At 39.3% G+C, this 288,358-nt stretch overlaps 1 protein-coding gene across 1 annotated transcript; it reads right to left on the reverse strand.

Annotated features, from left to right (window-relative positions):
* Positions 1–11,403: 11,403 nt before the first annotated feature.
* On the reverse strand, positions 11,404–207,043 carry IQCJ (IQ motif containing J). Its single transcript, XM_044070824.1, has 4 exons — positions 206,966–207,043; positions 182,635–182,699; positions 89,762–89,842; positions 11,404–11,575 (listed from the first exon to the last, which is right to left on the reverse strand). The coding sequence occupies exons 1-4, from the start codon at positions 207,041–207,043 to the stop codon at positions 11,404–11,406; spliced, it is 396 nt and encodes a 131-aa protein (XP_043926759.1).
* Between the last annotated feature and the right edge of the window lie 81,315 nt (positions 207,044–288,358).

Below are 288,358 nucleotides of genomic sequence, written 5' to 3' on the forward strand. Positions count from 1 at the left end.
AAAGTATTTGCTGCTTCTATCTTGCTATCCATATCTGTAAACAAGAACTTCCATTTTCTCAGTTTTTGCATTAACTTTTTAGTATCTTCCCATATATGTTTAGCTGCCATAAGAGAATCCTTTTTTAATTTATACCGCTAAATATTTAATTTTATTGTTTACCCATAAATATAGGTATTGCTGAGCCTGATCATGTGTGGATATATCATTTACAGCTATAGCCTTTGTTTTTTCTTCATTAATTTTATATCCTGCAAAGACTTGAAACTGCCTTAAACGTTTCCACAACACAGAGATGTACTTTTCTGGTTTTATCAGGTACAAAATAATATATTCTTCAAATAAAGTCAACTTTTATTAATTATCATACCAATTATATCCTTGAATTTCTTATACCCTTATTTTCTTTGCCAATGGCTCTGAATATAACACAAATAATAAACAGGAATGAGAATACCCCTGCCTGGTTCCTCTGTTCAGACACAACTTGTCAGAAAGGTATTTTCCCACTTCCATTGTTGTCTCTGATTCTCTCATATATCTTCCTAAACAACTTTATTATTGTATCAGGGAATACAAATGCTTCCATTGCTCTACTTATAAAATCACAGCTTATTCTGTCAAATGCTTTCTCTGCATCAAGACCTACCAATAACAGCAATATTTTTTTTGCATTCTGCTTCCCTCTGTATCATCATTGTTCTGTTAATGTTGTCAAATGTTTGCCTCTCCTCCACAAAAAAAACATGTTGATTCATGTCTATCAATTTTGATAACGCCTTTAACATTTTTTAGCTATTATTCCATAAACACTTTATAATGGTTTAAAATTCAAATGGGCCTAAATGAATCTAGGTCTGATGGGTCTTTGCCATCTTTAGGTATTACAACCACCACAGTTTTCTTCCAGGATGTTGGTGCTTCGTCTCCTTTTAAAATATTGTTAAAGAAAACCTTCCAGATCTTTAACACTTTTTTCTCCTAGATCTATTCCTGACAACATTCTTGCAGATTGATTATGCATCACACTTTTCATCTTATCTCCTTCTATCTTAACCATTAATTGTTTAACCTCATCTACCTCTAACCTTGGCATACTGAAGTCTTCCCCAAGTATTTTCATCTGTGCACTTTCTTGATTTCCACATTTCTCTGTTTTAAACAAATATTCATAAAATTCATATTCATAACATTTCCAAAATATCTGTAATACCTCTAGAGAATCTCTGATTATTTTTCTTTTTATAAGCTCCATAAGTTTGACAACAACCCTTTCTACTTTCTGTTGCCAAGTCTTTGTGATAAAAACGACACTGGAGTTAATATCAAAAAACAGTCACATGACAGCAATTTTTCTATACTCATGCATGCCACCCAGATTCACCCTTACTTTCTCTGTAGTACTCTGTAGTTGTTCCTTTTCTTATTCTGTCAGATTTCCTGTATTCTGCAGTACTTTAACTGTTGTCAGCCCCTCTAAATAATTCCTATTACTTCTTAACCGTATATCTTTTTATTTTTTTTCTACCCTAGTTTTAATCTCCACTTTCATTGTATTATATTCATTAGCTACAACATCTGAAGAAATTTCTATCTTCCCTAATAACTCTTGAATATTTTCCAATTCCCATTCCTTAAAGCTCTCTCTTTTTAACAGTTAGATAAAGAAGAACCAGTGTCCCATTTTTACTTCATTATCCTACATTTTTATATTAGTTGTTATTGTCTCATGATCTGAAATGGTTATTGGATATGAGGTAAGGCTATTCCTGTCAAATATAATTTTTCTCTTGTGTAGCCTGGTTATTATACCATGGAGGAATAACATGTTAATTCTCTCTGAGTTACTACTACTGAATTCATATCTTCTGTATGAATTGTTTGGAAATTGCTTTAGAAATCTACCCTTTTTCTTATATATATATATATATATATATATATATATATATATATATATATGTATATATATTCTTTAAGGTCCCCACATCCTCACTGTTGAGAATCAAGTTATAGTTCTACTTATAAATAATATTCCTTAATGAAAGCTTATTATTTCTCCCAAAATTTTATTAAGCTTCATAAAAGCAGTCATGGGTGGAATATAAACACATGCCAACATAATTCTCCTCCCTAACCAGTAGCCCATTACTACCACAAATCTATCATTATCATTTTTCCTCTTCTATCACTATTGGTTCTCCACTAGCAATTAGTATAAATACTCCCCATTACCTTTAATCTGATATTCTGCTGAATATCTATCCTGAAATCCTTTCTTTATTAAACTCACATGCATATAATGCAATACTCTTACCTTTTTGTCTATACATTTGAAGTCATTCATGTTCCAAAATAATATAGATAGTGTAGCTATTATGATAAGAAGTTAGTATTCTCACCTGTTATATATGACAGTTTTTACTGCATGTACCCACTAATGTTTGGCAGGTGATATTTTATTTCTTATTTCTTGCTGTTATTATTTATTTAGTGTTACTTGTCATCACCAATTGAAGATATGCCACATATCACAATAACATTTTTGTTTTACTGAAAACCCTCAAATACTCCAGAACTCACTGACTTAAAACAAGCACAGACTACTATGTATATCTTCAAATAATGAAGTTAACCCTCCTGACAGGAAAAAATTGTCCTAAATTGCAAGTTGCACCCACAGGCATTATATATCCTAAAATTAAGTATATCCATGCTAAGGAACATATTACAGTCTATGCTTCTATTTATGCTAATTGCTGTTTGTTCATGTCTTATATTTAGTCTCTTTCCAGATGACAAAAACAGTTTGTATGCTTTCAAAAACATTAACTTTTAGTTTTAAGAAAAAGAGCACTGGCTATCTTTAAATAAAACTAAATTATGCACTGTTCTAGTAAATGCATAGAGGTATTTAGGTACCAGGAAAGACATTTCCTATTCTCTTTCTATACTTTCAAAAGTCATTTTTTTACTAAATTGCTTACCCTTGTACTTTTTAATTTTATGATTCCCTCAAAAACAATGGCCAGAATTCTTGAGATTTATTGCCTCCACATTTAGTCAGCTTGTCTCTATGTTCAAAGTGTTTTCTTATTTTTAAAGGGAACACACTTACATACACCTACACCAAAAATGTTATTAGATTAAGCCAAGGGCATTAATCCAGGCATTCACCTATGTACAAGCAAGAGAAAATATCTCACCTTTATATATATTTTAATCAGTGTACTTTTAAACTACATCCCCCTCCCCAACAGCCCAAAATTACAGCATACTAATTTAAATATGATTTTGTCTAGCCTTTCTTTTCTTTTTACATTATAAACCATATATTTCTTAAATCTAAAATGAAAAAGTAATTGTTTACTTTAGTGTCTTTATCACGTATTACAATCACTGAAAATGTTTTACAGTGTAACATGCAGTTTATATCTTGACATGGTTTATACAAATATAGTTAAGAACAAAAAATGTTTTACTTACAGTTACTTGTTTCCCGTTAAGTGTCATTCCAAACAATAATGTCAAGAAGTAGGCTATATTCCTTTCAGTCCTGCACGCGTTTAACAAAGGCAACAAAAGTTCAGTCTTTCTCAGCCACTTTTTCTTGTAAAGCCATACTTCAAAAATGTGATTGATGGTTTATAGTCTTACATTTATTCACTAATTTAACTGTTGCTGATCTTCCTACTGTTCATCTCCATCTCCCAACCACAGATTCTAGCTCAGTTCCAAGGTACTCCTGATTCTTCTATTAAGTCCCTATGCTTTTTTCTGTCTCTGAAGCATTTTCCTTTGGAACATTGTAAAAGGTTTCACTGGCAACATCTCTCTATGAGCATTATTATCAGAAGAATAAGAACCAGAGTCCCCTTTGTTTTGATTGATCATGTTTTGTTGGACAAAGTTTTGTAGTTCTCCTTCACCTATTCTGCATCAAAAAATGACTTTGATCCTCCAGGAAAAAATATTCTGAAGACAGCTGGGTACAGCATCTTGAATCTCATACCTGTCTTCAGACACTCCATTATTTGCTGGGATAAATTTGCTTTCCTTCTGACTGGCATCCAGGCACTGTATTTCCTAGCCAATATTTGAATTTCACTAAAACTGTCAGAATTATTAGCCCTCATCCTTCATTTCTTTTTTCATACTGGGAAAGCTGAAGTTAATCTTTTGATTAGTGTGCAGACATCTTGGAAGTATCATATGATAGCATACTTGATCTTAAGTCAGGCCTTTGATTCAATACCATAAAGATGATAAGTGGGCAAGTTGAAAGGTCTAGGAATAGTTGAAATACTGATAAAGTTGGAGCTGACTTGATAATGAACAGGAACAAAGGATAATAGTTGGATCATCTATATGATAGCATTGTTATGGTTACTGGAGTGCTACATGACATTATGTTTGAGCCCTGCATTTGTTAGTGTATTTGAATCAGGCATTACAAATGGACCTGAGAATTGTACATTCAGTAATTTTTTTTGAGATGACATAAAGATATGGGGTGGTAAGACATAATGGAGAAGTTATGTAGATTGTGAAGGAAATGCAGAAACTGGTGGAGAATTAGCAGTTGCACTGAATGCTCTTTATGCTGATTATATAATGATATGGGGTAGTTCAATAAAGTTTTTTGTGTGGAGAGACATGCGTGGAATGGTGATACCTTCATTGAAGGTTGTGCATCAACAACAACATGGGGTAGTAAGGTATAACACAGAATATCAGTAGATTGTAAAGGAATGTCGGAACTGCTGGAGATGTGGCAGTTAACATTTATTGCAAACATATGAATGATTTTACATCTAAGCACAACCCCATCACAAGATTGTCAATTAAACAGGGTCAAATTGATATCCATAGAACAAGAGAAAGATCCAGAAGTGATTGACTTAGCAGAATTTAATGATAATACAAAGTTAAAAGTTTCTGCTAAAACCAGTAAGATGTTGCAGTGATTTTTAACAAAAGATCCTAAGATAAGGAGCATAGACAGCAGGTTGTAGGGACTAACTATTCACTGGCTATATGAAAGTACTCTTCCACAGACTGGGTTATACATCTAGGAATTGATGTACAACATGGATGCTAAAGATGGAACCCATGCAGGCATTCAAGAGGGCAGGGCAGAGGTATAAAAAGGGTATGGGGAAGGTATGTATAATGTAAAGAGCAAACTAGCTTGATTGACCCATTCTATCATTACGCTAATTTAATATATATACATATATATATATATATATATATATATATATATATATATATATATATATATAAACATAATGATATAATGATGAAATGAGGCATTGTGATATAATATCACGTCACATTGCTGTTAAGGATTTAACCTAATGATTTGAAATGAGTCCCTAAAGCATATTACCATCACTTCTCTTATCTCTTCTGAGGCCACAACAGGAATATTTCTTCAGTTTTAATGCCCTTACACAGAAAGAGATTTTAAATAAGTAACATAGTTTACAGAAAGGCTATTAGGAAAGGGAGAAAAAACAAAGTGTAGGAAATGAGTCCTTTCAGTCAAGAAGATAAACTAGCAAGAGGCATATAATATGAGTAAAAAAAATAATAAGGAATATTTGCCCTGGTTTATAATTAAAATAACAATGTGGAGGTCAACTCAGTGGCTTATAGGGATAAAACCATGACTAGGCCCCTAATGACTTGAGATTCAATAACAGCTCGGGTACTGGAGGTACTGGCTTAAGGAAGTGGGAATACAGCTGTTAATGCTGTCTCATCTGCAATGAGGGAAAGAATTCTAGGGATAACAGGTGATGGACCCTGACAACCATGCTTGCGCATTGCAGCATATAGCAAGGTAGCTTGGGCTATTATGTGCAGAAACAAGCTTGTGTCACACCAGCAAAACCACATACAAAATTGTCACAGCAGCAGTGGGAGTTGGGGAGGTTTGGCATTTCCTTGGCATCACTCCAAATGCCGGACTGTTGTTCAACAGGAGAATGAATTGGCCAATAGGCTCTTTCAGTCCTTAATGGAAGAAATGAATCTAATGGTCTAGGCAGGAGACAAACATAATGGTCAGCATGATGGGCATAAGAAGGACAAATTTACAAAGGTGGGAAAGGAAGAAAAAGAAGGAAAAGTCATAATTATCAAACTCAGAACATAAACCATAACACATACATTAGAAAGTATCTATTGACTAAAAGTATTGTTGACAAATGCAGTATGTATAAAAAGAAACAATATCTTGTAAGTCAATAGATAATTCCTTGAGATCGATGAAAGAGAAGAAATCGGTAAGACAATCAAAGACAGTTCTTATCATAGAGAGACAAGAAAGAGGGGTTTGATTCTCACATAGGGTACTTGGCTAGGCTTAGAATGGCCAACAAAGACAGTTAGCCTAATACTAATCTATGAACCTATGAACCTATGAGTGAGATGGGTGCTATAGTTATACTTTTATTTTTTGCAACCTAATACAATACCATATGTACCACATACCATATGTACCACATACCATATGTACCACATACCATTTTATCATGCACAATACATTGTCGAGCAATGACTGTATCATTGTGCATTGCTCGTTGCATTTAACACTGCAGTCCACCTTTTTAATCTTCTAACTAACAGCAGCTTAACACAGTATAAACAGTATAATCTGTTTTGAGACATATCGGGAAGAAAGCCTAACCAGTAAAGTGAAAAATGTCATCATAACTATCTTTATTTTTAAATGCTCAAAGGTAAATGAGTTATATTAAACAGACAAACTGCCAGAATATTAAAGTATGGCTTTTTAGCTTTTCATTATGTTATTATTGTTCATCTTTAGCTGTATAAAGTGTAACGTTTATTGCCCTGTAATACAAGCTCAGGAAATTTTCCAGGAAAAACTTCTGATCTAAATATTGTTAATCAGTCAGCAAATATTGGTATGGATATGAAAAAGTATGTCACAAAATAAGAATTTATATGTCTTATAAATTCTTTCAGAGACTCACATTAGAAGATGTAAGGTTTTAGGTATCTTCCAAAATGCACTCAAGAAATAATGCAGGAAAAGGTGTACAGAGGTTTGATTTCTGTTTTTACTAAGACAGCCAAGAATTAATAAAAATGAACAACAACAAAGTAAGGGAATCAAAACTGGAATGCCACTGGCATACTTTAATACTGCAAGGATTTGCTGCCATTTAGCTAATGTCAGTGCTGATTAATTAAAAAGATACTGTTCTATCTCAGAGTCAACTAAAACTGGAGCCATTTTATTACTATCTCTAAGCATTTGGCTAGTGACAGTGTACGCTGCATTCACACAGGTATTAATATACACTGAAACAATTAAAAATGATTTCATAGGTCCTCAGAATGAAGCCGAACAAAAAAATGCCAACAAAAACTTCACAATTGGTAGAGACTTCAATTTTCCCAAACAATATATAGTTGTTCCAAATCTATTGAAATAAAAAGTTAAACGCTTTGATCCACAAACATTTAATCAGGGGACTTCATCAGAACCTGTTATAACAAAAAATAAACTCCATAAATAATCACTGACCTCAGTCATGTGTTAAGAATATGTCATGTATTAACCCATACATGAGTCACAAGTGCCCAAGAAGACCTTTAAAAACACATTCAATCATATAGTTATAAAGTCCATGCATACAAATGTCTAGATGAGTCCATTAAAATCAGAAGGCAGAAATGAAATTAAAAAGTTTGGCAGACCTTCATTTTATTTTAAAGATCCTCAGAATTAATATAAAAATAACAGTTTATAAGAAATGAGTAACTTCAGCCCATCAAATTTATAAAAGCGGCATGGAATTCAGAGGCAGCTGGTCAGTGTATACATCTTTTTAAAATCAGTCCTTTTCTTTGTCCATAGTTCAAAGTCCTTTGTAATTTAAAATGAGATTATTTGAACTGTGTCTCAAGTTAAGATACAATAACTATATGAGTACTGTAATCGGGATAAAATTTTGACAAATAAATATACATTGACTTACCTGTTTTTGGGCAACAGATACATTACTAAATCATAGTACCCCCCCAAAATAGAATGATGGAAAGTGTCAATGCCTCAGAATTTGCCTGCACCATCCCAACCTGTAGCTGCCAAATATTCTTGCAGCTGGCACCTGCAAGTTGATAAAGTATTCTGGTGCTGGGAAAAACATATTCATGATTCAGCATTAGAACTGCTTTAAATCCAAATACAGTAAGTGTGCACTCGCATCGTGTGTCTGTGTGTGTGTGTGTGTGTGTGTGTGTGTGTGTGTGTGTGTGTGTGTGTGTGTGTGCACATGCGCGCATGTTTCTGTGTTTGAGATATTGAGAGACAAAGAGAGATCAAAAGTGAGAAAGAATTTGTATAGGCCTGTGCCTTTTAAGAAGATGCAGTCTTCTGGAAAAAACAATATAAAAACTTGATGAAAGTTATAAATAATCATTTAGTGCACATAAAAAAAATCCAAAAAATGCTGCCTTTGTGCGTGAATACTTCTTTAAGTTACTATTCTTAGCTTTTTATCCTTTTATGTCCTATATCTCTGATATTTATACATTTATTTTTTTTCTGGGCACTAGAAAGGGATAGAATGCATAAAAGGATGGGCAACAAGCTATTTTAGCCCATCAGATATTGCATGTCCTATAGTAAAGTTGATTCAGTATTTTGTTGTATAAATAAATGATAGAAGTGAGGCAGTCCACATGTGAGTTAAAAATACATGGTCTGTTTCATATGTATTTTATGATGCTTTTATTTGAAAAGGCATTGCTTATGAAATATGTTTCTGATAAAATTTGTTTCATAAAATTTATGATGAAGCAACACTTACAAATTGTAAAATCTATGCTGAAAAAATCACCTAAAACCATTTTATATCTGTTTATCTACCTCTACATCAGAATACAAGCAAACCTGAGACAAATTTTGTTAGGTTTGTGCATACATGTTTGAAAAATGCCGACACATTTTCCCTTTCTGAAACAACACCACTTTTAAAGCTGCCGTATCCCTCTTTACCGATTTAATTTGCTGGTGCAGGCACTTTCAGCACAATGACAGTGATTCAGAAAAAAATGTCTAAGGCACATCAGAGTATAGATGAATAAACACAATTTAATATGATTATGTTAGCAAAAAAACTTTATAATTTAAGTGCCAAAACAATTACTAAGAAGAAATGTCAACAAATATTTTCAACAACTCTCTTGAATCAGAAGAGATGTTTTCAAAAACATTAATTTTGATTATTGTACAACAACAGCAACTTAACCATCTTTTTCTAAACTACCAGTATTTCACAATTACTCCGTTTTACTTTGGAGTTTCCTTATCTATGTCCTTGTACCAAAGATGTGAAGAAGGATGACCATTCATTTACCTTTCTATATAATAATAGCCAGATTTACCTCAACAGAGCATTCCGTCAAACTGCTATTCAAATAATACCTTTCATTTTTACCTTGAACTTGCATGGAAAGCAAAAACACCACTTAGGAAGAGAATCATGGAAAACAAATTGCGGAAAAATAAAAACACAAGTGGGTAAGCAAAGGAAATGTGTTTTGAATCAATGTTATCTAACACTTTCTACATGCTTGTGATGGCTACATTGCAAACAATCATTTGAATTACTGCTCTGATAATCATCCTTTCCTGCTGGTCATCACCAAAACCAGTATGAGTGACACCTCCTTTCAGAAAGAGAGCACCAATTTTTATAATAAAAGTCTCCTGAATGAACTCAGAGGTACAAACACGGAATATTCCGGAAACATTTACCAGGACACAACTTTTGTACTTTTCACAGACCAGCAGTTAGTTCTCCTGCACCAGTAATCTGTCATAAATGCATATGGTACTTTTCCTTTGAAAAACAGATACATAAATATGCAGTCTTACAAGGTAAAGCTGATGACGTTTGTGCCGATAAAAACACAATATTCGTTTATGCACTTTGAGCAACAGGACAGAGAATATGCCAACCATGTTACAATTTATTGTATTGTTGCAAAATATCAAGTCTCTGAAGCCCAGAAACATTCACAGAAACAAACTACTCATAAATTAGACACAAAGTATGTATTTTGTTTTGAGACGATATACTAAATTGCCTTTCATTATTTCTTATAACCTGTAATCAGCAGACATATAACATATTCAATCATGGTATACTCAATTATCCACACTCCTTTACCATTTCAACTACCACATCCTCAAAATTAAAACCAGACATGTTGTTTTAGAAAAGAACAACAGTGCAACACTTGCCTTCACTTTGCAGCATTTCAGAGAGATAGGCAGTATACTCATGAAGTTCTAAATAAAGACTGCTACTATATGGGATATTTCCTGCATTATTACTTCTAGCAAACTTGTTTTATCAGTTGATTTTATAAATTTATTATGAAGACATGTTGTCCCTGCAATAAAACATATAATTAAAATAAAGGCTTAGAGTGCTATTTTTTTCATAGCTAAACATATGAAACTATAGCCGTCTCATTACATGTTTTTGTATTAGCATTCTTACTAGAATCTGCTTATCCAACAATTCCTCTAATAATCCAAGTAAGATGAATACATTTTATTTACTTATTTGAAAAAAACAGTACTGTCCTGCATTATGGATCACAGTAGTTTGCAATGAACTATTACAGCTTTTCAGGCAGTATTTAAACAGAAAGAGATAAGTTTACAGAGAGACAAAACATTCATTACTTTCAAAAACTGTACTGAGACATTGAACAATGACTTACTGTTCTACAGAATCCATCACAAGGCAAAATACACAGTCAGTGCTGCAACCCAGACTACATTGTAATGCTTTTACAACACAGTATAACATGCAGAAGAAATGCAACAGAGCAAGCAAGAATTTTTTTTCAAAGCGGTCAACTAATACCATTGAAAATGTATATCTTCTTCTGCTTTTTTTGAAGTCCTTTAGCCACACAAACATTAAACCATCATCTCTTGTGTCATTAAACTACATGGAACCAAATATTAATTTAAAATACTTTACTGTATTTATGTATGCATACTATTGTCTGCTAGTGGATACACATATTTTTAAATCTCTCATGCCAATATATTTTTTTCAGTATAACAGATTCTCAAGAAACATGAAGGAATTGCAACTTTATAATGTAATGGCTAAAATATTATATCATTTTTAACACCAGCAGTCTACATGGTAATAACAAGAAACCATTTGGCATATTTGTTTTACTTATGATATGCTTCATTTATCTGATATTACTGCTGCCATTTTGATGTTCTGTTTTACATACTTCATTGTTCACATACTGTTCTGCTCTAGCCTAGTTTACTGTCAGTGAGTCAAGAAAACAATGTCTGCATTTTACAGCAGGAGACAACACAGCTTAATCAGAAAACATACTTACAGGTGTGCTCCCATCAGACAGGGTGTTCATGCTAATGGACATACTCATCTTCTCTGAGGACAGAGTGGGAGGAGATGGGCTGCGTTTGTCCAAACAGCCATTCTGAAGAGAATCTTGGTGCTGAAGATACACACGCCAAGCTCGCTGAATACTAGTTATAATTAAAATAGGTATAATTAAGAATATGACATCAGAGGAGTTGGTGTTTCAACATATTTCTCAGATAATTATCAATAGATTTGTAAATTATACATGACAGAACCTAATTCAGAAAACACATACTGTATCAGTAAATGTATTTATATTTAGCTGACATGATTTATTACTGACTCCTCAAGAATAAGCAACTATCTTTGCTAGCTTTTTCAACCCACTGAAGAATACATTATGCAATCTGATAGTTCCTAAATGAAAATAATTACAAAATAAAGGAAATCTTTAAATCTGAAACAGATTCATCCATTCCATACCAGCAGTACAAAAAACATTAATAATACTGCAGTGGGGACAATAGTGAAAATAAGATGCATAAATCCCCCACTAAAAGAATACCATACAACTATATGTTAACACTGGTTTAGGGGGTAGCGTGCTAAATGAACAAAATTATCACAACTGCATTCTGACAATAGTGTTATTTAATGATGACTGCTGAGCTTTAACAAACAGCCACAGTTTTTGCCGTCAGCAACTAATGTTATGTTGGCACAGTCATTTCTCACCATTCTTTCTATGGTCACCTTCTTCTCAGTGGAATACTGTCAAGTATTCATGCCTCATAATTATAGGTCCCAAACAGCACTCAGAATTTGACGTTAAGATACTCATGGCTCTTTCTTACATCTGACAAACAGTATGTGGAACTGGTCATGCTGTAAATACTTCAGGCTACAATGATTCCTACTTCAAAATCCAGGGCAAATTAGCTGTAACTAAAACTCGGGAAATTTCAGTGCACCCCTGCAGTTACTCACAGTGGGTGCAGCTAGTTATAACTCAACAGCCCAGGATAAAGGCTTAAACTAAGGGTAGCATTCTGACTGAATGAAATGGGAACATTAGATTTTGCACTTTCCACACATTACTATAACAGTTCAATGGCCAAGCGCAACCCTTCTTATCTCAGCATTCCGTATACAAGAATTCAATAAAAGTCTTTGCATTTTTAGTTATCCTATCAACTGTAAAACACATTGTAAATGCAAAATCAAAATACTCTTCTAAGCAGAATAAAGTGGTAATCACTAGAGATGCTTCAGCACTGGATGAACATTTGATAGCAGTTCTTTATTTTAAGTGAAATTCACTGGACGTGAATTTCTAATAGCATTCGGATGTCTGAAATGATGATTGGAAGTTATTTATTTAGAACTCTTGCTTTCAATAAAAAATGAGGGTCGGATTCAGAAACTTCATGCTCACTGCACAGGGCTATTATGCATGGACAATGGCTGGACACTGCACTGTGGACTGAGCAACCTCTAGGAGGTGATATATGTGTGCAAAAGTAGCAATAATTATTCATGGCTACATTCACAAATGATGTACCAAACATAATTAAATATTTGTGCCCAGTTCTGAATATCCCCACTCCATACTAGACAGGCAAAACAACCTGGCAATTCCACACAGATAGCCCAAATTTAACCTCTCTGCACACACATATAAAATATTCATACACTATATAGGCTAAATACCCAAACAGATGTTGAATGTACAGGTAGCCCTTCATCCCTGTGGCCTGTAACAAAACCTAATATTTCAGCTCTCTGCTTATATATATGAATTACTGAGTGGCAGCAGCAGTGCATAATGATAAGCAGCATTTGTCTTTTCCTGAAACAATGAATGACCATGAGACGGACCTTCTGGCTATGATCTGCATCCCATACTGCTGTGCACATGTTGTCCCACTGAGCAGTACAGGAACTGCAGATATGAGGACGTATTTTGCTATACACTGTATACACCTTGCATGGACATTTGGTATGGTATTTGTAGGATGAAGTGTAGGACTGCTTTACTGTGTTTAATCCTATGCATACACAAACTTAAAATCAAGCATGTAAAGTCAACTGACATGGCTAAAACATGTATGCAAATAGTGACATGACAGATTTTCATAGTGCTGCCTTAACTAATCTGCTTTTAAAACTGAAATTTAGGCTTGCATTATCAGTTACATATAGCTTCATAGATGTGTACTAGGCTAATGGCCCTGGAACCTTTGCAAGCCTAGCCCATAGCATTATCCTGGCATTGTGATCCCCGGGGTGAATTTTCTATTTCCCAACCACTCATCAAGATTTCCCTTGAAGAGGGTCAGTGAGGTGCTCTGTTTGACATGTATGGGAAGTCTATTCCATAGCATGGGCAGTCTCTGGGTTATGAACCTGTCCCTCCAGCTTGTTCTGTTGATTGTGGCAGTGAGGATGAGGTATCTGGAGCGTGTGTTGTGGAGGGATTGGGATTTCTTTAGATGTAGCATTTCTAACAGAGCTGGGTCAGACATGGCTTTGTAAGTCAAGCAGAGATCACCTCTAAGTAGGCAATATGAGACAGAGAATAGTTGGAGTTTTTTGAGTATGTCCATATAGGACAAGTGTTTAAGGCCTAGGATCCTCTTTGTGAGGTGCTTTTCTGGCCTCTCCAGTTGTTGCAGGTGTCTAGTGAGGTAAATGCCAAATGGGGCATTGTACTCGATGATTGGTCTAATGAGGGAAGAGTAGAGGGAGACAATGACCTCTTTCTTCCTGGATGCAAAACCCTTAGTAATGAGATATGCCACATAGAAGGACTTTCTGACCGCAGTGGCAATGTGGTGGTCAAAAGAGAGATTGCTGTCAACCTGTGTTTCCAGATCTCTTATAATGCCTTCTGTGTTTAGTGGACTACCACCGATGTGGTAATTCATGGGAACCAGGTTTTTCCCAAAGGGGGTGACGACACATTGTTTGGCATTATTGGTTTATCTATTCTGCTCCAGCAGAACTAACACGTAACCTGCACCTTATAGTCTCTCAGTAAAAGGACTTGCTTTCACTGTCTGTTTTTCCCTGTGTATCGTCCCCACCATTGATGTTTTTATTTATATTTTATTGCAAAATAGAACCAACATTAATTTGAAAGAACATAATGCAAAAGTTACTTGAATTTGTCTTTGTTGGGTTTTTTTTGCAAGTGGGCTTGCAGGAGGGTGCTTCATGAAAGTCTTTTGTCTATAACTGTGATCCTTAGCACAGCAGAAAAAGAAAAAAAATGCGTGAATGTATATTAACTCCAAGGCTGTAGCACTACATATTTCTCTACTATGAGATATCGATTAAGTATATGAAAATATCAGGACTAGAGCTGGATCAGAGTGCAAGGCAAACCCCTTTTGTATAATTCTTTTCATTGTCCTTTTTTTAACTGCAGTTTATCTTTTGGCTTTCTGGGACACTTAATTTTGGCACTTACATTTGTGGTGGAGAGAGACACCCTAGCCTTAGTGAATACTGAACTGTGGGGTAATGGACTGATACAGCTCAAAAATGCTTTATCCCAGGCATGGGTCCCCTCAAATTATCTATGGTATGATCCCAGTTATTCTCAATAGGGGTAATACATAATTATTGACACTGAGATTTGTAAGGCCAGTCTAACACCAAATGGGATAGGTTAATTCAAGCACCAGAAGCAAGATTGGCTAGGCTTAAAATGACCCATAAGGGAAGCTATCCTAGTACTTGCCATGAAGCTATGTGTGAACCTATAATTATGCGTCATCCATCCTAGTTTTCCTGTGAAAGGCAGCACCACTGTTGTCAATCCTGCCAATAGTGTTTCTGGTGACATGACACCTGTTATTGCTCTAGGGACAGTTAAAGAGAAGTTAAAGAGTTAATGAGAAATCAGAGGTGAAACATGCACCCAGCCATCTGCATTATCATTATGTTATGTCTCATATCCCTATGAATGTGCCCTGGGGTTTACCTCAAACTGCTAGCTTGGCAAACAGTGTTCTTAGCACCAACACTGGAATGGGTAAAACCTTACATGGTTGGTGAGCAATTTGTCATGTTTTTTTTTTTCTGAAATATTGAAGATGTGATGCTAGGAAGATGGACTGATACTGACTGACACTGAAACTGTCTATTCTACTGGTGTTCTCCAAATCTGTCTCTCTCTATAATTTGTTTCAGTATACAGGCCATATTTTGCCCTCTGCATTTTAGAACAAATATGTCATAAGCAGCGGCCAGAGCCACATGAGATGTTCCACTGTAGGGTATCTGATAGCATGTGGCATTTAGTTTATATGTCTTTCATGGTACAGAAGGTAACTGTCAACACAAGAGACAGTTTACCTCATGGTACTGAACATAAATGGCATGAGACTATAATGGTGATACATGCTAAGCAGGACAATAAGTAGGGTCTCCCCCTGACTGAGGGTCGCCATTGGCATATACTGGAATTCCTTTTCTAAGTCTTTGCATTATGGGGTATTGCACACAGACATGTCACTGTTGAACTATAGATAGCTGAATGAGGCCATCATCATCATGCCTCTGTATACAGTGGCTCGTGCTATGGAAGTGGAAATGTTCAGTTCTGTTCCTGAATTATATACAAACCTCCATAGTGATAAAAATATTTGGCTCTATACTATATATTTGGTCCATAATGATCCTCTGTGAACCAGATGATGGTCTTTTAAATAAGCAGGTTTATTTTTCACTATTCAAAAAATACTTATTAAAACATCATCTCTAAGTCCTACCAGAAACTTGCCCACATTCAATATAAAACAGGCTAAAATTGTTGATCATAAACTTTTGAAAGATGACCAGCTTGGTGAAACACTATGTCCATTTCTAAAAGAAGTTATCATGACTCCTTGATATCAATTATGCATTAAGGCTGGGGGGAGAGGAAATGGTTCATCTTTGTATCAAAATGCAAACAATCTTGACAATGTTATATTTTAAAATGCATGAAACATAAAGACAACCTAACAGATCTTCTAGAAAGATAGTGGGCCAGATTCACGAAGGCTTGTATGGAGAATAAGAGTAGAGTAAGACTCCATGCAGCCAACATGTCTGCCGAGTGATCCAGGAACAGCCGGCAGGGGAGTGCAAGAGAGCTCCTAAAACTCCTCTTACACGGACAGGGCTAGGTTATGCAAATTACCTCATTTACTGCTGAAAGTTATGCAAATGAGGTAAATTGGCAATCCAGGAAACCCTAACGTGTCCGAGTAAGAGTAGTGTTATTTGCAGAAATGTACTCGGTTGTCAACTGAGTACCGTTCTGCAAATAGCAAAACGGAGCCGTGACAGCTCCAAATAAAGGATGCATCCAGTTGAGGAAGCATGCCAATGGCCAAATATACAGCCATTGGCAATCCTACCCATTGCAAAATAAAAATTAATATATTTTTTTACCTCAGTCTCCAAAGTTTAAGCATAGCGCAGCGTTGCGCAAAAGTGCTGCGCTGTAAAAACCCCCCAAAAAATAAATAAAAGCCAAAAATAGGCATTTTATTATAAATATACATCTGCCATGCAAGTGAATGGCAGGCTGAAGACAACATGGCTACTGAGTAGAGGTTGCTAAGGGGGGAAGCTCAGTCTAAGAGATATAACCAAGCATTAGTAGGCAATCCTATGCAAATGAGGGTAAGGATAGTGAATCCCAATTTCACATGGCATATGAGCAAAGTCCGTGGAGTGTAAGAGTAGGATAAGTGGAGTATCAGAGTAGAAGATAGGTGACATCATGAGGGGAGTATGTAAGAAAGAATGTAAGCTCATTGGAGCAGAGTGGCATGTGTTTGCTGTCAGTTACCCATCACTGGAAGAGGCATGTCAACAGGTATCCTAGCTAAAGGCAAGAAATTGAAGGTGTATGCCGTGGACAACACTAAAGTTTCTTTTAGAAGTGCCTGCAACATGTATGCGTGCGTGTGAGCACCTGTAAAACCAAGTAAGACTGTGTGTGTGTGTGTGTGTGTGTGTGTGCGTCTGTGTGCGAGTGTCTAAGCCGGAGTCAGCAAGTGTTGGCCGTGTAAGCATGTGTGTGCACATGTGAGCTGGTGTGCGCATGTTTGCACTTGTTTGCGCGGCGCTGCCCCCTGTGAAAACAGAAAGGGAAAAGGAAGCACAACAAATAGTAGGAAGTTAACCAAGGAGAAGTAGCAGAGCTAGCAGGTGAAAACAATCAGAATCAGCCAATTACACAGGCAGTACACTAGCCCAGCCCAGCCCAGCACTTAAAACTCTGCAAACAACTTTCCACTATGTTTTTCTCAGAGACACTGCAACACTGCAGTAAGCTAATAGAAGTGAAAACTAAAAAAGCTTTATTGAGACAAAGAAATGTTAGGGGCTGCCATTGTTGTTATAAGGTGACATATGCAACATGCTGAGGGTGGTGACAATGTGAATGCTGCTGAGCAACCCACAGTGAGGAGATGGAGAAGAGTGTACAGGCCCAGGGTAACCTACCAGGGGCTACATGAGCTGGAGATAGTGGAGCACTATAGAGTGGACAGGGACCTCCTGCAGCAAATTGTTGAGCTGTGCAGGCCACGCCTCACACACAGAACCAACAGAGGGGAACCTATTCCAGTGGAAACCAATGTATGTGTTGGCCTAAGAATACTAGCAACAGGTACCTTCCAGAGACCAACTGGTGATATGATGGGGATTTCACAGGCATCATCATCCAGGGTACTGCACCAGTTCCTGAATGCCATGTCAGCACATGTCGGTGATCATGTATAGTTCCCCAATTCCCATGAGGTATTGGCCAGCAATATGCGTCTTTTCCAGCAAATATCGGAATACCCTGAGGTAGTGGGTGCAATAGACTGCACGCACATATGCATGAAAGCACCAGCTGGTGAGCGGGATAGGGTCTACTTTAACCGCAAGGGTTTCCCCTCCATCAACTGCCAAGTTGTGTGTGATGCCCAGGGCATAATAATGAATGTGTGTGCTGGCTGCCCTGGAAGCTACCATGATTCCCATATCTGGCATCTGACACAGCTGTACCAGACATTTGCCAATGGGGAAATCCCTCATGGTCACCTAGTGGGGGATGCTGGATATGCACTGGAGCCGTGGCTGATGACACCCATCAGAAATGCACACACACCTGAACAGGAACGCCATAATGAGGCACACGCACAAACACGAAATGTAATTGAGCATGTGTTTGGGCTGCTCAAGTCACAGTTCCGGTGCCTGGACACATCTGGTGGAGCCTTGCAGTACTCATCAACTGCATGTACCCAATAGTCATGGTATGTGCTATGCTACATAATATGATCCTGTGAAAACAGCTGCAGCAGGACCAGCATAGGGCCGGGCCAAACAGCCCCCCACCACTGCCAAGCCCATCACAGGCAGAGCATGACTCAGAGGAGGAACAACCTGAGCCTGCCCCAGTAGGCAGAAGGAGGCATGCCCAGTATGCTTTGGCCTTGACAAAGAGGCAACACATAGCATATACACTGGCTCAGTAGGAACCCTGAAAATTATACCTCTCTCTGACTCACACATATAGTAAAATGGATGCCCAACTTGACACTGCCTGTTATCAAACATGTATAGGGAGTGTAATATGTGCATCTGACATAGGCAGTCCTGCAGCACCACCTGAGGCATGATTGCCATGTTTTAAGCAATATAAATCAGTGCTAAACAGCTTTAACCACTATTTAGTATATGTAAACAAACTTGCACACACTAAGTAGCGCAATTTTGGGCAATGTTGAGCAATATTGGGCAGCGTTCATCAATGTTGGTTAACGTTGAGCAATGTTGTGCAGGTTTGGTCAAAGTTGGGCATAGTTGAGCAAAAGCAGGCAAACGTGGTCATATTTGCTTTACTGTTCCTTAAGCAGTCTGTTCTGCCCAGTATGAAAATATGAAGCAGGCACAGTCCTCGAACCCAGAATACTGTGCACTATAGTCACAGTACTGACCCATTAAACCATGCCAGTATTTCACTGGTCAGCTTGTATGAAGAAATGTTGATAAGTCTATGCAAAGTGTCTCCTGGAAACACCACAGGCACAGCATAATCCCTGTAGAGTTATGACACAAAGGTGAGCCCTGCAATAAAAATACAACTCGATTTACAACACACATATATTACAAATGTTAATATTGGGTGTGGTCACACACGTCAACAAATGTAGTGGACTTCACACAGCAACATACTGAAAGTTCACACTGGGCATGCTCACACACTTGAATAAATGAGGCAAATGTCAGCCAACAACATACTAAAGTCCAAACTGGGCATGCTCACAAACTTAGGCCATGTCTGAGTACAGCAGTGGGCCACACATATCAGGCAGTTGCATGTGTTAACCCAGGAACCTCTCACAATTCACCAATCCTGACTTGTACACACAGTGATATGACAACAGATACATACATAATATATTGGAACCCTGACATAATCAAATATGTACTACAGATACTTAGGTTGGTCATAGAAAGTTGAAAAGCAAAGAAAAAAAAATCCCGAAATCAGTATCATCAGTAAACAATGTGCACTCCAAACAATATCCAATCCAGGTCATGGAAAGATTATCTGCGAAGGAGTCCATACAGAACCATGACACTTCCTTCAGCTATGTCATGAATAGCAATGTACACTCATATATGTCCTGAGTCAGGGCCAACTGTAAATGACTGACAATGCCAACATCCTGTCAGACAGGCCCATACATACATACATACCCACCTCCCACTGACAAAAGGCCCACTCATCATACCAGGAGATATCACATGTAGGATGGGTAACCAGCTCCTTCCAAAGCTGAAAACATGGCATCAGTTGGATTACATTGTGCCCCTATATGTATCATAAGTGAACTGCAGAACAGACCCTGCACCTGAACAGTCTGTTGAGCCTCACCCTCTCTACAGGATATGAAACTGTTGAATGGGTTACAGCAATATATGGCACACTACACAAGTGTTGGTGCACAACAGACCATGGGAACTATAGTCTTATAAGCCAATGAAGTCTGATGTGCAAGACCATGGAGTCCATCATCATTGAAGTCAGAAACAGAGCTATTGGAAGCCTACAAACACACAATCCTACCAACTTTGGACTGTTCATGGGCAGATCATGTTTCCCAAACTTGCTAGACTGTTTGCGAGGCAGCCACCCAGGATATACATCAATGAAATGAGCTACACATGTCCCACATACACTTTGAATAGGCCTTTTCCAACATCCCAGACACATGTCGTATCCACAAAATAAATAACCTGTGCATAAATATGTATTGTCATTGGATGGATTAGCAACTGTGCCACAGATAGATCACACAAGGTAAGAATTGCGGAGTCCTGTTCAAGCTGGTAACACCTGCTGTCCCCCATGTCTCAGTCCTGGGATTGCATAAAAGTAAGTGCACACACAGTGCCATGTCTAGTCTGATGATGTCAGCATCCCACAAATATAGCAGTGGAAATGAACAATCCCAGTAAAGCATATAGCGCGTCATGTTAATGTGTATTTCTCCACTATCATAACATAGTTAGGTAGGGGTATGAATCCTGCAATTGCTGAGAGTGTGCGTGTGTGGGTGTGTGGGGGTGTGGGGGTATGTGTCTGTGTGATTTCCTTTTTGAGAGTATTGCCCTTTTTTGAGACTAGGCAAACACCTTAAAAGTGTTATATTCCTGTTTGGCAGGTTTGATGATGTCAGCATCCTACAAATGTAGCAGTGGAAATGAAAACACCCAGTAAAGCATATAGCATGTCGTGTTAATGCGTATCTCTCTAGTATCATAACATAGTTAGGTAAGGGTTTGACTACTGCAATTGGTGAGTGTGTGTGTGGGGGATGTATGTTTCTGTGAGATTTCCTGTGAGAGTATTGCCCTTTTTGGAGACTAGGCAAACACCTTAAAAGTGTTACATTCCTGTTTGGCAAGTCTGATGATGTCAGCATCCTACAAATATAGCAGTGGAAATAAAAACGCCCAATAAACCGTAGAGCGCGTCGTGTTAATGCGTATCTCTCTAGTATCATAACATAGTTAAGAAGGGGTTTGAATCCTACAATTGCTGAGTGCGTGTGTGGGGGTGTGTATGTTTCTCTGTGATTTCCCTTGAGAGTATTGCCATTTTTGGAGATTAGGAAAACACCTTAAAAGTGTTCCATTCCTGTTTGGCAAGTCTGTTGATGTCAGCATCCTACAAATATAGCAGTGGAAATGAAAACTCCCAGTAAACCATATAGCGCGTCGCGTGAATGCATATCTTTCTAGTATCATAACATAGTTAAGCAGGGGTTTGAAGCCTGCAATTGCTGAGTGTGTGTGGGGGTGTGTATGTTTCTCTGTGATTTCCCTTGAGAGTATTGCCCTTTTTGGAGACTAGGAAAACACCTTAAAAGTGTTCCATTCTTGTTTGGCAAGTCTGTTGATGTCAGCATCCTACAAATATAGCAGTGGAAAAGAAAACTCCAAGTAAACCACATAGCGTGTCGTGTTAATGCGTATCTCTCTAGTATCATAGCATAGTTAGGTAGGGGTTTGAATAATGCAATTGCTGAGTGTGTGTGTGGGGTGTGTGCATGTTTCTGTGTGATTTCCTTTGAGAGTATTGCCCTTTTTTGAGACTAGGAAAACACCTTAAAAGTGTCGTATTCCTATTTGGCAAGTCTGATGATGTCAGCATCCTACAAATATAGCAGTGGAAATGAAATCTCCCAGTAAAGCATATAGCGCATCGTGTTAATGCAGATCTCTCTAATATCATAACATTGTTAGGTAGGGGTTTGAATCCTGCAATTGCTGAGTGTGTGTGTGGGGTTGATATGTATGGTTTTCTGTGAGAGTATTGCCCTTTTTGGAGACTAGGAAAACACCTTAAAAGTGTCGTATTCCTCGTTGGCAAGTCTGATGATGTCAGCATCCTACAAATATAGCAGTGGAAATAAAGGCTCTCAGTAAAGCATATAGCACGTCGTGTTAATGCGTGGCTCTCTAGTATCATAACATAGCTAGGTAGGGATTTGAATTCTGCAATTGCTGTGTGTGTGTGTGTGTGTGTGTGTGTGTGTGTGTGTGTGTGTGTGTGTGTGTGTGTGTGTGTGTGATACTGTTGGTTAATGTGTTGTGTGTTTAGCTTTTACTGTTGTATGACATATCAGTATAACAACAGTATGTGCATCGCACACTTCAGGTATCTGTGTGGCAAATACATATATGTACATGTGACCTCAATTAGTTCATAGGTGTAAAGCCTGCTTTCTACATGAATATATCTGTTACCTATGACAGATTGTGCTGCTGCTTCTCAGACCTTCGGTCACATATGTATGTTTGTGACAAGGCCAGATCTGTGGCCTAGGTCATCTGTGTCACACACACCCATGACAGTTTCTATAGAATAGTATGAGTGAGGGTTCATGCCTTGGGTATATTTCAGACATGTTCAAACACAACAAAGTCCGTCAATAATGGACATTCATTATAGGTGTACAACAACTTTGTGAATATGCATACAGACCCCTTATTGGTTATGTGATACACCGGGGGACTTCAGAATACCTATGGAAATGTGAATACCAAAGGACAGATGACATAACACTTAGTCGTATGTACACATCTGTACCCGTTCTACATGTTTGGGGCTACTACCTATGTGGTACTGTCGGGATGCAATATTTAATACATGTGGATGACTATGCTATATTTGTCTTACAGCTTTACAGCATGGGTTGGACAACAGGTATCTGTCTGTATGATACCCTTGTGGAATATAAGTGTCTCATCCGGAGAATGCATTGTTAGCCACTGTATGCATTTCCAGATGTGGACAGACATATCCCTAGTGTGTTTGCTTGTACCTAAGAGGGCTATATGCCAAAGAGGAGTGGTCCCAGGAATGGGTGGTGGTCAATACCACTGGTTACTGGTATAGTATAGTACCGGACGGATCCAAATGCTACTGAGTTACCTACATCTGTGTGTCAGTTGTCAAGACATCATCTAACAATTGGTTATAGTCAGGCTGTTGAGGTTGTGTACACTATCAGAATGCAAACCAATGACAGATAGTAACAGTATCACCCACAGCATAGTGTCAAACCATGTCATACAAACATGTGTAATCAAGTTAAAATATTTGTGTATTAAAATGCATACTGGCCACCAATAGAAGCAATGAAGTCTTGACACTGTGTAATATAGGGTATGTCACCCTTCCCATGTGTCCACTATGCACATACATGCAGACAGTGCACCTCTACCATGTTCACAAATGTACACATGCAAATCTGTACTGCACACATCACACACGTACTGTCCACTCACCAACACATGATGACAAAACTACACACATCAGCCAAGTGGCACATGGGTGAACAATACATTCTTGGAATTAACACTGTTGTAAACAATACTACATTGATAATCATAGCTTTAATGCATCATTCCTGCTCAGATATACCTACAGGGATATCATTACACTGTACTGTTGACAACATGCTAACATTGCTACACTATTAGAAAGTCACCCTGTGCATCAGCACCATGTTAGCCTGCTCCTGCATCAATGTTACAGATGGCAGGAGGTGGCACAGTTTCATCATATGCACAGGGTGTGTTGTTGGTCTGCCAAAGCCCGACATTGACCCATCCAATTGACATGTATGTGTGTGTGTGTGTGTGTGTGTGTGTGTGTGTGTGTGTGTGTGTGTGTGTGTGTGTGTGTGTGAGGGACAACAGTACAGCATGGGTCAATGTTGATGTAATGTGTGTGTGTGTGTTAGCCCTAGGTGTTTGGATTATGTGTGTGTGTCTGCATGCACACAGTTCCACCATGTGGCTGCCATATATGGGAGGTTGTGCGACAGCCACAGTCTGTACCTGCCAGGCTGTACTGATCACTGTCTCTGGCCATGGACACAGTACCTGTGCCTGACACTGGTGCAACAGACAGTATTGGGTACTAAGCCAGACTGGGTACTATCATCAGAGGCAGAGGGATGTCGACTGGATGCATGTCCCTGCTGGGACTGGCCAGAGCCACGTGCACATGGTCTTCTATGATGGTCTATTGACAGCCCTGCTCCAACATTGCTGGGGCTGGCACTGACACTGCGGAGCGGCTGTGACTTGTGTGTCGTCCGCGACGACTGCCAGCCAATGATGTTGCTGGCATACATCCACATCAACGTATCGGCCGTCCTGCACTGTCCTGGCACATGGACATTACATTGCGGAGAACATCTAATGTCTCCCCCCAATGTCTATCAATGACCTCGGTGTAGTAACGCACTGCACCCGCAAGGTCACGGATACTGTCATTGATAGCGGTGTTATGGGCCCTCTGCTCCCTCAGTCCCTGTCTGGTGTACCGTTCCATGCGTGCCTGTGCCTGCATTACAGCCCAGAACATATCTGAGGTTGTAAGACCTGTGGGGGCATGTCTGCCAGGGGCATTACGACCAGCAGTGCTCCCATGAGAACCCCTGGACATCCGCCTATGTGGTACCATTTCAGGAATCTGGGTATGGCTGCTGTGAGGGGTTGCATGTTACCACACTATCCTGGTCAATGCCTTCTGTATGCTGTCTCTCAGCTAAGGCCATCGGTGATGAGGGATGTATTGGCAGTATGAATGTGCGCATAGATGGTGTGGAAAGCTGTGTACTGTCGATTGGCAGAACAATGACAGATCCTGTCAAACCTGCCTGTGCCACAACATGTTTCATCATCTCCACTATTTGTGGCAGTGTCTTCAGGTTCCCTGCTGCACTCAACCAACACAACCTCAGCACCTGTGAGAGGGAGACAGGAAACACACTTTACAATCTGTACATGATGTTAGCACACATGCACACATGCACACATGAACACATGCACACATGCACACATGCACACATGAACACATGCACACACGCACACATGCACACATGAACACATGCACACATGCACACATGAACACATGCACGCATGCACACATGCACACATGCATGCATGCACACATGCACACATGCACACACTAACACATGAATGCATGCACGCATGCACACATGAACACATGCACACTTGAACACAAATACAATACTCACTAAAGTACACACACACACACACACACACACACACACACACACACACACACACACACACACACACACCAACAGCAATCCAGAGCATACCCATTAGTGGTTGATGGTGAAATACAGTATCACAAGCCAAAGAGCTCTATCACACGTGTCAGCATGCAAGATGTGTGTTGCTCAACAGCATGCAGTGCGAGTGTAGAGAGTCCTTGTTAATAACATTATACATGTGTTTGATGCATGTGTGTTGTTCAATGACTGGTCTCACGCTGGAACACAATGTGTACATGGACACAACATTGCTGTGCAAGTATTAAATGCTTTTCAATGTCCTGTGCACCATCACTCACAGGTATACATACCATGGCTGGATGCACACAACTGTCAGGTGTATAGCAATGAATGCTATGTGTTGTACTGTAGTTACTGTAACTGGATGTAGTGTAGTACCAGGAGCCATCATCAGGCAGCATCATGTGGTCACTCAAGGCCACTAATGTGTGCCACACTGGCAACTATCTTGCTGTACCTAAACTGCAGCACTGTGGCTACATTAACCATTTCACAGGCAGTTGTTACATGGGTATGTAAGATGTTCAATAGGGAGCATTGCCTAACATGAATGTCTTGTTTGTTGAAGAGTTTTGCAACGCCCCATGATAGGCCTCTACCCCTCAGGTATAGTATGTGTGCTGTGTGGATGACATATGGGATACTGGAGTCTGACCTTACAGCAGGTGTCAACATATGCCATGTGTATCATATTGACACGTACTGCGTATGACAAGGTGGTGTATGTTGTGTGCATGTGTATTGACTCTGCCTATACAATGTCCACTACAGTGTACCACAATTGTTTGGGATGCTCTGTGTATAGCATGTGTTTGAAGCAGCCACTCATGCTACTGGGATGTGCATAGTCCCACAGAAAACATGCAGAGCATGCATTATGTGTAGGTGTTGTACATGTGTATATGGCCTAAAACCCACCTATGACATGCACATGTTATTTGCCATATGACATGTAGAACACTCACCAGCCTGGGTCTGCTGTCTTGCTGTCACACCAGAGGGACCTACAAGGATATGAGATAGTCAGTGTCAACAACTGTGGCATTGCTGCTGTGACTTTGCAATTTTACAGTAGTACAATGGTTGACAGTCACAGGCATACAGATTATGTTCAAAATTATCAGTATTGCACAACACCAGGCTCCACATCTTCCAAATACACAGTACACATCTGACATATGCATGTTCTAACAATCAAGCAAACAGTAGTCTACAGATATGGCATGTTACCTGCATGCTCTGAGTCAACATGCTGGGTGACTCCGGCCTCCATGATGACACATGTCTGTTGTAGTGGTTGGCCAGGAGCCACCACACTGAGGAGCAGCTCTTCCACTCTGGTGAGGGGCGGGTGTGATGCTGCACCACCACCTGTGGCAAGCTGTTGTCTGCGGACATCGGAGGCATGCTGCCGGACATGTCTAATTAAATCACTGCAGTGGTGGCGTACCTGCTCATAAGTCTGGTTATGCATGCCTACGTCATTAACCCGATGGACAACATCCTGCCACAGTGCAGTGCGCTCATGCTGGTCCTGGATGGTTCTGGAGAACAGCAGGGTGTGATGTTGTAATAGTGTGGAGATGATTACTTCCTCCTCTTCAGGGGAATAGGCAGGGTTGTGATGATGAGACATGTCCCTGGAAGAAAATAAAACAATTATTGTGAGCAAGTCTTGTGGCACACTTAACATTCTAAAGTACAGATATCAATGAAATGCCATATATAGCAACCTATTGACTATCAGTAGATACACACTTTTAATACCACACATCAGTGCTGCCTGACAGTACCTGGCACGTTCTATATATTAAACCATGTTCTGCACAGCAACAAAGTGAAACCAGTATTTAAGACTATACAACAGCACATGGCACACTGTATGTGAAACAATGCACCACCTAGCCACAGGAGGTATATATGAAGCTAATGCATACAGAAATTTGTCATCCATTGAAATGATTGCAAAGTACAGTTACAGTACTACCAGTACACCACAGTACTTGTTGATAGCAAACCCCTAAGTAACATACATGCACATTCATCAATATAGGTGGCATACTGCTGTACTACACTATACATGTTGCTAGATATGCACTTATATCCTGTAACACACATACGACCCAGGCCATGTTACAGGCATACCCACACACACATCAGACATACCTACAAGACACAAAGGTATGGCAACCCAGATGAGCTTTACCTGTGTACCATACAGTACTGTGTGTCAACACTTACAAAACCTTATGCTTGAGGTATGTAATGTGTGGGGACTAGAGGTAACAAGCAAAATAGTGTTTCAAAGCAATGTGGATATACACCATACTGTGCTGTTTAGGCCTACAGCTTCAGGTAGTACTACAGTTCATACAGGATTTGTATTCACAAGTGTTAACAATCAATGAGCATACATGTACTGCTTTAGCATACAATGGCACACTCCAGTCAACACCATGGGACTATGTCACAATGTATACCATACTGCTTTTGCTGCCTAGCAATAGCATACATATCTTTTGTGGGGATCAGAGCTAGAACGCTGCATACCGTGATATAAACATTTACCCACTAGGCTATCACACATATACACAACATTGACACATTCACCTACATATTCACCATCACACTCAGTGAACCTCACATAGCAATTAATGCAACATGTACATGCGTGTGTGTATCAGGTCATAGGTAGCTCATAGGCTATTAGGCATAAGGCCTATAGAAGCTTAGCCATACAGTACCCTGCCCTTCAATACCCATGTAATTTAAGTTCATGTGCCCCTGTCATGCAGAGCCACAGAGGTGATTCCCAGGTTGTATTTCCTATGTCACATCCATTTATCATGATTATTCATGATGACTGCTAGTGAGGACCTTTCTTTGCTATTGATAGGTAGTTAGTTCCAGGGTATGGTATGTGTCTGAGATGATAATGTACCACTCCAGCATGTTCTGCTTTTTGATGTTACAAGGTTTAGATCAGTACAGTGTGTAGCTTGTAGGGATTTTGATCTGTTGACATGGAGCATGCCCAACACGTGTGGGTTTGGCATAACTTTGTATGTTAGGCAGAGGTTGGCTCTGGGTGTGCGGTATGTGACACAGTGTAGCTGTGGTTTTGGCAGACAGTCTGCATAGGGCATCTGTTTGGGTCTGGTAATACTCTTTGTGGTGTTGTGCCTGGCGTCTACACTTGCTGTAGATGTCTTCTGAGGTACATACCAAAAGGCCCATTGTACTCTATGATGGGTTTTATGACTGATGAGTAGAGTGGAACACTGACCTCTCATTCCATGTATGACACATCTTTTGTGATGACATGTGGACCATACACAGTTTACATGACTAGTGTGGCAGTGTGATTATCAAAAGGGACACTACTGTCCACCTGTGTCTTGTGGTCTCTTATCACACTTTTGGTGTTGAGTAGACTACCACCTATGTGGTAGTTCATGGGTACAGGGTTTTTAACAAAAGGGATGGCAATACATTTACAACATTGAGCTTGAGCGTACATATAAACATCCATTGGTGTACATATAGATTTATATGTAGGCACATATACAGTCCACCTTTCATGGTGGGAATATCAATTATGCAAGGGTTGACAGAGATACAGTTATGTAATAATTTTGCACAGTCTTGTGCAGAATGCATTGAGGGTATTCTCATGCCATGTATCTTTAGCAGGACTCCCTGTCTGGAAGACTATAAACGTAGCAAATCGTACCCACAATGTTTAAACACCACATGTCATATACCAGCACTGTATGCTGTCTTATTTGCCACACACTACAACCTACATGAAAATATGCACATAACAACCTTCACCAACCTATATATGTCCACCCTTCACAAACAGTTGCAGTATGTACCTTGCACATGTTAAGATGCTAATATGTCTGACACATAAATATCTCTACATATGTGTGTGCCATACACACACAAGGTACACACTGTTGTATGTCTGTAGACCTCATGGATGACCTGTTGGGCCTTGCTACAACATGAACAGTTGTCACATGTATGCATAATATTACAGGGAGTATTTATAGCTGCTAATGCTACATTACTATACTAGCCTGGTACAGCAGTTGCCAATGCTAAGCTACACATTATATGACTATCATGCATGTATGACTCTGTCACAACCATGTTTATATAGCTGTTTGCACTACTCCCCCAGACAGCCATTATACACAGTACTGTACAGAACATAGTTGACATGATTGGATGTTTGACATTAACTGCTGAGCTACATATGTCACAGTTATGTCCCACTGCAGACAGCTACACACTAATTTGTCCATGGCACTAGTCATGCATGGCATTATTGCATACATACCTACTGCTGCCACATATGCATGTTTCAAAGTATTTACAGTACTCTTCATAAACATCTACTACTTGCCGGTAATCACATTTCTGTCACATACCTGTTTGTCACTTTCAGGTCCGTCTGTTTTTTTTTTTTTTACAATTTTTTTTGGTGTTGCCTAAGCAGAGATTGCTTCTACTTAATTCCCTTTGCTTATTAATTAAGTTTTTTTTTTTTACTTAATTAAGATATTTGGTGGCTGATTCACTAGAGTATTTTTACTCAATTAAACTTTTGCGTTATTAAGTAATAACTACTGTTTACTCACCCACAAGTTCTGTGAAGCTTTAGCACGTGCAATGTAATGATTGCAAGTGGGGATAGCAAGTACAGTCTGCTTTTATAGGTATCTGCACATGTGCATGTGATGACCTCTGCACCAATTGGTGCCCAGCATTTGGTAAATGCATACAGCCTGCTGTGTGGTAATTGCAGTGCTCACTGTCATAGCAACCCAATGCTATAAATTGCTAAGTTTTGTAGGCATAGCCCTTTCAGATTTCCAGAGTGGGGCCCATGCTTGTTTGCTGTGTACACTGTTGTTTAAGTCAGAAGGTTGGTATACTTCTTATATTTGAAGCTAGAGGTGTAGACAGTGATGTACATGTTGTACTCAGACCTGACTGTTGCCACTTCCAGTACAGAGCTATCAGTGTAGAGTTTAACTCACCCCTACAAATACTTACACAAGATATATGTGAGTATGTAGTTTCTTTTCTACTTATGTAATTGACTGCTATACAAAAGTAGTTATTGAGAAGTATTCTTTTGACACATGAACTGTTTGTGGACTGTTATACTGTGCATATTGATGTACTCACTTCTGCAGGGTTTGTGTATTTTTATTGTTGACATTAGCACAGGAGTCTCAGGTAAACTGGACAATTCTACTACTGAGTATGTCTACCTACATCCTTGGTTGACCCTAAATGCACGTATATTTAAAATATGGGGGGGTGCAGACATACAGAGATTATTATATCTTATTGTGTGTGTGTTATCTTACTGGACTTAATGGATTGGTGTGTACCTGTTGGTTTATCAATGCAGGTGGTCTGTCTGCATAGTTCCCAACTGTGAACCTATCCAGTAGGTAGCCAGATGTTAGCCTTTGTCTGTGCAACCCACAGGTGTTTTCAGCACTGGTACAATGGCATTGTTACAGTCAGTTGCTACCAGCACATGGCTACATCCTTTGGTATTTCTGTGTTGTACTCTTACATAAGGGTATGCTTGTGGAAGTCCTCACAAAGCTATTTGTAGAGTGTGTAACAGCAGATGAGCTGATATGCCTGTGTGTTTGTGCCTCTGCCAAGCCTATGAAACACTCAGATACATATTTTCTTGGAGTCAGGAATAGGTAGTTAGAAATGAGGTACACCTTCCAACTAATAGAGACAGTAAGTGTAGACTTGAGTGAAGCAGTGCATATGGATTTGTACTCCTTTTATGAAGTACAAACAGTGTCTACTGTTATTATTGTGATTATTTATTGTGTAATACAACACCTCTCTGACTAACGTCAGTACTTTTCAGAGGGATTCAGAGGGACACAGCTAAAATATGTTTCACAATCACGAAGTATGGCCTCTGCCCTAATCAGATATGCCAGTGTTTGTCCTGCTATGATACTGTGTGGGGGTTGTAAAGTGCTTCAATTACATTATTTGCTGCTAGAATGGCTGCTTCCCTTATCACAGTCATGTAATGCAATTCCACAAAAATTGCTGGTAAAGATCCACAGAACAAGCTTTGTGTTACGGCCTTCCTATTTTTCCTTTACATTCACTCATTGTTTTGCATGATATATTTATTTCAGCACCAAGTTATTGTATATGTGCTGTGGCTAAGTAGTACTTCATGCAGTCAAGTGTGTCCAAGGTCTGGGGTTCGAGACTGACAGAGGTGTTTTATTTTGCTGCTGAACAGAACAAGGGCCCTGACATACAGAGTGGCTAAGGCACTTTTAAGCAGTTGTAGGTGGGTTTACTCAATTTTGCGTGACGCTTAGCGATGCTAAGCTTAGCGCACACATGCACACACTCACTCAAACCCGCTAACTACTGCTTAAAAGTGCTTACTCCCGCTAACCCCTGCGCTAATTTCTTTGAAAGAAAAGAAAATGGGGAGATAGGAAAGTGGTGAAAAGGGGGGCACAAAGAGGGAAAGACAGTGGGGAAACCAGCTCGGGATGTGCAGGACAGGTTTAGGGAAGGTCCATAGATGCCCATTTCTTTACCAGCAACAGCTGTGCATATGTTAGAAATTTGGAGTGAAATTTGAAACCTTCCACCCCTGAGAGAGGGGTGAGGACAACAAAGTATGCTGTACTGCCAATTCTAATTATTAGTTTACATGTCCAGCAGGCATGTGTGCGAAATGGGCAGCTATGCATGGGGCATAATTTTTTTGTGGGAACAGATTGCCCTTTTTTTTTTTTTCAGGTGAGAGTGGAATGTGAGGTAGAGGAAGTAGGTATATTTGGGAAGGTAGGTTGGGGAGGTAAACAGACAAGACAAACAAGATGCATACAGGGGCGGAGTATGATAGATGGGGTGGGTGAACACAATTGACCGGGACGGATGTTTGGAAATCGCAAGCCTATGAGCCCACAGATGGTAACAGTGGGACTGAGATCCACACCCATGGGCAGTCACCACTGCACCTTCACAGCCCCGAGGGTGGCTGTGCTGGGGGCTGCATAGGAGGGGCAGGCTCACTCGTGAGTCGCGCCACTCTAGCCTCGAGCTGGCATAGGGGATCAGTGACTAAACGCTGGATCTCCCTATGCACCACAACCCGGACCCTTCGGAGGGTGACAGGTGGCCCTTCTCCGCCCACGCTTACAGGGGGCAGACGAGCCCCATCCCCTACAGTGCTTCCACCTGAAGGTGGCACAGGACCAATGGAGGAGGGTAGCCCGGGCTGGGCACCAGACCTGCTGTGCCAGGTGCAATCGCCAGCTGAGGAGGGACAGGTGGGTCTGCTGGGACCGGCCTTCCCATATGTTCTGTGATTAGGTGTGTTTAATTACAACATAGACAACAGCATTCCAAATTAGTTGTAACAGCATGCAATAATATTCCCATTAACCCAACACACCAGGGTTCCAACAGTTGAACAGCAAGCATAACACATGCATATATTGAACGACAGTGGACATTACAACAGCATGCAGGGATGATTGTTGGCAACAGGCCACCAAGATTGTGGTGTTTGAACAGGGCACATGCATCAAAGAAAATGCAGATTTTTATAGAACAATAGGACATATGTCCCAACAAATGTTTTGAGATTAGACATACCCATTGAATTGTGGAACTGCATTGTTTATGCACATAAAGTAGGGTGTAAAAAGAAACCTCCATTAACATCTTATAAGTACTTTTAGTCTACACTACATTCCTATTGACTACAGGTGTATATCCCCTACATGTATTATTACACTAGGCAACATGCATTAGATTGTGTAATGGGTTTGGCTAGTTCATTATATACCTGACCTATATCCGACATACTAACTGTCCAAGATGCAGATGTTACTGCTACATAGTTATATTTTATTTTTATATTTATGTATCTACATATCTGGATGTGTTCACGTGACATTTTCAGTTAAATTTCTACAGAACCCTACATTTTATGTAGCACACTCACATTTCTGGGGAACACCTTGACAAGCTACTCATGTGCCAGATTTACCTATGCATGACAGCCATTTAACAACTGTTGAGGACTGTATATATGCTTCTCAGCTACTGGCACTTCCTTCATCCACTTTATATGGGTCTGCACAACTGTGGGATGACAGCACTTAATACAACAGTACTATTTATTTAATGCAAGGGTACAACAACATTTCAAAGTAAGTAACACAGACACAGTCCAAGTATTATACCTTTATTAAACACTCTTTTCTACAGGCTCTCTCCTTTACTTGTTATTACAGTGCATATGGAAGACATATTCAAGACATTATACCTTTATTGATAGGTTACAACACTCTTTTTCAGGCTCGCTCACTTATTTTATATGACAGTACATGCAGAGATAGTATTCCAGACTTATTTTACCTTTATCAATGGGTTACTACACTCTATTTCTGGCTCTCTGACTTATGTTATATAACAGTACATGCAGAGAAATTATTCAGGGCATTTTATAGCTGCATTATTGGGCTACAACACTTTCTGCATGCTCTCTCACATATATTATATAACAATACATGCAGAATAATTACTAACCTGCCTGGTGGCACAGCCTTAGCAGCCTATCTGCATAGGCTTGCTGATTCACAGCACGGACACCTGCAGCTGTGAAGTAAATGAAGGGATATTGAGACATACTTATCCATTATTTAGACTATATTAGCATGTCTTACATACTGCATTCCATGGCTACCTACTCAGTAGTGGGGCATCTTGCATATGAAGGGCCTCCTGGATCCATTGGTTCAGTAGGTCCTGCTTCCACCTCTTCAGGTCTGCATGGTGGTGACGGACCTTCTCACCAGTCCAAGGGATGCCTGTGGCACTGGTGAGATCATGAGCAAACTGGTTCCAAGCCTCTGCCTTGTACTCCGTCCTTTGGAACTGGCCCTGCAGGAGTCGAGACTCATGACGATGGACTAGGAGCCAAACCATGTATTTTGACTCCTCGATGCCCCAGCGTTGTGCTCGAAAGCGAGTACCCTCTCCAGCACCAGACATTCTAACTGCAGATGGGAGCTACAATCAGTTATGGTGAGTGTTCCTGCCTATGGAGCTTAAATATACCGCATTTCCCACACTTTTTTGTGATTGGCCATTTTTGAAAATTCTCGGCTGACTGCAGACCTGCTTAGCAATGGTTAATCTACCATTTATAAGTATACGTTTGTTAACAGTGGATGCTTATCCTGAGCTGTCATGGTTTAGTGGTTCAGTACTTTGATTATGGTGCACAGTGTCCTGGGTTTGAAACTTGTCATTGCATTTTATTTTACTGCTGTCCAGACAGGCTAGGGGGTGTGACTGTGTTTAGGCAAGTTTGCTCAACGTTGCTCCACGTTGCTCCACATTGCCCGACATTGCTCCACGTTGCCCTACAGTGTGCTGGTTAGCGTGGTGCGCAGCTCCACTCAAACTTATTGCACTGGGTAAAGCGCTGCTTAGCTGTGGGCAACTATATTGCACTGGGTAAAGTGCTGCTTAGCTACGGGCATTTATATGTCAAGATCCTTCTTACATTTCTATCTATACATTTTGTACACTAATACATAGGCCATTTCAATGCTTTTTAGTGATATTTTAGTCATATATATCTCAGGAATTATTTCATATGCTAATTTAAAACATACAATAGAGAGGGGAGTGGTGGGACTCAAACCGTGAATGCTTCCTCTTTGTGCGTAGGCTCTACCACTACGCTATTGCTATTTGGATTGATTTGCATAAATATTTGTTATTATGCTCTTCAATGTCAACATTGCTAACTCTAGCTAAGCTATGGGCACACCCGCGGAAACACGCGCAAATACGGGCAGCTATATCGGGTATTTGAAAAAAATATATATTTTACATTTTATAACTCTACTGGGGGTTTACAATGTGAGGGAGTGTAGTGTTGGGTATGTTGACATTTGAGCGGACTCGCTCATGTGTGTTGACATTTCACAATTCAGACACTTGCAGGGGTGGGGACCTTAGGACTGCTCAGCAGTCAGACACGCCCCCTGCCTTCCTGCACAGTCCGTGTCAGACTTGGAGTGGAGTCAGCGTGCCCTCATGAATATGCATGGCACGCTGATGTCAGACCGTTCAACTGCAGTTTCCGAGTAAGACTTATTTAGTCTTACACGGAGGTTTCGTGAATCCGGGGGAGTGTGTTCTATTTAACAAAAGAATGCACATTCAACATTTTGGACTGTATCAGTTTATTATTAGCTGGTCTCACATTTTAAAGTATGCTTGCTGCAAGTAGTATTGAGTTCTGAATGCGCTGCCATCTTCCTGAATACATTCTCATTTCTTTATTTCTTTTAGACATTTTTGCATCATACACTTTAATGGCTTGATCATCGCCACACTTACTCGATAAAAATGGATGTTCTTAATTCAGTTTTCTAAAGTATCTGTACAGGGGGATGTTCTATGGTACTTTTGAATTAAATCCCCTACAACTGCTTAAGAATGTCTACTTGTACAATTTCTGTCGTATCCCTATATTAAATGCTGATATCATTATTTTCCTAAGTGTGGACCTAAATCTTAATAGTAGCTCAATTGCTTGTGGTCATAATAAATGTTTTCCACTGTGTGTGTGTGTGTGTGTGTGTGTGTGTGTGTATGTGTGTTTCTTCTAAACTCTGGCCTGAAGTGTATAAAATGAAATTTATGTTTTTGTCAGCAATTTTAAAGTTGTCTATTATTGTCATTTGATCACAATTTTTGGATTCCTTGAGAAGAACTCTGCAATATTTTAATGTGTGTTTTTGTAGAAATCAACAAAATCATAAGGTCAAAATGTAACAGGCTTTCTCTCTTATTCTAAAGGGTAGTCTGGAGGGGTTTACTATTATACTGTTGAGGTGAGAATGCACCCATATGAAAAATTCAAACTACAGATGTTTGAATGTTTCATATGGGTGCATTCTCAATGTTCGAATATTTATATTAGCGAATGTACTGTGCATTCACTAATATAAATTTGAAGAATTGTATAGAGATCGCGGTACAGTGTGGTTAGGGAAAGTCATCCCTTTCCTCACTGTAGTGCAATCTTATAGTTGGAATATATAGTTAGCAGATGGTGTGAGGGGCGCAGTCCCCCACAAGGGGATGCAGGGGGGTTCCCCCCCTGCAAAAACATGATGTCAGGTATAGGAGTTTACTGTATGTGAGCTCCTATACAGAAATCAGGTGCTGTGTTTGAAAACAATGTCGAATCTGCTGAATTTGATCAGCGGATTCGACATTGTGACTTTTTTTTTTTACTTTCGATCTTTCGCTTTGATATGTCGAATACAAATTATTTTTGCATTCAACATATTGATAGTAAACTGTCTAGAGATGTGTGTTGCATATGACATTTATTGGATGCGATCTATGACTAAAGAGAACTTCTGATATAAATGCATAAAAGTTTGCAAAACTATATGTGTCTAGTGCTTACATTTTGTCTTAGGAGTAACACTTTTCAACATATCCTTAAACTTTAGAAATTTGTCTGTCTCTCTTTTACAAGCTTTTTTAAGCTCAAAAGTATGGCAATTATTTAAGCAGAAATGGTGCAGTCTTTTAAAAGCTGCAAATATTTGTCATGTTTCTCAGTCAACCCCAAGGTATCATTTCTTTGAAGGTTACTAAATGTTTCAGTTATTGCTGTAATGGATGGTATGAGCCTAGCACCATGCTCTAGATATCCAAAACAAATAAAAATTCATATAGTTGCTGAATAATTAAGCAAATTTGTTTCCTTTATGGCTTCTTACTATTTATGTATATACCATTGCTGAAAATACTTAACCATCACATTAAAAATATTCTTGTTATTTTTACAGTCATTGGTATTCTGCCAGTAGAATGTTTCCTTTTTCCAAAAAGTTTTATTAACATTTTGCATCAGACAGCAACAACTACACAACAGCAGCAGCACTAAGTAACTATTTACAAATGTTATTATAATGTTTTGTTATTTCCATGCTGAATCTGAAATTCACAATCTACTAATCAGAACATTTTAATTTATTATTCAGCCCTACTAAATGTATCTTATAAAACACTTAACTTTGTCCAACATTTGTAATTTGGTAATGCATTATTTGAATTATTTTAATCAAACAAATCTTTATTTTCTGTTTTCTTTTTTATTCCTATACTATTTGAAATGTTTTTTAATTTTTACTATCTTCAGTGTCTGCTCTCTCATCTACAATATTACCTTGATTGAAGTTTATTGTATTATGTATATATTTCATTTCTACTGAACAGTGTTTCAAAAATTCATAGGTACAGAATCTACATCAAATCTAAATATCTTATAGCAGCTCAGTCCCAGCTTGCCCTTGACTATGATGGACATAGGCACTACCCCAGGTTTGAATTTGCAATTCCTCATCCATTAATCCAAACTGCATTTGAAGAGGGTTAGAGAATGGCTCTGTTTAATGTGACTAGAAAGCCTGTTCCAAAGAAGAGGTAAGCTCTGTCACACATACATGTCTTTCCAGCATGTTTTGTTTGAGTCATTAACTAGAATTAGATCCCTAGATCAGGTGACCCACCTGCCGTTTCCCTTGCAGATGTGTAGCAGCTCCATCAGGGCTGGATTTCTGAGTGCCTAATAGATCAGGCATAGGTCACCCCTTAATAGTCAGTAGGAGACAGTAAAGGGATAGGACTTTTAGTCTATCCGCATAGTTCATATTGTTTACTCCATGTATTTTCTTTGTGTGCAACCTCTGAGATTGCTCCAGCTGCTGTAAATGCCTAGTCAAGTACATGCCAAATGGCGCATTGGACTTGATTATTGGCCTAATGAAGGCTGAGTACAGAGGGACTATAATTTCCTTGTATCTGGGTGCCATAACATTATTTATAGGTCATGCCAAATAAAAGGACTTCCTCACCACTGTGGACACATGGTGGTCAACATTCAGTCTACCATCTATCAGTGTACCTAGATCCCTCACCTTTGAGTCTTCTCTTAGGGATATGCCATTAATGTTGTAATTTGCAGAGGTCTTTGGCTTCCCAAAGTGTATGATAACATTTTTTGCATTAAGTTTTATGCCACGGCTCTGGCACCAAACTTTTATATGGTTTAGACCCTCCTGAAGGATATAAACATCACTGGGGAATTCAATAATTGCTCCCAGCTTGCAGTTGTCAGTAAACTTTCTCATCCAGAGGCCTTCCACATTAGCTTTGACTTCAGAGAAGTATATTTGGAACAGCAGTGGTCGCAGCACTGAACCCTGTGGCACACCACTAGTAAATGGCGTCTTGCTGGATCTGAATTCACCACTTTAACTGCATGTGCCCTCTCTGTGAGCCAACTGGCAGACAGTATGCACTGTTTTACCCACATACATGGCCTAGTGATTTTCTTCAAAAAAGCTCACCAGATTTAGTAGGCATGACTAGCCCTTTAGAAAGTTGATTTGGATCGGGTCTAGCGTTTGGAGGTTTCCTATGTCATTATTTAGCAGGTGCGTGATTATTCTTTCCATAACCTTACACATAAGACTAGTCTAACTTATGGGCCTGTAATTACCCAGGTCAGTTGATGATCCCCCTTTGTGCAGAGGGATGACTGCTGCTGTCTTCAACTCTATTGGGATAAACTCAATACAGAGATTGTGGTTAAACAGAGATCCTAATAGGCCTGATAGGTCCCAATTCAAGCATTTAAGAGGCAACCTGGTATACCATCAGGCCCCATTGAAGCCATGTTTTTTATTTTTTGCTTTAGAGAGCACAGAGTGGTGGAGGGTATTTCTTAGGGGAGAAGTCGGTGTGATGGGGGGTAAATTTGAGCTGAATTTATCAGCCAGCAGATTTGCTATTTCTTCTGGCTGAGTATAGGTGATGCTGTCCACAACTAATTCTGCACATTATTAGGTGTTGCTATTAACATTGCAAACATAATTGAAAAATGCATCATGGTTATCTTTAGCTTTAGACGCTAAGTTTGCCTAAAAGACTGCTTTCAGAGACTTGACTAGTTCCCTGATTTACTTGTTTAAACTAATGAGGGACTTTATGTTCTGTTATGTACATTCTGTCTTACTTCTCAAGAGGATTTTCTTTCTTTTGTTGTACAATCTATTAATACCAGGGGTCCACCAGGCTAGCTTGTTTTTGCAGTTTGAGCTGTGCTTATTATGGTCTGGTTCTGCTATTTTCATGCAGTTGTGTATATGGTTATGCAGGGCTTTTGTGTATGACTCTGCATAGACTTCTATGTTTGCTAGGTTTGGGGGAGCTTAGAAGCTAGCTATACCATCACTTAAAAGGAGGTAGTTTGCCTTTGAAAAGTTCTTAAAGTTTAGGAGTTAGTGGGGGGTCTAGTTTTACCTTTATTTCAAGGGAAACTGCTTTGTGATCTGATCTTATCAGGGGAAATGTCACACTTGGGGGGCTGTAACAGTCACCTATACTGTTGAGCACCAGATCTAGGATATTTGAACCCCTACTGGGGGTGCAGACCAACTGCTCCAGAGCATCTGAGTTTACAAAGTCAAGGAATCTTTGGGCCTGCATCATGTTTGTGACCGTGTATGCCTCCAAATTAATGGAGGGGTAGTTAAAATCACCCATGAGAATGGTATTAGGTTGGATACTGAGTGATTCTAGTAACTTCAGGTATGATATATGGGTGTCCTTTTTCTTGGTGAGGGACCTGTAGCTAGCAAGAATATAGTATTGGATTTTTCCCCTGGTTAGTTAGACATGGAATAGCTCAACCATGTCATATTGTTTGACCAGCCTTGAGATGTGCTTATCCTTTCTGTAAATAGATACATCTCTGACTTTTTTCTTTCTTATGTTCAATGGGTGTTCAGAATGTATGAAAGGCATTATAGCCATGCATAGCTGGAGTGCTTTCTGTGGCTTTAATCCATGTTTCAGTAACTGCACAGAGGTCGTCATTCTTTAGAGTGGACATTGCTTCTAGGGAGAGCAGTTTCTTATTGAGACATCTAGCATTGAGCAGTAACACCTTTAGTTTGTAACACCTTTAGTTTGTCCTGAGTAGCTTTTGCTATGTTGGAAGATCTGTCTGTTTAGTAATGCCTTAAAAAGACATTATAGGGGTGGATAATGTTTTGGCCAATATCCAAAAGCCTAGTGATGACATCCCTGGCAAAGCAGTGAGGCCTGTCAACCATGTCCTCCAAGGCTGACAAGTACTGGACCCCTTTGGAATGACACCAGTAGCTAAGCTAATTATTAAAGTCAATCATTGTCTGTTGGTATTGTGACATCATCCCTGGAGATTGTAGAATGCTGCTCAGTGCTAGGCTCATATCAGCTTGTGACACATATTGTGAGAGCTCAATCTTGTCTCTCTTCCTATAGCCCAAGAAGGTGCGTCTCAGGTCATTCACACCCACATGGACTATGACATAGTCATACTGACACTTGGGGATAAGTGACCTGAGTACTTGAATGATCTGGCAAATCCTGGTTACTGACAGGCAAATAACTATAACCTTCTCCTTATCCAGGCTGGTAAGAGAGACATCAGTCTGTCTCACAATGGAGTCACCTATGACCAGAATATTGGGTTGTGGAGTGTTTTGCCTTATGGACTTGGTAGCTGAGACGCAATGAGATGTGTTGTAATGGGAATTGTCTTATTTGTGACAACCTGTTATGACAACTACTTCGAACTTCTGCGAAAGTTCACTTTAACGAAAGTGAATTTTTGCATAAGTGCACTTCACTGAAAACACCGCAGCACAGTGGAGGACATAAAAAACTAGCTATGTCCTCCACTATGGTGCGATAGTCACGGACCTTAGGGTTAGGGCACGGGTTAGGGTGAGGGGATAGTTAGTAAAGCAAACCCTAAGGTTCGTGACTACCGCACCATAGTGGAGGACATTGCTATGTCCTTCATTGAGCTGCAGTCGTCACGGACCTTAGGGTTAGGGCACGGGTCATGGTAAGGGGAGAGCCTGTAGGGTGAAAAGTCATCCCAGCAGGGAAATGATTTCTAGCGTAAAGCAAGATATCTGTAGCATGGCCAAACTGCAGCTCCCTGTAAAAAGGCAAATAAGTCAAACCGGTAGTAGTGTGCCAGAGCTGGTAGTTTCTAGGAGACTGGATCATAAAGATTTTATTTTTCATCATCTTGTCTGTTTGCACCAGCATCTCTTCATTATTTGAACAACCTGAGAACAGTTATATATCTAACTTTCCTTCTTTCTGGTCAAATGCAACAAAGTAAAGTGCATTCTGCCTAAATGTGTTTATCCTTGCCTGTAGGTTTATGCTACATACTTGGTTAGATAATACGTTTTCATAATGCAAGTTTGCCCTTTCTTCTATTTCAGAGGAGAACTGCTTTTGAGTTTTAACAGATCATAAAGGAAATAAGATTTACTAGCATATACTATACCAGCTGTATATTCATGCATACTGATTAAGAACGTCAGCAATGTGAAAAGAAAGATTTTTGTCAAATTATTTGTTACTATGCTTCACTGAAATGACATAGGATCATGATCTGAAGGTCTGAAGATATACAAAGTATGGTTCTCACTTTTATTTTTTTGTTTGGTTTGTGCAAAAATCATTAGAATTTCACTTGCTTGATAATATCTTCCAACCTGTTAATATAAGAGCGCTTAATAAAGCCAAAAATACTAGAGGAACAAAGGTGCAAGATCAGAGACAGATTGTAAATACTGCTCTTATAAACTTAGATGTGGATAAAATGCATTTTCAGAATGAAATGAAGCCTGAAACTCAAATGTATATCATTATTTATTGACTTTACTCCTGAATGTTTTGCCAGAAAACCACAGATTTTATTGGAAACAAATACATCAAAAATATGATGCAAAAATCTGGACAGTCTGCAAAATTCTTGACTATTGAGAGGTGCGTTTCCATGCACTGCTTGCATGTTTTCTAAATTGTAGTGTCATTCAGTTTCATTCTACTGCCATCTTGTGGTCACTTGAAGAAGCTAAAGCATTATTTTGTCAACTTTTAAAATTTTTTTTCAGTGTTTAATAAAAGCAAAATGATAACTCTTATACCAGTAAGCCAAAAAAAAGGCTTTCAATAGTTAACTAAAAGTAAACTAAACAAAATGAAACATTTGTTGAGTATTTAGTAGAGAAAGCACGAAATTCCTCAAGTTCAATAATCGCATATAACAAAAATCCAGATCCAAGTCAGAATAAGGCTACAAAAATTTTAAATAAATATTTCCCTGATGCTTTCCAGTCAGTGTTTTTTTTTTTTGAACTTAGGACTTAGATGATGGCTTGCATTTCATGCATACAAGCTATCATGATTAAATTAGGCCATGAGAAATTAATCGCAGATTAATTTTTTAAGTGTGTTATACTGATTTTAATGAAAGGAATGATGTAAACTGCTGAGCAATTCTATTCCACCAAATTTGGTCTTTCTTTCATAGCTTCTAACTCACTGTCTTTCATCATAAATCATTAAAACATGTTAATATTTTAAAAAGACAAGGTTGTTTTATTTGGGGAGATATAGAAAGCATAATCCGTTCTCACTTCACAATAAATGGTTGCCAAATTGTATGTTCCTGCATCACAAATAATTTTGGGAGATGGCCAGTGTACTTTTATTTGTTGAGCAAGCAAGGAATATTAAATTAAAATAATATAATGTCTCAACCCAGACTTTGAGATTGGTTAATGACAACTTATGAAGTTCATCTCCTTCCATATCTTTCATGTTTGATCGTCCAATCTCTTCACACTAATGTCTCAAAATAGAGTCCCATTAAACAGACAGCATTTCAGTGATATTTGAAAGACAGCATTAATTTTTTGTATTTATTTTATATATGCATAAACAGGTGGGTGGACTACTCTGTAGGACCCTTTCTACCATGAGCTAAGTCAGAGGTGATAAGTTTAATCACATTCCTCACAGCTCAACACAGTATTACAATTTTATATTAATTTGTCTTATTGCAAGGATGTTATTTTATAATGATTTACATAACAGGCTAGCATGACTACAAAACAGCCTAAAATTAACTGTGTATGAAATATATATACTGTGTGTGTATATATATATATATATATATATATATATATATATATATGTACACACACACACACACACACACACATATATATATATATATATATATATATATATATATATATATATATATATCCATATATGGTTCTAGGTCATAAGCTCGACAGCCACTCTCACCGACAACAAAAACATCGACACCACATTATCGACAAACCAGAAACACGACAACTCACATGCCCGACAAACAAGTAACCCACGGGCCACAAACACCAAACCCCACACACTGCACACACCCCAATAACAACAATCAACTAACAAAACACATCCCCTTATCCAAAAACCACACACAGAACACAAGCACACCAAAATCCTCACAAACCCACACTAAACTTCATACACACAACTACGCCCAACCCTAACCCAAACCCTTACCCTAAGGTCCGTCACTATCGCACACTCAGCTAACCTGCCTAACCCTAACTCACTTAACCCACCCCTAACCCAAAATACCACTACCAGACACTTACATAACCCGCGCCCTAACCCTAACTCACTTAACCCGCCCCTAACCCAAAAATACCACTACCACACACTTACATAACCCACGCCCTAACCCTAACTCACTTAACCCGCCCCTAACCCAAAAAATACCACTACCGCACACTTACCCAACCCGCGCCCTAACCCTAACTCACTTAACCCACCCCTATCCCCACAGACTGTCACTATCCACACTTACCTTAGTCGCACCCTAACGTCCGTCACCACCGCTTACTCACACAGCCTTCTTTTCAACTCACGATCCCTGGCGTCGGAGTTTTCATCCGTAGCATCGGTCTTCCGAGTGTCGATCATCTGGCGCCCGCTCGTGCGTTGTCGGTAATCCCAGCTGTCGATCTTCTAACCTACACCCATATATATATATATATATATATATATATATATATATATATATATATATATATATATACACACATGTGGATTCCCTGGGGAAACCTTCTTGATTCAGGATTCTGGTATTTCGATATTTTTAAGGTAATCCATATTAGCACAACATGGTGGTTTCCATCATCTGAAAGAGTAGAGATTGACACAAAATATCTAAATAATGATATGTGTATTTATTTATTTAGGTTTTTAGATTTGTTTACTATGAAAATCCGACTGGATATAAAGAATAGTCCATTAATTTCCATAATATTAATGTATATCACATACAAATATAGGTTTTTATGGGTTTCATTCAATTTGCCAAATATGTGAGTGCTCAAATTCTGAGAGTGCTCTTGGGAATAGTCGACCATGCGTGCCAATTCAAGAGATGCCAGAAGAAATGTGATCATTTGGGTAAGGTAAATATGGGCTTTGGTTGTTAATGCTAAAACTTTTGGACAAGCTAATAGTTTCAGCATTATGGTAAGAGTGTGTGTATGATTGTTTGTAGGTTAGGTTTAGACTGAGGGCTAGGTAAGTGGATAGATGTAGGGCCAGATTTCAAAAGAGTTGCTCTCAATGTAATTATCTCTGATTCCAAAAGACCTGCTCTCAGTGTAAGTGACATACTTCGGTGTAAGCTCTATCTATAAAAAGGCTTACACCAGGGGACAAACACCTGCTCTCACCTTGCTCTGAGTGCAAGTGGTCACTTACACTAACAGCAGGTCTTTTAGAATTGGGCCCATAGTATTTGCAGCTTAAAGTTAGAAAAATGCCTGGGTAAGGGGATAAATGTAGTGTTATATCAAAAACACTCTAGTCACTCTAGTACAGCTGAAAAAACAACATTTATGTCATCATAAAGCAAACAGAGCTAGCATCTTCCCAAAGTTTTTAGTTTTCGTGGTCAATGGAACTTATGGAGAAATGTCTTAGAAGACTAGACTTAGGGTTGTTTGTGCGCACTGCATATGGTATGTATCCTAGTGTCATTCATACTGATAATGTTATGGAATGTTTTTTTCTTTTTTCTAAATTGAGGTGTAGGGTTAAGGTTTGGGTTAACATACATTAGTAAGGTTGGCAGGGAATCAAATCCCCCCTGCTCACCTTTTTTAATGCATGCTAATCCTCACCCTAAGTCTACACCTTATCTTGAAATAACATTTCTGTAATATGACCACTATTCAGAGTCAGACAAATGATGCCTGGAGTTAGTGGTACTGTTTTCTGACCAGTCAGAGAATGAAAGAATTAAACTGTTTTGCTTCAATTTTTGATTAGTTATTCCTTCTTTTGGTAGGATGAGTTTTGGTTACTAACGTTCAATTACTTTGTATACAAACGTTATATATGTATAAATAAGTATATATATATATATATATATATATATATATATATATCAATATTAAAATAAATATATAGCTATATAATACTTATATTTAATTTAAAGATAATAAGTATATTTTATGTATACACACACATCTTTCTCTCCCTCTCTCTCTCTCTCTATATATATATATATATATATATATAAAATGTGTGTGTGTGTGTGTGTGTGTGTGTGTGTATATATATATATATATATATATATATATATATATATATATATATATATGTGTGTGTGTATATATATATATATATATATATATATATATATATATTATATATATGTGTGTGTATATATACATACATATATATATATATATATATATATATACACACACATAAACCATAATGACCCAGTCTGAAATGCAATAAGGGGGAAGGGGGGGCTTGGCTCCTAGACAGAGTCAAAGAAGCTTACCTGAATAGAGGAGACAGGGAACACATAAAAGGAAACTTGGCCTGCCAGAGCAGAGAGCGGCAGATCATTAGGGCTATATGGAAACAGGCCATCGAGCATGGAGAGAGAGCCAGTTCCCTCTCAGAACACAGGCATTTTTTGGTGTCTGGAGAAGAAGACAGATGCCAGTCAGACTACAGAGCGATTGCTCATCAGGTCTAAAGTGAAAGAGAAAGAGAGTGATGGAATCTCACTAGAGAATGTAGCAGAGGTAGGAGGCCTCAAAAACCAAAAGAAATACAAATGTGCGTCTAGCAATGGTGCTAAGAATCAAGCTGGTATAGCCATTGACTGAGAACTTTATTTCTAAAATGAATGGAATGACACAGGAGAAGGCTGTAGTCCATGACTGGAAACACTATCACTAAACTTGAAGGGAACAGTGAGTTTTCTCTGTCTTTATTGTTTCTAAAGTTAAGCACTGTGTTCAAGAGTCTCTGTCACTAAAAGCATGTGTTTCAAGAAAAACTGAAGTTTTTTTCTAAAGCAAAAGTTAACTTCATCCTAGAAACTGGTTAGATATCTCTCAACTGTACCAAATTCCTCAGTATTTACTGGTTTTGAGGGTAAAATAATGCAGTGTCATGAATTTTCGAGTGGCCCCTTCAATTCCCGATTTTTAAAATGTTTTTATTTTTATTTACAAGTATTTAAATTATAGCTGACGTCATCTTGCAACATCATCAATGTGCTGGGACGATGTGTGTGATGACATCAGCTGCTTTGTTAGGCAGACTGCCTGTCAAACTCGGTCGGAGACTTGGACTGTTTGGATGGTGCTTGATGGTGGACAGAGTTCAGAGTCCGCCCAGTGCCCCCCACCCGTATCCATGTGCAGGGATCAGGATGAGAACATTTACTTGCTCCAGTAGCTCAACCTCTTCCTCCTCCACAAAAGTTAAAAGTAAAAAAGAACATGTATGCTTGCCTAATCGAAACTGTCTGCAGCATAGGGATTTTTGCATTCTCCTGCAATGTACTGCACACTTCTTTTTGTTAAAAATAGTTAAGTTAACTTAGCTGTTGTTGCTTTTGTTCATGTATATGTGATGTGATCAGTCAGCACAGTGTTGGTTCCTTGTGACTTACCAACTATGGTGGTGCATGTGTATGTATCGGTAATTGAACTGGCAAGGCCCTAAACCCCAGTTAATTCCACTTGTCACTAGCTGAGAGACATTTCGACAAAGGTCTGAAAATACTAGCAGTTTAGACATTTGTCTCTTGTGTGTGACTCCTTGCAGCTAATGACATTGGAGACTGAGTTGAGAGTGTTTTGTCCCCCAGCCTATTCAGTGAATTGTGAACAGTTAGTTGTGTCTGTGAACAATCTCTTGTCAACGTTTCAGTCTTGTTATGTAAAAGAAGTCTGTTGTATCCTGGTTCAGACTCATAGTAGCCAAGGTTTTTTTTTTGGTATTTGTTTTTCATGGCAGGCTTGTTAATTGTAATTGTTTCTTGATTTGTATTAATGTTCAGTAATATGAGATACACAAGTGTACCCACATCTTGCATTTGAGTGTGTGTACTCACTCTACAAAACATACCTGGAAATGTGTTACTAGCAGAGCTAAAATTGTCAAACCTGTCAATGTCCCGCATGCTGCTCCATCTACAAAGGTCCATTGTTTACCCTTCTGTAGCTAAAAACATTAAAATGGGCTTCTGGTTTTTATCTGAATGTCTTTCAAGAAAGAATGAAATGTAAACAAATATAGTAAATTTAATTTTCATGCCAGTACATGCCACTCATTTTCAGACACTGCTCTAAAATATAAATTACAAAATAGTTGGCTATAGAGTGTTACTCTGTCCTGTAAGTGGTTAGGGTACTGCCTTGGGCAGGCTCGAATGTGTTGAATTATATGTCTTCCTGTAGTTTAAAATTGTTAAGCATTTATACAGTGTGTGAGTTTTAAGCACATAATGGGAGTGTATTTGCTTGTTTTATTGTATATATATTCATTTTTTTTGCATATTTTCTTACCTTTTATTTTGTACATTGCCTGCATTTATTTATGTAGTTGTAAAGTGGAAGTGATGTATCGTATCATGTTACTGCACCTGGAGATAAGTACCTCCAGCAGTGTCTTCCTTGTTGTATATAGAGCAAAGCTTGTACACTACATTGCATTCTGCCATTAGTGGGTGAAACTTTTCTTTGTCGGATGTAGTCAGAAGCCTTTCTGTTACCCAGCCTTGAGGTATAGAGGGATAAATCCCTCACTGTACCCCAGACAGCCTGTGCTCAACTAGCAGCATGGGCAGGGGAAGATGGTAATGAGTGTCCATTGCCAGCTTGCTCTTCCTGGGTGTGGGCAGCAGTTTGCCTCCCTACATTGGTGATACTTGCATGAATGTAGGTGTATTGCCACAACATGAACTACCTAGTGAGCTTATGCTGCGAGCACTGACCACTTCCCCAGCACATTGCACCTTTTCAGGCAGCTGTAGTGAAGCTCCCAGGGGAGCCATGGGACTGTAGATAAGACAGTCCACAGCATCTACAGACTGACCTGTTCCTTAACACCCAATCCTTGCTTCCTTCAAAGAGTGCAAGAGGGCTTCTGCCTTGATGGAAGAATGAATAAATAGGTCAGCTGGGTGAAGGAAATACCAAGGGTCAATATCATATCAGAGTATTGGCAAAGAGAAACAGGTAAGGGACTCATGTGAAAGACCTGTTCTGGTACAGTTTTTAGTTGAATGTAGAACAGAAGCTGCTTTTTAAAAATGATAATTAGTAGGCCATTTAAAATATTTCATGATAACTATAATAATAAATCAGAGGAGGTTAGGCTAACATTGTGGGAACAAGGGTGAAATTCTAGGCTAGACTTATAAGGGTCTCTAGGCCAATAGCCTAGTATCATCCTATGAACATATAAGGTTAGAAAAGATTGGGAAGAGAACAATGAGAGGACATATAGAAGCCAAACAACTGTACGTACGGAAGTGTTTGCATACATATTTTTATTACCTCAAGCTGACTTTTCAAAGAATTTTTTCTCAGGTAGACAACAAATGTTGGACGTGTGATGGGAAAGAAGAGATAACTGGGCACACATGTTTTGGGAGTATAATGCGTTGGCATATTTAAAAAATTCCCTACAGAGTGCTCTTGTCAGAAATATTTGTCTGTAGCTAAGGAACTGATTCTTTTGAGCTGGGACACGGGATTTGAATTGTCTAGACATAGTAAGGCATTACGTTTAATTCTGTTGCCTGCCAGAAAAGCAATAACTAGAAAATGGAAATCAGCATCTATGCCAACTGTATTTGAAGCACTGAATTATATATAAAAGATAAAAGAACAGGAAGAGGAACCCTTAGAAAAGGGAAGGAGCAAATTATATAAAAATAAATTGAAATTGTGGGAACAGTATAAGCAGAATAATCAGTACAAAGAGTGAGGTTTATGGAAGGGAGGAATTAAACAATTTATATAATGTTGCATGATGTTAAAGGGAAAGAAAAGACGATGTATAATGTATGTAAAGTGGAAAATGTTAATATGGTTTGCTTTCTTTTCTGTTGATATATGTTTGCTTATGTCTTAAGTGATAATTTAATAAAGGTGTTTAAAAAATCGGGTGAAGGAAGGGGAGACATTGAATCTCACATTTAGGTGTGTACACTTAAAAAGCATTAAAACTCAGTAAACAAGATACAGATTCACATTGTCCTAGGGACCACAAATGATTGAGCAATTTCTTTGGTAAATACTTGCAAACACAAGTCAAATTACCACAAAAGCAAAACATTTATCCAAAATGTAGACAGGTGTGGTCAAGCACTTTTGTCTCATCTGCTAGGGACTTCTTCAGATCAAAATGGGAGATGTGCTGATCCTGTGCACCACAAAAAAGGTCTCTTAAAGGAGTCATGCTCGTGTTCCTTGCTTTCAGATTGTGTTTCCGGATGTTGGCTTTCATCGTGGCAACATAGTTGCCCACTGGAGCTGTAGTCTAATTGTGCAGTTGAGGGGAGGGGGATGGGGCTGTAGTTTAATTGTGCAGTTGAGGGGAGGGGGATTGAGCTGTAGTCTGATTGTACAGTTGAGGGGAGGGGGATTGAGCTGTAGTCTGATTGTGCAGTTGAGGGGAGGGGGATGGAGCTGTAGTCTGATTGTACAGTTGACGGGGGGGGCGATGGAGCTATAGTCTGATTGTGCAGTTGAGGGGAGGGGCGATGGAGCTGTAGTCTGCTTGTGCAGTTGAGGGGAGGCGGATTGAGCTGTAGTCTGATTGTGCAGTTGAGGGGAGGGGGATGGAGCTGTAGTCTGATTGTGCAGTTGAGGGGAGGGGGATGGAGCTGTAGTCTGAGTGTACAGTTGAGGGAGGGGCGATGGAGCTGTAGTCTGCTTGTGCAGTTGAGGGAGGGGATTGTCATTATGCAGTTGAGGAATGGAGCTGTAGTCTGATTGTGCAGTTGAGGGAGGGGATGGAGCTGTAGTCTGATTGTGCAGTTGAGGGTGGGGATGAAGCTGTAGTCTCATTGTACAGTTGAGGGAGGTGGAGCTGTAGTCTGAGTGTGCTGTTGAGGGGTGGGGGATGAAGCTGTAGTCTCATTGTACAGTTGAGGGGAGGGGGTGGAGCTGTAGTCTGAGTGTGCTGTTGAGAGGTGGGGGATGGAAGTGTAGTCTCATTGTGCACTTGAGGGGAGGCAGATGGAGCTGTAGTCTGATTGTGCAGTTGAGGGGAGGGGGATGAAGCTGTAGTCTCATTGTGCACTTGAGGGGGGGTGGAGCTGTAGTCTGATTGTGCAGTTGAGGGGAGGGGGTGGAGCTGTAGTCTGATTGTGCAGTTGAGGGGTGGGGGATGGAGCTGTAGTCTGATTGTGCAGTTGAGGGGAGGGGGATGGAGCTGTAGTCTGAGTGTACAGTTGAGGGAGGGGGTTGAGCTGTAGTCTGATTGTGCAGTTGAGGGAGGGGATGGAGCTGTAGTCTGATTGTACAGTTGAGGGGCGATGGAGCTGTAGTCTGATTGTGCAGTTGAGGGGTGGGGGATGGAGCTGTAGTCTGAGTGTACAGTTGAGGGGAGGGGGTTGGAGCTGTAGTCTGATTGTGCAGTTGAGGGAGGGAGGGGATGGAGCTGTAGTCTGATTGTACAGTTGAGGGGGCGATGGAGCTGTAGTCTGATTGTGCAGTTGAGGGATTGCACTGTCGCCTCATTATGCAGTTGAGGAATGGAGCTGTAGTCTGATTGTGCAGTTGAGGGTGGGGATGAAGCTGTAGTCTCATTGTACAGTTGAGGGAGGGTGGAGCTGTAGTCTGAGTGTGCTGTTGAGGGGTGGGGATGAAGCTGTAGTCTCATTGTGCACTTGAGGGAGGGGTGGAGCTGTAGTCTGATTGTGCAGTTGAGGGGAGGGGGTGGAGCTGTAGTCTGATTGTGCTGTTGAGGGGGGGGGATGGAGCTGTAGTCTGAGTGTACAGTTGAGGGGAGGGGGTTGGAGCTGTAGTCTGATTTTGCAGTTGAGAGGTGGGGGATGGAAGTGTAGTCTCATAGTGCACTTGAGGGGAGGCAGATGGAGCTGTAGTCTGATTGTGCAGTTGAGGGGAGGGGGATGGAGCTGTAGTCTGAGTGTGCAGTTGAGGGGAGGGGGATGGAGCTGTAGTCTGATTGTGCAGTTGAGGGGAGGGGGATGGAGCTGTAGTCTGAGTGTGCAGTTGAGGGGAGGGGGATTGAGCTGTAGTCTGATTGTGCAGTTGAGGGAAGGGGGATGGGGCTGTAGTCTGATTGTACAGTTGAGGGAAGGGGGATTGAGCTGTAGTCTGAGTGCGCAGCTGAGGGCAGGGGGTGGAGCTGTAGTCTGATTGTGCAGTTGAGGGGAGGGGGTGGAGCTGTAGTCTGATTGTGCAGTTGAGGGGAGGGGGATGGAGCTGTAGTCTGATTGTGCAGTTGAGGGGTGGGGGATGAAGCTGTAGTCTCATTGTACAGTTGAGGGGAGGGGGTGGAGCTGTAGTCTGAGTGTGCTGTTGAGGGGTGGGGGATGAAGCTGTAGTCTCATTGTACAGTTGAGGGGAGGGGGTGGAGCTGTATTCTGGGTGTGCTGTTGAGAGGTGGGGGATGGAAGTGTAGTCTCATTGTGCACTTGAGGGGAGGCAGATGGAGCTGTAGTCTGATTGTGCAGTTGAGGGAGGGATGAAGCTGTAGTCTCATTGTGCACTTGAGGGAGGGGTGGAGCTGTAGTCTGATTGTGCAGTTGAGGGAGGGTGGAGCTGTAGTCTGATTGTGCAGTTGAGGGGGGGATGGAGCTGTAGTCTGATTGTGCTGTTGAGGGGTGGGGGATGGAGCTGTAGTCTGATTGTACAGTTGAGGGGAGGGGGTTGGAGCTGTAGTCTGATTGTGCAGTTGAGGGGAGGGGGATGGAGCTGTAGTCTGATTGTACAGTTGAGGGGGGGTGGAGCTGTAGTCTGATTGTGCAGTTGAGGGGAGGGGGATGGAGCTGTAGTCTGATTGTACAGTTGTGGTGGGGCGATGGAGTTGTCGTCTGATTGTGCAGTTGAGGGGAGGGGGAGGGGGATGGAGCTGTAGTCTGATTGTACAGTTGAGGGGGGGGCGATGGAGCTGTAGTCTGATTGTGCAGTTGAGGAGGGATTGCACTGTCGTCTCATTATGCAGTTGAGGGGAGGGGAATGGAGCTGTAGTCTGATTGTGCAGTTGAGGGGTGGGGGATGAAGCTGTAGTCTCATTGTACAGTTGAGGGGAGGGGGTGGAGCTGTAGTCTGTGTGTGCTGTTGAGGGGTGGGGGATGAAGCTGTAGTCTCATTGTGCACTTGAGGGGAGGGGGTGGAGCTGTAGTCTGATTGTGCAGTTGAGGGGAGGGGGTGGAGCTGTAGTCTGATTGTGCTGTTGAGGGGGATGGAGCTGTAGTCTGAGTGTACAGTTGAGGGGAGGGGGTTGGAGCTGTAGTCTGATTTTGCAGTTGAGAGGTGGGGGATGGAAGTGTAGTCTCATAGTGCACTTGAGGGAGGCAGATGGAGCTGTAGTCTGATTGTGCAGTTGAGGGGAGGGGGATGGAGCTGTAGTCTGAGTGTGCAGTTGAGGGGAGGGGGACTGAGCTGTAGTCTGATTGTGCAGTTGAGGGAGGGATGGAGCTGTAGTCTGAGTGTGCAGTTGAGGGAGGGACTGAGCTGTAGTCTGATTGTGCAGTTGGGGGAAGGGGGATGGGGCTGTAGTCTGATTGTACAGTTGAGGGAAGGGGGATTGAGCTGTAGTCTGAGTGCGCAGCTGAGGGCAGGGGGATGGAGCTGTAGTCTGATTGTGCAGTTGAGGGCAGGGGGATGGAGCTGTAGTCTGATTTTGCAGTTGAGAGGTGGGGGATGGAAGTGTAGTCTCATAGTGCACTTGAGGGGAGGCAGATGGAGCTGTAGTCTGATTGTGCAGTTGAGGGGGGGGCGATGGAGCTGTAGTCTGATTGTGCAGTTGAGGGGGGGGGCGATGGAGCTGTAGTCTAATTGTGCAGCTGAGGGCAGGGGGATGGAGCTGTAGTCTGATTGTGCAGTTGAGGTAAGGCGGATGGAGCTGTACTCTGATTATGCAGGTGAGGGGAGGGGGATAGAGCACCTTTTGGAAGGGATTGTTTCACTTCCTTATTCTTATCCTCTTCCTCAAGATTTATTTCCTACTGTTTTTGATTTTTTCCAAGTGCAAACCAACTCCTGATATCCCGTCAAACTGAATACTTGTCTGTTTGCAATAGAGTATGTCTTATTTCTCTCTACAGTGCAGAGAGAGGAATCATAGTAGACGTGCATAGGGCTTATCGTCAAACTGTGCTTTTCAGTAGGTTTGTTTATATGACTAAGTGGCACTTTGATGAATGTCAACATTCTTAAAAAAAAAAAATTGCATTTCAGTTGTGTGAAGGGGTGGCTGCAGGAGAAATGATTTTTCATTGCCAGCCTTGTTCCTCTATTTGCTTTTGAATGTCGGCATCCCACAATTCCATCGGAGTGGGTGGGGTTACATAATTATGTATGCAAATTTGTGTTAATCAGTGTACAGATTTTCTGCTGGTTGTACCTACTTTTCATGGGCCTTTGTCCAGATTTTTGATGTTTCCTGGTTGAGAGGTATGGTTGGTTGCGTTTTCATTTCTAAATGAATAAAATGTAGCAATGGTGTAAAAGCATGCTGTTTGAGCAGATTTCCTTGAGAAACTAACCTACTAAGGGTATGTATGCTATCTCATACACACACACACACACACACACACACACACACACACACACATATATGACTATATATATATATATATATATATATATATATATATATGGGTCTACTTTAGATGCTCGAAAATGCAATTTACCAACACCACATTTACTGACACCTAATGTCCGAAACCGCTAATTACCGAAATTGGTAATTCCCAACTATCGTAATCCCGACAGCTGTAGTTAATAGCAATAGTCAAGTACATAATATTAAACAGTGCTGTATAAATGTACCACACTTGTACAGGAAAATAGCCTACCAAGTAGTAATGATGGTGGATACATCGGAAGTTTGGCCTGGAGGGACTTTGAGAATTCCTTATTTTGTTGAATTACTAGCTGGGACTTTGAGAATACTTCATTTTGTTGAGTTACTATAACAATGGATTCTATTATTTGTGAGCGGAATCACAACATTGGAGCTTTACTTTAGGAAATTTTCTTTGAAACTTGGACTAGTTGTTGTCACTAAACCGGATATATATTGATTTGCTATTTCTTTTTACACGGAATTAGGATTCATAGTGTACTGATTTAAGTTGCTACCGGTGTATAAGGTGCGTTACTGTTGGTGGATTACATGTCGGGAAAAGTGTTTGTCGGACAATAAAGCTGTCGGTGATTCCGGGTCGATTAAGTTGTTGTCGGTGAAGTGAGCATTCGGGCATCTAAAGTAGAGCCATATATATATATATATATATATATATATATATATATATAGAGAGAGAGAGAGAGAGACAGAGAGAGTGTAAAAGACACACACTTACACACACATCCATACTCACACACATGATTTTTTTATTCTATAAATAAAAGTTAAGATAGACATGAAAATGTACTGCAACATAAGAGGCAAATGAAACAGAGACTTTTTTAATTCTGAGTTCTTAAGTTTTGGTAACCCTAACAACCAAGACAACATATTACGTGGTTGTACAGGATGTTTTGATACATGGAAAAAGATCATAGTTATACTCACACCAAAATTCACCAAAATATCTAAAACCTCTGACTCATCCTATTTCATTATTACCAATATCTAGGCAAGCTAGTGAAAAAAGCAGGATTACAAGTAGCACACAGAATTTATAAACAAATACAACACACTTTCAAATCATCAACATAGCTTTATACAGAACAGAAGCACATAAATTGCCTTACACATTTTTACTGACAATATACATACACAAAGTTCAACAAAGGTCACCTCATTGTGTCCTTTTAACTGTCATATAAAAGGCTTTGACTCAGTAAATCATCCCCTCCCCATTAACTCCATTACACACTCCAGTTGTGGATCATCTGACATAGGCTGGTTCATAGGCTGCCTCACTAACAGAAACAGCTTATCTACACCCCACAAGATTACCTGGGAAGTTCCTCAGGAATCTATTCTAGCCCCAGTCCTATTAGCATTTTTATTAACGCCGTTTGACCTTAAAATCATAAATGTTATCCTATTTACAAATTATACTGTTATCTCTGAGTCAGACTATTAGTGCAAAATAACTATGCAGAACCTCTAATAAATTTTAAGAAACTCCATACATTGCTGCTAGCAACTCAACTTTTCTTGAATGCCAAAAAAAGCTAAAATATTGTTTTTGGCACACCCCAAAGACACAATAAAATGCCTCCTCTTTTAAACACTTTGCTGATAATGATGAAGACACTGAACATGTTTGTCCCTTCAGATACCTAGGCATTACACTTGACCCAAGTCATTTCGTGTCCTTGCATATTAACAACATTAAATCGAAAATAAACTCTAACTTTTATGGTTGGGTAAAATCTACCACTTCTTTATTCCCAAGAGGCAAATATGACTTTAAACTCCATTTAGAATACAATTTCCCATTGGGAAAGCAGGGCACAGCCCTGACTATTGCCCAGGCAACCCAAATTCAATTAGTGGTACAGGCTCTTGACAGCACTGGTAGGAAGGATGGGTGGGCCCATCCTGTGGGAGAGGGAAGGATGGAGTCAGTTGCATACACTGCCACTATCATTTAGATAAGGAAGAGCAATGGAAAGGGGAAGTGTGGGGGTGGGCATGAAGTTCTGTCTGTAATAGACAGTACAATTTATAAAGAGTTTGCAGGAGTGGAGCATTTTCTATGCTATGGTATTGCGGGCCACTACATCAATGCTGTTCACATGTCCCCCAGTCTGGGGTGGGGGGGTGGACTCAGACTGATCAAAATGTTGTAACTGCCAGGATGCCAATAAGAGCACAAAGTATATTCATAGTTCTGTATGTGAAGCAACCCCCCCCCCCCACTTCAGACAGCTCTCATCTCTGCTACTGTTGGAGGAATGAATGTGTGCCCAAAATGAAATTAGCAGATCCTGCAAGACTATTGACTGGATGTTGAATAATTTCATTTTACTAAAAATAATAGACATTAAATAATAAAACTTCATGAAAGTAAAATCACCAATAATTACAGCCATCTTTGGGATAGCAAAACTACATAAGAGGACAGATAGCCACCTATTAAAACCAATTGTCTCTCACTCAGGATCAAAGAATGAACTCCTCACCAACTTTATAGACGTAACAGTGAAAACTCTAGCCTGGCTAGGTTTTTCTTGTAGTTTTCACTAATTGGTTTGTCTGTATGAACTTTATACTCTCTGAATTAGTAGTCAGTTGGGATGTTTTTCAGACACCTTAATGGTTATGGACATCAGTTAAGTATAAAACCCTGGTTTCTAGAGTATAGCCAAACAGTCCACTTAGGCTGTACTGACGAGGTCATAAGAAGGCCGAAACATGCATGTCCAAAGCTAGTGGGTGTGATGTCCACATTCTGGGCCAGTAATCAAGGAAGGAGCCTCAATCCTCACCACTGACATTGGAGAGGGATGTACATTGGGAATACAAATAGATGCATTCAGTATTTCCAGATGCAGGCCTTTCTGCATCAAGCTCAATTTCCCTTAAGAGCACACAGGGCACACACCCAGACCAGGGACTGGGTGTCTGTATCTGTCTCCCTTTAGGTTCCCAGTAAGACTCCCCACTGGTAGAACTGTAGGATTATGTCCTCAGCCGAGTGTCCAAGCCAAGTCCTCCACCACTCTCTCTGTGAAACCAGTGCTTTGTGTCTCTGTCCCTGCTCTCACTCACACACACACACACACATACACACACACACACACACACACACACACACACACACACACACACACACACACACACACACACACACACACACACACACACACACACACACAGACCTAGGAAAAGCTGCCACAGGTTTACTAGCTATACCCCTTTCTGCCCAGACTATAAGGAAGTTATCACTGCCACAAGGCACTACAAAACCAGTTATCTAAGGCTGTTGCAAGTGTACCCAATTATACTCCATTAAATTAATATTAACACAAATGGTAATGTTGACCAAACAGCCAGGCTTCAGGAGTGACTACAGTTATCACCAAATAAATATGTGCAAATACTCTCACAACTTAAATATTTTCTAAAAGGACCAGCCACAATGAAAAGTTTAAATATATTTAATAATAAATAATAAAAGAAAAAGAAAATGCTAAACATCTATTTACAGTAAACACCAGAGATTCACCCACATGAAATATTAAAAAATAACACAGCTGGAAAGATTCACACAGTTACAGAAAAACAATACTTAACTATTCTCACTATATTTCCCTAACTGGTTTAGAGAATGACTATCCATGTTCACTTACTAGCACGAGGCAAGATGAAGTAGGTGAGTGATCTTTTTCTTTTGTCAGGTTCTAAGAACAGATTGCCCTTGATACTTCAATGACATCACATACATCTGGTAATCTGACATTTGGTTCGCACACAATAACTAAAAGCTGCCAGGATTTTAGCACCTATGTGTTACCATACACACAGACAGAGCTTTTCTCAGATATACTGCAGCTTCTGAAAGTCATAAAACCATAAAACACCTCCACTCTTCCTGCAGGAGCTAATAAACCATATTTTTGCAGACATTGTATCTCTGGTTTCAGTCAAAACTGTGAGATAACATCTTTACAGCCTATGTCCAATAGTTTAATGTTCTTATTATTTTTGAAGTTTGAGATTAACCTTGTCTCTTCCAGTATTCTCTATCAAATCATATACATTTAATTCAGTTACAATAATATATGTACATTTCTTTGCTTTCCAGCAGGCCACACTGTTGATACATTTTAATACAAGTAACTTTTCAAATACATTTTAAACACAATCATCTGTACAAATCAGTTTGATATACAAATGGCGTATAATTCTTTACTAAATTCCAGCTAGCTGTTCTGGCATATGTTACACATCCACTGCCCTACTTCTCCTGGCATGGCTGGCAGTACCTGCTATTATCACAGTGGGGTTTGGCTTTATTGGCCTGAATGTGTCCATAAAGACTTAAAATAGTCAAGGACATTCCAAAGCCATATAGCTGAAATACTTGATGCCCTTACAGGGTCATTTGCATAGATCCCATGAATCGGTATTACAGGAGGTTTTAGGTATCACACAGTGAAAACTCAGCCTGGCTACATTTTTCTTGTAGTTTTTACTAACTGGTTTGTCTGTGTGACCTTTTTACTCTCAGTTTTATAGACAAGTTAAAATCATTTTACAGTCATAGTAAATATGTATTAAGGGACTCCTGACATCTTCTACAATATATTAAGGTGGTAGAATGTGTCCATGATATTTTGATGGTGACAAGAGATATTCAAAATCTATTCACAGTGATACCCAAAGACAAAGGTGTGGAATTATTTTCTGAATTTATTAATATAAATAAGAACTTAACAAACATTGATGTTAGACTTGTTGAACAATGTATGCAGTGTGTCCTGGATTACAACACTTTTTATTTTGATGGTGAATTTTACATCAGATACCAGGTGTGGCTATGGGGGCTGCATCAGCCCCATTATATGTCAATGTGGTAATATGGCAATTGGAAAGGACTTATGCATTTCATTCACCTTACAAATGCCACATTAAATTATATTTAACATTTTTGGATGATATATTTTTAATATGGTCATGGGATAAAATAGTCTTAGCAGATTTTTTTGAATATATAGAATCTACCATGTCCTCTTTAGTATTTTTAAAGTGCATCCAAGACTAAAATTAATTATTTGGATGTAATATTATATAAGGACATAGAAAACAGAAGAATCTTTTCCTCAATATATAGAAAACCAACTTATTCCAATGTCAAACTATAATTTCCTAGTAACCATCCTACAAGGCAGAAAAAGAACCTAATAAACGGGCAAATTATTAGATTATCATGACTAGTGAGTGAAAAACCAAGTGTTCTTGGAAGAGCTTGCCAAAATGAAGCAAATATTTATTGCAAGGTATTATCCACACAAAAATCAGAGAACAGAAATCAATGGAAATAGTGGAATGTACGAATTCTATAGTAACAGAAATTATTAAATAAATTGGAAGAAGGAAGTGATAAGAGATGCCAACACCAAGATTTTAGGAACATGCCTTAGATTTGTCTATAAGAGAGGCATTAATTTGAAAAGGATCTTTGAAAAGAAGAAAGAACAGACTTTAATGGCCCCCAGTAGGGGAAAAATGTCAAAATGTGGTGTGTGTAAATATTGTAAATATATTCATGAAGGCCCATATGTAATTGTAGCCAACTACCCACGGACTATATGCTGCCCTGAAAAATTTAATTGTAAGAGAAAAACATAGTTTTCTTAGCAAGCTGCCTCTCCTGCGATGCCTTTTACATGGGTAAAACAGAGAGGCAGTTGAGCCTGAGTATATATCAGCATCAGAATAATATAAAACAGAAAGTTATTATCAATGCATTTTATAAACATTCCACTCAATGTGACAAGTTTAAAAGATTGTATTATAGCTAAAGTTGAGATGTCTCCTAGAGGAGGGGGGTTAGAAAAACACATTAGAATATAAGTAGCTAAGGTGGCAGCTACTGTTGAATGCAACCCAACCTCCTGGCATTAATAATGCAATCTTTATTTCCAGCATTTTGCCATTGTAAGCAGCCCAAGTTGTAAAATAAAAACAAGGTATTTGATCTAGTTTGATTTCAAAAGCTAAACAGTGTCAACACTGGTCAATGTTTGGAGGGGTAACTGTTATGAAATATCCGTTTGTTTTTGTTGTAAGAATTTTTTTTTTATATGTATACATTTTCTTTCATTACATGTTGAATCATCACAATTCAATTTAATATAATTCAATGGAGTTTGTATACGTACTTCTGTATTTTTATTGTTATTTGCACGAGTGTAAATATATATATATATATATATATATATATATATATATATATATATAAACATACATAATTTGTTAAAGTTTCTAAACATGTATGTATATTTAAGAAATACAGGTCATCTGTCGTGCGATTATTTGAATTGCTTAAAACACAGCTATTTTTAAAAGATTCTGATAAAGTCTGACTTAACCTGTATACAGACAAAAGCACTTAATCATAATAAAATGGATTTTTTCTTGGAGTATCATGGCACATCTCATCTTGCCATAGTGGTTGTTCTATTTTATGGTAACAATGTACCCAGTAGATGTGAATACCCATAGTCACCCATATCTTCAGGCTAAGGTAAGCTAAGACACAAAAAAGAAGGAATATTTATTATTAAAACTGGAAATTCATGTTTAGAGTTTATATAGCAAAGATGATGCAAGTACAAGAGGCACCACAGACGCACTCGAAGTCTTAGGGTGATATATCAAGTGTCCTTTTCTGGGAAATGCATGACTGTGATTGCTGTGCCCTGTACACTAGTGGACTTCATTTGCACTACTGTACACAAAAGCTGAATTGCTTCACTGTTGTTCATGACACTGCCTGGCAATGCCATTAGTACATCATCTGAACTACTGCAGAATGCCATTTTTATGTTAAGGAGATCAATATGATTCCTGTTGAACTGCAAATGGACTGCTTAGGGTGTCCACTATATGGTCTGGCCCAGAGCATGTGCACAGTACAGAGTAAGAGTGTACCAGTCTCTGTTCTATTAGCTATATATAGTAGTACAGAGATGCAACAGCTTCAACAGATACAGAAACCCTATAACAAAACGTAAAATCCAACCAGCACGCAGTCAGCCCAAGAAATCCACAGCTTGTCCAGGGATAAAAACGATTTATTAAAAATTCAACAAGAATAATCCAAAACCAAGGGGTTAAGCGCTTTCATCTGATAATCCAGACTTCCTCAGAACTCTGAACAATTGTAACAAAACCATTTAAAAACCTTTTTTTTGGCGCCAAAAACCAAGTTTTCATTTAAAGATACAGAGTGTGTGTTCTAACCTATTCACCTTTTGTTCAATACATTAAGAACACCATTTGTAAGCATTGGAAGTTGATTTGTGTTTATCATGATTTAGAAGAAATTTTGGGAAATAGACCTTGGTTTATTTTCAAGACTGGACCTAACCTCAAGAGTCTACTTGAGATGAGGACCCACATCAAACACAAATATGGAGGGACAAAGAAATGTGGATGTTGCAGGCAGTGTGATGCTATTAGGGAAGATGCTGGCATCAGGTTGGCAGATTATAAAAGGACATATGTGAGATGTAGGACAGGGAATTGTAATACCATGAATGTAGTTTACATTGCAACATGTTTGGCCTGCCCAGTATATTATATAGGGAAAACCGAGAGGCATTTTAGAAAACGTATTTATGAACATCTTTATAAGATCAAAAAGAAGGATTCCAAGAATGCACTTTATAAGCACATTTCTTCCTATGGTGTTACACATAGGTTTAAATTTTCCATCATTGACACTGTGGATGTTTCCCCTTTCGGGGGAAACTGGAAAGCCTTGCTTGCCATGAAAGAAGCTAAATGGCAAATTTTAACGGATGCTACATGATTCCCCGGAATTAATGATTTTATTAGTATCAAGCCTTTTTTGATTTTGGCTTGAAGGAAGTTGATTCAACTTCACAGTTGCATTAATTAATTAACTAATTTATTTTTTAGTATATCACAATATTTTGGTATCAGGTTTACATATGTAATATTAGATTTATATTATTTACATTACTTACAATTGTATATATACACACACATCTACATATTGTGTGTTTTTTGAGTGGGTGGAATACGACTATTCTTGTTTTATTTTCTTTATTTAACATTTGATGATTGAGATTTTGGAGGTTGTATCTTTAAATGAAAACTTGTTTTTTGGTGCCAAAAAAGGTTTTTAAATGGTTTTGTTACAACTGTTCGGGGTTCTGAAGAAGTCTGGATTATCAGATGAAAGTGGATTATTCTTGTTGAATTTTTAATAAATCGTTTTTATCCCTGGACAAGCTGTGGATTTCTTGGGCTGACTGCGTGCTGGTTGGATTTTGCGTTTTGTTATAGGGTTTCTGGACTTTAAGTTGTTGTTTGCCAGCCTTGTGATTCACTGGCTTTATCGTGCAGGGATGAGATATCTCAAATTCGGGCAGAGATGTTGACATTAAAGGATGAGGTATCTCATTTGATTGGCATAGCTGAATGCACTTTTGCTTCACCTAAAGGGTTTGGGCACGATGACAACACCACTTCCAATTTAAAAACTGCCGGGAAGTCTAATGGTTACACAGTTTCCAGCCCTAAGAATGGAATTGTCAACACACTGGCTGATACGAGTTCTCAATTTAACATTCCTAATGGACAACAGCAGAACGGACGTGACTTTCCTACCTCTCGTTTAAATGTAACCGAGGGAGGTAGGTCTAAGGGTGAAGGTGGCAACAGTTGTTTCCACTACACCAACCATAACGAACAGGATTTTACTTTGGATTTCAGCATGTTCCACGTCCGAGATGAGGTGGAACGTCTCGGTGCTTGACCTAGACGTCCTATGGCTACAAAATCTTATTCAGGTATGCCTAACTTTCAAAATAATAACAACAAAGTTGTTGAACACATTACACAGGACGTCGAGCGTGTATTTCAACCCCACGGTCTGGTTAAGAAATCTTCTGACAATCCTGGCCCTCCTATGAAAGATCATTTTGAGGGCATCAGGACGACCAGCACTGACTGTTTAGAGAATTTTTTAGCAGACAATTTTGAATTTTGTAGTACTAACAACCAACCTGACATGATTCAAGAGAGAGGACCTAGCAGTCGATTCAATGGAAACATCAGAGATACTATTTTTGATATGGGGAAGAAGTTATTGACTATTAAAAGTATTAAAATAGACATTGCTTATTTGACCAGTTGTTTGACTTTAAAAATAGTTCCCAAAGGGCTTCGGTTTTTTAAACTACCCTTGGAAGTTGAATACAGTGACTCTAATATGGATTTGTTAATTAAGATTAATGACGAAAAACTGTCTGTCTTAGTCAATGAGGTTGAGAAAATGAATAATGAAATTATCAATGATGTTTCTTTTTGTCAATGGAATGAGTAATATAACAAACAATTTACTTTAGCTGAGCAGAAAGCTAACAACATTTTTTCCAGGAAATGTAGAAAAATATCAAGGGATTTAGATATTTATCAAAACAACAGAGCATATGTTTGGCCTCTAGATAGAAAAGACAAGGGGGAGGAAGAAAAGTGTTTCAAGGAGACAGGCAAACTGATTATGAGTCAAATTTTAAGGTGGGTAGATTTTTTCCTGCATCCAAAGACAATACCCAACGTACAACAGGAGATGGTAACTAAGGACCCTGTAGGTCATAGAATATATCCCGAAGGGGTGGAGTACTCTTTCGGACATCCATCCAGAGGGACTATAATTCCCTCCCCTTTGGTTTTAGATGGTTTGGATGTTTTAGAAGTTTCAGAAGCATCTGACACTTTAATCCAGGATAGGTTGAGTATTACCTTCCACCAAGAAACTAGTTTGGAAATGAAGGGAATCATCCATTCCTATCATGGGTTTAACATTTTTAATTATACAGACCTTCAGATTACTCAAGAAATGTTTCAGTTATTTACTAAGGGAATCAAATGTATTCCAACGGTGCATTTCAATTTAGTTGATGTTATAAAAGAGGTTAAGTTGTACTGTAGATGGTTGAATTTAGCCCTGCAGTTCAAACAGGCTACTGAGGATCAAAATACAACTCCTAGTACTAGAATATTAAAAAGGAGTACTTTTATTTCAGTTTCTCACCCACAGGTGTCAAATTTTGAGAAAATGGTTTGTCAAGATTTATACAGTTTTACAAAAACCAAGAAGTTGGATTGTTCTAATAAACACATTGATAATTTAACAGAAGAGGAACGTAAATGTTTGAACTTTTTATTTCCAACAGAGATATTTGGGTCATGAAGCCTGACAAAGGGGGTGGGATAGTGTTGTTTAAAAGTGTGGATTATACCAACCCAATGACTAACATTATTTTACAATCTGGTAACTATGAGTTGGTATCTTTGAACGAAATCAACATAGGATACAAAAGGATAGATTTAGCTATTGAAGAATATTTTTTGGACCAGAGGATTAGCAAGGATATTTACGAATATTTAAAGGTTGAATACCCCATTTTGGCTACAATCTTTGGTATACCTACAGTCCATAAATGTATTTCCCAGCCCCTTTTTAGGTCCATTGTCCCCAGTAGTCGTTCCAAGACCTACCCTATAGGGGTTATCATTGACAGGTGGACCAAACCGCTATATGAAAAGCTTCCACACCTCATCAAGGACTCTTGGTCATTTTTAGGTCAATTGACATCAGACTTGTGGAGAAAGGGTTTAACATTTATGACCACTGATGTAGTTGATCTTTTTTCTTGTATCCCGAGGGACACAGGTCTTGATTTTTTTAGTAACAGTCTCAGACAATATTCTGACTTTAATTGGGACCAAGTTTGTCTCATTGTTGATATGATGGCACTTGTTCTGGATTACAATTTTATTCAATTTGAAGGGGAATATTACAAGCAAAAGAGGGGTGTGGCGATGGGGGCTTCCTGTGCCCCCATTTTCGCCAATTTGGTAATGTTAGAGTGGGAAACAAAATTTTTGTTCCCTAGTGAATTTTTTCCCATGTGGTGTATTACACTAGGTATTTGGATGATTTATTTATTTTATGGAACTGTCACATCAATTGGATTCCCCTTGAATTGAATACATCAATCAAACTACAGATTTTTTGAAGTTCACCTATCAGTTTGACACAGGTGGTATTGCTTATTTGGACCTTTTCATTAGTCACTCAGATGAAGGGTTTGTGTCCCGTATCTTTAGAAAGGAAACATTTTCTAACGACTACTTACAATATAGTAGTAACCATCCTAGATACGTTCTCAAGAACATTTTTAATGGACAATGCATTAGGGCAGCCCATATTTCTTCCAATAGAGATATTATGTGTAGGGAACTTGACTTTATTACATCTATGTTTCTTGATAGGGGGTACCCTAGCCCACTATTGGACAATATTGTATTGTATGTTAAAGGTGAATGGGGTAACAGATACCCCCCAATTTTGGGTGTGGGTTCCTTTACGAAGAGCAATTTAGGTTTAAAAACAGAAAATAGGCAGAGAGTGTGTGTTCTAACCTATTCACCTTTTGTTCAATACATTAAGAACACCATTTGTGAGCATTGGAAGTTGATTTGTGTTGATCATGATTTAGAAGAAATTTTGGGAAAGAGACCTAGTTTTGTTTTCAAGACTGGACCTAACCTCAAGAGTCTACTTGAGATGAGGACCCACATCAAACACAAATATGGAGGGACAAAGAAATGTGGATGTTGCAGGCAGTGTGATGCCATTAGGGAAGATGATGGCATCAGGTTGGCAGATTATAAAAGGACATATGTGAGATGTAGGACAGGGAATTGTAATACCATGAATGTAGTTTACATTGCAACATGTTTGGCCTGCCCAGTATATTATATAGGGAAAACTGAGAGGCATTTTAGAAAACGTATTTATGAACATCTTTATAAGATCAAAAAGAAGGATTCCAAGAATGCACTTTATAGGCACATTTCTTCCTATGGTGTTACACATAGGTTTAAATTTTCCATCATTGACACTGTGGATGTTTCCCCTTTCGGGGGAAACTGGAAAGCCTTGCTTGCCATGAAAGAAGCTAAATGGCAAATTTTAACGGATGCTACACGATTCCCCGGAATTAATGATTTTATTAGTATCAAGCTTTTTTTGATTTTGGCTTGAAGGAAGTTGACTCAACTTCACAGTTGTATTAATTAATTAACTAATTTATTTTTTAGTATATCACAATATTTTGGTATCGGGTTTACGTATGTAATATTAGATTTATATTATTTACATTACTTACATTTGTATATATACACACACATCTACATATTGTGTGTTTTTTGAGTGGGTGGAATACGACTATTCTTGTTTTATTTTCTTTATTTAACATTTGATGATTGAGATTTTGGAGGTTGTATCTTTAAATGAAAACTTGGTTTTTGGCACTAAAAAAGGTTTTTAAATGGTTTTGTTACAATTGTTCGGGGTTCTGAGGAAGTCTGGATTATCAGATGAAAGCACTTAACCCCTTGGTTTTGGATTATTCTTGTTGATTTTTTAATAAATCGTTTTTTATGTTTTATTTTCTTTATTTAACATTTGATGATTGAGATTTTGGAGGTTGTATCTTTAAATGAAAACTTGGTTTTTGGCACCAAAAAAGGTTTTTAAATGGTTTTGTTACAACTGTTCGGGGTTCTGAAAAAGTCTGCATTATCAGATGAAAGTGCTTAACCCCTTGGTTTTGGATTATTCTTGTTGAATTTTTAATAAATCATTTTTATCCCTGGACAAGCTGTGGATTTCTTGGGCTGACTGCGTGCTGGTTGGATTTTGCGTTTCAACAGATACAGGCCTAGACTATGGTGCTCTACAAGGCACGTGCTGATATGAGGATCACTATGGCAGGTTGCCATTGTGCATTCTGGGTCTCAACTCCTTCAGAAACAGAAGCAGCCACTATAGTGTGCAGATAACTCTATAGGTGAGGTGACATGTCTCCCCAATGACCTTATTGTGCAAGGTCCCTGCAAGTACTATGATGGCAACTGGTGTGGGTGTCCAGTGCTGCTGGACTTTATGGCTTGCACACACCAGTCAATAGGGACATATACACCTTTCTCACCATTAGTATGGGTCCCTGGGGTAGGTTGGAGTAGGCCAGGCCTTAGTCCACTTATCACCAGCAAATACCCATGCCCATTCTGTGACATTCGTCAATACAACCACATCACCTAGAACCATATTTTACTTAGCTGAGTGGCACGCATTGCTCTGCAGGGTATTCATCCATGGCAATTCCACTGTCTGTTTCATGCAACCACCTGCTGTGGGTGATTTAATTCCACCCCTGTAGGCAGCTAGGTTATTGTGTGTATAGTGCCCGTTCATGCCTTCTCCACTGTGACAGCATGAGCACCTGTAGCAGTTATATGCATATCAACCCTATATGTGGTAGCGGCTACTCCCTATAACAGTAAGAGCAAGGAGAGATGAAGGTGCACTGCCAGGACATGTAAGAAATACAGGCATCAGTTTAAGTGTATTCCCCCATCTCACTCAAACATGCTAAGGGAATACAAACATACATACCTGGATATAAAGATATTTCGGGAGCTGCAGTGCTATATCTGACATCTTGTGATGTGCCTTCACTGGGATACTCAGTGAAGGAATGAAGCAATAGTAACAAAACACTCAATTAGGCATTGCAAAATAACACTGATATAGTGTGAAGGCAACCATGGCAGTTTTTCAACTCACTTCTTCCATGGTGGGGATGGGGGACACCTCCAGCCCACCTGGGATAACTGTTGTGGACAATTCTAAGACAGCACCCAAGACCAATTTTAACTCCTCTGTAAATTGTACATATTAGGTCAGGATAAGCAGCTGTGTTTTCTTTTCAGCTTTGTCCCTCATGTTTGTCACTATGTGGCAGCATTCTTTCAGTATGCAGACATGGCCATCCACCTCATTTATGTCTGTGGTAACCTCAGTCCAAAGCCTCTGTCTCTTTTCAAGATTACCACCCTGTTGCATCAGTTACTGGTTGTCCCACCTGAGGGTATTTAGGAGAGACTAATTATCTTTTATTTTAAAATATACTTTACGTTTCTCAGCAGACACTACAAGAAAATACAGTACACTCTGATATAATGCATTGCATAGCTATGTAGCATGAGAAGTATACAAGGAAACAATGTTGCTTGTAATTAGGTAGCTTATAGTGTTATGTGTTGACCTGCCTAGCAATTCACACAAAAACAAAACACTGTGCTATGAAATAACCAGGTAGCTAAAGAATGATAAAGAGATTTAGTTAAGATCTGATACATACACACACACACACACACACACACACACACACACACACACACACACACACACACACACACACACACACATTCATACGTTAGCACTAGGCTAATTGCCCTTGTGAGCCATTTTAATCCTAGCCAATTATCTCTGAGAATCAAGCCCTACACACACACACACACACACACACACACACACACACACACACACACACACACACACACACACAAAACTTTTATGACAGACATCACATCTGGACAGCACATAGGAAGCAACATGTAATGGTAATGAAACACACTACTGAAGGTGTACAGAGCCATGCATTCTATGCACCATGTCTGTACAGTACAGCATATACACACACTATGGCAAATTATGGAGCATCAGGACAGGTTGTACATACAGTAAAACTGACTCTTAATCAATATATGTATCGACAAATGGTGTCTTCTCTGCTCAGGCAACCATCTGTATGTGTACCCACCAATATATTGCTATAATGGCAGAACACAGACCTCTCCGCTCAGAGTGGCTATGAGGTGAAATTTTTTTGTGGAGCATGTGCAATACTACCTGCTCAAAGAAAGGCTGCTGTCTGACGTAAGGGTCATGTGACTTATACAGGAACAAGTGGAGTGATTCCTGCAAAATGGATAACAAATGTTTAAAAGCCTTAATACAACATGAGCATAGGGATTCCACTGTTCCCCAGGATAGTAATTTACATCATGGCTGTCTTGATTGTCTCACAAGTACTTGTCCTTCCAGACTTTGATGTACCACATTATTTTTTGGCCCACAGATACTGTTGATCCCTGTGTTGATGTGGATGCCTTTTGGGGTGGAGCAGCATCTCATCCATTGAAATGATACACATTGGCCACATGTATGATACATGTATATTTTATATAGCTAGAGAAATAGATGTAAAAATGAATGGAGTCATTGGTAGTTCCACAGTTTCTATTTGGTGCCTATCAAGAGATGAAGCATATGGATCAATGGCTTTAAGCATCAGCTGTGGTGCATAGTATCATCTAGACAGGAAAGCATGGACCATAGCCTGCACACCATATTGGGGTTAAACACCCTTCAGCTTACAAAATTTGATCCAGTGATGTATTCAGATTATTTAATGCCATCAAAAAAGGTATGGATCCTTCCCCATGCTAATGAATTGAGGCTGAATGAAGAGAAATTATCAACAGTTGATGTGACACCTTGATACCTTGACCCCATGTAAAAATAGGAAAAGGGAACCAATGGTGCTGATGATATTACACTGTGCAAGAGGTTGCAATATTAACAGTGCTAAGTGGTTACCACATTGTGCAGCACTTACTAATACTCTATCTGCAGTTGTTATGTGTGTCCTTGGCACACTGCTATCACTGCATTGTACCATGGACATTAAAGCAATATGTTCCAGTCCACAGCACATGTGTTATGCACTGCTTCGGTCTGCACCATTTTGGCTATTCCTGTTTACTTGGGTGTACTGATAGTGCACCATTTCTGCCATTGTTGTTTACTAGGGAATGCTTCTTATGAACCATTGTGATCATTCTTACCTGTAAGAATGTGCCATCTGTACACCATTTTGACCATTGCTGTATGCTAGGATATACTGTTGGTGTACCACTGTCACCATTACTATTTGCAAAGTATATTATTTGCTGCTCAGCATCAACATTATCTGGTCATACCCTTTTAGCTATGGACAAAGGCTTCCTTACTGGAACCATATTTATAGACCTTACCAGAATCTTTGACCTCGTTGACCACCCAATCCTATTTAACCACCTCACTGACATTGGGATTAGCCCTGGCACTATTCCTTGCTTCCAAATTAACTATCCAACTGACATTTCTTAGTAGATTTTAATAATGGTACATCTCCTACCACTACCTTACTTAAAGAAGTCCATCTACACTCCATACCAACCCCTCTTCTTTGTCCATGTTTATAAATAAGATTACACTCAACCATCCCCAACTTCCAGTCTTACTATATGCTGATGACATGGTTGTCTCCTCCAACCACAATGCCCACACAATTCAACAGGCTCTGCAAAATATTTCCTCTCCACAGAAGATAAAACTATGCTTTTCTGAACCTCCCCTAAAAGGCAAAAGAACCACAACTCAATTCTTATGCTTAACCACCTTAACAATGCCACCAAGCAGGTTAACACTCAAATGAGGTGCCTGTACATATAAATACATTTGTTACTACCAGTGGTGGCTGGTGACTTCAAATCACAGGGGGGCTGCAGGAGACAGCTGAATGGGTGGGGGCAAGGGGAGGGGGTGTGGTCAACCAGAAAGGGGAGGAGCTATGCACAAAACCACAAAAACTAACTAATTAAATACGCTGCCCTGGGTGGCAAACCATCATTATGAAAGTCCAATCAAGACAAAAATAAGTGTAGAAGAATAAAAATATTTCAATGCATTGGCTGCATGACAGCTTACTTAATATCTAGATGGAAACAAAAGGTTGTGAGGCATGAAAAAATAAATTACTTTTTAAATACATTACTGGAATGCCAGTCAAAATCAAGTATAAGAAAAACCAGAAGCACTCAACTCAAACCACTTCTCCTTGCACTGCAGTCCTAATTATAATATATTCAGCTTTATTAAAGTACCAAGTAACATGCTGAAAGTAGAAATATATGTGATGCCCCACTTGTAAAAATGTTTCTTATCCAAAAAGACCTGCTGCCTGACAACTTGTTTCATGGGGAAAACATGATAAAAGTAAAAATGAAAAGCAAACAAGAAACAAGCTCAAGATACATTGCTTAAAGGATTACTGTACAGGTTATGGACCACACATGATTGGCATTCTGTTTAGTTTATGGGTAAAGTCTGTAGAGATGACTGGAAGTTTCCAACAAGTGTAATGAGCTTTTTAAAATAATGGAATCCTGTCCTTTAATACCCAAGGCTTATACATTATCTAGTCAAGTATTCTCTGCATGGCAACAACAGAAAGGCTCTCAATGTTGGCAATTCTTTAACAGTATGCTTATTAAAGCTTACTTGCATCTTACGATCTCAGACAAGCTTATCTTATGGTCATTAAAGCATTGCTACTTAAAAACACAGAGCAACAGGCACTTTGAGTAATAAGCATAAATCAACAGTACAAAATATGACAGAAACCAGACCATTCTGCAAAATCAAGGACAGATGAAAAGCCACTGTAGTACTTATGCAGTTTGTCCTCCCCATCCAAGGTAGATACAACTACTCCTTGCCTTGCTTGGACACATCCAGAGTCACTACATGGGGGAGTGGGGTGCAACAAGCATGTCACAATTTGAAATCTCTCTGGCTGACTGTGATGGCCCTGACACATTTGTCATACCTCTCAACCTCAAGAGCAAGAAATCTGGACAAAGCCATACACAGAAGTGGGACAAAGGCCCAACAATAAGGACAATTTTTAAATATTGCTCTAATAAACTTAGAAAGATAATAGAATAGGTCTTGCATTAGTATGAATTTTCTGAAGGGTATAAAATCTGAAACTCAAATGTCTGTCATTTTCTAACTTCAGTCTTTAGTGATGTCACTAATTTGCCAAAAACACAATTTTATGAAAAATGGACAAAAACGTGATGCAAAAATATAAAATAGACACACAATACAGCTGCTATCTGTCAAAGAAGGGACACTTTAATATTAGTACTGCTACCTTGAGCAGCTGACAAAATATAAAAGAATCTACATGCATTTCAAGTAATCTATAACTTTGATTATTACAGTTATTTCTTAATTGTAAACCCTCCATGTTTTCTTCCAAAATTGCTATTTTGAGGGATTATAAGGAAGAGCAACATTTTGAGCCAAAAATTGGGGACAGTTGAGAGGTTGGCTATGCCTAATTCTATAAAGCAATTTATTTGCATGTACCTCTCAACCTGTTAATGCAGTAAATCTGAACAAGGCCAAATATATTGGGGGCACATATAAACAGTACTAAAATTGCTCTTGTATAAATTGAGACAGTTGATAGAACAGCTCTTACTTTAACATGCACTTTTCTGAAGGTTATGAAGTCTGAAACTTACAGTGACTTCTGGCAAATCATTTAGGAATTAAAACTACAAATTTTATGAACAAACCAAAAATAAGAAGCAAAAATCTATTCATTCTTTGAAAATCTGGACAGTTGGGAGGTATAGTTCAGCTGGGCCTGTCTGAGTTTGCTACCCTTCCCCCCTGACAAAATAATGGTTGAATGGAGCCTCTGCAGCCATTCCAATGAACCATGATACTTGGCTATTTCACTCCATTTACCATAAACACTAATGTGCATACTGCTTTACTTCTATGATGAGTTGGACTTCATTTGAAAGTTTTATTTTGTATTTTACAGCACAAACACTAAGTCATCTGTTAAACAAAGCAATGCAGTCTCACAATGAAAACTTAGCATTAAAACTTCTCTGCCCTTGAAACTCACATTCATTGAAACAGCATTGAAACCCACATTCAAGGAAAATACATTTTGCCAGTGGCAGATAAAGATTAATTTTGGGCTGTTTTCGAATCATAGGCTCCTTGCATATGAAACATACATGTGCTCTTTGATACACCTTCCTCATTGTACTAAAATTATATTCCTTGTACAATACAGTACACTTGTTACAGGATGTTTTAAATTTGTTTTGAACATTTTTTCCAGTAAGCAATGAAACAAACAATATGCACCCATAATGGCAAAACTGCCCAGTTGAGAACATTTATCATAAAAAAGTCTACTAGTCTACTCAGACTTCCACAGTCCACCATTATTAGTAAATATACACAATTCCACAGTCCACCATTATTAGTAAATATGCACAATTCCACAGTCCACCATTATCAGTAAATATGCACAATTCCACAGTCCACCATTATCAGTAAATATGCACAATTCTACAGTCCACCTTTATCAGTAAATATGCACAATTCTACAGTCCATTATCAGTAAATATGCACAATTCTACAGTCCATTATCAGTAAATATGCACAATCTCTGAAGTCAGTCATCTAAATAATTCCACATTAAAGAAATCTGTAACTAATGAAGTGGTTGCTGCTAGCAATCACCTTTATATTTCATGGTTTCATCGAAAAATAAAGTGTCTGTTGCCCCTCAGGAATAAATTGTCTATATTACATTAAAAAAATGATAAGCTAGTAATAATATTGCAAGAGGAAATGGATGGCAAACTGATAACGAACTCAGTTAGTATCTTCACCAAGGAGAACATTCTCAGTACGGCAGCATCTACCCCTTGTGGGAGTAGAACCCACAACCTTCTGCATCAAAAGCAAGTACACAGCCTGTTGTGCTATAGCATTAACTTGGCAAAGCACTAAACTTCTATTCCCCTGCAGCTCTCAGTTCCTTGTAAAATCTACTCAATACTCAACTGCATCTCAACGCAGCTCAAGAAAACTGGAAAAAGCCAAAATGTATTGGGGGTCAAAAGCCCAAAAACAGGGACACATTAAATATTGCTTGTATAATCTTGGAAAGTTGCTAGAATAAAATGTTGTGTTGCCACCATATATTTTACTGCCAAGGTCCCTGAGCAAAAAATAGTCAGAGTAACATACCACTACCACATCAGCTGCTTTGTAAAGAGGAAGACTGAAACTTAAATGGCTATCATTTAGTGAATTCAGTTCTCACCATAGCTGTCAACCTCTTAGTACAAAACACCTGGACAAACCCAGTAATGAGGGAATACAGCCCTCAAACATATTCAGTGAATTCAGTTCTTGCCATAGCTGTCAACCTTAGCACAAAGACCGGGACGAAGCCAGTAATGGGGAATACAGTCCCAAAAATAGGGACAAATTTAAAATATTCATCTTATAAACTTCGAAAATTGCTAAAAAAAAAAGGTTGTGCTACTATGTATTCTGAAGAACATGAAGTTGGAAATTCAAATGCCGGTCAATTTTACTGTGGACAGAACAAAACAATTTTCAGCAGACGCAGGGATTAAAACTGCAGACACATCTTTGTAAAATGGCAGGGCACCAGAGCAAATCCACACAAACACAGGCAGGAGATGCACACTCCACACAGAAGCCACCCCAACCAAGAATCAAACCAGAAAACCTATAGCTGTGAGGCAACAATACTACTACCGCACCATCAATTATGCAAGGAATTAAACATTCAGAAACCTGAAGTCTGAAATTCAAATGCCTGTCAATTTTACTGCGGACAGAACAAAAACAATTTTCAGCAGAGACGCAGGGATTAATACTGCAGACACGTCTTTGTAAAATGGCAGGGCACCAGAGCAAATCCACACAAATACAGGAAGGAGATGCAGACAGAAGCCACCCCAACCAAGAATCAAACCAGAAAACCTATAGCTGTGAGGCAACAATACTACCACCGCACCATCAATTATGCAAGGAATTAAACATTCAGAAACCTGAAGTCTGAAATTCAAATGCCTGTCAATTTTACTGCGGACAGAACAAAAACAATTTTTAGCAGAGGCGAGGGATTAATACTGCAGACACGTCTTTGTAAAATGGCAGGGCACCAGAGCAAATCCACACAAATACAGGGAGGAGATGCAGACAGAAGCCACCCCAACCAAGAATCAAACCAGAAAACCTATAGCTGTGAGGCAACAATACTACCACCGCACCATCAATTATGCAAGGAATTAAACATTCAGAAACCTGAAGTCTGAAATTCAAATGCCTGTCAATTTTACTGCGGACAGAACAAAAACAATTTTCAGCAGAGACGCAGGGATTAATACTGCAGACACGTCTTTGTAAAATGGCAGGGCACCAGAGCAAATCCACACAAATACAAGGAGGAGATGCAGACAGAAGCCACCCCAACCAAGAATCAAACCAGAAAACTTATAGCTGTGAGGCAACAATACTACCACTGCACCATCAAATACGCAAGGAATTAAACATTCAGAAACCCTTAAGTCTGAAATTCAAATGCCTGTCAATTTTATTTAACATTTTTTAATCAGGACAGTCTGACTTGGAAAAAATAAACAATTTTCAGTAGATGCCCAGTAAGAAATAATGCAGACATGTCTTTGTAACATGGGAGGGCACAAAAGCAAACCCACACAAACACAGGGAGAAGATACAGACCCCACAAAAAAGGAACCCCAGCCAAGAATCAAACCCAAGAACCTGCAGCTGTGAGGCAACAATGCTACTACTACATCATCAAATATCAAGCATTGCAGCATTTACAAACCACAGATATTATGAGGAACAGATCAGATCGAATATGAGGCAAAAATCTGAATTTTTTTACAAATGGTGGTGGATAGGGAACTCAAGTCTTTAACACCTGCATACAGGGTACAGGGTTCAAGCCTGAGGCATTCCCTACCACACCACCATAAGCACCTGGGGCATTTTCACACACACACACACAAACTCCAGTAAAGCACAAGCACCATACACAAATAAGCATTGTAAATTAAAAAGCACAATCCAGCTAACGTACATCCTCTAATGCTCCTGCCCGACGAGATCCTAATGCTCCTTCCCGATGGTAATGCTCTGTCCCCCGATGGTAATGCTCTGTCCCGAGTCCCTGCTGCTGCTCTTGCAGTCCGGATGTGACCCATAATCCTGGCGAGTCTGTGCACTGTAAAAGTGCACAGATGTCTCCTTGTGTCCCCCCCTATGGGGACGGCCGGACATGCGCATAGACTGACAGTAGTCGGGACTTATGCGCATGCGCGAAGTCTGCGAATTTTGAAAAAATAATTTTTTTTTATTTTTCATTTTTCTTTCTCATTTTTCTTTCTTTTTTATTTTTGAGGGGGCTGCAGTCCGGCAGCCCTATGCCACGAGCCGCCCCTGGTTACTACTGTAAATCTCTTTGGTGTTAGGTAAAGAAGAAATTTTCAATCTGCTGTGGGACCTACTCTGAAAGCTTAGCTACAAGTATTTTCAATATCAATGGGATCTTGTCAGAGAGAAGGGAGTAAATACCTACATTAGCAGTGGGGGATGGGGAGAACAGAAACACTGTTTGCAAGTATGAGTACAAAGAGTGGGAAAAGTGACAGACATTTGCTAACGGTGATGACTGCATTGTCTTATTATATTTCACTGTAGAAGTACATATAAGAATTACTGTTGTACCAAGTCACTGTCTTACACACACACACACACACACACACACACACACACACACACACACACGTGCACGCACACACACACATGCACACACACACATGCACACACACACACACACACACACACACACACACACACACACACACACACACACACACACGCACACACACACACACACACACACACACACACACACACACACACACACACACACACACACACACACACACACACACACACACACACACACACACACAATTCAGGTTGCCGTTATCACTGACATATTGCTTGTACTCATTATTGCAGCCTTTTTTAAATATCTCAATTATTTTATCTATTACATCACTGATGAGACCATTTTCCAAAGATTTATAGTGATACCTTGAAATTAGTTTTGGGGATTTTAGCTTACATGTTATTATCAGCAAACCACATAAAGTGTTTGCACAGATGTTTTGGAAGGGCAGTCTGGATATCAACTGAATTATTGTCCATTCTTAGATGTAGTGGATTACATATGTAAATTGATAGACTCATGAAGAGAAAATTTGCTAAGAGGTCATTATCTGTAAAAAAGAACTGGGTCAAAAAGCGGGCTGATTCGGAAAACTTTCCTGTATCATGCCAAGCAAATCTGGGTTATGAGCAGCCAAGTGCACAGTGTGTGAATATTCAGAAACTGAGGCACTGCATGTCATCCAAGCCAAGCAGCACAGTCAAGTTTAATACATGCTAATGGCTGTATAATGACATGGAAATTTGCAAAAGAATTACAATGAGTGTCTTGGGTTATGCTAATGAGGCAAAACAAGATGGTGGGTGGATTTACCAATGTGTAAGTGTTGCACAATGGTGCTGTATTCACAAATGTATAAGTGCTGCACAATGGTGGTGTATTCACAAACATGTAAGTGCTGCACATTGGTGCTGTATTCCCAAATGTGTAAGTGCTGCACAACTGTGCTGTATTCACAAAGATGTAAGTGCTGCACAACGGTGCTGTATTCACAAATGTGTAAGTGCTGCACAACAGTGCTGTATTCACAAACATGTAAGTGCTGCACAATGTTGCTTTATTCACAAACGTGTAAGTGCTATACAGCGATGCTGTATTCACAAATGCGTAAGTGCTGCACAACGGTGCTGTGACTGTTGCTTATATGAACTCTGCTGAATGTTCATGTTCATGCTTAGGGAATTGCTAAAGCTATTGCCCAACTTATCTTATGTTATGGTGAGAAAAGAAGTCGAGATGTATGCTGCACCTAGAAATAACCAACCAAAACCTCTACTAGCAATTTTTTGTAATACAGAAAACATACCATTTACATCCCTAGCAGTTTGTCACAGCAGGCCTGTCTACTACTGCTATATGCACTATTCTAGCAAGGCCTAGTGTAGTAGCACTTAGAGGCAGGCATACTTGACAGGTTCAGATGTGGCAGGTACAGAAGATGCTGCTCTATGAGTTGCTCTTTAGTGTGATTGTTCTCTTTGCTTATACCACACAAATTCATTTGGATAGGAATGACGTATATGATAAGTAAGACTCAACATGTGGGTATTTCTGAATTGTTAAATTGGCATGATGAGAAAACTTGCTAAGTTTCACACCCAGTTGTCCTAGATGCAATGCACATGCCTGGGTCCCTACAGCTAGCTCTATGCATGCTCAAACTAGGCCATGCCTCTGGTGAACTGTAACTCCACATCTAACCTTATGTAAATGGAGTCATTGTAGTGCCATGCCTCTGGTGGAAAAATGTTATTCCACATCTAACCTTATGTAAAAGGAGTAGCCATACTGCCTGCTTTCTAAATAGTACAGACAAGGATACAGGACTGCCATGTTTTAGACATTAAAGTGCCATTATCTTATTTCACCATCCTTCATGCAAATGATGTGCCTGTTGATGCATATCACTGTATGGCAGATGGCACTTGTGAGAACTGCTTTGGTTTCCAATTTTCTGCCATTATTTCCTTGTGATTCTTCAAGATGGGACAGCATATCTGGAGACGGTGAGGCTAGTGCTCCTTTTAGAGTGCAGATGTGCAGTGTAGAGATGACAAAAGTCTTCCTGCACCTGCTCTATAACAATTACACCCAGAGGTTCCCTTAGGAAGGCTAACAGTATAGGACTGAAGGCTGGAATAGTTTAGCCCAGGACATCATCCCTGCCACTGGTATCCCATACACTGGGTAACAATGCAGTCACCATTACAGTGACATGAATCACCTCAAGCCTGACCTCCTAGGCCAATGGCAGGATGGCATTAAGGCTTATGGATGTAGGTAGAAGTTATGTTAGCTACACATATAACCTGCCACTGTGTGCCATCCACAGATGTAACACAGTGCTTTTTTACTCTCCATAGCTGCTAAATAGATTGAATTTAATTGGCAGTGGTGCAGGAGGAGATTAGAACACTTTTGTGGGTATACATGCCTCAGAATTTATATATTTTCATATTAAAAGTAGTACAGAATCTTTTTCATACAGTACACCTTTCATAAATCACCTGCCACTTCTGTGATAACTTCCATGGTTCAAAAGTAGCAGTATGGTTGATGAATGTTATTAGGGAGAGCGAGAGAGAGAGACCGTGTGTGTGTGTGTGTGTGTGTGTGTGTGTGTGTGTGTGTGTGTGTGTGTGTGTGTGTGTGTATGTGTACATTCTGTCATACACCTGGGCAAGTGGCTCAAAATGTTAAGGCAATGCTCCCATATTGTGATAATAGCTTACCTTCTGTTTATGCATAAAAATGGGCACCTGTAACACAAAATGTATTCCACATTCCATATTTTCCACCTCCATTCCTTAGTTGTTCACCTTATGTTCTACCCTATGTTTGCTTTCCACTTTTCATTTCTTTCCTATATTCCCATTTCTACCATCTCATCTGGTCAAAAGGTGGATAAATACACCTAACGCATGCCAATATAAGGCTTTCATACCACATTTTCTTTTCTGCTACTGTTGGTATGCATTAGGTTATAAAGAGCACCACTGATGCCCATGTACAACTGATGACCACACTGCATCTGTCCATCATATAGCAAGTGGCTAGGCTACCCTATTTCACTCTGCCAACTATTATGTACACCTACTATAGCACACTATCTATACTGGCTTTTCTGGCAGCAGCAGCAAAAATGAGATGAGCATCATTGCACAACAGTTGGCTCAGATGCAACCGTGTATGACCCCAAGTTTTAAACACGTCTCCTTGCAAACCATTTCAAGGAATCATTATTGTATCTTTTATTCTTTCACTCAGCAAGCGTGTCACATACAACTATCATTTATTTCCTTAAAACCTTGTACATGACTGCTTTTATAGTTCAGCCTAAAAATCAAGTCCCTTGGACTACACAGGAAATGAAGGTTGTGAGTTCATCTCTCCTAGTATTATACTCCTTGGATCTCCATTTTGCGAGCGTGTCTCACACGCATGCACGCAGACACACACAAACACACATACACGCACAAACACCCACACACACACACACACACACACACACACACACACACACACACACACACACACACACACACACACACACACACACACACACACACACCATCGAGTAAAAAATATATCAGCACACAAACTTAATGACCCTATAAAGCTGACACATGACATGTTTTTCATGCCACAACTGTGCGCGTCAGGCTGTGTGAAGAACCTTCAAGGTGGTTGCCTGATGGATGAGTACTATTTCTGTTCATACTTCCTCATGTCTGCATCATACCCCCACATGCTCTTCCCACAGTCCATGCTGTGGCCATGGGAAGCGATATGTAAAGAGATGCTTGTCATGCACTCTGGCCAAACTGAATTTATTGTTAATGAGCATCATGGTTTCTCTGACACAGACACAGAGGAGGAGTAATGAGTTATGGCCACTGTGTTTCTGAATGTTACAGATAGCTCCTTGGGGCACGCAAGATGTAGGGTTATCTAAAGAAAAAAGACATCACCAAACTCTACTTCCATAGCTTGACTAGATATCCAGACATGAAATCAGTCATGGAAATCACTGTCATCTGAGGAGGCGATTTGTCAAATTCAGATGGAAGCAGGGTATTATTAACCTGAAAGTCCTTTTCAGAGAGATAAGGCATGTACATGGAAGTGATCTTTTCTCCATTATTGAATATATATGATCTTGGTCTGAGACTCGGCAGTGGCAGAATTTAAATAGGACTTGGAAAAAAGATAATTGTCATTTGATGAAGAAGAAAATCTGTTTATAAATCAGTTTATCTAGTATTTTTACCAGTAGAGGATGATTAGCTACAGGATAAAATGTGCTGAGGATGTATATTGCTAAGTTTTGGAAGAGTGATAATTTTGATTGTTTTCCCTTTGGGGGGAGTATAATGCAAAAAGAGAACATATTAAGAATATAAGCCAGAAGTTTTGTGACATGAGTTGAAGCTTTTATTAAGAAATTTAATGTGTGATCTTTACCCTGTGTATGTAGCTGTGTCTTTCTTTTCGGAAAGGAGTTTATGTGGTAAGTCAGAGAATGATTCCACATATTTTTGTGTTCCTGGTGGACCTTCAGTGGGACAGATGCAGGTGGCATGGTAGAAAGTGGCTGAGTAATACGTCTTTCAGGCTTTGTGAAAAAGTCTGTGTGCAGATGTAAGCCATCCTTTCCATAGGTTCATAGGTTCATAGGTTGGTACTAGGCTATCAGCCCTAGGGCCTATACAAGCCTAGCCATAACAATTCCCTGGCTATTTCTTCCCACAGTTTTTACTTCCCTGGACCCCTGCCTAACAGGGAGACTGACAAGATCCCCGGGGTGAATTTCCTATCTCCCATCCAATCATCAAGGTTCCTTTTGAAGAGGGCCAAAGAGGCGCTCTGCTTGACATGTATGGGCAGTCTATTCCAGAGTCTAGGGAGTCTCTGGGTCAGGAACCTATCCCTCCAGCATGTTTTGTTTATTGTGATGACAAGGTTTAGATCCCTGCAGCATGTGGCTCTGAGGGATTGGGATTTCTTTAAGTGTAGCATGTCCAACAGCTCTGAGTTTGACATGGCCTTGTATGTTAAGCAGAGATTGCCTCTGAGTAGACGATATGCCAGAGAGTATAGCTGGAGTTTTTTTAGATGGTCAGCATAGGGCATCTGCTTCAGGCCTGTGATTCTTTTAGTGAGGTATTTCTGCAGCCTTTCCAGTTGTTGCAGATGTCTTGAGAGGTACATACCAAACGGGGAATTGTATTCTATAATGGGTCTAATGAGGGATGAGTGCAATGGGGACAATGACCTCCTTTTTTCCTGGATGAAAAGCCCTTAGTGATGAGGTGTGCCACATAGAAGGTTTTCCTGACTGTTGCGGCAATGTGGTTATCGAAGGTGAGACCACTGTCCACCTGTGTCCCTAAGTCTCTTTTCACACTTACAGTGTTTAGTGTACTGCCACCTATGTGTTAATTCATGGGTACATTTTTTTTCCCAAAGGGGATAACTATACATTTCTTGGCATTGAGCTCAAGCTCATGGCTCTGGCACCAAGCATCTGTTTCTGTATGGCCCTTTTGTAGAGTATCCACATCATTTGGGGATTCAATAATGACTCCCAGTTTGCAGTTATCTGAGAACTTTGTTAGCCAGAGTTCCTTAGTGTTATCCTGTACTTCAGAGAAGTAGATGTCAAACAAGAGCGGTCCCAGGACTAAACCATGAGGTACTCCACTTTTCACTTGTTTGGAGCTGGATTTGGAGTCGCCTACTTTTACAGCGTGGGTTCTGTCAGTAAGCCAGTTAGCAACCCACCAACTGATGTAGGGATTAATGCTCAGCTTAGTAAGTTTATCTATGATTCCAGAGTGGGGGATGGTGTCGAAGGCCTTGGCAAGGTCCAGATAGGCTGTGTGGACCACCTTACCCTTGTCCATGGCTCTGGAGACTGATTCAAAGAAGTCAATCAGGTTCAGAAGACAAGATCGGCCCTTCACGAACCCAAACTGCATGGGGTCCAGTGTTTGAAGGTTGCCAATGTCTTTGTTTATAAGTTCCATGATAATACGTTCCATGGCCTTGCAGATCAGGCTCGTGAGACTGATGAGGCGGTAGTTCCCGGGATCAATGGTGGATCCCCCCTTGTGGAGTGGGATAACTGTAGCTGTTTGCCAGTCAATGGGCACAAAGCCTGAGGTGAGGCTATGATTAAACATGACACTTGGGTGAGGTGCCAGTTCATTTTGTAGTTCATGTAGTACACAGCCTGGGATGTCATCTGATCCCATGGATGCTGTATTCTTAGTGTGCGTTTTTTACCCATGTGGCCGTTATTACCGGAATGTGGCAATCTTTCTGAGAGGGGGGGGGTGAAGTTTGGACTGAATCAATCTGCCAGGATATTGGCAATATCTTTGGGATCAGTATATTTAATGCCATTCTGTTGTAGCTCAGAGCAGATCCGAGCATTGCCATTTAGATTCTTGACATAGCTATAGAATGTCTGGTGGTTGTCTTTGGAATCTTTGGCAATTTTATTTTCGTAACTAGCTTTGGAGGATTTTATGAGGGATCTCAGCTTCTTACTGAGGCTGGTAAGGGAGTTTTTTGCATCCTGGGATTTTCCTCTTTTCTGCAACAGTTTCTTCCTTTTATTGTAAAGTTTGTTTATGGCAAGGGACCACCAGATTGGCTTCCTTTGTTTGGACGAGAGCATCTTGGTTCTATTAGGGATGGCACGATTTATGCACGAGTGGATGTGCTTGTACAGTGCCTTAGTGTAGGATTCAGCAGTCGAACTTTCAGTTCTCATCTGCATGGGTGTCATGAAGGTTGTCACTTCTGACTTGACTAGCATGAAGTTGCCTTTGAAAAGTTTTTTACGGAGGTTTCCTTACTGGGAGGTGGGGGTGGGATGTGGATGTCAGGGGTGATTAGCTTATGGTCAGACCTGACCAACGAGGGGGTGACCATAGGTGTGGGAGCATCAATTTCCCATGTTGGTAATGACCAAGTCTAGGATATTGGAGCCCATGGTGGGACTAAGGATTAGTTGATCCAGGGCATTGGAATTTATGAATTCCAAGAACCGTTGGGCAAAGGTGTTGGTACACGAGTAGTTTTACGAGTTAATGGCAGGGTAGTTGAAATCACCAGGTATTAGGGTGTTTGGTTGTATTTTAATATTTTCTAGTATGTTTAGAAAGGTGTAGTGAGAATCTTGGGGCATGGTGGGGGATCTGTAGTAAGCTACAATTTGAATTGCAGTATTACCTAGTGTTAGTTGTGCCTGGGGAATTTCAGACGCATTCTGTTGGGCAACTAGCCTGGTGTTGTGAACATTCTTGGTGAATATGGACACTCCTCCACCTTTAGTGTTTCGGTTCTGGTTTGGTGGCCGAAAAGGTTGGTAAGAGTTGTAGCCTGGTATTGCAGGTGTGATCTCTGGAGCTTTGAACCAGGTCTCAGTTACTGCACAGATATCGATGTTCTCCATTTTTAGGAGTGCCTTGAGAGAGTGCATTTTGAGGTTTAGACTTCTAGCATTGAATAGAATTACCTTCAGATTTTGCATGCTTGTACCTGTTACAGTGGTGGTTTTGACCTTTGAACTTTGCCTAAAAAAGGCACTATAGGGGTGGCAAGAGCCTTAGCCAGTAACCTGAATCCCAGGGGCGACATGTGCAGACCATCTCTGGCAAAGCATCGTGGTCTGTCGATCATGTTGTCTCAGACAGATAGATACTGGATCCCCTTTGAATGACACCAGAAGCTTAGCCAATTGTTGAAATCAATCATTTTGTCCTTATACTGTGGTATCATTCTGGGTGAAGGCAAGATGCTACTCAGGGCTAGGGTCATACCTGCCTGGGCCACATGATCCGAGAGCTCTTCCATGTCTCTTTTCATGTAGTCCAGGGAGGTACGTCTCAAGTCATTCATTCCAACATGGACAATGACAAAGTCATATTTGTACTTGTTGTGGAGTGACTTGAGTGCATGCGTTATGTGGCGGATCCTGGAACCCGACAGGTAGCTGACTGTAATTTTCTCCTTATTCAGCCTAGTGAGTGGGACATCAGTGTGCCTGACTATAGAGTCACCTATGACTAAAGTGCTGGGTACATTGTCTTGCCTTAGTGTTGTCAGCTATGTGACACTGGTTGTGATTTGTGTTTGTTTGCGTTTCAGCTTCGGAGGTCCTTGTTGCTTGGGCAGGTTACTGTTAAGGGCCTCCACATATGTGGGTTTAGTGTTGCTATGTGTGGGTGCTGGTGGTGTGTGTTTAGAAGGGCTATGTGTTGCTTGAGGTGTAGTGCGGGTGTTCCGCTAACTCACAATTATAAAATTTAATAACTGCTGTTCCACAAAACATTCTGAATGAAAAAATGCCTAGTACAAAAGACATTTCTCATCATTGTAATTCTATTCTTCCCAATAATATTGTGACATCCACTTCATGACTGATGCAACACAACATGCAATGTCCTAACTGTATTGCCCAACTACTAAAACATTAACTGCCCTCCCACTGACATTATATTAAACTATCATAAAAAAGAAAGAATGGAAATCACCGAAACATTACCGATGATTTACAGCGATTATTTGTGACAGTAAATGTTAGGTCAAATATTACTACATAATGTCAAAGCTGAAAAATAGGATCTTTTTCTTTTAGTCAGTTAAAACCCTTCTCATGTTTCAGTGACACAAATACGATAAAAGCACAGAATCTTAGACCAAAAAAATTGCGTGTCTTACTTCTCAACTAACAACGATTTTGCCTTGTATTGTTGCAGTGTTGCTCATTAAATGTTTGATTTTCTTGTAAATTGTGGAGAATTATTCAATCATATCAGACATTACTGTTTTATACTTCTCATTCTTCACAAAATACACGTTGGTGCAAATCTTGTTGTTTTATTAACATTGGAAGGGAATTAGAGTAATATTTAAAATGTTTCCCTGATTCTGAGCCATTGTCTCTACATTATTTTTTTGTTTTATCAAGTATTATTGAGCAAAGAAGTTGTCATGTACAGCATCTTATACCTAGAATTAACTATTCAAAACCTCAACCAACAATGAGGATCACAAAAAAAAATGCAACTTGCAGTGCAACACAAATATTCCACATACATCTCTAGCACTCTGTCACAGTAGACCTTTGTAATGTTTCTATACATATTAATGCAGCATGGCCTCCTTTGGATCGAGTTCAACAAAAATATCTTTCTCTAAAACTGCACTGAACAGAAAATTAAGCAACCTTTTCTCTGTTTAGGAAGTAACCAATGACCCACCTTACAGACTCATACAAATGCAGCTAAAGATTATAGCTAACTATATTCCCATTGTACTTACCGATGAGACATTATCTGCCCATATCTGATTGTCTTATGGCTCAATTCTACAAACAAAAATATCACACCGATGTAAAACCTGCACTACTGTGAATATTGTATGTTATGTATACGTAGGATGCTTCTCAGCCTGCAGGTAATCAACATAGGAACAAAGGCCCAAAGTACATTCATCCAAAAATCAGGACATCAAATTAGCTTAAATTTGGACTACCAAATAGCACATATCTCTTCCAGGTTCCAGAAGGAATGTGGAATACTACTCAAAAACAATGTTTAAAAATCAGTTACAAAAATGTTGGAAAATATATGAACAATCTCAGAGTGCATAAAATATGCACACTTTAATGAGCAGAGTAGCAAAGTTCTACAGCACAAGTGGCCAGATTCTAAAGAAGTTGCTCTCAGTGTAAATCTGCCCTGATTCTGAAATACGAGTGTAAGTGACTTACTTTGGTTTAAGGCCTATCTATAAAAAGGCTTACTAAGGGGACCAGATTCCAAAACACCCGCTCTCAGTGTAAGTGGTCACTTACACTGAGAGCAAGTCTGTTATTGGGGCCAAAGTCATTTATTTTTGCTTCAGAAGAAAGGAGATATAAAATAGGTGACCTCTTTCTTGAATTTATTGTTGCCACTAGTACGTTGGTCATGTATTTTTTTTTGTCTGTACTAGACAATTTCAAAAACCACTTGTGATGGTGGGATAATTGTATGAAGGGGTAAATCAAGCCTTTATTATCCTTAACATTTCTTGTTGTACTTCTTTATAACAACGTAATTCTTAATTCTGATTAGCTAGCTTTATATCTATACAGATTTGTAAATGTGTATGTTTAATTCTTAGTTTATATGCATATTTACTACATTTATATCTTGCTGTCCTATCCTACTTATCTAATATGTTTTTTATTTTCATTTTATTTTGTTTTTGTTTACTAGGTTTATCTGACTGGGTATAGTCAAAAAAAAATTTTTTAGCAGAGGCCTGGGGAGAAAAGCTGCAACATATTAGAAACATTTTAAAGAGACATATGGTAATAAACATGAACAGGCATTAAACAATATATAGCAACAATTACACATAAATACATTACTTAGATAATATTCATATGAACATAGAGGCATTTATTGCAGTATAAAAGAAATGTATGTATTAGCAGATGAATGAAATCCCAGAAATAACACAATTGGACCAGCAGAAATACACCATGAGAGGTAGCATGCTTAGATGCTTTGAAATAACCATGCAAGTAATGCCATGAAATGCATATATGCAATGACAGAACATATGTAGCCATAACAACTATACACAAAAATATACTAGTAATATGTGATACAGGAACTTTTTTACATCATTAAAGAGGCATTATGTACTGTGCACAAGCAGTATGCACCTGACAGCTGTGTAAATTAAAATCCTTAACAGAATGGTGAAAGTAATAATAAATATAACAAAATTTGTTTGAGTTATATTGTACCCTTTTTCACCATTCTGAATCACACATAAGGTATCCAGGTAGCTGTGTAACATGCTTATGTATGATTACCTAGTGATATGCAAGATATCAACCATTCACCCAGTGTGAACATTAATACTGGTCCGAGATTTTCCAAAGCATCATAGTTACAGAGTTACCTTTATTAAGTGTATAAGAAATATTTTATTTACATAATCTTTATTAATTAGGAATTGGTCAGCTCTACAAAAAAAACATTGCAAATATCAGCTGTCATCCACATTGAATACATACATATGTAGAAAAAATTCAGGCAGAGGCAGTAATGCTCTTCTAGCCTGCCAATGTTCCAAAACAGCCAAACTCATAATAAATGTCTAGGTTATTATTAAAAATATCTAAACCAGTGTTTGCATTAATGTAATTTAGTAATCTATTCCATACACTAGCTATTCTCTCAGAGAACCAATTTGTACACATTCCATTCTTATAGAATCTTCTACATAGATTGTCTGGTGACTGTACTACATTCCCAGAGGTAGTGGTCTCTAAATGCCCTATATACCTAAATAAGGTCTCTTCCTAAACATATATATATATATATATATATATATATATATATATATATATATATATATATATATGTATACACACACACACACACACACACACAGATATATATATATATATATATATATATATATATATATATATGAGATACTGTACAAGTTCAGATATTTTAGTCTTTCATAGTAACTTAAATCTTGACATCCATAGAAGCCTTTGGTATTTTTATACTGTACTATTTCTAAGTTTTTATTTATTTATATATTTATTGATAGATTTATTTATTGATTGATTGATTTATTACAATTTTGTCATTTTTTGTTTCCTAGACTTTATTTATACTACCTATACTTCTATAACTATCAATTACCAATTGGTTGAGATGATTAGAAAAATTCAAAGCTGGATCTATCCATACAGCCAAATCCTTAAATGAACCTATAATTTCAATAACTGTTTGCTGTATTAAATACTAATTTTCAATCTTTTCCACCCATATCTCATATGCTTGTTTTTTATGTATTTATCAGAATATTATTGTTAACCATGCCGATGTTTTAATGTGGAAGAACACTACTATGGCCTATACTGTCTGCATTTTACCTGGTGTGCAGTAATGCATCTACCAGCAGTACAAATTATGCCATCAATTGCCCATATGGGCCAGGCAGCATGCATCCATTTTCCATTGTAAAACAATGATGACTTATAAAAAAACTCATAGCTGAGTAGAAGCCCTGAGATGACTAATCAGATTATTTATGGCAACTGTACAGGTGACTGTGCAATGGGATAAAATTAAAGCAAGTTAGTAGTCCAAAGATGTGCAAAGCTCCATGAACCATGCTTTCTAATGTGTCTGTTAACCGAGTGAATAAACTGTTAATAATGACCATTTTCATTATTCAAATGTTATGGACATGATTCACCCCATATGGACTAAGGTCTATGCTGGAACAAGACAGAAAAACAACTCCCAGATGTTGATAGAAATGTGGATCTGTCATTTCCTTTTACCTCTGTCTCAGGAAAAGAAATGACAGAGAAAAATCAAAATAATATATAGTATAATAGCACTAAACAAGCCTTGCCTGATCACTTATCAATCTGATGGCAGGAGACAGATAAATCAAACAGTAACAAGTGCATCAAATCCAAAAGAGAACTACAGACTTAGGTTATACTTACATCACAACTTTTGATTCCAATAATTGGATGTTGATGTAATATTTCTTGATATTGTTTTCCATATCCATTGCAAGCTGATGACTTAAAAGAGAAAAATAATTTTACCAAAGAGACCTTGTTGAAAACCCTGCTTGTGAACTAAGCTATATCTGTAACAACAGTGCTCTAAACTATACAAATTAGTTTTCATTTTGCAAGCTATCATTCTTTTCATAATTAAGAAGAATTATATTTTTCACCCAAAAGATATTTTATTGCTACCAGTTCACCTTCAGTTAGCCAGCAAAATTTTGATAGGTGAATCATTGCTAAAGAAAGTTAATGTCATATGGTAATTTGTGTTCAAATTGTAAAATGTTACCCATTAGCTCCAGATAGAAAGATATGTCCCAATCTCAAGCTTACTCTGTTAATCAAATATTCAATGTCAGATGGATTGTAACATCATGGTTTACACAAATGTACTACAGTCTCCTCCCATTCAGTATCATCAAAATTTATAAAATTGTTTAAGTTATTATTCTATGAACATTCAAGTGTAAAAATGGAACATTGTCTCCAATATTGTCTTTTAGGAATAAAGGAAATCCTTTTATAAGAACATTGTACAAAATCCTATCTAATTTTTAAGAGTTTAGCATAATAACTAATCAAATATGAGTATTCATTCAGTAAAATATCAGTTCCAAGAATTAGTTTCAGTTCTTGAATGACTTCTGGTAATGTTGTTGCTCTTACCTTTGGGTGTACTTAAGTTGTTGAATCACTTTCACCTTTCTTTAAACACTCATTTCCAACATTTGTTATCCTGCAGAACTGGTATGTTAAGAGACCTTGTTGAAAACCCTGGTATCCCCCTATGTATACATAGGTGAAACCTCTACATTAAATGTTATTTTAAAAAGTTTTGCTATTTATTGGACTGGAAGGAAAAATGAATGTTGACTGATTGCTTTTGTTCTCCTACTGGAAGACTCCATTTTTCTGAATTTCCTTTCAGTATTCATACATTTTTCAGTTTGATTGCTTTAATACTGATCTCCTTCTTAAAGTTTCTCTGATAAATGTCTTTAAAACTGTGACAAACATGTCAGATTCATTCAATTGTGTTTATATTACATCAACTTCATTTCAGAAAGCCAGCAGCTCCACTTTACAAAAGCTTACATTCTTTGCTTACCTTCTCATACGTGAACAAACACTCCTGTATCAAATCCATAATATACATCTTACGGGGGGGGGGGGGGGTCAACATTAACTTCACATGGAACAATATTATTGTTAAAGCATGCCTGAAAGCAGGGATTTTTCCTGTACAGCATTTACCCTTCTTAAAGATTCCAGAGCCACAGTGTTAATATGTCCCACTGTTCATGTACTCCAGTTTCAAGACGTTTAAGAAGCATTGTTAGACAATCTTGTAGAACATTCTTCAAATTGTTATTGTTAGTGGGTAATGAGACAGCAGTATCAATATTTCTATTAACAAAACAAACAGTACCTTCAGTTCACATTCCTACACGGGGAGTATAGCTCTATTAATAAAGTAAAGGCTTAAAGAAAACTCACTGCCATCAGCATCTCACAGCTATGCCTCCTCAATGTCATCCTAATTTGACAAAGGAATAAGAGCTCTTCTGGACCAATCTTCAAGAAGCAGATATAGTCAATAAATATATGTTGATCATACCTCTCAACCTCTTAGAGCAAAAAATCTGGACAAAGCCATAAATAAAAGTGGGACAACGCCCCAAAACTAGGGACATTTTTTAAATATTGCTCTTACAAACCTAGAAAGTTGATAGAGTAACACGTTTTGCATTAGCATGAATTTTCTAAAGGGTATGAAGTTTGAAATTCAAATATCTGTCATTATTTTCTAACCTCCAGTCTTTAATGATTTCTCACTAATTGGCCAGAAAACCACAATTTTATGAAAAATGGACCAAAATATGAGGCAAAAATCTGGACATTTGTGGCAATCTGTACCACTGAGAGATGCGACAGACATAATGAGAAATGTATTGGCTTTATCAAGTTAAAGTAGATGGGAAGGTGACTATGACATTTCTTTAAAGAAAAAAGCCTTTGCCTGACAATTCAAGCTTAATGTTTCACCTTTGATGTTCAAATTAAATCAGTTAATATCAAATATTTTTTTTCAAATCCAGTTCTCCATAGTAATGATTATTATTAGTTTAATTTTACTTATTGACTGTTTCACTATTTGCATTGTTCAGCTGCATTTTGATTCATGAAACGTTTTTTAAATAGAGGTTGTATTTTTTTGCTAATTGTAACCAAGTGATCTTAATAGAATGTCATATGACCTAAAGATGCATGCACTGAGTAAATATGTGGTACATTTAGGTGTCTGATGAAGCTCTTACAGTGACATCACTCAAATTTTGCTATTAAAGAAGCCATTCTGAAAAGTGAAAATTCTATTAAAACTTTGCATGCAAATCCAGTAGCACTTCCCAAACATTAAGAATTAGTCACTGATTTTCTATAACCAAGGAACTATAAAGCCATTTATTGTTGTTTGTTTTGGCCACTAATGTCCTCATTATTGCACAGCCTCATTTGGCTGGGAAACTGGGAAGAAATGGTATCATATACTACAAATCCAGAATATGCATAATCTTACCTATGTACAGAAGTAGCAAGTTTTGACTTTCATAATAAGATGGCACTATAATGTATTTTTTTTTTTACTTTTATTGCCAATTACAGGCCTCTAATTCTAGTTATCAGTGCTTGACTGTCTGCTGCTCTACATATTCATTGGCTAGACAAAGAGCAGAATTAATCTTGGATCTTAGAAAAACATGAATAGTTACTGGCCATCTGCTAAAGGAACACTACAACCACCCCTTGAATGTAGACATGCAACCAGTATCAGCAACCACAACAAAACCTCCTTTCTTGCCTGGCAACAATTCCTCCCTTCCCTGTGTTAAAACATGAAGCAGCATTTTACTTTAACTTTCCTTGTGCTTCACTCCATAATGGCACAGGCTAAGGGTTACTGTAGTGTCAAAAGGTATGTGGTCACAACTCAAATAAAATGGCCTTACAGCAGTCCTAAAAAAGTGTTTGCTCTAAAAATGCAGATGTCATTAAAGTGCTCTCATGGTTCTGCCATAAATGCTCACCAAAGTGCTGTTGGAATCCTTATAAATAATTACCTGGGCACACTTCATTGTCTCTAAGTGCATTAAAATGAACACACTAACTTCAAATATACATTTTAAGAGAGTCAGAGTAAATGTTCTGCTATGAAAAATTCAACCAAATTATGATCACTGATGTAGTAAAATGCCCTTCCAATCACTGCTGCATTTCTCTTATTTCTCTTCCTGCTTGCTGTTATTACATTATGCATCACTCTGCAGAAATAGTCTGTATTAACAACAAACAACAGCTTCAAATTCTGTAGTATTCAGCAATCACTTATACCTAGACATTCAGTAAATTCATGCAACGATTACACTGTCAGCTATAGAGTAAGGCATATAGATATTGTCTCAAATCTATGGATTCACGTGAGGAGTCTAACAGATAAATAAGATGCAGACATACAGAGAGACACAAAGTCATAAAATACCAGGATTTGTATGCAGAAATGAGGGCAATTTGGAAAAAGGATACCCAGACAATTCCAAAAGTAGTAGGAGCAACGGGTCTCATAAAAAAGAATTTACAGTCTTATTTAGATATGCTATCGATACGTATAACTCCATACGAACTGCAGAAGGAGTCATTCTGGGCACATTGCAGGTGTTGTGAAGAGCACTGCTGGCTAACATCAAAGACTGAAACCCTACTAATTTCACGAACTTTAATCATACTTTGGTTTAGCAATGTGGTCCATTTCTATCATGGTGTTAGAAAACCAAAAATTAAGCTGAAATAAATAAAACACACTGTTGTGATTGAGATATATCTCAGTGTATCGGTCAGCTCAGGAACAAACATTTTCCATTACATGTCAAATAGATTAGCACCCTTGCCACCTTCAAGGCAAACCACGAAATTTGGATAGACAGCCTCAAATTCTTCATCATGTTATCTTGCACTGCACTCCTTGAGGCTCGAGGGAACTTTTAAATATCAGCTTTTGCCTAGGCTTGTAACGGTCTGTGGACTGCTTATCTAGTACTTACTTATGAACCTTTGAACATATGAACAAACAGCAAACTACCTCAGTAAACAGAAACACCAACATGCACATAAAACAAGGATACAAATCAAATTGCTAAGTAAGCAATTATAGCAAACCTATTAGTATATAAACAAAAGTGTGTGTCCCCTCAACCAAGCTATCTAATTTTATCTCCTAAATAACAATCATCTAATGAAGCCATATAACTCAAAATAAGCTAATATTAACTACCAAACTCTATGTAATGAAACCACAATTTGGAAATAATGCATTATACTCCAGAGATAATGACAATAAAGAAGCTTGGGTTAGCCATGATGGTTATCATATCTGTTATAATTATACTACATAAAGACATTCTGATATACTTTTTTAAGCTCTCTGTCATTCCTAATTCAGCATTAGGAAGATAATATAGCATTGCTCCCATAATGACACAGCCATCTAAACCTTTAAAGATTGCCTAACTCCATATCTAAAAAAAAAAAATGTGTGTGACCAATTAGGATAATCCCTGCAATTACTCTTCCTAGGTATAAATTCAGAAACCTTAATACTGGGTGATGTCACCAAAGACTAGGTAAAGAAACCAGATCCATTTTCTCACCCACAAATATTGTATATAGCAAAATTCAGCTATTATCTCTTACTGTCAGAATCTGAAAAATCCCAAAAGCAGAATTGGTACTACCCTAAACTGTATAACGAAATCTAGCTTAAGCAATGGAAAATCTGTTGACATTTTATTTAGTTGTGTTATTAACTGTCCATTGTTGTTATATGTAGTAGAAAGCTCAACATATATAGAGGATTCCCACAATCACTGAAGTCCTAACTTCGAAATCTCCACATAAGGTAGACATGAACAACCTACTCCTATTACTTCTCAAAAGAAAAAGATTGAACAAATACACTTTAGCTGAAATCAGGTCTCTTGGTTCCATCAAAAAAGTATACTTCTGGGTATTCACTACTATAATACTGGCCATAAGCAAAAGGGATGTCCAGCAGAAAAAATATGAAGTATGCAAACATCCACAATCACTCCAACATTGTAGAACAGTCATAAATTACCACCAAAATATACTAATTAACCTCCACCCAAAAATCAATACCCTCAAGCCAAATTTATCTCGCTTTCTACCAAGGTTCTGGAATGGAGAAAAAAAACAATTCTAACATCATGAAAAGTATGAATTCTAACTCACATTTAAACTCATTGCCGACTTAACAGCTGTGGACTTCTCATATTACTTTTATAACCTGATATCTAATCCTAGCACCCCAAATAGAAGAAGAGAGAAAAATATAATCTGCGTTGTAAATCATCCCTTAATGACATCCTGGTTTGCTTGTCTGCTCCTAAAAATTTAACCGTGTGGATTTCCATCACTGGACCTTTTAACATGTAAACAACATAAAATGAGCACTTCAAAATATTAATGCTCTGTGTTAGTAGTCTATTTATTCATTCATTCCTTGTTTATTCGCTCATTCTCTGATTACTTACTTAAGTTATTTCACAGTTACAGCCAAAGCTAGTCCCGCAGCACAGTGGTAGAGCCATCTCTGAATCAGAAAAGGTTACTGCAACGTGTACACCAGGTTTACACCACATGGTAATCTTTTTGAATTTGTCTCAGTATTTTATTCTGTATTTCTAGTTTAACTTTTCTACACTTTAGAAACAACAAATTTAATTTCTAGGGGTATATTTAGTTTTCTGAGCATACTTTTTTCTGTCTGCATTGTGTCAGGATACTTTTTACATTATAGTGAATGATAAATACGGTCAATATTTCACTTTTTTCCACCTCTAATTCTATACACTTTGGCTTAAAGTGTCACTTTAATCAGCCTAATATGTTTTGGGCAGGTGTAAGAGTCTGTGTTTTGCATGTGCAGTGTCTGAATCTTTACTATAACTTCTAGTGAGAAGCATAAATAAGGTGGATTTAAAGGAACTTTAACAGCATTTAACAATGTGCCAATGGTGCATGCAAGCTATTAATTATGCTCCAAGGCTCTAGATAAACATGAAATACCTATAAAGAATATGAGATCTGACTTTTTATTACATCTTTTAGCTGAGGGTCTACTGTAATATCTAAAAAAAAAAAAATATATATATATATATATATATATATATATATATATATACACACAAGTGCACTGCCAAATGCCAAACATAAAAAATGCAGAAAACATCAAAAGAAAACCACAGAAAAGTGTTTTTTCTTTATTTTTTTGTTTGTTTTTTTTTTTTTGCAGACTGCAAACTCCACTGCAGCTGCCCACACCCATGTAACTTTATATATTGAAACTCTTGAGATGGCACAGTATTTCTCAAAAGTGAAAACTATACAAATCATACCATCTGATGAGCTCACAGCAATTCATGCTTTGAAGAAGACATGGTTCGACAAAATGCCCTATTTAAGGGTTGTTGGTAGTGATTTTCTTTGCATTCTGAGGTAGTCTTGTGACGAAAGCGGGCATTAAAATTGAAGTACGCTATTGCTGTTGGTTTTTTTATCTCCTGCTTTGGCTTGGATTTTGTTTTTGTTGGTTATTTTGTGCTTTACTTGGTTTTTTTGGTTCTTTGAAGCAATGTCTGAAGCCGGAGATGAAGAATTATTGAACTTGTTGGTTCATCCTACACCGACATCAGAAGTTACAACTTTAAACAATTTATTAACTGCTACTTTATTGGATATACAGAGCTCCCTTAAGATTTTGGTCTCGAGAGCCAATAAGAAGGAACGCGCTGACGTGAGACCCATTAGCGCCAACGGGGCAAACTCTTCCAGTCCTGATTCATCTTTCCAGGAGCTGGATACTGTTTTGGAAATAGCAGACAAACGCGAAAGGGATTATTGTCGAGTTGCGGCGTCTTCTTCGCGGAGGAAACCATTATCGGAAAACATTGCTGGTTGCAGGACAGTACAATCGTTCTTGGACGAGGTATTGAATCCATTTGGCAACACAGGTAAATTTTGCCAACCGCTTAACTCTGCAGACATTAACAACAAACGCGGTCTCTTATTGAGGTTACTAAAGAGATACCGCTCATTAGATTTAGAAAACTGTTACTTTAAGCGATGCATTGAGTTGAGTATAGTCCCTAAGGGACTGAGATTTTTTAAATGCCCTAATGGTGTTACTGCTAATTTACCTTTTTTTAAAACTTTAACTAACTTTTTCAACAACGCTGGCATTGATTTTTTGAAATTGCTCATTGATAACAACTTTGGTAAAATGAGCGATTTAATGGAGGAAATTGTGTCTGTTGAAAGTGAACTAAAGAACTTGTTAGGTGAAATTAACGCCAGTGAATTCTTTGAGGTTGTTCATGAAGAGCTTGAGCAACACACGGCTGAAGTTACCAGCCGCAAACAACTTAAATTGACTCGTGATCTTACTTCTTATGGAAAACCACAGTGCATACAGCAATTTTGCTAACAGAGGGAACGCTTCCACCATTAAAGGGAATTACACTCGTTCATCTACCTTTAATGCTTGGGGCAAAAGAAATTACAGTACTGTTGCTTCTGGGCTTAGTGAATCAGCACCATTAGGTGCTGAGCAGGTCATTGTTGATAACGGTGACCATGCCGACTGCCAGCGGAGCACTAAAACTGTTAGTACCACTCTTGAAAATGAATGCAATGACAATCTTTCAAGTAATAGTGATGCTAATGTTGAGAAAACAGTGAATATCAATAACAATGACAAGGAAAGCATTGGAGACACTTTAAATGTTAACGGGTCAGTTAGACCTAAAGTCAGAACTGGGACAAACATTTCTGCTAACATTTCAACTGTTTCTTCTTCTTTTTTCAACAAGAGAACCAATCACAACAACAGCAGGAATACTGTTTTGACCAGGAGTCGGACCTTTCTAGGGTCGAACTCATCAGGGGACGAGACTTAGATGGAATGTTAGATCAATTTAGTATTATTAACTTGACTGAGCATTGCTTTTCTGATTGTGAAGTTAGAATTTTAAAATATGGTTTGAATTTTATTCCAACTTCTAGGGCCAATTTTAGTAAAACCATTATTGACATAAAGAAATTCACCAGAAAATTGAATTTATTTTATTTGATGAATTCTTTATCAGATAAAGAGCAAAGAAGAAAGGTTTTAATTAAACCCTCAGATTTTACCCCTCACCTGCATCATACCATCAAGGTCTTTGAGGAACAATGTATTCAGGACATTACCCAAGTTTTGAATAACAGAAGTTATACCACTAATAATTTGAACAGCGAAGAAAGAATGGCCCTCAAAAATCTAAAATCACTTTGTAAAGATTTCAGATTTATGAAAAGTGACAAGGGGGGCAATATTGTTATCATGAGCCAAGAGGCTTACAACAATAAAATGTTGGATATTATTAATAACGGTGATGAGTATGAGATTATTAGCCTTCATGAAATTAAACGCAGGGTGCGTTTTATTCATTCTGAGTTATACGCACTTTTCATGACTGGCGATATTACTCTTGATATTTACGACTTTTGTACAGTTCAAGAGCCACGCATAGGGGTTATTTTTGGTATACCTAAAACACATAAGAACATAAATGATCCTCCTCTTAGACCTATTGTCTCTTCACCACATTCTGTAACTGAGGGAATTTCTCTTGTGATTGATGCTGTGTTGGGGCCTATTTTGGCTAGTGAAATTTCATTTGTTAAAGATTCATGGCATTTTTTAAGCAAATTTGGGTTATTTTTGCAGGATGGTGGCTTTGATCCCCTGAGGCACATTATTTTTACTATTGATGTTGTCTCTTTATATACATGCATTCCTCATACTTTAGGAATAGATGCTGTTTGTGATTTTTTGCTCAAAAAGAATATTGGGTTGACTAGAAATGCTATTTCCACCATTAGGCTATTTTTGGAAATTATTTTGGAAAATATTTTTTTCTTATTGGGACAAACTTATTATAGACAAAAGAAGGGGGTGGCCATGGGGTCTCCTGCTGCACCAGCCTTTGCTAATCTAGTCATGGCTTGGTGGGAGTTTGAATTCATGCCTATTTTAAACAGGAGGTTTCACATTAAGTTTTATTGTCGTTTTATTGACGATTTATTTTTTGTAATAGAAGGTGATTCTTCCACTGTTGACATGTTAATTTCAGAAATTAATTCATCTTCTGATTACTTGAAATTTACCAAGGGGTGTGTAGGGTTGCAGGCCAATTTTTTGGATGTGTTTCTTTATTGGGATGAAACCGAACTCAGATTTCATAGTAGGATTTACCGTAAAGAAACTTTTACAAATGGGTACCTACATCACCTTAGCAACCACCCCAGGCATGTCATTAAAAATATTCCTTGTGGTCAACTCATAAGAGCCAGTCGCATGACTTCTAAATTTTGTGACCTTACTGATGAATTTAATATTATTATTATTTTATTCAGTCAGAGAGGATACAGAATTATTGAACTATTTAAGTTAAGAGATGAGATTTTAAGCAGACGTTCTACTTCGTTTAAAGCTTTATTAGATTACCCTACTTCGTCAGTCACCACTGTCAACAATTTTGACAAACAGAATGACATCAATAAACACATTATATGTTCATTAGACATTAGTTCTGATGGGGGCCAGATTAGGCAAATTGTCACTAACAACTGGAGGATAATAAATGGCAACAATGACATACAAAAAATTCTGGGGAACCAACCTTCTTTTGTTTTTAGGAACCACAATAATTTGAAGAAAACTTTGGAATTTCATGATTTCAACCAAACTAATTTATATACAAGCAAAGTTGGTATGCATTGTTGTTATACCTGACATGTGTAGGTTTATTTCTGAAGGTCCCTACATCAGGATAGAAACTATTGATAGAACCTTTAAGGTTCCTGGTTATGTTGATTGCAATTCTAAGGGGGTTGTTTACATTAGTCTGTGTTCAGGTTGCTCAGCTTTTTATGTTGGTATGACGACCAGATGCCTTAAAACTAGGATAAGGGAGCATATTTACAGCATAAGAAGCAGTGATGAAAACAGTGCTCTTTTTAAGCATTCAGTTGTCTGTACCTTTTTTAAAAAATTTTTATTCTCTGTTTTAGAAATTATTCTCTGTTTTAGAAATTGTACATTCTGATTTAAGAGAAGGGGATTACAAAAACTATTTGGAACAACGTGAGACTATTTGGCAAATTCGGTTGCATTCAGAAAAATTTCCGGGACTGAATGACACCATTAACGTAAAATGTTTTTTAAAATATAGGAAGTTACACGTTGACAAAGATAGCGACACTAGGTTCTTGCTTATTTAACTAAACAATGTATATTTAACAATATTTGCAAGTGTCTGTGTTTTATTAAATTAATTATTTTTAATTAATTGTTAATTATATGTATGTAATTAGTGTGAATATTTAAGGGTTGTTGGTAGTGATTTTCTTTGCATTCTGAGGTAGTCTTGTGACGAAAGCGGGCATTAAAATTGAAGTACGCTATTGCTGTTGGTTTTTTTATCTCCTGCTTTGGCTTGGATTTTGTTTTTGTTGGTTATTTTGTGCTTTACTTGGTTTTTTTGTAAACAACATAAAATGAGCACTTCAAAATATTAATGCTCTGTGTTAGTAGTCTATTTATTCATTCATTCCTTGTTTATTCGCTCATTCTCTGATTACTTACTTAAGTTATTTCACAGTTACAGCCAAAGCTAGTCCCGCAGCACAGTGGTAGAGCCATCTCTGAATCAGAAAAGGTTACTGCAACGTGTACACCAGGTTTACACCACATGGTAATCTTTTTGAATTTGTCTCAGTATTTTATTCTGTATTTCTAGTTTAACTTTTCTACACTTTAGAAACAACAAATTTAATTTCTAGGGGTATATTTAGTTTTCTGAGCATACTTTTTTCTGTCTGTATTGTGTCAGGATACTTTTTACATTATAGTGAATGATAAATATGGTCAATATTTCAATTTTTTCCACCTCTAATTCTATACACTTTGGCTTAAAGTGTCACTTTAATCAGCCTAATATGTTTTGGGCAGGTGTAAGAGTCTGTGTTTTGCATGTGCAGTGTCTGAATCTTTACTATAACTGCTAGTGAGAAGCATAAATAAGGTGGATTTAAAGGAACTTTAACAGCATTTAACAATGTGCCAATTGTGCATGCAAGCTATTAATTATGCTCCAAGGTTATAGATAAACATGAAATACCTATAAAGAATATGAGATCTGACTTTTTATTACATCTTTTAGCTGAGGGTCTACTGTAATATCTAAAAAAAAATATATATATATATATATATATATATATATATATATATATATATATATATATATATATACAAGTGCACTGCCAAATGCCAAACATAAAAAATGCAGAAAACATCAAAAGAAAACCACAGAAAAGTGTTTTTTCTTTATTTTTTTGTTTGTTTTTTTTTTTTTTGCAGACTGCAAACTCCACTGCAGCTGCCCACACCCATGTAACTTTATATATTGAAACTCTTGAGATGGCACAGTATTTCTCAAAAGTGAAAACTATACAAATCATACCATCTGATGAGCTCACAGCAATTCATGCTTTGAAGAAGACATGATTCGACAAAATGCCCTTCACTATTATTTATGGGTACACTTCATATGATCAACACTGCAAATAATCAAAAGGCTAAATGTCATGCTCACATCATCAAACTGCAGAATGTCATATAATGTTACATGAGCTTCTTTAGCAGTGATTGTAGTACAGTGGGGACTGGGGATTTTGCACTGTCTCCACTGTAGTGTAGTCTCGGATTTGGTATATTTAATTAACAGGGGTTGTAGGGAGGTGTAGGTGGGCTTGCCCCCAGCAAAAAAAACTTTGGAAATCATGGAAAAATTCATAAAGAATCCTAGGCAAATAAATACAAGTATAGGTCAATATGTGATGACTCGTCAGGAGAAGAGTGAGGCTACAGCCCCCCACACCCCCCTAACTAAATATACCAACTCCGAGATTGCACTACAGTCGGTTAAAGGGCAATGTCATCGCTAAGGCCAAGTGATTCTTTCCCTGGGAAAGAAATCACTGACCTGAGCTTTCGCTCTTTTCCGATTTCGGTCTGTATGTGTTGGCAAAACGGCATTCGCTGTAATGCCGTTTCTCTGGCATAATGTAGACCCAGACTACAGGCATAAATCTAGTCAGTCTCCAGGAACAGGTGAAATTGATTGTAACTGTGCTGACCACATCAAACATCACTAAAGAAGCTGATTAAGGAAGATAGCATTGAAACATACCTTGCTGCTTTTGAGCAATATGCCACAAGAGAAAACGGACTGCCTGAGTGGACTTAAGCATTATCATCACAGCTTACAGGGAAGCACTTGAGGCCTATATGGACATGAAAGGTACTTTTATATAGGCAATCAGAAACTAAAAACATACTACTTGTTAGAGCTCATTGGCCTTCTGAAACATAAGATATGGAACTTTTCAAATGGATGTTTAGTTCTAGTAAGATGGTAAGAGCACAAATGTCTGATTTAAAGTTTATTTTAAACTTATATATGAACCAGAAGGGAACAGAAAAAGTGAAAGTAAAATGAAAGACATCCTGGCAGTTGATAAGTTCAAAAGAACTTAATAATTTACATACATGGGCTTTTCAGGGTGACCCCAAGAGTATCGATAAACTTATTGCACTAATTTAAATCTTACCAGATAATGCAATATTGTTTTAAACTGACCAACATAAGCCTAAGAATGTGCAGATGGCAGTGAATATGTAAAAATGTCAGCAACTGAAATATTATGTTTAAGATGTGAAGGGGGGTTGTTTATAAACAAAATGTTTAGCAATAGAAATTCTGTACCTATCAGAAATATGGTCTAGCATGCTGACAATAACAAAGTAAATATTGTGCCTAATACACAAAATTACGCCAGCACCTTTTCTTCTTTATTCAGCAACAGTGATCTGGCACCTCGGCAGTTCGCCTTCAAGGATCACAGCACAAAAAATTCAGCTGACTTATATATTATACAAGCAGCCACTTAATAGGATCCAATAATTCAATTAAATTAATTTAAATAACAATCAGTATACACAAATACCCTTTGTAATCTTGATTAATATTTTACATTTATATAATATACAAATATTATCACAGACTATTCATATATAATTATTATAGATATAAATATATCTTCTTGAAAAGTATGTGAGCTTGAACTTAGCAACCTTAGGGGATTAGGTATTGATCGTTTACCAGCTACTAATTTTTCTGAAGAGGAAAATGACTTGTTCGAGGACTGGAAACAGGTCTCCTTACAGTGCACCTTAAGTTGGCTTTGTATTTTAATTAAGCGCAATATGAGGGCACATGAGAAGCTGAAAGGGGAGATCTTGCAACTACAGGATGAGGTGGTGGAGGAATCCTGTTACAGGGTAGAGATGTCCTCTATACGTGAGAAAGTTTCAAAACTTGAAGCAGAAATCATTCAGCGTAAGAGAAACAAGCTCTTACCCGATATGAGAGACTATGAGACCAATGTGCTGTTTTCCTGGCAGTGTGTCATCACAAAGTAGGTCAAAGGTTAGAAACAACAGCCAGAAGCACTGGAGTGTGTCAACATCCTCTACTTAACAAGATGGCCAAAAAATTGTCTCCTTTACTGTGTCTTTGGTTTCCGAAGTTGAAGATACCAACCAGACAGTAACTGCAAATATTAGCCATTCCTTTCAGCCTAACCAGATGAATCATGGGAGAGGAAGAAGAAAGGGAAGAAACCGCTTTAAATAATGGACACTTTAGTAGTAATTTGGGAGTACAATCACAAGGAATGTATTTTATTAATTTTTCTAAACTTAGCCTTTCTAATGAAATGACGGCTGCATTGTTTAAAGGCAGTAAATGTGTGCCTACATTTATACCCTCTTTCGTTGATTTGTATTTTGAACTCAAAGCATTTTGTAGGAAGTTGTTTTTGTGTGTATATTTTGAAAAAAATGCACAAAGAAGTTTGGAAAGTAATGCTATTGATGAAATTGAGAATGAAAATATACTTGAAGAGGATTTGATGAATGTTTCCATCTATGATTCTGATTCTGAACCCTTGGAAAATTATGTTGGTATTGAAAGTTTTTGCTATACCACAGGGTATGGCAAATTATAGTTACCTAATTTGTCAGTGGAGAGTAAATTTGTACTTATTATAAATGTACCTGCCATTGTTTTATTTCAAACAATTGTGTACAAGGAAATTTCTATTGCTTTCAGCAAGTTTCTGAAGCAGAATAAGTCATACAATTTAACTAAGAATGAGTGGTTAGCTCTGCAAAGTTTAAAACAGTTAAAAATGGAGTTTATATTTAAATGTGCAGATAAAGGTGGAAACTGGGTAATTTTGGATAAACAAATGTATTGTGAAATGATAGTCGATATACTGAAATGTGAAGATGAATATAAATGATTATCAGGGAATCCTGTAATAAGTTATAATAAAGAACTTTTGGCATTATTGGAAAGGGGTGAGCACTTGGGGTTTTTTGACAAAAGGGATGTTAACAAGTTATATGTTAGGAAATCAATAACCCCTATTATATATGCTTTACCTAAGGTTCACAAAGATTTGAGTAAGCCACCTGGAAGGCCTATTATTTCAGGATTGGGTTCCTATTTAAGTAATGTCGGCAGCTTCCTGATTTCCACTTCAAAAAGTATTTGTGTAAGGTTCCTGCACATATTTTAAATGCACAAGAGTTATTGAATGAGTCGGCCAAGTTTAAATGGCAAAGAGATTATTACTGGGTTACTGTCGATGCAAAGTCATTACATACCAACATAAAAAGTAGATGGGGTTTGGAAGCTATTATGGACATGATGGGTGATGATCCCAGAACAACTTTTTTGATTAGTTTATTGGAGTTTAGTTTAACCCACAACTATTTTTCCTTTAAAAATGAATTTTTCTTGCAGTTAAAGGGCACAGCAATGGGGGCCGCTTATGCACCCTCATATGCTATAATATACATGGGATTTTTTTGAGAAAAAATTCATATATCCTAATACCTTTTATAAGAACAAGGTTTTGTTTTGCAAGTGATTTATTGATGACCTTATATTTATTTGTAAGGGTGATATTTGTGATTTTGTGGATTTTTTTGAAAACCTAAACTGCAATGAATATAGTTTGGCCATCTCTTATGAGTTAGGTAGGGAGGCCATTCATTTTTTGGATGTGACATTGTATGGGGATGGTGAAGCTACAGGCTTTAAACCATATAGGAAACAAACCTCCGTTAATATGCTCTTACATGCAACTAGCACGCACCCAGAGCACGTATTGAACTCATTGCCCTATGGTGAATTTAAAAGAATGTTGGATCACACGAGTGATGAAAGTTAGAAAGTGGTCGAATTGACTAATGTGGAGAGGAGATTAAAAGAGAGGGGTTATAATGAGGATAAATTATTGAGATGTAAGCAAGCTGTGCTTGGGGATGTCAGGTTAAAAGCACAAGCAATGCCAGCTAGCAATTGCAATAACAGACTTAGGGATAAAAGCCCTTCTAGTGGCAGGGATGTGAGCAAAAAGTTGTATTATGTTACAAAGTTTTCTCCTTTTCTCTGATATTTCAGTAAATATTATAAAGAGATTTTGGCATATTATTTCTGAGGATGAAAATATAGGTCATCTATTCCCCAAACATGCTACATTTTCATTTAGTAAGGGAAACAATTTAAAGGAATTGTTGAATTATAATTTTGTTGTGGGGCCCAATACGGATTTACTTTTAGGAACATTCCCTTGTGGTCATTGCAGTATATGTAACAGAGTGAGAAATTTGTCAGGTTCTATAATTAATGGGAAGTTATTTGATCTTAGATATTATTTTAATTGCAGATCAACAGGGGTGGTGTATATTCTGGGATGCACTTATGCTAATATAAGATGGTATATAGGACAAACCAAATGCATGGTTAGAATATGGATTCTTGAGCACCTTAGAGATGTAAGGAATCATAATGAATTGAGTCCTATAGCCAATCATTTTCATGAAATGCATGGGGGTTTAGATTATGGATTTTTTTTGTGAACTTGCAAAACCCTTTCTACCTAGACGGGGTGATTATATTAGTAAATTACTTGAGTTGGAAACTAGAATGATATTTAAATTTCAAACCTTAATGCCTCATGGCTTAAATCAAGAAGTAGGGAATTAAATGCTTAAGTGTTTGTGCTATTTATATTTATATTTATAATAATTATATATGGATAGTCTGTGATAATATTTGTATATTTATATAACTGTAAAATATTAATCAAGTTTACAAAGAGTATTTGTTATTTGTATATACTGATTGTTATTTAAATTAATTTTATTGAATCATTGGATCCTATTAAGTGGCTGTTTATATAATATATAAGTCAGCTGAATTTGTTGTGCTGTGATCCTTGAAGGCGAACTGCCGAGGTGCCAGACCACTGTTGCTGAATAAAGAAGAAAAGGTGCTGGTGTAATTTTGTGTTTTTGGTTTGACTTTTTTCTGTTTGTGTGGCTTTATTAAATATTGTGCCTACCAAAATGTAATTTCTCAATAAAATGCTGATAGTGAAAATATATCAATGCTGTGTGTTAATGTTACTCCTTAAATAGGAGATGGTATAATAAGTAATTGTTCTCTGTGACACTAAGTTGTGGCATTGATAGGCAGGAAGAAATTAAGAGGGCTAACAGAGTTTAGTGGTAAAACCACACTTATTAAGGGATTGTTATGTCTGTAAACAAAACAAATTACAGAAGATTGCTGGATGTAATATTTCTTCAAGGGGAAAGGAAGGCATATCATATGACACACTAGTACTGCTTCATGTCTGATTTAATACATGGTGTTGTAATAGGGCAAGACTTCCTGCAGTTTAAGACACTGTGGAAATATGTGTCAACTAAAATCTGAATTTGGCTGAACGAGACTGACGTATTACCACAAACTATTAATGGGTCTTATCAGGAAACCCCAGTGCTTTAGTTAGTGAAAGACAACAGTGCAGAAATTGAAAGGGATGACCCACAGTCCATGATTTGGAATCTTCTTAGAAGAGCCCAGCCATTAAAGTAATGAAGGCTGTTTGTGCGGAGTCAGAGAAGGAAGGATGTACAGTGATAGGCTTACTATGAGAAGAAAGGAAGCTTGAATAGTGTCCTGGGTGTAAAGTCAAAGCAGAGGCCTAGTTAGAAATGTAACGATCATTAGAAGGTACTCAGAGACAGAAATTGCTGAGGTAAAAATAAAGTAATTACTAAAACCAAATGCAAAAGGAAGTCACTGGCATGAGTTCCCTTTTGCAGAAGAAATAAGAGGAGAAGAAACATGCATACATGTGAACTGAAGTGGCTATACCGCCAAATTCATGTTAGTGTACTGATGAAATTGTTTTTGACTTGGCAGATTTATAGTTAAGCTATGAAAATATTATAAAAGCAGAGTGCGAGGATGATGCATTAAGGAAAGTCAAAGAAAAGATCCTGAGAATAGAAGGAGGAACAGCTTAGATGGTTATCCCCATCGCAGACCCATATTTGGAGTTAATGAATGACTTGGTAAACAGGATAAGTAAAGGCAAAGAAGTATACTACACCAGTGGTTAGTTTAAATTTTTTTAGAATACTTAACATGAAATTGGAAAACATTTTTTTTGTGGGGTCGAGTTATGGATGTGCAAAAATAAATATACAAATTTAAGCTAGATTTTAATTGCCTGGTGTAATGAAAGAATTTCTGAGCATCTGATTTGGCTTCAACCTCCCCTCTAGATCTCATCACTGTACATCACTGAACCAACAAAACTAGTTGGAACTATCTAATCTTTTAACCCTCAGTTAACGTACACTAGCCTATACCACCCTACACCACCCTGAAAACTGTCCAGCTATAAGTAACCTTGTTCAACCCTACTCCTGTACTAGAGCACTAAGATCCTCCGATAAACCTCCCTTATAAGTTACTAAATCTAACAATAGACACAGGGATTTCTTATACTCTTGCTGCATTTACAAATCCTAGAATAGCATTCCACATAACATAATTAGCACAAACAACATTGCCAAATTCAAATCAATACTAAAGGAACACCTATACAGCACCTGGATATGCTCCTGTCTGAAGCCAGTCTAATCACTGCCCCCTATTCACCCCTTCTCTTCTCTCTCACGTCTTCTATGGCTACCTTCCTATCCCTGTTTTTCTCCTGCATTTCTTTATTTTATACCGTCCCACTGCATCTACAAACCCCTTTCGTTATATTTAATTATGCTGTATCCGTGTCAATAACTATATTAATTACCAAATGTTATTATTTGTTCTTCCATATGTAATCTACATTTTTCTCCTTGCTGTGTAACTATTGAATAATGGCAAAAATGAATATTGTATGTTTTATTGGTTATATTGTGGAGCTTGTTTCCCCGGGCTTGTGGTAAAAACGGGTCTTTTTTAGCCCAGTCAGTCACTTCCAGTAAACAAATGGAAATAAATAAATAAATAAATAAATAAATAAATAAATCTTGCCTAGAATGTCTACAGATGGCAACATATCCTGGGTTCAGAAGTCAATTGATATCTATATCTGTTACTGAAGTCCTATACAGCTACATAGCCATGGCACTTTTAGGTCTACTAATAAAATCTAGTAATGGGTACCAATGGAATTCTAATGATTATTGACTATGCCACTGTGATTTCTGAAGGAGTGTCTCTTTGCTAAGTCAACAGCTGGAGAATTAATGTTACTTTTCTCCACAATAGGGATGCCCAAAAATTACTCACATACCAGAATCTCCATCTGTGTCATGAGTGATGCACCTGCTTTGTTAATGTTATAAAATAAACAGTGACGATGTTCATTATATCACTCTCAAACTAATGGATCAATAGAGTGATGAAATAAAAGTCTGAAGTCTAAACTAAAGATGGCCACAGAACAAGATGGTAAGAAGTGGGATCAGGTACTTCGCTGCAACTTTTATGCTGTAAGAAAAGTGCTTTATGAGTAGCCCAGCAAACGCATCTGAGATACTTCAGGTACAACTAACATTGGGTAAGACAACAATTCAGGTTATAGTCTGCTATAGGTCCCCAACCTTGTCCCAAGACTCTCACTCCACATTCCTAAGCACCCTGGAAACTATTAGGGTCCAACCCAATGCACATTCATACTAGGTGACTTCAACTACCCCTTAACCAACTGGGAAAACAACTCATGGACCAATACACTGGCCCAACACTTCCTGGAATTTATCAGTTCCAATGCCCTGGACCAGCTCATTCTTACTCCCACTAGAGGAAGCAACATCCTTGACCTGGTTATTACTAACATGGGCAATCATTGCTCTACACCAATAGTCAATTCCTCCCTGGTTATATCTGACCACAAACTAATCACCATGGAAATCCACATCTCACCTACACCCCCGCAAAGGTAACCACCATGAAAAACTTCTCCAAAGCTGACTTTGGGCTTCTAAAAACAGAGGTGGCTAATTTCACAGCACCCATGTCAATGGAAAATAGATGCATGACTGCCAAATCATACACCAATGCACTGTACGAACACGTACATAAATGAATGGAACTAGCCATACCCAACAGAACAAAGACACTCTCATACAATAAAAGGAAGCCAATCTGATGGTCCGTTGTCATTAATAAACTCTGCAACAGAAGGAAGAAACTGTTGCAGAAAAAGGTGAAGTCCCAAGACTGGAAAAACTCCCTTATTAGCCTTAACAAAAAGTTGAGATCCCTCATCAAAACCTCTAAAGCCAGCTATGAAGGCAGCATTGCGGCAGATACTAAAAACAACCACAAAGCCTTCGATAGTTATATCAAGAATCTCCATGGCAATACCCAGGTTTGCTCTGAGTTACTGCACAATGGTACCTTCTATACTTCAGCCACTGGATATTGCCAGCATACTAGCTGACAGATTCAGTGCCAACTTTACCCCTCTCTCTCCCTCTAAAAGACCAATCACAATACCGGAGGAATGCCAGGCACCCAGCATTACTGCAGTACAGGTTAAAGCTGCATTGTCCAAGGCCAAGAATACAGCTTCCATGGGACCTCACAATATCCTTGGATGTGTCCTACATGAACTACAAAGTGAACTGGCACCACATCTGTGTGCCCTATTCAATAACAGCATCACTTCAGGCTTTGTCCCTAGAGAATGACACTGCTACAGTCATCCCTCTCCATAAAGGGGGAATGACTACAGACCCTGGGAATTATCGCCCCATTAGCCTGACAAGTCTGATATGTAAGGCTATGGAGCACATCATCATGGACCTAATTAACAAAGATATAGGGAATCTCCAACTCTAGATCCCACGCTGTTTGGTTTTGTGAAAGGTAAATCATGCCTGCTCAACCTGGTTGACTTCTTTGAGTCAGTTACCCATTCTGTGGATGAGGGCAATGTAGTTCATACAGCCTATCTCAATCTGGCCAAGGCCTTTGAATGATAAACTCACCAAACTAGGCATCAACCCCTATATCACTAGATGGGTTGCAAATTGGTTGACAGATAGGACCCACAGTGTGAAAGTAGCTGACTCCAAGTCAGACCGCTGACCAGTCACGAGTGGAGTCCCACAGGGATCGGTCCTGTGTTCTCTCCTGTTTTGCATCTACTTCTCAGAAGTCCAGGTCAAGACAGAGGGACTCTGGCTGACCAGGTTCGCAGGTGACTGCAAGCTGGGAGCCATTATTAACTCTCCAAGTGATGTAGATATCCTACAGAAAGACCTCACCGAGACCAATGACTGGTGCAAAACCATGGCCTTAAGCTTAATGTCAAAAAATCCGTTGTCATTCAATGACTCTACCCTTATTGAGGGGGATGATTTTTCCGGTCCTGACTGTTTAGCCAAGACTCAACAAGAGATTATAAAAGTTTGTGAAGAAGTGTCTGCACTAAAAGGTGATTTTACTAGGCTTATCGAATTACTTAGTCAACCCAAGAGGGCGGAAAATACTGTGCAACCTATGCCATCAAGGGTGGTTTCACCCGGTTATCAGCACGTCGCAGAATTGCCGATCACGTCGTCTCCATGCTCTCTATTGAGGAGCCATGGTGGGGAAAAAGTTTCTGTTTCTTCTTGTTTGGGCATGTAACGGACGGCATTGAGCGACTATTCCAACGGACATCAAGTGAACCGAGCAGGCATTTCTGGACAATTGTTGGCTAAAGGAGTTTGTGGGCAAGCTAAAGGCCAATGCTGTGGTTTTGCTTATGAAAACTCCAAAGGTACTGTTCAATTAACTGATTGTGATTGTATTGAAAATAACAACACATCAGAGGTCAGGACTGACCATAGTGAAGCCGTTTGTTTTAATGCTATTTTTGATAAAAAGTTTGATTTTGACCTTGTGACTGTCATGGACATTAATCCTGATATGCAAAGGTCTTCCTACACAGAAGCGCCTACTTTAAAAGTTATGTTACATACGTTTGAAAAAAAGCTTTTTAAGCTCAAGTGTTTACAGATTGATAACAATTATTTACAAAGTTGTGTTGAATGTAAAATGGTACCTCAGGGACTAAGAATGTTTAAATACCCTTTTGGTATTACTTATAATGGGGATGCATTGAAAGAGTTTCATGCCTATTTTGATGAATGCGGGATGGGGTTGTTAAATAAATTAATTAAATACAATGACACAGCGATGGTAGCCCTGTTTAAAAACAAGTTGAAAAATTTAATGCAGATATTTTGAATGACTTGTTGTTCCCTGAATATGAACAGTTATATAAAAGGATTCTTTATAGAATTAACAAAAGAATAGATAATACATTTCTTAGAAAGCAAAAAAAGTTTATGAGGGATAGACAACATTATGCTGGATTTGTAGCATACCCCGGACCATATAAAAATAATAAAAAAAAACAAAAATCAAGTCCATTATGATTTGGTAGGAAGCCCTAGATTTTCAAGGGACCAACAGCTTGACCGAGAGGAAAGGGTACATTCTTCTCCAAACAGACGTCTTGATGAATTAGACACTTTTTCTGAACAAAATTATCATTTTTTGGGGGTAAGAAGGTCGGAGAGGTTGGCGAGCAAAGGCAGACACCATTCAGAACTAGACTACCATCAGGCTCATACCAGTATGGGGGACAATCAGGGGTGGAAAAAAGTAAGGAAGAAAGTGAAATAACAATATTATCTGATGCTGAAGGTATAGTCAGTGAATACAAGGGATTCAAGATTTTTAATTATACCACTACAATGTTAAACAAGGCGTATTTTAATTTATTTTCAAAAGGATTTAAGTTTGTGTCTACTAGTTTTGGTGATATAGCAAACATATTAGTTGATTTTAAACTTTACCTTAGAAAATTGAATTTAGGTATGGTTTTTAATAAATCAGAACCTCCTATATGTCATGAACATCTAGGACCAAATAGGAACAGCACCACTAATCCCACCTACACCCAGCTTTGTTGATGTTCAAAAAGTGTGTTACTGAAGAAATATATGAAGCTAGAAAAGAAAGTTCTTCTGAGCCCCATAATTTTAGGGAAAAGAAGTTACTCAATGAATTGAAATCTCAGACTAAAGTTAGAATTAAGAAACCGAATAAGGGTGGGGGTGTGGTGCTGTATGGAACTGAAGAATATCATAACGCTATCACACAAATTCTACTAGACACTAATACCTATTCACCAGTATCCAAGAATGAAATAACTATAGCATATAGTAGAATAGATTCCTTGTTGGAGGAATATTTACTTGAAAATCGGATAGATGGTAAAACATACCACTATCTAAAACAAATGAATCCCATTATTACAAATATATTTGGAGTGCCAAAGGTGCACAAATGTATTGAGGACCCCCCTTTTAAACCTATTCTGTCAGCGAGGAATTCAAAAACTCACCCCTTAGCAGCTTACATTGACCACTGGACTAAAGAGATTTTAATTAAGACAGAACACTTAATTAAAGACTCATGAGAATTTTTGAGTAAATTAACTAAGGATGCATGGAAGGATAATATCAGTTTTCTTACAATAGATGTCAATGATCTTTTCACCAGTATTCCTAGACATAAGGGATATGAATTCTTTAGTGAAAGTATTTATAAATATTCCAGCATGTCCTTAGATCAAATTCTCTTGACTCTTGAACTGAAGGAAGTGGTTCTGGACAACAATTACGTTAGTTTCCAGGGTGAATATTATCAACAAATTAGTGGAGTAGTGATGGGGGCAGCTTGTACCCCCATATACGCAAATTTGGTGATGTTGGAATGGAAACACAAATATGTGTTCAACAGCCCCTTTTATCACAACAATATACATCTGCATTTGAGATTTTTGGACGATATTTTTATATTGTGGGAAGGGACTCCAGATATTGTTGAATCATTCATACAATACATTAAAGGGTGCACCTCATTTTTCAAATTTACACACACATGGGACAGAGATAATATTAACTTTCTTGATACCAGTATTTTTCAAACTCACTAGGGGTTTAAATCTAGAATATTTAGAAAAAACACATAGTGTAATAGTTTTTTTACATTACACCAGTAGTCACCCCACCTTTCAGAAAAAAAGTCTTGTCAAAGGTCAAGCAGTTAGAATTGCTAGAATGACTTCAGACAAGACTGAATTAAAGGGGGAATTTGACATCCTTAGTAAAATGTTTGAAGAGAGGGGGTACCCTAAGGAGTTTGTGCAGCATATATTAGATAAAGTATGTAAGGGGTGGGGTACTATATATAAGCCCCTTTTAGGTGTTACATTAAACAAAAGTGTTAAAATGAAAGATGATTATAAATTCCAAAGGGCTTGTGTTATGGAATTCAATAGTTTCTCTGACACAGTCACCAATATTATAAGAACCAACTGGAGTATGTTAAAAACTAATGATGAATTGTATAAAGTAGTAGGGAAAGAACCTATTTTTTCATTTAAAACAGGAAGGAATTTTAAAAGAATATTCGAACAGACAGGATCAGAAGAGAACTATATAAGAAAGGCTACTAGTTCATGCGGGAAATATAAACAATGCCGTCACATTATTAAGGAAGATAGTATGGGCAGGATTCACGAAGCCTCCGTGTAAGAGTTACAAGGCTTACACGGAGGCTGCAGTTAAACGGTGTGAAGTCAGCATGTCATGCATGCTGAATCACACCTAAGGCTTACACAGTCCGTGGAAGACAGTAGGGGGCGTGTCCGTAGGCCGAGCCCTGCAAACAGACACGCCCCCAGAATAGTAAAAGTCCCGAAAGTAAACCCCCATGACAGAGTCCATGGAAATGTGAATAAACACAACACATGCCCCCACAGACTATGAACATAAAATATATAAATGAACATGTTATATTTCTTTTTTAAATTGTAAAGATGTTTGCCCATGAGTGCGCTCGTTTGCATGGGTGTGCCCGTAGCTTAGCCACAGTTAGCAGTCAGTGGAAAAGCATATAAGAGCTAAATATGCAAAGTAAGCCAAAAAGCAATAGTGTAGCGGTAGAGATGTCGGCTGAAGAGCAGGCAGTCATGGTTCGAGCCCCCACAACATCAATTTTTATTTTTAGTGAAATAAGCACGAAACAAGTCCCTGACATATATGTACACATATAAAATTATATTTTATGTAAAATGTAATGAAATGGGCCATTTATTTTGAAGAAATGTGAGATAAAATAATAAAAAATGCCAGATGTGCCTATAGCTGAGCTACAGTTTAACAAGTTGAGTGCATCTGCCCGTAGGTGAGCAGTGGTTTAACAGGTGTAAAATGAGTGCCCGAAGGTGAGCAGTGGTTTAACAGGTGCAAAATGAGTGCCCGTAGGTGAGCAGTGGTTCAACAGGTGCAAAATGAGTGCCCGTAGGTGAGCAGTGGTTTAACACGCTGAAGCTGTGTGCCCCCTAGCTGAGCTGAGCGTAATATGTGTGCTGACAGCCAAATGAAGCATAAACCAGCGTAACCCGTTTGCACGGAGCTGCGCACCGCACCAACAAGCTAACCGACGGGCAACGTTGAGCAAGCTGTAACAAAACTGCCTTTACACAGACACACCTCCTAGCCTGTCTAGACAGTCATAAAATATAAAAAGCAGTGGCCAAGTTCAAACCCAGGATACCATGCACCATAGTCAAGGTACTGAACCACTAAGTCATGACAGCTGTACTGAGAAATGCAGTAATAGCAAATATATAGGAATGAATAGAAAGAGGAGCATGACAAAGCAGGTTTTGTGAAGCTGATACAATTCCAAAAATGGCCAATCACAGATAAGTGCGGGAAAAACGGCATATATAAGCCCCATAGGTGGGAATACACAGCATAACCGATTGTAGAACTAACTTGCAGCCAGAATGTCAGGTGTAGGTGAGGGTAGCTGCTTTCGAGCACAGAGGTGGGGCATTGAGGAGTCCAAATATATGGTTTGGCTCCTTGTCCACAATCATGAGGCCCGCCTCATGCAGGGCCAGGTCCTGTGGGGAGCATATAGGGCTGAGGCATGGGACCGGTTGGCTCATGATCTTACCAGTGCCACAGGGATTCCAAGGACTGGTGAGCAGGTCCGTCACCACCATGCAGACCTGAAGAGATGGAAGCAGGACCAACTGAACCTTTGGATCCAGGAGGCCGGGCAAATGCCCAATGCCCCACTACTGAGTAAGTTACATCTAATTATTTATGTAAGAAATTAACCTAGCTGATATTATGGAGATGTGTATTCCAATATTACTTTATTTATATTACAGCTGCAGGTGTCCGTTCTGCGAACCTTAGAGCCTATGGCGATAGGCTTGTGTGGTCGCGCCACCAGGCAGGTCAGTAATCCTCTCCCTGTAACTGTAAATAAATATAAAAGTATGACAGTTAGCAAAAGAGTGCAGTTTACTCACTAAGTAATAAAATGTGCAAGTAACAGTGTAAGAGGGTTTGCAAGTATTACTTGATTACAAAAGTGTGTTGCAGTCTGTAATCCAAACAGAAAAATGAAAATGTCTGAAATAAAGTCTGAAATAAAGATGTCCCACCTATAATATAATAGTACACAACCTGAAGCAGGCTGAAAAGTACAGCTGCAGAAGCTGAGTAAAACACGTGTGAAATATATCCCTGTTGAAATACTGAAACATGACAGAAGTGAGACTGTTGGAAAGGATTGTAATAACCACAGGTAAAACATGTCAATAAAGCCTAGAAGTAAGTACCATCCTGAATTGTAAAAATAAAACAAGTGAGAGAGTGTGAGAAAGAGTTATGAATCCACCAATAAAGTAGCAATAACTCCTGAATAAAGTATACTGCAGTCAGTACAGAATGAAATGAATGTGACAAGCAGAACCAAACTGCAAAATGTGTTCAAAATGTTCCTGCAGCTGGAATGTGTATCCCAAAATCTGGATATGTTGCTCTCAGTCTGCAATATGCAGATAGTATGGTTGTCTGAAATACCAAACATCCACAGTTGTCTATAGCTATATAAAGCAAATGTAGTAGGATGATGTAGCTGAACAGAGCCAGATATTAACGTGTATGAATAAAAATGAAAATGTATATTGATGTAGCAGTAACATTCCTATCACCAACTTGAAGTAGTTATCACATAGGAAACTGTAGGTAGAACTGTAGTGTGTATATATCTGCAGCTATTAGAAATGTACAGCATATGTATTGGTATTTGAAGGTGTTAATTATATTTTCTTCACCCTACCCTATAACCACATATAATCCATTCCACATGAAATTGGTATGTGCAATCACAATTAACACCCCTGGACATTTGTCCTGTTGGGTCATACATATTTGCATGTACGTTGATGCATCTGCCCTGTTCATACATCCAAACCTGATGGCCTGTTGCCATCAATCAACCCTGCATGTTGTTGGACTGTGTATTGCTGTTCAAATTATGCATGTGTTATGCTCGCTGTTCAATGGTTTGAATATCTGGGTGTTTGGTTAATGGGAATACTAATGCATGCTGTTACAACTAATTGTGAATGGTATTGTATGTTACTAACCCAAACTGTCATGACATAATGCAAAACATAGGACAACAGGGAAGGTGGGTTCCAGAAGACCCACCTCTCCCACCTCAGCCGGCGAGTGCACCTGGCTGTAGTGCCCAGTCCGGACCCTCCTCCGGTGGCCCTGTGCCACCTGCGGGTGGAAGCGCTGCAGGGGATGGGGCTCATCCCCCCTCTGCAAGTGTGGCCGGAGGAGAACCACCACTCACCCTCCGTAGCGTCCGGACTGTGGTGTGTAGGGAGATCCAGGAAGCTCTTCTTGGGCCCATACACCAGCTTGAGGCACAGGTGGCACAACTAATGGGCATGCCTGCTGCCCGGCCTACACAGCCCCCAGCACAGCCCCGTCCTGGGCAGTGAAGGCACAGTGGCACTGTTGCCATCTGTGGGCTCATGGGCTCTAGATATCCAAACATCCGTCCCCGTCAATTTTGTAACCCCCCCACACGTGTCATACACCGCCCCTGTATGCGCCTTGTTTGTCTTGTCTGTTGACCTACCCAACCTACCTCCGCAGCTATACTGACTTCCTTTACCTGACATACCACTCTCACCTGAAAAAAAAAAAAAAGGGCACTCTGTACCCACAAAAAAATTACGCCCCATACATAGCTGCCCATTTCACACACATGTCTGCTGGACATGGAAACTGTCAATTACAAGTGGCTGTACAACAAGTATTATTGTTGTCCTTACACCTCTCTCAGGGGTGGAAGGTTTCAAATGTCACACCAAATTACAAACATATGCACAGCTTTTGCTGATGAAGAAATGGGCAGCTATGGGCCTTACCTACATCCCTCCTGCAAAACCCAAGCTTGTTTCCCTACTGTCTTACCCTCTTTGTGACCCCTTTTTCACCACTTTCCTGTCTCCCCATTTTCATTTCTTTCAAAGAAAATAGCGTGGGTGTGCGCAAGAGTAAGCACTTTTAAGCGGTTGTAAGCGGGTGTGCGCAGAGCTGAATGCCAGTGCGCATGCGTGAGCTCCGCGCAAACCAGCGCTAACCTGGTTACAGCTGCTTAAAATTGCCTTAGTCACTCTGAATGACAGGTCCTGTAGTCTGTTCAAAAGCAAAATAAAATCCCACTGTCAGTTCCGAACCCAGGACCTTGGAAACAGTAGTCTGCATGACTTACCACTAAGCCATGACTGTTATATAAGAACATTGTGCTACAATAAATATATCATGTAATAGTAGGAATGAATGTAAAGGGAATATAGGATGTGTAGTACACAAAGCATGTCATGTATATTTACTGTCAAATCTAGTGGATTTCTATAATAATAGTGTGCACAACAGAAACAGCCATGCTAGTTGGTAGTTAGTAGGTAATAATGTCACTGTAGCACCTTGCAAGCCACACACATACTCACAGCAGGATAATCACTGCCCATACCCCACAACCTCTTACAAGAACACATCCGGACCATGTAATAAAATATGTGGAGCAAAGGGCCAAAAACAGGGACAGATTCCAAATAATGTTACAACAAACTTAGACAGTTTAGAGAGTAACAGGTTCTGCATTTTGTTGGATGTTTGGAAGGGTATGAAGTCTGAAACTTAAATGTTTGTCACTATATTCTGACTTGAGCCCAGAATGATTTGCCAAAAAGAGCTGTTCATGAGATATTGACCAAAATATGAGGCAGAAATGTGGACAACCTGCAAATATCTGTACACTTATGAGGTCTGACACTGCCATATTTGAATAGTTAAGAGCCTAGCCATAGCAACAGTGACTGAGTTACAGGGATGCCCCACAGACTCCATGTGAAATGTACAAACAGTAGGCAGAAAGGTGTTACAACACATGCAATGGTAACTATGAAGTCCTGAAAGTATGCACCACTTGCACGGCAGAAATAGTGTAGTAATACATATGCTCATGCTATCCCACAGTCACAACTGCAGAATACCAGACAATTTAATGGGTGTACCCCACTGATATTTACCATTCCATGAGGCAGATAAAAGATGCACCTGAGAGTCTCTGGGTACTGCTCAGCAGCATACTCAAATACCCTAATAGATGTCAAGACCCACAGCATGGCTAAACCACACTGCATGCAGTAACACCCCAGCAAATATAGCAAGCATTCCAAGGTGTGAATGTACATGGAAAATAGGAAAGCCACAGCAACACACTACAGTCAAGACACCTGGCAGGCATACAAGTAGTGAATGTAAAGGGCAAATATTGAAGCCATAGCAACAAAGTGCAAGAGCCACTGCTATATACCAGTTACACCACATGTCCCACAGGAAAGCACACACACCCACATTAACAGTAGTAGTAGTCTTAGGTGTCAGTGTACATACACACTTAGTACAGGAAACTGGAGAAATGAATGGAGAAATGTTAATCTAGAACACAGCCGGAAATATGAGAGAGATACTAACCTTTACACTCACAGAACAGTGTCCACAGCATACAAGCATGGTCCCTGCCATTCAAATCTGAAAGGGCTATGCCTATCTCACATACCTTTTTATAGCACTGTCCTGAAATCACAGTGAGAACTGCAATCAGTACACAACTGGCTGCATGCAATTAGCAAATGCTGGCTAACAATTGGTGCAGAGGCCATCACATGGACATATGCAGATACCTACAAAAGCATGCTGTACTCCCAGTCCACACATGCAATACTTTCATTGCACCCTGTGGAGGTAGGGAGAGACAGAGAGAGAGAGAGACAGAGAAAAAAAAAATTAAACATACACAAACAAAACCGGTCAGCAACAACCACTGGAAAGCTGACAACTGGCAAGTGGAGAAGCAGGGCACAAAACCAGACGGCAACACAAGCAGCTGTGACAAACACAGGTAATGTAAAGTAATACTATAAAAGTCTACATACTGTGAACCCTCCATATGTGTCATTGGTCTGTATCCATATGTATATGAAGATGTGCAAAGGGCAGGGGGCATACAGCAACTATCAGTAAAGGCTGTACATACATATGTATGTGAGAGCATCTGTGTGCACATATCAATGTAGGTTGAATGTAGGTTGTAGTGCAATGTACAAAGTAGGTTTCACAGTTATGTATGTTTAGCAGTATGTTAGTGTGTGTATACAGTTTTGTAAACAAACATGTTGATATACCTATCTATCATATGGATACGTATGTATGGCAACATATGTATGTATGTATATATATATATATATATATATATATATATATATATATATATATATATATGCATATATGTATACATACATAGAGAGAGATGTAGGAATACATAGACAGATGTAGATAGAATGAATATGTACAAACATATATATGTAATACACACATACAGATATAGATTTATGTAGATACATATACATAGACAGACAGATCTGACTATCTACAGGTATGACTGTATATGACGATCTCACACTCTCCCTATCCCACCCCCTCTGTCACTCTCACCCCCTCTCTGTCACACTCCCCCCTCTCTCCATATCTATAGCAATATATGTACATCAATATATATATGTGTGTATATGTAGACAGACATATATATATATATATATATATATATATACATATGTGACAATGCACTCAAACACATTATCAATGCACAGTGACTGACAACACCACAGAGTACACACATACTACCCACATAGAGGTTACAACTCCTGGATTTACATACTTAAGTCACACCCATGACAGATGTCCAACAACCATAGTAACACCTCACACCATCCACAACCTAAATGACTGCTGTGTGTCGTCTGTGACACTGCAATAGAGAGCACATGGTGGAGGTACAGGTTCCTACCCACAGTTAAGACATACCCTGCAATAAACCACACAGCGTTAAGAAGCAAGACTCCCCATGAGTACATGTCACACATACCCCTGGTGAATGTTAGTCAGATAGGTAATATGCCATATGAGTCACCCTGCGTAACTGTTTGACAGCAGCAGGTACCATCACATCACATGTGTTACAATGGTCAGGGTAGCAGAACAGTATGCTGCTGTAGTCCCAGGGGCAATAGCATATTGTATTGTATTGTATTGTAATGTATTGTATTGTGTTGTATTGTATTGGTATGTAGAGGTGCCTCCTTCGTGGAGTGGAACCACTGCTGCTGTGCACCAGTGTACAGGTACATATCCCGTAGTCAGGCTAGTGTTACATAGCACTTCTATATGTGTGTTTAGCTCCTCTTGGAGTTCATGTAGCATGCAACCGGGGATACCATCAGGTCCCATTCATGTTATGTATCCTGCTTTCCTGAGGGCGGTTCTCACCTGGACATCTGTGATGACAGGGAGGTTACAGTCAGCTGGGATAACTATGTCTTAGTTTGGGGGAGAGGGAGGGGGGAAACCTGCACTGAACCTGTCTGCCACAATGTTGCCAATATCTGTGGGTTCAGGGAATTATTTCTTGTTGTGTACTAACTATGAGCATAGTGGAGAGTTTCTGACCAGGTTGCTAACATAACTGAAGAAGGCCTTGTGGTTATCTGTAGTGTCCCTGTTGATTTCCCTCTCAAAGTTGCCCATGGATGTTTGTATGTGAGAAAATAGCTCCTTACTAGTGCTGATCAGACATGCCTTCCCTTTATGGAATTATGCTCTGTCTTGCAGTAGCGTCCATCTTTTGTTATACAATCTGTCATTGGCTGGGGTCCACCAGACAGGATGCTGTCCCTTTGTGGGGAGTGTCTTAGTCTTACATGGGATTGCATGATCCATGCATTCAAGGAGATGTCCGTAGAAATAATTTGTGAAGGGGTCAGCATTGTGGGTTGTGTCTTCCACTGGCCCAGTAGGCTGAAAGGATACCATGTCACTGTTACAAAGTGTAAAGTTTGCATTTGAAATGTTATTCACTATAGTCGTTTGTGCTGGTGGTGGAGGTGGGATATGTATATCCAGGGCAATTAGTTTGTGGTCAGCTCACAGTAGTTGATGATGTACCCCATACAGTACCTCGATACAAACCCCCAGAGTGAGGAGGTGCTTTGGACCTGAATCAGTGTTCTGACTGCTGGGGTTTGGTAGTATGTCATATGGAGTGTGCCAGGTACTGTTGCACAGTTGTTGGCTGACCACTGATACCTGGCCATTTACATGTGTATACACCAATAGACAGACAGATGCTATATATGTGAGATATGTTGTATGACAACAGTCGAGTAGCATGTGTAGTATGTGTGCCAAATTCTGCTGACATATTTAGCTGATATCATGTTATTTCCTTTTTCAGGACTATGGCTCACCAGTGCAATCCAGCTTACTCAGCAACTGAGGATGAGGAGATACACCAGAGCCTGGTGCGGGATTATGCAATACTCTTTTCCCGCACCAGCCAGAATCAGCAGGAGAGGGCTGCACTGTGGCAAGACCTGGTCCATCGGTAAATGACATAGGCACGCATAATAGGACATATGAGCAGGTACGACATCACTGCAGTGATTTAATCAGAAATGTCCATCAGCGTGCGTCGGATATCCACAGGCAACAGGTTGCCACAGGCGGTGGGGTGGCTACACATCCCCCACTCACCAGACTGGAGGGACTACTCATAAGTGTTGTGGCTCCAGCCAGCCAACAACAACAGCAGCAGCAGACATGCATTATGATGGAGGCTGGAGCCACGCAGCAGCAAGACTATGAGCTTGCAGGTAATATGCCATATATATAGTTAACTGTTGTGTACACTGGTAGTTAATGCATGTGTGAGGTGTGTCCTTGGTTTGTAGCTGTCATCATAGTATTTAATGTGCAAGTGTGATATTCTCAATATCAGCAGCTGACCTGTGAAAGGCGACTGTTGTACTACTGACCTGTATCATACTCAGTAACAATGGCACAGTTGTGCCCACTGACATTAGTTTCCTCACTTCTGCAGGTCCCTCCGGTGTTACAGCAATGCAGCCTATCCATGCTGGTGAGTGTGTATTAACAATACCTTTAATAGTCTTGATAGTAATATTAGGCTCACTGAGTAGTGCTCTGTGTATGCATGCAGGTGTGTCTGTGTGTTGATATCTCGCATACTGAGTAGTGTGCAACTGTGTGCAACTGTGTGCATGTGTGCATGTGTGCAACTGTGTGCATGTGTGCAACTGTGTGCATGTGTGCATGTGTGCACCTGTGCATGTGTGCATGTGTGCACCTGTGCACGTGTGCACCTGTGCATGTGTGCATGTGTGCATGCGTGCATGTGTGGATGTGTGCATCACTGGTAATATTGTGCAGACATTGTAAACTGTGTTTCCTGTTTCCCTCCCACAGGTTCTGGTGCTGCTCTGGTGTCATGCAGCAGGGAACATCAGGTGCCATGGGTACTGATAATGATGACATCTGTGTAATGGCACAGGAAGGTATGCCAGGGTCCGTCATTGGTCAGCCAATTGACAGTACACAGCTGTCAACCCCATCAATGCGCACAGTTATCCTGCCAATACACCCTTTGTCACCAATGTCCCTAGGTGATGGACAGGATACAGTGGGCATTGACCAGGGTAATGTGGTATCTGTGGCACATGCATCCCCACACAGCAGCCATGGGCATGGCTTTGAGATGGTACCAGACAGACAGATGTCCAGGGGTTCTCGTGGGAGCATCTGTGGGTGTACTGCCCCTGTCAGACGTGCCCACAGAGGTCTTACAACCTCAGCTATGTTTCGGGCTGTCATGCAGGCACAGTCACTTATGGAACGGTACACCAGACAGGGTATGAGGGAGCTGACAGCATGTCGCACAGCCATGACTGACAGTATGATTGACATTGCGGCTGCCATCCGTAATTTCACCGATGTCATAGACAGACATTGTGGGGACATATTAGACCGGTTCCACAACTACATGTCCATGAGCCAGGGCGATGGTGGACGGTTGAGGCGTCGACGTGGGCATATGCCAGCAACAGCAGCAGCTGGCAGTCATCGCATACGACAACAGGGCCGCGGCTGCCCCCATAGTGCCAGCAGCAGCCCCAGAAATGCTGGGTCTGTGCTGTCATCAAACCGCCCCAGGAGACCATGTGCACGTGGCTCTGGCCAGGCCCGACAGGGATCTGTGTCCAGTCAATGAACACCTGCTTCTGATGACAGTACACAGTCTGGGTTGGTACCGGATATGGTCCGTAGCACCCCTGCAAGGCACAGGTACCATGTCTGTGGCTGTCCACAAACACCAGTATATGGCAGCCATGAGGTGGAACTGTGTGCATCCATACACACATGCGAATTGACAACACCTAGGGCTACCGCATACATGCACACACTTTATCAACATTGCCCCACCTTGTACTGCTGTCCCTCACCAACACACATACACATACATGTCAATTGGTGGTATTGGTGGCTGACTCAGGCATACTAAGTTCACACCCTGTGCATATGATGAAACTGTGCCACCTCCTGCAATCTGTAACATCAGTGAAGGTACAGGTTAACATGTTGCTGATGCACAGGGTGACTACATAAACATGTAGTAATAGTATCATGTTGTTAACAGTACTGTGTGCTGATATAATTGTAGGTATATCCCAGCATGCCTGATGCAGTAAGGGTATGATTGTCATGTACTGTTGTCTACACCCATGGTAAGTACCATAGTGTATCATCTGCACATGTTGGCATACTGGTGGTAAGGATGTCAACAGAAGGCTACATACATAGGTAGCACAGGGGATAAGGTAATGAAAGTATTGATATGCAATGATGGACATGTAAACTGCAAGTGGTATGTTGCCCACACTGGACTCTGCAATGCGGATGTATGAGGATGTTGATATGTGTGCAGTACTACACGACTGGTACAGGACACACAGGAGCACCCTAGCACTGCAAGCTCACATCTCATACCATGCTAGACAGCCCCAACACACCAAACTAACCGTCACAGGAGGGAGAGTCCCCATACATGTCAGGGATACTGTGGTGGCAGGCCAGGTAGCATACATCCTACTAAGTATGGAACCACTGAGTGAAGGCAAAGTGTCTGTTATATGACATGTCTATACATGGTCTGTACGCTTGTGTGCGCTGAGACTGGACCCTAGCCATCTGACCTGTGTATTTCCATGTACATGTGTATAGTGCCTGCATATTTGCACTGTTACCTACTGGAAGTGGTACAGGTTGTTTGTTGTGCAATGGACTGCATGCAGCCCTGCTTACTGTAGCTTTGTTTGCATGCATGTTTGCTTGCATTTTCCCTGGAACACTGATCCCACCTGCAATGCAGAGTTACAGAGCTTCTGTGGACTCCTAGTGACATCTGCATAGCTTACTATATGTATGTCCATGCCTCACTTGACAGAACGTCACTGTTTGTCCTGTTCACATGTACGTTGCCTGTGACACATTGCATATGACTTACCTGGCATTTGTCCACGTGAGCAGTCATATATGCCAGTGCTAACTAACCACAGACACTACACCCTCACATACTCACCTTCTGTTGAACCACCTGCTCCGCTAGGGATGGCTTGCACCTGTCACCCCTGGGCTTTCCGATATTAGCAAAGGCTCTTGCTACCCCCATAGTGGCTTTTTTAGGCAAGGCTCAAAGGACAAACCCACCTCCATAGGTATCACAAGGGATATGAATAAGAGTAATGCTACTCAACGCCAGAAGTCTAAACCTCAAGATGCACGCACTCGAAACTCTCCTTAGCATGGAGAACATCGATATCTGTGCAGTAACAGATACCTGGTTCAGGGCTACCGAGATCACACCAGCACTACCAGGTTATACCTCATACCATGCTTTTCGGCCCCAAAACTTGGACCAAACCACAAAAGGAGGGGGAGTATCGATATTCATCAAAGATACCCACACCTCCAGGTTGGTGGCAAAGCACAAAGCATCAGAGACTATCCATGTGCAACTAACAGTGGGTAAAACTGCCTTCCAGGTTATAGCCTGCTAGAGACCACCCTCCCAAACCCAGGAACCCCACTCGGCCTTCCTGAGAACACTGGAAAATATGAAGGTCTCTCCAAACACCAATATATTGGGCAACTTCAACTACCCAAACATAGACTGGGAGCATTACTCTAGCTCCAACAACCTAGCCCAAAGGTTCCTAGAATTTATAAACTCAAATGCTATGGAACAACTTGTTACCACTCCCACAAGAGGGGAAAACATACTGGACCTGATCATCACCAACATGGGGACTCTATGCTCCAGACCAGATGTGTATCCCTCACTGGTAAGATCAGACCATAAACTAATCTCACTGGATATTCACATCCCAACCCCACCCCCTGCCCAGAAAACCACAGTGAAGACCTTCTCTAAAGCAAATTCACACTCCTCAAAACTGAGGTGGAATCCTTCAAAGCCCCCGGGCCTGTGGAAAATACGTCCCAGACCGCAAAATCCTCTATAAATGCATTCTATGGACACCTTCAGGAATGCATGCATCATGCGATCCCAAATAAAAACCAAGACCCAATCCTCCAAAGGCAGACGTCCTGTCTGGTGGGCCCCAGCCATAAACAAACTATACAACAGAAGGAGGAAGCTACTAAATGATAGAGCAAAATCCAAACAAGGGAAGGCATCAATGAACAGTATTAGCAAAAAACTACGGGCACTCATAAAATTGTCTAAGGCCAGCTTCGAGGGGAAATTGCACAGGACACTGAGGATAATCACAAGTCTTTCTTTAGTTATGTTAGGAACCTGGGTGGTAATTCCCAGATATGCTCAGAATTAGTCCAAAATGACAAAAGAAACACCGAACCCACAGACATTGCCAACATCCTTGCTGACAGGTTCAGCGCAAACTTCTCCCCCCCTCCACACCAAAAGGGCAAATATCTATCCCAGCAGAGTGCTGCCCCCCCTGACATCTCAGATGCTCAGTTAAGAGCCACCCTCTCCAAAGCAAAAAGCACAGCATCAATGGGACCAGACAGTGTCCCAGGCTGTGTCCTACATGAACTCCAAGAAGAGCTAAACCCAAACATAAAACTACTGTTCAATCTCAGCCATACTACAGGATATGTGCCCAAAGAGTGGCGTACAGCAACAGTGGTCCCTCTCCATAAAGGTGGTGCCTCAACGGATCCTGGAAACTATCGCCCCATAGGCCTGACTAGCTTGGTCTGCAAAGCTATGGAAAGGATCATCATGGACGTCATAAATAAAGATATTGGGGACCTACAGACACTGGGTCCTACCCAGTTCGGCTTTGTTAAGGGCAGATCCTGCCTCCTAAACCTGGTTGATTTCTTTGCAACAGTCACCAAGGCCATTGACGAGGGGAAGGTGGTCCACACAGCCTACCTGGACCTCGCAAAAGCCTTCGATACAATACCTCACTTGGGCATTATAGAGAAGCTCACCAGCTTAAATATAAACCCCTATGTCACTAGATGGATTGCAAACTGGCTCAAGGACAGAACCCACATGGTTAGAATTGCTGGAGCCATGTCAGACTCGAAAACAGTTACAAGTGGTGTCCCACAAGGCTCAGTCCTGGGACCTCTCTTGTTCGGTATATATTTCTCGGAGGTACAGGCCAGCACAGAAGGACTGTGGCTGACCAAGTTCACAGATGACTGCAAACTGGCCGCCATAATCGACTCTCCAGCCGACACAAGCATCCTCCAAAAGGGTCTCATAGAAACAGACAACTGGTGCCAGAGCCATGGCCTCAAGCTAAATGCCGAACAGTGTATAGTCATCCCCTTTGGCAAAAACAAAGTGCCCACAAATTACCACATAGGTGGTAATCCATTAAGTACAGAAGAAGTAATTAGGGACCTGGGGACCCAAGTTGATAGCAATCTCTCATTTGACAACCACGTGGCCAAAGTGGTTAGAAAAACATTTTATATAGCCCACCTCATCATGAAGGGATTCACATGTAGATCAGGGGAGGTCATTGTGCCTCTTTACTCATCCCTCAGCAGGCCCATAATTGAGTACAATGCCCCTGTTGGGATGTACCTTACCAGACACCTGCAGCAACTGCAAAGACCCCAAAAGTACCTCACCAAGAGGATCCTTGAGGATCAAAGGGCTCAAACAGATGCCATATGCTGCCCGGTTAAAGAAACTCCAGCTCTACTCAGTGGCATACCGCCTGTTCAGAGGCGATCTGTGCCTGACGTATAAAGCCATGTCCAACCCGGAATTAATGGACATGCTGCACCTCAGAATATCCAAATCCCATTGAGCTATGCGCTCGAGAGACTTGAACCTCAGCACTGAAATAAATAGGACATGCTGGAGGGACAGATTCATAACCCAGAGGTTCCCTTCACTCTGGAATACAATCCCAGTCCAGGTTAGGCAGAGTCCCTCATTGACTCTCTTCAAGAGGAATCTTGATGAGTGGATGGGAGATCACAGGTTTACCCCAGGTATCACTTCTGTGTCACTGTTAGACAGAGGCACAGTATACTAACCTCGGAAAAGGGCATAGCAAATTAATTTAAAATGGGTGGCGAAAGCCAAACACATTCTGGCTAGGCTTATAAATGCCCTAGGGCAAATAGCCTAGTATGAACCTATAAACCTATGAACTTATGAACCTATGTACCTTGTTCCCCATTGGCCCTATGTGCTGTTAACCACCATGGCAATTACAATACTATGGTAGCATGTGCAAAGGTCACTTGTCAGTCACCTCTATGGTACAGTTGTGGTATATGTGGGTCATGTGGCAATGTCACAGCTGCCACATGTACACAGTCAACCCTCTCCCCTACACATGGAGGTACAACACATGTATGAGATGCAACCACATAGCCAAACTGGGGACTAAGCACTCCGAACCCAGTACTGGCATAACCTGTCAGGTGGCATGAAATACTACAGTGACTACAATACCAGTCTGATGTAGACCTACACTGACAGCAATCCAAACACGTGAACATACTGGGCCATTCATGGAGCCTCAGAATAGCATCCTGGCTGAGCAGCAGACACCTCTGCAGCTGGCACACAGGCAATCGTTAAGCCAGAACACAGCACATGCAACACATAGCACACAAATCCTGTGTGCCAAACAGTCACAGCCTGTACGGCTAGACAACACACCTGCTACAGTTGTGTTAGGTACATTCATTGTCCGGTACAGTGAGGTCCCACTCACCAGGCTGGACAAGGTGAAGGTCACAGTGATATGCCCGTGGGGCACTATGGTCCACCACATACAAGCATGCAGGTCAGTCAGAGGCATGGACACATATGACTCAGTCATTGTCCATGCCACTATGGCTGACCTGTGATGTACCTCCCTGGACTACATGATAGGGAACATGGAAGGGCTCTGTGAGCATGTGGCACAGGCTGGTATGACCCATGGGAACTATTGAAGGTCACAGGCACAAATGTGTATTTGGCACACACATACATCATCTGTGTCCATTGCCATTACTGGTTTAATCAATGTCATGCATTATTGTGAACAACAAGCCACACACATGGGCATTCTGTGTGACAAAAACACATGTGGCATGTGTGGAATTCAAAGCCATAACTAACTGTGCTATGACAGTAGTGAGAGACGCAGTAGCAGAGCGTGCTATTTGCATTACTGGGAGATTTGGCCTCTTCCACTGTACTTGTAGGTTGCTGACATCATCTCTGTGTAGAGATTGGAATATGCAGCAGCTGGTGTGTTGTACTGGTTGGCAAGCAGCTGGTGTGTTGTACTGGTTGGCAAAAGGGTCAGTTCTTTCTCACACCCTACTTCCACCCCCCCAACACACACAGACTTGCAGGATTCAAACCCCTACCAAACGATGTTATGACACTCAAAATGGACGCATTAGTAGAGTGCGCTATTCACATTACTGGGAGGTTCTCCTTCTCCTGCTGTACTTATAGGGTGCTGACATCATCAGTGTTTAGAAAGGGGAATGTGCATCCTGTCATGTGTTCTCCTACTTGCCAAAAGGGACATTTTCCTCACACAAAATTGCACACACACTAACCCCCCTCATCCAAACATACACACTTGCCATTTGTAGGATTCAAACCCCTACCTAACTATGTTATAGAACACAAGACAGACGTATTAGCGGAGTGCGCTATTCGCATGACTTGGAGGTTTCCCTTCTCCTGCTGTACTTATAGGGTGCTAACATCATCAGTGTTTAGAAAGGGGAATGTGCATCCTGTCGTGTGTTCTCCTACTTGCCAAAAGAGACATTTCCCTTACACAGAATTGCACACACACTAAACCCCCTCACCCAAACTTGTCATTTGTAGGATTCAAACCCCTACCTAACTATGTTATGGAAAACAAGACAGATGCATTAGCAGAGCGCACTATTCGCATTACTAGGAAGTTTCCCTTCTCCTGCTGTACTTATAGGGTGCTGACATCATCAGTGTTTAGAAAGAGGAATGTGCATCCTGCAGTGTGTTCTCCTAGTTGCCAAAAGGGACATTTCCTTCATACAGAATTACACACACACTAACCCCCCTCCACACACAGTGAGCATTTGCAGGATTCAAACCCCTACCTATGTTATGGCACTCGAGACAGACGCATTAGCAGAGCGCACTATTCGCATTACTGGGAAGGTTCCCTTCTCCTGCTGTACTTATAGGGTGCTGACATCATCAGTGTTTAGAAAGGGGAATGTGCATCCTGCAGTGTGTTTTCCCAGTTGCCAAAAGGGACATTTCCCTCACACAGACTTGCACACACACCAACCCCGCTCACCCACCCTGAGCATTTGCAGGATTCAAACCCCTACCTAACTATATTATGACACTTGAGGGAGACGCATTAGCAGAGCGCACTATCCGAATTACTGGGCATCTGTTCTGCACCTGCAGTATTTATAGGGTGCTGACATCATTATTTCTACAGAGGTATGTACATCTAGTACTACCTGTCAGGTGGGGGATAGCATATATATGCATTTGCAGCCACCTACTTCAGGGTCAGATATGCACATCGCACTGGCAGGTTATGTTCTATACCATGCTTCATGACCACAGGACCTGTAACACACACCACAACCAGTTCGGACCACCCCTCCCACATCCAGGACACACACTTTGCTTCCTTGGGAACAGTGCCAAGATATGCAGGTGTTCACATACACCATTCCAGTTGTTAACATCAGGTACAGGTATGTTGTGTGTGGGAACTACTCAGGCCTCTACAGCATTACCCTACAGCCATTACAATTTGTGAGTCCATGTGCTATGGCAGGACCACTCACCACAGCCACAAGGGGGAATACATATTGCACCTGACCATCTGCAACATGGGTACTCACTGTTCCACAACAGAGGTAGACCACCATTGTTGATATCTGACCATACCCACCTTTCCCTGGACATCCATATCCCATCCCCACCCCCAGGCAAGGTTGTCACTACAAACAAAGTGTATTTATCAAAAGCAGACTTTACACTTGTGATGACTGGGGTGGAAGACTTCAAAGGACCCATGCTGGGGGAGTATACAGGCCACTCTGCATAATCCTTGACAATTGCATTCTATGAGCATGCGGAAGGTTTGCATTGATCATGCTATCCCAAATATCCCCATGACTGCTCCACAACAGGACACCTGTCAGGTGTACACCAGCCATATATGAGCTGTCCAACAGACAGAGTGAGCTAATACATTGCAGAGCAGTAGCCCACAGAGGGAGGACATCTCTGAACAGTACTGGCACGACACTTCAATCCCTCATAATCATCACGACAAAGTGTTGACAGTGCAATTGTCCAGACAATGCAGATAAGGCTCCCCTCAGTCTGTTATTGACGCCCACTTACTGTTAGAGGTCCTCAGCAACCCTCTTCCAGCACACACCAACAACATGGATGTGGCTTAGCAAATTCAACCCCTGGGATCTCCACTGTGTCCCTGCTTGACAGAGGCACAGCACACTAACCTCACACGGTGCCTTATGTGACCTACTTTACAGTGGCACAGTAGCCTACTGTACTGGGGAGGCAGATGCCAAGCACACTCTGGCTAAGCTGTCATTCTCTAGGGCAAACAGCCTAGTGTTGACCTCTACACCCATATGTTTAATTGTCAGATGCACAATATTTGTTGCTGATAGACTGTTTGCAGGTCTTTATTGCCATAGCATTCCCTGTTTCTATGAACAACTTGTGTATCTGTGGAAGATGTTTGAATATGGGAGGGATCCACTATATCACGTATGTCTCTGTAGTCATTTAACTGTGTGCACTGGGCAGATTGCTGTAATGTGGTTGGTTCCTGGAATAACACGTACAAATACCAGATATGTGTGGCCAAATGCTAAACTGAGATTTGGCCTAAGTGTGTGAGCATGCCCAGTTCAGGCTTCCCATGGCATGTTGTCTGACATATGTCTCATTTATCAAAGTGTGCAAGCATGCCCAGTGTGAGCTTTCCATATGTTGAACTCTGCAGCCCACCACATTTGTGGATGAGTGTGAACTTCAACAATATCTCACGTTTATGGTTGTGTGTTGGGTGTCATGTTGTGTAGTTACTGTCCAACTGCTTTGTGTCTGAACACAACAGGGATTATGCTCTGCCTGCATGGTTTGCATGGGATACTTTGCATACAGTTGTCAACATCCTTTCATACTGACCTAACACTGTAGTACCGTATAGTGTACTGGTTCAGTACTTTCACTGTGGTGAACAGTATCCTGGGCTTGAGTCCTATCACTGCTTTACATTTTCATAGTGAGCACAACAGCCTGATTAGGGGCCAGTTGTGCACATCTGACCATGTTGCATTATGTTCAGAGATGAACTACTTAAACCAGGCTTGTCCAACATTGGTAGTGTATTCCACAACATAGGTGTACATTGGCAAACACTAGCGATGTGCCCTAGGCCATTTCTAATGCTAGTCGGAGAGTGTGTTTGTCCTTCAACACACATTGTAAGTGGAGTTTGCCATGACATATGTCATGGTTAGTATACTGTGCCTCCGTCTACCCATGACATAACAGTGATACCCAGGGTAAACCTACCATTTCCCATCCACTCATCAAGATTCCTCTTGAGGAGAGTTGATGAGTGACTCTCTGGCTAACCTGTACTTGGAGTTTACTCATGAGTGGGGGTGGCTTCTGTGTTATGGATCATTCAGTACAGCTTGTCCTATGTATGTCAGTGCTGGGGTTCAGGTCTCTCATGTGCATAGCTCACTGCCATTCAGATTGTACAAGGTGTAGCATGTTCATTGGTTCCAGCTTGGACATGGCTTTATACATCAGGCACAGCTTGCCTCTGGGTGGGCAGTATGGCAGTGTGTGGAGCTGCAGTTTGTTTAATCAGGCAACACATGGCAGCTGTTCAAGCTCTTTGATACTCCTGGTGAGGTACTTTTGGGGACTTTACAGTTGATGGAGGTGTCTGCTGAGGTACATCCCACAGGGGCTATTGTAGTCAGTTGTAACGCTGATGAAGGATGACTGCAGAGCCACAATGACCTCCCCTTATCTAGATCTGACAACCTTCATGATAGGTGGGTATATGGTATGTTTCTGTAACCACTACAGCCACATGTTTGTCCAATGCAGGATATCTATCACCTTGCGTCCCCAGGTCTCTCATTACATGTTAAGTACTTAATGGGTTAACACTTATGTGGTAATTGGTGGGCACTTACTGTATATCCACAGGGGTTGACTATACACTTTTCTGCAATTAGCTTGCTGACATGGCTATGGCATCAGTTGTCTGTTTCTATGTGGCCCTTTTGTGGGTTGCTTGTGTCAGCTGGAGGGTCAGATATGGTGGCCAGTTTGTAGTCCTCTGCAAACATGTTCAGACACAGTCCTTCCATGTTGGCCTGTACCTATGGGACATATATACCAAACGAGGGAGGTCCCAGGACCAAGCCTTGTGGGATGCCAGTTATATCTGGTTTGTAGTCTGACATGGCTGCAGCATGTCTGACCATGTCAGTTCTGTCCTTGGTCTGGTTTGCAACCCCTCTACTGACATAGGGGTTTATATTTAAGCTGGTGAGCCTATCTATAATGAACACGTGGGGTATTGTATGGAAGCCTTTGCAAGGTCCAGCTACGCTGTGTGGACCACATTGCCCTCATCAATGACCTTAATGACTGTTTCAAATGAGTCAAACACTTAAGAAAGCCACACTGGGTAGGGTCCGGTGTCAGTAGATCCCCAATATCTTTATGTCTGCGGTGCATGCTGATCCTTTCCATAGCTGTGCAGACCAAGCTTGTCACGATTCTGGGGTGGTAGTTTGCAGTATCCATTCAGGCAACACCTTTGTTGAAAAGGACCACTGTTGTTGTACACTGCTCTTTTGGTACATATCCTGTGGTAAGGCTGACATTGAGCAGTAGTGTGATTTGGCATTCCATTCTTCTTGGAGTCCATGTTGGACTCAGCCCAGGACACCATCTCATACCATTGCTGCTGTGTGTTTTGCTTTGTAGATGCTGGCTGTTACCTCAGCATCTGCAATGTCAGGGGGCCATCAGTCTGCTGGGATAGATATTTTGCATTCTGGGGGGGGGGGGGTTGCACTGCACCTGTCAGGTTGTATGTTGGCAATATGTGTGTGTGTTTGGTATGTTGTTTGCAATATTTGAGTGATTCAGAGCATATCCATGAATTCCCAACAAGGTTTCTACCATCAGTTGAGAAAGCCTTGTGATTATCCTTAGTGTCCTGTACAATTTGTATCTTCATAGGTTCATACTAGGCTATCCACCCTAGGGCATTTATAAGCCTAGCCAGAGTGTGTGTGGCTTTCGCCACCCCTTGCTATGTGAATATTATGGGCATTTATGATTCACTTTACTGTGCCTCTGTCTGGACGTGACACAGTGAAGATCCCCAGTGTACATCTACGATCATCCATCCACTTGGCAAGATTCCTGTTGAAGAGTGTCAGTGAGGGGCTCTGCCTAACATGGAGTGGGATTCTGTTCCAGGGTGTAGGGAGCCTCTGGGTTATGTATTTGTCCCTCCAGCACATCCTATTTCATTATGTGTTGAGGTTGACATCTCTCACTCTCACAGCTCCGATGGCTTTGGGTTTTCTGGGGTGGAGCATGTCCATTACTCCTGTGTTGGACATGGCCTTGTACAACAGGCATACAACGCCTCTGTGTAGGCAGTATGTGACTGCATTCAGCTGGGGTGTCTACAGCCAGGCAGCCTATGACATATATTTGAGACCCTTTATCCTCTTGGTGAGGTACCTTTGAGGTCTTTCTAACTGCTGCAGGTGTCAGGTAAGGTACATCCCAAATGAGGCATTGTACTAGATTATGGGTCTGATAAGAGAACAGTACAGGGGCACAATGACCTCTGTTGACATAGATGTGAATCCTTTCATGATACGGTGTCCAATATAGGCAGTCTTCCTAGCCAGATTGGCAATGTGAGTGTCACATAACAGGTTACTGTCCACTTGTGTCCCTAGGTCCCTGATTACTCCTTCCATACATAATGGTTTACCACCTATGTGGTAATTTGTGAGTACCTTGTTTGGTATTTGGTGGGACATTCATACTGTCCAGTGTCTTCAGGACAACTGGGTGGGGTTCCTGTGTGTGAGAGTGTGGTCTGTAGCATGCTACAGACTGTACAGCAGTTTTGCCTATGGTTAGGTGCACATGGGTGGTCTCCGATGCTTCGTGCATTGTCAGTTACCTGGACGTATGGGTGTCTGTGCTGAATATGGATACTCCCCCTCCTTTTATGTTTTGGTCCAGGTTTTGGGGCCATAATGCATGATATGAGGTATAACCTGGTAGTGCTGGTGTGCTGTCAGGAGGCTTGCAGCAGATTTCTGTCACTGCACTGACATCAGTGTTCTCCATACTGGGGAGGGCCTCAGGAGCATGCATATTGCGGTTTACACGTCTGGCATTGGTCAGCATTACCCTTATGTTTCTTTCCACTTATGTTTTCTAGGAGGTGGGTTAGTCTTTTCAGCCTTGCCTACGAAAGGCTCTATGGAGGTGGCAAAAGCCTTATCCAAGATCCAGACGCCCAGAGGTAACAGGTGCAAGCCATCCCTGGAACAGCAGCATGGCTTGTCAAGCATGACATCCCAAACAGACAGACATTCGATCCCCTTGGAATGACTCCAGTAATTGTGCCACTTGTTAAAGCTGATCATTCTGTGTTTGTACTGTGGCATCATTCTTGGCGAGGGTAGGATGCTGCAAACGGTCAGTGTCATACCGGCCTGGACTACATAATCGGAGAGCTCATCTATGTCTCTTTTCATGTAGTCCAGGGAGGTACATCTCAGGTCATTCACGCCAGCATGGACAATGACTGCATCATATTTCTACTTGCTTTGGGGTGACCTGCATACTTGTGTTATGTGGCATATTGTAGCAGCCTACAGGCAGCTTACTGTACCCTTTCCCTTGTTCAGTCTGGTGAGCGGGACAGCAGTGTGTCTGACTATGGAGCCACCTATTACAACTGTATCAGGCATGTTGTTTCTCCTTCTGGCCTGTGACTGTTTGGCATACCAGCTTTGTGTACTATGTGTTGCATGTGCTATGTTTGGAGGTTGTGGTTGCTTGGGTGTCTGCTTTGGAGGCCTCTGTTGGTGTGGTGTGTTTGTAATTAGGGCCTCCGGGAATGTTTTTCTGTGTTTATGTCATTGGTTTGCAGTTGTGATAGGTCTATGTGGGACTGGGTTTGTGGTGTGTGTGGTTACCTTCTCCTCCTGACTAGTTTTGACAGTACTGAGTTGAGGGAGCTCAGCCTCTGGTTTGGATAAATGGTTGCATCTCTCACATATATTTGTATTTCTTGGGGGGAGTTGAGGGTTGTCTGTGTACCTGGGGCAGGTGTAACATTGCCTCAGGATTCACAGATTCAACTTGTTGTAGCTGGCCTTAGTGGATTGTATGTGTGGACATATTTTATTGCCATACTACTAATCAGTGATTACTTCCCTTTTTATGTTTGCTCTATCATGTAGTAGCTTCCTCATTCTCTTGCATGGTTTGGTAATGGCTGGAGTCCAGCATGCCAGATGCCTGCGTGTATGGCATTGTGTCTTGTTTTTATTTGGGATTGCATAATCCAAGCATTCCTGGCAGTGTTCATGGAATGCTTGTATAACAGGTTCTGAGGTGTGGCCCATATTTTGCACCTGCACAGGGCCTTTAATGGATTCCACATCAGTTTGGAGGAGTGCAACCTTTGCTTTACACATGTTTTTCACTGTGTTTTTCTGGCCAGGGACTGTGGTCAGGATGTTTATATCCAGTGTGATTACTCTATGGTCTGGCCTTACCAGTGAGGGATACACTTCTCATCTTGCCATCCAGTACCCGTGTTGCTGATTATCACATCCAGTATGCTTACCCCTCTTGTGGGAGTGGTACGTTGTTCCTGGGCATTTTGGTTTATGGATTCTAGGAACTTTTCTCCTACAGTGTTGGAGCTAGTATAATGCTCCCAGTCTATGTCTGGGTATTTTCAGTCACCCAATATAATGTGGTTTGGAGGTCTTGATATATTCATGTATTCCAACATAGGCCAGGTGCAGTTCCTGGTGTTAGGACGGTAGTCTGTAGCAGGCTATAAACTGGGAGGCAGTTTTAGCCACTGTTACTTGACCATGGCTAGTCCATGCTGCTTCTTGTTGTGGTACCTACATGGGGGTGTGGTTATCCTTGACAATTATTGCTAGTCACCCTCCTTTTGTAGCTTGTTCCATGTTTTGAGGCTGTACAGTACAGTATGAGGTGTAACCTGGTAGTGTTAGGGTGCTGTTGTGAGCCTTGACCCAGTTTTCTGTTACAGGACAGATATCAACATTCTCCATACTGGGTGAGTTTAGACTGCATGCATCTTGCTGTTTACACTTCTGCCATTGGGTAGCATTACATCTAGGTTCTTATCCCTTGTGATACCTATGGAGGAGGGTTTGTGTTTTGAGCCTTACCTATTCAGGGCATGCTGTGAGTAACAACAGCCTTTGCCAGTATCCATAAGGCCTGGACTGATAGGTGCATGCCACCCCTAGCAGGTGGAGCATCATGTCATGCTCAGCATGTCATCCCAGGCTGGCACACATTGGATCCCCTTTGACTAACTGCAATACTTCAGCCAATTATTGCAATTGATCATCTCATCGTCATATTGTGGCATCATGTTTGGTGAGGGTAGGATGTTAGTCAGGGTCCTCAAGTGTGCATATACTACATGGTGTTACATTGCTTAACACATGGCATTCATGCCTCAGGTGGTGCTGCAGGGCTGCCTCTGTCGGACACACATATTACACTCCCTGTACATGTTTGAGAGCAGGTTATGTCATTTTAGGCATCCATGTTATTATATGAGTGAGTCAGAGAGGGGTTTCATTCCCGGGGTTCCTACTGAGCCAGTGTATGTGCTATGCATTGCCTCTTTGCCAAGGCCAGGGCATACTGGGCATGCCTCCTTCTGCCTACTGGGGCAGGCTCAGGTTGTTCCTCCTCCGAGTCACGCTCTGCCTGTGATGGCCTTGGCAATGGTGGGGGGCTGTTTGGCCCGGCCCTATGCTGGTCCTGCTGCAGCTGTTTTCACAAGATAATATTATGTAGCATAGCACATACCATGACAAATTGGGTACATGTAGTTGGTGAGTACTGCAAGGCTCCACCAGATGTGTCCAGACACCGGAACCGTGACTTGAGCAGCCCAAACACACGCTCTATTACATTACGTGTTTGTGTGTGTGCCTCATTATGGCGTTCCTGTTCAGGTGTGTGTGCGTTCTGATGGGTGTAATCAGCCACGGCTCCAGTGCATAACCTGCATCCCCCACTAGGTGTCCATGTGGGATGTCCCCATTGGCAAATGTCTGGTACAGCTGCGTCAAAAGCCAGATATGGGAATCATGGTAGCTCCCAGGGCAGCCAGCACACACATTCATTATTATGCCCTGGCCATCACACATGACCTGGCAGTTGATGGAGGGGAAGCCCTTGTGGTTAATGTAGGCCCTACCCCACTCACCGGCTGGTGCTTTGATGCATATGTGCGTGCAGTCTATTGCACCCACTACCTCAGGGTATTCCGCTATTTGCTGGAAGAGACGCATATTGCTGGCCAATACCTCACGGACATTGGGGAAATATACATGATCACCGACATGTGCTGACATGGCATCCAGGAACAGGTGCAGTACCCTGGAGGCTGATGCCTGTGATATCCCATCATATCACCAGTTGGTCTCTGGAAGGTACCTGTTGCTAGTATTCTTATGCCAACACATACCTTGGTTTCCACTGGGATGGGTTCCCCTCTGTTGGTTCTGTGTGTGAGGCGTGGCCTGCACAGCTCGACAATTTGCTGCAGGAGGTTTTTGTCCACTCTATAGTGCTCTACTATCTCCAGCTCATGTAACCCGTGGTAGGTGACCCTGGGTCTGTACACTCTTCTCCGTCTCCTCACTGTGGGTTGTCTGGCACCATCTGCATTGTCACCACCCTCAGCAAGTAGCCTATGTCTCCTTATGACAGCTATAGCAGCCCCTAGCATTTCTGCTCTGAGTTCAGCTTTTTCAGTTTTCACTTCTAATAGCTTACTCCTGTCTTGCAGTGTCTCTTGAGAGAAACATCCTGCACTGCTGTTTGCAGAGTTTTAAGTGCTTGGCTGAGCTACTATTCTGCCTGTGTAATTGCCTGCTTCTAATTGTTTTCACCTGCTAGCTCCAGCAGTATTCCCTGCTAGCTTCCTACTAATTCTGTTGCTTCCTTTTTCCTTTCTGTTTCCTCAGGGGGGAGCAGCGTGCATACCAGCAGAAACATGCTCACAGTGGCTTACACGCGCGCACACAGGCTTACACGGTTCAGAATCTGCTTATTTGAGTTAAAACGTGCGCACACCAGCGCAAACAGTCTTACAAGTCTGACATCAGGCTCCCACTTGCTGAGTCTGCCTTACACGCGCCCACACTGTCCTACCCACGCTTCATGGCGTGCACACGTGCGCATGCACGCCCAGCAAGTAACTTTGGTGCAAGCAACAGTGTACACCTTCCATTTCTTGACTTTCCCATGCTTATGTTGTGGCACTCCTCTTTCCATGATATGTGTCTGACATCTGTCATGTAACACTGACCTCCAATGAACTGCATTTCTTTCTACCATTCCCCCCTGTGATGTCACCTATCTCCTACTCTATTCCTCCCCCTTATGTATCTCTTACACTACTCAGAATGTGCTCATTTGCTATGTGACAGTGGAATTCAGTATCCTAACACTCATTTACATCAGATTGCCTACTAATGCTTAGTTACATGTCTTAAACTCAGCTTCCCCCCTTAGCAACCACTAAACGGTGGCCATGTTGTTTTTGATCTGCTGGTCCCTGCATTGTAAATCCATGTATTGCTTAAAACCCACATTTGTGGGTTTATAAACTTAATTTTTATGTTTTATACAGAGCAGCCCGTTTGCGCGGGGCTGCGCTGCATTTAAACATCGCCGAAAAAAAAAATTATTTATTTTTCATATTTGCATCGGGGTACCTTGCCAATGGCCACATATTTGGCCATTGGCATGCTGCCTGACACATATGCACCCTTTATTTGGAGCTGACATGGCTCCATTGTGGTTTTTGCAGAAACGTACACAGTTGTCAACTGAGTACATTTCTGCAGCTATAACGGCTCTTACACGGGCTGCTTTGGGCTTCGTGGATCGTTAATCTACCTCATTTGCATGCCTTTGGGCTGCAAGTGAGGTGATTAGCATATCCACGCCCACTCCGTGTAAGAGATGTTTTAGCTGGTCTCTTACACGGACTTTAGGGCTGTTCCTGGATCGCAAAGGTTGCATGGAGTCTTACACTACTCTTAGACTCTGTGCAAGCCTTCGTGAATCCTGCCCTATATGTTTAACTAACAGTATGAATAGTAAAGTCTGGTTTTGTAAGGGCAACTGTAACGCTAAAATGGTTGTATACCTGGCCACCTGTGTAGGATGCTCCGCATTCTACACAGGTAAGACGGAAAGAGCATTGAAGAAAGAATGTATGAACATTTTAATGACATTAAAAATAAAAAAGATAAAAGTGCATTGTACAAACATACTCTTGAATGCACTACCCCTCTGAGTGAAGGTTTTAAATTTGGGATTATAGACATTGTCAAGTTCAACCCTAGGGGGGAGATTTTAAGAATATATTACTTAACAGGGAAATGAGATGGCAATTGAGGCTTAGATCTGATGTTTACCCTGGTTTAAATGAATATATAACAATAAAGCCGGTGCTTATAGCAAAGGCATTTGAAGCATAAACAGTAAATATTAAGTATGTATTTTTTAACACAGTTTTAACAAATAGCATTTATAATACATTCCACACTATATACAAGGAAGGTATTTTTAACATTAACATTATACGTAGCCTATATGTGTGTTTTATGAAAATTTTTATTTTAAGGACTTTTGTACCTTTAAAAATGTATTGCAAATGTATAAGGATTCAATATAAAAGCAATGACATGAATTTTTTGTTTTATCTGAAGAAGTCTTGTTTCCAAGACAAAAGCGCTTATTTTAATTTCCTTAAAGTGTTCGCACCTGGTGACAGTGGATTTCCGGTTGTGTTAGTTTGCTGACCTTCTATACTTGAGCCAATGGATATTGCCAGCATACTAGCTGACAGATTCAGTGCCAACTTTACCCCCTCTATTCCCCTCTAAAAGACCAATCACAATACCGGAGGAATGCCAGGTACCCAGCATTACTGCAGTACAGGTTAAAGCTGCATTGTCCAAGGCCAAGAATACAGCTTCCGTGGGACCTCACAATATCCTTGGATATGTTCTACATGAATTACAAAGTGAACTGGCACCACATCTGTGTGCCCTATTCAATAACAACATCACTTCAGGCTTTGTCCCTAGAGAATGGCACTACTACAGTCATCCCTCTCCATAAAGGGGGAATGACTACAGACCCTGGGAATTATCGCCCCATTAGCCTGACAAGTCTGATATGTAAGGCCATGGAGCACATCATCATGGACCGAATTAACAAAGATATAGGGAATCTCCAACTCTAGATCCCACGCTGTTTGGTTTTGTGAAAGGTAAATCATGCCTGCACAACCTGGTTGACTTCGAGTCAGTTACCCGATCTGTGGATGAGGGCAATGTAGTTCATATAGCCTATCTCAATCTGGCCAAGGCCTTTGAATGATAAACTCACCAAACTAGGCATCAACCCCTATATCACTAGATGGGTTGCAAATTGGCTCACAGATAGGACCCACAGTGTGAAAGTAGCCGACTCCAAGTCAGGCCGCCGACCAGTCACGAGTGGAGTCCCACAGGGATCGGTCCTGGGTCCTCTCCTGTTTGACATCTACGTCTCAAAAGTCCATGTCAAGACAGAGGGACTCTAGCTGACCAAGTTTGCAGATGACTGCAAGCTGGGAGCCATTATTAACTCTCCAAGTGATGTAGATATCCTACAGAAAGACCTCACCGAGACCAATGACTGGTGTCAAAACCATGGCCTTAAGCTTAATGCCAAAACATCCATTGTCATCCCCTTCGGGAAAAACTCAGTTCCCACTAATTACCATATCAATGGGAGCCCACTAAACAGTGAAGGTATTATAAGAGATCTGGGGACATAGGTCAGAAAGTCCTTCTATGTGACAGATCTCATTACCAAGGGTTTTACATCCAGGAAGGAAGAGGTCATCATCTCTCTCTACTCTTCCCTCATTAGACCAATCATCGAGTATAATGTCCCATTTGGCATGTACCTCACTAGACACATGCAACAGGTGGAAAGGCCACAAAAGTAGCTCACGAAGAGGATCCTAGGCCTTAAACACATGTCCTACATGGACAGACTCAAAAGACTCCAGCTATTCTCTGTCTCACTACATTTACTAAAATGTGATCTCTGTTTGACTTAGAAAGCCATGTCTGACCCAGCTCTGTTAGAAATTCTACATCTAAAGAAATCCCAATCCCTCCACACCACACACTCCAGAGACCTCAACCTCATTACTACAATCAACAGAACATGCTGGAGGGACAGGTTCATAACCCAGAGACTGCCCATGCTCTGGAATAAACTTCCCATACATGTCAAGCAGAGCACCTCACTGGCCCTCTTCAAGAGAAATCTTGATGAGTGGATGGAAAATAGAAAGTTCACCCCAGGGATCACTCCAGTGGATCTACTTGATAGAGGCACTGGGAACTAATGTCGGGCAGCATGATGCCAGAGCACTAATATGGGCTAGGCTTGTAAAAGCCCCATGGCCATTAGCCTAGTACACCCCTATGAACATATGAACCTATGATTCAGTAGGATTTACCCATTTTAGTTATTTCTTTCCCAGATATAACAAAGGAGGCAAGTGAGGAGGAAAAGATTTTTAGTAAAAATATAATAGCACACTTTAGAAACCTGCAAAGCAAGTTAAGTTGTTATTCCAATAGTTAAGGAACATAAGCAAAACACCCATGAGATGCAACAGGGGATATAGAAAAGAAATGCCAGACAAGAGAGTGTAAAGCAATTCCCACTGCTGTGAATAACATCATGGTGAAATGGCATGTGTCTTTGATGTAGGAGACAAAAATGGGCAACATGAATAACAAAACAGAAGGAGAAACCTGGAGGAGCTATATTGCACAAGTATGTTAAAAAACAAGAAAAAAGCTAAAGTTTCTGAAGTCAGAATTGTATCTGAAAAAGATGCCCAAAGTATGGCAATATAGAATTCTGACCATTTGGTTCAAGTAGATTAAACATTGTCTAAAGCTCAGAAGCAAGATGTAAAAGAGTTCATAGGTTCATAGGTTCATAGGTTCATACTAGGCTATCTGCCCTAGGGCATTTATAAGCCTAGCCAGAATGTGTTTGGCTTTCGCCACCCATTTTAAATTAATTTTGCTATGCCCTTTTTTGAGGTTAGTATACTGTGCCTCTGTCTAACAGTGACACAGAAGTCATACCCGGGGTAAACCTACAATCTCCCATCCACTCATCAAGATTCCTCTTGAAGAGAGTCAATGAGGGACTCTGCCTAACCTGGACTGGGATTTTATTCCAGAGTGAAGGGAGCCTCTGGGTTATAAATCTGTCCCTCCAGCATGTCCTATTTATTTCAGTGCTGAGGTTCAAGTCTCTCGAGCATGTAGCTCAATAGGATTTGGATTTTCTGAGGTGCAGCATGTCCATTAATTCCGGGTTGGACATGGCTTTATACGTCAGGCACAGATCGCCTCTGAACAGGCGGTATGCCACTGAGTAGAGCTGGAGTTTCTTTAACTGGGCAGCATATGGCATCTGTTTGAGCCCTTTGATCCTCTTGGTGAGGTACTTTTGGGGTCTTTCCAGTGACTGCAGGTGTCTGGTAAGGTACATCCCAAAGGGGCATTGTACTCAATTATGGGCCTGATGAGGGATGAGTAAAGAGGCACGATGACCTCCCCTGATCTAGATGTGAATCCCTTCATGATTAGATGGGCTATATAAAATGTTTTCTAACCACTTTGGCCACGTGGTTGTCAAATGAGAGATTGCTATCAACTTGGGTACCCAGGTCCCTAATTACTTCTTCTGTACTTAATGGATTACCACCTATGTGGTAATTTGTGGGCACTTTGTTTTTGCCAAAGGGGATGACTATACACTTTTGGCGTTTAGCTTGAGGCCATGGCTCTGGCACCAGTTGTCTGTTTCTATGAGGCCCTTTTGGAGGATGCTTGTGTCGGCTGGAGAGTCAATTATGGCACCCAGTTTGCAGTCATCTGCGAACTTGGTCAGCCACAGTCCTTCCGTGTTGGCCTGTACCTCCGAGAAATATATACTGAACAAGAGAGGTCCCAGGACTGAGCCTTGTGGGACACCACTTGTAACTGGTTTGGAGTCTGACATGGCTCCAGCAATTCTAACCATGTGGGTTCTGTCCTTGAGCCAGTTTGCAACCCATCTAGTGATATAGGGGTTTATATTTAAGCTGGTGAGCTTATCTATAATGCCCGAGAGGGGTATTGTATCGAAGGCTTTTGCGAGGTCCAGGTAGGCTGTGTGGACCACCTCCCCTCGTCAATGGCCTTGGTGACTGTTTCAAAGAAATCAACCAGGTTTAAGAGGCAGGATCTGCCCTTAACAAAGCCGAACTGGGTAGGATCCAGTGTCTGTAGGTCCCCAATATCTTTATTTATGAGGTCCATGATTATCCTTTCCATAGCTTTGCAGACCAAGCTAGTCAGGCTTATGGGCGATAGTTTCCAGGATCCGTTGAGGCACCACCTTTGTGGAGAGGGACCACAGTTGCTGTACGCCACTCTTTGGGTACATATCCTGTAGTAAGGCTGAGATTGAACAGTAGTTTTATGTTTGGGTTTAGCTCTTCTTGGAGTTCATGTAGGACGCAGCCCGGGACACCATCTGGTCCCATTGATGCTGTGTTTTTTGCTTTGGAGAGGGCAGCTCTTACCTGAGCATCCAAGATGTCAAGGGGGCAGCACTCTGCTGGAATAGATATTTGCCCTTTTGGTGGGGAGGGGGGGGGGAGTTTGCGCTGAACCTGTCAGCTAGGATGTTGGCAATGTCTGTGGGTTCGGTGTATTTTTTGTCATTTTGGACTAATTCTGAGCATATCTGGGAATTATCACCCAGGTTCCTAACATAACTGAAGAAAGCCTTGTGATTATCCTTAGTGTCCTGTGCAATTTTTCTCTCGAAGCTGGCCTTAGACGATTTTATGAGTGCCCGTAGTTTTTTTGCTAATACTGATCAGAGATGCCTTCCCTTTTTGGAATTTTGCTCTATCATTTAGTAGCTTCCTCCTTCTATTGTATAGCTTGTTTATGGCTGGGGTCCACCAGACAGGACGTCTGCCTTTGGAGGACTGGGTCTTGGTTTTATTTGGGATCGCATGATCCATGCATTCCTGAAGGTGTTCATAGAATGTGTTTATAAAGGATTCTGCGGTCTGGGCCATATTTTTCACAGGCCCGGGGGCTTTGAAGGATTCCACCTCAGTTTTGAGGAGTGTGAAATTTGCTTTAGAGAAGTTTTTCACTGTGGTTTTCTGGGCAGGGGGTGGTGTCGGGATGTGAACATCCAGTGAGATTAGTTTATGGTCTGATCTTACCAGTGAGGTATACACTTCTGGTCTGGAGCACAGAGTCCCCATGTTGGTGGTGATCAGGTCCAGTATGTTTTCCCCTCTTGTTGTTCCATAGCATTTGAGTTTATAAATTCTAGGAACCTTTGGGCTAGGGTGTTGGAGCTAGAGTAATGCTCCCAGTCTATGTTTGGGTAATTGAAGTCGCCCAATATAATGGTGTTTGGAGAGACCTTCATATTTTCCAGTGTTCTCATGAAGGCCGAGTGGGGTTCCTGGGTTTGGGAGGGTGGTCTGTAGCAGGCTATAAACTGGAAGGCAGTTTTACCCACTGTTAGTTGCACATGGATAGTCTCTGATGCTTCGTGCTGTGCCACCAACCTGGAGGTGTGGGTATCTTTGACGAATATTGATACTCCCCCTCCTTTTGTGGGTCGGTCCAAGTTTTGGGGCCGAAAAGCATGGTATGAGGTATAACCTGGTAGTGCTGGGGTGCTCTCGGGAGCCTTGAACCAGGTTTCTGTTACTGCACAGATATCGATTTTCTCCATGCTAAGGAGAGTTTCGAGTGCGTGCATCTTGAGGTTTAGACTTCTGGTGTTGAGTAGCATTACTCTTAGTTTCTTATCCCTTGTGATACCTATGGTGGTGGGTTTGTCTTTTGAGCCTTGCCAAAAAAAGGCACTATGGGGGTAGCAAGAGCCTTTGCCAATATCTGAAAGCCCAGGGGTGACAGGTGCAGGCCGTCCCTAGCGAAGCATCGTGGCTTGTCGAGCATGTCATCCCAGGCTGACAGGCATTGGATCCCCTTTGAATGACACCAATAATTAAGCCAATTGTTGAAATTGATCATCTTGTCTTCATATTGTGGCATCATTCTTGGTGAGGGTAAGATGCTACTCAAGGTCAGGGTCATACCGGCCTGGTCCACATGCTCAGAGAGCTCCTCTATGTCTCTTTTCATGTAGTCCAGGGAGGTATGTCTCAGGTCATTCACACCAGCATGGACAATGACTGAGTCATATTTGTACTTGCCTTGGAGTGACCTGAGTGCTTGTGTTATATGGCGGATCCTAGCGCCCGACAGGCAGCTCACCGTGACCTTCTCCTTGTTCAGCCTGGTGAGCGGGACGTCAGAGTGCCTGATGATAGAGTCACCTATTACAAGTGTATCAGGTGTGTTGTTTAGCCTTAATGGCTGTGACTGTTTGGCACACTGGCTTTGTGAGTTATGTGTTGCACGTGTTTTGTTTTGGGGTAGCGGTTGCTTGGGTGTCTGCTTTGGAGGTCTCTGCTGCTTAGGCAGATTTTTATTTAGAGCCTCCAAGTATGTTTTTGTGTGTTTATGTGTTTGGTCTGATGTCGTGGTAGGTCTATGTGAGACTGGAATTGTACTGAGTGTGGTTTCCTTCTCCTCCTGACTGGTAACGCCAGTACTGAGTTGAGAGAGCTTAGCCTCCAGTTTGGCTATATGGATGCATCTCTCACATGTGTTGGAATTTATTGGGAGGAGGAGAGGGTTGTCTGTGTACATGAGGCAGTTGTAACATTGCCTCAAGATTCCCAGATTCACCAGCTGGACCAGAGAGAAGATTGACAACTGACCTTTGGACATGCTAGAATAGTATTGGGAATTCCTTTATAATTGAAAATAAAAGGGCCAATGGGGATCAAGGTACTCGAGAGGACTTTGTGAGAGTGTAGTGCTTTTAATTTTTTAGTGCTGACTTATATAATTGCTTTAGTGAGCAAGTGCCTTTAGTGAGCAAGTGCCAGGTAACTTAAATGCAATGTGTTACAGGTAACTTAAATGCAAAAACGACAAACAGTAACAGTAACTTTCTTTTAAGTGAAACAAGGAAATGAGTACAGTAAGCAATGCAGATATCACTAGGGATCCACAGAAGCGCTGAAAAGCCGCGTTTTAGGTGGTATTAGCGTTTCAGGGAAATAACAAGCAAACAAACAACACGCATACAAACAGAGCTAGATTCAGCAGGCCTGGATCTAGTCTATGCTACAGCAAACAAGGTGTACCAATTTCAGTAAGAAACAGTTGAAATATGCAGGCACTATAAGCCTTTAACCAGAAATTCCCAGCTCAGAAGGGCAGAGTCCAGCCTCTCCTCCCACAAGAGTGCAGACCACGAACCTTCTTAATGTAAAATAACTGGCCTGAAGCCCAAGTGCTTAAACCAGAACTAATACACTTTTAGAATAACAGACACTGAGCCCTCAATCAGCAGTTCCCAACTTAGAAGGATGTAAGCCACCTGTCCTGCCACCACAGTGCAGGCCACAAACCTTCCTAATGTAAAACAACTGGTCTGAAGCCCAAGTGCTTAATCCAAAAGACTTAGAATGATAGCTACACTTTAATCAAGTTACTACCAAGCAGTAATAAATACAATTGAATACTTTGAAGAATGCCTGGATTAGTGCTCAAGTTATACAAACAAAGCTAGATTCAGCAGGCCTGGATCTAGTCTACGCTACAGTAAACAAGGTGTACCAATTTCAGTAAGAAGCAGTTCAAATATGCAGGCACTATAAGCCTTTAACCACAAATTCCCAGCTCAGAAGGGCAGAGTCCAGCCTCTCCTCCCACAAGAGTGCAGACCACGAACCCTTTTAATGTAAAATAACTGGCCTAAAGCCCAAGTGCTTAAACCAGAATTAATACACTTTTAGAATAACTGACACTGAGCCCTCAATCAGCAGTTCCCAACTTAGAAGGATGTAAGCTACCTGTCCTGCCACTACAGTGCAAACCACAAACCTTCTTAATGTAAAACAACTGGTCTGAAGCCCAAGTGCTTAAACTAAAAGGCTTAGAATGAGTTGCACCAAGAAGTAATAAATACAACTGAGTACTTTTAAGATGACGCAAAAGCAAAATAAATTAGGAAGAAACACAAATACAGTAAAAGCAGATATATATATTTTTTTTTCAGAAAAGTAGCAAAAACAGTAGTAAAAACAATTCACATGCAGTGCAAGCTGGCACACGTGAGTATGTAGCAATATTAGTCTACACACAGTTTGAAAAAAATGTAATTAAATTAAAAAGGACTAAAAGCAAGTGCAGAAAGGGTTTATTAGATAGAATGCGGTAAAGAGATGGGACTGGGGGAGTGTCCAAGATCAAATCTACAGTGGGGCGGGCAGTGCAAAAGCCACCAAATTTAAACTACAACCAAGAACAGGGAGGGGGGTGGGGAAGACAGTTTCAACAGAGCTAGATATGAGGAATCAGTCCAAATTATAAAACCACAAAAAAATGCAGAAAATATACTTAAATCAGCTTATGTCCAGTTGATGTATGCAGACAAATCTCAGTAGCAAGCAACTCTATTTAAAATGATTACAAGAAATGTAACCAACACAGGTTTTAATGTTATCAGAAACCCCCCAAGCTAATTAACACTTAAAGGAATTTCAAAGCAGTCTAACAACTAGTGCAGAGCTTCAGAGACACACACAAGACAGTTTCAACAGAGCTAGATCTGAGGAATCAGTCCAAATTATAAAACCACAAAAAAATGCAGAAAATATACTTAAATCAGCTTATGTCCAGTTGATGTATGCAGACAAATCTCAGTAGCAAGCAACTCTATTTAAAATGATTACAAGAAATGTAACCAACACAGGTTTTAATGTTATCAGAAACCCCCCAAGCTAATTAACACTTAAAGGAATTTCAAAGCAGTCTAACAACTAGTGCAGAGCTTCAGAGACACACACAAGACAGTTTCAACAGAGCTAGATCTGAGGAATCAGTCCAAATTATAAAACCACAAAAAATGCAGAAAATATACTTAAATCAGCTTATGTCCAGTTGATGTTTGCAGACAAATCTCAGTAGCAAGCAACTCTATTTAAAATGATTACAAGAAATGTAACCAACAGAGGTTTTAATGTTATCAGAAACCCCCCAACCTAATTAACACTTAAAGGAATTTCAAAGCAGTCTAACAACTAGTGCAGAGCTTCAGAGACACACACAAGACAGTTTCAACAGAGCTAGATCTGAGGAATCAGTCCAAATTATAAAACCACAAAAAATGCAGAAAATATACTTAAATCAGCTTATGTCCAGTTGATGTATGCAGACAAATCTCAGTAGCAAGCAACTCTATTTAAAATGATTACAAGAAATGTAACCAAACAGGTTTTAATGTTATCAGAAACCCCTCAAGCTAATTAACACTTAAAGGAATTTCAAAGCAGTCTAACAACTAGTGCAGAGCTTCAGAGACACACACAAGACAGTTTCAACAGAGCTAGATCTGAGGAATCAGTCCAAATTATAAAACCACAAAAAAATGCAGAAAATATACTTAAATCAGCTTATGTCCAGTTGATGTATGCAGACAAATCTCAGTAGCAAGCAACTCTATTTAAAATGATTACAAGAAATGTAACCAACACAGGTTTTAATGTTATCAGAAACCCCCCAAGCTAATTAACACTTAAAGGAATTTCAAAGCAGTCTAACAACTAGTGCAGAGCTTCAGAGACACACACAAGACAGTTTCAGCAGAGCTAGATCTGAGGATTCAGTCCAAATTATAAAACCACAAAAAATGCAGAAAATATACTTAAATCAGCTTATGTCCAGTTGATGTATGCAGACAAATCACAGTAGCAAGCAACTCTATTTAAAATGATTACAAGAAATGTAACCAACACAGGTTTTAATGTTATCAGAAACCCCCAAACTAATTAACATTTAAAGGAATTTCAAAGCAGTCTAACAACTAGTGCAGAGCTTCAGAGACACACACAAGACAGTTTCAACAGAGCTAGATCTGAGGAATCAGTCCAAATTATAAAAACACAAAAAAATGCAGAAAATATACTTAAATCAGCTTATGTCCAGTTGATGTATGCAGACAAATCTCAGTAGCAAGCAACTCTATTTAAAATGATTACAAGAAATGTAACCAACACAGGTTTTAATGTTATCAGAAACCCCCCAAGCTAATTAACACTTAAAGGAATTTCAAAGCAGTCTAACAACTAGTGCAGAGCTTCAGAGACACACACAAGACAGTTTCAACAGAGCTAGATCTGAGGAATCAGTCCAAATTATAAAACCACAAAAAATGCAGAAAATATACTTAAATCAGCTTATGTCCAGTTGATGTATGCAGACAAATCTCAGTAGCAAGCAACTCTATTTAAAATGATTACAAGAAATGTAACCAACACAGGTTTTAATGTTATCAGAAACCCCCCAAGCTAATTAACACTTAAAGGAATTTCAAAGCAGTCTAACAACTAGTGTAGAGCTTCAGAGACACACACAAGACAGTTTCAAGAGAGCTAGATCTGAGGAATCAGTCCGAATTATAAAACCACAAAAAAATGCAGAAAATATACTTAAATCAGCTTATGTCCAGTTGATGTATGCAGACAAATCTCAGTAGCAAGCAACTCTATTTAAAATGATTACAAGAAATGTAACCAACACAGGTTTTAATGTTATCAGAAACCCCCCAAGCTAATTAACACTTAAAGGAATTTCAAAGCAGTCTAACAACTAGTGCAATGCTTCAGAGACACACACAAGACAATTTCAACAGAGCTAGATCTGAGGAATCAGTACAAATTATAAAACCACAAAAAAATGCAGAAAATATACTTAAATTAGCTTATGTCCAGTTGATGTATGCAGACAAATCTCAGTAGCAAGCAACTCTATTTAAAATGATTACAAGAAATGTAACCAACACAGGTTTTAATGTTATCATAAACCCCCCAAGCTAATTAACACTTAAAGGAATTTCAAAGCAGTCTAACAACTAGTGCAGAGCTTCAGAGACACACACAAGACAGTTTCAACAGAGCTAGATCTGAGGAATCAGTCCAAATTATAAAACCACAAAAAATGCAGAAAATATACTTAAATCAGCTTATGTCCAGTTGATGTATGCAGACAAATCTCAGTAGCAAGCAACTCTATTTAAAATGATTACAAGAAATGTAACCAACACAGGTTTTAATGTTATCAGAACCCCCCCAAGCTTATTAACACTTAAAGGAATTTCAAAGCAGTCTAACAACTAGTGCAGAGCTTCAGAGACACACACAAGACAGTTTCAACAGAGCTAGATCTGAAGAATCAGTCCAAATTATAAAACCACAAAAAATGCAGAAAATATACTTAAATCAGCTTATGTCCAGTTGATGTATGTAGACAAATCTCAGTAGCAAGCAACTCTATTTAAAATGATTACAAGAAATGTAACCAACACAGGTTTTAATGTTATCAGAAACTCCCCAAGCTAATTAACACTTAAAGGAATTTCAAAGCAGTCTAACAACTAGTGCAGAGCTTCAGAGACACACACAAGACAGTTTCAACAGAGCTAGATCTGAGGAATCAGTCCAAATTATAAAACCACAAAAAAATGCAGAAAATATACTTAAATCAGCTGATGTCCAGTTGATGTATGCAGACAAATCTCAGTAGCAAGCAACTCTATTTAAAATGATTACAAGAAATTTAACCAACACAGGTTTTAATGTTATCAGAAACCCCCAAAGCTAATTAACACTTAAAGGAATTTCAAAGCAGTCTAACAACTAGTGCAGAGCTTCAGAGACACACACAAGACAGTTTCAACAGAGCTAGATCTGAGGAATCAGTCCAAATTATAAAACCACAAAAAATGCAGAAAATATACTTAAATCAGCTTATGTCCAGTTGATGTATGCAGACAAATCTCAGTAGCAAGCAACTCTATTTAAAATGATTACAAGAAATGTAACCAACACAGGTTTTAATGTTATCAGAAACCCCCCAAGCTAATTAACACTTAAAGGAATTTCAAAGCAGTCTAACAACTAGTGCAGAGCTTCAGAGACACACACAAGACAGTTTCAACAGAGCTAGATCTGAGGAATCAGTCCAAATTATAAAACCACAAAAATGCAGAAAATATACTTAAATCAGCTTATGTCCAGTTGATGTATGCAGACAAATCTCAGTAGCAAGCAACTCTATTTAAAATGATTACAAGAAATGTAACCAACACAGGTTTTAATGTTATCAGAAACCCCCAAGCTAATTAACACTTAAAGGAATTTCAAAGCAGTCTAACAACTAGTGCAGAGCTTCAGAGACACACACAAGACAGTTTCAACAGAGCTAGATCTGAGGAATCAGTCCAAATTATAAAACCACAAAAAATGCAGAAAATATACTTAAATCAGCTTATGTCCAGTTGATGTATGCAGACAAATCTCAGTAGCAAGCAACTCTATTTAAAATGATTACAAGAAATGTAACCAACACAGGTTTTAATGTTATCAGAAACCCCCCAAGCTAATTAACACTTAAAGGAATTTCAAAGCAGTCTAACAACTAGTGCAGAGCTTCAGAGACACACACAAGACAGTTTCAACAGAGCTAGATCTGAGGAATCAGTCCAAATTATAAAACCACAAAAATGCAGAAAATATACTTAAATCAGCTTATGTCCAGTTGATGTATGCAGACAAATCTCAGTAGCAAGCAACTCTATTTAAAATGATTACAAGAAATGTAACCAACACAGGTTTTAATGTTATCAGAAACCCCCCAAGCTAATTAACACTTAAAGGAATTTCAAAGCAGTCTAACAACTAGTGCAGAGCTTCAGAGACACACACAAGACAGTTTCAACAGAGCTAGATCTGAGGAATCAGTCCAAATTATAAAACCACAAAAATGCAGAAAATATACTTAAATCAGCTTATGTCCAGTTGATGTATGCAGACAAATCTCAGTAGCAAGCAACTCTATTTAAAATGATTACAAGAAATGTAACCAACACAGGTTTTAATGTTATCAGAAACCCCCCAAGCTAATTAACACTTAAAGGAATTTCAAAGCAGTCTAACAACTAGTGCAGAGCTTCAGAGACACACACAAGACAGTTTCAACAGAGCTAGATCTGAGGAATCAGTCCAAATTATAAAACCACAAAAATGCAGAAAATATACTTAAATCAGCTTATGTCCAGTTGATGTATGCAGACAAATCTCAGTAGCAAGCAACTCTATTTAAAATGATTACAAGAAATGTAACCAACACAGGTTTTAATGTTATCAGAAACCCCCAAGCTAATTAACACTTAAAGGAATTTCAAAGCAGTCTAACAACTAGTGCAGAGCTTCAGAGACACACACAAGACAGTTTCAACAGAGCTAGATCTGAGGAATCAGTCCAAATTATAAAACCACAAAAAATGCAGAAAATATACTTAAATCAGCTTATGTCCAGTTGATGTATGCAGACAAATCTCAGTAGCAAGCAACTCTATTTAAAATGATTACAAGAAATGTAACCAACACAGGTTTTAATGTTATCAGAAACCCCCCAAGCTAATTAACACTTAAAGGAATTTCAAAGCAGTCTAACAACTAGTGCAGAGCTTCAGAGACACACACAAGACAGTTTCAACAGAGCTAGATCTGAGGAATCAGTCCAAATTATAAAACCACAAAAAATGCAGAAAATATACTTAAATCAGCTTATGTCCAGTTGATGTATGCAGACAAATCTCAGTAGCAAGCAACTCTATTGAAAATGATTACAAGAAATGTAACCAACACAGGTTTTAATGTTATCAGAAACCCCCCAAGCTAATTAACACTTAAAGGAATTTCAAAGCAGTCTAACAACTAGTGCAGAGCTTCAGAGACACACACAAGACAGTTTCAAAAGAGCTAGATCTGAGGAATCAGTCCAAATTATAAAACCACAAAAAATGCAGAAAATATACTTAAATCAGCTTATGTCCAGTTGATGTATGCAGACAAATCTCAGTAGCAAGCAACTCTATTTAAAATGATTACAAGAAATGTAACCAACACAGGTTTTAATGTTATCAGAAACCCCCCAAGCTAATTAACACTTAAAGGAATTTCAAAGCAGTCTAACAACTAGTGCAGAGCTTCAGAGACACACACAAGACAGTTTCAACAGAGCTAGATCTGAGGAATCAGTCCAAATTATAAAACCACAAAAAATGCAGAAAATATACTTAAATCAGCTTATGTCCAGTTGATGTATGCAGACAAATCTCAGTAACAACGTTATTGAGGATAAATAGAATGGAAAAGTCTGACTGGGTTAGTTCTTAATGGAATAGCTCCATAAAATATTGCAATGATGTCCAAAAACTGCATGAGATATTTGAATTTGGCAGTTATCCAAAACACAGAGTAGATGATCTCTAGAGAGATGAGGCAAAACAAGATTTTGATCATCCTAAATTTAACAAGAAGGAGTACTGGCAGATTCCCCTTATCCTACAATGTGTATGTAAATTACAGATTTTCATTTCTTAAATTGTTAGATACACACAGGCATATCCTTGATCGTTGTGAAAATGTGCATGTTAAACCTGCTGATGTAAACTTCAAGTGTTATTTTTTGAGTGTATATTCCTATGGTGTATCTGACTATAGTCTAATGTGATGAATTGCCAAGCCCTGTGAAAGTTAGCTACAATAATAATAATAATAATCATAATAATAATAATAATAATAATAATCATAATAATAGTACCCATTTGTTAACCAGGTTAGCCCACTGGACAGTTCCTTTTCAGAGATGACAAGAACAATAGTTCTTTAAATGACTTGGTCACACAGTAGGCAAATCAGAGCTGAGAGATCCAAACCCTGTACCAAAGGAACTATAGCTAACTCTCTGCACCTACTGCCACACATAAAGGAATATAGTTTCCAATCAGTGCACTACCCCTGTAAATAAATTTAGCTATCTGAATAAATAATTAAGTTATATTCCCACTGAAAGCACCTTCTTCCATGTATCTTATTAACCAACTTTGTGTTTCTGCTGAACATACTTTTATAATTTTCTCTGTATATTTTAAAATGCACATTGATTATATTCCAGTATTTCTTATACTAGTTTTCTTCTACTTTCTGTTCAGAAGAATCAGTTAATGGTTTTATACAAACATAAAAGAGATATAAAGTTCTGTATAGTACTTGCATGTGGTACTAAGTCAGTAAGTGATTGAAAACTTCAGGTCTACTTGTTCGTTGAACTCTTAATTGACCGAATCGCTATTCATTGAACCCTATTGAGTGAAAGCTCAATTAAGTGAATGACAATTTCAGCAAAAACTTTCCCAGGGAAATTATGTGGTTGTCTGTTATCTGGTATTTGCCCTTTTCCCCACTGTTGTGTGATCTTGGAGTTGCTATATTTAGTTTGGTGGGTGGGGAGGCGAAGCCTTCCACATTAGGGGTGTGGTGTGGTGGGCGTAACCCTACTTTGCAAAGTTTTACATTTTGTTGTCTTTGTTACAGTCGGGAACTGGCCCAGTGGTAATTTTGCCTGAGAAAGTTTTCATTGAAATTGTCGTTCGCTTAACTGAGCTTTCACTCATAGCCTATTCAGCAAAAAGCTCAATTAAGCGAACTACAATTTCAGTGAAAACTTTCGCGGGGAAAGGATGTTGTTGACGGTTATTAGGTATTTGCCCTTTTCCCCACTGTAGTGAGATCTCGGAGTTGGTATATTTAGTTAGGGGGTGTTGGGTTTGAAGCCCCCCACTTTGCAGAGTTTTACATCTTGTTGTCTTTGTTACAGTCTGGAGCTGGCCCAGTGGTTATTTTGTGTGGGAAAGTTTTCACTGAAATTGTCATTCGCTTAATTGAACTTTCGCTTAATTGGGTTCAGTAAATAGTGATTCACTCAATTAAGCATTCAACAATGTGATATAGACCCAGTTATATACTCCATAACTACTAGAGAGCCTGATACCACTATCTGTAACTCAAGAGAAGAATCAAGCTTGTTCATAAATAATTTATTTTTCCTAGAATTTATCAATGGAAACTATTATATTGTAAATTACATAGTTATGAAAACAGACAGGGTTACCTTTCCTCGGTGAGCCAAAAACATCTACACAAGACACTACTTTAACTTGTATGATATTATCAATTTCTGCATTCATAAACACATGCCAGAAAGTCAAAAGTATTCTGGTAAATTTAACAAACAAGCTTTGGAGGAATCACAAAAATAATGTTGTAGAACAGATAAAAAGAAATACAACCTAGCTTTCAAAAATTACAGTAAAATAAGCATTTAATGTATGAAGTATACAGACTCTTAACAATCCTTATTAACTCTTTTAGATCTAAATATGAATTCCGCTGGGTCTCAAAGACTGAAAGCATCATGAAGGTGCTTACTAATTAAATTACAAAACCGAAAAAAAAATCGTGAATACAATATGTTTTTATTAAAAAAGTGATCACCAAGTCATACTATGCAGCAAATGTGTTTGCATAAAAATGTCCAAACTTCACAATAAGCAAATAAATATATGACAGTGATATTGAGACACGGGGTGACATCTTGTATGAAAACTACTGATATGATGACTTATATGGGACAGCCTTCCATCCATGTTAAGCAAAGCTCATTCCTAACCCTAAATGTACCATGGACCAGTAGATGGGAAATTGAAAATATGCCCCTGGTTTAGAACCTATGTCCCTAAGGGACAGGAGCAGACTGTGAATGTTTACAAGCCCATGATTGTTACCATAGTATTCCATGGCTGACATATCAGCAATATTTTGGTAAATTTGGTGTAAGCCTCGCTTAACATGGCTCTTTGGCCAATAGCCTAGTAACCACCCATGACCCTGTAGGGTCTATATCATTTGAGTGAATTGCACAAATTGCGAACTCTCATAATATCGAATGGACCGGACCTCAAAGTGCTTTTTCTGAGACTGCAGTACAGTAAAGAATGGGATATTTGCCCTTTCCTCACTGAAGTGCAATCTCAGAGTTGGAATTTATATTTAGCAGGGGGTGTGGGGGCTGCAGCCCCACACAACAGGAAGTTCAAGGTCCGGTACGTTCAATACTGTGAACGTTCGAAATTTGTGCGATTCGCTCATATGATATAGCCCCAACCCTATAATTAGTGCAACAAGAATAATTAAATCTCACATTCTACAGTAGCAGGAAGTGCACATTTTTTTTTATTTCCAGCACAAAATTAAGTAAAACTTGATTAAACTTGTAAAATAAGATACTTATATGTGGAAATGTCTCTGATCTATGCTGACAGGCTTTACTAATAACAACTCACAAAGAGAAGGGGCACTTCATAAACCAGAAATTTTAGACCAATCAGCCTGATAATTTTTTTATTTCAAGTCTGACAGCCCATAACCTCAAAGTCTTCAGCACACCAGGAATGTCTGTCTATTATTATTTTTTTTTAATTCTTGTAAAGCCATAATCATGAGTTCATTAATCCTTTCTATCCATCTTATTACTTTTATTCTTTTCTCTAATATGCTCCCCAGTGTCAGTCCCTTCACTGCTGAATCATGTCTTCACTTTATATGGCCAAAGTATTTGCGTTTAATTTTTCTGTCAGAACTTTCAATGAAGAGTCAAGATTTTTTCATTTAAGTATTAACTGATTGTATCCTTTTACAGTCCACACAATTCTCCAATGTTTCCTCCAACGCCACAGTTCAAATGCATCTATTTTTCACAAACGTGTTATTACTGAAAAAAACATTGTTTTCACAACATGGACATTTATTGACAATGTGATGTCTTGATGAATAACATCTTATTCAGATGTACCATAGCTTTCCTAGAAATAAGGACATTTTAATTTTATGTTGACTGTCTCCATCTGAGATCTTTGAGCGCAGAAAAATAATATATGTCATTGTCTCTTCTCAATTTATTTGCAAAGAATTGCTATGTCTAGATAGCAAAATCTTACTTTTATGTTGAGCAGCAAACCATCTTTTACTCTTTTGCTCTGTCTTCCTTCATTTTCATAAACATGTTTTCTCCTCACTTTCAAACATCAGAATTGTATCATCTGCATATCTGTGGTTGTTATTATTTCTGCAATTTTTGATTCCATCATGTGATTGACATAACCTGGTAATTTGCGTGATACAGTTGATATATAAACGAAACAGGCTGACAAAATATAGCACTGTCATGCTTCTTTCTCAATCCTGAACTAATCAGATATTTCATATTCATTTCTAACTGTTCTTTCTGAGTCTGCATACAGATTCTTTGGAAAGCAAACGAGGTGACTGGTATCTATATTTCTACAAAACGTTTTGTTTACCCAGTCAAATGCTATAGAATACATTAGTCAATAAAGTAAACTAAATGCTTTACTGGGATTACCTTGCTTTTTTTATCATCTGAACGTTATTGACAATTTGATCTCTGGTATCTCTGCCTCTTATAAAACCAACTTTTTCATCTGGAAGTTTTCAGTATAACTATTCTGAAGCCTAGTTTGCAGAACCTTAAGAATAACCTTGCTAACATGTAAAACAAATGCAGTTGCTTGACAATTTGAACACTCTTTAACACTGGCCTTTTTGCGACTAGAATAAAAATTTAATGTTTTCCCATCCAGTGACCTCTGCTGTCTGTTACAAATTCATTGGTAAATTATGACCAACATTATATCATAATTGTTTTACAGGATTTTAAGCAAATCTGCTGGAATTTCCTCACTTTATGCAGCATGTTACCAGAAAGGCCTTCTGGGAACCATTTATCTTCACTGTCCAGGATGTCTAAATCTAGAGCACAGAAGATATTTTTGATTGGATCAGTTATGTTAAGGTCTTCTTAAACAGTCCTAAAGTAACTTTCTGCTACCGCTTGTTAATGTCGTCTGCTTCTGCTAGATTCCTCCCATCTTTATCTTTCCTCATTTTTAAACTGCAGCTTTTCTTAGTATCACCAGTTTCTTAAACAGATATTTTATCCTTTCCACGTTATTATTTTCTGCCAGGTGCCTACGCTGGTCATTGAAATACACTCCCTGTCCCTCCTTGCTACTCTCTCGAGCTCTGCATTCAGTTTATTTCTCTATCTCTATCATCTATTGCTCGTTTTCTTTGTTAAGCCACTTCTAAAGCCTTCACAGACAACTATTTGCCCTCTTAAGCTTCTTTCTGTTTGGAATATTTTAACCTCTTCTTCATGCACACATTTTAATTGCATAAACCTGTTCTTCACCTTAAGTATATATTCATATGAAATACTCTGGGCTTTGCGTCTAGCTGTGCTAGGAGTTTTTCATATTTTCTTTAACTGTAATTATAAACTTTGTGGTAAGAAGTTGGTGGTTCAAGCCACAGTCCATTCTATGTTTTACTTTTGATGTTGCTATAGAGCTATTCCATTTCTGTCTGCAACGTATATAGTCAATATGGTTTCAGTATTGACCATGTGGTGATACCTATGTATAAAGTCATATCTCAGGCTATTGACAGAAAGTGCTTGTTAAGGCCAGTGAATTACCTTGACAGAAATTATACCATGTGTTGGGATTCATGGCATATATGAAGGGCAAACTTGTTTGTTATTACAGCTGTTCCATAACTACCACCTTTGACACTGCAGTCTCCTTTGATGAATGTAGTACTTTTTTGATGTTACATGCAGAAAGCTATGCCGAGTTTCATACAATTCTTCATCTTCCTCCTCTTCAGCATCTGTTGTTTCAGCATAAACTTGTATTATTGTAATGTTGAATGCTTTGCTCTGGAGACTGACAGAGATCATTATGTCATTTTTTGGGGCTGTAATTGAGCACTGATTTTGACACATTTTTATTTACTGCAAGAGGTATTCCAGTTCTTCTGATAAATTTTTGCCCACAATCCGATGCATATCCGAAGTAATATTACCCATTCCATTCCATTTTATTTCACATATTTTGTGGATATTTATTGTCACCTCACCTTTAACCACACTAAGTTTGATATGATCTCTATGTGATATGCTGCATATTCCAGAGGGGTATAATTCTTTGCAGCACTTGAATTTCCTTTTTTTTCTGGCTTCTTTCTCAGCTTTAATCCAGTCATGTTATACTCTCTAACACTACTTGCACCTGTCCTTCTGTTCTTCTCCAGTAGTATGCTGGACACCTTTCCATTTGCATTCTCTGGTGTCATTTCAACATGTGTCTGGTTGTTTCTGTCTGTAGAGTTTCCTTTGGAAAAATAATGCATGAGATTGCAATTACATTCTCCAGCCAGCCATATTTAGTTTGAATGCTCTGTCTTGTCCTGCCTGTCTTATGGGGCCACACAGGGTATAGCTTCATTGACATATGCAAATCCTTTCACCAGAAGCAGGTATTGCTCTTAAACATTAGTATATATAAAATTATTAAGAAAATCATAAATAAGTTCATTCATAATGAACAAGGGACCTATTACTGTTAGCTATGAAACAATCTGGGGTCATTGAGTGGAGATGTTACTATCTGAATCATTTGCTATTCTTTTAATAGGTAATGCCAGTATTTCATAAATGTCTTACAGTACATACTGCTTATCTTGTCATTGCTAAAACATTCAACACTGTCCAGCATAATGTAGCAACTGACAAATTATACACATTACATATGAAATTATATGTATCTAATGGTACACACATGGATAAAACAGTTAAGCTATTAAGTAACAGGACACAAATCAATGTAAGGATGTTACCTGTATATCCAACAGGAGACACCAGTGGTATCCCACAGGGCTCTGTACTGGGACCACTTCTTTTTGAACTATTCTTGTCATATATAAAAGTGTGAAATAAACTGTGGCTAACCAAATACACTGAAATTTTATAAAATGGTCTACAAAAATAAATGCAGTAATAACTTTAAAATGAATGCCATTAAATGTAGCATTGTGAGACATGGCAAAAAGAACATGGATTACTATTGCAAAATAAATAGTTAAATCCTAACAAAATGCATTAAAGATGTAGGAGAAATGTTAGACAATAATTTAAAACTTGACCAGAGTTTGTCTGCCAACTCAGGAAAGCATACTCTATAGCCCCAATAATTCTAAAGAGCATTACTAGTCACTCCATGTGTCACACCAGTCTGATTGATCATTGAATACAATGCTTTGAAAAGAAATTAAAAATGTGAAACAGTTGAATAATCTGGACTATCCAAAAAGGAGTATCATCATACTCTATTTTTTATGATACTAAGAAATGATGTCTAATTGGTCTCTAAGGCAATATTTCATGCAGTTCTGTTTGAATAACAGTGCCTGGAATGCAGCAGTAGGGGAATTAACACTAGATCATGCAACCTGATACTAAAAAAAATATCAGTTATAGTAAAGTGACCAATAAAATACACAGTGCCTTCAAAGTTTGTAGATTAGGTTTGCTTCCACTTACATATAGAAACGGTCAGTCATTAACATAGTTTAGAAACAAACTTGATATGTATATCAGAAGTAGAAATGATCAGTACATTGTTACAGCAATCAAGACTCTTGGAGGCCAAAAGGACATTAGCTTGACAGCTGAACTTCTGAATCAAAGTCATTGGATTGCTAGAAAACACAAGACTGTGCATGAGATTCCAGAACTCAGAAATCCTTTATACACAAAATACATTTTTGTAGTGTTAATTCATCTTTAGTGTTTAAAGGGGTCATCATCAACCCCCTTTTTCCTATTTTCTACATGGGGTCAGGGAATCGTGTTAACTCTCTTGACTGAGTGCCACACTCCTGCCTTCTTCAGCACTCATGCCTGAATGTTGCAGATCTTCTTTCACACAATCCATCCACCTCTTTGCTGGGTGTCCTCGTTTCCAATTACCTTCTTCCTGTCTGTCCCAAATCTTCTTCACCTGATAGTTTTCTGCTTTTCTACACATGTGCCCAAACCACTGTAATCTGTTCTGTTTGATCTTTTCTGCAATTGGAGCTACTTTGGCTTCTGATCTTATGTCCTCATTTTTTCATCTGTCCCACAATGTGCATCCTACCACCCTTCTCAGGCACTTCATTTCCATCACCTCTAGCTTCTTTATATGCTCTGCCTTTACTGCCCAGGTCTCTATACCGTACAGTAGTACTGGTCGCACCACTGTCTTGTGCACCTTACTTTTCAGCTTCTTTGGCATTCTTCTGTCATAGACTACACCGGAGACTCTATGCCACTTGGCTGCAACCCCTCAGATTCTAGTTTTGACTTCTTCATTCAGACTTCCCTTCTTCTCAACAACCTCTCCCAGATACTTGAAGCTGTTTACCTGTTCCACTATCTTCCCTTCTATCTCAATTCTCACCTTCTTCTAATTTCACCAATTTTCTGCCATTAACACTGTCTTATCTGTGCTTAGTTTCATCCCATGTACCTTCAGTTTTGCATTCCATTCCCCTATCTTTTGCTGAAGTTCTTGCTCAGAGTCTGCCTGTAATGCCACATTGTCTGCATACAGTAACTTTGTTGATCTATCCCCTCCAACCTTTTTGTTAATATAGTCCATCACCCGTAGGAACAGCAGTGGACTCAGCTGAACACTGGTGCACACCCACTCCCACTGGGAACCTCTCTGTGAGGCCGAGCACTGTTTGTACTTAAGTCATTGGGTCCTTGTACCTAGCCTGTACTAATTCTACCAATGTTTATGGGACTTTGAATCACCACAGTGCTGCCCAAATCAGCTTTCTTGGGACCTTTTTATATGCTTACTCCAAGTCTAGGAATGCCCAGTTGTACTCTTTCTTCATCTCTTGCTTCTTCTCAACTATCTGTCTCATTGCAAACATCAGTTCAGTTGTGCTGCATCTCGGTCTGAATCTTACATAAAGAATCCCATCTACATTCCACTACTCTGCTTATCTGTTTATTAATCACCCTCTCCAGAACTTTCATGCAATGTTATAGGAGTTTGATGCCCACAGTTGGGAATGTCCCCTGTATTCTTGTACACTGGCATGAGTATGCTTATTCTCCAGTCATCGGGGATATGCCTTTCTCTCCACACTGCTATTAGTACCCTCAGGAGCCATTTCTCCCCTATCTCACCCAGCATCTTTATCAAATCTACTGTGACCTCATCTGAGCCTGCTGCTTTCCCTGACTTCATCTTCCTTAGTGCTATTTTTACTTCCAGGGTGGGATCCTCTTCTTCTCTTTTCGTAGGCTATTTCTGGGACAGTACAGCTTCTTTGTCTAGCAGGTCTTGCAACTGCTGTCTGAATACACTCTTTTCCTCACTTTCACAACCCTGCTGTGCGGCATAAGCTGAGATTATGAATATTTCCCTGTCATTACACTGGAGTCTGAGTGCCACAAATTTGTCACTAATTCTGATGATATCCATCACTGACTTCTGAAGACTTTCTCTCACCGCAATTCCCACACCATTTCTAGCCTGTCCCCCTCAAGCCAAGTGGCTTTGCTGCACTGCCTTTCATCTTGTATACATAGGATGTCCAGCCTCCTCTGTATCATCATGTCATCTACGTCCAAGCTGCATTCTGTCAGTGAACCTAAATTAATGTAGCAATTCTCAGTTAATGTTTGGCAAGCTGATTGGTTCTACTTCCAGCTTTCAGTCAACAGAGTTATTCCAGTAAACCAGGCTGGGCAATTAGATACCGGCCGGCCAGTAGCTTATTGACCCAGGGCTGCTGGGCTTTATGGCAGGCACACACTGGTCATAGGAGTCATAAGCTTATAATTAAAAAAAAAAAAGTGAACAAAGGCATAACTTCCTAGTCACCAGCCAACAAAAAATTTGATAATAACATGACTACAAAACCAAAAGTAAGTCTATGTTTTATTGGATAATAGATGTTAATATTTCACAGGTGAGAGCTGTGGTTTAGCATTAACTCTTTCTGTTCTGAGCATTTGATCCCTCTGAGTTCATTCTCATGATCAAACTTGACAAGAACATGTAAATTCTTCCATGTCTGCCTCCCCTACTAGATATTATTTTGATATTCCAATATAGATGTTTTGAAGAGAAGCAACTGATAGTCACAGAAGTGGCAGTTTCTTCTAAATAAAGGCCTTAAAACTTAGTAGTAAGTAAAATGTCCAGACAAATGTATAATCATTGATTAATGGCACAGTGTATTCATAAGGAAAGCAAGTAGTGTGAAAGAAATTAATAGTGTTTATTTAGTAGCTCTCTTTCTAAGAATTCCTGCTTGTATGATACAAATAATGTTGACAGGGCTGATTACTAAAATGACTGGAGAGGTGATGGAGTAAAGATAACATATTGCTTAAAATCCAAAACTTAGAACACTTAGAATTTATTTGTGGCACAGGAGAAGAGAGTCTGTCAACTATATCAGAGTAATTCTGATCCAAATAAGCAGAGATGGTACCAGAGTGCTGCCAGGTGGATGGGGGGGGGGGGCATTGCTAGTTTGGAATGTCATCCCCTTGGGAGGGTGTGGACTAAAGCTACTGAAAATCTATTTTTGATTAGGGATGAAAGTTATTGCAGCCTTTAATGAACCTAGTATATATGAGCCTTGAAAGGCAGATAAGATACTTGTCATTATTGCTGTCACTGGTGTAAGTCTCCATGACTTAGGACCATGCAGTGGCACATATCCGCTACATTACATGCAGGGGTTGACTTAATGTAGAGCTACCAAGCAATAACTTGTTGCTGTCGTCTATGAGTTCCACTAATTAACTACTGTCTGATGTACTTATTGGCAAAGTGGCAAAAGGGGATTTAAGAGAAAAAGTCAGGAGGATGACTTTAGCATAGGTGAAGAGAGGAGGTGGAAAGGTTTGATGTACAAGAATCACCAGAACTGTGGAATGATAAGATGTTGACAAATCTATAAATAAAAACAGGAGATATATTGAAAGGAAAATGTAAAGGCCTTAAAATTATTTAAGAACTTTAACAAGAAATGCAGACTTCAACAGCAACAGCCGCAGTAAAACCAGACTCTGTGACTTAGCAGTTGAAAATTTTCTTCTAGACACAGCAAAGTTATATGCTAACATAGAAAAGGAGCTTAGAACTGTCTCAGGCAAAAAATTACTAAATGTGTTCTAGAACAGAATATAGAGGATAATGATCTGAACTCTGATCATAACCAACTTATGTATCCGAGACATTGATACACTTTGAAGCTCGAGTTGTGAACATTGGCATTCATGTTGAGAACACACAGTAAAAGATTATGGTCTATGACCCCAATATAATTCTTTGTAGTGAATGTAGCTGTATCTGCTCTGTGTACTAACAGTTACAGAGAAAAAGAAAGTGTAGGAGCCTTGAAAGCCTTTGAAAGCCGGTGAAGCGCTTAACACTGTCAGACAGCAGGCAGAAACAAAATGCCCTTCTATAGAGCTAACTCCTTTAAAAGTTGTTATGCACTCACTCTGCCAATGTTATGTTTAAAAGTCTGGCATAATAAATTCAGACAGCTTTGAAAAGCTGCCTTACTCTCTGCTGTCGTTCTTTGCCAGCCAGCAGTGTCCGCATTTAGTCTCTACTTGATTATAACAATTCTTAGGTGTCCTTAACAAGATTTTGTTAACCACACCTGAGTAATGTTAAGAATGGGTCTCATGCTACAAATGTCCTCAATAACTTTATCTTTTTCATGGTTTCAGAGCATAATCAAAACATTCTATGCAGTATATTTTTATCTCCACAGCAGGACACTGAAAGATTTACCTTTGCATTTTATGTCAACTACCTGAATGATTACAAATGTTGCATAGTCACATATTTTTACTAACACCATATATTTCTGTAATCATTCATAAGAAAATAGACAACAGTGGACTATTTCAAGGTGTCACCGTAATTTTGTACCTAAGGAAGTTTGGGTACAATGCCAGGCTTTTCAGTAAAATGGAGCACATTGTTCCTCTTTCAGTATATTTATATGTTTATAGATAATTATTCTTCTCGCTGCCCTTGTGCGTTATTTTCAGCCAAGCCAGCTTCCCTTTCAAAGGTGAGAATCAGACTCTGTACCTTGTGTCTGTTCAAAGGATAAAAGACGTTTCAGAACTACCTGGCATAGTCTTTCAGGCTTTTGGACATGTATGTCCACGGGATGACAACATATATATCAGCAAACTGCGTTTCTGTAACTACCACAGATGTAGATAATGGATCTTAACAAACTTGTGATAATGAAAACAGCAGCAGGTATATTTTTATCTGGAGCTTTGACAGGTGTTTGTTTCAGTGTCACTGTTAACAACAAACAGACAAACAATCATATAAACAAGCCAAATAATATAAAAAAGCTGTAACACTTGTACATTGCAAGAACGTTTCTATTTCTCCATTTCAAAATTTGCTTTAACTGACTGACATTTCTCCTCACATTTAAAACTTGACCAATAACCACAATTAAAGGTGCAGGTCCTGAAAAACTCGTTATTTTGCCAGTAATACATTTAGTAACTGTAGTCTCTAACATCACTTTCATCTCTAGCTGCAAAACATCTCAACTTTGTAAGCCTATTTAATGCCTTGATTCTAAGCCTATGTTTTACTCTGGGGTCTTCTTACAAAAATAAGTGAAACATGGATGTAAACCTTATTGACATGGTTATTTTTGCTGCAGATAAAACTGTCATTCTATATTTACTTATTTATTGACATTTGATTACTGGAAAAGTCCAACCTGGGTAGAAGCCCATTTTCAGCTTGCCCAGGCCATTAAAGGGGTACAAAATGATGCAGTGTTTCATAAAGTTCAATTTCCACACTATTGAAACAAGTCCCTTTATTAGCTGCACAATTTCTTGAGACCTATTTGCAAAAACATTGTCTCATATTTTCATCGGTTGCTTTTAACGTAGCAGAGTTCAAAGCAATCATGCATATATGTACATTGAATGAATGTCTGTCATAACAACAAGCATTTTACAAATGAAAGTACCAGAATAGTCTTTAAACAACCAAGACCATCTGTTACCCATTAACCACAGAGGTAAGATATTGGGGTTAGTATACTTAAAGAGCATTAAGTACATGAGGAACATGAGGGCTTTAGCTCCCCACAAAAACTTTTTGTGAGGTTTTGTTTACTGCTATTTGTGATAAATCATGATGTGCCTCTTGATTTATTGCATTATTAATGACTTGATCCAATTGACTAGTTAAACTTGATGACCTGGTGAATAACATTAAAGAACTTCAGGAGACTGTAACAATTTTTTAGCTTTTGAAATATGAATTCTAGTTCTTTCCCATGTCCACTGCCAGCCTTTGTATAACCAATCATGCGAATGGTTTAACTGTTTCCATTTCTGTTGATGTTGTTGTTGTGTCTTTCGGCTTTTCCCAGTTAGGGGTCGCCACAGTGGAACTCCGGTCCGCTAATGATTGGCAGTAGATTTTTACATGCTGGCTTGCCGGGTCTAACGCACAACCTTCAATGAAGGAGCGCCCATTCACGCATGTCGCCACACAGAAAACGCTCTGAGAATCGAACGGGCAACATCTAACTGTGAGACGACAACGCTACCGCAGCACCACCACCGCATAATCAGATAAAATAATTCTGCAGACCAAAATATGCTTCCAAGTCAGCAACATTTTAAGAACTTGAGGCTCAGCAATATCTAGTGCTTTAGTACTTAGTGGGCAGAAACCAAGTGCTACATTTCTTAAGCCTACGTCTTCTTTTTTCACAAAAGCATTTATTTTATTTATTTATTTAACATTTGTTTACCAGGAAAGTCTGACTTGAAACAAAGCCAATTTTCAGTGGAGGCCCTGGGCAAAATGCTCCAGATGCATGTCTTTGAAACATGGGAGGAAACTGGAGCACCCGGAAGAAACCCACACAAACAGAGGGAGGACGTGCAGACTCCACAAAGAAGGCACCCCAGCCGAGAATCAATACATTTTTCTCTTAAGATACAAACCTGCTTTTTCACAGTTCTCTTTACTTTCAGTTCTACAAATGTTGGTCTGGTACAATTGTTATAAAGGGTCTATATCAGATCATCGAAACACACACACACCACAACCACACTAAAAAGCAGCAATCCACACACATACATTTAAAAGTTACATCTAACCCTACACTACACTGCACATACACTACTATCTATCCACTTACCTTAACCCAGACCCTAACCCTAAGGTCCGTCACTATCGCACACTCACCTCACCCGCACCCTAACCCTAACTCACTTAACCTGCCCCTAACCCCAAATTCTGTCACAATCGCACACTTACCTGACCCGCGCCCTAACCCTAACTCACCCAACCCGCACCCTAACCCGAATGTCTGCACAACCACACACTTACCTTAACCAAACCCGTAACTTTCCACCGCATCGCTGAAAACAGCGAAGCCACAACAACAGCCAATCAAATTCTTTCCCTAGGAAAGAATTCGGTTTTGTGCAGCTTCGCTGTTTTCAGCGTTCGTGATATTGGGTTCGATATTAGATTATTCAAAATTCTGCCGTTTCGATGATCTAATATAGACCCATTAGAAATGGGCTATCCTTCTGATAAATTGCAGCATGTTGCATACCTTGTTATAAACTATCAATAGCTCTTAGAAATAGAACGCAGGTAGTAACGCACTACTAAATACAAATAGTCATGTACCAATACTCTTGGTTAGGTATTTCTTAAACAAATCATATAAAACTATATGCAGTTAAATGTGACTTACATCTAATTTTGAAAACGCTTGCTGTCCACCAACAATGCAAATGCATCTCCCACTTGAGCTATAGGATACTGTTTTAAATGCACTACTTGGTTAACAGAAAGAACCATCATACATTATATATAGTTCCATCATATTTCAATAAAGATACAATTCCACAACCCACCTGGAATGTTTTATAGGCATACCTTTTTCTTTTCATTTTTATTTTGTCTTACTAATAATAATGCATGCGTTTCATCTGGGTCAGAAAAACGAAGGAATGAAATCTAGCTGTCATTCTTTTAATAAACCAATTTCTTCTTAAAATTTAAATTTTAAAACAATTACTAAAAGACTACCTAAATAAGACTTAGCTGTGCTCTTGTAATATCCCAGGCTGAACGAATACCTCCCTCCTTCTACCCCATCATACTTCTTTCTAATCCATTCTCTCTGAGCATAGTCAATCTACTTCTCAGATAAAGGACAAATATATTTTACCTATGTTACATTATCTAGTCACCTCTGTTCCATAGCATGTGCGCAGTGTGTTTAATGCCACCTCTATGAACTTCAAATTGTGAATTCTTTAACTATTGACAATGTTTCTTTTTTAAACTTATTATATCTTTCCAAATGTTTGTGCTATGTATGTATATACATTCACACTGTATGAAATAAAGTTAATATGTTGTTTGTTGATAGTAGTTTTTGTAATAACTTTATTTAACCATACCATATTATGCCAATGTAGAGCTTTTCTCCCTGGGTCTCCACTGAAAAGGGAATATCCCAGATGGACTTTTCCAGTAAACACATGTCAAATAAAATTAATATAATTTCTTAAATAATTTTGGTGGGCTTTTAGAATGTATGTACTTTATTTTTCCCCAGACTAAATGAAATTTATTTGTCCAATTCTTTACAAGCAGATGAGCGCACCACCTTTAATTTTAATCACAAATGTTTATCTTTGTTCTATATAAGCAACTTTCACATCAGCAGCTCCAAATGCTTTATGCATTTGCCTGTATATATTTTCAAAACCAGATCTGAATATTGCAAATTGTACCAATTTCTTTAAAGTTCTAGCCAGTCATCAGTGTTGCACTGTTTCTAGCATTTTATTAAAGATTTATAGTTTGGCTTCTATCTTCATTTGTCACAGGAATTGCTAAACTTTTTTTACAAATAATATCGGCTCAGTATCTAAAAGAAATGTTCTGCACTTTCCAGTTTAGCAGCGCTACTCTTCCTCCCTGCTATGTATGTACCATTTTCTGCAAATATTCTTATTAAGTCATATAGGAATTTGCTGTTCATCAAGTGCTACCACCAACATAATACTTTCTTAAATTTACTTTGGGAAGTTATGCACTGCTTATTGGTCCATCTACAACAAGTTTCAGCTATGTAACATTCAACACACTTTAGGCCACAGCTAAAATCCTGTGCGTGCCAATTGGAAGTTTCAACAGTCACACTTGGACCGACCCACAAAAGGAGGGGGAGTATCAATATTCGTCAAAGATACCCACACCTCCAGGTTGGTGGCACAGCATGAAGCATCAGAGACTATCCATGTGCAACTAACAGTGGGTAAAACTGCCTTCCAGTTTATAGCCTGTTACAGACCACCCTCCCTAACCCAGGAACCCCACTCGGTCTTCATGAGAACACTGGAAAATATGAAGGTCTCTCCAAACACCATTATATTGGGCGACTTCAACTACCCAAACATAGACTGGGAGCATTACTCTAGCTCCAACACCCTAGCCCAAAGGTTCCTAGAATTTATAAACTCAAATGCTATGGAACAACTTGTTACCACTCCCACAAGAGGGGAAAACATACTGGACCTGATCATCACCAACATGGGGACTCTATGCTCCAGACCAGAAGTGTATCCCTCACTGGTAAGATCAGACCATAAACTAATCTCACTGGATGTTCACATCCCGACACCACCCCCTGCCCAGAAAACCACAGTGAAAAACTTCTCTAAAGCAAATTTCACACTCCTCAAAACTGAGGTGGAATCCTTCAAAGCCCCCGGGCCTGTGGAAAATACGTCCCAGACCGCAGAATCCTTTATGAACACATTCTATGAACACCTTCAGGAATGCATGGATCATGCGATCCCAAATAAAACCAAGACCCAATCCTCCAAAGGCAGACGTCCTGTCTGGTGGACCCCAGCCATAAACAAGCTATACAATAGAAGGAGGAAGCTACTAAATGATAGAGCAAAATTCCAAAAAGGGAAGGCATCTCTGATCAGTATTAGCAAAAAACTGCGGGCACTCATAAAATCGTCTAAGGCCAGTTTCGAGAGAAAAATTGCACAGGACACTAAGGATAATCACAAGGCTTTCTTTAGTTATGTTAGGAACCTGGGTGGTAATTCCCAGATATGCTCAGAATTAGTCCAAAATGACAAAAAATACACCGAACCCACAGACATTGCAACATCCTAGCTGACAGGTTCAGTGCAAACTTCTCCCCCCCCCCCACCAAAAGGGCAAATATCTATTCCAGCAGAGTGCTGCCCCCCTGACATCTCGGATGCTCAGGTAAGAGCCGCCCTCTCCAAAGCAAAAACTACAGCATCAATGGGACCAGATGGTGTCCCGGGCTGCGTCCTACATGAACTCCAAGAAGAGCTAAACCCAAACATAAAACTACTGTTCAATCTCAGCCTTACTACAGGATATGTACCCAAAGAGTGGCGTACAGCAACTGTGGTCCCTCTCCACAAAGGTGGTGCCTCAACGGATCCTGGAAACTATCGCCCCATAAGCCTGACTAGCTTGGTCTGCAAAGCTATGGAAAGGATAATCATGGACCTCATAAATAAAGATATTGGGGACCTGCAGACACTGGATCCTACCCAGTTCGGCTTTGTTAAGGGCAGATCCTGCCTCTTAAACCTGGTTGATTTCTTTGAAACAGTCACCAAGGCCATTGATGAGGGGAAGGTGGTCCACACAGCCTACCTGGACCTCGCAAAAGCCTTCAATACAATACCCCACTCGGGCATTATAGATAAGCTCACCAGCTTAAATATAAACCCCTATGTCACTAGATGGGTTGCAAACTGGCTCAAGGACAGAACCCACATGGTTAGAATTGCTGGAGCTATGTCAGACTCCAAACCAGTTACAAGTGGCGTCCCACAAGGCTCAGTCCCGGGACCTCTCTTGTTCAGTATATATTTCTCGGAGGTACAGGCCAACACGGAAGGACTGTGGCTGACCAAGTTCACAGATGACTGCAAACTGGGCGCCATAATCGACTCTCCAGCCGACACAAGCATCCTCCAAAAGGGCCTCATAGAAACAGACAACTGGTGCCAGAGCCATGGTCTCAAGCTAAATGCCAAAAAGTGTATAGTCATCCCCTTTGGCAAAAACAAAGTGCCCACAAATTACCACATAGGTGGTAATCCATTAAGTACAGAAGAAGTAATTAGGGACCTGGGGACCCAAGTTGATAGCAATCTCTCATTTGACAACCACGTGGCCAAAGTGGTTAGAAAAACATTTTATATAGCCCACCTAATCATGAAGGGATTCACATCTAGATCAGGGGAGGTCATCGTGCCTCTTTACTCATCCCTCATCAGGCCCATAATTGAGTACAATGCCCCTTTTAGGATGTACCTTACCAGACACCTGCAGCAACTGGAAAGACCCCAAAAGTACCTCACCAAGAGGATCAAAGGGCTCAAACAGATGCCATATGCTGCCCGGTTAAAGAAACTCCAGCTCTACTCAGTGGCATACTGCCTGTTCAGAGGTGATCTGTGCCTGACGTATAAAGCCATGTCCAACCCGGAATTAATGGACATGCTGCATCTCAGAAAATCCAAATCCTATCGAGCTACACGCTCGAGAGACTTGAACCTCAGCACTGAAATAAATAGGACATGCTGGAGGGACAGATTCATAACCCAGAGGCTCCCTTCACTCTGGAATAAAATTCCAGTCCAGGTTAGGCAGAGTCCCTCATTGACTCTCTTCAAGAGGAATCTTGATGAGTGGATGGGAGATCGTAGGTTTACCCCGGGTATGACTTCTGTGTCACTGTTAGACAGAGGCACAGTATACTAACCTCAAAAAAAGGGCATAGCAAAATTAATTTAAAATGCGTGGCGAAAGCCAAACACATTCTGACTAGGCTTATAAATGCCCTAGGGCAGATAGCCTAGTATGAACCTATGAACCTATGAACCTAAATGAGAAATTCTCCAGTTTTAGGTTACTTTCTGATAACTGTTGTTGAAAAGTGCTCAGCATTTATTCCATATACAATTCTATCTCTGAGTATCTGCTGTAACATTTCTTCTTATAATTATACTCTTGGGCTAATTTTCTCATCTTGGCCAAATTTATATCATGGATTCAAGAACTGTTCTATTATCCTTTTTTTAGTACTTCACTGGTTTTAGAGTTTAAATGATTCTGTGATAAGCTTACAATTCTGTGCATGTGTTATCAACTGATTTGATAGGCCCTTCATTAAGCAAAACCAAATACAAAGAAGTTTGTCTCTTCATCTGTTATAACTTGTAAAGACATTAATAATAAAAGTGCCACTAATTTCTCTCTCAGCAATTTTCTCAGGACTCCGTTTTTATGTCAGGTGTTGCCAAAGTACACACAATTGCTATTATCTTAGTTTATTTCCTCCTCCTTAAGGTTGATTCAAGTTCTGGATTCCTTTAACTTGTATACTTCATTCCCAGTAAAACCAAAGGTGTTCTATCCTGAATGTTAATAAACTGAAAATGTTTTGACAAACTTAATTAACAATCCAAGCTTCAATAAAAGCTTCAGCAGTGATAAAAACAGTGTTTGAGGATTAAAAGTTGAGGACTTTTTCTACATGCAACCCTGCTGACTTAACTGATATAATTAACATTCCACAAACTGGTAAAAGCTCAAAAACACACAAAAAAATCAAAACTTGCTGGAGGACACAGTCAACAGTCACGAGCTGTAAAAACCAATGTGATTTTATAAGCAACATTTTATGTGGAAGTGAAATGGTTAATTTGACTTAATTAAATATGTTAAATGATTGGGGAGGGTTGAACATAAAAAGGCAAGAGTCTATTGTTGATTATTGAAGAAGTCTCACTATCTAGGGAGATGAAAACTTGTTTTTTACAGCTCGTGACTGTTGACGGTGTCCTACTGCAAGTTTTGAGTTTTTTTGATATAATTAACATGACAGGAGAAGCAGAGAACACATTTGGGTAGAAAAAACATACTTCACAGTAGAAGGTTTAGCCTTTTAGTGACTTTTTCAAAGGTTTAAGTCATTAATTGCCAATATTCTACAACAGGGATTTTTGTTACCTACTTAACTCTCTCAAGCAATAATTTCATTGTTTATATGGCATTGTGTTCTTTACAGTTGTGTAAATACTACATACTTCATTATAAGTAGTACTTTTTCTCAAGGAATGTAAAATTGAGCATAAGTTCATAGGTTCATAAGTAAGTAGTAGGCTAGCTGCTCTTGTAGGTCATTTTAAGCATAGCCAAATAATCTTTTGCTGCTTGTATTAACCAGTCCAAGATGTTCTTAGACTGGCCTTACCCACACCATGGTCAAGAATTACATATTACACCCAACAAGAATAACTGGGGCCATATCATATACAATTTGAGGGCACCAGTAAATGTGATAAAGTACTGAGGAGTTACCTCTGTCTTTTAATAGTACAGGGGATTGTCCAGGGGTACATTTTTTGTTTCCCATTCAGAAGTACAAGCTGCGTTTAAATACTGACAGCGAAGAGCTTTGTTTTACATAGAAGGGGAGTCTGTTCCACTGCAGCAGTGTCCTGTGTGAGAAATACCTGTCCCTTTAAACTATTCTGTTGATATGTAGAAGAGGTTTAGATCTCTAGACTTTCTGATTAGTGAGCATCTCACATGGTTATTAAAACAGTGCTTTTCACAAAGTAGTTCTTGAATGTATTTTAGAAACTTTCTGAGCAATTTGCCATTTCCTCTGATGAATATATGTGCTTCATGCTCTCTGCCTGCCCATGCATATGTCTGAAATTCATTCCATACAAGCCTGGGGGGGGGCTCCCCTGCAAACCATCGAATGTTTACAACATCAAAGTTCAGATCATCGAGATCAGAACATCGAGTTTTAAAACATTGAAGGTTTGAAGGGGAAGAAAAGGGTAAGTGTAAGTGGGAGAATGTTTGTGCTTTTGCAGAGCACCAAGGTGCCCTGCAGACTGTGTGTGTCTATGTGCCATCTGTGTGATGGCACTACAGATAGGGTACGGAAAATCTCCCGTTTAGCGCTTCTGCATATAGCGCTAAATGGGAGATTTCCCTTTACTCCACTGTAGTGTGGTCTCAGAGTTGAAATATTAAAGTAGGAGGGTGTGGGGGGTGCAGGGGGTGTAGCCCCCCTGCATACAATTGTTAAAATTTATTTTTCTTTTCTTTTCTTTTTTTTTTTTTAACCTTCGATGTTTCAAAATTAGATTTTCTGGTCTTGATGATCAGAATTTCGATGTTTTGAAATTCTGATGGTTAGAAGTGGAACCACCTGGGGATACAAGATGATGGAGATATTCTATAGCCAAGAGAAATGGTACCAGACCAGTGTTGTGGACAGAAACAGCATTCTTCTTCACTGGGTATCCACATAGAAGACTGAGTTAGATCTCCAGAGAACACTGCAGTATGTACATTACTGATAATCATGAGATATGTTAATAAATACATAACAACTTAGGGGAAAAAAAACCACTGCTAGTACCAAAACTGTGCAGATCCAATACTAGTATGTCAAAATAGAATCAAGCATTTCACAAATGGGGATAAAGATGTTAATGAGTCTGCAGATTATGAATTCACGGAAGTCACCATAATTAGGTACTGGGTAATGAAGGTAAATTTCTGTATATCTTTGCATACCTCAGTACACCTGTAACTATGATAAACATAAGCAACTTGTAAATGCAAATCAGGAAATGGATCAGTTAACAATACTAAAAAATAAATTATAAGAATCATCATAACATATGCAGTCTTAATAACCTAGCCTTAAATGTCAAATTTTGTGAAATTATTTCCTTTCAGTAGAACAAGAGAAATCTTAATTTTATTCTTATGTTTTACTGTATTTTCTGGTAGAAAACACAATTCTATGATGACTCTGTCCAAGTGTACTATCACTGTGGTATGAGGCCTGGCCTTAGGTAAACTGGCCCCACCTTTCCCCCCACCCCCCAGCTGCCCAAGCCATCTGGGCCTTCTCACGTTCTAGGTTCATTTTTGTCTCCCTTTTTTCACAGTTCGTATTACTGTTCATTTTTTCCTGCACTTATTTATTCATTCATTCATTTAACATGTTTTATCTAAGCAAGAATGCATTCTGATGACTGTGGAAGAAACAATTGCATTAAGCCAGGGTTCTGGTAGCTGCAAAGCTCCCAGAAACCATGGGGTGCTAGGTGTGCTGAGGTTCATTTTAGATTTTGTTATCCAGTGATTGCTTAAAGAAAAAAAAAGCATGCTCAAAGATAGAGATCTAGTCTTATAACTTTTTTCCTGCAAATATTCAGCACATCCTGACTGAGTAAGCCTGCACTGGAATGACTGCAGTGGAAATAACTGTATTAAGCCGGGGGTCTGGGGGCTGCTATTTCTTACTGTTCAGCTTTGTCTTTCCTTGAATTCTTTCAACATACCCTAACTGACCAATGCTTCATTGTAATGACTGGGGCAGAACTAAATGCATTAAGCTGGTGATCTGGGGGGCACAAGACCCCCAGAAACCACAGGGATTTTAGATGCTCTAAGGTACATTTTACATTTTTAAAGCAAATTTTTTATAAAATATTACACTGTAATAACTAAATTAAACTTGTAGTCTAGGAGCACCAGAATACATTGGATTAAAGATGCTCTGACATGCATTTTAGAACTTTCGATTACCCTTTTGATTTAATGATGGGTTGAACAAAAATGATATAAATGGAAAGAACTTTAGCCATACTTCTTCATTTCAAGGAAGAAATGAGTTGTATCCAAGGGTGAATGCTGAAAGCTAAGCAAATAGTGCACAGTAAAAGCAGAAGACAAATGCTTGTGATGATCTGTAAATAGCTCCTGCTTCCTTACACCACATTACAAAAGGTTGTCAGTTTCTGTGTATCCCTGTCTGGTGTTAAATTGGAAAGAAAATTAAGAGAGAAATTGCTACAATGATATATTTCAGGGTACGGCTGTTATATGCATCTAAAGCATGCCTCCGCATCCCTTACTCACAAAAGACAACCACCTTCTGTGTACCCCACTGATGTCTCATTTGGACAAAACTGAAAATGGAGGCTCTATTTTTTGTCTTTGAGAGGGCAGTGATGACTTGCTTCCTAGATATAAGGGGAGGGGGGTAGGTATTGGGGATGTCCTGTTTTTCTAATAGGAGGACACAGGGGTGAAGTTTTCACTGAACCTGTCTGCCAGCAGATTGGCTATATCTACGGTGTTTGTGTATGTGGTGTCCTTGACCACCATTTCTGAGCAGATATGAGTGCTTCCTTTGATATTGCGGACATATATGAAGAAGGCCTTATGATTGTCTTTAGTAGATGTGGCCAATTTAGACTCAAAGTTTGCTTTGGATGATTTCACTAGTGCTCTTATTTGCTTGTTCAGGCTAAGGAGAGATCACTTTCAATTACGCACCTGCTCCTTCTTGGTCCTGGACAGCAATTCTTTCCTTTTATTATAGAGTTTATTTATTGTAGATGTCCACTGGACATGTTTACTCTTCCTTGAGGAGGATAATTTTGTCCTGTTGGGTATTCCTGATTCCATGCAGCTATATAAATGCATGTATAGTACTTTGGTGTAGGTTGGGACATATGTGCCAGTTCCTATGGAGGGGGAGGGGGCTGTGAAGCTGTTTAAACCTTCCCACAGGAGGTTGTAATCAGCCTTTGAGAAGTTTTTTTTTCACCCTAGCTGGGGGGGGGGGATGGTTGGGGGTGATGGTGACTTCAAAAGTGACTGCTTTGTGGTTATTACTTACCAGGGAGGATGACACTGTAGGGATGATGCAGTGGTTACTCATGTTGGTTAATACCAAGTCCAAGATATTATCACCTCTTGTGGGGATGTTGACCAGCTGTTCCAAGGCATTTGCATTGATGAAATCAAGGAATCTATGGACACTTGTGTTTTGGCATCAATAGTTCTTCCAGTCTATAGTTGGATAGTTAAAGTCACCCAGGATCAGAGTAAATTGTTGAATCTTGATAGATTCAAAGAGGTTCAGATAGGTGGAGTGGGCATCTTGAGTAAAAGTTGGGGGCCTGTAGCTTGCTATGATTTGAATAAGGTTCTTGTCAATGGTTAACTCTACCTGGAGTGTGAATTGTGCATCATATTATTTTACTAGCCTGGAGGCCTGTACGTCTTTAATATGGGTCCATTTTTAAATTTTGAAATACCAAAATCTCAAGTTTTGAGATTTTGGAATCTCGAAATTCAAAAGTGAACCAAATAAAAACCCCCTAAACAAATAAAATAATGTTTTTGCAGGGGGGCTGTGCTCCCCTGCACCCCACTCTGAGATCACGCTACAGTGAAGAGAATGGTAAGTAGAGCAGGAGCATTACTGTTCAATTCACTGTAGCTCAATCTTGGAGTTGGTATATTAAAGTAGAGGGTGTAGGGGGATGCAGCCCCCCCTGCAAAAACATTATTGCAGCTGCTTTTTTTTTTTAATTTCGTACACTTTTAACTTTTGACATACCAAAATCTCGATGTTTTGAGTTCAGTATCTCAAAACTTGAGATTTTGGTATTTCAGAATTTAAAAGTGGAACCCTTTAATATATATATATATATATATATATATATATATATATATATATATGTATATATATATATATTGTAACTCTGCCTTCTTTTGCTTTGCTACCCACAGTTTAGGGTCTGATTGTATGATAGGATGATTACCTGGTATGGCTGGTGTGCTCTCATCAGCTTTACATGAGGTTTCTGTGATTGCACAAATGTCAGCATCTTCCATGGTTAAAAATACTTGCGATGAGTGCAGTTTCATGTTTAGACTCCTAGTACTTAGCAGCATGACCTTTAATTTGCATTTTGATGAAATTTTCATGTTGGTAGATTTGACCTCATGTCCTTGCCCAAAAAAGGCAATGTGGGGGAGGCAAGAGCCTTTGCTAGAAGCCTGACGCCCAAGGGAGACAGATGCAGGCCATCTCTGGCAAAGCATTGTGGTCTGTCAATCATGTCTGCCCAGGCTGTCAGGTAGTGGATCCCCTTGGAATGACACCAGAAACTAAGCTAATCATTAAATTCAATCATTTTCTGTTTGTATTGAGGCATCATTCTGGGTGATGGTAGAATGCTGCTTAAGGCAAGGAACATACCTGCCTGGGACACATATTCAGTGAACTTGATCATGTGTCTCTTCGTATAGTCCAGGGAGGTACATCTCAAGTCATTCACGCCAACATGGACTATGACAGAGTCATAACAGTACCTGTTGTTGAGAGACTTGAGTGCATGGGTGATATGGTGGATTCTGGCACCTTACAAACAACTAACTGTGACTTTCTGTTTATCCAGCATGGTGAGGGGCACATCTGACTGGATAATTTGAACTTTTGCTGGTTCCTGTTTGCCCTCTTTATGGGAGGCAGTCAGTGATTTTTATCCATTTTGGTACACATGAAGACAGGCTGTTTGTCTGCAGTACATAAAATACTCCATTTTAATGCCTGGCTTGTGAAGCCTTTTTCTTTTAAGGACTCAGAAACACGATCACTCAGATATTGCAGTAAGCATGCCATTAACCATGATATAGAGTAAACAAGGTTATAGATAAGTTGTTTGGTGAAAACTGCAAGCTAAGTATTAGTATCTGGTCATCCACTGATACTAAACAGCTCTAGTAAGTGCTGTATTATGCATATATTTGCTGTACCAAAATAGTTTCAAGATGAATTCAATAAGACACATCAAAGTAGCATTCAGCAAAAAAGCTGCTTCTGCATCATAGGTTATAAATTGTACTCTCTCATTTGATCATCATGCGTCCACCATAGTCAGAAAAACCTTCTTGCTGGTAAAGTTAATTTGTAAGGAGGTATCTTCAAGATCAAAATAGTCATTTTACCACTATACTCTTCCCTTATCAGGCTCATCATCAAATACAATCCCCCACTGGTATGTACAAATTTAAGCATATCCCATAACTGGAATGGCCCTAAAAATGTGTAACACTGAAAATTAAAGACCTTAAATCCTTCAACTCTTTTTATCCTAGTAGTCTACTGGCTGTTCCAAGGTGACCTGTTTCTCACGTATGTGCCATGAAAGAACCAATCCTAAACTTCTATTTATTAGGAAAATCAATGACTCTACAAATACCCACACTAGGGACAAAAATTTACATCAACAAGTAGACAAGACTCATTGGAAGGATAGGTTCCAAACTTAATACATTTCTAGTCTATGGAATACGTTACCAATTCAAGTCAAACAAAGGACTACTTTGGCTACCTTTTAGGCTAGTCTTGATGATGGATGGACACAAATTTACACCACAGTTATCACATACATCCCTTCCTCATTTTGGAAGGTAACCAGGGTAACTAGGACTTCTAAGTGTGCCTACTTAAATGCTTATAGGGCTAGGCATCTAATGGTCCCTATGATTGCTTGCCTTGTATTGTTCATATAGAATCCTGACTAATCATGTTCTGCTAAGTTCATTTGCCAGTAACCATACCCTCCTCCTACTTCTTCCTTACTTCCCTCTCTCCTCTCTCCCCTCTTTCTATACATTACCTTTATTTTTCTCTCCTTTCTCCTTTTCTAAATAACAGAACTCTCCTCTCCCCATTCTTTCTCCTTACCTCCCTCTCTACTCTTTCCCTTCTCTATTCACTGATGTTTTCTTTCTATTATCCATCTCTATCACCCTCTCTTTCTCCTATACTTCTCGTTTCTTCTCTCCCCTTTCCTACATTCAGTATGCTATATATGCCACCCAATGAACAAATTGTCATATTCCTTTATTTCTAAGTGCTTGCTCTGTTTAAGACTCATGCCTTCCTTGTATTTCTCACTACTCTACCTTCAAACCTTCCCTTTCATGCCACAGCTCGAATCATGTTTTAATCCCTATGTAAACTTTGAATTTTGTATATTATTCTCTGTATCTTCTTCTTACTTGTATTATTATGTGGTATAAGTCGTGATCAAATAATTTGTACTTATTTGTTGTGATTTTCTTGGAACTTTCTGTAATTTGTACCTCTTTGTCTGTTGGAGCTTTTCTCCCTGGGCCTCCACTGAAAATGGGCTATCCTGGCCAACAAATAAACAAATGCCAATAAGTAAATAAATAAATTTGACAGCAATACTCCCTTTAGTGGGCTCCCTCCAATAAGACCTGTTTTACCACATTCATTGTCAAGCTACAGTCTAAACCACAGGTGTCACTTTTGTAGTGGAGTAAAAGTCATCCATTTAATAGTTTGAGTGAAATGGAATCATATGACTTCTCATCCTAGTTCATACTTTGATACATGGAACACTAAATTAACTCAAGTCCTCTCAGCTGAATCAGTCAACCTTCTAAACAGCTTACCCTAAATCAATAAATGCTGTGACTTTATTGAAATATATGATAGATAGATAGATAGATAGATAGATAGATAGATAGATAGATAGATAGATTGATAGATAGATGAGTGTCTGTGTGTGTGTGTGTGTGTGTGTGTGTGTGTGTGTGTGCACGTGTGCGCGTGTGAGTGTGTGTGTGTGTGTGTGAGCATATTCGTGTATGTGTATTTATTTATTGTTTGCTGACTGCAAACCTCTGCTGTCTTTGCTAGACTATGATCTGGATTATCTTTGAAATGTCCTTAAAACAGAATATCATCCTAGCAATTTAATGAAACGAATGTGCAGTAGAGATAACCAAAATGTAACTCTTTAAGCCCTTTGCATTGTCAGTTGTGTTGTCATTATTTAATGAATACAAGATATCATCAGATAAAGTACTACATCATTTTATATCTTTTATAACATGAACACTTACTTTTGAATAAGACATTTCCCATCAGGAACTTGAGCCAAAGAATGCTCCAGCCTCTGCAACTCTTCCTAGAACAAAACAAAAACAAATCATCATTGCTGCTTTTCTACTTTTCTAACACAGGTCCATCACTATGCTCTAAACTGCAAACATGATGTTTCTCGGCAGTCTTTCTTACTAAAAGTTGTTACTTAGCTTATTCTCGTCTTCACAATCACTTTGTGTCTTTCATTTTATTCTCTCATTCTGATTTTTTAAACACACTTTATCCATTTTGTGAAAAAAAAAGAGATTGCAAAAATAATTTCCTTATTTGCAAAAGCAGAGAAATACAAAATGAACATTCTAGTGTAGCTTAGTTGCAGAAATAGTAATGTGAGCAATTAATACAGTTCAATGCTACCTGGAACACAGCAAAGACAGGATGGTAACCGGTGTTCATAGCTGTGCAGACACTCTTTATTTGTTAAACCACAGGTCTTCCTCTTCTGTCAGCACATGCATGTCAATATGGATGCATAAATACATCAGAAACAGTATCAGTGAGTACATCGAACTACATAGTCCAATGGCTCATCATGAAATGCATTAGAATCTGACTACCCTGGTACATGCAAAAATTTCAAACAAAAATATCATCAAGAAGCATAATTCTACATCAGCAAGACATTCTTCCTTTTTCATCAGAACCTTTCTTGATGTTCCATACTTATCAGATTTATGGTGATTCACCAAAGGTACTTTTAGAGAAGGCAAAAACATAAAAAGACAGCAATTACCTTCAGCAAATATTGTAGGAATTTGTTTTTTGTATGGAACAAGCCTGCACTCCCTCATGTGGCCAGACACCCCTGCACATGCTCAGAACTCATAAATACCAACTCTAAGGTCATACAACAGTGCAGAAAAAGGCAAACTCCACTGTCAGCTAAAGTAGCTTCTGCAAAGAGTGTTCAGTCTTCTTGCATTCGTCGAAGATTCCTTCAGCAGCCTGACGTGCTCCTTTACTTATCATCCTTTATGCTGATTATATGGCGATCTCTCATCTAATCTTTTCTACTCTGCATTCAAAAATCTAGTTCTAACACAGAAAAATTATTCCTGAACTATAAAAAAAGGGTGAAACTTGGAGCCAAACTAAAATTTGTCAGGGTCACCAATAACTGTCATATAGATCTCTCAGTAACTTGATCCTCCCCCCTTTAATACCACCAAACATCTCTGTTAATTTTAATTTTATTTATTTATTTTACATTTGTTTACTGGGATGGTCCGACTGGAACAGTGCCCATTTTCAATGGAGGCCTACAGAGAAAAGCTCCAGTCTAAGCTTACTTACAAATTGTCACATCAAATAATAGAATTGTAAACAAAATTGACAAATAAATGAGTGTTAACACATTTACAGGATAAAATGTAAAAAAAAAAAAATATATATATATATATATATATATATATATATATATATATATATACATAGTATCAAGTAGAACAGGACTTTAAGCACTTGAATTTATACACATATATGGTTGAACTTATATATGTGGAGGAACATAACATTAGTTAGGAAATTAAGCAGGGAGAATCACTTAGGCAAAATAATGTATAGTTAGTAGTACTTCCATAGTGAGAGCTGCAGCTAGGAATGTAACTACTTATAGAGCAGTAGTGTTGTTAGAAGGGATATGTTAACAGAGTTAGTGCATGCAGTCAAATTGTATAAGTAATGCTAAGTTAGTAATTACCCTGGAGTGTTACATGTGCAAAGCCAGGATTCAGATAAGTATCTTTTGAGAGATATTTTGAAATGATTAAGATTGCTTATGGATCTAATAATGTGGAAGAGTATTCCAATTTTTAGTAGCAAAGTTAGAGTAAAGAGAGTTGCCTGCTGTATTGGATACTTTGGTTACTTGGAGTAAGTCTATGTTAGATGATCGAAGAGTGCAAATGTTAAAGTAAGGGTGGAGAAGAATTTTTAGGGAAGGTAAGTTGTCAGGATTGTGCATTATTTTGTGAGCCATTATTAATTGGTTCTAGTTCATAACATGAGGTAGTTCCAACCAAGAAAGAATATTTAGGCATTGACAGTGATGGGTTGAATCTGTGGTATCTGTTGCAAATTTGGCAATCTTACTGTAACATGATTCTAATTTATTTAGTTCTGACTTTTTGAGGTTTTTTAAGTATGGGGGATGCATATAAGAGTGAGGAGAGAAGGTGTGTTCTAGCTATGGCTATTTTTGCAGTGTCTGTTAAGAATAGTTTGTTTCTATACATTGCTCCCATATTCTTGTGAACCTTTTTAATTGTGTTAGAAATGTGTATGTCAAATTTCAGTCTGTTGTCAATTATGATGCCTAATAGTTTTGTTTGGGAATCTGGGAAAATCCTAGTATTATTACTGGCAGTGATGTAAAAGTTAGTTGGGAGGTTAGCAGGTTTAGATGGGTGAAAGATCATAAGTTTAGTTTTATTAGGGTTGAGAATGAGTTGTGAGTTTGCTAGCCACATTTCAATATCAGAGAAGGCTTTTTTGTGTCTGTAAGAAGTTGAGTTATTGTGGATGCTGCACATATGAGGGTTGAATCATCTGTGTATTGTATGACAGATGCTTGAGAGGAGGCAGTATTATGATCATTTATGAATATGCTGAAGAAGAGGGGCCCCAGGATTGAACCCTGAGGGACTCCAAGTGTAACAGGAAGGAGTGGGGAATAGATCTTGCTTTCATTTCACAGCTTGCTGGCAAACTAGATAACTTTGAAACCAGTTAGCATCAGGGTTGATATTAAGATTTTTCAGCATGGACAGTAACTAAGAATGGGAAACTGTACTGAATGCTTTAGACATGTCCAAAAAGACTGAAGACACTATTTTGCCATTGTCTCTGAATTTATTTATAGTATTAGTGTAACTTAGAAGAGCTGTGGTAGTGCTATGATATGGTTAGAATCCATGCTGTGATGATGAGAGGAGATTATTGTTTAGAAGGTCTTTAAGAAGTTGAAAGTGGATACATCTTTCCAGAATTTTAGAAAGTGGTGAAAGTACAGCAATGGGCCGATAGTTTGTTAGTTCTGTTAAATTGCCTTCTTTGTGAAATGGTGTAATATATACAATTTTCCAAATAGCTGGGACATACTGTTCTGTTATAAAGTGGTTTATAAGTATTGACACAGGGCAGGCAATAACATCTGCTGTTATATTTAGATATTCTGCTGGCAAGTTATCTGCTGCCAGTGAAGTGGGTTTCAACTTCTTTAATAGTTTGGTAATAGTTTGTTTTGAGACTGTCTGAAATGAGAATGCATCTACAAAACTGCTTGGATTGTTGGGTGCTGGCATTGTGGGAGATTTGCTATTCTTAGTCAGTGCTAAAACAATTTCACTGAAGAATATGTTAAATTGTTCAGCAATATTGTTTGTGTTATCAGGTAAGTTGGGGGGGGGGGTGTGGTTTGGCCAGGATTAAGTATGTTATTGATTGTGTTCCAGAATTTCTGTGGATTTATTCTGTATTTCCATTGTAAATTAGAATAGTAGTGTTGTTTGTCTAGTTTAATTTGGTGTTTAGCACTGTTTGCTGGTAAATAAAAGGGTTTTGGATGGATTGATTTTTAGCATAAGTTTGCTATGCTTTGTCCCTTTGTTTTAGGAGGGTACGAGTCTCATGGGTTAACCATGGTGTGCAGTTGGCTTTCATGAACTGTTTTTGAAGGTGCGAGTCTGTTTATAATAGTAAGGAAGGTGTCATTTAAGTGTTGCACAGCAGCATCTAAGGGCAGCTGCTTAAGAGGAGTGCAGTTATTAAGTAGAATCTGTAAGTTAAACATTTTCTTATTACAAACTTGGTGGAAGTTGATTAGTAGGGTTACTATGATTTCTCAGTAAGTAGGTTCCAAAGTGGTCACTTAAATGATCTGGGAAACACCCTGCTATTTGTAATAATAGGGTTTATTAGCTAAGAACCACTCCAAAATACATAATCTATCTGTTTTCTTGTCAATTCTAGTTGGGTGAGAAATCATTTGAGTGAAACCATGGAGGTTCAGGTAGCTATGATGCTTGTCAGAGTTATATGTCATCCAGTCTGTGTTAAGGTCGCCTACAATAATGGTTTCCTGTGATATGGCTTTTGTGACATTTTGGAGAATGATTTCAATTGTACTAGAATTGTTTCTAGGTGGGGATGTAGATGACTATTATATATATATATATATATATATATATATATATATATATATATATATATATATATATATATGTTTGTTCTGGTTTAGTTGTAATCTGGTTATGAGTAGCTCTGCATTATTAATGTTAGTAATACTTATGTTTACAGGTGGTAAGTTGAGCATGTTCTTAAAGAGAATTGCTACACCACCTCCCTTTTTTTCTATTCTATCTGCTCTTAAGAGTATTGTAACCAGGTGGGGTTATTTCTATGTCTGGTATATGTGGTTTCAACCAGGTATCAGTAAGGATGGTAATGTCTGGGTTGTAAAGAGAGAGAGTCGCATGGAGTTCATGTAATTTACTGAGCATACTTCTAAGATTTAGGTTTAGTAGGAGTATTTCAGAACGTTTATGTGTATCTAAGAATTTGGTTAATTCCACATCTTAACCTTCAAACACCATGTACAAGTAGCCAAAGCAAAAATCAACTCATAACTATTCTGGGTAGCTAAATGTTCATAGGTAAATACTAGTCTGTAGACTATTGCAAGCCTGGCTAATAACCAGGGGTCAGAAACAAACCATGTATCTTGTGTATCTGTTCTTCAAGTGTCCACTTTCTCTCCCCTGAAGGACAGATAGCCATTGGTAAAGGTGTGTTTCTTCCTTATAAATGTCTGACAAACAACATATGCAGATTTGTTGCGCTCTGTCCCATGACGTAACACCTCTGCCACATTCTGGAAAAAGCTCACTGGCTGCCAGTCTTTCATAGGATAAAACTGTTGCTAGACTCTCTAGCATGTTATCCTCCAGCCCTCTCTTTTCTTTGTCCCTTTATTTTTCAATTCTTAGATCACCTCCCCAGTATAACAATATAGGAATGGAATATTTTATTGAAGATATAGTTGATTACAAGGAGGTGTCTACTACTGATGTGAAATTGATTGAATGTTTCATGGATCTAGTACTTACTAACAATTTTATTTACTTCAAAGGTGAATACTTTAAAGAGATCAGTGAGATATTAATGGGGGCAGTGTAGTCCCATTTTTGTGAACATGATTTTGACATTTTAGGAAAATAAATATGTTTTTAACACCCCTTTCAGAACAACACGTATGTTTTTTGGATGATATATTTATTACATTAAAGGGGAATGAACAAGAATTGGATAAATGTATTTGTTATATTATGTAAACTACAGGATTGTTAACATTCACACACTATTTCTCCCATGAGGATTACTTTTTTATATATTTATTTATATAAGGATCCAACCAAGAAGTGCTTTCAATCAAAAATTTACTGTAACGTGACTTTTAAGTAATTCTAAAAGTTGTCACCCTTATTTTCAAGCAAGAAGCTTGGTAAAAGAACAGCGGGTTACCTACTGCCATTATAGGGGAGCAAGCCAGATTGTTTTTTTTTTGTTGTTTTGTTTTGTTTTTTATGAGATCCAACAACTTGAATCAGAAATATGAAAATATTGGTGAAATGAGTCCGAAGGAACACTATGGTACTAATTAACTCTATTTCTTTCAGATGTTTTAAATTTCTGATTATTGACAGGGTGATACATGATGAAGGAGGGGGTGATTAGAATAATAACTTGGAATTTTTAGAGATAAAATGGCAGTTAAGGTTAAATGCTTGCCAACCTCCAGGGTTGAATGACAACATAAATATTATGAATGTTTTAAGGTTAAAAGCAGCAGAGTTCAGTATTTTATACATATATATTTATTTATTATAAGTATTTTTACTTTTTAAAAGATTTTAATTAATTTGGCTGTTTTACTGATGTGTTTCCCCCTTTAAGCATGGGATATGTGTGTCATGTGATGAATCCATAGGTTATTTAAATGTTCACTACCATTAGATGTTTTTGGTTTTGAAGAAGTCTGAAATAAATAATAGAAGCATTAACCTAACATCCTTCTGTTTTGTATGTTGTGATTTCAGCAGGGACAACTGCATTTTAAGGTAATCTAAATATATGTTTATTTTTCCCATTTACAAACTTTTACTGCTGTTCAACAAATTTTCTATTGCACTCTTGTGCCTGGGTTGTGGCTGAAAAGAGTCAACAGACCATACCAACAACCTGGCTACCTAACTTTAAAAACACAAGGCCCTTCTCTGCAGAGTGGCATATTTGTTTATAAGACTCATTCACTAGATATAAAACTGCAGATTACTATATAAGGGCTGTCTTTAATAGACAGCACAGGGTATTCATATTATATCTCTAGCATATCTCTTACCTGCTCAGCTAGCTGCAGTAAAGAACAGCACACATCATGTTACTCACTGTAAGTAGAATTTTCTAGTATAAAGAAGCTATGCCCAATTCACATTTCACTCCAGTTGTACTGTTATCAGCAAAAGTAAGAATACAGTAACTAGTAATTAGCAACCCTCTAAAGTTATTCCCCACTATTGCAGACAAATGGAAGCACTGGGTTAGATTGTGCAACTTCAGTAATGACCATCAAACAGCATTGGGCTCTGTTGTTTTGACTGTCACTAGGCAAGCATTTACTAGTTTAGTTATTAAACAGAGTAAGGAAACAGAGTGCATCTTCTTCGCAAAAGTATACCTTTCATTCCCTAGTAAAAATGGTGGAGCCCTGCAGCTTTATTCATATTATGCACATTCTCAACCAGTCCAAATTCAGTCATTAAAATTGAAGGTGAAGCTAAGTGCATGTACTTATGGGAGTATACATTTTATGGCATGCTTTTCAGCAAGCAGCATAGATTCCATGCAGGTCGTTGAACATGCCGAGAAGGTATGAACATTGCTGATACTATCTACTCAGGCACCGACTGTGGATATCCAATGGATGCATTTTCTTATTCTGCCAAAGTATTTCTGTTTGGAGCTTAGCAACTTGTCTAAATATAATCATCCCTGAGGTTGCTGCATCATGGGATGGGGGTAGTAAGCAGATAGACTCTCCTCACATAATTGCCTTTATTAAATCAGTTACAGAAATGTGGGAATAGTGTGAATCATGTATTTCCATTCTGATTCAGCTATTCACAGTGCCTGCTTGAGAAAATCTATATAACTTTGTTTGAAAGTCATATTTATTTATTTGTCTTTGTTTACTAGGAAAGTCCAACTGGGTAATGCCTATTTTCAGGCCCGGGCAGAAAAGCTCCATTTGCTTCTATTGCATTATACTAATTTCCAGTTAAATACAGAGTAGTTACATTTCTGTTTACATTTATACACAAACAGTTGTTACATTTATATGTTCTAAGATTTTACAGAGCTGGAAGTTACTGAACAGAAAGTCCACATGCAGCTTAGTGAATTGTACACGGAGCACTTAAATGTAAAAATTGTTTTGTATTTCAGTGAGAGGTTAAGTGTATTCTGTTTAAGGAGAGTATTTGGAGAAAATTGTATGGTGAACACAAAGTCTCAACCTTGAGAAAGTACCAAGCACTACATAAAAAGACCTTAAAAACTTAAGAAGTTAATTATAAATTATTAATTATATTGCCTGCCAGTAAAAACTGTTTCCAACCCTTTACTACATCACCTAAGTCTAGGCTATCTATGTAGAGATTTAAGTTTTAAAACACACCCGATGGAAGTTATGTTATTAAGTCCTGGCCAATGCATTGCATTGCATTCAAAGCCAGCTGCCAATATAATTCCCTGGTTTCTAAAAGGAGGTGACAAGGACCACCCTTAGGATTTTTAACCACTTGTTCAATCACCAAAAATTTGAAAATGTGGTCCAGAAATTCAGATAAATGCTTAGCCAAGGCGTTGGTGCACTTTTGTCCCAAAAGAGATCTGTGGTCAAGGGGTAATTTGTAAGGGCTGTGAGAATGGTGCCCTATGAACATGACTTTTTGGAAGAATGCCTCCTACTTGAGTCTATGTTTATTAATGCCCCTATGTTTTGTTACCCGAACTAAAGGACGAGGTCATTATGAAAAGAAGTAGGAATGTCTATGTTCCCCTTTTAGCTAGGTCTAATAAGGGGAAAGCGACTTTTCTTGCCCGAAGTAACTTTGTGGATGAAGGGTCATTTTCAAACTTGTTTGTTACAAATTACAATCTTGACAGTAATTTGGTGAGGTGGATCTGGAACAAAAACTGGTTTTGTTACCGGAAAGTTTGGACTTTTAACATGTAATTCCAGAGAAACCTAAAATGGTTTTCTGGAAAGAAAGGAACTTGAAAAGTATTTTAGAAAGAGTCTCTAATATGACAAGAAAGCAACATGAGGCCAAACACATGAAAAAGTGTGGTAGATGTAAATTTTACAAATGGATACATACTGATAGCTCATTTAAGATTAGAGGGAGAACCTATTTAATTAAAGGGGAATTTGACTGCTGTACAAGTGGAGCAGTTTATGCTGCAGTATGCCAAGTCTGCTCTTGTTTTTATATTGGAAAGACTGAAAGGAGGTTAAAAAAATGAATGTTTGAACACCTGTATGAAATTCACACTAAAAAGTGTGTTTTAAAACTTAAATCTCTATGTAGATAACCTAGACTTAAGTGATGTAGTAGATGGTTGGAAACAGTTTTTACTAATTTATAATTAACTTTTTAAGTTTTTAAGATGTTTTTATTTAGTGCTTGGTACTTTAAATGTTAATAGATAGTACCTTTTTAAGATCATGTGACTTACATTTGTTCGTTTTTCACGGGATTATTAAAAGGTTTTAAGTACTCTGGCTTTTTCATTTTGCTTTTTGGAAGCTAGTTCTCTTTGCTGTACTTTTGTTTTCAGTTTGTTAGTGTTTTTTCTTGGTTTTATTCTTTGAAAAGGTTGCCAAGGAAATGGATGAAGGAAAAATGGTGCATGTTGCCTACCTGGACCTGGCTAAGGCATTCAATACAATACCCCCCAGTAACATATATAACTCAGTAAACTGGGCATAAACTCCTACATAACTCACTGGATTGCCAACTGGCTCACAGTCAAGGCTAACAAGTCAGGATTGGTGATATTACCTTCACTAAGAGACTGGTTACCTGCAAGGTAACTCAGCGATCCATGCCGGGACCACTCCTACTTGGCATCTACTTCTCTGAGGTAAAGACTAATGTCAAGGGTCTTTGGCTGGCTAATTTTACAGATGGCTGAAAATTGGAGGCCATCACAGATTCCCCCAATGACACAAACTCTTACAAAAGGGTCTAACACAGACAAATGACTAGTGCCAAAGTCACAGATTAAAACTCAATGCCAGCAATTGCTTTATCATGCCTTTTGGGAAAGCTGCCACCCAGGCTAATTACTCCATCAATAAGACACCCCTAAGAGCCGACCTGGTAGTCTGGAATCTGGGAACACATGTAGATAGTAATCAGGCCTTTGACCAACGTGTTGCCAAGGTAGTAAGGAAATAATTCTATGTCACCCAACATATAAGTAAGTGCATGGCATCTAAGTCCAAAGAAGTCATAGTGCCACTTTATTCAACCCTTATTAGACCAATCATTTATTTTAATGACCTCTTCAGCATGTACCTGATCAGACATATACAGCAATTGGAATGCCCACAAAGGTTCCTTATTAGGCGAATCCAGGTTATAAACACATTATCCTATATGGATCACCAAAAACCTCTAGTCTCTTACAGATTACTGAGAGTTGATCTATGTCTGGCATGCAAGACATCCTCAGATCCAGGTCTGATAGACCTTTTGCATTTCCACAAAATGAACAGCATCAGAACCACTATATCCAAGGATTTAAAATGTTCCTGTGTAATAAATAAAACATGGTTGTGAGACAGGTGTGTGTTTCAGAGGATTTCCATGCTGTGTGACAGGCTCCCAATCTATGTGAAGCTGAGTAAATTGCTAACTTTGTTTTAATGTAACTGTGACCAATGAATGGGAAATTGGAAATTCTCACCAGGTCTGGTCCCCATGTCTTTGATAGACAAAGCAATACATTAATACCCAAACTAACATGCCCCTTCCCCCAATGTAACCTCTAGAAACTTCTTAACTAACATACCCCCACCTAATAAACACCCATGATACATAGGGACACAATTAGGTTGACTACACAGCTAGGCTTATAAAGGCCCTGGTGGTCATTATCCTAGTATATACCCATGAACCTGTATGTCACATTATCTGTACTGTTAACTATTATAAAGCATTCTGTTATTCACTGCTTGGGATTATTACAATACAGTCATTTCCTTTGTTGTGTTCATTACATTTATCTTTCTGCTTTCTGTTTCTGTGTTAAAAAAGGGATGACTTTGGTGAACCTAGCAATCTCATTTAACAAACAAACATACTTATATATCTGACAAACAGCTCTTTCAATTTACTGATATTGGCTTTCTGTGTGAGCTTTATATAAAATAAACTTAAAAGCTGCATGGTTTACTAATGAACTTAAGATCAGTCTTTTAATCCCTTCAGCAAAAGCCTTTGCATCCACATGCAAGGACAAACATAAACACACACACACACACAAACACACACACACACACACACACACGCACACACACACACACACACACACACACATGCACAGAAATATGCAGTTGAAAACTATGCAGCATTGAAAATGCCATAAAATTTGGGCAACACCTGGGAGTAAACTGAAAGAAATGCACTTCTCACTACAGCTGAAAGTTGTTGCATCATTTCTGCGCTACTTTTTATATTATAATTTGAATAAACAACATTAGCTGTTTTTTTCTGTGATTGTAAGTAATTGCATTGATAAAAATTATATTTGAATGTGCCAGTTTAATTTTTGCCTTGAAATGCAAGCAAGCAGACTATACTTGCTAGCCCAAATGGCATGTAGTGTATGAGCATATCTAGGGCTTCATGCATATGACTCCTCAATGCAATGAATTGCATGTCATATTGACAGTGTCATTACAAACTTGCTGGTATGGTGCCAAGAAATCTTACTTCCACCTTTCAAGGTGTGCAGGTTACTGCACTACAACAGGAACATTCTGTTTAATTATATTTAAGGGTACTGTTAGAGGTACCACTTTAAAAATTACCCAATAATTGCAGGGTGTAGCAGTGGTTGCTGGAAATCAGCAGTGTGATACTTTAAGACAGGCTTTGCTGTCCAGATTAATTTGGTTTCTTTTACCCAAGCCATACTTTTATTACCTTTTATCTTTTTCCAGTAGCACTATTTTTTAAGTCAGCCAATATTTAATACATATCCTTTCACTTGATATAGTCAAACATATGATCGTAAACATTTTGACAATGGAATAATTGTACTACAGTGAACTTCTACTGGAAATGTTTTGTGAATGTAGAAAAGGATCTGGAAATGTTTGCATAACTTAGAAATGTTTCTGACATAAAATCTATACTAATTTCAGTTTTGCACCATTAAGCAGCAAGCATTGATTATTGCTATTTGTAGGTGAAATTTATGGCACAACAATGTTGCTGCATCTTCACAAAAGAGCCTTGTTACTGTGTGCCCTTGGAACCCAGACACTGTGAATAACAGCCTTACCTGACAGCAAGGCTCTTACTGCTCAAATTACCTGCTATAAGTAAAACCGTTCCCATACTAGACAAGATATGACTGGCTGCACATAATAAATTCACAAAATTAAACTGGGACTGATCCAGTCTTGGCACTGACTGCTGTACTTATTTAAATATTGTTCTAAACAGTGTCAAGAGGTGCATCAATATTTTACATCTGCCCTTTCTGGAAGCTCAAATGCAGTTTGCATTTTAAAAGAAACTGAGAACTACAAATATGACTTGATTTTCCAAGCTGGCTAATTTCACAAGTAAAAAAAACATTGTTGGAAAAGATGAAAAAAGAAAATACAACTTCAAATGCATGCACTAACTAAATAGTGCTGTTTCTTTACTTTATTTAAATTAAAAATGTAGTCCATATTGTTATCCATACTAATTTCACATTAATGTATGTTAAAACAGAGAAAGCATGTTGTTACTAGCACACATGTTAGAGAGTAAAATACATTATGTGGTGCAGTAACTTTTAAATAATTTTTAATAACCAAAAAATGCCTTTCAAATCACCACACACATTTATAACTTACTCAAGCCTAAAACACCTTTTTGTATACTTCCATTTCACACCCATTATGCCTTATGGTGTTCAGAACTTATTTGGGTCTGGCTTCTTTAACTAAGTGACTTACCAGCTAATAATAGGCAGTATTAGAAAGGGCAAAGAGTTATTAATAAAATGACATTAAGATTGTTAGTCTAGGATGTCCTGCAGTGAATAAGTTAATCTTTGTTTGCCACTTATTATTCATATGTTCATATTTTCATAGCTGACAGACCCAGGTTATTGAGGTGTAATATGTGAGACATTAATGTAGTGACACAGGACAATTGACTAGTAGTGTTGCTTTATATCATATTATACTGTAAATATTGCTAGCTGTTTGCTAATAATTATGAAGGTAAGCAATATTTCAATATGTACACAAGATTTAAAAAAACAAGCGACTTACATACTGTTGCAATGTGAAACCTTAGATGTTAAAGGAAACTGTCTTTGATATTTGCACTGGAAGTTATATACCATCAGATATTATCCAATATTATTTGTTTTGCTAAGTATGCAATTAAAGATATCTTTTGTAAATATATCAATAAATATGCATTTATATAGGAATTTTTTGTTGTCATTTCAAAGCTTATCTGATTAACAAAAATGTTCTAACACTATATACCCAGGTTGTACAGTTTTCAAGCTATGAAAATTTGTTTGTGAAAGTTTAAAAAACATATAATTTGGAATTTGTGTGCATTATAATATATTACAGAATTTTATGGAAAAGACTTTGAATGCACCGAATACTTCTCACTGATAATATTGCTATTTTGTGCAGTTTTAATGGCTATTATTATTATTCACAAAATGTTTACATTTCTTTATCTTATGCTTTTTAAGTTTATTTTTCAGAAAATGTTCTGGAATGCACGATGTGTGTAGGCTGCTTGAGAAGTGACACTCCACATCATATTGGTGTTACATAGTGGCGTTGGTTAGGGTGTCTGCCAGCTCCTGGAGGAGGGAAAAGTGCCTCTGATAGTCAGGCTGGCCAAGGGCTTCCACAGTGGGAAATCCCACAAGTCATGCCTGTAACAGTGAAACACAAAGAACATAGTACAGTTGTGTACACTTACCATAAATGTTGACGTTCGAGTGTATTCATTGTTGCAGTCATCACCTGTGGGTTATCTCTGCTGTGGTAGCCCTCGGTTGGCCCGAATACCAGAGTCAATGTTTTATTGCACCGGTTGCTGTCACCTGTAGTTTGACATCAGGTCGTCGGTGCAATAAAGCAAGGCAGCCGATGTCATTACATCCATTTTTCTTATGCTAACTCATCAGAAGTACAAGGGAAAAGAGAGAGAAGTGGTCCTGGTTGCTAATGGCCACCTTGGCAAGCTTGTGTCCCCCTGGGGAAGATGTTAAGTGGGGTATGGAGGGAGGGTAACCAGGACTACAACAGTGAATACACTCAAACAACTACATTTATGGTAAGTGTACACAATTGTACTATGTTCTTTGTGTTTCACTGTTGCAATCATCACCTGTGGGAGGATTCCCAAAGCTGAGGAAAAGGGTGGAAGAATAGGTTGAGGCAAACCCTGCCCTAGACTTAGAAAAGAGGGGTAGGTCCAGGTGACCACTTCCAAGATGTCCCTGGTAGGTACTCCTCTGAGGAAGCCAGTGGAAGTGGATGTTGCCCTAGTGCAGTGGGTACAGATAGACTTAGGGATGGGTTTCCCATGTAGTCTGTAGCAAAAATGGATACAGTGTGAAATCCATTTGGAAATGGTTTGTTTGGGAGATGGGCTTCCCTTCTGCCCCTGGGGCAAAGCTTACAAGAAGCTGGTCTGTTTTTCTGAGTGACTTAGAACAGTCCAGATAATATCTGACTTGTCTGTGCACGTCTAATGAGTGTAGAATTCTTTCCCCCTTGTTTTGAGGGGTTGGGAAAGAAGATGGGAAGGTGTATGGCCTGGTTAAGGGTCACATCAGATACCACCTCAGGCATAAAGGAAGGGTTAGTCCTCAGGTAGACACTGTCTGCATGGAAAATTATGAAGAGCTCGACAGCCATGAGAGCTTGAAGCTCTGAGACCCTTCTGGCTGAGGTGATAGCTAGTAGGAAGGCAGTCTTCCAAGAGAGGTATTTCAATTCTGCTGAAGCGGCAGGTTCGAAAGGAGGTAAGGTTAGTTTTTCTAACACATAATTCAGGTCCGAGGGTGGCAACAGAGGCCTTATGGGAGGCCTGATATTAGAAGCCCCTCTGAGGAATTGCTTAATCAAAGGATGAGAGAAGAGGGGTGGGTCTGAATCATAATGGGCAGAGATGGCCGAGGCATGGATTTTAATAGAGGAGAAAGAGAGGCCACTATTGAGCAACTCTGATAGGTAATCCAGGATGAAAGGGATGGAAAGTTGGGAGGTACTGCCCTCTTTTGATTGTTTCCAGGAGCAGAATCCTTTCCATTTTCCTGCATAGGATTTTCTTGTGCTGGGCCGTCTGGCCTCTGTGATGATGTCCAGGACCAGTTACCTTAACAGGGACTCCTTGTTAGTTTTTAGTGTATAAGCCATGCTAAGAATTTGAGAGTCTGTAGGTCTGGGTGCAGTACCTTCCCCCTCTCCTGGGTCAAGAGGTCTGACATCAGGGGAAGCAGCTTTGGGGGCTGTAAGGTCAGACTCTGTAATAAGGGGTACCAATGCTGTCTGGGACAATTTGGAGGAATGAGGAAGGCCTTTGGTCTCTCCTCTATTATTTTGATCAGAATCTTGGGAATAAGGGGCAGAGGAGGGAATGTGTACACAAAGAAGGAGCTCCAGGGGAAGGTCAAGGCATCCACCTTTTCTACTAGGAGGTGATGCTCCCTGGTACAAAACATGTGCAGCTGGTGGTTGAGGTGCGAGGCAAAGAGGTCCACTTCTGGGGTCCTTCACTCCTGGGTGATTTGTAGAAAGACTTCTCTGTGGAGCTGCCATTCATGGGGGTCCAGTAAGTTTCTGCTCAGGTGGTCCGCCAGTCTATTGTTGATCCCTGGTAAGTATTGGGCAATTAGGTGTAGCTCCATGAAAGTGGCTGTAAGCCAGAGACTCATGGCTAACCTGCACAGGGGGTAAGATTGGGTGCCCCTCTGCTTGTTGATGTACCACATCACTGTGGTGTTGTCTGTTTTTATAAGGAGGACCCCTGGCCAGAGATGGGGTTGGAAGGAAGTCAGAGCCTTTTGCACTGCCATTATTTCTTTCTGGTTGATGTGCAAGTGAAGTTGCTGGGCATTCCAAAGGCATTGGGTACACCTGCCTGCTAGGTGAGGGCCCCAAGCAATATCTGAGGTGTCGGTGGTGATCATCTGGCTGGAGGGGCGGAGGATGAAGGGAAGACCCTTGTTCATGACACAGGCCTCTGCCCACCAGAGAAATTCAGCTCTTATAGAAAGGATCAGAGGGACAGTGGTCTCTAGAGACAGAGTGCTGATGCCAAAGGTTCTTTAAGTACCACTGAAGTTTTCTCATGTGAAGCCATGTGAGAGGGATGAGAAGGATGCAAGATGCCATGTATCCCAGGGCTTGCAGGAACTTCCTCGCAGTGATGTGGCTTCTGGAAGCCAGCTGGGTGAAGTAGAGAGGCAGAAAGCTCTGCTTTTCTGGGGATAGTAAGGCCATTTGTGCAGCTGTGTCTAGTACAGCTCCCAGGAAAACAATTTTTCTGGTGGGGTTTGCTTTGATTTTTTTCTCGTTGATGGTGGACCCTAGGGAAGTTAGGAGTGATTTGACAAAGACAAGGTCCTGGAGCAGTTTTTCTCTGCACTCTGCCTGAATGAGGCAGTCATCCAGGTAAGGGTAAATCTGTATATTTCTCTGTCTACAGAATGCTATAGTTGGGGCCAAGCATTTGGTGAATACTCTGGGAGCAGTAGATAAGCCAAAGGGCAGTGCAGAGAACTGAACGTGTTGATAGCCTGCTCTGAAGCACAGGAATTTTCTGCATGATTCTCTGATGGGGATGTGGAGGTAAGCACCTTTTAGGTTGAGTGTCACAAGCCAGGCATTTTGTGTGAGCATAGGCAGGAGCTGCTGCAAGGTTAGCATTTTGAATCTGGGACCAGCAAGGAGGTGTTCAGTTTGGATAGACCCAGGATGGGGCGCCAAGTGACCTTGTTTCTTGGAACAAGGAATAGTCTGGAGTAAAAACCTTTTCCTGTTTGATCTGGAGGGACACGTTCTACTGCCCCCTGGGATATTAGAGTTTGGACCTGATTCAATGCTTCTGCCCACTGGTTTGGGGGAAGATCTGGGTACCCTCTTGGAATAGAGATTTCGGTGAAGGAGAATCTGTATCCCTGAGAAATGATTTTTAAGACCCATTGGTCCTTGGTTATAGAGACCCAATTGTCCTTGAAGTGGGTGAGCCTTCCTCCTAGTTTTTGATGAGTGAAAGGAGGGCAGAGGGGGGAGGGAGAGTCATCGTGAATGCTTGCCATAAATGCTTGGCTTAGAACTCCCTGCCTTAGAGACAGAAGTGGTCCATTGTTTGCTTCTTTGCTGGCCCTGGGATAGGGTCCTGGATGGCTTGTCCCTGTGGGGCTTACCTTGGCCCTGTCGGCTAGGTGCAGGGAAGGCCCAGTGCTTAGAGGGATAGTTACTGCTGAATCTGTGAGGTTGAACTTGAAAGAAAACTTTCACTGCTTGCATAGATTTTGCTTTGTCTTCCATCTTTTTAAGTACCTCTTCTGCTTTTTCCCCAAACAGGCATTCCTTATCTAGGGATGCATCAATAAGTTTAGGCTTGACATGATCAGGGACAGGTTGTTCCTTCAGCCATGCATGTCTTCTAATAACAGATCCTGTTACTGCTGCCCTGCTAGAGGCTTCTAGGGCATCATCATCCACATTGTAATGAGTGTTTGGCCACTTGACAAGCAGAGTGTAGTAATTCTGCCAGCTCTTTTGAGTTGGTACCATCAGGAGAGGTAGAAATATTCTGTTTTAATTATTCCAAAGTGTGTTGTTGATATTTTAACATATGGAACTGTCAGATGAGTGCTCTGATAGCTAAGGCTGCAGAGGAGTATACTTTCTTACCCCATCTGTCCAGAACTCTGGAGTCTTTGTCCGAAGGGAGAGGATTCTTGGCAGAACTAGTCTTAGCTCCTTTGGGTCCCTGTGTAATGACCTCAGGGTCTACAGCAGAATTCCTGTACAGGTATTTGTGAGAATCCTGTACTCTGTAGTACCTGTCAGGTCTAGTTGGGGCAGGAGGCAGGGCATCAGGGGCTAAGCTGGATTCATGGAAAATATCATCCACCACTTCCAAAATAGATGAGATGGCTAGGGGTCTCTGCTGGGGCAGGTCCAGAAACTCTCTAAGTCATTTCTTTGACTGTGGGAAGTCTTGAGATTCCAATTGAAAATGTTCCCCTGAGGGAGTGAAGGGATTCCCTGAAGGAGAGGTCCTCTGGAGGGGAGGCAGAAGGGATGAATTCCTCTGCATCTGAATCCTCATAAACAGTTAAGGGATGTTGCTCTTCTTCAAAAGCAGAATAACCAGATTCCTCAGACTCTTGGTCTGTCATAATTTGTGGAGAAGGATGCCTTTTCCTTTTAGGAGTGGGGGCCCGAGAACCTCGGATAAGGGAGATGAGATCCTCTGCCATTTTAAGCATTTGAGCTTGGAGTGGGGGAGCAGTAGCAAGATGGTGGCTAGAAGCAGATTTCCTAGGAGTGGCCTGGCTTCTAGGTCTGATTGAATCTGTCGCTCTCTGAGAAGCGGTAGTTGGATGCAAAGACATCAGTTTTTGTCTGAAATCGGTAGTGCAAAAGTCCTCCTCGGAAGTCGGTGCCTGCATCTCAGCTCCGGACCCAACCAAGGCTGAGGCAGCCAAAGACTAGGAAGATGAAGAGGATTTCTGTGGCATACCGGACTCCGAAATGGTCTTGGCAGAGGCCTGCATAGAAAGCGAGTCGGGCATCAGGGGCTGTGAAAGCACCTTACTGAATTCCGGAGAACTGATGACTTGCTTAGCGGAAGCATTGTCGAAAGGCTTAGCCTTGTGTGGCCTGTCTCTATCTTTATCTCTACATTTTTTTGGAATGTCGACAGATTGTTGGCTGATGGATGCCATATCGGAATTTGAAGATGGAAGACAAAAATAATTGTCAACAAAAGGAGCTCTGCGGCGAATCATTCTCGCATTAAAGAGAGCACAGAACCAGCAACGAGGGACGTTATGGTCTGGGCCCAAACAAGTGATGCAGTAAGAATGAAAGTCTCGGTGTGGGATCTGGTTTCCAAAGGAGAGACAATTGTTAACTTTTTCAGACTTCCGTTAGAGCAAGACAAAAGGGTCCCCAACGGGGTACTTAGCTTTAGACGTTTTCAGCTGAAATTCAACTTCTGGTAGCGACCGACTAGCACTCATGCAAACTACTTCTGCTACAGGCTCCACGGCTAGAAAGACTGATACAATGATGTCAGCTGCCTTGCTTTATAGCACTGATGACCTGACATCAGACTATAGGTGATGGCAGCTGGTGCACAAAAACATTGACTCTGGTATTCGGGCCGACCGTGGGCTACCACACCAGAGATAACCCACAGGTGATGAATGCAACAGTGAAACACGAAGAACATCTATTGATACTTTCTTGTAAAATAATTCATTCTGAATTAGTCAGGCATTGCTACTGGTTTATCAGTGAATACAAGTGTTAGTAAATGTGTAACTGTAATTAGAGCTTTCAGGATGAAACACAGTGATTTCAGCAAATGTTTATAAACATCCGTAATTGATTGCAGCGGGATGTATCAGTGGTTACCATCTCTTTCTCAAAATTCTAGGATGTGTGGCTCACTGTTGACCACTGATCATTGGTTATGTGCAATATGCATGATTTCCTTGTGTATACATAGCTTTTCTTTGGTTTTGTACCAAAATCATGAGGGTTGATTTGTTAATTTAGATTGTCCATGTAGATGGCACTTCCCCTTGTGACTTGAGAGGATGCTGAAAATGGTCAGAGATTAATTATCTCACATACCCAGTTAACAGATGGATTAATTAAATTAAGTTACTCACACAAAAGCTAAAACATTAATGTATGCAAAGTTTTATACTCATTACTTATGCTAAGCTACATTACCGGAACCAATAAATTAATCTATCCATCTATCCATAACACCTTTTTCCTATTCTTACAAGGGGGGTTGGGGTGGGGTGTCATTTTACCAGTGACAATCATCTAGACCCAAGGTTTACACTGCTGGGTAGCTAGCTCTGCCGTGATTGCTCTTCCATAAGATACACTCCACTCACACCTATGGCCAGTTTGGAGTGTCCAATCAACCTACTGCATGTCTTCAGAATGTAGGAGGAAACTGGAATACCCAAAAGAAACCTATGCAAACACAGGGAGGACATGCAGACTCTGCGCAGAAGGCACCCCAGCTGAGAATTGAACCAGGTACCTCTTGTTATGAGGCAACAGTGCTATCCACTGCACCACTGTTATATTGATAGTAAAATGATTATAGTACAAGGACTAAGTTCAAACATTTTGTTACTCACTGGCAGTCTAGTTGTGTTAAAAAACATAGAATCAGATAAACATAAGGGGGCTGTGTGTGTGTGAGTATTTGCATTTAATGAAGGCAATACAAGTAAATGGGTATTTCTTTGAGGGTTCTGTATTTCTCAGCAGCAGCAGCTCCTTACAAATATGTAGTTATTGAGTATTGAATTCACAGAGTTATTAAATTCAGCCACTGGATGATTTGACAAGTTCAAGTGTCTCAACAGTCATGATATGTCAACTCTTTTGTCTATGAAGAAATATTTTGGAAGGAAAAGTAATACGCCACGAGGGAATTTTTTTATCTTTAATAATGCGGTAAATGACAGATGGCGGTAGGGATTTTGTGCTAGTAAAATTCTTAATATGATTTTGACATTGTATCTGTCACCAAGCAAGATGTCCCTTTCTCTCAGAACACAGTTACCTCAAAATTGATTGCGGAATTCAAGGAACATGGGTAGAATAACATGCACACATGCACACATATCATGCACGTATAAACAATTACATTTGCATGTCAATTTGTGGCAAAATAATGCCTTGTTCTGATGATAATGGAGTGATGTCATTACATCTGTATCAAAGGGGTAGGCATGTTTGTAAGATTGGCACAGATTTTTTTTCCTGAATATTACAAGGGATGATTTAAATGCATATTTTTACACACTTCCAAACTACAGGTGCTCTGTATTTTCAAAATGATCCAAGTGACACAACCTGAGCAAAACAAACTGATGAAGTCTCCACAGTTTAGTTTCTGTTGTCCCCTTAGGCAAGTAAATACAAGAATGTGTAGGGATTGCCTACCATGGGGCTTTATATATAGGGCACCAGAGATATGAGTAGGCCCTGAAAAATGTGGGGTCACTGCACATATAAAAGTGATTTATTCATATGAAGTAGTTTGGCATGTTGCAAAAAGATGGGACCTCAGGAAATCGGTATGAGAAACATGAGGTGTTCTCTGATTAAGGTAAGCTGTGGGTACACATAGGATAGTAGGATCATAAAAGGTTAGTAGGCTAATGACTCTAGGGCCCTTACAAGCCTAGACAAGTTTTACTCTTATTTCAACAATCAGCACCTATCACCCCTGTCCAAGAGGGGCATACAGTAGGTGGAACCCCGGGGGTGAACTTACAGTTACCCATCCAGTCATCCAGATTGCATTTGAAGAGGGCCAATGAGATGCTCTGCTTGACATGAAGCGAGAGTCTGTTCCAAAGGTGTGGTAACCTCTGAAATACAAATCTGTCCTTCCAGCAGGTTCTATTAATGTCACATACTAGGTTAAGGCCATTAGAGAGAGTAATCCATGTACCATTTGACTTATGGATATGCATAATATCCAATAAAGTAGGGTCAAACATTGCCTTAGAGCAGTCTGTATGAAAGAGAATAAAGTGACAGTGATTTCAGACAGTCCTCTAGGACAGATGCTGAAGATCTTGAATTTTCCTTGTGAGGAACCTCTGTGGTCTCTCCAATTGCTGCAGGTGCTTGGAAAGATACATAACCAAAAGGGGCATTGTACTCAATTATTGGCCTGATGAGAGAAGAGCACAGGAAGGTTATAACTTCTTTTTTCTGGAGGCAATGTCCTTGCATATGAGATGAGGAATATAAAATGCTCTTCTTACCACTGTGGAGACATGGCGATCAAAAGTAAGGTTGCTGTCAACCTGTGTGCCCAGGTCTGTCACTACTGAGTGCATACTTAGGGTGTTGTTATTGAAGTGGTAGTTAGCAGGAAAATCACTCTTACCAAAAGGGATGATAATTCAGTTTTTTGCATTGAGATTAACAGCACCCTAAGTATGCACTCAGTGGTGACAGACCTGGGCACACAGGTTCACAGCAACCTTACCTTTGATCACCATGTCTCCACAGTGGTAAGAAGGGCATTTTATATTGCTCATCTCATAAATACTCCAATTTTCATCCTACATCCTTTACAATCTTCCCTCTCTATGTTTCAATATATTATGTTTTGCATACAAATCTATGTATACATGTATATTGTACCTCCTTTAGTATATTACCCTTTACAGATTTTTGATTATGTTATTATTTACATTGAGTAGTATAATTATGTTCATCTTAAAAAAATAGTTTTTATAATGTTTTTACGTAACAATTGCTGTTTTTACATTGTTTCTGTCATGACCTCTATTAATTTTGTATGTTTTCCTGGAGCTTTTCTCCCCAGGCCTCTACTGAAAATGGACATGTATCTAGTTATACTAGCCCGGTCAACAACTGTAAAATAAATAAATAAAAAAGATTAAGGTGATGACTTTGCCACCAGTCACTTGTTTGTGTAAGACCCTTTTGTAGGATGTTGACATCTTTTGAAGATTTTATGACTACTCCCAGTTTGTAGTTATCAGCAAACTTTGTAAGCCACAGACCTTTAGTTTTAGCTTGAACTTTGAAGAAATAAATTCCAAAGAGTAGAGGTCCCAGGACTGATCAATGTGGAACACTACTGCTTACAGGTTAGCTGTCAGAGGTAGATTCCCCTATTCTGACTATATGGGTTATATCAGTGAGCCAGTTAGTGACCCATCTAATGATATACCGGCTGATAGCTAGCTGGGTGAGTTTGTCAATTATGCATGAGTGGGGGATACAGTCAAAAGTCTTGGCCTAGTCTAGGTAGGCTGTATGCACAGATTTCCCCTCATCAAGGGCCTTGGTGACTGTCTTAAAGAAATCCACCAGATTTAACAGACATGATCTCCGTTTGACAAATCCAAATTGAACAGGAACAAGTGTTTGGAGTTTACCAATGTCTTTGTTGATAAGGTCCATGATGATTCTCTTCATGGCCTTGCAGATAACGCTGGTCAGGCTAATAGGTCTATAGTTCCAGGGGTCAGTGGATGCACCACCTTTGTACAAGGGGATAACGGTGGCCATTTTCCATTCAGCTGGGATGAACCAGTGTAAGACTATGATTGAAAAGAGTACCCAATGGTGTTGTTAATTCTTTTTTTTTCAAATATTTTTTTTATTTTCCAAATAATATAATGTTTAACAATACAATAATCAATAAACAAGTATTATAAACATTTATATACACCATTTACAATTGACCTGAACAAAGGAGGGAAAAAATGAATAAAATATATGAAATTAGTAACAAAAATGTGTGTTGTTAATTCTTCTTCAAGCCCATGTAGGATGCAGCCTAGAATATTATCAGGTCCCGTGGATGCTATGTTTTTGACTTAGAGAGGGCATTCACGACCTGCACTTTAGAGATACAGGGTAGAGGACAGGTGGTAGGGATGTCTCGGGGTAAGTTTGGCAGGGAAAGGAGAGTGAAGTTTTCACAGAAACTGTCAGCTAACAGGCTTGCACTGTCCACAGGCGCAGTATATGGGGTATCATTAACTACCAGTTTGGCACAAATCTGAGCCTTTTCTTTTATGTTATGGATGTAACTAAAGAATGCCTTATGGTTGTCCTTAGGTGAGGAAGCTAAATTGGATTCATATTTAGCTTTGGAGGACTTCACAAGAAGTCTCATTTTCTTGTTTAAACTCAGAAGAGAGTGTTTCCAGTTTGGGGCTCGCTCCCTCTTACTCATACACAGCAATTACTTCCTCTTATTGTAAACCCTGTTAATGGCAGTTGTCCACCACACAGGTTTGCTCTTCCTCAGTGAGCTTGTTTTGGTCCTATCAGGTATGGCCGCATCAATGAAGTTGTTCAGCTGTTTGTATAAAGCATTTGTGTAGAACTTGGCATAGTTGCCAGTTCCATCTGAGGGAGGAGGTGCAGTAAAGCTATTTATAGCAGCTACTACAGTGACTTTTCTGCATTGTTCATACCAGATAAGCTTAAAATAATACTAGAAGAGATTACGTAGCTGAAGGCAGGGAGCACAGTAGCACAGAATCTAATTTGCAGCAAGAGAGGTGATTAGTGAGCTAGTAGCAGGTTCAGACCTTTTAAGTGTCTTCAAAATCTGTTAATGAGATATATTGCAGATAGTCTCAGAGATAAACTATGATTCTTTGCAGTGACATTAATACCTTTAACACATAAGTTAGATTTTTCCATCAGGGATGTAAAAAGGTTGATAGAGTCCTTCTATGAATCTTCCAATAGTGGTGTATGAAGTACAGACTAAATGCACCACAGACGCAGTTGGATTATTTAATACTTAGTAATATAGAAGAAACAATATGGGAAAGCTATGGAATGTATCACTGGAATAGGAGGATGTTTAACAAGCAGGAACGGATGAAGTGGTATACTCAGGTGGATAAATAGAGCTCTCTCTTTGGAGGAATATGACAAATCTGAGAAATCAGTGCCATATACCACCTAATGAGTAAATCCTTTTAAAGACAGCATCTGTTTATCTTCTGGCTCTGCTACTAAGTTCAGCCTTCAGTCTTGGCATAACATACTAACCAAATTTTCAGGATTTTAGTAACGGTGTGTTTCACTTAGGATCACATTTTAGTTCACTAATCTAGACCTGTAAGTATTGTCATCCCGTATTTCAAAATCTGTTTGTCCCTGTGCCTTACAGGAATGACAGAATGACATAAATCATTGCTGTCAACTGAAATGACAGGTAATGTCTTCAGGAAGCTGAAGAACGACATAAAATGTGATTGATGCTGTGGGAGAAGTCATGGGTCCTGATGCAGTCATGTTAATACTTTGCTGTAAACGGTCATAAATATTAATGCAGATAACTAATCCAGCAATTAAAATTGTGCCTTGTTTATTCTATGGATATATTTTCATTTTCAGGACTGGATTTATGAATTGAATTTTATGCATTAATTCCTTTGTAGTCGCTGCTGAAAATAGTACCTTAGTGAAAACTGCAATTGTTAGAAAAGCATATTGCAGATAATACTTTTAGTAGAGACTTTGAGAATATCTGTATAATACTTGTGTAAGCATGGTACTACACATAGTTTTGAGTTCATGGTTTTAGAACTCATATACACTACCATGAGATTAGGTAATACTGTTGGCTTTACAGAAAAAGAAGGGAAATGGATAATCAAATTGCAAGCAGATTCAGGACATGGCCTAAATGATAGGGTCAGTTTAAAACCATTCCTTAGTGACCGCCCTCTAAAGCACTAGTGTATTGATGAGTAGTCTTTTAAGAACAGCAGCATTTTTATCTGATAATGATTTTAGTTTCAATTTTTTCTGGCAGTAGTTTTTTATGTGTAAGAATGTTACATTGTTTTTACATGAATATTGAGTGCATGTATATATATGTTTTTTACTTATGAACATATCTTTTAAACGTTTAATGTTGGACAAAAAGTTTTATGATAATTGTTTGTGTGATTTTATTGGTTCAAAGAACCACAAGGTGTGTATTTAAGAGCTTGAAAGTTATGTGTCTGTTAAAGTCTGATGAAGCATCCTTAGCAGATGTGAAAGCGCTTACTTTTTATAATAAAGCTGATTTATTACATTAGCAACTGGTTGGCTTCAATTGTTGTGGAGTACCTGCAGTTTCTTCTTTTCTGTTGGATTATTTCCTTTGTACTCACTTCTGAAAATAGTACCTTAGTGAAAATTGCAATTGTTAGAAAAGCATATTGCAGATAATACTTTCAAAAGAGACTTTGAGAATATCTGTATAATACTTGTGTAAGCCTCATGTCTGATAGGTGAGTAAGAGAGCTAAAAGAAATTATGAATCCTACAGACAGTACCTTAAGTTGTACTCTATATACCTGTATAGCTTTAAGGACACCAGTGTAAAACCAGAACTCCTTTTCTAAACATAAGAGGGGTGAAGGAAAGGGGAAAAGTTTGGGTTACGCCAACATAAAAATGACTTAAATAAAGACATGTTCAGATGGAAGGATGTATGTGGTGTTACTAATAATAACATTTCTGAAGAATATTTTATTATTGTTTTAATACTGTGCTTTCACATCTATGTACATAAATATATGGCTATATATGAAATGTACACTTCATCGGACTTTCTTACATTGAAAAAAAGAAAGAAAAATGTCATGCAATCAACTTCAGCAAGTAATTTAAACTGCAACATTTCTTGCAATAGGAAGCCCCCCCAGACACCCACATTCCTATATATCTAGTACTAAGTGTAAAATAGCACAAGGTTGGACTTCCTTTCCCATACATTATTTAATCTTGCAGAAATCAAGTTACTACTTTTTGATGAAAGAAACAAATTGGCAAAAGAAAACCTGATAATTCCCATTTTAACAAGGACCAGTGATGCATGTCTACCATTTACAAAATAAACACACTTGAATGGGCATACACACATGCGCGCACGTGCACACACACACACACACACACACACACACACACACACACACACACACACACACACACACAAGATGACTCTAGAATACTAAATCCAAAGTACAGTATTGCACAGATTAAAAACTGTACAAACAATATACTGAAATGTGGTGTAAAAAAAAAAAAACACAAAAAAAACACTTAGTCATCAAGGGTATGAAAATCATTAAGTTGTATAAGTGCATGATTGAGTTATTACCAGAATTTGCAGGTATGAAACCAAGAATAGTTAACTGCACAGTAACATAGTTTGCTGCGTGTACTATAATGAAATAATTCATTGTGTGCCTCTCAGCTGGCCTGTTTCTTCAGCAAAGTGATTGGACTAATGTGATTTGCTAAAAGTTTGAAAGGTAGCTTATAAACTCATTCAGCAGCCTTAGTTCAGTATTAGAGAATTCCTGAGATCAGGTGGCAATTTTGTAGATGCATATGTCAGGGAAGAGTCTCTATAGGTCTGTAAGAAGCCTCTTCTTGTTAAAAGTGAATTGGTAGTTCATTGTTCATTACTGCAACAGTATAGAACATGAGTCCATTTTAAAATGTATGTGCTTTTAAGGCTGAACTCCATAGTTTGCCATGGCCATGCCACTCAGCTGTCCAGATTTTCACAGAATGGCCAGATTTTTGCCTTTTATTTTTGGTCTGTTCCTCATAAAATTTGTGGGTTTCTGGCAAATCACTGAGGATTGAAGTCAGTAGACAATGACATACATTTAAGTTTCAGACTTCATATCCTTCAAGAAAACGCACACTATCTCAAATCCTGTTATTCTAGCAACTTTCTTTATAAGAGCAATATTTAAAATATGCCCCTATTTTTGGGCATTTGTCCCCCCATTATTTTAGGCTTTGCCCAGATTTCTTGCACTAAAAATTGAGAAATCTGGCTGTGGGTATTGAGGGCTTGAGCATGACCAGAAGAAACTGGAAGAAAAAATGGGCAGAAATAATTACTGGAAAATAAATACCAAAGCAAAATCATGGGGGATAAAATGCACCGCATGAAATGGATAGGAAAAAATATAAAGAAAGATAAAGAAATTAACTTGCAGAAAACAGTAAAGTTAAGTTAAATAATTTGGTTCACATACCATTTTGACAATACATTTTCATATTAAAAAAGCTAATGAAAACTGATGAAGTGATACAAACAACAGAAAAATAAGTAACTGAAATTCAGACATTCAACCTTAAAGATTGCTAAGCACATTGGAAGGATGATGCATGCCACGTTGATGCTGTGAGTAGCAATATCATTTCATAGAAAGAGGTTTTTTGATTCAGTTCTTGGCTGGGATGCCTTCTGTGTGGAGTCTGCATGGCCACCCTGTGTTCGCATGGGTTTTCTTCTGACGCTCCAGTTTCCTTACACATTCAAAAGGCATGCAGTAGGTGGACTGGCAACTTCTAAATTGCCTGTAGGTATGTGTAATATGGAAGAAAGGCCTGGCAAATCCATTTTCATTCTATCCTTCCTGCACAGCAGACTCTGGTGCATGGTGGTAGCTGTCCATGGAGTTACTACAGGAGTTTATTGTGATACATGGATGGATTGTTAGTCAGAGGGTCATCCAAAGTAATATTTTCTCATAGAATGCAAGCCACATCTTTATTTTGTCAGCAAGATTAATCCATGACCAGCACATGGAATGCATCCCAGGGGAATACCCACGACACTGAATTCTACTTGGGACAATCAGTTTACAGATATGAAGGCTGTCAGGGAAATGGTAGCCCAAGTGAGACATATAAGGATATAACCTCTCATAAAATATCCCACTTAAATAGAGTTTTAGAAATATATTATTCTAAAATAAATAGAAAAATAAGATTATATGAAGCAAAAAAAAAAGCATTTGGCTTCCAATGATGCTGAAATTCAATAATATTTGTAAAAGATGAGGCTGTCAAACAGATGCTACAATACTTCGAGGTGCTCCAAATGTTATGTTATACAAGGTTTATGGGTAGACTGCAATTGAATTTTGCTGTCTTTATGTACTTTTTCACATTCCTGACCATGTGTTGAACTGCTTGCACTGCTAAGCATTGGAACACACCTAATATTCGACATAGAAACATTGCTGACACTCTATTAATGTGATGTCAGTGGGAAAACCGTTGTGTTTTGGATGTACCATATTATGATCACTTGTAAGAAGACCAACAGAAGCATTGTTGCTTCCTAGCTTAGTTGTTTGGTTCTGAAAATACTACCTTGTTGTTTCAGTTTACTTTCAGAAATAGTAAACGCTGACCTAATTTAGCTAGTCTGGTTCCCTTGTCAGTTGCTTATAGGACAACTTCATCATCATTTTTGGACATTCTGTAGCCCAGTAATTTCACTTAAAGAAAAGTGAAAGTGGCAAAGACTGTGGGAATGGACAATAATAAACTTTATTCAGCCCTCATTAGGCCAGTCATTGAATATAATGCCACATTTGGCATTGAATCTGTCCAGGCACATGATACAACTGGAATGCCTGCAGAGAAACCTTACTAAAAGTATGCAAGACTTAAACAACATCTTACATGGACTGACTCTCAGCCCTTTCACAATACATAGTATCCTACAGACTGCTAAGATGTGACCTGTCTCTGGCATACAAGACATCCTCCAACCCATTAAAGATGGATTTACTGCAAATCAGCAAGTGAAATGGCATTAGAAATACTCTGTCTAGGGATCTAAACCTCTTCTGAAACATCAAGAGAATGGTTTGGAGGAGCAGGTATGTTTTGCAGAGGACAGAACTGATGGAACAGACTCCCCATCCACATAAAATAAAGTTCATCCCTATCCATTTTCTAGCGCAACTTAAATCTATGGATGGGAAACATCAAATTTTACCCCAGGACTGCCCCCTGTACTACTTATGGACAGATGCAGCTCCTAAATATGTTATCCCATGAATAGGTCAACTCAAATTATCTATTGTATAAGCCCAGTTATTCTCATTAGGGGTACTATATAACTATGAGTAGGGGATGGGTAAAGCCAGTTTATAACCAAATGGGATAGGTTATTTTGAGAAGAAAAATGGAAACTGGCTAGGTGTAAATGGTCTGTTAGGGCAGCTAGCCTAATACTTACCTATAAACCTATAAAAGGGCAGAAGCAAAACCAGGAAATGAGGAGTAAATATTTTCTTTGTGATGAGTATCACCACTTCAGTAAAATACTTGTCACTTGCATCATGCCTTCTCATTTTACTGCACAAACATCTTTACAACTGTAACAGTTCTGCGACAGCACAAGCCAATATTCACTTTATTTATATAAATACAGTAAACTCTCAGTTAACCGGAACTCAAGCAACTGGCAAAAATATTTAAGAAATACAGTACAATTTTCATGTGTTGTACTTTCTGTTGTCCCCCCACTGAAACAAACCTTACGTTTTTAGAGTTTTAGAGTTTTAAAAAGGAAGATAGGAATAAATTCCCCCTCTCTCCCCAACCTGAAAGCAAGTCAAAGCAAACAAATAGTATAGGGTACAGTATTAGTCAGGCCTATTTTTAATAGTACCTCTCAAGCAACCAGAAACTACTGTTATCCAACATCTACCAATCCCCATGGGTGCTGGTTAATTTAGAGTTTACTGTATGTGTGTGCGTGTGTGTATATTACATATATCTATATCTATCTATATATATATAGATATAGATATATATATATAAATATATATATATATATATATATACATATATCTATATCTATCTATATATATATAGATATAGATATATATATATGGGTCCCCTTCACATTGCCGACAGTTCAAAATGCTGAATTTCATATGGCCGAGACCATATGATCGACATTTGAAATGCTGACAATGTAGAACTGGCATCTCTGTACAGTGCAGAACAGAAAGATTTCCATTCCTGCACTGCAATCCTATCTCGGAGTTGGTATATTTAAGTTACAGGGTGTGTGGGGGCGGCGGGGTTTAGGTAAGTCTTTATTGTTCTTTACTTTTGTATTTCATATGTTCGACATTTCAAATGTCGATCATATGGTCTCGGCCATATGAATCTCGGCATTTTGAAGTGTCGAACATATGAAGTACATCTATATATCATCGTCATCATCTTTCAGCTGTTCTTGTTAGGGGTTGCCATGGCGGATCATCTGTTTCCATTTCTTCCTGTCCTCTGCATCTTGCTCTGTCACACCAACCACCTGCATATCCTCTCTCACCACATCCATAAACCTTATCTTAGGCCTTCCTCTTTTCCAGTTACCTGGTAGCTTCATCCTTAGCATCCTTTTCCCAATATACTCAGCATCCCTCCTCAGTGCATGTCCAAACCAATGTAATCATGCCTCTCTGGCTTTGTCTCCAAACCTTCCAATCTGGGCTGACCCTCTAATATACTTATTCTTAATCCTGTCCACCCTTGTCACACCCAGTGCAAATCTTAACATCTTTAACTCTGCCACATCAAGCTCTAACTCCTGTTTTTTTGTCAATGCCACTGTCTCCAACCCATATAACATAGCTGGTCTCACTACCCTCTTGTATACCTTCCTTTTCACTCTTACTGGCACTCGTCTGTCACAAATCACTCCTGACACTCTTCTCCACCTACTCCATCCTGCCTGTACTCTCTTCTTCACCTCTCTTCCACACTCACCATTACTCTGAACTATTGATCCCAAGTATTTAAACTCATCCACCTTCACCACTTCTACTCCCTGCCTCCTCACCATTCCTCTATCCTCCCTCTCATTCACACACATATATTCTGTCTTAATCCTGCTGATCTTCATTCCTCTTCTCTCTAGAGCATATCTCCACCTCTCCAGGGTCTCCTCCATCTGTTCCCTACCCTCACTACAGATCACAATGTCATCTGCAAACATCATAGTCCATGGGGACTCCTGTCTGATCTCGTCTGTCAACCTGTCCATCACCACTGCAAATAAAAAAGGGCTCAGTGCTGATCCTTGATGTAATCCCACCTCCACCTTAAATGCATCCATCACTCCCACTGCAGACCTCACCACTGTCACACTACCTTTGTACATATCCTGTACCACTCTTACATACTTCTCTGACACTCCCGACTTCCTTATACAATACCACAACTCCTCTCTAGGCACCCTGTTATATGTTTTCTCTAAGTCTACAAAAACACAATGCAACTCCTTCTGACATTCTCTATACTTCTCCATCAACACTCTCAGAGCAAAGATCGCATCTGTAGTGCTCTTTCCCGGCATGAAACCATACTGCTGATCACTAATCATCACATCCCTTGTTAACCTTGCTTCCACTACTCTTTCCCATAACTTCATGCTGTGACTGATCAGTTTAATCCCTCTGTAGTTTTCTACAGCTCTGCACATCACCCTTATTCTTAAAAATCAGTACCAAAACACTTTTTCTCCATTTCTCAGGCATCCTCTCACTTTCCAAAATTTCATTAACCAATCTGGTTAAAAACTTCACTGCCATTTCACCTAAACACCTCCATGCTTCCACAGGTATGTCATCTGGACCAACAGCCTTTCCATTCTTCATCCTCTTCATAGCTATCCTTACTTCCTCCTTGCTAATCCATTGCACTTCATGATTCACTATCCTCACATCATCCAACCTTCTCTCCCTCTCATTTTCTTCATTCATCAACCCCTCAAAGTACTCTTTCCATCTGCTCAACACACTCTCCTCACTTGTAAGTATGTTTCCCTCATTATCCTTTATCACCTTTACCTGCTGCACATCTCTCCTAGCTCGGTCCCTCTGTCTAGCCAATCGGTAAAGGTCCTTTTCTCCCTCCTTAGTGTCCAACCTTTCATACAACTCTTCATATGCCTTATCCTTAGCCTTCGCCACCTCTCTCTTTGCCATGCACCTCATCTCCTTATAATCCTGTCTACTTTCTTCATCTCTCTGGCAATCCCACTTCTTCTTCGTCAACCTGTTTCTCTGTATACTCTCCTGTGCTTCCTCATTCCACCACCATGTCTCCTTGTCGTCCTTCCTCTGTCCAGATGTCACACCAAGCACCTTTCTAGCCGTCTCCCTTACTAGCTCTGCTGTAGTTACCCAGCTATTTGGTAACACTTCACTGCCACCCAGTGCCTGTCTTAACTCATCCATGAACTCCACCTCACAATTACCCTTTTTCAATTTCCATCATTTGATCCTTGGTGCTGCCCTCACACTCGTCCTCCTCTTCTTGATCACCAATGTCTTCTTACAAACCTCCATCCTATGCTGCCTAACTACACTTTCCCCTGTCACCACTTTACAGTCTCCAGTCTCCTTCATACTGGCACTTCTACATAAGATATAATTCATCTGTGTGCATCTTCCTCCACTCTTGTATGTCACCCTATGCTCCTCCCTCTTGTTAAAATACGTATTCATCACAGCCATGTCCATCCTTTTTGCAGAATCCACTAACATCTGACCTTCTGCACTCCTTTGTTTAACACCATACCTACCCATCACTTCCTCATCCCCTCTGTTCCCTTCACCAACATGCCCATTGAAATCTGCTGCAATCACCACTCTCTAACCCTTGGGTACAGTCATCACCACTCCATCCAACTCACTCCAAAATTTTTCTTTTTCATCCATCGCACACCCAACTTGTGGAGCATATGCATTAACAACATTTATCATTACACCATCAATTTCCAGCTTCATAAACATCACTCTATCTGACACTCTTTTCACCTCCAAAACACTCTTAGCATACTGTTCCTTCAGGATAACTCCAATGCCATTTCTCCTCCCATCCACACCATGATAAAACAATTTGAACCCACCTCCGATACACCTAGCCTTAATCCCCTTCTATCTGGTCTCTTGCACATACAATACACACACACACATATATATTTCTGATTGTTCTCTTACCAAGCAAATATACTTTTTATTTCTCATATGAACTTTGAGAAAATGAAATATTTTTGTTTTCCTCATCTTGGACTGTATGTTTTAGTTTTCTAATTTAAAGTCTTTCAGTTTTGTAAAACCTGTGCTTACAAATCTCCTGCATATTGCAAGCATGCCTGTCCCTTGAACTTGTTATAAAGATATTAAACAAGCTATCTGACATCACACACACACACACACACACACATATATATATATATATATATATATATATATATATATATATATATATATATATATATATACACATACCTAGTGATGCATTGTAGCACTACTTGATTATAATCACACAAAATTTGACTTTACCAGACTCAGTTATCTGCATTATTGATGGCCGGGTTGTACTGTACTCAGAACAAATCATTAACACTGAGGAAACCAGATGTACTTTTTATCATTAAGAATTGAAACAACTTTCAATAAAATGTTAAAATAATAGGAAAGCAGAATGAGACATTATAGATAACTTACATCACGTTACCAATAGTATACAAATCACCATTCTGCACTGGCATGCTAATATTTTACAACATAATGCTGCAGGTAAAAAGGCTGGGAAGGTTGAAAATAATACTACATTCAAAACAACAAGTGAAGATGTAAATTTGTAAATGTAAAATAAAAATTGTTCCTAGAAACAATCTGCATCAGTTTTAAAATGATAACCAATCAAATGCATACAAGACTACACATCCATCTCGAGAGTTCCCAGACTGAGAATATGGACATTTAGAAGTGATTAGAAAACTAAGCAGTGGCATTACCTTATGGAGCACAAAGCAAATAGTCTGAGGAATAAATAAATCAATTGTAAGATAGAATAGTACATTTAACATATACAGACAACCGGTAAGCATACAACATGAACAATAAAGCTAGATTATAATGAATTTAACACTAGGATAAAATGAACTAGGGAATTATTACTATTATAAATAAAGACAAGGTAATAACATAATACAAACAATGTAAATAAATCTGTACACTATGACTACATAATTGTAGAACTATAACAATTCATGGCATTAGTGAGACTTATACTAGAGTTGATTATTTTCTACTGAGTGTGATCACTTAGACTTCACCATCATGACTAAACTGCAACAGGTGTAAATAAGTTTCATGGTAACCCACACCATGGTCATCCTTATGATATATAATGCATTTACTATATGGAAAAAAAATTAGACATAATTAATTAAGCCTTTAAATTGTAGATAAACAAAGGGAGCTGTTGACCCACCATATCAGTTTTTGTAGACAGCTGATGCATGCCCCTTACATACACAAAAATGAGAGCTAGAAATGCTGACTTCCACAATGATGCACAAATGCCACATAACGCAAAACATGCTGTATGGAAATCCCATGTGTCTCTTTACAGTGTTGGCACACCTTCTTAACATATGCTTTCTTACCTGTCCTTTGGTTGTAGGTCACTTTGGTAATACTGTGTAATGACTTGTTTTAGATGCGTAAATGTGTTTAACCTTACCATTGGTGTACATAATGTATTAAACTGTTCAAATTTATTTTTGTAACTGTTAGCCAATACAATGTAATCAATTTTTACCTGGACAAAAAATATTCCTTATCATTTGCAATTATTAGCCTCTAAAGTGCCAATTAAAGTCTTACATAACAGATTGGCTGCAGAGCCTACACACCTCATCACTGCTTTAGATAACAATTTCAAATTCAAATCCACAAACAGTTTTATTTTAATATTATTTTGAAAGTACATTAGTATAATTTACTCAAAATATTTCCTAAACTTTCATCCATCAAAGTTCACTTTGACCTTAGACCCCTGAAACATCAGGACTGCTACTAATCAATTACCTGGGACTAAGAAAACATCCTTCAGGGTTGTCATCTACAAGCCATTTGGGAGTACATGTACCATCGCATCACAACATACATGAATCTGATGGGTGAATTCCCATCTTGGACTGTCCTGGTACAGTTCAGTGGTGAAACAGGACAAACGTGACCAGTTCCACAAAGGAACACTGCAATTGTAGGGCGCCTGACACATATTGACTAATGTCTTCAGGGTCATTTAGTTTATAGTTCTCATTAGGAGTATTTTCCTGCACTACCCTAACACTGTCCAAGTAGCACCCTTGTTTGCCACCGGTCACATCCCAACAGATTTATCTAGTGATACCACACCACGACAGCTCAGTACCTGAAGTACAGACTTACTGCTGTCCCATTATCTGAGCAGTGGAATATTTGTGCTCTAATATGCTGGGTGCACAGGAGCAGCACAAGTAAGTGTTTTCCCATTCCCATTCCATTCTCATCTTGTACCTCAATTCTTCTCCATCCCACTCCAGTTTTCCCACCTGTACTGTGGTAGTCATTTTCGGTGCACACACACAAGTACCTATGCCACTGTGAAGCTCCAAGCTGAGCTAATGTTTTCCAGATCATGCTCATTAACAGTTTTCTCCCTTGCAGTCTATGCAATAGGTTTTCTCTTTTGTCATTTCTTACTAAGCATCATTTCATGCCACTGTCTCTCGGTTAATACCCCCTGTCTTTCCCCATCCTTCACTTTACTTGCATCCAGTTTGATTTTTGGTCTTATTGATTTATGCATAGCTATTGTTGGGAACATTTGACAAGTTTTTATTGTTACCCTCATTTTACCTGGTCTGCTTTCCAAATTGGTACTGTATGATATTTAACACAGACTGCATAACCCCATATCCTAGTAGTTGTAATTACAAACAGGATTTTTTTTCATTACAACTCTTTCTCATCTTCCACATGATGTCCTCCTTACAGATTCACACATTTTTTGTAACTTCAGTAAAGGTCCACCTTCTTGGCCTCTTTATATGATGATGCCCTGGTACCTGGGTGAAAGCACAGACCCTTCCCACCCTGACTGCATGTGCATGCGTGTGTGTGCGTGCATGCATGTGGTTGTGTGCGTGCGTGTGCATGTGCGCACGCGTGTGTGCGTGTGTGCGTGTGTGTGTGGGTGGGTGGGTGTGCGCGCGCGTGCGTGCGTGTGTGTGTGTGTGTGTGTGTGTGCGTGTGTGTGTGTGTTTCTTTTTCCTTTCCAAATTCAGGTGCCAAAATCAGTTCCCACAACCTCTACCTTTCCTTGCTTATCTCTAGTAAAACCTAAAAGAGGCATGCACCAATCGGAACCAAACAAACCAGAAACAAAAAACAGCTGGTCGTTTTTCTGAAGCTTTACTAGTATAAATGTTAAGTGCTTTTGTCCAATGTTTTTCAAGGACTTTATCAGAAACGATACTTAAACACCTTAAAAGACTTTAAATACCTTCCAACCATTGAAATTATTAAAAAAAATCACATGGTATTATTCACTGAAACTTACTCCTATACATCAGTCAACCTAAACCAGCCTTTTTATGTTAAACCCATCGCATTTATATGAAAGTCTTAAATATCCTCAGTTTTTCTTTTTACTCCATGAGACTCTCAGCTCCTGCAGTATATCAAAACTACTGGCCAATACTCCTTATCCAGAGAAAGTGTCCTTTAAAGTAATAATATACATGGTGGCTGATCTAAAACTGTTCATGCCTTTCCTTATATTTTTTTATTATGTTTTGCTTAGGCACTCACACTTCTGCCTTTGCCTCCATTTTATTATGCCCATTTATAATAATGCTAGTTAATACATGCATGTCATGTTTTCTATTACACATACACAAACCCCAAAAACATAAAAAACAATTATTTCTTCATAACTCTAAGCAGTCTTTATTTACGCCAGTATAGTATAATAAAGCATATCATAATTTTGTAGCTGATAGATGAGCAACTCTATATATTTACCTCTAACTCACATCTGTTCTTCAGTATACATACATACCTGATGTACTTGACCAATAAGTGCATAACCTGTTCAGAGGCTGATACCTAACCACGTATAAACAATATCAGTATACACCACCCAAGACATTGGCAGTGTAGTCAGGCTTGGGCACATCTGCACGTCTGCAGAAGTATGCTTCCATTATACAATATTAAAGCAAAACTAAACAATATAATATGGAATTAAGTGGGGGGCTTCGCACCCCACACCCCCTAACTATATATTCTAACTCCAGGGTCACACTACAGTGGGGAAGGGGTCATATCCTATTTTCTTGCCAATAATACTTGTCGGTCACATGAAGTGTCGGTCAAATGAAGTGTCGGTCAAATGAAATTTCGGTCATTTTGACTCGGGCAAATGGGTGTCGGTCAATTGGAAGTTAGGGCAAATGAAGTAGACCCATATATATATATGTATATATTTATATATATCTATATATATCTATATATATATATATATATATATATATATATATATATATTTGTGTGTGTGTGTGTGAGAGAGAGAGTGTGGTGTGTGTGTGTGTGTGTGTGTGTGTGTGTGTGTGTGTGTGTGTGTGTGTGTGTGTGTGTGTGTGTGTGTGTGTGTGTGTGTGTGTGTGTGTGTGTGTGTGTGTGTGTGTGTGTATGTGTGTGTTGTTCTTATTGTAATAAATATGTTGTACAGCTCATGCATGTGCAGCTGTGTATGTGTGTGCATGTGATACACACACATTCACACACACACACACACATATACATACATACATATATATATATATATATATATATATATATATATATATGTGTGTGTGTATATATACTACTTGAATCACACCACCAGTCTCACATAGACCTATGAAACCAGGACCGGCAAAAAACACACATAAATACACGGAAACATAGTCGGACGCTCTAAATAAAAATCTGCAAAAGCAACAGAGACCTCCATAACAGACACCCAAGCAACCTCCACCCCCCCAACACAAACCATAAAACACATACTTCACAAAACCAGTGTGCCACACAATCACAGCCCTTAAGGCAAAATAACAGACCCAACACACTAGTAATAGGTGACTCTATAGTCAGGCACACTGACATCCCACTCACTAGGCTGAACAAGGAGAAGATTACTGTTAGCTGCCTGTCGGGTGCCAGGATCCACCACATAACACAAGTACTCAGGTCACTCCAGAACAAGTACAAATACAACTCTGTCATTGTCCATGTGGACTACATGAAAAGAGACATGGAAGAGCTCTCTGATCATGTAGCCCAGGCTGGTATGACCCTGACCTTGAGAAGCATCTCAGCCCTCACCAAGAATGATACCACAGTATAAAGGAAAAATGATCAATTTCAACAATTGGCTAAGCTTCTGGTGTCATTCAAAGGGGATCCAGTGTCTGTCAGCTTGGGATGACATTATCGCTAGAGACGGCTTGCACCTGTCACTCTTAGGCTTTCGAATACTGGCCAAGGCTCTTGCCACCCCCATAGTGCCTTTTTTAGGCAAGGCTCAAAAGACAAACTCACCACTGTAAATAGCACAAGTAACATAAAACTGAGGGTAATGCTGCTCAATGCCAGAAGTATAAATCTCAAAATGCATGCACTCAAGGCACTTCTCAGTATGGAGAAAAATGATATATGTGCAGTAACAGAAACCTGGTTTAAGGCTCCAGAGAGCACCCCAGCACTACCAGGCTACAACTCATACCATACATTTCGGCCACAAAATCCGGACCAAAATACAAAAGGTGGGGGCGTATCCATATTCATCAAGGATACCCACATCTCCAGGTTAGTGGGACAGCACGATGTTTCAGAGATCATCCACGTGCAACTAACAATGGGCAAAACTGCAATTCAAATTGTGGCTTGCTACAGATCACTCACCATGTCCCAGGACTCCAATTCCACATTTCTCAAACACTGGGAAACATAAAGGTCCTACCAAACACCCTGATATTGGGTGATTTCAATTACCCAAACATTAACTGGAAGAACTGCTCAAGTACTAACTCCCTTGCCCAACATCTCCTAGAATTTATAAACTCAAATGCCCTGGATTAGCTGGTCAACACCCCCACCTGAGGTGACAACATATTGGACCTGGTCATCACCAACATAGGCGACTGGTGTTCCACACCAGAGGTCAACCCCTCGCTGGTTAGATCTGACCATAAACTAATCACTCTGGATATCCAAATTCTGCCCCCACCCCCGGTCAAAGAAACCACCATGAAAAACTTTTCAAAAGCAAACTATGTTAGTTAAGACCAAGGTGTAAAGTTTCAAAGCCCCTGTGCTAAAGGATAACGCTGCCCAAGCTGCAAAATCCTTTACTAATGCACTCTACGGGCACCTACAAGAATGCATGGATCGTGCTATCCCAAGCAAAATCAAGACTCACTCCTCCAAGAAAAGGAAACCAGTCTGGTGGACCCCTGCCATAAACAAGCTATACAATAGGAGGAGGAAACTAGTACAGAAAAGAGTAAAATCCCAGGAAGGTAAGATATCCCTGATCAGTATCAGCAAGAAACTACGATCCCTCATAAAATCATCCAAGGCTAGCTTCAAAAGAAAAATTGCCAAGGACTCCAAAGATAACTACAAGGCATTCTTTAGCTATGTCAAGAATTTAAGTGGCAATTCTCAGATCTGCTCAGAGTTAGTGCAGAATGGCACAAAATACTGAACCAACCGATATCGCCAACATCCTGGCAGACAGGTTCAGTGCAAACATCATCCCCCTTCGCACCCCCCCAAAAGGGCCCATAACCATACCAGAAGAATGTAGTGCCCCTGAAATCACAGACACTCAGGTTAAAACAGCCCTCTCCAAAGCCAAAAACACAGCATCAATGGGACCGGAAGGTGTCCCAGGCTGTGTCCTACACGAGCTCAAAGATGAACTAACCCCTCACCTAAACACACTGTTCAAGCTCAGACTCTCCACAGGCTATATGCCCATAGAATGGTGCACAGCAATGGTTATTCCGCTCCCCAAAGGTGGAGCCACAACAGACCCCAGGAGCTACCACCCTCATTAACAGAGACATTTGTGAACCTCCAAACACTGGAACCTACCCAGTTTGGCTTTGTTAAGGGCAGACCATGCGTCCTAAACCTGGTGGACTTCTTTGAGACAGTTAACAAGGCTATAGATGAGGGAAAGGTGGTCCACACAGCCTACCTAGACCTTGCAAAGGCCTTTGACACCATTCCCCATTCTAGTATTGTAAACAAGCTCACCAGCCTGAACATAATCCCCTATGTCATGAGATGGGTTGCCAACTGGCTCATGGACAGAACCCACATGGTAAGAGTTGTGAGAACTAGGTCTGACTCTAAACCGGTTACAAGTGGCATTCCCCAGGGCTCAGTCCTAGGACCCCTCCTGTTCGGCATATACTTCTCAGAGGTACAGGCAAGCACAGGAGGTCTATGGCTAACCAAGTTCGCAGATGACTGCAAACTAGGGGCTATAACTGACTCTCCGGCTGACACAGACATCCTCCAAAAAGGTCTCACTGAGACAGATACCTCATGTCAAAACCATAGCCTCAAGCTAAATGCCAAAAAGTGCATTGTCATCCCCTTTGGAAAAAACAAAGTACCCACAAACTACCACATAGGTGGTAGTACCCTAAATACAGAAGACATAATAAGGGATCTGGGGACCCAAGTAGATAGTAATCTCTCCTTTGATAATCACATTGCCAAAGTCATTAGAAAATCCTTCTATGTGGCCAACCTAATCACAAAAGGGTTTGCATCCAGATTAAAATAGGTCATAGTGCCCCTCTACGCATCACTCATCAGACTCATCATAGAGTACAACATCCCATTTGGGATGTACCTTACAAAACACCTGCAACAGCTGGAAAGACCACAGAAGTACCTCACTAAGAGGATCACTGGCCTCAAACAGATGCCTTATGCAGCTCGACTGAAGAAACTCCAGCTGTACTCGGTTGCATACCGCCTACTCAGAGGTGATCTCTGCTTGACATACAAGGCCATGCCCAACCCAGAATTGATGGACATGCTCCACCTAAAGAAAACCATATCCCCTCAAGCCACATGCTCTAGGGATCTAAACCTCACAACAACAATAAATAGGACATGCTGGAGGGATAGATTCCTGTCCCAGAGACTTCCCATGCTCTGGAACAAGATTCCAATTTACATTAGACAGAGCTCTTTGCTAACACTCTTCAAGAGAAACCTTGATATGTGGATGGGAAATAGAAAGTTTACCCCGGGGATCACTTCAATGGCTCTGCTGAACAGAGGCACAGGGAACTAATCTAAAGGGGTGGCAAAAGCCAACGCAATTCTGGCTAGGCTTGTAAATGCATTCAGGCAGATAGCCTAGTACCTACCTATGAACCAATGAACTTATGAACCTATGTATGCTTGCACCTCTCATTTCTAATATTAAACTAGTCCATTCCGCAGGTAATAATGAGTTTGGTGATATTTTCTTTATGTACCACAATTTCAGTAGTTTCAAGTGAATGCATAGAGTGCACTGAGAATGCATCATCATGTATGTAGCAGTGCTTGGATAGTAAGTACTGTGAAAGTGTCACCATGAATAGGGTAGTACATGGATACAATGCACTGCAAATGTGTCATCATCTAAATGGGAGCACATGGGTATGATGTACTGTGATGTTTTGTGAATGTGTCACCATGTAGATGGGAGCACAAGGATATGATGAATTGTGAATGTGTCACCATGTAAATGGGAGCACATGGGTATGATGAACTGTAAATGTGTCACCATGTAGAGGAAAGTACAAGGTACAATGTACTGTGAATGTGTCGTCATATAAATGGGAGCACATGGGTATGATGTACTGTGAATGTATCTCCGTGTAAAATGAAGTACATGGGTATGATGTAATGTGAATGTGTCACCATGTACAGTGACGTGAAAATGCACACTGCAGCTATACTTACTCCTATTAGCACAAAGATACATGGTAAGAATGGAGTTTGTATAATACAACAGCATTAACTTTAAAAAGGTAAAGTAGTTTCTTTTGAAAATAATGCCATGATATAATGCTATTTTACAGTGGAGAGAAGAGTAACTGTATTTCTCCCTACGATGTACCCAGAGCTGAATCCAGCACTAGGCAACCTAACTTAGGGTGCTACAAATTTAATTATTATAAGCAACATCTACAGGGACGAGCATTGCACTGTGTTCACAATGTCATAGTTAGGAATGGCAGGTTGGTTGATTAACTTGATCAGGCTCATACTCAGTATCTTGGTTACAGTAGACAAGAGCCATAATCCTTTACAGCAACTACCAAGCTGCTAAATCAGTTGTCAGATGGGTAATTTTGTCTTTTATTGATTCATACATTTTGTTTCACTGTTTAATGGAAAAAATATACAGGGTGCACTTTCAAAGAATGTGAGTTTCAAGAGAAGAGATGTTTAATGTTCCTCATGTCAAGTCTGCTTTCAATATGCAACTGTTTTGTTTAGCAAATGGCCATCAGCATTTGTGTTATCAAACATCAAATCCTCATCAATAGCACAACAGGTAATATGCTTGCTTTTGATGCAGAAGGATGTGGGTTCTACTCCCACACCATGTAGATGGATTACTGATAATGCAGTCCACTTAAAGGGGAGGGGTGTTGCATTCCTGAATGTGTTGTCCTTTGGATGAGATATTAAACTGAGGCCTCGTTGGTCCGTGCTAATAGTATGTGCTGTGACATCGTTTACATTCATCTGAACTAACAAAAACTGTAGGTGAAGTTCTCTGTGCTCTGGCCAAATTTCCCCTAGTAGTATAAGTACCACCAAGGGGGTGGCTGCAGTGGTGCAGCAGTTAGCATTGCCGCCTCACAGCAAGAGGTGCTCCGGTTCGATTCTCGGCTGGGGTGCCTTCTGTGCGGAGTCTGCATGTCCTCCCTGTGGTCACGTGGGTTTCCTCCGGGTGCTCCGGTTTCCTCCCACATCCCAAAGACATGCTGTAGGTGGATTGGACACTCTAAATTGGCCCTAGGTGTGAGTGTGTGCATGTGTGTGCCTTCTGTGGAAGGTTGGGTGCCGGGCTGGCAACTTGACACTGCAAAACTCCACTGCCAATCATGAGCGGACAGGTGATCAGCTGTGGCGACCCCTGACTGGGAAAAAGCCGAAAGAAGAAGAAGTATAAATAACACCAAGGGTCTCACCTGAAAAGATGTTAATAGCTTAGTGGGACTAGCCTGGTCAACAAACGATGCTTAAATTAAATGTTCTAAATGAAATCCATATCTCTGCCTTCATTTCAAAAGTAAAGAAATAACAGTACACATGCTAACAGTTTTGAGAGGTGTTTGTGGTAATTGGGGTGGGGGGTAATAGGATACCGGAATGGCTGCAGGGAGTGCGCTGTGTTCCATTTCCCAGCCTAGGACCCCATTTGGCCATGATCCAGCTCTGGATGTATCCTTGCGACAAAACAATACCCTCCACTCTAGGCAATATCGAAATTACTCACTCACTGCCATGATATGCTGCTGAAATATCAAGCAACTTGTTTCCGAAAAGACAAAAATGGAATCTGAAATTTCTCTCCTTTGCCAGCACACTATAACAATTAATCACTGGGCCCAAATAGACAAAAATAAGGGTGGCTGCAGTGGTGCAGCAGTTAGCATTGTCACCTCACAGCAAGAGGTTCTCCAGTTCAATTCTTGGTTGGGCTAACTTCTGTGTGGAGTCTGCATGTCCTCCCTGTGGTTGCATGGGTTTGCTCCAGTTTCCTCTCACATCCTGAAGACATGCTACAGGTGGATTGGACATTCTAAATTGGCCCTAGATGTGTGTGTGTGTACTTTCTATGGAAGGATGGGTGCCAGGCTGGCAACTCAACACTGTAAAACTCCACTGCCAATCATGAGCAGACAGGTGATCTGCTGTGGCAACCCCTAACTGGGTAAAAGCCAAAAGAAGTAGAATGTCATTTATTTCTCTAATAAAATACTGTGGACACCATAAAGTATAAAGCCCATTACATTTTGCTGAATGAAGACTTAATATAGTATAGTTTGCATAGAAATGCTGTGTCTGTCCAGTGAATCTTTATTTCAGATTTGTGCCATGAACTGTTGTGCTTTTAATGTTACTTATTAGTATAACGAAAGACATGTGAGTTCTGATTGAGATTCAATGCACAAAAGCAGTTCCCCTTACTCATAAATTATTCTATGACTGTATAATGAAGACAAACAATCATGCAAAGGCAGCACTTCTGCTAAAATCCTCAAAGACCTGTTCATGTAGTTTTAATATTTTATATCCATTAGTACATTAGGGACAACAGAAAATGGGTTGTGACTTTGAAAAGGCCACTAAGATGTCCTGACAACATAATCAAATAACTAGAAGCATAGGAGCTATTAAGTAGGTGTGGACTCAGGACTGTCAATTAAAAAGTTTAGGGGGCTACCCAGCAGAAAGAACCCCAGAGTATGACTTAACAACATAGCTAGTCTAGATATACCCAGCAAGAAGATCAAACTCACTCTAGTGGGCCAAGAAACATGTGGAAATTGTTACTACTAAGTAGGAATTCCTTATGTGAATTATTGTAACTAGACTTTTTTCTCACTGTTTTGAGCTGTATCAGAAATTGTGTGGTCACTGAACCAGTGCCTGTAGAAATTCTAGGAGAAAAGGGAATTACCATGACAAATGGAAGTAGCTGCAGAATCTGAACATCTGATGAAAAAATATATTGAATTGCAGAAAAAGCTGCAGGGTACAGGCATGTAGGTCAGTGCTGATCTGGAATACAGAAATGTGACAAGAACTGAGCGCATAACGAAACAGCACAAGGAAATTGCCAGTACATATAAAAGGAAACATATGGCAGAATTATAAAGGGACAGAAGCAGAGAAAGTTAAACCAGGAAAATCCAAATGTACAAAACTGCCTAATGGGTTTATTCAGGTGAAATGCAAGGTAAAGCAATGCAGTAAACTCTGTAGTCAGAATGAATACTGAAGATAGCTACACAATGTTGCCACCTACCAAATCAGTGCTAGGAGTATTGCAGAGACACAGAAATCTCTTACTGCACATTATGCACAAATGCAAGAAAGACTATTTATTTTGTTAATTTTTTTATAATGAAGTTGCAGTGCTTAAGATGACTACCTCTCAGATCTAGAGTCAGTTCTGTACTACTACTGTTATCTTTGTGGCATCTGCATAGGGAACCTGGGAGGCAATAGAACATTTTCTGAAACAAGACCCAATGTGCCTGTTTTGCCAGATGAAATAATGCATAAATCCAAATATCAATAGAAATACGACACTATAAGAGGTAACATTACCTCAGGGTATTAGCTAATAAATAATCTGAAAAACTGTGTCTTTAAGTGTGTTTTTTGTAAGCAAGGATATTTATGGATGGTTTTCCTATCAGTATATATCTGAAGAAATATATAGATAGACATCTAAATAGATAGAGAGACAGATAAAAACAAAACAACAAATGATACAAAAAGAAAAAAAATATTTATTTAGTCACTCACTGTACATTTCACACATTTTATTACGCTTGTGCTGCTTCAAGCTAAAAACACTATTTAAGCAAGCATCTTCAATGCAAACTCCTTCAAATCACGATGAAAATCAATCATATTAATGGACAAGTTAGCTTTTCAGTAAGGGAACACTAGCCTCATTAAAGACTTTGACTTAGGAGACTCACATTCAGTTAGTGCTTCAGGTAGTTGCTGGGGGTGTAGACAAAAGAGTAATGCCAAGGTATTGCCAGCTCAGAACATATAGAGATAGGCCATGTGAACATGCAGGGTCACATGACCAATTTCATAAGCACTAATGGTACCATCAGTGTTGTAATAAGAGTCAGTGCTGCAGTAGGTGGGGCATTTCTTTCACAGTGCTACTGCATGGTCACCTGGGTGACCCCAGCTGAGCTCATTAGTAGAAGACAAGACCTCTCAGGTCCTCTTCCCAATTCATGAAGGCATTTACAGTCCAGTGATCATGAGATCTATCCATCAAGAGAGACTAGGCTATTCAGTGAAAGGTTGCATCCTGGGTAACTCCTAAGTTAGGGTGGCCTTGAAGAGAGATGACATTATGAAAGATGCTAGTGTTCTGAATTGAGCAGTATTTCTAAAAAAATGTAAACAAAACAATGGAAAACATCTCATTTAGCCTGGGATGTCAATAAGTAATTGCCTTATTTTGCCATTTCATTTCACACAAAAGTAATTTACACTGTACATCCTCTCATTGTTGTCTTTCTTTTGGTGTAATCACAGCCATTGCCATAAAACTATTAAAGTGCCCCTTGCTTCTCATTTTAGCCTATGTATTGAGTTCATGATTTGTATTCAGTTTCATGTTACCTGCTGCATGATTATTGGATCTCATCTTTAATCTGTTTGTAGTTATACCCTCATAGCATAAATGCCCTGACAAGAACACTTGGCTGTATAAACTACGTTGTCCACAGATGTTCCTCACAAAAAGAATGCAGGGTATAAACAACATTCCCTAAGCAGAACACATCAAAGCCCTATCTCTATACTCTGTTTCCTACAGAATGCTGAGAGGTGATCAATGCCTGGCACACAAGGCATCCATGATCTCAAAATGACAGACCTTATGCTTATCTGCAAAATGAATAGCATCAGAATTTCTCAATCTAGTAATTTAAACTTTGCTAGCAACATAAACAGGACAAGTTAAAGGGATAGGTATATCTCTCAGAGAATTCACAGACTTCCTATCCATGTGAAGCAGAGCTCTTCCCTAACCTATTCAAGAGAAATCTGAACCTGTGGATAAGAAATTGGAAATAAACCCTGGGTCTAGCACCTATGGCTCTAATGGACAGAGGCAGCCTGTAAAGCATCCCCCTAGCTTACATATGCCCGTTAAAAAAACTGTAAGGCATAAACTTGTGGGATATATTTGGGAAGCTTGGCTAGGCTTATAAAGGCCCCAATATTTGCTAGCCTAGTTTACACCTTTGAACTTATAATAAAACAGTAAATATGATCACTGACAAGATGTGTAAAAAAGAACCCCTCTCCAAATCCTGCTCACTACCAGTACACTTCAGCCCATTGACAACTGAGCATCCCTGGGCTAGGTGAGAGCCTGGAGGAATATTTGTTCCTGTCTAGGAAGCCCAAGCAACCCATTTTCTCCTTAAGTGGTGTGAATCGGGTGGAAGGAAACAGACCAGTGACCAGGTCATATAGCATGAGCTATCCCAGCAACCCCCCCCCATTGGCTCCCTTAAGCTCAATAATGGTGCCCAGTCCGTGAAAAGGTGTGCATGTCTCCACATGCACACTACTGCCTGTGGTGCTCAGTGCTGTGTATTGATTGGCAGCTTGGGCTTGCAGGCTCATGCTCTACTGCTGTAAGTCCCAGTGTTCCCAGTAGGTTTCAAGCGGGTGGTGAGCTGGAATCTCATTCCTGTCCCAAGGCTGGACAAGCGAGCAGTACCTGCTCACTCCCATCTTCTCTGGCCCAGCTCTTCCAGTGTTCATGCCATTTGGGAATAAAGAACTTTTCTTCCATGTATGAATACAAAACTTACAATTCACACATCCATACATCTCTTTAAAACTTTCTTACAAGTGGTCACTCTGGGAATTGCCATAACAGAAGTATTTTTATATCTACTAAAATGAACTTAGGATTTATGCTAACAGAGCTCTTCGAACTATGGTCTTCAAGTTATACAGGTCAGTATTTCGTCAGGGTGTCATAAAGCTTGTTTACAATGGATTTCTACTTTGCTATTAATATGCATAAAGCTTCCCTATTGCTTATTTTATTATCATTGTTATAGTTAGTATCGTAAACATCATAAATATGATACTATTATCCTTAAATAGGCATTCATCGTAAAATCATACCGACAATTTCACAAAAGAGACCTATTTTTGTGGTTCATAACAGCCCTATCAAAACATTATCAGTTGTATTTCTTTTTCTAAAATAAGATGGATCTTTTGAGCATTATTGTTAATAGGTAAAGGATGGCAGATACCATAATGCAAACGGTTATTTTTATTTAGAAAATTTTCTGGACATTGTATTTCTCAAATTATCATTCTTAAAATAAGTAAAGCAATAGCTTAAAAAGGAACCTCTACTGCATTATAACTGCTATTGAAAAAATTTAATTAAAAACAGCAGAGTTTCTCTTCTTACCTCACTCCATATAAAAAGGTCATCAATAAAAGGTCTGCAAAAATACAGTAAATTTTAAACAAATCAGTTTAAAACATATAACCAGCTTCACAAAATGCTATGCTGGAGACCACAACAATTCTCCTTATCTGCATGTAACCTTGTTGCTTGCTTATAAAAATGTTATGCTGTGTGATTAATTTTACCAAGCCTACTATAACTATAGCACAACTAGAGGGAGTACTGTTGTTAGAAGTGTCTCCCTTACCCCAAAAACTCATTCTCTGTCTTCACACATATTTAGTTAACATAAAAAATACTGCGCTTCTCTTATATATGAAGGAGATTTGATAGTATATAATTATACAAGCAACAAATAGCCATATTTTCAAATATAATGGGATGATTCTTTTTTTTTATCAGCTGCGGCCTGCAAGCTATTGCCCCCCTCAGCAAATTGGCTCATTCATTCAATCCTTCATCACAAGTGAGAGTTCACTGAGAGGGGCTGTCATTTAGGCAGCCATCAGGAGTTTTCACTATGCTCCAAACACTCCTTGCAATGTTTCCCTTCCATGGAATAACATGGTCTTATTCACATTCTCCACAAAAAAGCACCCACTTTCAGTGGACTGCTGACAAAGTAGCTTGGCAACATCCAGGCATGCATCCCTACTACAAATGGTGCATGCCATTCTCTCATCTTCAATGGGATTTAACAATACAGCATCTCAGGACAACACACTCCCACTCAGCACATGTGATACTTATCTCATGCACTCCCACTAGTCCTGCCAGGCTCCTACAGTCTTGGGATATATTCAAACTTGGATCACCTCAGTCATAGTCAGGGCACCATTGTTCTATGTCACAGAGCCAGGTGGAATGTGTTCTGCTTAATCTTGGATTCAGAATATTTTTATGACACTGTGGTAGACCAAAATTAAAATCTACACTGGCTATATGATTGTAGAATACTTGTATTCACTTTAACATAAAATGCTAATAAAAATTAATAATAAAAATAATGCCACTATAATTTCTATATTTTACACAGGATTCTTTTGCAACTTCTTATACACTGTATTTTCACTCTCATAAATCCATCACAGCTTTAGCTGTATTACCACTGAATAAATGCAATGATTTTCACTTTAACTATACCTACTGGATTCCAAGAAGAGTGGTACAAAATCTCACATTATTATTTTAACCACTAAATAGTTAATGAACAGAATATGATTCGTATGGAGAAATACAGGTTTTTACCAATTTGACAGTTTTATGCTAAGTCTGCGATTACTAACCCCCTGGTCCATATAACAGCCCCACATAATCTCTAGAGCAGTACTTCCAGTCAAAACCTATGGAATGAAATTTAGTAAACAATTGATTGATATTGGAGTATCTTACTACATCCCCAGCGTACCATCATCACTTACCCATAGATAGCATTAAGTTAGTTAGGTGCATCTACAGCAGAGTTACTTAGGCCATTAACCCTCACAACATGAGAGAGAGACATGAAGATGTACATTCTATTCCTACTTCAGTGCCATGTGAAAGCAAACTTTTTGATAACCTGCAAAATAAATGCATACCTTTGCCTCTTTTTGTAAACAACATGTGGTGTTCATTGTTCTTGCTTTTGATAAAAGCAGTAAATGCATGCATTTATTTCTAGAATTTAATCATCACACATCTGTGATTGTTAAATGCAAGGAATACACTGTTTTGTATTGCTATAAATGGGTATGTGAGTGAATGAACGTGTCTGTGTTTGAAAGAATATCTCACTCTCTGATTGACTGTGCATGTTATGTGACCTTTTATAAATAGATTTATGAATGAATGTGTGTGGAGGAATATTTTAATTTAGCCATTTTTTTGCCCTAAAAGAAAATATCAACTGCTTTCAAAATGAGAAAAAAGATAAAGAACTATCCTATCCATGTGAAGCAGAGCTCTTCTCTTACCCTGTTCAAGAGAAACCTGGATCAGTGGATTGGAAATTAATGCACCCCGTGTCTATCACCTATGATGGACACAAACAACCTGTACATTAGCTTACATATTAAGTCACATAAACTTGTGGGATACAATTGGAATGCTTGGGCAGGCTTATAAAGGCCCCAGTGGCTGTTATCCTAGTATGAAACTATAGTTCATCCAAAAATATTACAAACAAAGGCATTTCACAGAGTTCACTTTTAGGACCATTTCTCTTTAATGTGTTTATGTGTCATTTTTTTCTCAAGAGCACATCATTGGCTGAGTAAATTTAGAATGATAACAAGACTGGCAAGCCTATAACCAATTTACAAGATGAATATAACTTCAAGGAATATCTGGATAACATACAGCTCGGTTACAATATGGCAGCATAGAATTTAATATAAAAAATGTGGTTTTATATTTTGGGTCAGGGAACTTGGCTTACCTTTATGCTATTAATAACCTTTTACTAGTATCTGATCATGTTAAAGATCTGGGTGGGATGACTGATTCTTTTTTAAATTTGATGTTAACTTGGTCAATGTTATACTAAAATGTTATGGTATATTAAATGATATTTTTCATACAGTAACCTCAAAATAAACTGGCATTATTAAGACTACACATGTGTAATGCCCAGCACACATTAATATCACTGATCACCATATTCTTACTCTGTTGAGTCCATAATGAAACTAGAAAGGATACAGAAACCATTTATTTATTTATTTATTTATTTATTTATTTATTGTATTTGTTTACTGGGAAAGTCCACTGGGCCTTAACGAGACCATTTTCAGTGGAGGCCCAGGAAGAAAAGCTCCGACAAGAACATAGATGCAGAAAAAAAATTGAACATTAATTGGTAAAGAACTAGAAACAGTGTTACACATAGTGGTTACACTAATATATACAGAATATATACATAAGTCAGGAATTTATTTGGTCTGATTACAGTAACATATACAAAATATATACATAAAAGTAGGAATTTAGTTGGTTGCCAGATTAATTCAGAGTGCTAGAAACAGGGATAAATTAATCAGCATTATTGTACCAGTATCAACAAGTGATGAAAGAAAAAAAAAATAAATATGGAGAAAGTATCATCAGTCTTCAGTAGTAAAAAAGATAGGAGTTAAGTTATCATATAAGGAGAAGGAGGAGGTTAGGGTATAGAGCAGGTACATAGCCAGGAAGAGCTGAGGTGATTTTTCAGTATTTGAAGGTGGTGGTGCTGTGCGAATTTCTTATAGAAGGAGGAAGCGAGATACATAGTTTTGCAATGGTGAAGGAGTAGAGCAGTTGACCAGCTGATAAGGTGGGCTTTTCACTTTTAGAAGTAGATGATTTTCAGATCTTAGTTGCTTGCTGAGTTGGTATTTGGCAAGTAGAGTTGAGAGAACAGGGCAGTCTATGGGCTGTAGATTATTTTGTGTCCTGTAGTTAGCCAGGTGAAAGAGAGATGGTGGGGAAGTTCCAACCAGCCTAATTGTTTCAGTGAGTTAAAGTGGTGGGATGAGAATTTGGCCTTGTTGGCAAATTTAACTATACTGTTGTAACACATATCAAGTTTGGATTTTGTAGAATTTTGGATATTAGTGAGGAAAGGGGCACCATAAAGGAGAGAGGGTAATAAAAATGTATTTGCAAGGGTTTGTCTAGTAGAGAGACTAAGAAAGTGCTGGTGCCTGTACAGCATACCGAGCTTTTGGTGTGTTTTTTTGATGTTACTGTTTATGTGTAGGTCAAAGTTTAAGTTTTCATTTATAATAATACCTAGTAATTTAGTGTGTGGGACAACATCTATAGTGGTATTGTCTTGGGCTTGTATACTGAAGAGTTTTTTTATCTAGGGGAGTGGTTTTCTTAGAGGTAAAAATGACTAGTTTAGTTGTTTTGGATTCAGGGCAAGATGATTGTTAAGGGGTGAGAGAATAGCTATGGGTCGAAAGTTTGTGGTGTCTGTGTTGGTGCCACCTTTGTGTAAGGGGAGAATAAATGCTTTTTTTCCAGATGTCTGGGACAAGGGATTCTTTAATTGATCTGTTAATGACTATGCTGGTGGGATAAGCTATAGTGTTTGCAGCTAGCTGCAGGAAGTGTGGGGGTAAATTGTCAGGGGCTAGAGTACAGGGTTTAAGCTTAAGTGAAAGTTTTTTATTGTGGCAATGGGTATGGGGGAGTATTTTAGGTTAGAGTTGTGTGTAGGATTGTTTTTTGGGATGGTTTGGTCATTAGCTGTTTTGGTGGTTGTGGTGTTAACCATACGAAAGGTGGTGGTTAGGTTAGCCATGGTGTCACTGAAGTAGGAATGGAAGAGGGGGGTGGCAAGTTCGGTAGGGGTTTTGTGTGGGTCAGGGGATGGGTTGCTTTGAGAACCTGGATGTAATAGGTGGTTGATGAAGGACCAGAATTATTTGGGATTATTTTTATGTTGGCTTTGCAGGTGGAGGCGGTGTTTGTATTGCACCCAGTTCAGGTTTGTAAAAGGCAGATCATGTCTCCTAAACCTGATAGACTTATTCGAAGCAGTCACCAAAGCCGTAGACAAGGGTAAGATGATTCGTACAGCCTATCTAGATCTCGCCAAGGCTTTTGACACCATCCCCCACTCCGGAATTATTGATAAACTCACTAAACTAGGTATAAATCCCTATGTCACAAGATGGGTTGCCAACTGGCTCACTGACAGAACCCACACTGTGAAAGTAGCACACTCCAAATCTGACTTCAGGCCAGTGACAAGTGGAGTACCACAGGGTTCAGTCCTAGGTTCTCTCCTGTTTGGTATCTACTTTTATGAAGTACAGGCTAACACAGAAGGTCTTTGTCTAATGAAGTTTGCAGATGACTGAAAACTAGGAGCCATAACTGAAACTCCTAATGATGTGGACATCCTACAAAAGGGCCTCATTGAGGCAGATGCCTGGTGTCAAAGCCATGGCCTCAAGCTTAATGCCAAAAAATGCATTGTCATCCCCTTTGGTAAAAACTCTGTACCCATGAGCTACCACATAGGTGGTAGTCTACTTAACACCAAAAGTATGATAAGAGACCTTGGGACACAGGTGGACAGTAGTCTCACCTTTGATAATCACATCGCCGCAGTAATCAGGAAATCCTTCTACGTGGCAGACCTCATCACAAAAGGTTTCTCATCCAGGAAAAAAGAGGTAATTGTTACCCTCTAATCATCACTCATTAGACCCATTATAGTGTACAGCACCCCTTTTGGTATGTACCTCAAAAGACATCTACAACAACTGCAAAGGCCGCATAAATACCTCACAAAGAGGATTACTGGCCTCAAACAGATGCCCTAAGCAGACAGTCACCAAAATCTCCAGCTTTACTCTGTCACATATCTCCTACTCAGATGCAATCTCTGCCTAACATACAAAGATATGTCAAACCCAGAGCTGTTGGACATGATCCACTTAAAGAAATTCCAATCCCTCCAAGCTACACGCTCTAGGGACCTAAACCTTGTCACCACAATAAACAGAACATGCTGGAGGGATAGATTCCTGTCCCAGAGACTTCCCATACTCTGGAATAAACTACCTACCTATATCAAACAAAGCTCTTCATTAGCACTCTTCAAGAAAAATCTTGATGATTGGATGAGAAATGGGAAATTCACTCCGGGGATCACCTCTGTGGCTCTGCTTGACAGGGCACAGGAAAATAATTTTCTTGGGTGGTGAAAGCCAGGGTACCTTTTTGGCTAGGCTTGTATAGGCCCTAGGACCGATAGCCTAGTACCTGCCTATGAACCTATGAATCTATGAACCTATTAGAGTTGTAGTGATTTTATCACTTGTGGACATGACTTCTTTGGTGGATTGTGAGAGCCAGCTTGCATGGTTATGTTTTATTCATTTTTGGCAGGTGGGTGGTTGCCTATTTAGGATGTCTAGGAATGTTGAGTTAAAGAACTCAACAGCCTCGTTAAGTGGCAGAGAGTTGAGGGGTTCCCAATTTACTTTAGCTAAGGTTTCATTAAATATGGATGGTTGGAACTTGATTTGCATTGGTGTTGCCCTGGGGTTGGGGTGGTTTTGCGTAGGATATATGCTAGTTAGTGGTCGCTAATGGTAGTATTAATTAGTATACCTGCAGTGATTATATTGTTAGGGTGGGACACTAATATCCAGTCTATTGTGGAGCCCCAAAGTTATCTTTGTGGGGTCTGGTGATGTCTTCAATTAGTTGGGAGAAGTTGTAAAGGTTTATGTTTTTTGAGGGATTGTTGTGGGTAATGTCTAGCCAATCAATGTTTACATCACCTAAGATGATGGTTTTATTATCTATGTTTTGTGAAGTCCAGGCAAGTATGTTTTCTAATATTGGTATGTTGTTTCCTGGAGGAAGATACAGAACAATTATGCAAATGTTTTTATGGTTGTTAAGTTTTAATTTAGAGATTAGTACTTTGGCTCACTCAGAGAATCATTTCTTTAAGATATATCACACACAGTTCATATTTGCAAGGGTTGCAGTTATTTTTTAATCAGCTATTAACTGGTAAAAGTTGATTTAATTCTTGTTTATACATGTTTTAATAAAGAATTGTTACCATCTGTTATTGGCATGACATTAAGGATTTATTTTCTGCTATAAATGCCAGAACTAATACTCTACTATTGGAGATGAGTTTGTATAATACTCCTCATAGGAAGGAAGATTTCTTCTTCAGTATTGCGAAGGTCTGGAATTTGTTTCCGTTAGCCATTAAAGATAAATTAATTTATCTAGTCTTAAAAGCAACTTAATAACTGTAACTAACAGGTAAAAATAAGGGCAGATAGTGATAGAAGGATTGCATACCAGGGACATCATCACTGGAAATTCTCTGGGAACTATCCAGTTCTGCCCCAACATGGAACAGCACACTGTGGAATTCTAAGGAGGTGGTACTGCTGTCTGTAAAGTGAAGCCAGGAACTGCTCCATCTCCATAGGGGGTGGTTCAGTAGAAGGCCCACCATGTGTCACCCTCCATTCCTGTGGCACGGCCTCTGCTCTGTGGGTGGCAGCATGTATCACATCTCTCACACACATTGACAGACCATATCATGATCCTGACCACCTACAACATTAACATAAATGACAGCTTCCCACCAGACATGGTCACTGAAGGGTGGTCATTGGAGTTCACTGCCAAGAGACATATGCCATAGAAAAGTAGGACCTCTAGTGCCAACTTCATTTTCAGCCTCTGTAAACTTAGGCTTGTTGGTGGTTGTGCTTTTCTGTGCCTGTTTGTTAGGCATAGTTTTGCTGGTATGGAAAATATTAGAATTAACAGATATGTCCAACTGGATCTTAAAAATCTGAACAGTAATACTATACTAATAGGCTATCTGCTGCACTTTAGTAGGTCCTAGCATAAACATATCTGTATCCCAAAACAAAACTTTCTGAATATCAGTAAGTATTGTGTCCCACGTGCAACCACCCCAAAATATCAGCACATGACAGGAAGTTAACAAGCACACAACTTAACAAGCACGTGATCATTAACCACAACCTTTGGAGTAATTATATTGCAATCATATGTGTTAAAGGTAAGTAACATTACACTGGTATATGACACACATTACTACAACCTACTGTAACATGGCTGTATGCTATTACAGTCAATACAGTTGCAATTTATCCCTTTACAGAGCTGTAAATAATACATACCAATACACTGAGAAACAGACAGCAGTTTTAGGCCTTACAGTTTGTATATAAGATTTTATTAACCATATCAAAACAGATGAACAGAGATATAATCAAGGCATGATCACAAAATACAACAGTATTAGTAAATTTGTAAAATTATAACAAAGGAATCATTTAGTGCATGTAGTATGCCATGCATCAGTCAGACATGGATCTTGTGATTAAAGTGACACCGTTAACTGTATACAAGAGGGGGAAAAAGAAAATGGTAGGGGGTGTGACAGAAAAAGGGTGACATGTAAGCCATATTCAAATAAAAGAAATGAATCACAGGAATGCAACAAGCAACTCTGGCCAGTTAGCAACATGACAGAAAGTGCATGAGCAGTAGAGAAGAGTGGTCATGGGGATGGATTTGATTGGATAACAGCTCAAGGAAAAGCTGACCATATAAGACCTGTAATGGGAGCCTAAGATGGGTGGTTAACAAAGTGAAGTTAACTGTTTGCTTTGGCTGTGCCCTAAGAAGATGTCCCCCCCTCTAAAGAACCCAAGAATAGAGCCCAATTTCAGAGAGGGAAGAGGGGGACTTCCTAGCCGAGGTAATACAAGTCCTGCCCAGTGCAGTGAATTGCAGCAGCCGTAAAAGACACCATTTCTACAAAGGTTGGCTTGTGGGAGGTAAACCCCCCATAAAAAGGTTTAGAGAAGGGGAAGGGTTGTGCTAAGAAAGAACAAGAGCTGGATCTAATCCATAGCTGGTCCATAGCCAGGCAGTCCCAGCACTTATGATTAAGATCTATATTGTGATGTCCACAGGCCTGCTATGTGCAGATACTTTATTAAGTGTACCTGCTGGAGTCCAACAACCCCTGTGGTTAGAGACTATAATTTTCTCAGAATCATAGGGGAGGAGTCCTAAGGTAAAAAAAGTGTTAAAGTTCACTTCAGAAGAGTTAGCATATAGGTTGGAAAACCATGAAATGAGTGAGGTCTGGGTTTCCTTCTTACAGAGGGAAGGCAACAGTCTATATATTTAAGATGCTTTATAACAATTTTAGGTGCAATTTGAAGGCTAGTATTACAGAAAAGCATTAAGAGGGGAACAGATCCAAATATGATATGAACAAAGGGAGATATGTGTATCATATATATACTGAAGCCATAAAAAGCCAAAAAATCAGAGTTGGTTAGGTCTCGAGACATTTGCAACTCTTCAAAATTGATTAAAGTAGCGGTTGCCTCAACTGTAGCAACTAAGTTTGATAACCACCTGATTCCATTACTATCCCATGCATGATCAGTTATTGGGAAACTTCTAGAAAGAAATGGGTGTTATGGAACAGCTGAGCCACATATACTGGGTGAGTCTGTGATTTTGGTGAGTGACTAGAGAGTTGAGTGAGTTAAAAAGACTGAGTGCTATATAATTTGAGATGTTTAGGAAGAGATCTTTGATACCAACTTATACTTCAAATGGATAATGATTCCATATTAGCAGCTTTTATTAAAGCCCAACAAAGGACTGCAGCACAGTTTATCATAAACAGATATAACAAAAGAAAAGCTTTTGCATAATTGACCTAGTCAGGGATCCCCAGTCTGGTTAATTGACTTGGGATGCTTTGAATAGCATAATAAGCTCTCTTCTGACATTCATCCCACATAAAAGTGGACACTAATTTTGTCAGCTTCCCAAAGCGTGGATGTGGGCAGGGGTAAATATAAGTCTAAAGATGTAAAATATAGGCAAGTTCATTAGCTTATTATCTGCAATATGGCCCATTAAGGAAAGGCAGAGACTGTGCCAGGAATGGATCCAATGAACACCTTATCCCAAATATCTCTGAGGTAATCTCTTATCATATTCCGAATGTCTGTGTAGAACTTAACACCCAGCTAATAAGATTAAGGCTTTGACCACCTAAAAGGAAGAGATCTGAAGTTAAGAATTAAAGCTTTGTCTGCAGGGAAAATCTCTTCTAGGCCTTACAGTAAATTGCACACAAAAAACTACCCTTCTACAAAGATGTAGGTGAGAAAAGTACTACATACCTAATATAAGCAGATAATCTTATGTTGCAACAAGTCTTTAAGGTAATAAGAAGCTGGATTGCAATAAAAGTCTGTCTCCCATATCCTGAGAGAGATGATTTTCGATTTATGCTTTTATTATGCTGATTACCAACTCTGGGTGCAAAGATTATGTTAATTAGGACTTATCTCATTATTGTTTCTCACTCACTCTGTCTGACAATAAAGAAACTTGATAAACATCGTTTTGAGTTCTGTATGATGCTGTGCACATAGCTACGCAAATGTAATGAGTTCCATTCATGTGCAGGAAGCCATTTATGTCAGGCTGGAAATAATTGTCATCCCCTAATTAAATATCTGAAGATAGAGCCATTGTTGAGTCATTATTCTCAGCAGCAGACACACAGATGGTGGAATGCCATGTTTCACACATTAAAGTGCCACTGGAACCATAATAATAATAATAATAATAATAATAATAATAATAATAATAATAATAATAATAACAATAATGTATCTATATTATATTATTTTGTCATCTATTATGAAATGAGGCACCTGTCGTTGGCTGCTTGTGCCTAACAGGTGAGAAGTCATTTGAGGGTAAATGTCCAGCCATTTTTCCTGAGCTCTTTAAAGGAGAGACTACTATGACTGGAGATGTTGTGGGTAATGCTCCTTTCAGAACACAGATGTTATGTGAGGAGAAGTCCAGGATATTTCTGAACATCCTCCATAAGCAGTAGAAGACCCAGGTTCCTGCAGGAGGGCATACCAGGTCACTGTATAAGGCTGATGTCCAGAATAGCTTGGCCAAGGCTTTCTCCCATGCAGCTGGCATCCCATTCAAGGAGAGGATGACAGTACTGTCACCATTACAATGACTTATGTTGATACAAGTCTGGCCTCCTTCACTGATTGAGGCTGAACATAGGCCATGATCACCTCCTCAGTACTGTAAGCTTGCTATCTTTTACCTAAACAAATGAGCTGCCAATGAATGCCACTATCCAATTTATATTATTTTCTTTCTTTCCTTTTATCTTCAGCCCCTGCAGAGATCGAAGGGAATAGGGAGGTGACTAAGGATGGAATAACGTGTCTAAGAGAGGGCTGTCATGAATACAGCTGCTATCGTGGAAGGTATGTTTGTTTGCATGGTGAGGGTTATGACGATTACAATAATGGTGTATAACATCTAAACAGTGGGGCCATGTCTATCGATAATGGCACACCTTACTGGTATTAGTATGACTGTGCAATATTACAATTTGCTTCTGCATGCCACCCCCCAAACACACATAGGGGTGAAGTGTCTCACCACCTTAACTCTATGTACACTGAGATTGTTATGATGGCTGTGGGTGTAATACCCCCACCCCCAAAAATGAGACTGTTGTCATGCATCATTTATTATCTATAATGGCAGTAATATCACTGAAGCTCCATAAGGTCCCCATACACCTTAGCCAATTAATATTATTTACTTGGCACTTTACAATATACAGTACAAGTATCTGGCCAGTGTGCATGACATTTTTTATTTATTTATGATCAACAGGTTTCTCACATATATTTACAGTTGCATGATTGTTATACCTGAAATAGCATCACTGATCACAAGTAAAGATATGTTGTCCTGATAAATAGTTGCTGTAGTTATTATGGTCTTATGTCAGACTCCATGTGCTGCTGGCTTTTGGTCAACACTCCCCCACCTTCACCACCAATTATAATTACAGAGGCAAACAGTTTGATTACTTAACTGTGTAGGTCCTACTACTAAAAGGACACTTTCCATCACTGTATTATGAGTATCAATATAGAAATGCAGTTTCATTATTTTATGTCTTTTCTCCCAACCTCTTTGTCTCTATCATTTCTCTTTTATCATTTTTTTTCCATTTTTATGTCTCTCTATATTTGTTACTATTATATGCAGCATTACAATGACATTCACCAAATTCCCCCAGCAGGTGGCAGCAGCAGCATCACCACCACCAGAATCATCAAGCACATCTGGGCCCCTGCTAGACACAGTTGTCTGCACACCTCCTGCCCTAACTGTACCTTCTGTCTCAGGTATTTCTGTCCACATTGGCCATATACAGACAAGTGGCTCATTGGGCTGCATCCCTGCCCAGCTCTGTTTCCAGTTCCTGAGGCAGAACCCAGTGGTAATGGCTCCCAGGGAGAGGATTAATCTCTCACTGGGTTGAAGCTAGCACCCAATTCTATCACCAAATGCGATCCTCTTATCTTTTGTGTCTATGACCACCATCATATCTTCCCTTACCATTGCCTGACCTCTGTCTGATGCCTTCTTCACCACTGTGTTCTACTCAGCCATTGTGCTAATTCACACCCTGTTAGTCTTGTCTGTCTTCCCCTGCAGCCTACCCTCCGCCTCTTACCCCTTTTTCCCACCTCCTGCTTCCCTAATGTCTTTCCCCAAATTTCACTTCTCGGTAAAAAAAGGGCACATGTCCCACAAAAAATACTCCCACCCATATCTCTCAGCTTCACAGACATTTAATGTACACATGATTTCCTACTTGTGTTTATTATTCAGGATTTTAGTTATTAAATCATTGCAACTATTGTTGTAATTTACCTGTAATTATTTTGCTAAGATGTTGAGAGGTATGCTCTATCCCACTTTCATTCTACTTATTCATTATTGGCTCACCTTGTGTTCTGCCCTCTGCTTGCTTCCTCTTTTCATCTCTGTCATATACTCCCATTTCCAACCTATAATCTGGTCAACAACAAAAAAAAACATGAAAACACCTGATCTATGTCCACAAAGGGTTTATAATTTAAACTTGTGTTCCTGTGATCATATGCTGCATGACAGTTGGCATAGACAATGTCACTGTTGATCTATAACTACAAGGAAGTGATGGCTCCCATCCAATGGAAGAATGAAGAAAAACCTTTAATATGTGCAAACAGTCTTGTCACTGATCTCACAAATGAGCTTAGCACAGGTGCGCATCACCAAGCAATAGTGAAATACAGTGCAGTTAATACCTTCCCTGTGAAGGCCTCTATAGGTCGATATATAAAGTTAATACTTTTCCTGTGAATGCTTCTTTGACTCAACACATTTGTGATGTGATGAATCCATTTGTAGCACACTGGGTGTGAGGGACTAATCCTCTGTGAGTCGCTTTATGATATTATTTTTCATCATAATGCTGTATTCCATTTCCCTGCAATGTTTACTTTTTTATATGCCTTTCTCCAGGTGCTTCAGTTGGATAACCTAGATAACTCTCTGGTTTGAGGGGACATGAGGAAGACAAGCATGGGTTCAAATACATTCAGGGGTATTTCTCTTTTATGGTACCCTTATATTCTGTTACCCTGATATGTGTTTTTATCACCCATTCCCTATGTATGATTTGCTAGCATACATAGCTAATTGTCTGTGCTGCAGAATGAGTGACACAGGGGTGGTTTTAAATTTATACCGGTGTAGTCATCTTGTCTTGCAAATCATGTGATTGTTTTCCCTGAAATCAAACATTCTTATCATCAGTTTGTACATTCTGTCATGGAGTTTGGTATTGTTTAACAAAATGGAAGCACTGGGTAGTCTAGCACTGTTGAGTTAAGAAGGTGTGATATATGCTTCTAACCCGCCCGCATCCAGCTCATTCCTTCTTACTTCACATTGTGTTCTAGCCTCTGTTGCTCCCCTTTTCATCTTGGTCTTATATTCCCATTTTCAGTCTCCAAACTGGTCCTAAAATAGATAAACACAGCACACACATACTCACAATATCATTAAGCAAATAGCTTTAGTCTAGATGTTTCACTTGCTCATTGTTCATATGAAATGATTTCATACTGTGTTAATGTACTGGGTAGGGTGATACACTCCCATGGGGCTTATATACTGTTTTACATTGTTCATTTTCCACTTTGCAAATGTGCTACATAAACCTGATATGTGTGACTGCTTCACTGGCTCCCCTAGCTAATGCACTGTCATGTATTAATGTGATACACAACTAATGCATTTCTGTGTATCATATCAATATGAGAGACATGAGTTCAAATTCATTGATGTCTGTCTTATTCACCCACCTCAATCCATTTCTCCTCAACAAAACAAAATATATTTTATTGTGGTCATGCACTGGCCAATAGTTTTCAGAGAGCAACTTCACTGTCCATATGTAACCACAGAGAAATGACAAATGGCAAAAATTGAGAAAAGTTTTTCAAGCACACTAAGATCATGACACCCATATACAACTGAGCTGAACGTTGATGTGTGTCAACAAGCAATAATCACCTGAAGTTAATTTCTTCACTGTAACACTTTCCATGTATCATAGTAATAATGAAGATATATATATATACCTATTGTCAATGCACTTGTAGGATGTTTGTTGTCTGACATCATTATAAAAGTCCTTCTGTGGTTACATATGCTAATGTACTGCTCTAAAATGTATCATTTGGGCAGACAGGGGTTCAAATCCATTGAGGTCTACCTTGTAACAGTCTGAAGAATAATCCATACTAATCATTGCAATGATACATATGAAAAGGGGTAAACACAACATATGTACGTAACAGTTTTGCAGTGATATATACATTGTCAATACACTGCAGGAAAGGTTTTGATCACCTAGCTGTTGTACAATATTTACCAATATTTATTTTCAGTCTTCCACAGTGTTCTAATGCCCACATGCAATGTGTGTTTTCTGACCCCTTTTACTATATGTTTTTTTTCTGTGGCTTCACCTGATAATGCATTCATCTATAACATACCATTTAAGTAGAGAGGGGTTCAAATCTACTTTATATTAGTCTGGAAAATGTACATATATTGTGCTAATAACTTTCCATACAAATATAAAGGTGAACATAAAACTTGTATGTGACAGCTTCCATTGCTCAGACTTCTCATACAGTCATGTGTACATTGTTATTTTACTGGCAGAAGAGTTTTCATCCTCAGATGGCTAGCATAATTTTTCCAATATTCAGTTCTCAGTCTTCAACACTATTCTAAAATCTTCCTGAAATGTGTGTTTCCTGACCCCCCTTTGCTATAAGTTCTTCTGTTGCTGCACTTACTAGTACACTGGTATAGAGAACTGCATTGCCAAATGCAGTGGTTCAAACCCATTTAGGTACATTTTTTCTTGCTATCATGTGTTCTGCTCCCCTCAAATGTGTTTCTCAGTCACCTTTCATATGAGTTCTTCCATTGCATGCCTTACTAATACCTTGATCTAGAGAATATTAGTGACACAGGCAAGGGTTCAATTCCATTCATGTGCATTTCTCTTTCCTTGCTATTATCTGTTCCATTCTCTTGAAAGTACATATTCCTATCATCAATGTGTAAATTATGTTGGAGAGTTTGGCACTTTTTAAGCTAATTTATTTCTGGATTCATTTACCATTTTGTGCTAGGAAGTTGAGTGACAAGGATCCTATCCCACCTCCATCCCTCTCAGTCCATATTTGCTCATGTTGTGTTGTACCCTCTGCTTACTTCCCCATTTCATCTCTTTCTGTTTTATATTTCCATTTCTAACCTATGATATATTCAAAAATAGGCATACCACACACACATGCCAAGAATGAGCCTATTGTTCAAAATCTTAGTTCTGTGGTCATACATTGTGTGACATCTGCAAGAGAAAAATATAGATGGCCATGTATGACCACAGCGACATTGCACTCCAATTCCTATGGCATAAATCATTGAAAAGTGCTAATGAGTTGTATATGTGCGCTATCCCTCAATGCACTTACCAGGCTGATATGAATTACAACTGCTGTCACCATTCAAACTGCTTTGATGGCTCAGGGTAGTCATGCAATTATTATTACTGTACCAATGCACTAGCTGGGCTTTCAACTGCCTTGGGAGTTGTATATTGTTTTAAACTGCTTGGTTTGCAGTCTGCATATCTGCTACATTTCTATGATATGTGTATTTTATTAGTCCTTTTACTTTGACTGTTTCAGTGGCTCCCCTTGACAGAAACTATGAATATACCTGGATTTGGACTTAGATGCTGGAACTTTCATCAGATTTCTATATTTTCCTTTTTAATGACATTAACAGACTAGTACAGGTCCACTGCTCAAACTCTGATGTTGCCAGGACTGTTGCAGGTTTGTATGTCACTTTACTTTATTGTATTCCACCTCTCCTTTCATTCTTCTACATTGATATATTGTCATACTACCTTTTCCATTCTACTTTTCTGTCAGTTGTGTTCTGCTAGTCATTTTGAGTTTTTTTTCTCTCCATCTCTAGGGATTCTGATGCTATAATATAACCTCAACTTCACGGCACAGTGGTGAAGCAGTAGCATTGTCACCTCACAGCAAGAGGTTCTCTGTTTCGATTCTCGGCTGTGGTGCCTTCTGTGTGGAATCTGCATGTGCTTCCTGCATTGGTGTGGGTTTCCTCCAGGTGCTCCATTCCCCTCTCATGTTACAAATACATTTATTTTATTTTTATTTTACATTTGTTAACCGGGGGTGTCTGACTGAGCCGAAAAGGCCCTTTTTCAGCAGAAGCCCGGGGAGAAAAGCTCCACAAAGAAAAATTACAGACACATTTAGTTATTTAGACATGATCAGTATACACACAAATTACAAGAGACATGTTTTTACAGTGGTATGCGGCACAAACAGTTACAGTGGAGAGAACAATCAAAAAAATATTAATTTTAAAAATAAAGGTAAGTAATAGATTTGTGGTGTACGGCTGAACTTTGGAACGTAGGTAGAATACATACATAGTACACAGGTACAGTACATACATTGTAGATTAGCCGGTGTTTGTGAGTAAGATTGAAAAACTATCATCAATTGCTCTAGATTTAGTATGTATATGTTATCCGCTTTCACTAGCCTGGGGAGCAATCATGGCACTGCCAACTTTGCTTGAGATGTTGCCTGATGAGGTCTTTAAAGGAGGCTTTGGATGATGTGTTTTGAATGCTAGTAGGGACAGAGTTCCATTTTTTAGCCACCGAACTACTATATAGTGCATCTCCAAAGCTATTGTAGCTGTTGGTGACTTCTAGTAGTAGTTTGCTTGATGATCTAAGAGGCCTTTTGGCTGAGTGATGTTGTACTAGGTTTTGAGGGCAGGACACTTATTGGGGAGGTAATAGATAGAATGACAGAGGCAGAGCTGATTGTAGGTTAGGAGGTTGGTCAGTTCAAGCCAGTGGAGCTGTCTCAAAGCAGTACAGTGATGAGTTCCATATGAGCAATTTGCAGCAAAGCGGGCAATTCTGTTATAGCAAGCTTCCATTTTGCTTAGTTCAGTTTTGTTGAGATTAGTCAGAATGGGAGATGCATAGAGTAGGGTGGATAGAAGTTGGGAGCGAGCAATGGCTGATCTTGTGTTGTTGGTAAGAAATGGTTTGATACGGTAGAGTGACCCCAGTTTGGCATGTACTTTTTTAATAGTTAAGTTCAGATGACTATCAAATTTTAGGTGGGAGTCTATGGTTATTCCCAATAGCTTAGCCTGTGCCACTGGAGCAATTGGAGTAGCATTTGTGGAGTAGATAGTGAATTGACTGTTAGTGTTTTTGTTAGAACTGGTTATAATCATAAGCTGAGTTTTCTTTGGATTGAGGATAAGTTGGACTTTGGTAAGGTAGTTTTCAACATCAGAGAATGCTAGTTGAGTTGTTTGCAGGAGGGTGGGAATGTTTTGTGCAGCACAGATTAAGGTAGTGACATCTGCATACTGAATTATAGATGCATGCTGTGTGGAGGTATGGAGGTCATTTGTGAAGACTGTGAATAGTAGTGGTCCTAAGACAGAACCCTGTGGGACTCCTATAGTTATGGGCAGCTGAGGAGAGAGAGAATTTTCCCATTTCATAGCTTGGTACCTGTCAGTTAAGTAGCTTTGGAACCAGGTAAGAGTGGAATTAGATAGATGATATTGGTTTAGTTTGTTTAGCAGGATTTGGTGTGAGACTGTGTCAAATGCTTTGGACATATCCAAAAAAAGAGTTGACACTTGCAGGCCTTCATTTTTGAGACGGTTTACTGTGTCTGTGAAGCAGAGGAGGGCTGTAGTGGTACTATTGGCAGGTCTGAAACCATGCTGAGTAGGTGACAGGATGTTGCTGTCTAGGAGATAGTTTAGCATCTGGGTATGGATGCATTTTTCTAGGATTTTGGCCAGGGGGAGAGTAAGGTAATGGGTCTGTAGTTATTAAGTTCAGTGGAGGTCCGCCTTTATGTATGGGTGTAACATAGGATATTTTCCAGAGTTTGGGCACATAGTTTTCAACAATTGATCTGTTTATGAGAGTGGAGACTGGGATAGCAATAGCATCTGCTGTGAGTTTCAAGAAATAGCTGGAGAGTAGGTCAGCTGCTGTTGATGAGGTTTTTAGTTTGGAGAGCATGCTTTTGATTGAAGTGGTGGAAACTGTTTTGAGGGTAAAGCTTGTATTAGTGTTATTTGTGTTGGGGGGGATAGTGAGGAAGGAACTGTCCTGTGATACTAAGGATAGAATTGAGTTCACAAAGTGGGAGTTGAATTGTGTTAGTGTCAGGGGTGGTTGGTTTGGGGTAGCCTTTGGGTGGATTTTAGTAGCTGGTTTACATTTTTCCAAAATTTTTGCGGGTTGTGTTGGTATTTAGTTTGTAATGTTGTGTAGTAGGATTTTTTGTCCATCCTAATGCATTTTTTTGCACGGTTGCACAGTTCTTGGTACTTAGGCTTTGTGTTTCTTTGTTTTTTTGATAGTAACGCCAGGCAGTGTCTCTGGACCTGAGGATTTGTTTGGTTTCTTTACTGAGCCAGGGGTTTGTAGAGGTTCTAACCTTGATTTTGCGCAATGGAGCGACAGTGTCTAGGTGTTGTAGAAATGTTTTGTTGAAATATGCTACAGCCTGGTCAAGTGGGGGGGTTTTTAGGGGGGTCCAGTCACAGTACACAGTAAAGTGTTGAGGACCTCAGGAGAAAATGTTTCTGTGTTTCTAATGGATATATAGTTAGTGGTTTTGCATATGCTTGTTCTACTATGTATAAAGTATATTATGTTGTGGTCACTTAAGGTGTCTGGGAGACTGCCTGTGTGAGGGTACAATGTGGGGTTGCTAGTTAGGACCCAGTCAAGGATGGATCCTTTTTAGATTTTTTATCACATCTAGTTGGAATTTGGACTAGCTGCTGGTAGCCATGGAGGTTTATTAGATTACATGGTGGTTCTGATGTACAGGTGAACCAATCTAGGTTGAAGTCCCCCAGAATAAGGATTTCTTGTGAGTATGTGGAAGAACACCAGGATAAGAAGTCTTCAAGGCTAGCAGGTGTATTACCAGGTGGAATATAGATCACAATTGTGGTGATGACCTTTTTAGGGTGAAGTTGAAGTTGTGAGATAAGTATGTCCCAATTATTGTGGGAGGGGTAGGAGTTTGGTAATTGATGGACAGTTAAGTTGGACTTGTAGAGTAAGGCACTTCCACCCCCTTTACGAAGTGGTCTGTCTTGTCTAATGATATTGTAGCCGGTAGGGAGAACTTCTGAGTTAGCTATGTTTTTATTTAGCCAGGTTTCTGTTAAAGCAACTATGTCTGGGGAGTAGTGTGCTATTGTGGCCTGGAGTTCAGGTATTTTATTTTTGATACTTCTAATATTAATATTTAGCATTAAAAGATGGTTGGTTTTGCTGCTGTTGTTGATTTGCCCAGGGATGAAGAAAGTGGGGGTGTTATGTTCTGACATTTGTGTTGGAGCAGTTTGTGTTGGACAGGATGGATTTGGGCCTGGGTTGGGGTGGATATCCCCACTTATGGTGAGCCTGGAGTTAAAATGGTTATACAGATGTTGGAGTTTGGTGAGGAGTGTGAGAAAGTATTGTGTTTTTTTTGGAGTAGGAATGAGAGCATATGTGTTTAGTTCTGAATTGGTCTGTTATGTAGTTCTTGAATAAGTGTGGGCAGATATTATTATAATGTGTGGTGTCTGTGTATGAGAGTGTATAATGCAGTGTTGTGCTACTAAGTTTAGGGATATTGCTAGAGTGATAACTTGTGGTGTTGTAAGGAATTATGAGAAGACAGACTAGATTTAGTTGTGTGATAGTCATGGTTATAAAGTTTATGTTGTTTCTAGGTGGGGGGTCTGAATAGGAATTATAGGGTTGCACTATATGTGGATGGGGAAGTAGTGTGGGTGATGCAAAAAATGCCTAGTGGGAATGAGAGTGATTGGGAGTATTTTGTGTGGAGCAAGTTGGTGTGGTTTAATGTGATATGACTTGAGGAGCTGTGATTGGTGGAGGTGATGTGAGGTTGAGCTGTGGGTGTGGCTATGATTACTATAAATGTAGAGGTAGTGGGAGCGGGAGGGAATAGGGGGCAGGGCAAGGGAGCGGAGAGATCCCGAGCGTTAGCGAGGGCGAACAGAGCGGGGCAGAGCCAGAGCCAACCAAGGCAAGAGAAAAAAGTAAGTATTACTTTACAAATCTGAACACTTTTAAAACAAATTCCTGAGGTCTAATGGCTTACCAGCTAGCAGAATGTAATTGCTGAAGAGCACTTGTGTCCTGGTGGGAGACTAGAAATTTAAAGATGGCTCCATGCTCAGCAGGATTCTAATATAGACTTTGTAATGGGGGAGGGAGATAGCACAAGGGGAGTAAACCAGGTGGAATGCAAAGAAACCAGAGAGGCAATCAGTGGAAATCAGTGAAGGTCTCAGAGAGGGTAAGTAATAATTCAAACTACCTGTAAAGTGAAGGAGAGAAGAGACAGCAAAGTTTATTAAGGTTGGGAGTGTGTCTTTACATTGACTTGCTGATTAGTAACCAGTTTGTGCACAGATTAGAGTAGGGAGATACATTAGCAATGATAGACATGCAAATAAACAGATGATCCTCCAAGTGATACAAACTAAGGCAGAAAGAACTGAGAGGGCTGCTTGATGGTTAATTTAATTTAGTCACAGGGATGTGAATTAAATCTATACTGTCTATTGGACAGTTAGGATTACTGTACTATCGGGGGGGGGGGGGCACAAGGCTACAACAGTCAGTTTTATTAGCAAGCTGAGAACTACTAAGAAATACTGCTAATGTAATAGCTTCACTCTCGTAAAACATACAAGTAGAATGCCTGGGTGGACTGACCCTGCTCTTGAGGCTCAAAATGTATATCCTTGTTTAGTTTGCAATACTGATTCCTTCTTACACTGTATAGATGGAGTGGTAGCCGCAGACTGCAGATTTGCTTGAGTGTGCTACTGTATAGATTGGGTGGTAGCCGCAGACTGCAGATTTGCTTGAGTGTGCTACTGTATAGATGGAGTGGTAGCCGCAGACTGCAGATTTGCTTGAGTGTGCTCGGCTAGCAGAATGTAATTGCTGAAGAGCACTTGTGTCCTGGTGGGAGACTAGAAATTTGCATCTAGAACATTTGTCCCTGGGCCTCTGCTGAAAATTGGCTTTGTTCCAAGTCGGACTGCCCCAGTTAACAAATAATAAATAAATAATCTTCAGCCATCAGTGGTATTTTTCACTCCATTTCACACTTCTCCCTGTATCTGTATATATATTTCGACTATATATTACATTCTGCATTTGTACTTGTATACTTATATTCACTAGGGGTATTCATGCAGAATCAATGTCTACCACAGCAGCTTGTATTTCAATGTGGCCGTGAGGTGGTCTACCAGGATTTAGCTATGGTTCTATACTGTGGCCATAACAAGAAACTCCTCATTGTGAATATTGGCCTGACCACATGCATAGGTGACAAAACGTAGGGCTCATTGTGCATGCAGTGCAAAATAGGGTTGGACAGAGCTGTCTTGGCTGTGATCATAATGTGACATATATGAACCCCAGGTCAGGAGTACAGACTGCTTCACTGCAATGAAAAATTCTTCATGTAAAACATGAAACATCAAAAGTGCATTGTGTAGCAACAGTGAGTGCTTCTCTTATGACTGGTTTGTACTTGGGGGTGACTGGGCTGATGAGAAAAGATCTAAATTTTAGAAAATGTATATTGCTTCACTGCATAATTTATCAGGAAGTTCTGTGTGCTAAAAAACTCAAACTGAATTCATTAATGACAGTCATGATAAAACCTGTTAATGCCATTCAAACAAGGGTATTAAATCACCAGTTCAGTGTTTTTCTTGAGATTCTGGATATAGGCTATATAGATGTTATTCTTTATTATAAAGTAAGGTAGCTCAGCAGAGGAAAAGCCTATCATTTTTGTTGTTGTTATTTTTCCATAAATGGAAGAGTTTCCAGCAAAGGATAAACCAAAAAAATATAAAGTGTGGATGGGTTAAACAACGGGGTATTTATTTCTTACACTGTATCAAGAAATTCATCTCTACCACCTTCTCACATTGAAATACATGACAGTGTTTGTATTGTATAGCAAAATGCCACTCTATCAATAAATTCCTCAGTACAAAAACAAAGTAAGATCTTTAGGAGTTTCTGTAAATGATAAAGGGAAGGGTATTCTTGTAAAATTTGTGAAGTGCGTCTTTTCCCCTACTAATTGTCTGTCACTGAGGTCTTACAAGCATTGCTCAAATTAAGTAAGAAATCTCAACACTGGTCTTGTAATAATCAGAGGGGTACAATACCCCACATGAATTCAAGACCTGCAATCATCACGTGGCTACATTTCTAAAGTTCCTAGTAGTTTTCTCTTTTCATGTTAGTCAGGAAATTATTGAGAGAGTAACATTTTATTCTGTAATATGTCTTCAGTTATGTGATTTAGCCTGAGAAATCTGTATGGCCAAGGCACTAGAGATAGCTGCTTGATCAATTTAACCACACACTGTTTGTTTGTTTGTTTGTTTTATCGTTGAACAATTTTCACTTGTAAACTTTGAAAACAGAGCTTAATACTGTATAAAAGAAAAGAAGCAATACTAGAAGAGTTGTCAAATCCTGCTTGGCTGTTGCTTTTCCAAAAGACGTTTCTCTGTATGTAACAAACTAAGCATGAATGCAGGGTTTTCATTTCATAATGAAACTGTATAGCATCAGACAGGCATTGATTAAGCAACTAAAAGTGTTTCAGTCAATTTTAACCCAAGATGATATGAAATATTTTACTAAATTACAGCGAACAGCATCAGATCTCTGTTGGTGAATACAGATGCGGCAAAAGACCATGCATGAAACAGTTCAATGCCCAAATGAGTAGATAACACACATTAGGCTCAAAATGTAGAACAACAAAATGATAAAACGAGTAATAGTTTCTGCTTTGTTGTGCAAACTGCAGAAAAAATAGTCGGCAGGTCAACAAATTTATCATTTACAGTACTATGTTCCATTTTGTTGTGAATCACTTTTCTGAAAATCCTGACCCCATTTCAAAAGCAGGTGTTCGCTAAGATTTTTCTGACCCACATTTTGAACTGGAGATTACTAACTTTTGAGAAATATAGAACGAAAGCAGGGACTTAAAAGGCTTGATATGTTGTGTGACTTCTGGAAGTAGGTGGATAAGAGCAAATTTCACCAGCTTCAAGAAGCCAGTAAAGAGCTAGTAAAGCTGCATCATTTTGGTTCTACTTGCTTATGTGAACAACATTTCAATTACAGTTGTCTAAAAATTAGAATTAAGGAATACATTGACTGCAGATAGTCTCCATGTTACTCAGGGATTGCATAACTGACCTCAGTTATTATTAAAAAATAGTATGCAGACAGATATTCCTCAGTAGTTGTCAGGAGATGCAACATGTCATTAAAGGTGATCAAAATCTGTGCTTGTATTTAATTTTACAACTTTCACTGCAGAATCTGAGATTTCATTGTGAAAAACAAATGTGTTAACATTACTGACACAGTAGTCAAAACGGTTTCTTCACTGATGGTAAAAAACATTAAACACAGACTCTTGTTTCTCAGTACACATGAATAAATTTAATAAGCTGTTCATCTGGTGAGTCTGAAATCCTGTACATTGATTTGACATGTAAATGTTTTAGAATAACTAATATTCAAAATGAATTATTATTTTTTTATTAGCAGTACAGCCCCCAACTTCGCTGACACATTTAAATGTGATGTTTGTAAGAAAATGTTGGTGACCACTGTGCCAATTGCATTACATTAACTATATATGACAAAGATGCTGCTTGCACAAAACTTGCACTGCATGAAGTCCACCACAAAGCTACAGCTAGCTCTTAAACAGCCCCATATCTTAAACAGCCCCATATACAGCTCCTAAACATCCCCATATACAGCTCTTAAACAGACCCATATACAGCTCCTAAACAGCCCCATATACAGCTCTTAAACAGACCCATATACAGCTCCTAAACAGCCTCATATACAGCTCTTAAACAGACTCATATACAGCTCCTAAACAGCCCCATATACAGCTCTTAAACAGACTCATATACAGCTCCTAAACAGCCTCAAATACATCTCCTAAACAAGTCCTGCACAATCCATATACAGCTCCACAGCTCCTGATATGTTCCTTTTGTCCTCTGGCAATGCAGAAAACCCATAACAGATCTCATTGTTCCTAAGTTTTTTTTTTCAAGTATGAAGAAAGATGCCAGGATCTGTGACTCTCTCCTCCTTTCCAACTCAGCCACTTCCTTACTATTTAGGTTCACTTACTGCTGAACACTCACCATCTGCAAAAGTATCCTTTAATTTGTATATTTGTAAGGGTAGGAAGAAGGTAACATATACTAGTAATGATACTACCAGTATCAGTATTTCAGCATCCTTAGAGTCTTTGATCTTGATTATATTTGGCTGAAATAACAACTAAAACAAATAATGATAAAAAGTGAAGGATACTGAGAAGGCAAGCAGCAATACCAAACTAAAAAGAAGAAAAAATGTAAGCTCTGTGGCATGTCTGATAACTGTGTAACACTATAATAGAAATAACTAGATAGATAAGGGTTCTTAACTCACTACTGGCAACTTTGTATGTATCTTTGTCTTTGGGTGAAGATCATATCCTGTTTGGCTGATACCATTTTGATTTAAAAGCCCACATTTGCGCTTGTTTCCTACCTTTCCTATAACTAGTCTAGCTCAGATACAGATTTGCTGTATCCAAGACTGTTTGTAAGCTTCTGAGCCACCCAAGTCTCTCTGTGCTGGAGGGAAGCCTTCTAGTTTATCAGTGGGAGTGGTAAGCACTAGGTAGCCTATCTACCACAAGAGGAGCAGTTTCTGGCCCAGAAATTGCAGTTTATTGGCCGTTTGAGCACTTTTTTGCCTCTCCTTCAACTTTCTGGTTTAAAAGTCCACGTTTATGCTTGTTTTCTACCTTTCCTATAACTAGTCTAGTCCAGATACAGATTTGCTGTATCCAAGACTGCTTGTAAGCTTCTGAGCCCCCCAAGCCTCTCTGTGTCGGAAGTAAGCCTTCGAGCTTGTCAGTGGGAATGGTAAGCATAGGTAGCCTATCTACTACAAGAGGAGTAGTTTCTGTCCTAGAAATTGTAGTTTATTGGCCGTTTGGGCAATTTTTTCTATCTCCTTCAACTTTCTGGTCTAAAAGCCTATGTTTGCACTTTTCCCGCCTTTCCTGTAACTAGTCTAGTCTAGATACAGATTTGCTGTATCCAGGACTGTATGTAAGCTTCTGAGCCCCCCCCAAAACCTTTCTGTGTTGGAGGGAAGCCTTCTAGCTTATCAGTGGGAGTGGTACGTACTAGGTAGTCTATCTGCCACAAGAGGAGAGGTTTCTGGCCCAGAATTTGTAGTTTATTGGCCGTTTGGGCAGTTTTTCCATCTCTTTCAACTTTCTGGTTTAAAAGCCCATGTTACACTTGTTTCCCACCTTTCCTGTAATTAGTCTAGTCCAGATATAAATTTGCTGTATCCAGGACTGTTTTTAAGCTTCTGAGAGGTGCCAAAGTCTGCTCTTCAATTTTTCCCTTAGATATGCTAGTTCTCTCCTCTCCTGCACTTTTACTAGCTTATTAGTTTATCACTTTATCATACCAGACTTCTTATATTATTGTAGCACACAAAAGTGCTACCAGTACTAAACGTTTTACAAGGAAACAGCTCCAGTACTTATTATTAATGCCCCCCCTCCAGGCATGTCTAAAGGTCAGTTCCCTGTGCTTTCTCCTATTAACCTGGTGAACTTGGCCATCCTGAGGCAATGTAGCAACTGCCTGATATACACCGACAACCCTCTTCTCTTACCTTCCAACACTCAGACTTGCGAGATGCACTTATATATCCAAATTGGAAGCCACGCACTCTCCAGCCAAGACCAGAATAGCTGGTCAAAAGGAGAAGGTCAACACCTGCACCGCACCACACCACATGGAACACTTAGCCCTCCATAACACACACCAGCACTGCCTTCACATAAAAACACAAATCACACACACACCTTCATGGAGGCTCTCAGTAAAAATCTACCCAAACAGCATCGACCTCCAAGGAGGAAACGGACTTGACCACCACAACACAACACTAATCACAAGATACATAACTCTCCTAAACAGTGTGCCACTCAACCAAAGCGCCTAAGGCAAAACAGCATGCCCAGCACACTAGTCATTGGTGACTCAATAGTGAGGCACACTGATGTCCCATTCACTAGGTTGAATAAAGAGAAAGTGACAGTCAGCTGCCTGTCAGGTGCTAGGATCTGCCATATAATGCATGCACTCAGGTCCCTCAACAACAGGTACAAATATGACTCTGTCATTGTATATGTGAGTGTGAATGACCTGAGATGTACCTCCCTGGACTACATGAAAAGTGACATGCAGGAGCTCTTGGATTATGTAGCCCAGGCAGGTATGACCCTAGTTCTGAGCAGCATCTTACCATCACACAGAATGATACCACAGTACAAGCAGAAAATGATTGATTTCAACAATTGGCTAAGTTTCTAGTGTCATTCTAAGGGGATCCAGTATCTGTCTGCCTAGGATGACATGATTGACAGACCTCGATGCTTTGCCACAGATGGCATGCATCTGTCACCCCTGAGCTTCCAGATACTGGCCAAGGCTCTTGCCACCCCTATAGTGCCTTTTTAGGTGGTGTTCCAAAGACCAAAGACCAAATTACCACCGTTTCAGCTACAAACAAATGCAATCTGAGGGTCATGCTGCTCAATGTTAGAAGTTTAAATCTCAAAATGCACTCAATAAAAGCACTCCCTAAAATGGAGAACATCGACATTTGTGCTGTAACAGTGACCTAGTTCAAGGCAGCAGAAAGTACCCCTGCACTACCAGGCTATAACTCATTCCACACCTTTTGGCCCCAGAACTTGGATCAAAGCTTCAAAGGTGGTGGTGTTTCCATATTCATAAAGGATATGCACACTTCCAGACTGGTAGCCCAACATAATGCATCAGAGATACTTCAGGTGCAGCTAACATTGGGTAAGACAGCGATTCACATAGTAGCTTGTTATAGGTCCCCAACCATGTCCCAAGACACTCAGTCCATGTTCCTAAGCACCCTGGAGAATATTAGGGTCCAACCTAACACAGTCATACTGGGCAACTTCAACTACCTCTCCATTAGCTGGATTCATTAATTCCAATGCCCTGGACCAGCTTGTTCTTACCCTCACTAGAGATAGCAACATCCTTGACTTGGTCATTACTAACATGGGCGACCGTTGCTCTACACCAATAGTCAACTCCTCCCTGGTTAGATCTGACCATAAACTAATCACCTTGGAAATCCACATCCCTTCCACACCCCACACCCCCACCCCCCACAAAGCAAAGGTAATCACCATGAAAAACTTCTCCAAAGCTAACTTTGGGCTCCTAAGAACAGAAGTGGCTAACTTCACGGCACCCATGCAGATGGAGAATGGTTGCATGACCACCGAATCATACACTGATACACTGTACAAACACATACACAAATGCATGGATCTCGCCATACCCAATAGAACCAAGATGTTCTCCTCCAAAAAAAGGAAGACAATCTGGTTGTCCCCTGCCATAAACAAACTCTACAACAGAAGGAGGAAACTGATGTGGAATAAGGTGAAGTCCCAAGACTGGAAAAACTCCCTTATCAGCTTCGACAAAAAGTTGAGATCCCTCATCAAATCCTCTAAAGCTAGCTATGAAAACAGAATTGCAGCAGTTAGTAAAGATAACCACAAGGCCTTTTATAGTTATGTAAAGAACCTCCATGGCAATGCCCAGATTTGTTCTGAGCTACTGCACAATGATACCTCCTATACCAAGCCAACAGATATTGCCAATATACTGCCTGACAGATTCAGTGCCAATTTTACCCCCCCAAAGGACCAATCACAATACCAGCTGATTGCCAGACACCCAGTTTTACTGCTGGACAAGATAAAAAGCACTGCCCAAGGCCAAGAATACAGCTTTTATGGGACCTGACAATGCTGTGTTCTACATGAACTGCAGAGTGAACTGACACCTCACCCGTGTGCCCTGTTCATTCACAGCCTCACCTCAGGCTTTGTCCCTACCAAATGGTGCAATGTTATAGTCATCCCTCTCCACAAAGGAGGAACGACTACAGACCCTGGGAACTATCACCCCATTAGCCTGACAAGTCTGATATGCAAAGCTATGGAATGCATCATCATGGACCTAATAAACAAGGATATAGGTAATCTCCAAACTCTGGATCCCACACAGTTTGGTTTTGTGAGGGGTAGATCATGCCTGCTCAACTTGGTCGACTTCTTTCAGTCAGTCACCAGAGCTGTGGATGAAGGCAAGGTGGCTCATACAGCCTACCTTGATCTGGCCAAGGCCTTTGATACCATTCGTCACTCAGGAATCATAGAAAAACTCACTAAGCTAGGCATCAACCCCTATATCACTAAGTGTGTTGCAAACTGGCTCACAGATAGAACCCACAATGTGAAAGTACATGACTCCAAGTCAGACTGCAGACCAGTCACGAGTACAGTCCCACAGGGATTGGTCCTGGGTACACTCCTGTTTGGTACCTACTTCTCAGAAGTCCAGTCCAACACGAAGCATTTCTGACTGACAAAGTTCACAGACAATTGCAAGTTGGGAGACATTATTAACTCCCCAAGTGATGTTGACATCCTACAGAAAGGCCTCACTGAGACCAATGACTGGTGTCAGAACCATGGCATTAAGCTCAATGCCAAAAAATGTGTCATCATCCCCTTTGGGAAAAACCCAGCTCCCTTGAACTACCACATTGATGGTAGTCCACTGAACACAGAATGTGTTATAAGTGATCTGGGAACACAGGTTGACAGCAACCTCTGTTTTGACCACTACACTGCCACTGTGGTCAAAAAGTCCTTTTATGTGGCACATCTCATTACTAAGGGTTTTGTATCCAGGATCATTGTCTCCCTCTACTCTTCCTTCATTAGGCCTGTCATCGAGTATGATGTCCCATTTGGCATGTAGCTCATTAGACATCTGCAACAACTGGAGAGGCCACAAAAGTACCTCACAAAGAGGATCCTAGGCCTTAAACACTTGTCCGATATGGACAGACTCGAAAAACTTAAACTATTCTCTGTCTCATATCGCCTACTTAGAGGCGATCACTGCTTGACTTACAAAGCCGTGTCTGACCCAGCTCTGTAAGAAATGCTGCATCTAAAGAAATCCCAATTCCTACACAACACACACTCCAGAGACCTCAACCTCATTACCACAATCAACAAAATGTGCTGGAGGGACGGGTTCATAACCCAGAGACTGCCCATGCTATGAAATAGACTTGTCAAACATGTCAAACAGAGCACCTCACTGGTCCTCTTCAAGAGAAATCTTGATGAGTGGATGGGAAATAGAAAATTCACCCAGGGGATCACTCCAGTGGCTCTACTCAACAGAGGCTCTGGAAACTAAGGTCAGGTGGCATGATGCCAGGGTAATCCTATGGGCTAGGCTTGTAAAGGCTCCAGGGCCATTAGTCTAGTACACATATATGAACCTATAAACAAATGTACATCAGTAGGTTCATCTATGTCCTAATAATATGCTCTCGTCTTATAGCAGAAAGAAAATGAGTTTGGGTGATATTCATAATCATTAAGAGAACATGTAAAGGCTATCCATGGATCTTCACAGCAAAGGCTCAATTAATACAGTCCATTTACACTTACATGCAATAGTTGCAAATTATAATGATATGCAAATGACAAAAGATGCAAATTTGTATGTGCTAATAAGTCATTCCCTTGCCTATTAGCAATTCATAGCCATAATGTGTTGCATTTCTATACTATCCAACGATTCATTATGAAAGGTAGAATTATATGTTTTCTATCTACTTTGCAATCCAGGAAGATGTTGTCCCTTGTGGCAAGCCTTGCTAATTCCCATTGTGAACTGCTTGGCTTTGACAAACCAAATGACAGACACCCAGTGGTGCCCAACAGCCAAGAAGATGGAGATATAGTCAGAGAATTACTCATTACAACACTGATAATCAGGAAATCCTTGACAATGTTCAGAGTGGACAAGGATATTGCAAGGGCATAGTGAATATGTCCCTCACATGGGCAGAGGTGGAATACATAGCCTTCGTATCACTGCAGAAACGAACTCACTCAAGCCTATAGTATTTATTTGTATTCTTCCAGTTAACACCCATAACTCCTTAAGGTGTTCAGAAATTATTTGAGTCTGACTTCTTTAACTAAGTGACTTAACAGCTAATAATAGGCAGTGTTAGAAAGGGCAAGAATTTATTACAAATTACAGTAAGATTGCTAATGTAGGATGCCCTGCTGTGGACAAATTAATCATTATTTGACACTTATTATTCACTCCTGTTATTGTGCATAAAAGTTATGCCTGAGTGCTCAGTGACACCTGTGAAGTTGCATGTGACCTTAAGGAGGGGATGTCAAGTGGTCTTAATGATGACTTGTTGAAATGTCATGACCTACTTGATGCAGGTGATCCTACAGACACTGAATTCAGAGTGCTGTGGGACCGGCGCTTCAAGTGAGAGGTTTTGTTACATGTAGATGAATGTTGACTTGACCAGCATGAAGTTTGCTGTATTTGTTCCCCCTTACTCTTTCCACTAGCTTCTTGAGAAGCACTTGAGATATACTCCTGTGAGTCAAGACATTTCTTAGTCCCTTCCAAGACTGATTCATGTTTGAATGTGGTAACTCCTAGCTAGTGTACAGATGGAGGTAGATATTACTGATGAATATTCCATGTGACCATGGCATTATGCATACTCCATGTAGTGCTGGACATCCTCATGTACATTCTGGAAAACTCTGACCGTTTCTGACTCTCTGTGGCAGTGCACTTACCCTTAACAATGTCACAGCACATTTGCTGCTGGGTAGCCAGTGCTTTACATTTTTGCTGGGGTAGCTGGCACCCCTTTATAAAGGAGTCACTGTGGACGCTGCTGTATCTGAATTTCTGCTATCATTCATAAGGTGCTCCTGTGAGGTTGGGGAGGTGCATGGGTTTTCTCCCTGTACAACCTGCATTGTAATCTCATCCTCTGCTTGACTTTGTGATGCATTGTTATTTCCTGCAGAGTTACTAACATGTTGTGGGGTAAGAGATGCTGCCATTAAACATGGGGACTGTGTGCCACTTTCCTCAGTCTGTCTCATAAATATAAGTATGCCATTCTGCTGATATCCATTAAATTTATTGGTATTGTGGAACTGTTTGGTTCTGATGCTAGTTCTGTAAGAAATTAAACACATTACTAATCAAATATTGTTGTACACCATTGCATTCTGTGTTATGAGGTGTGGAGGACATTTACCATGCAGACTCTGTCAATTGCCATTATGTACAAAATGGAGGATTCACTTGTTAATATTATCAACATGTAATCCTTCCATTTTAGCATTCCATTCTCTATATGAATATATTACTGTTGATAAACCATTCTTCCTTGCTACATCTGTTGATACTGCAGATGTGGGTAATAGCCAGTGTCCACACCACCTCTGATACACCAATTCCATAATCATTCCTGTCACAATCATTCACACAAATAGCTAGGAGGTATTGCTTATTAAGTGTTGAAGGAATAAGTGTAGGAGGTCCTCCTCCTAGTACTACTATGGACTATTGTATTTTGGCTTGCCATTGCTCTTGCAAATCCTACCACATTATGGCCCTCTTCTTGCACTGTGTTAATTTGTGGTTCCTTCTACCACTAGTGTTCCACACCTTTGCCCTCTTCATCTTGCTAGGTTCCCCTTTTGCAAAAAGGCATTTGCCATATGTCCTAAGAGCTGCCATGAGGAAGCATTTTTCTCATTGCTAAAATTGTCCTTACTCTGTCTGGAATCTGGATCCTTGCTGCTGTATCCTTAACGTCTCTAAAACAACATGCTGTAGAACAAACAAAAAAATAGCGGCACAATAAACTGGAGATCGCTTAAAAACAAAAGCAAGTTTAATTAGCGCTTTCGGAAAGGTTAGTACCTTTCCTTCATCAGACATCTTGCAACGTAATTAAATTCTCCTTATATAACCTTACTTGCTGTTAATTAATCACAATCAATTAACCAATACAAGAAAGTTAAAATAAAAGGGAAAACAACAGTTAAGCAAATATACTTAAACTAAACAGTAAACAGACCCTAACAGCTACAGACTAAAAATCCTTAACCTATTTAGGTTGGATACACCATTACCTTCTAGATTTAATACCAATAAATAAGTTATTATTAAAAATCCTATAAATTATTTAATTTGAGTACATAGAAATATATATTTGTATGTATTAAATTAAACAAAAAAATAAAATGCTATAAACACTTTCTCGTTCCCCTAAAGCCAAAGTGCAGCAGACATAAATGATGGACAACCTATACAAAAACATTATTTAGGATGACAAAAATCCACTATTCGGTTATACATATATTAAATAGATTAAATTAATTTGATTAAATATGATCTATAAATAACATTATTAAATATGTTAACCAATTGTAAATATTATAATATTATAATGAATTCATTTCAGTTCTTTAATAAATGTACTAAAATTCATTTTATACAATTAATACAATCTATTTTAGACCTCAAGCAAATCACCTCTTCATGGCTAATTTCCTTAGGACACATTTTAAAGACATAAACTCATTTAGCCCTGGTGGGGCATATGTCATTGTTCTAATCTGCCAACATAATTCCTGAATTTCTAAGTCCAATTGCCATGAACTACCCCTAGGATCAAATGGTATTTGCCATAACACTGTAAACTTAAAACTATGATCTGGGTTATCAACCAAATGCCTTGCTAGGGCATTGGTATTATCCTGCTTCTTAATTGCGTACTGATGTTCATAAATACGCTGCTTTAGTTCTCTCTCAGTTTTGCCTATGTAGAATGCGGTACATTCCTGGCACGTGGCAGAATAGGCAACAGCTTTTGATGTACATGAATATCTACCTTGAATTTTTAATTTATTATTTCTAATACTCACTTGATTGTCAGTGTGTAAAAACTTACACTGGCGGTATGCCCCACACTTAAACATACCTTTATTTTTAACGTTAACAGTTTTAATTTGATGCTCTAAAAGCATTTTAATATTGGGACCCCTCCTATAGGTGATCTTTGGTTTATCACCTAACAGTTTGCTCAAACCAGTGTCTTCTAATATTAGTACCCAATTTTTATTTAAAATTTCTCTGATTTCATAACTGTCTAAACTATAAGTACACAAAAAACTTGCTCGAAAATCATGGGCAACCAAACAGGAAGTATCACTACCTAAACTGTCTTCATTTACTTCATTTTCTGATTCAAATTTACCCAAAAGGGGCTTAAAATGTCCTGACTTCCTCTTATGTATGACTTCTGATGAAATTTTTATTATTAAGGAAGCAGGATATCCTCTTTTAATAAACATTGATTCCAAAAATAAACATGCATCTAGAAAGTCATTTTCATCGGAAACCATTCTCGCCGCCCTCACCATTTGGTCTTTTATGACCGCTCTTTTCTGATGGTGAGGGTGGCAACTTGTATAGTGAAGAAATGAGTTTGAATAAGTGGGTTTCCTATAAATAGTGTCCTAAACTTGGCCCTTTCAAAGTCTTTGTGTATGTGTACATCCAAGAAGCTAATGTGGTTCTGTTGTATTTCATATGTAAATTCCAAAAAATTGGTAAAAGCCGAGATAGTGGAAATAAATACTGGGACTAGCTCACTGGGACCTTTCCAAATAAAAAACATGTCATCCTGGTAACAAGTCTACCAGCCGACATTATCTTTATATAAATTGTTGTTGTCTTCTCCCAGTGAGCCATGACACAATTGGCAAAACTACCTCCACATGGGGAGCCCATGGCTACCCCTGTTTTTTGGAGGTAGTTTGCCCCTCAAACCACATAAAATTGTTGGTTAGAACTAATTGAAGGAGGGTTTCAACCAGGTAGATACTATTTTCTTTAGTTCGTCTTTCATGCATAAAATCCCTAATCCATTCCAGTCCTATGTTCTGTGGTATCACCGTATAAAGATCTTTAACATCTATGGTTAAAAATAGGTAATCATGTTGGAAAGGGACCTTTGCTAAGTCTGTCAAAAAACTCCAAGAATCCTTGGAGATTTGTCTTTCTCCTTGGATTAGGGGTTTTAAAATACTGTCTACATATTTGGCACACTCATAAGTGATCGATCATCGCCCATCGACAATGGGCCTAAAAGGGGGTTCGATAATATTTTTGTGGATTTACAGTGTGCCAAATAACGCTGGAATCCTTGGGGCTAAAATTGATAGATAATTATACAAATCCATGTCAATAGAGCCTTCCAAAAATAAGTCTTGTAAAACAGACTTAATTTTTCTATATGCTGTATTAAGCTCATTTTGACTTACCAAATCGTAGGCTGAAGTATTAACAAGTGTCTTCATCTTTTGCACATACGTATTCTGATCCATTAAAACTAACCCAACCCCCTTATCCGGCTTCATTACTCTTATATTACATTTATGTAATAAGAGTATGAAGTCATGTTCAAAATTATTAATATTACTTATAACTTTCCTGTTTGTATGTGTATTAGAGCTTAGAGTTCTTAAATCAATTTCACTCATCTTCTCAAACAACAGTAAGTTTGGATGAAGGGGAGGGTTAAATAGACTAGACATTCTCAAAGAGTTAGAAAAAGGATTAGACGGTCCCATGAGGGCATTAAGGTTAAGTTTACGAACAAATAATTTAAGATCTAATATAGTTTTAACTGTGCTCATGTGAAAATCAGGCACAAAGGTAAAGCCTTTAGAAAAAAACTCAACAATGTCCTGAGGTATTTGTAACACAGTAAAATTGTAAACTTGAAAGTCCCCACTAAGACTTGTTAAAATCTGAGGACCATCATTGCATGGTTGATCTAACGCCTGCGCTGGTTGCGTTTGTTCCTCTGGCGACCATGATTGTTGTTCTGGTTCGACCTCCTCTGCTGATTGTACTGGCCCTTTGGAAAAACCTGTTGTCCACTTGTTCCAGGTTGAGTAACAATGCCACAATCTTGCTGTTGCTGAGCAGCCATATTACCTTGATTATATATGGCATTTTGAACATTCCTATTGTTATTAATATTATTATTATTATTTATCCTTTCACTTCTACGAAGGACTGGCCCTTGATCAACAGTCATACTACTTTCTCCAACTGGGGTCGTGGCATTAGGCTGGTGTATATTATGTGGTGATTGCAATAACACTTGGTTGCCACCAGGAGGTTTATAAACTACAGGTGGTCTAGGATAAGCTTTTCCTTCTTGATATTGATGCTCATCCCTAATTATTTTTTTCTTTTTACCATTCAAAAGTTTAGTCATGGCCGCTTCTATGCTAGTAAAAATACGCTTGTAGTCGTATTTATATCGAGGGAAATCTACATGCGATTTAATTACATGTTCTAAGATTTCCAACTCACTCTTTAATGAAGCAGTTTCCGTTTTGTAATGATTTATTAGAATAGTAATAAACTCGAACCCCTGTTTATTGAATAGTTCCAAAAGAGTTTTATGGAAGTGCGATCCTTCCACAAGGCCCACTGGATACCTCCATTGCCTCAAACCCTTTGGAATCAGTTTTTTTGTTAGGCACTCTTCCAAGTACGAAATCTCCAATGGGAGCTTTCTACACCTAAATAGTTTATTGTCAAACTCATTGATGCTTCTTAAAATATTACTCACCGGTGCCACTTCTTCTTGAGCTGCAGAGTTTAATCCGACATCACTAAATGAATAGTTGTTGTTCAAAAAGTTGCCCAAAATGGGCAAATAATTATTTCCTATTTCTTGAATAGGTTGAATACCATTAGGACTCGACTCAGGCTGTATTCGCTGTCTTACTGCCAGATTGGAAGCACCCCCGATGTTCGGCAAGTTGTCATTAAAAAGCTGACGAACATCAGAGTTTTCAATGATGTTGTTTGAGACCCCACTTCTCGCATCAAGTTATTGACTAACCTGGTATCACCATTCGCCATAGAGTTATTATTTTTTGTTAAGTTGTCCATCCGCTGCGTTAAGCCATCCACACGGCTTAAAAGGACTTGAATTAACGCTGTCAGGTTTCCAACGGCATTCGCCTCACCAGTAACGTTGTTCTCATTTAAACTGTCATTCCTACTGCTGTTAGGCTCAACTTACGAAAACATTGAGCCTTGCGATGCTGCCAGTAAGTCGTTCACCATACCAAAAGACTACAACCATGAACAAACTCCAAAACTGTAGAACAAACAAAAAAATAGTGGCACAATAAACTGGAGATCACTTAAAAACAAAAGCAAGTTTAATTAGCGCTTTCGGAAAGGTTAGTACCTTTCCTTCAATCAGACATCTTGCAACGTAATTAAATTCTCCTTATATAACCTTACTTGCTGTTAATTAATCACAATCAATTAACCAATACAAGAAAGTTAAAATAAAAGGGAAAACAACAGTTAAGCAAATATACTTAAACTAAACAGTAAACAGACCCTAACAGCTACAGACTAAAAATCCTTAACCTATTTAGGTTGGATACACCATTACCTTCTAGATTTAATACCAATAAATAAGTTATTATTAAAAATCCTATAAATTATTTAATTTGAGTACATAGAAATATATATTTGTATGTATTAAATTAAACAAAAAAATAAAATGCTATAAACACTTTCTCGTTCCCCTAAAGCCAAAGTGCAGCAGACATAAATGATGGACAACCTATACAAAAACATTATTTAGGATGACAAAAATCCACTATTCGGTTATACATATATTAAATAGATTAAATTAATTTGATTAAATATGATCTATAAATAACATTATTAAATATGTTAACCAATTGTAAATATTATAATATTATAATGAATTCATTTCAGTTCTTTAATAAATGTACTAAAATTCATTTTATACAATTAATACAATCTATTTTAGACCTCAAGCAAATCACCTCTTCATGGCTAATTTCCTTAGGACACATTTTAAAGACATAAACTCATTTAGCCCTGGTGGGGCATATGCCATTGTTCTAATCTGCCAACATAATTCCTGAATTTCTAAGTCCAATTGCCATGAACTACCCCTAGGATCAAATGGTACTTGCCATAACACTGTAAACTTAAAACTATGATCTGGGTTATCAACCAATCGCCTTGCTAGGGCATTGGTATTATCCTGCTTCTTAATTGCGTACTGATGTTCATAAATACGCTGCTTTAGTTCTCTCTCAGTTTTGCCTATATAGAATGCGGTACATTCCTGGCATGTGGCAGAATAGACAACAGCTTTTGATGTACATGAATATCTACCTTGAATTTTGAATTTATTATTTCTAATACTCACTTGATTGTCAGTGTGTAAAAACTTACACTGGCGGCATGCCCCACACTTAAACATACCTTTATTTTTAACATTAACAGTTTTAATTTGACGCTCTAAAAGCATTTTAATATTGGGACCTCTCCCATAGGTGATCTTTGGTTTATCACCTAACAGTTTGCTCAAACCAGTGTCTTCTAATATTAGTACCCAATTTTTATTTAAAATTTCTCTGATTTCATAACTGTCTAAACTATGAACTAATGAATTCATTATAATATTATAATATTTACAGTTGGTTAACATATTTAATAATGTTATTTATAGATCATATTTAATCAAATTAATTTAATCTATTTAATATATGTATAACCGAATAGTGGATTTTTGTCATCGTAAATAATGTTTTTGTATAGGTACGTCCATCATTTATGTCTGCTGCACTTTGGCTTTAGGGGAACGAGAAAGTGTTTATAGCATTTTATTTTTTTGTTTAATTTAATACATACAAATATATATTTCTATGTACTCAAATTAAATAATTTATAGGATTTTTAATAATAACTTATTTATTGGTATTAAATCTAGAAGGTAATGGTGTATCCAACCTAAATAGGTTAAGGATTTTTAGTCTGTAACTGTTAGGGTCTGTTTACTGTTTAGTTTAAGTATATTTGCTTAACTGTTGTTTTCCCTTTTATTTTAACTTTCTTGTATTAGTTAATTGATTGTGATTAATTAACAGCAAGTAAGGTTATATAAGGAGAATTTAATTACGTTGCAAGATGTCTGATGAAGGAAAGGTACTAACCTTTCCGAAAGCGCTAATTAAACTTGCTTTTGTTTTTAAGCGATCTCCAGTTTATTGTGCCGCTATTTTTTTGTTTGTTCTACAGTTTTGGAGTTTGTTCGTGGTTGTAGTCTTCTAAAACAACATGCCAAAGTCATACTCTGAATATTTTGATCCAATCATCAGGCAAAAAAACATAGCAATGAAAGTACAAAATCAGGTTTGGTGACACAACAACCATATTCATATAAACATGCAAAATCACAATGCAGCGATTTATAAAGCTGTGTTGCAGAAATCAGTACAGTATTATCAACACGCTCATACTGCTATTGCAAGTACTTTGGTAAGAAGCTGACAGCCTGCCCCTAACAATTTCCCTGTCATTCTCATTCAGAAGTGACACTCAGAACTCCCTCAGTAATACAGCATGTGTCTTGACACAGCATTTTATTTTTGAAAATATAGTACATCAGAACACAATCCCTTAAGAAAACAAAAAGCATCCCTACTGGAAAAGAAGTGAGCTGGAATGTCCAATGACGTTCCAAACAGACCTTTAATTAACTTAATTGCAAAACACAAGCACTTTCATCCCAAACATCTCAGGACTTGCTCAGATGCTGTAACTGAAAAGTAACTCCCCATTTTAAGTAGACAGCCAAAGAGTCACATGACCTCTAAGACACCATGATTTAAAATCCTTTTTGTTAAAAAAAAATATACATACATTATATATACCTAACTTCAAACTTACAGGATATAAACGTAAAAATAATATACCCCCAAAAAACATATATATATATATATATATATATATATATATATATATATATATATATATAAAATACAAAAGTAAAAAAACGTAAAAGGACTATTTATTAAGAGCTTTCAATTTAGGGAAACAAACAATAGTGCAATAATCATTGTTTCCTGGATACTTAAAAGCATTAAAATATAATTGCCAATAAAGCTCCCTTGCTTCAAGTTGTAAAGAACAAGCCCCACCCCTGTTATTTGGTACCACTCGTTCCAATACAATAAATTTAAAATTCATGTTCTGGATTTGCCACAATATGTTTAGCAAGTACATTGTTAAGGTTATTACATCTAATATCATAAATGTGTTTATAATTCCTTTGTTTTAAAGCACACTCGGTTTTTCCAATATAGTATACATTGCATTCCTGGTACAAAGCAAAATAAATCACACCTTTTGAAATACAGCTAAAATTTTTCATTATTCTGTATTTTCTTTCACTAACAACATAGTTCTGTCCTACCTTAATATATTTACAGAACTGGCAAAAAACACATCTACTCATCCCTTTAATAGTTTTGATCATTGTGTGTGACCTTGCAAAAATATTCTTCAACGAGGACCCTTTATGGTACACAATAATAGGTTTATTACCTAACCTTGTATTAATGTCACAATCACCAGCAGAAACAACCCAATTTTTTTCATCACCCATTTTATCAAGTCACTTTGTCCATTAAACATGGTAATAAAAGAACTGGTATAACTGTTATTACTGAAATGGTTGTCAGTTTGAAATCTATTGTTAAAAGATGTGTTAACAGTAAAATTATTAGATAGAATAGAGTTAAAATGCCCTTCATCCTTCAGCTTTTTAACAATGTTTCTAGGGTAAACCCTCTGGTGAAAAAGATGCTCCATGAAGCTACACTCACTCAAAAAATCAGTGTCCATTGTCACCATTCATGCAGCCCTAACAAACTGCCCTTTCACAATAGCCCTTTTTGCTGTATAGAGTGCACACTAGTGAAATGTAGTAAGTTATTCGAGTAAGTAGGTTTCCGATAAATGCTAGCTATGTATGTTCTAGTGTTAAAGTCTTTTTCCATAAGTATGTCAAGGTATGGAATACTAGCCTCATGAGACTGAGAGGTGAAGGACAAAAATCCTGTACTATTATTAATATAACAGGTAAAAGCTTCTAATCTTTCCCTAGAGTCCTTTCAGATCAAAAGAATATTGTCCAGGTGTCTAGTATAAAACCTGAATGAGTCCTTGTATTCACCATTTAAAATAAACTGTTTTCCCAATGGACCATAACAAGATTGTCAAAGAGGGAACCACAATTCGAGCTTATTGTCACACCTTTAAGCTGAAGGTAAAGTTGCCCTCAAAATATATAAAATTGTTTATAAATAGAAGTTCAAGCATTTCCTCATACAGATTAATTTTCACTTGTTCAATATTTTTATCTTGGAAGACCTCCATAAAGCATTCCACCTATGTCATCTGGGATATCTGTGTAGAGGTCTTTAACATCTATCCTCACCAAAATGTCTTTAGCATTAAAGTCAGCCTGGTTAATTTTTTCCAAAAAGTCCCAGGAATCTTTACAGACCTGCATCTCTTCATTCAGCAAGTTTTTTTTTTCAAACTGAAATCAATATATTTAGCACAGGCACTAGTTGTGAACCCCCTTCCATCCACTATTGGTCTCAATTTACAAAGCTGTGTTGCAGCAATCAGTGCAGTATCATCAGCACGTTCATACTGCTATTGCAAGTACTTTGGTAACAAGCTGACAGCCTGCCCCTAACACTTTCTCTGTCACTTTCATTCAGAAGTGACACTCAGAAATCCCCTGATAACATGGCATGCATCTTGACACAGCATTAAAGTTTTGAAAATGTAGCACATCAGAACATAATCCCCTCCAATTATCTACTTACATCACATGTAGAGTGATTGCTAAATGTCACAAAAATGAATTTCCAAATCTTTTCCATTGCCTTTATGACTACATCAATATACATTTCCAGATCTGCTGTCATGAACTTCTATTCTATTGTAATCTGATAGCAATATGAACTTCTTACTTGAGAGGTTTTGCAATTTCCTAAACCATTTGCCGCCTATCTCATGTGATCAGAAGTTAATATAGTAGGCGTGAACTCATTTGCTTATGTTCAGGTCATTTACATATACTTCATTCAAAATAGGCTTTTTTACACTTCCCTCTATGAATAACAGTAATAAGCAAGTTTGTATGGCAATACATTTGTGTAGCAAGGCCTCAGGTAATCATGAGCATGCTGTAGACAACAATCCCCAAGGCCTCAGGTAATCATGAGCATGCTGTAGACAACAATCCCCAAGGCCTCAGGTAATCATGAGCATGCTGTAGACAACAATCCCCAAGGCCTCAGGTAATCATGAGCATGCTGTAGACAACAATCCCCAAGGCCTCAGGTAATCATGAGCATGCTGTAGACAACAATCCCCAAGGCCTCAGGTAATCATGAGCATGCTGTAGACAACAATCCCCAAGGCCTCAGGTAATCATGAGCATGCTGTAGACAACAATCCCCAAGGCCTCAGGTAATCATGAGCATGCTGTAGACAACAATCCCCAAGGCCTCAGGTAATCATGAGCATGCTGTAGACAACAATCCCCAAGGCCTCAGGTAATCATGAGCATGCTGTAGACAACAATCCCCAAGGCCTCAGGTAATCATGAGCATGCTGTAGACAACAATCCCCAAGGCCTCAGGTAATCATGAGCATGCTGTAGACAACAATCCCCAAGGCCTCAGGTAATCATGAGCATGCTGTAGACAACAATCCCCAAGGCCTCAGGTAATCATGAGCATGCTGTAGACAACAATCCCCAGTAGTCCCCAACTGTCTATACAAATGCACAAGCAAACCTAATAATTCTCTAATGGCCTTATAATTAGAAAAGGGAAAACAGAGTCAGATACACTTGAGTCTTCATAAACATCCTGTCTAATCCAATCCCATCCTGCATACTCTGTACATGGGTCAGACTGCAAAAAAATTTATATCTGGCAGGAGTTGGATGAGCACCTGTCATCGCTGTTAGGGATCACTTCAAATCATTCAATGGTTAATAAACATTTATAATGACACACAGATAAAGATTTATTCCTACAAAAAAGAAAGAAGGAGGAATTAATACTGATGCAATACTGCAAAAGGAATGCTTAAACAAATGAGTAATGCATGGTGTTCATGTTTAGTGTTCAAATAAAGATAACCAGTGAAGCACAGAAGCAGAAACATATGTAAGCAACTTTAAATGTAATGATTAGAATAAGTGAATTATATTCACCATAGAAATAAAATGTGAATGTATTCCTTTAAAAAAGCTACATATCAAAGCATTTTGATAAAACTCAATTTATCAAAAATAGTAGTGTAATGTCTAATGCCCTATTGTTAACTAGGTTTGGTTAAGGTAAAGTCACATCCCAGAGGGTGTGGTTCCAGGCTTGTGAACCACAGTCCTGCACTTGTATTATTCATTCTGGTAAATGCACTTTGAGAGATGTCAGCACATCCAATGGCATGAGGCTGAGCTCCAAGATGGTCTGACAAACCAACAATGTACTCTACTTTCCCAAGGATTCATACCTGGATAAAACTGTATCCAATGTACATGGGTCAGACTGCAGAAAAATTGATATCTGGCAGGAGTTGGATGAGTACCTGTCATCGCTGTTAGGGATCACTTTCTCTGGCCTCCATTGCCACCACAGGTATGAGGACCTACAGAAGCGTAGGTTATCTCAACTGGCTGAGTAAGTATAGAAGGTGATGGCAAGTAGGCCAGTTTTCTATATAGTAAGAATTTTCCTTTTTAAAAAATCTTAGCAAACATAGGTTTAAAACACATAATATAGAAATATTGCATAACTGCAGGTAAATGCAAGATATGTGTGTGTAAGTTCAAATATGTAAATGTAATCCAAAGGTATGGGTAAGCATAAACATAACTGTAAATGCATCTGTATAGAAATACAGCATGCAAATGCATAACTATACATGTATGTCTCTGCAAAAGAGAGATGAATATCTGTATGAGTATACTTACAAATATGTTTACACAAGCAGAAGTGCATTGTCACATAATTTCATTATTAGCTTAGCAATTGGCTGTACTACAGTCAGATAAACATTAGAAACAGAAGTGTTTGGTTGTGTAGATCACAAAATAATTGTAAATATATTAATTATATAAGGTAGTAATTTCTTCCAATATATTAATTGCACAGATAACATGGCTGAACTCAGCCACCATTCCATATTCAGAGTAGAGATAGAGATAGGAGGTCAAAGCAGCATGTGAATGACCAACACATAAGAAACTGATGCATTGTTTCATTAACTCTGTATGCATTTCAACTTAATCTACTTATATGCTTAAATTTAATAAGCAACAAATTATGAAAGCACACATTGTCATGAAATATCTCTAGTGAATATACACGTAAAAGTAAATATGCTTGGTTTAATACAACTTGAACTCGAAGGATGTCATAACTTCCTTTCACTTGCTTGTTTATGTTTGTGTACAGCATATGTACAGCTTTTCTCTTTGAGGAGAAGATAAAAATATGTTGCTTCGATCAACTCCACATGAAATTACTTAAAACTGTAAATAGATTATGAAAGGAAAATTGGAAAATAGAAACTACAAAGGAATTGTAAAAAAAAGACGCTGCATAAAGAACACATCCCCAAACAGACAAGCTGTACAGACACACACAAATGTAACAACTGGATAGAAGTCATGCAGTCTTTCTAGTTCAACTTGCAGTCAAGAAGAAATTCTTATTAGCACAGATGGAGCAGGTACAGTGAAAATACGAAATGATGTGCTTTGCTGTTTTCCAATTTAGTAAATGAAAGCATATACCAAAAATCAATATAACTGTGTGCATAACTAAGAAAGCATCTTAAACAAATGCAAGAATAAATTCACTGCCTTTCTGCATAGAAAACATGTCAGAAATATTGTAAAACATCTCAGATTATTAGACAGCCATGTTTTATGTGTTCTATATGCAGCTGAAGAGATTATATACAGTCAAGATCAAGAGATCAGATGACATCAAAGCCTAAGTGAGGTAACTCATGAGTATGACAAAACAAATAATTATTTACAGTTATAAAATACATGTTAATAACTACATGAATGTTTTATTATTTATTTTGTAACAATAAATGCAGAAGTGATTCTATACACAAAGATAGTAGAAGTAGTAGCATGCTTTCTGTACACAACTGCAGCACAACCCATATCAGCCAGAAACATCAAGGGTATTACCATTTGTTATGTTACATAAGCATTATAATTATTATTTGTAAACTGCAAATGTGAAAATCAGCTCCACTTCATAGCGACATGCTGATTCTTCCCATGTTTCCATAAACATTTCCAAGAATTCTGGTTTATCTGAATAAAGTTTTAATGAAAATAGAGAAGCATCGACCTAGCCAGCTGGCTAACTGGATATACAGTCATATATCCTTACAAAGGTTATTCTTAGAGTAACTTTATATAATTTTCATACTGCATATTTGTTATTCTGTCAGACAATTAATGTAAATCATTTCTGCTAATTAGTATGCACATTGTAACCTGTATAATGCAATAAAGAAAAGTATGGCTAAACTAATAATAGCCTTTATCAAAATGGATGTCAAATATAGTTTAAATACTTTTTAAAATACCTTTAAATATGTTTATTGTTTCATATAGCTTACAATGCAAAGTCTACTAAGCAGAAATGCTTTATATTAATGGCCTGATAAAATAACAAATATGCAGTATTTAAATTACACATAGTGATTCTAACAACAACCTTTCCAAAGAGATATTGTGGTATTTCCTGAGATTTTTAGTTTGAGAAAAATTAAAATGATATGTTTGAAGAGACCTGTGCTGAATGATGTAACAAGCAGTACAAAACAGTAGGACATAGTGATGCTTCTGCCTCTGTTTTAAAAGCTGACGTGTGGATTTTACAATGTCTGATGCTGCTGTGTCTCTGCTTTAAAAGCTGAAGTGTGGATTTTACATATGTCTGATGCTGCTGTGTCTCTGCTTTAAAAGCTGACGTGTGGATTTTACAATGTCTGATGCTGCTGTGTCTCTGCTTTAAAAGCTGACGTGTGGATTTTACAATGTCTGATGCTGCTGTGTCTCTGCTTTAAAAGCTGAAGTGTGGATTTTACAATGTCTGATGCTGCTGTGTCTCTGCTTTAAAAGCTGACGTGTGGATTTTACAATGTCTGATGCTGCTGTGTCTCTGCTTTAAAAGCTGAAGTGTGGATTTTACAATGTCTGATACTGCTGTGTCTCTGCTTTAAAAGCTGACATGTGGATTTTACAATGTCTGATGCTGCTGTGTCTCTGCTTTAAAAGCTGATGTGTGGATTTTACATATGTCTGATGCTTCTGTGTCTCTGCTTTAAAAGCTGACATGTGGATTTTACAATGTCTGATGATGCTGTGTCTCTGCTTTAAAAGCTGACGTGTGGATTTTACAATGTCTGATGCTGCTGTGGCTCTGCTTTAAAAGCTGATATGTGGATTTTACAATGTCTCATGCTGCTGTTTTCTTCACGTCCTCTAAAAAGGTAACACTTTTATGATCTTTTCAGAAAAGGAAACCTTACTTATACCTGTAATCCAGATTCCTTTTTAAAAGGAGTTGTTCTTTGACATAGATTATTTGATGTCCTACTCATGAATATAGCTAAAGAGTCAGTTACTGGATTTTGCCAACTGTAAAGAGAGTTAAGTACAAAGATTATATTCCTTGTCAACAGGTGTATAAATATAATACTTCTTTTCAGTAAAGAGGAACCAAAGATATGACATATACTTTTTGTTTCAGTAATGCTGCAGTTGTGTATATTAAAACTGAATAGTTTTCAGGCACTTATTAATCCCTGTGAGAAAATAAAGTAACTTTTTTGTAATGGAATTCTGTGAACACTGAACAAACTTGTTTGAAGAAAAATATATGTTTAGATTTGAAAATTATAATCCTGTAGGAAATGCTTCACCTGGACTATTGCAATTTTCTTCTTTGTTATGGTGACTTGTCTGTGATGAACTGTGATTGCTGCTATCACAAAAGGTGAAGGTAGACTCCCATTGATAAAATATTAGCTTGCAAGAAGTTTCAGGGCAATAGAATACAAGTCTTTGTTGTCCGTCCAAGAATGGAGGCCTCCAAAGTGTTGTCCTCTGAGCTACTGAGGCCCCAAAGCACCAAGGATACAATGAGTATCAGGAGGCTTGCTGAACCTCTGTAGAGCAGACCTTTAATCCTAGCCACTTCTCCCAAGCAAATATTCTAGCTGGCTTAGGATGTCATGTCATTCCTGAAGTCCAAGCAGCTAGTTGTGAAAATACTTGTTGTGTGAGTGGCACTTTCCAAGAAATGAAGTGTGGAAGCTCCCTTGGAAGATTCAGACACCTCCAACTCTAAGGCAGATGCACTGGCTTATGTGGACCAGTTATAGCTTCTGTTCCTGTCTTTGAATCAGATACCAAGGGCATCTTATCTTTCCCTTCAATCTTCATAAAATGAAGGTGGAGTTCCAGTTGGAGCCTTTTAAAAGATAATTGCTTTTAGGTAGGAAGGCTAATCCAAATCTCAGTAAGATATTAAAAATCAAAAATATTAACACTGTCATCAAAGGTTTGCATAGTGAAAGCTATAGTATTCCCAGTATTCCAAGATGTTATTACTGGGAATACTATAGTGAAAGTTATAGTATTCCAATATGTTATTACTGGGAGTACTTTAGTAAAAGCTATAGCATTCCCAGTAATAGTATCTGTCTGTGAGAATTGGACTTTTAGTAAAAATGTACAATGGAATATAGATACTTTTGAACTGTGTTGCTGGGGGAAAAATCAGTTACTAAGGCTGCATAATCATTAAATTAGTCAGTATGTAATGAAATAAACAAACTTTCCACTGGAAGGTCTAACAGTAAAACTGAAACATGAATTCTTTGGCAATATAACGCAAGGACAGGATTTACCTGACAATCAATGCTGGGAAAGATCAAACAAAATAGGGAGAAGTTAAAGGATGAGCTGGAGAGAAATCATTATTAAAGTAATGAATATGAACTGGGAAGAACTTCAAGAAACAGCTGTTGACACAAAGGTCTGGCATGTTAAAGTCCCAGAGGTCAGGAAGAATCAGGCCTGACTGAATGACTACATGACTACACAACAATCCTGTTACTGCTAAGAGTAGCTATTCCTGCCATCCATCAGTTTAAAATATTTTATTATTGTCGGTGTAATCATATATGTGAACTACATTATTTCAAACTTTGTTGACTAATTCCTATTAGCTATTTTAATTAAACAATTACAAAAGTTTGTGTTTGACATTCTTTTACTAGGATATAAGGGTAGTGTCAGAGTACTGGTGGCTCATTAACTATTAACCTCAACCTTATAAAAAGTGATTGTTTTAGCTGTAGCTACCACATAAGTACAACACTGTTGTCTCATTTTAGAAGTGGAAGATGACATTAAACATGTGTACATGGCATGCCAGAATGTTCTTACTGATGGCAGGGTTATAATAAAGACAGGAAGGGGCACTAGCATTAAAAAGATATAATTAGACCCTCATATAAAACATAACGAGCTTTGTATGCAAACAGTTTTGGATAATTCTCAGTCACTGTTGGTAAAACTGTATTAGAAGGCACTGGGCTGACAGTAAGGTTGATGAAATCTTGGTTAGTCCATCATTATAACTATATAAACCTTATATTAGTGTTGTGGAGCTTTTCTCCACAGTTCTCCTCAAAAAGGTAGTTTCAAAATCAAACTTAAAGTAAAACATAAATAAATAAATTACTCTGTTCTGCAGCTGGAAGTATAAGGTTTACTTGGATATATATCTATATGCATATATAGGGTATATGTAGGGATCCTTACTGACACTCATATCCCAGCTGCTCAAAATCCAGGAACTTGATGGACTCAAGTGGCTCTTTCACCCTCATTTAGGATTAGGGAGTGAAGGGTAGATGTCACAGAGTTAGGGTTAGGGAACTTTCAAGATTTTTGCAGAATGTCCAGATTTTTGCATCTTATTTTTGGTCTGTTCCTCATAAAATTTTGGTTTTCAGACAAATCATTTGCAAATCATTGAGGACTGAACTCAGAAAATAATGACAGACATTTAAGATTCAGACTTCATATACTTCAGAAAATTCATGCAAGTGAAAAATCTGTTATTCTATCAATTTTGAAGTTTGTATGAGCAATATATAAAAACTGTAACTATTTTTGGGTCTTTAACCCCCTCCCCCCATTATTTATGGCTTTGTCCAGATATCTTGCTGTACAAGGTTGAGAGGTATGAAGAGGAGATGGCTCAGAGTTAGGGTTAGACAGAGATCGGGAGTTGTTTTTAGGGTTAGGGACAGGGTTAGGGAGGGGAAGTTAGCTTAGTGATAGTGCACATGAGTCAGGGTAGTGAGAGCCATGGCACTTGCCAGTAAAATCGAGGGGTAGCAGGCAAGTATGTTGCAAGCTAACGGCATGCAAGCACTTGTAGTAGACCCATATATATATATATATATATATATATATATATATATATATATATATACATATATATATATATATATATATATATATATATATATGGGTCTACTTCATTTGCCCTAACTTCCATTTGCCCAAGACCAAATGACCGAAATTTCATTTGACCGACACTTCATTTGACTGACACTTCATCTGACCGACAAGTATTATTGGCAAGAAAATGGGATATGCCCCCTTCCCCACTGCAGTGTGACCCTGGAATTAGAATATATAGTTAGGGGGGTGTGGGGGGCACAGCCCCCCACAATGGGGGGTGTGGGGTACAAAGTCTCCCACTTAATTTCATATTATAATGTTTAGTTTTGTTTTAATATTGCTTAGTAACACAAAAGTAAGTGGGGGGCTGTGCCCCCCACACCCCCCTAACTATATATCCTAACTCCAGGGTCGCACTGCAGTGTGTAAGGGGTCATATCCCATTTTCTTGCCAATAATACTTGTCGGTCAAATGAAGTGTCGGTCAAATGAAGTGTCGGTCAAATGGGGTCGGGCAAATGTATATATATATATACATATGTATCTCGCCCCCGCACACATACGTGGGTGTGCGCACAAAGACACACACACACACACACACACACACACACACACACACACACACACACACACACACACACACACACACACAGGTACAGTTGTCCATGCATGTTTTCTATCATTTTTTATTAGTCTAGGCATCCTAGAATTGACTGAAGTCTTACAATACGAGATAAGGCTGAAATTACAGGAAAATAAGTATATTGAAATAATGTAGATAAGGTGAATTTTGTTTACCTAGAAATAATGTGTTTTAGGTGCATTGTGTTTCATCTGTTTAGAAAATCAGAGCTTACCCCTTGATCTAATATTGATATGTACTGTACACGTAAATAATTTAGTTATTAATGAAAGATATGCGAAGCATATATATGTGTATGTGCATCAGATTCATTGAAGATTGTGTTAACTCTACAAATTTTACAGAAAAACTGCCTATGAGAATGACAAACTATAAATCCGTGAGTTTTTTCTTTATCATAAATTTGCTACAGTCTCTAAACTCATCTCTTTTTTTTTCTGTATCAACACCTCCAACTTCTTTTTCAAAAAAGTAAGTTATTATTATTTTTTTAACAAAAATGTATTTAAGAAATAACAGCCCAGTTCTAAGGAAAATAAAGGGTAGAATTGGGTGCTGAATGAGGAAAACATGCAACATTCAGATTAAATATAATAGTTGTCAGGTTCCCAACATGGGCAGGCATTAAGGACTGAGAAGTCCCTGCCTGAAATACATGGTGAGAATGCTCAATCTTTGACTGGTGGTTTCTAGATTAATTCTCTTAAGCTCAATGATGAAATCCTGAATGAGTCCTTAACTCTGTCTAGAGCTTAAGTGATAGGAGGGGTTATAGGAGGGATTGCAACAAATGAACTGGCTGCTGATCTGCTTATGTTAGGTATCGGAATGTCCCGTGATGCTACAACTCTGCCGTAGAGAAAATGTTTCCCATTCTGTGCACTTACTTCCACTCATTTTATGTGGGGCCTATTGAATTTAAGATGCCATTTACATTACTGCTGACTTCTTAAGTTTTGTCCTGTTCTTCACAAACAGCCATTCTCCCCACCACCACCATTCTAGCATTAGCAATTGTTTTCCTGATAAAGATATTCAGATGCATAAAGTCATCTGTGACGTTTTGTTCTAATATAGCAATGGTATCTGTTACTCAAATACCTAAAACACAGACATATGAGGTCTGGATGTTGATAGATCAGACATCTGTGCAGTTCCTTGTCTTAGTCCTTGTCTAACTGTATTACTACGCTTCACCAGTGGGGTGGACCACTGTTAAATCTTTTACTTTGGATGGAGTCAGGAAAAGAAATATATTCTACAGTCTATATGGATCAGACAGGTTGTCTTCTTAGTTTTGATCTTGATATTAAAGGCAAAGATCTGTTTTCTTATGCTTTGCTTCCTATGAATGTTGCTTTCAGAAAAAAAAAAAAAACTTTTCCCCCTTCATTTAAAGAAAATAAATTAAATGAAAAATCACTTCAAAAATTTTGTTTAGGGGGTATGTGCTTTCTGACCATTTGTCCCCAACCAGGAGACAGCTGATCATGGTATAGGATCATAGGATCATAGGAGATTACCAGGCTAATGGCCTTGGGGCCCTTACAAGCCTAGTCAAGAGTTTACCCCCCCCAAAAAAACTCAGTCAGCACCTGCTACCCCCGTCAAGGAGGGACACAGGTGGAATCCCTGGGACAAACTTGTGGTTTCCCCATCTACTCATCAAGGTTGCGCTTGAAGAGGGTCAGTGGGGTACTCTGTTTGACGTGTATGCGAAGTCTATTCCAGAGAAGGGGCAGCCTCTGGGAGACAAACCTGTCTCTCCAGCAGGTTTTGTTGATATCACATATTACATTTAGGCCTTTTGAGCAGGTAATGTGTGAGGATTTAGACTTATGTATATGGAGCATCTCTAGAAGGGCAGGGTCACAGATTGCCTTGTAGGCGAGACACAGATCACCTCTGAGCAATCTGTATGATAGTGATTTGTGCCTGTCCGCATAGGACAAGGGTTGGAGGCCATGGATTCTATTTGTGAGGTATTTCTGTGGCTTTTCCAGTTGGTGCAGGTGTTTGGAGAGGTACATACCAAATGGGTTGTTGTACTCAATTATTGGCCTAATGAGAGAGGAGTACAGAGAGGTAATAATCTCCTTTTTTCTGGATGCAATCCCTTTACTTATGAGATGAACCAAGTAAAAGACTTTTCTGACCACTGCCGCTACATGATGGTCGAATGTAAGATTGTTGTCAATCTGTGTACCCAGGTCGCTCACCACAGGTTGTCTGCTTAGGGGGTTGCCATTGATGTGGTAATCAGCAGGGGCCATGTTTTGCCAAATGGTATGATAATACATTTTTTTGCATTTAATTTAAGGCCATGAGTTTGGCATCAGTCATTTGTTGTTGTGAGACCCTCTTGTAGTATGTTAACATCATCTGGGGACTCAATGACAGCACCCAACTTACAGACATCAGCAAACTTGGTCAGTCACAGGCTTTTTGTCTTTGCCTGGACCTCTGAGAAGTAAATGCCAAACAGTAGGGGTCTCAGGACAGATCCCTGGGCAACACTACTAGTGACAGATCTGCTGTCGTAGGTGGAGGTACCTATTTTGACCTTTTGGGTCCTATCGGTGAGACATTTGACCACCCACCTGATGAGAAAGGGATATATGCCAAGTTGTGTTAGCTTTTTGCTGATGCCCGAGTTGGTGATCGTGTCAAAGGCTTTGGGAAGTCAAGGTAAGTTGTATGTACTGACTTTACCTCATCCAGTGCCTTGGTGACAGTCTCAAAAAAGTCAACCAGGTTCAACAGGCAAGATATGTCCTTGACGAATCCGAACTGGGTGGGGTAGCCACCATACAGGCACCAATCAGGGAATTTTTACTATGGACCCTTACCACACCCCATGCATTCTGTATGACCCCTCTAAGGGTGAGTGTGCAGTGTGTACAGAGTGGGGCCATCACTCCCACAACTGATGTAGCCCATCAGGCAACCCTATCTATGGACAGATCCAGTACAAGGTGGCAGAGGCAGTTGCCTAGGACCCACTGTTATCTGGGGGGATCATAGGTTCATAGTTTCATAGGCTGGTACTAGGCTACTGGCCCTAGGGCCTATACAAGCCTAGCCATAAAAATTCCCTGGATATTTCTTCCCACAGTATTTACTTTCCTGGACCCCTGTCTAGCAGGGTGACTGACATGATCCCCAGGGTGAATTACCTATCTCCCATCCAATCACCAAGGTTCCTTTTGAAGAGGGCCAAATAGGCACTCTGCTTGACATGTATGGGCAGTCTATTCCAGAGTCTGGGGAGTCTCTGGGTCAGTAACTATCCCTCCAGAATGTTTTGTTCATTGTGATGACAAGGTTTAGATCCCTGGAGCGTGTGGCTCTGAGGGATTGGAATTTCTTTAAGTGTAGCATGTCCAACAGCTCTGGGTTCAACATGACCTTGTATGTTAAGCAAAGATTGCCTCTGAGTAGACGATATGCGACAGAGTATAGGTGGAGTTTATTTAGACGGTCAGCATAGGGCATCTGCTTTAGGCCTGTGATTCTTTTAGTGAGGAATTTCTGCAGCCTTTCCAGTTGTTGCAGATGTCTTGAGAGGTGCATACCAAATGGGACATTGTATTCTATAATGGGTCTAATGAGGGATGAGTACAGTGGGACAATGACCTCCTTTTTTCTGGATGAAAAGCCCTTAGTGATGAGGTGTGCCACATAGAAGGATTTCCTAACTGTTGTGGCGATGTGGTTATCAAAGGTGAGACCACTGTCCACCTGTGTCCCTACGTCTCTTGTCACACTTTCGGTGTTTAGTGTACTGCCACCTATGTGGTAATTCATGGGTATGTGTTTTTTTTCCAAAGGGGATAACTATACATTTCTTAGCATTGAGCTTGAGCCCATGGCTCTGGCACCAAGCATCTGTTTCTATAAGGCCCTTTTGTAGAATAGCCACATCATTTGGGGATTCAGTAATGGCTCCCAGTTTGCAATCATCTGCGAACTTTGTTAGCCAGAGTCCCTTAGTGTTGGCCTGTACTTCAGAGACGTAGATGCCAAACAAAAGTTGTCCCAGGACTGAACCATGAGGTACTCCACTTGTCACTTCTCTGGAGCTGGATTTGGAGTCAGCTACTTTTACATTGTGGGTTCTGTCAGTAAGCCAGTTGGCAACCCATTGAGTGATATAGGGATTAATGCCCAGCATAGTAAGTTTATCTATGAGTCCAGAGTGGGGGATGGTGTCAAAGCCCTTGGCGAGGTCCAGATAGGCTGTGTGGACCACCTTACCCTTGTCCATGGCTCTAAAGACTGATTTAAAGAAGTTAATCATGTTCAGGAGACAAGATCAGCCCTTCACGAACCCAAACTGCATGAGCTCCAGTGTTTGAAGATTGCCAATGACTTTATTTATAAGTTCCAGGATAATACATTCCATGCCCTTGCAGATCAGGCTCATCAGACTGATGGGATGGTAGTTCCCAGGATCCAAGGTGGATTCCCCACCTTGTGGAGTGGGATAACTGTAGCTGTGTGCCACGCAATGAAAAAATTAATAAAAAAAGAAGTTTCCTCTGACAACATTCATTGAAAAAAAAAAGTATTTTCCTGTTTGGCATCTGCTGTTTAACAGAGGATTTCCTCCTTTGGAGTGCATGTGTGACTTTAATAATTGGCTTAGTTTTTGGTGTCATTTGAAGGGGACATGATATTTGTCAGTGTGGGAGGACATGGTTAACAAACCACATTGCTTTGTCAAGGATGGTCTGCACCTGTCCCCTCTAGGCTTTTGAATATCAGCTAAAATATTGTCCTCCCCAAACAGCCTTTTAGGCAATGCTATATTGACAAATCTCCCAACATAGCAACATTTACACAATAAAATCTAAAGGTGTTACTGCCCAATGCCAGGAAACTGAACAGGAAGATCCTCTCCCTCCAAACTTTTCTAACCATGGACAATGCAGATATTTGTGCAGTTACTGAGACGTGGTTTAAAGCTGCAGACAGTACCCAGGCAGTGCAAAGCTTCAGTGCCTTCCACACATTTAGATAAGCAACTGCTTAGAGAGGGACTAAAGGTGGTGGTGTCTTGATCTACATCAATAACAAGGATACCTCTAGGGTTAGTAAACAGGTTGATGCACTGAAGTTCCTCCATGCCCAGGTTATCCTAGATACACTCCCATACCATACCAGTTAGTGCATACACCTACTAGAGGTACAAATATATTGAAAATTATATTCACAAATGCAGAAGATATCACAAATCTTCTGGCTAACAATTACAGCTCCAACTTTACTCCCTCTCATCCTCAGCAGTCTCCCAGGAAATACCATGTAACATAATCCCTCCAACTATCAGTAAGGAGCAGGTCTTAGATGTGCTCTCTAAGATCAAGAAAAGAGCTTCAATAGACCTCAATAATATCCCAGGATGTCACCTACATAGCATGAACTATGACCTATTAGAACCAGTGGTGTCACTATTCAACCCCTGCATCCACACAGGGTTCACACCACATGACTGGAAGACTGCAATGGTTGATTTAAATAGGACATGTTGGAGGAACAGGTATGCATCTCAGAGAATCCCCATTCTCTGGAAAAGGCTGCCCATCCATGTGAGTCAGAGCTCTTCTTTAGCCCTATTCAAGTGCAACCTGTATCAATGGTTTGGAAATCAAATATTCACCCATGTTCTCACACCTCTGATCTTAAATCACACCCTAATCAACATGCAGCCCCTTAAAATAACCTCTAAGGCACAATAACCCATGAGATTCATGTGGTCATTAGCCTAATAAACACTATAAAGCTGTAAACCTATAATGGAGCATAGGTAATCTATTTTTCAAAGGCAGCAGGAACTGTTTTTGGAGAGGTAGCACCGGAATGCAAAGTTGTTTGCCAGCAGCAATGTCTGAGTTAGTATTAGTTCTCTTTAATGAGGAATTATTCAGATGTCATTTACTTCTCCAGAGATTGTGCAGACTGAATTAGCATAGTTTATCAGGTGGTTAATATTTTTATGCTCTCATACATATTCTATTTTAACCGTGCTACACATGGATGGCTCCTCTGGTATGATGCTAGTTATCTATATTACAATGAACCTAAGGTAATTATGTCCATCAGCTTATTATAATGCAAAGAATCTCAGAGGTAATGTGGAATACCACTGCTAGTGCCAACACTGTTGCAAGAGAAAACTTTAGCAACAATTTTGGATGAAGTTCTTTACCCATTTATGAGGTAATCAGGATTTACGGTTACTGGGAGAGGCTATCCTTGTGCTTTAGTAAGTGCCATGGAAATGAGGATGGTGGGGGAAGGGCATAACTCACTCATTAGGAACCTATATAACAGCATCAGAATATAGCATTCAGATTTTACTGTAGCGGGCAACCAAGTCAATGAAACGTACAATAAGCAGTGGTGCACATACAAAGAGACCAGAAGGATAAGTTGGGATAGATGGTTCTCCTAGGTCTGAAGAGTGTCACAGTCACCTTTTGAAGGCCCAGCTACAACAGGCAGTGCAGATCCTGTGTGAGACATAAGTACAGCCTTCCCTCAAGGTAAGATATATTATTTTACAGAATAGATCCTACTTTAAGATTAAATGCTAAGAAGAGTTTTTTTTTTTTTTTAAGGTGAGATGGAAAGTGCAGAAGAAACCATAAAAATCTAAAACTCTAAATTTTCTACTGAGTTCAATCTAGCAAGATTTTGAGACATGCATGAGATTGAAAGAGTATGGCTTTGCCACCCCCCCTCCCCCAATATTTGCATATAAGGAATCTCGACTGAAGCATTTCCACACACTGCAAATTTCATTCTAAAGGGAACAGGCCAAGGAAGTACAGCAGGTAGTAGACATTTGGCAGATAAGATCTACTGTTGATAAGTATGTGAAGAGATTTGGAATGCCCCAGGTTAGATGGGTACTAGAAACCAAGGCTTACCAGAAAGACCCTTCAGGTATGTCAATAAAGTACCTGGGAGACATGGACAAAGATTTATTGATGTCATGTCTGCAAAATCCGGTTCCCAGCTCCACAGTAGAAAAAGACTGTGACTGAGAGAGTAAAAGGCTGTTGACAGACACACATAAATGGCAATAATGACAAGTCCATTTTCATTGTTCATTCTGGTGTCTATACTGCTGTTACAACAGATGTATTGCTGATATCTAATTAGCAGATGAACTTGGTCTGCCTTTTTTGTGTCGCCTCACAGTAAGACGTTGTCCTGTTCGATTCTCAGCTAGAGCGTCTTCTGTGTGGAGACATGTGTGAATGGGCATACCTTCTTTGAAGGTTGTGCGTCAGAGCTGGCAACTCGGCATGTAAAAATCTATTGCCAATCATTAGCGGACCAGAGTTCCGCTGTGGTGACCCCTAACTGGGAAAAGCCGAAAGACACAACAACATTTCCTATACTCACTACCCTCATTTACATCTAATCCCTGCCATCCTTCACTTTACTGTATTTTCACACTCCAAGTGCCCCTGTAGACACTTTACTGTATCTTTACAGGCAGTATGTGTCTGACAAGTAGTTCATGACTTCAGAAGGTGATGTAATTAAACAAGCAGCATTCATATGCAGAAAAACAAACAGTAATTAAACTTTAACTTCCTTTAGTGTTTCTATTATAAAAAGCTATCTCCTGCATGTTGGACTATGACGTTTTGTGTGTGCCTGTATTCTCACTGACATGCACCCTGCTGACTTGCCCATCCCTGTCACCCTGGCCATAATCAGTGGACAATGTTGCCATACAAATACATGCACAATAGCCATTAGATAATACAGTTTTCCTTCAGCACTGTTCAATCCCATCACACTTTCCCCACTTGCTCTCACATGCAGGCTCCTTGTCAAATCCAAATGACTGGCTGTAGAGGTGATCTTTTCATCTGAATGACAGTGGTTCATCCCATTATTGAGGCTTATTAGAACAGTTTGAGTTCCCTGGCAAACATAAAATTCATATGTAGTTTCTAATGGTTTTCTCTAAGCTCTGGGATAATCACCTACTGCCTAAAAAGACACTGATTTACTTTAGCAAGTGCGCAGGCTGACACAAAGTAAGACTGCAGCTACTAATGTATGTGACAGGATCACTTTTATGTAGAGAACAATTAATTCTGTAGTCTCACCCTTCACTTATAGAGTTATCAGTGAACCTTGAGAAAGGAATGCCAGTTTTCAGTGCTCATATACATAAACTATCATGGTGGGCCTGAAGCATGAAGTGGGTTGCCATTTTTAATTTGCTGAATAGGTAAATGG

This window comes from Protopterus annectens, chromosome 4.part1 (genome assembly GCF_019279795.1).
Source record: "Protopterus annectens isolate FY-2018-M chromosome 4.part1, PAN1.0, whole genome shotgun sequence".
Taxonomy (NCBI): Eukaryota; Metazoa; Chordata; order Ceratodontiformes; family Protopteridae; genus Protopterus; species Protopterus annectens.

Coding starts and splice junctions, on each gene's coding strand:
- IQCJ (XM_044070824.1), bottom strand. CDS start 207,043: ATGTCGTTCTTCAGCTTCCTGAAGACATTACCTGTCATTTCAGTTGAC. Junction 182,700..206,965: donor TATGTCATTCTGTCATTCCT/GTAAGGCACAGG, acceptor GTTTTGTTCTAG/GAAGAGTTGCAGAGGCTGGA. Junction 11,576..89,761: donor TTGGAATCAAAAGTTGTGAT/GTAAGTATAACC, acceptor AATTATAACTAG/TATTCAGCGAGCTTGGCGTG.